The 288358-nt window shown below is 37.9% G+C and overlaps 17 protein-coding genes, 1 long non-coding RNA gene, 2 other non-coding genes and 3 pseudogenes across 35 annotated transcripts; 10 read left to right on the top strand and 13 right to left on the bottom strand.

Moving 5' to 3' along the window:
• Positions 1–32417: 32417 nt before the first annotated feature.
• On the bottom strand, positions 32418–33078 carry LOC147508727 (uncharacterized). Its single transcript, XM_086597580.1, has 2 exons — positions 32906–33078; positions 32418–32622 (listed from the first exon to the last, which is right to left on the bottom strand). Exons 1-2 carry the CDS (start codon positions 33076–33078, stop codon positions 32418–32420), a joined length of 378 nt encoding a protein of 125 aa, XP_086453706.1.
• Positions 33079–39340: 6262 nt separating this feature from the next.
• On the top strand, positions 39341–50341 carry LOC147508726 (kinase superfamily with octicosapeptide/Phox/Bem1p domain-containing protein). Of its 4 annotated transcripts, none has more exons than XM_086601108.1 (11): positions 39356–41922; positions 42028–42132; positions 42231–42383; positions 43953–44116; positions 44233–44380; positions 44747–44869; positions 44957–45044; positions 48595–48789; positions 48966–49025; positions 49118–49206; positions 49716–50341. In XM_086601108.1, exons 1-8 carry the CDS (start codon positions 39463–39465, stop codon positions 48759–48761), a joined length of 3408 nt encoding a protein of 1135 aa, XP_086457234.1. In that variant the 5' UTR covers positions 39356–39462; the 3' UTR covers positions 48762–48789; positions 48966–49025; positions 49118–49206; positions 49716–50341. The 4 variants fall into 4 exon arrangements, with proteins under 4 accessions (XP_086457236.1, XP_086457234.1, XP_086457233.1 ...); XM_086601107.1 differs by having other exon boundaries at positions 48950–49025; XM_086601110.1 differs by lacking the exon at positions 49716–50341 and having other exon boundaries at positions 39341–41922; positions 49118–49466.
• A 19573-nt stretch (positions 50342–69914) lies between these two features.
• LOC147508725 (ubiquitin-like-specific protease 1D) lies at positions 69915–73856 on the bottom strand. The gene is made up of 6 exons (XM_086599161.1): positions 73776–73856; positions 73576–73680; positions 73426–73489; positions 73241–73336; positions 73059–73157; positions 69915–70147 (listed from the first exon to the last, which is right to left on the bottom strand). Exons 1-5 carry the CDS (start codon positions 73847–73849, stop codon positions 73059–73061), a joined length of 438 nt encoding a protein of 145 aa, XP_086455287.1. The 5' UTR covers positions 73850–73856; the 3' UTR covers positions 69915–70147.
• A 536-nt stretch (positions 73857–74392) lies between these two features.
• LOC147508723 (uncharacterized) lies at positions 74393–91083 on the bottom strand. The gene is made up of 12 exons (XM_086597574.1): positions 90735–91083; positions 81121–81415; positions 80823–81032; positions 80623–80715; positions 80396–80523; positions 75631–76099; positions 75490–75555; positions 75329–75409; positions 75191–75247; positions 74816–75097; positions 74656–74739; positions 74393–74572 (listed from the first exon to the last, which is right to left on the bottom strand). The coding sequence occupies exons 2-12, from the start codon at positions 81322–81324 to the stop codon at positions 74393–74395; spliced, it is 1854 nt and encodes a 617-aa protein (XP_086453700.1). The 5' UTR covers positions 81325–81415; positions 90735–91083.
• Positions 81668–84101, bottom strand: LOC147508724 (uncharacterized). The gene is given in 4 exon segments (XM_086597572.1): positions 81668–82328; positions 82584–82871; positions 82958–83582; positions 83585–84101. Coding segments are annotated over 4 exon segments (2091 nt in total).
• Positions 91084–107722: 16639 nt separating the features above from the next.
• On the top strand, positions 107723–109482 carry MYB36 (myb domain protein 36). The gene is made up of 3 exons (XM_086599159.1): positions 107723–108111; positions 108217–108346; positions 108549–109482. The coding sequence occupies exons 1-3, from the start codon at positions 107976–107978 to the stop codon at positions 109390–109392; spliced, it is 1110 nt and encodes a 369-aa protein (XP_086455285.1). The 5' UTR covers positions 107723–107975; the 3' UTR covers positions 109393–109482.
• A 2353-nt stretch (positions 109483–111835) lies between these two features.
• LOC147508721 (signal recognition particle RNA) lies at positions 111836–112142 on the top strand. Its single transcript, XR_015219718.1, has one exon.
• Positions 112143–127356: 15214 nt separating this feature from the next.
• On the bottom strand, positions 127357–129935 carry LOC147508720 (F-box/FBD/LRR-repeat protein At1g13570-like). The gene is made up of 4 exons (XM_086601105.1): positions 129731–129935; positions 128208–129050; positions 127958–128113; positions 127357–127845 (listed from the first exon to the last, which is right to left on the bottom strand). The coding sequence occupies exons 2-4, from the start codon at positions 129036–129038 to the stop codon at positions 127552–127554; spliced, it is 1281 nt and encodes a 426-aa protein (XP_086457231.1). The 5' UTR covers positions 129039–129050; positions 129731–129935; the 3' UTR covers positions 127357–127551.
• An 8075-nt stretch (positions 129936–138010) lies between these two features.
• LOC147508719 (uncharacterized) lies at positions 138011–138769 on the bottom strand. Its single transcript, XM_086597559.1, has one exon. The coding sequence runs from the start codon at positions 138767–138769 to the stop codon at positions 138011–138013; it is 759 nt and encodes a 252-aa protein (XP_086453685.1).
• A 16314-nt stretch (positions 138770–155083) lies between these two features.
• LOC147508718 (pathogenesis-related protein PR-1-like) lies at positions 155084–156070 on the bottom strand (annotated as a pseudogene).
• Positions 156071–158347: 2277 nt separating this feature from the next.
• LOC147508717 (uncharacterized) lies at positions 158348–161113 on the bottom strand. 5 transcript variants are annotated; one of them, XR_015216414.1, is made up of 6 exons: positions 160973–161113; positions 160014–160397; positions 159825–159928; positions 159508–159715; positions 158796–158857; positions 158348–158687 (listed from the first exon to the last, which is right to left on the bottom strand). It is a non-coding gene; the product is annotated as an uncharacterized LOC147508717 (long non-coding RNA). The 5 variants fall into 5 exon arrangements; XR_015216415.1 differs by having other exon boundaries at positions 159508–159707; XR_015216416.1 differs by having other exon boundaries at positions 159825–160078; positions 160271–160397.
• A 4092-nt stretch (positions 161114–165205) lies between these two features.
• LOC147508715 (uncharacterized) lies at positions 165206–175653 on the top strand. Of its 3 annotated transcripts, none has more exons than XM_086601103.1 (10): positions 165206–165753; positions 165999–166066; positions 167362–167432; positions 167600–167875; positions 168871–168952; positions 169034–169086; positions 169202–169322; positions 169793–169890; positions 171601–171709; positions 175368–175653. In XM_086601103.1, the coding sequence occupies exons 1-9, from the start codon at positions 165494–165496 to the stop codon at positions 171670–171672; spliced, it is 1101 nt and encodes a 366-aa protein (XP_086457229.1). In that variant the 5' UTR covers positions 165206–165493; the 3' UTR covers positions 171673–171709; positions 175368–175653. The 3 variants fall into 3 exon arrangements, with proteins under 3 accessions (XP_086457229.1, XP_086457228.1, XP_086457227.1); XM_086601102.1 differs by having other exon boundaries at positions 165209–165753; positions 171601–171716; XM_086601101.1 differs by lacking the exon at positions 175368–175653 and having other exon boundaries at positions 165217–165753; positions 171601–171799.
• CIPK21 (CBL-interacting protein kinase 21) lies at positions 171600–175361 on the bottom strand. 6 transcript variants are annotated; one of them, XM_086601095.1, is made up of 14 exons: positions 175059–175361; positions 174835–174939; positions 174692–174763; positions 174501–174608; positions 174326–174397; positions 174189–174242; positions 173940–174065; positions 173789–173878; positions 173584–173709; positions 173377–173505; positions 173161–173280; positions 172990–173055; positions 172832–172906; positions 171600–172754 (listed from the first exon to the last, which is right to left on the bottom strand). In XM_086601095.1, exons 1-14 carry the CDS (start codon positions 175218–175220, stop codon positions 172638–172640), a joined length of 1422 nt encoding a protein of 473 aa, XP_086457221.1. In that variant the 5' UTR covers positions 175221–175361; the 3' UTR covers positions 171600–172637. The 6 variants fall into 6 exon arrangements, with proteins under 6 accessions (XP_086457221.1, XP_086457222.1, XP_086457223.1 ...); XM_086601096.1 differs by having other exon boundaries at positions 173377–173484; XM_086601097.1 differs by having other exon boundaries at positions 174877–174939.
• A 787-nt stretch (positions 175654–176440) lies between the features above and the next one.
• LOC147508714 (cyclin-L1-1 pseudogene) lies at positions 176441–178321 on the top strand (annotated as a pseudogene).
• A 19957-nt stretch (positions 178322–198278) lies between these two features.
• Positions 198279–199352, bottom strand: LOC147508713 (calreticulin-3-like). The gene is made up of 4 exons (XM_086601094.1): positions 199155–199352; positions 198937–198993; positions 198774–198821; positions 198279–198406 (listed from the first exon to the last, which is right to left on the bottom strand). The coding sequence occupies exons 1-4, from the start codon at positions 199212–199214 to the stop codon at positions 198314–198316; spliced, it is 258 nt and encodes an 85-aa protein (XP_086457220.1). The 5' UTR covers positions 199215–199352; the 3' UTR covers positions 198279–198313.
• On the bottom strand, positions 199224–199902 carry LOC147508712 (calreticulin-3 pseudogene; annotated as a pseudogene).
• A 2626-nt stretch (positions 199903–202528) lies between these two features.
• On the top strand, positions 202529–203464 carry LOC147508711 (uncharacterized). Its single transcript, XM_086597558.1, has 2 exons — positions 202529–202700; positions 202806–203464. Exons 1-2 carry the CDS (start codon positions 202529–202531, stop codon positions 203462–203464), a joined length of 831 nt encoding a protein of 276 aa, XP_086453684.1.
• Positions 203465–208595: 5131 nt separating this feature from the next.
• Positions 208596–214648, top strand: LOC147508710 (xylose isomerase family protein). Of its 2 annotated transcripts, none has more exons than XM_086601092.1 (21): positions 208596–208841; positions 209076–209158; positions 209228–209341; positions 209446–209520; positions 209595–209724; positions 209811–209902; positions 210177–210227; positions 210365–210441; positions 210532–210586; positions 210672–210773; positions 211000–211051; positions 211318–211363; positions 211456–211511; positions 213125–213176; positions 213280–213359; positions 213476–213546; positions 213662–213702; positions 213800–213899; positions 213990–214061; positions 214225–214302; positions 214411–214648. In XM_086601092.1, the coding sequence occupies exons 2-21, from the start codon at positions 209087–209089 to the stop codon at positions 214444–214446; spliced, it is 1452 nt and encodes a 483-aa protein (XP_086457218.1). In that variant the 5' UTR covers positions 208596–208841; positions 209076–209086; the 3' UTR covers positions 214447–214648. The 2 variants fall into 2 exon arrangements, with proteins under 2 accessions (XP_086457218.1, XP_086457219.1); XM_086601093.1 differs by lacking the exon at positions 208596–208841 and adding an exon at positions 208957–208986.
• Positions 214649–221701: 7053 nt separating this feature from the next.
• LOC147508709 (uncharacterized) lies at positions 221702–222346 on the top strand. The gene has a single exon (XM_086597557.1). It carries the CDS (start codon positions 221702–221704, stop codon positions 222344–222346), a length of 645 nt encoding a protein of 214 aa, XP_086453683.1.
• An 8393-nt stretch (positions 222347–230739) lies between these two features.
• Positions 230740–230868, bottom strand: LOC147508708 (U6atac minor spliceosomal RNA). The gene has a single exon (XR_015219700.1). It is a non-coding gene; the product is annotated as a U6atac minor spliceosomal RNA (small nuclear RNA).
• A 14868-nt stretch (positions 230869–245736) lies between these two features.
• LOC147508707 (uncharacterized) lies at positions 245737–246799 on the top strand. The gene is made up of 3 exons (XM_086597554.1): positions 245737–246033; positions 246122–246249; positions 246517–246799. Exons 1-3 carry the CDS (start codon positions 245737–245739, stop codon positions 246797–246799), a joined length of 708 nt encoding a protein of 235 aa, XP_086453680.1.
• Positions 246800–246992: 193 nt separating this feature from the next.
• LOC147508706 (uncharacterized) lies at positions 246993–247956 on the top strand. The gene is made up of 2 exons (XM_086599158.1): positions 246993–247335; positions 247411–247956. The coding sequence occupies exons 1-2, from the start codon at positions 247051–247053 to the stop codon at positions 247564–247566; spliced, it is 441 nt and encodes a 146-aa protein (XP_086455284.1). The 5' UTR covers positions 246993–247050; the 3' UTR covers positions 247567–247956.
• Positions 247957–251496: 3540 nt separating this feature from the next.
• LOC147508705 (mitogen-activated protein kinase kinase 5-like) lies at positions 251497–253292 on the bottom strand. The gene is given in 2 exon segments (XM_086601091.1): positions 251497–251841; positions 251844–253292. Coding segments are annotated over 2 exon segments (1143 nt in total). The 5' UTR covers positions 252754–253292; the 3' UTR covers positions 251497–251608.
• Between the last annotated feature and the right edge of the window lie 35066 nt (positions 253293–288358).

Raw genomic sequence — 288358 nt, 5'->3', positions numbered from 1 at the left:
TCATCTCCAAAACTGAGAAGGAATTGGCTACAGTGTCGTTTCATGCGTCTGGACTCATGATCCATGCATCTCAGACTCGAGCAATGCGTCTGGACTCACGATCCATGCATCCCAGATGCGAGCATTGAGTCTGGACTCACGATCCATGAGTCTCAGACTCAGAAGTCTATTTTGTCTCTTCTGCTCTATCCTTCTATCCTATTTTGCGGGCTTTGGTCAAAGCAACGAATCCTTTGGCCTTGGGCTTCCAAATAGGCTTTAAAATAGGTCCAAGTCGCATCTTTAATAGCTTCAATTCCTTGGCCTTCTCCATGATTGTCCACGGGCTTCCCATGTGATCCTTAATGCTCTGAATTGCTCCGTTTTACCCCTTTTTCTCTAATATTCCACAAAACTCACTTTTTCTCCTATAGAATCATAAAACATAACTTAAAAACACTATTAGTCCACTAAGATGGCTAAACAAGAGGCATAATCGAGGGTTAAATTGCACTTTTTGAGCACTTATCACAACTCCTAACTAGCCTTTTGCTAGTCTCTTAGCAAATAAGATAAAAAATAGATAAGTGATCAAAATCACATCCTAAAAATAAAATCCTAACTCACTTTCGCAGGCACCGCGATTGCATTTATCATATACAACAAGGTTTTAAACCTTTAAGTTCCCCAAAAAGGACGAGTTATAGTCTCGTGAGGGTTTTCAGGTGATATACACACAAAATCAATCAATAGCATGTTCAAGAATGATAGTATTTTTCAGAGAGAGAAATTCCTTACCCACTTAGTGCTTACTCCAACAGATGGTCTCCATTGCTAACTACATTGCTGCAAAGACTCATAGATTATGATGGGAGATAGTAAAAATTGACAAAATTCTCAATCAAGGCTTACGTGTGTACTCAGTCAATCTCCTATACTCTCCTATCCAAAAAACGGAATCCCTAGTTTACCTTTAGATAGATAATCTCGACTTTCAATCCTCACAGGTCATACTCTCAGAAAAGAATCTCTCAGAAGATGGCCTACTATTTTACCTCATGTATGTGGGGAAAAAAATAATGAATACGAACATCCCACATACTACCTTGAAAAACGGACTTTTGGATGAAATTAGTCTCATGGAAAGAATGTCAATCACATATGAAGTGTCGGGTCCTTCACTTTAGCATCCTCTCACATATTCTAGACTTCGTACCATACTGTAGTGATAAGTCATGGGTTGTAACTTGGCTTGGGTATTGGTTTATGAAGGAAGGGTAAAAAGGATTCAAATGTTGTTTCTGAAAAACACTAAGAGTTTTGCTTCATTCTTTGGAAGATTTCTTCAAATTCTGTATTGTAGAGAAAATTCTTCCTTTGTCTTAGCTTTTCCATCCATTCTATTCAACTTATTTTTTATTTATTTATTTTTTTAATTTATTTTTTCTTTAGCTCAGTGGTATATCCTTGATTAGTATTGGATATGCTTGTTTTCCACTAGCTTCTTTCACTTAAAACAGAATGATGGTCTTCATTGTATCTCTCTAATATTTCCTTGTAATCTTCCTTTTGTGCTCTTTCTTTTTCCTTGTTCCCCTCGTATTCTCATAAACATATGGGTATGGCTGATAAAGGTTTTTGACTATACTTTTTGTCTGGAGTTGGGTAAAGGGTAAAGGGTTTTATGAAAGAAAATGACTTATTGTAAGGCTCAAAAGGGTTTAACATGATGGTCCTACTAGGTGGGATAAAGGCTAAATGGGTTCACTACTTGACTTATCAGTATGATACTTTGTTTCGAATAGACTACAAGACCTAATGGCTATCTCCCCAGTTGATGTCACTTCGTGATTAACCAAATCAACGAATAATGAGACTATATTACAACGGCATAAAGAACTGAAAGATGTTGAGTTACTAAGACTCGGATTTTTCATAAGAATTCTCCAAAGAATGGGTATAAAACTCAAGTCTCACGGGCTAAGTCTAAAAATTCTACTTCCAATTTACTAGGGGTTTAAATCTCTTTTCTAGCAAAAGTACACAAAACTAACCAAGTATTATGATGGTGCCTTGATAAAGAATTCTATCAACAAGAACTATGTCAGAGCATAATAAATAGTCTAAGTGGTAATGAAATCAACAATATTAACTATTTATCAAACTCAACACTAAGCAGTATAGAATATATATCCCAGACTCATCATTAAAATTCATTTTTCTCATGATATTGGTATAGAAACAAAAATATTTTTGTTTTTGAAAACTAATTTTTGAAATTCATTTCTCAAGTACACCCTCCCCCAACTTAACATATGCATTGTCCTCAATGTATATAAATTAAGTAAATGAAATGAATGAGAAAAAGGGAAGATGTTACCATTGATGCCGAATATCAAAATTAATTCCAAAAATAAGAACATTTCCTTTTACCAAGATTTATTTATTTATTTATTTTTTGTTAGGTCTTTTTAAGTCAGATCCCTAAGACTATATATCATGCATTATCAATTTGGAGTGAGGAGATCAGATTTTCTTACCCAAATCTGACGAATGTTTGGAGGATGAGGAGGTCTCACCTTGTGGGTTGTCAAAAATACTCCTTGATATGCTGGAAAGATTGCTGGTGAAGTTGCTTCTCTACCTTGAACTATTTCCGGTTTGATGATTGTGTGATAGGCCTTGTGGTTCCTCTGTGTAGAAGATTGACGAAAATCTTTCTTTCTAATAGGACAATAGTATCTGATGTGCCCTTTACCACCACAGTGATGATAATGGATGTCTGGCTGATTGTGCTCAGGGTGGGCGGTAGACTGGTTTACATACTTCTCTCGTTCAGACAATGATGGTGTAGTAGAAAAAGGCAACAAAGGCAATGCTTTTATCAATATGGTTCACTTTTTACGCTTTGAAGACTCATTTTAGTTTCTAGATTCATTTGTTTTACAAAACTTCTTTAAGCTAATTCTCTAGTGACCGATTTTTCGGGGTAGTCCATTTGTTCATCCTGAAATGTAGAGTTCATCTTCTCAAGGTATGATACTCTCTCTGCCAATTTTCCATTCTGCTCACTTAAATACTGAAATTTTCTGCAGAGATTCCAAGAACATGGCTAGCAACGCCTCTGTGGTGGGGTTCTTAGGTTCATCACAGTTTTCTGTAAATTGAGCACTCTCAATTGTACCTTTGAATGAGAAGGATTCTTGTATCATTGATAAGAGCCCAAAACTGTAGTTTTAACCCCTTAACCATCATACTTTTAGACCAATTATGTGAGTAATAATTAAGAGTTAATACTGATTATATGTTTTTATGCATTTCAGACTTCAAAGTCCATTATGTGCAGAAATGTGCCACTTTAGCGAGATAAAGGAGCAAAGGTCGGTTGCTAAGGAGTTCTGTGAATAAAGGCCAAGATTCAAGGAGACAAAGCCTTTGTAAAGCCCGATCAAAAGTTGAAAAGTCAACACGGGCAGAAACAGTGCACAAGTCAACAAAACTTCCGAAGGTCGTATCTTTGGACTCAGACCTCGGAATTGGGAGTATCTTATGTCAAAACGACCGGCTCGGAAATAGATTTCCAATGGTCCAAGCCTTGACCCGATCAGAGGAGCAAAAGTGGACGAAATATCTGTCGAAGCCAACTACAGCTGAAGAGCCCATTTTGGACTAAAGAAATTGGGTTTTGGGCCCGATTTTCCAGCCCAAAACATGGCTCCAAGCCCATGCACGATTTTTGGATCTGAAAGTATAAAAACAAAAGTTTGACTCTTTGTTAAAAAAGGGAGGTTAGGTAGTTAAATTAGGTTAGGTAGAAAGTAGCCATTAGAGATTAGTTTTAGATCCAGATCTAGTTTTACATTAATTGATTAGTTTATTTCTTGAGTATTGAATCATTGTTTTTATTGTTCATTAGATTAATAAGTAGTTGTTATTCATTCAATCATATCTTGTTCTTATTGTTCTATTAGATTTATAAAGTTAATTACTTATTCCATAATGACATGTTCTTATTATTGTTCTTGTGTTGGGAATGGTAGTATAGAAATTTCACATCAAATCATTACTCTCACCATTGTTCCTTTTGGGTTTGATTAGTTGAATTTAATTTAAGTCTAGACAGTTAAGAGTGGAACGAATCCTTACTCATTATATTGCATGATTATGTTTTGAGAGTAAGAAGAATTGATTTAAACGTAATTACAGTAGGATTACGTATTAGTGTTGTTAACATTAATATTTAGGATTCTACTCTTTTTATGTTTATCAAATGGCGCCGCTGCCATCTTAATCTCGTTCAAGACAAGAATTAAATTACTTGAATCCAAGGGGCAATCCCCCATTTTCTACCCACCCACCCTTTTAATTTTTCATTCTTATTTCTTGAATTTTCGGAACTGTTCACTGTTTTAGGCATAGGGCTGCGGATTCGAGAAAAAAACTGCGGTGAAGCATTAAACTTCCTCGAAAAAAAAATTGCACGCGGGCTTTTGTGTTCCCAAAAAGGGCGCCTGCGCTAAAGTTCTGAGAAGCCGAGCGACCGCGACTCAAAACTTTGTAACTTGAAGTTTACAGTTTAAGCGCGACCAGCTCAAACACTGTAACTTCGAAGTTTACCGAAGCACTTCCTGCGCCCAAAGTGAGCGCACCCGCACCCTAAGCTGAATTTTGCCGGATTTCCACAGGTTTGTTTCAAACTTCGATTTTTTAAGTTTTTCAGTGTTCTAACTTGTTATATACACTGAACACGCGTAAACAAGACGCTATTCATAAGCGAGCAAGGACGCAATCAGGTATTTCTTTCTTCCACACCTCGCATCTCCAGTTAGAGGTTTCTACTAGTATATCAAAATTGTTTGGAGTGTTGCATGTTTAGTTAAGTTCGACTTAGTCTTGCATGAGATTAAGGTCTGGTCGAAGAAAAACAACTAACGTAATTACACGGCAACGTCGACAAACACGTCTATCTAGTATACCACCCATTACACCTCTAGCTACTATTCCACACACACCACCTGATATAATGGCTGAAGAAAGAGAGACTCTCTCTCGACTTCTACAAAGCCTCGGCGATAGCCCCAAATCTTGCATCGTTTCTACCGGACCGATTGGGGATTTCCGAATCCCCCCAAATATTTTTAATTTGTTACCCGTTTTTCATGGTTTAGACCATGAAAAACCTTATCAGCACATGCGTAGGATTGAACAAGTCCTAACAACATTCCACCATCCCACGGTTGGTGCGGAACAAATTAAACTGAGGGTATTCCCTTTCACCTTAGCCGATAAAGGCGGCGTCTTGGTTAAGCGCCCAAATGCCAAACTCGTGGACTCATGGGCTCAACTTGTTCAATTGTTCATGGAACGCGGTTTACCCCACCATCGAAGGCGGATGAAATGCTTCACAAGATTCATTTCTTCAGCCCGGAATCCTCATGAATCCTTTTCGAGGAGGCACGGAATCGTTTCATCGATCTTCTCATTGAATGCCGCATCATCATCTTGCGAAAGACACGCTTTGTTCGTGCTTTTCTTGAGGGCTTTCACATTATCATAAGGAGGTTCTAGATATCATGGTAGGGGTAGTTTTCTTAGTAAAGGAGTCTTGGAGGCTTATAAATTCTTAGAAGATCAATCTAAGAAGAACAACAATTGGGGAGGTAACGATTCCTCCCGTTCCTCTCCTTCTTCTCTTGAGGTTAAATATGATCCCGAGCTTAAAACTCTTATCGATGCCCTCACTAAAAAGGTAGATGCCATCTCTGTTCAACAACAACCCACTCCAGTCATGAACATTAACTCTACTCGTTGTAATGTTTGTTGTAGTCTTGAGCATTCCGACTTCTATTGTCCTCTTGTCTATGCACAAACACCACCACAACCATCACACTTCAACCAGTTAACTCAACATCAAGGACAAGGGAACTTAGGTGACCGAATAGAGGTTTAGTACCCATAACCTTAACTATCAACATCAAGACATGAACGCCAACAAGCTTTAATTCCAATACAACCATCTACATACAAAGTAGTAGTGACCTTGTTGGAGAAACAAAATCAAATTATGCAACAAAACTCCAACTTGATGAAAGATCAAAGATGATCAAAACTCTAATATGATGAAACAAACGATGCAAATGATGCGATCTTTGTGCCAAAAGGTTATTGACATGTCTTCTAACCAAAATAATAACCAAACCGGCGTGTTTCCAAGTCAAGCGATTGCCTAATCCTAAGTCAACAAACACCACCTTTGAAATAAGCAAAGATTTCTTGTAATGGTAATATAAACCAAGGGGACTCTGGTGTGGTCACTACCCTTCCGTTTTAGGGTGAGTAGTTGATAACCAAGTGATTATGCCTAAAGATTACCCCCAAAACTAAAAATGATACCATACCAAATACTATAATAGAAACCGAAGACCCTCTTGTTGTAGAAGTACCAGTTAAACCACAACCAAAAGGAAAAACATTACAAGACCCAATAATAGAAAGTGAAGACCCTACACCTGTAGAGGTTCCAATATGGACACCTAGATGGAAAACGGCTAGAGATAAAGCAAAGACTAATAATACTTTTATCCCTTCTGCTAAAAATAGCGATAAAGCACCATATCCCCAAAGACTAGTTGTGTTTAAAAAGGACAAGAATTTTGATGAGATTAGGGAAGTGTTTAAAAATTTGACTATAAACCTACCTTTTCTAGAAGCTATAAAAAGTCTACCTGGACACGCTAAGTTTCTAAAAGAGTTGTGCACCAAGAAGAGGAAACCCAACATACCCCGAAGCATTCTTAACGAACAATATCCCTTTTATCCGAACATAACGGAATTATTAAGTACAAGGACCATGGTCGCCCCATTGTCTATAATGTACCTTAGGTGATACCTTCATAACAACTGCTTTATTAGACACGGGGCAGTGTTAACTTACTCCCTTTTTATTTATATAAACAACTAGGTCTAACAAAACTTCAACCAACCAAAATGACTTTGCGGTTAGCCGATCGTTCTATTAAGTATCGAGGGTGTAGTTGAAAATATTCTCGTTAAAGTTCAGGATTTTTACCTATCCGGCCGACTTTGTTATTCTTGATACAGAAGTTGCTCATGATTCCATTCCCATCATCTTAGGGCGTCCTTTCTTGGCAACCGCCAATGCCCAAATCAATTGTCGGGATGGCTCAATGACTCTTTCTTTTGGAAATCTTTTTGTAAAAGTTAACATGTTTAGACAAAAACATGGACAACTAGGTTTGCCTATAGAAAGTGAAGTGAAGTCCATTGAGAGTTTTGTACCTCACATTAGTGCGGCTGACACTTTAGTCCCCACACTAGTAGATACCCCTCTTATGGAAGAAGACAAGGATCACAATTTCTACTCCCTAGACGTAGATAACATCAGGGAGGATTTCCTTCGACTCTTTTGCAACCCTTCTTTGCCGCCTCGCGAGTTCTCTCCTATTGACATCCATTCATCTCTTGACGCCATGGCGGAAGAAGAATTTTTAAGCCCTATATCCCGGTGATTCTTCTTACCCACCTATTGAGGAATGTCTTGCATATCTCAAGGCCTCTGATGATATAGACCTAAGAACACTAGTTGAACACCATTCACCCACCTCACATCCTCATGTCACTCATTCACTTCCATCAAGAATGTTCCTCGCCCTCTACCTTTTCAAAGAACCATTGAGTTTGTACTTGACCTTGGCGTTTCTCCTATGCTTCATAACTATCTAAAACCAACTGGTGAAGAAGTAACACCCAAGGACAAGCCACCTGACACTTTTTCATTTTTTCTATTTTTTCCTTCTCAAAATTATCCACATCCTACGTATCTTCCACAACCATCAATTTTCTCACGTTCATTTACTTGGCATCCCCTTCGTAGGAGGACAAAGAAGAAACTGTATGCTCGATTAGGTTTTAGATCTATAAGGCTTTGCTCTCATTCCACTAAGCTACGTCATAGGAAATCTTGGTGCTTAATTCTGTTTGATGGTGCATTCTATGTTAATTATTTGTGGAAAGACCCACAACTTTTTCGATTGTTGATATATGGTAAACTGCATTTTAATACATATATATTAGATAAAGTCTCGAAAGTATCGACTATAAAAGACTCATTTTATTCTTCGGTGTACTCCATTCCAATCTTATGTTATGGGAGTGCACCATTAAGGCAACCGGACCCTCCTTTTGGAGTGAGTGGTTGTAAGTGTCGGATTCTTAGTCTACATTTCATATGACTCACGCATTTATCTCTTGCACTTTTTTCTCGTGGATTGAGTAGTGCTTCTCATGGAGTGAGTTTCATTTTTATTTCTTTATTATAATTTTTTTTTTTTTTCTAAAAATCAAACATATAAAAACTAAATAAAATAAAAACATAAACATATATTAGTAAGTCTAGGGAATCGACTTTTAAAAGACCCAAGTTTTTTTTTGTACAATACCAACTTTCTAGAGTATAGGCCAAACAAAATTTTCAAACTTAAAAGAGTTTTCCAATTTTGTTTGGGGGTGACGATTTTGGTATTCATTTCAAATCATGTTGCCACCCTAAGCCTGCCATGTTTACTCCGGTAGAGTTTGTGTTAGTTAGCATGCATTACCGGTTTAATTGTGCTTCATATTATCATATCATCTTTACAATATTTACATTCAGTAATGCGCCAATTTTTGCCACAATTCTATGGTAAATTCTTTCCTTATCTCTTTACACTTTGAGGACAAAGCGTTCGATTGTTTGGGGGTGGGATAGAAACATTTGCAAAAAATTAGACACTTTTAGGATGTAAATTACGCACTTTTATTTATAAAATGTTAAAAATTAGTTAGTTACATAATTTAATTGTGCTATTGAATTGTTTCATGAACCCCCTTCTCCCAAATTGTTTGGGGTTGGTATAGAAACACGATGTAAATGTTAAACACATATTAGGTTGTATATTACGTATTATTTGTCTTAAAAATAATAAAAATAAAAATAAAAAGTTTATGCTATACACTTAGGAATATTTGCATTGTTTCTTTCTCTATGCTCTTAATAATCTAGAAGTCTCACGTAGCTTTTGCATTAGAATAGTTTTTAGAAACTTAGGTTAATATGTAAGTAATAATCTTTGCATCTATCTATAAATATATTACATGAGTATCTATGATTGTTTTGTGATAAGTTTACGAAATCTAGGCTAGAGTACTTATTCTACAAATCTGTGAGAATATAGCCTAAAAGCCTTATATGAGTGAAACATTTGAGAAATGACACAAGGGAGAAGTATATTCGAATAGAGAAATCACACCGTCCACTTGCTTGACCACTATACCATGTCCTAAGAGAGAATTTAGACCCTTTTTGGATCGATATAGCTAGAAATTCTGACCTAAGTATATTTTTAAGCTAGTCACCCTAATCGAGCCTTTCATTAGCCCTTCCATAAACCACAATTCCTTTACCCTTTTAAAAAAAATATATATATATATATATATATATATATATATATATATATATATATATATATATATATATATACCCATTTTAGAATAAGTCGAGAATAGGATGAGTGAAGAAAAGAGAAGAGAAAACACATGTAAACAGAAATTAGTTAGTTGCTTCAGAAAGGAAAAAGAAAAGAAGTTTCCATCCAAAGAAAAGAAAAGAAAAAGAAAAATAGAAATAAAATAAAAACTCCAAAAATAGAATAAAAGGAGTTGAAAAGCCAAAAGAAAAAGGCTAAGGATGGAAACAAAGTGTAGAAGCAAAAGAACAAGATTTTCTTTAGTTACGTAATATGAAGACCCTATTATCTCAGACTTGTCTTTTTGAATATCCGTTTCCTTCATTCTTAAACTATCTCCTAATCCCCGCAACACCTAATAAAGACCTCTAGCTCAATTAGGAATAGGTTAGTGGGATAGTAAGTGACAGATGTGTTTGATCAACTTCGGCTTCCTTGTGTGTCATTGAGATTGTAAGGTAAAGTATGCCCACTGCACACTAGAGTAGCAAAACTTGAGTGGAAAAATCAGAGTGATTTTTGTCTTGACTTTATGTGAGAACCTACTTAAGGACGCTTATTCCAAAGTTTGAGAAACGGACACATTCTTGCATTTCATAGCATTACTCATTGTATATATGTTTATTCATAGATGATTGATTATTATGCATATATTAGCTTAGGTTTTCGACATGATTATTACGTATTCATTGCTAGTGAGATGTATAGATAATTGAGACATAAATAAGGAAACAATAGTTTTATTTCTTAGTCGTTGTAGTATAGATGAAGTTTGTAAGTACCTTCACTGGAAAACTCTCACGAGGCTATAACTCGTCCACTAGGGAATTCCTAGTGGTTTAAGGCCTTGTTGCATATGGTCAATGCAATCGCACTCAGCGAAACGAGAGTAGATAGAACTCCATTTTTTGTCACTTATTCTAATTTCTCATCTTTGCTTGAGGACAAGCAAAATGCTGTTTGGGGGTGGTTTGATAAGAGCCCAAAATTGTAGTTTTAACCCCTTAACCATCATACTTTTAGACCAATTATGTGAGTAATAATTAAAAGTTAATACTGATTATGTGTTTTTATGCATTTCAGGCTTCAAAGTCCATTATGTACAGAAATGTGCCACTTTAGTGAGATAAAGGAGCAAAGGTCGGTTGCTAAGGAGTTCTATGAATAAAGGCCAAGATTCAAGGAGACAAAGCCTTTGTAAAGCCCGGTCAAAAGCTGAAAAGTCAACACGGGCATAAATAGTGCACAAGTCAACAGAACTTCCGAAGGCTGTATCTTTGGACTCAGACCTCGGAATTGGGAGGATCTTATGTCAAAACGACCGGCTCGGAAAGAGATTTCCAATGGTCCAAGCCTTGACCCAATCAGAGGAGCAAAAGTGAATGAAATATCTGTCAAAGCCAACTGCAGCTGAAGAGCCCATTTTGGACTAAAGAAATTGGGTTTTGGGCCCGATTTTCCAGCCCAAAACATGGCTCCAAGCCCATGCACGATTTTTGGATATGAAAGTATAAAAACAAAAGTTTGACTCTTTGTTAAAAAAGGGAGGTTAGGTAGTTAAATTAGGTTAGGTAGAAAGTAGCCATTAGAGATTAGTTTTAGATCCAGATCTAGTTTTACATTATTTAGTTTTACATTAATTGATTAGTTTATTTCTTGAGTATTGAATCATTGTTTTTATTGTTCATTAGATTAATAAGTAGTTGTTATTCATTCAATCATATCTTGTTCTTATTGTTCTATTAGATTTATAAAGTTAATTACTTATTCCATAATGACATGTTCTTATTATTGTTCTTGTGTTGGGAATGGTAATATAAAAATTTCACATCAAATCATTACTCTCACCATTGTTCCTTTTGGGTTTGATTAGTTGAATTCAATTTAAGTCTAGACAGTTAAGAGTGGAACGAATCCTTACTCATTATATTGCATGATTATGTTTTGAGAGTAAGAAGAATTGATTTAAACGTAAGAACGGTAGGATTATGTATTAGTGTTGTTAACATTAATATTTAGGATTCTACTCTTTTTATGTTTATCAATCATGCTATCAAGGAAGTATACCTCTTCACCTTTGGCATCATCACAATCCTTATGCAACAGGTGAAAGATATTTATGTCCATGGACATCTTACCAAAGTTGATCTTCATTTCACCGTTGTGACAATTTATCAAAGCTTTTGCGGTAGCGAGGAAAGGTCGGCCTAGAATAATTGGAATTTTATCAAAGGCCTCCTTGGTGTCTATCACAATGAAATCCACTAGATAGTAGAAATCGGCTACTTGAACAAGAACATCCTCAACTATGCCTCTAGGAATCTTGGTAGAACGGTAAGCTAACTTCAATTTGACTTTTGTAGGCTTTAGGTTCTCCAGGCCCAACGCTTGGTACACATGATATGGCAAGAGATTAACACTAGCACCAAGGTCTAAAAGAGCATTACCCGTGAATTTTTCTCCTATCTTGCATGATATTGTAGGACTTCACGGATCTTTAAGTTTATTTGGAGCTTGGCGATGGATACGGATGTTGTTTGTCCTGCTAGAAACTTCGCTTTGGAACATGAGTACTTCTCTTTATGTTGCATGCATCCTTCAAGAATTTGGCATATGATGGCAACTGCTTGATCACTTTGAGAAAGGGGATATTGATGTTATCTTTCTCAAATGCCTCCTTCATCTCTAAAAATTGCTTGTCCTTTTTACTTTGAGCAAAAAACATAGGAAAAGGTTCCTTCGGTACAAACACATCAGCATGTGTCTGCTCTTCTTTCTCATTGGCATTCTTGTATATCTTGTCTTGGTTATCTTGACAAATGGAAGTTGAAAGGATTTCTCCCACTTCCTTTCGATCTTCATTCGAAATCTTGACCGATTGCTCTGTATCAATGTTATCATAAGAAGGTAAGTCAACCTTGTTGTCTATCTTCAATCCTGATCTGAGAGTAGTAACTGAGCTGACATGATCATGGAGGTGATCAGTACTAGAAGTTGTCCCAATGTGGCATATATCTTCACTCCTCAATATTGGTTCCAATAAGCTAGGTTGAGTGGCTTGTGTCTTTACAGACAAAGCAGTGGTGAGTTGGTCGACCTTGGCCTCTAGAGACTCCATTCTAGAACATTGACTTGCCTCGAGATTCTTTGGAGATTGGTGAGACTGTGCAAGAAGCTCTAGAACACTTTCAAACTTCTGATTTTTCTGTGATAGCAAAGTAATTGTATTCTCCAGGTTGGCAGGTGTGGCATAATTTCTCATAGGATAAGGCACTAACTCTCCACTTGTATTGGAATTCTGCTGAGAGTATAATTGTTGTTGAGGAACCAACTGTGAAGCTTGACTTGTCTGTGGAATATAACTTTGATCTTGAACCTAAGGGTCCAGCGTTCTGTCTCCAATAATTGCCTTGAAAGTTATTACCACCTTGGTTGGGCCTCTGAAATGAGTTTATATTGTACTCTCCAACTGATGCATGTTGATAGTAGCCAGGACATTCTAGAGTTGCATGAGAAGTGTCCGAACAGACTTCGCAGTATCGGCTAGCTTGCATGACTATGATAGATTTAGCTTGAGACTTGTTGATCTTGGAGGGATTCATAGAGAACTGGTTGAATTTCTTACTCAAAGTTTCAATACTGGTGGCCAGGCTGGGCAATGTAGACTTCAGTTCTTGATCTGATTGTTCATGTGCTTGGTAACCAAATTGCTTTGGCTCCCCCTCCATGCTAGCGACATCCTCGTTGCTAGTAGTCCATTATTATGTTTCCTCTCCATCCATTAATGTAAACTTGCCTTTATGCATTGACTGTATCATCTGCTTGTTCATCATCGAGAGTCCTCGATAGAAAAAATAAGCCAATGTGCTCTTGTCGTATCCATGATGTGGCATGAGACTAGCAGATTATTAAATTTCTCCCAGCTTTGATGATATTCTTCAGTCACCTTCCCTTTGAAATTGTTGATGGCTTGCTGCATGACATATGTCTTCTGGGGTGGGTAGAACTTGTTCATAAACTTCGTTCTCAACTTCTCCCAGTTGTCTATTGAATTGATGATTTGTCGCGGTTAACCATTCGGAGGCTTTACCTTCGAGTGAGCGGAAAAAGAATCAACTTGATACTCATCTTTGATATTCGGTTCTTGAAAGTTCGAGGGATGATAGAAATTTGTTCATGTGAACATATGGCTGAACATTGTCTGAACCATTGAACTTTCGAAGCATAGAGATTACTGATGCTCTAAGTTCAAACTGGTTAGCTTCTGTCTCTAGAAAAACAATATTGCTGGGTTGGTCTCCAATGATTGGTGAATAGAAATCACTCAGCTTCTTCTTCTGTTGTGCTTGCATGGGTGGGATGGCTTCATGATTATTGGTGTCCAAAACACCTCCATCATTGCGTGCGGCCATTATATCAATCTTGTCTAGTATTCTTGCAATGTGAAGATGATGAAAAACTATCCTACTATGCTTGAATGCAATTAAACTAATATGCAGCTATTCTAAATTATACTAATATGCAAAACTACTCTACTTCAACTGGGTTGGGCTTTGCAGCTAGTATCTCGCCCGTTGTCTAAAGCTGTCTTTTCTAGGGTTATGGTGAATCACTTGGATTGCTTAAGTACCACGGCCCACAGACAATAGTCCGTTTGTCAAGATTCAGACAAGAAACACTAGAGTTTGATGTTTCGTTGTGTTGGCTTACACTAGTGTAGATGGTATATGGATGATGTAGATAGATGATGTAGATGGATGATGGTCGTTGAACAAAATAGAAGCGTATCAAAACCTAATTATCTCTCAATAAGTAAATGATAAGTAGGGTATCATTCCACTTTTAAGTGTATGTTTATATGAAGGACAGGACTGGAAAGGGGGTTTGAGGGATTAAAAATTATTATTATAGATATTGTACATTCTAATGCTAAACTAAACTAAACTAACTAAACTATTGAGAATTTATAGGAGAGGGAATTCAAGAGATTAGAATCCACCAATACTTTTGATCTATGACCTTCTGCTTCATAGTTGTTCTCACAAGTAGACTACAATTAGGCAATCGAGCGAGCGTCGATGCCCTCTTGGACGAAACATCGTTAACGAATAACTCTACTTAAGGTTGTTCCAATGTTCATATTACTAATATATTTTTTCCTTTTATGTGAGCTTGGGCAGTTATTCAATGAATCACCATCTAAGGCAAACTCAATGACTACTTCCCTTACTTTAAAACACTACACAACTAGAAGAAAAGTAGAGAATAATAGTATAATATTCAATTACGATAAATCAAACCCTATTCTAGCATTATATTCAACTGCAATAAATAAAATCATGTTGCTAGCAAATATTCATTTGCAATAAATAAAACCCTAAACTAGCATGATATTCGATTGCAATAAATAAAAACCTTAATCTATACTTCCATCCCCTGGTCTGGGCAATGGAACTAATAACTAAAAACATAAAGAACTAACCTGATTGAAGAACACCATGAACCAAAAGAATCAACAAACCATAAGCACCGGCTTCATCTTCTCCCTTGAAGGAAAAGATTAGCCTTCCATAAAGACGGAAGAACACGAAGAACGAGAAGAAGAAGAGTCGAATAACATAAGACTAGAAAGACTAATTTATTAAGACTCAGCTAGCTAGTTAAAACCGATCTTTTATTATTAATCTCTCTCTGCCTCAAGTTCTGGAGACAAGAATATAAGTGAATTGGAAAATTACATGAAGCACTTAGGTCCTCTATTTATAGAGGTTACAATGAGCTCTAGAAGCATTCCAAACTGTCATTTGTTTCCTAATACAAATAGACTTCTTTCAGAGTCCAACTTCGTCTCCAAAACTGAGAAAAAATTGGTTACAGTGTCGTTTCATGCGTCTGGACTCATGATCCATGTGTCTCAGACTCGAGCAATGCGTCTGGACTCATGATCCATGCGTCCCAGACGCGAGCATTGAGTCTGGACTCACGATCCATGAGTCCAGACTCAGAAGTCTATTTTGTCTCTTCTGCTTTATCCTTCTATCCTCTTTTGTGGGCTTTGGTTCAAGCAACGAATCATTTGGCCTTGGGCTTCCAAATATGCTTTAAAATAGGTCCAAGTTGCATCTTTAATAACTTCAATTCCTTGGCCTTCTCCATGATTGTCCACGGGCTTCCCATGTGATCCTTAATGCTCCGCATTTCTCCGTTTTAACCCTTTTTCTCTAATATTCCACAAAACTCACTTTTTCTCCTGTAGAATCATAAAACATAATTTACAAACACTATTAGTCATAAGATGGCTAAACAAGAGGCATAATCGAGGGTTAAATTGCACTTTTTGAGCACTTATCACAACTCCCAACTAGCCTTTTGCTAGTCTCTTAGCAAATAAGATAAAAAATAGATAAGTGATCAAAATCACATCCTAAAAATAAAATCCTAACTCACTTTCGCAGGCACCGCGATTGCATTTATCATATGCAACAAGGTTTTAAACCTTTAAGTTTCCCAAAAAGGACGAGTTATAGTCTCGTGAGGGTTTTCAGGTGATATACACACAAAATCAATCAATAGCATGTTCAAGAATGATAGTATTTTTCAGAGAGAGAAATTCCTTACCCAGTTAGTGCTTACTCCAACAGACGGTCTCCATTGCTAACTACATTGCTGCAAAGACTCATAGATTATGATGGGAGATAGTAAACTTAGGAAAACAAAGCCTATCTTGAACCCATAAACAGTTCACATAAAAGGAAAATGTGATAGGCTTTATTTTTATAATGCTGACCCGATTTGCATGTTTGCTTATCGGGTGTGTTCATTAAATGAACATAGTTGATAAGTCTTGACAGGTTTAGTGTTGAAGAAGATTGGTTGCTGCTTGTGGTGTGCGTTAGCGTTGCATCTCAGGATATATTTTGTTTTCCTTTGAGGTGATATAGATTTTCAGTCTAGACAATATTTTTGTATTTTCATTTGTAAATTTTTATAATGAAGAGGACTCTTGTTTAAGTTAAAATTTTTATTGGTTTTTAATTATCCGCATATTTAAACTGTTTATGGGTTTTTGGAAGTGGAGAGTGCGTCACACCTCGGAAATCGAAGAGTCGGGAATGCGATAGGCTTTATTTGTAAGCTTAGGAAAACAAATTTTTATAGGCTTTGTTTTTTGGAAGTTGAGAGTGCATCAGACCCCGAATTTCGACAGAATTCGGAAAAAACATTATTTGTTCCCGACTCTTCGATCTCCGAGGTGTGACGCACTCTCAACTTCTAAAAACCCATAAACAGTTTAAATATGCGGATAATTAAAAACCAATAAAAATTTTAACTTAAACAAAAGTCATCTTTATTACAAAAATTAACAAATGAAAATGCAAATAACCTTATCTCAACTGAAAATCTATATCACCTCAAAGGAAAACAAAGCCTATCTTGAAATGCGACGCTAACATAAACCACAAGCAAAGAACCAATCTTCTTCAACACTAAACCTGTCAAGACTTATCAACTATGTTCATTTAATGAACACACCCGATAAGCCAACATGCAAATCGGGGTCAACATTATAAAAATGCTGGTGTGAGTGGCTCTAAAATACAACATATACTTATATATATACATACACCATCCATAAGGCAATTAGTTCCTCCACCGAGGCGCCTTAACTCCCAACAACTAATACAACATCCTTAAGAACAATAATTAAGGCCGGTAGTTCCTCCACCGAGGTTTTTAACTTCCCACTAACCACACAACAACTATTCTCATAATAAATAAGGCATGTAGTTCCTCCATCGAGGCGCCTTAGGTTCTAACTAAACTATAACCAGCCAAGCATATACAATTATCTATCTAAAGATATATCATTAACCAACATATTACCATAATTATATTAATTAAGGCTTTCTTTGTGTGTCCCTAAAATTCACGTCGTATCTATGTCTTACCTAGTTTCCCTGTCTACCATAATCGCTACCCAACGCCGAACATGTACATCCACATGCCTCCCCTTACATAATGAACCACTCCGTGCGTAACTACCCTGAGCGGGATGCCGCACACTAGGTAACCCTCACACGGAAGCCATTATGTAAGTACTGCCACTATTCGGCATAAAATATCGCGCGTCTCGTTCTATTTTGCGAACGGATTGGTATAAAATATCGCGCGTCTCGTTCTATAAAATTCACACCCCGAATTTCGACAGAATTCGAAAAAACATTATTTGTTCCCGACTCTTCGATCTCCGAGGTGTGACGCACTCTCCACTTCCCAAAAACCCATAAACAGTCTAAATATGTGGATAATTAAAAACCAATAAAAATTTTAACTTAAACAAAAGTCCTCTTCATTACAAAAATTAACAAATGAAAAAAACAAATAACTTTGTCTCAACGGAAACTCTATATCATCTCAAGGTAAAACAAAACATATCCTGAAATGTAACGCTAACGCAAACCTCAAGCAGCAACCAACCTTCTTCAACACTAAACCTGTCAAGACTTATCAACTATGTTCATTTAATGAACACACCCGATAAGCAAATATGCAAATCGGTCGATTATTATAATAATCTTTGGTGTGAGTAGCTCTAAAATACAACATATTCTTATACAAATATATACACAATCCATAAGGCAGTTAGTTCCTCCACCGAGGCGCCTTAACTTTCAATGACTAATACAACATCCTTAAGTACACTAATTAAGGCAGGTAGTTCTTCCACTGAGGCGCCTTAACTTCCCACTAACCACCCAACAAACCATACGGATAATAAAAAGGCATTTAGTTCCTCCACGAGGCGCCTTAGGTTCTAACTAAACTATAACCAGCCAAGCATATACAATCATCTATCTAAAGATATATCATTAACCAACATATTACCATAATTATATTAATTATGGCTTTCTTTGTGTGTCCCTAAAATTCACGTCATATCTATGTCTTACCTAGTTTTCCTGGCTACCACAATCGCTTCCCAACGCCGAACATGTACATCCACATACCTCCCCTTACATAATGAACCACTCTGTGCGTAACTACCCTGAGCGGGATGCCGCACACCAGGTAACCCTCACACGGAAGCCATTATGCAAGTACTCCACTATTCAGCATAAAATATCCATCTCGTTCTATTTTGCGAACGGAATAATCAAGCCACTATTCGGCTACGATGGCCCAACACATGGGTCAATCAACATCTCATATATATACACCCTACACAAGGGCCAATCATATCACATACGCCCACACAGGGCAAATCACATGAGTTGTGGTAGTCAGGTTCTAGGATTTTCGTTACGTAATTTATTCAAATGTTATACATTAATATCTCAGAAATAATTCTTATTCTATCTCATGCCAGTATACTTAATTGTACTGAAGCTCAACGTCTCTCGTTATAATACAATTCACATTATCACGTGCCAATCATATATTGCACTACGCCAAATATATTTAGAATTATCTCAATACATCTCATAACAACTTTTATTCTTTCACGTGCCAATATATTATTGCGCTATGCCACACTCCCGTGGGAAAATATTCACCAATACTATACTACCTCATAGTAGCATCTCACATATATAATAATAGAGTGTTTATATAAATCTATGTCTCCAAAACTATTGCATTCAATATATATATCCCACATATTATATAGTGTCACAATATCAACGTCAAATCTTTCCTGGATACTGACAACCAAATGTATACAAGCTTCCACCGCATTTTAACATTTGATTTGTCCATACAATTTAATATATAAAAACGTAACACAATTAAACAGTCAACAGTCCACAATCAAAGCCCAATATATATATGATTTACACATTACTCACGTCAAATCTTAATTAGATAATGACAAGCAGCGTTATATAATGTTCAACAACATTTTATTAATATATTTGTCCATATTCTTAAATATGAGAAAAACTGGAAAAAGTCAACGGTCAACTGTCAAAGTCAACCATCAATGGTCAACGGTCAATGTCAACGCATCATGGTTGAAGTCAACACATCATGATCGAAGTCAAACTGTCATTGTCAAAGTCAAACTGTCGTTTCTATGTTCAACAAGTTCATGGTCATAGCCATGGTTCATGGCTAAGGTCAAAGTGCATGGTTCATGGGCTCATGGCTAAGGTCATGGTTCAGACCCACTAGCCAAGCCCAAACCTTAGAACCCGAAAGTCTAAATGTTGAAAGACCCCTTTGGATCTCTATTAAGTCCTATGGACTGGCCCCGAACAATATTAGAAACTGGCCCCAAAACAGTTAAGTGGTTCGGTCCAAAAATTGAACTGAAACCGGCCCAAAAACTAAAACAAAACCGGGCCCAAACAAAACTTAATTAAACTGGTCCAAAATACAAAACAAATAGAAAAGGGCCCAAACAAAACACTCTAAACTAGCTAAGGCCCAACCACTTAAATTAGATTTCGGCCCAGCAAGAAATAGAACCGGCCCAACATAAATATAAAGTTTTGGCCCAACCAATTTAAACTTGCTAAGGCCCAAGCCCAACCCGAAATTACTGTTCATCTTCCCCAACAGTTCTCTCCTCCACCACCACCAAAATCGACCACCACAAAACCTTCACACACCACCCCAAACAAACCAACCGAAAATGAAGAGGGTACAAACCCCCACCACTTTAACAAAAGCAAAATCCTCAATTCATTCAATTCAAACTTCACCCAAAACTAGATCTAGAATATTCCGACCGCCATTAATGGCTTCCACCACCTTTCAACAGCCCCCATCCAAATTCCAACATTTAAACATACCTCAACAACCCACAAAATCAACCAAAAACCGTTGTAACTGTTTTACTGCAGTGTTTGGGCAAGCCGCCATTAACAAGTCTTGGGAGCTTCCACCAAGCTTTACTGCCGACCCCCAACCACACCACAGACTCCAATCCATAACCCGACCACCGTATTCCATCCCACAACCACACACACAACACTCCACCAACCAAAAACAAATCAAATCACCTGCAATTAAAGCAATAAACCTAACGATTTTTTTGTTGTTGTTATGATGGCTCGCGCTGTCATAACAGTCACTTTAGAGAGCCAGCAGTTCAAAAATTTGGAGTTTCAATCCTCCATCACTCCATACGGCACCAGGGAACCATTGTAACTAATCAACCCATGACGCAGAATAAACTAGACAAATACTGAGCTGAAAAATATTGAACAGTAAAGCTTATTTTTTTTTCCTTATTCACACGAACTAGAAAAAGTAACTACTCACTTGGATTAACAGCTCCACGAATCCCTCATCGTCCGAATTGTCGCGCTCCACCCTCCAGCAAACGAGTTTCTAGCTCTGTCTCCATTATTATTATTTTTTTATTCTCCAAGAACCATATTCTCTAGAACAATGTGATTATATACTTGGGTTTGAAACCCAAGCCCAACACAGACTCGGGCCCAGAAACCAGGCCCACATATCTAAAATCCAATCCAGCGAATTTTAAATAAATAAATAAATTAATAAATAATAAATATTTTAAATATTTTAAATACGAGCATATACTATATTATCATCTCAAAAGAATCTCGTCCCGAGATTCGGAAGTAAAGTAATCTATACGAACAAATAACATTGGTGATTAACTTAGAACCTACACAAGAATGTACAAAGATTAAACTTAAACAAGATAACATTGATATTAATTATTTTAAATCATTCCAGAATATATGTCCTCATGCCATTACAGAACCTATTATAGTTTAACTGTCTATATTAAAACAAATTATTACTATCACTTAAACACAAGACAAATATATCATTTCTTTTTAGCATGTAGTTTCTTGACATGTAGCAGTCTCTACGAAAAATTAATATTCTACTTAACTAATCAATAATATGGGGTAAGGTCATCCATGCATAAAACATTATGGAGTCTTTCATTATCATGCACCAAAGAAAAATTTGTGCCCTAACACACTCAAAATAAAAATCACTCATGTCATTGATACTACAATAAAACTTTATATTTACTTTAGTTATGCTATCAAAAATATTAAATTTAAAACAACCATTGAATCCTAATTCATGCTTGCAACTGGATCAAATATAGCACGTATAAAAAATAATTTTTCATATTCACCTATCAAAATCATATAGACTGAAACAAAACAATTAAGAATAAATACTCGACGCTCATTGCTATTATTATTATTACTAATTATTTTAAACGGTGAGAAGATTCAAAAATTAATTTCCATATACAATGACAATTAAAATAAGACTTGCTACCGTATAACACGAATTTTAAAATTTTTGGGATAATATAAACTCACTTCGAATATATCACCCATAACAAGTTATATTCTCACGGTAATATTTATGAACCATAAATCAAGGTATATAGTTAAGAATACTCGAATATGCAAAAATCAATGTGAAACTAATTTAACAATATTAATCAATCATGTCATAATTTATCGGCACGAAACACACTTATAAGACAAAATAAAAAAAATTCGTTTATTGTTGAAATACGATCATCATTATATTAAGACATCCTCTACATAAATTCCAATATAGTTTTAAAAAAAATAACAATTATCACCATTATTCTAATTAATCATTAATAACGTGACCTTAAGAAAACAACCTACACATGCATGTTTTCTTGGTAGAACAATATTAATCATCACATACGCACGGTAATAGTTCCTCTATATACCATAATATAAAAACGTGTATACGCAAGTATACACATTTCAAAAAGAATACACGTGTATACGCAAATATACACATCTCAAAAAGAATACACGTATATACGCAAGTATACACATCTCAAAAAGAATACACGTATATTTTTTTTTTCTATTTATAATTAATCACATCTAACAAATTAATCTCTTATACTTCAAAATACTATTAATCCATTAAAGTGTACGAGTAAGGCGAGATAGTTCCTCCAACACCGAGGCAATTAGTTCCTTACTTAGTACCTCACAAAGCCATCAGATAATACAACTCATTCAATATAGCTTAAAATATCTTCTTGTTTCTTAAATAATAACATAACACGCAAATACAAAGTTCACAGACAGGTTATCACACTTCATCCATAATCCATGTGAAAATGAACACAAACAATAAAACCACACTATAGCAGCATACATCATTTTGATCAAATCCGTCAATAAGTAACATATAATAAATGTACTACTCCTCATATGATAAGAAAAAAAATAAAAGCATTTCATATGCACTCCACCAGAGTAACTAATATAAATATACACATTACACGTACAGACAAATCAAGAAAAATATTGACTCTCTTTATTTCTATATCTCTTTCATTTTCTTTGTAAAGATAAAACAACTACCGGAAATAGTTTTGAAAATAATACCTCTTAAACACTACCCATAAACCACGATCCGAGAATCACCTAGACTCACCTAAGTCTAAGCTAACCAAATACTCTGATACCAAATGCGGAGATATCTTAAAAGGTTTATGTGGGCTGGTCCTAAAATTTGAATTGGATCGCATGGGATCTAGTTAGTTTTGAAATTTCCAGTTGGGTCAGATCAGTTTATGGGCCGGGTTAAACTGGGTCAGTTTAGCTAGTCGCTTAGGACCAGGGTTTGAACTCTTTTTAAATATGGGTTTGGGTGAGGACCGGGAGGAATGAGCACCGGTTAGGACCGTCGACTGTTGGGTTGACTGTTGACTTTTTCTAAAAATGTTATAGATTGAATTTATGGACCAATCCGATGATAGGATGTGGGTGACACTTGTATAAACTTGTTTGTCAATATCTAATATAGATTTGACGTCGATCTTGTGTAAATTTTGACACGTGAAGATAGAGAAATTTTAAGATGCATAGATATATACATTTGAATAAATTACGTAACGAAAATCCTAGAACCTAGCTACCACAACTCATGTGATTTGCCCTGTGTGGGCATGTGCAATTTGATTGGCCCTTCCGGCGTTCAAATTGAATCTGAAATGGCCTTCGGCGTAAGTAATGTGATTGGCCCTTCCCGGCGTTTCAATAAAGTTTGAATGGCCCTTCCGGGCGAGCGAATAATAGCTTGATTATTCCGTTCACAAAATAGAAACGACGACGCGATATTTTATGCGAATAGTGGCATTACTTACATAATGGCTTTCGTGTAAAGGGTTACGGTGTCGCGGCATCCCATTTCGGGTAGTTACGCACGGAGTGGTACATTATGTAAGGGGAGGCATGTGGATGTACATGTTCGGCGTTGGGTAGCGATTGTGGTAGCGGGGAAAAGTAGGTAAAACATAGAGACGCGGGTTACTAGGGACACTTGATAAATGTTCTTTGCCATGATATTTTCCTCGGTGGTTATTGATTTAAGACTTTCAAGTTAAGTTTCATTTTTGTTATGATTATTACAAATTGCTTGCAGGAGAGTGGGTTAAACTAATTATTCTTGCAGAGAGGACCCACTCTGCGATAGAGCATGCATAAAGGTAAGTACTAGGCTGACATAAGTTATTTACTCTTAGTAAGAAGTTAAGGTGCCTTTATGAAGGAACTAACTACCTTAAGCTTAGGCGCCTCGATGGAGGAACTACCTGCCATGTAAAGAATGAAATATTATGTATGTCTAAATGGTTTTACTAAGGCTACTCATACCAGCATTATTCATAATGCTGACCCGATTTGTATGTTTGCTAATCGGGTATGTTCTTATATGAACATAGTCGATCAACCTGGACAGGGTTAGCTGATGTTCGAGAAGGTGGCGTGCTGCTCATGATTGATGTTAGCATTTATTTTTAATAAGATGTCGTTTCATTTTTCCTCAGAAATGTAGTGGAATTTGTTGGGGACATATGTTTAATTTATTTTTTTTCCGAATTCTTAAGTGAAGAAGTTTGTAACTTAATTTTTGATCACAAGTTTTCTTAATGATGAGTGGATTGTTTTGAGTATTTTATTGTTTAGTGTTTCCGGATGTGTTATTATTCATTAGGGTTATGATATAGATTGGGTTGTGAGGTTGTTGTCACATCTCGGATATCGAGGAGTCGGATATCATTTTATTATCTGATTTATCGAAATTCGGGGTGTGACAGTTTCACCCCGAATTTCGACAGAATTCGGAAAAACATTATTTGTTCCCGACTCTTCGATCTCCGAGGTGTGACGCACTCTCCACTTCCAAAAAACCCATAAACAGTTTAAATATGCGGATAATTAAAAACCAATAAAAATTTTAACTTAAACAAAAGTCCTCTTTATTACAAAAATTAACAAATAAAAATGCAAATAACCTTATCTCAACTGAAAATCTATATCACCTCAAAGGAAAACAAAGCCTATCTTGGAATGCGACGCTAACGTAATCCACAAGCAGCAACCAATCTTCTTCAACACTAAACCTATCAAGACTTATCAACTATGTTCATTTAATGAACACACCCAATAAGCAAACATGCAAATCGGGTCAGCATTATAAAAATGCTGGTGTGAGTAGCTCTAAAATACAACATATCATTATACCTATATATACACAATCCATACGGCAGTTAGTTCCTCCACCGAGGCGCCTTAACTTTCAACGACGAATACAACATCCTTAAGTACAATAATTAAGGCAGGTAGTTCCTCCACTGAGGCGCCTTAACTTTCAACAACTAATACAACATCCTTAAGTACAATAATTAAGGCAGGTAGTTCCTCCACTGAGGCGCCTTAACTTCCCACTAACCACACAACAAACCATACGCATAATAAAAAGGCATTTAGTTCATCCACGAAGTGCCTTAGGTTCTAACTAAACTATAACCAGCCAAGCATATACAATCATCTATCTAAAGATATGTCATTAACCAATATATTACCATAATTAGATTATTTCAGGCTTTCTTTGCGTGTCCCTAAAATCACGTCGTATCTATGTTTTACCTAGTTTCCCTGGCTACCACAATCGCTTCCCAACGCCGAACATGTACATCCACATGCCTCCCTTACATAATGAACCACTCGATGTAACCTTACCCCGGCGGGATACGCGACACCGTAACCCTCACACGGAAGCCATTATGCAAATCATCGCCACTATTCGCATAAAAAAATATCGCGTCTCGTTCTATTTTCGCGAACGGAATAATCAAGCCACTATTCGCTCGTGAGGGAGGGCCATTCAGATTCACTGAAATGCCAGAAGGGCCAATCATATCACATACGCCCACACAGGGCAAATCACATGAGTTGTAGTAGTCAGGTTATAGGATTTTCGTTAGGTAATTTATTCAGGTGTCATACATTTATGACTCATAATAATTCCACTATATCACGTGCAGGTCAAATACCTTATTGCACTAAGCCACAATATTTAGAAATATCTTAATTATATCTCATAACCACTTTCATTCTTTCACGTACCAATATATTATTGCACTAAGCCACAATCCCGTGGAAAAATATCCACACATACTATACTACCTCATAGTAGCATCTCACATATAAAATAATGGAGTGTTTATACACTTATGTCTCCAAAACTATTGCATTTAATATATATATCCCAACATATTATATAATATCACAATATCAACGTCAAATCTTAATTAGATAATGACAACCAAATTTATACAAGCTTCCACTGCATTTTAGCATTTGATTTGTCCATACAAATATAACATAAAACGTAGCACAATTAAACAGTTCACAGTCCACAACCAAAAGCCCAATATATATATGTTTTACACACTACTCGCGTCAAATCTTAATTAGATAATGACAAACAATGTTATATAATTTTCGATAATATTTTATTACTATATTTGTCCATATTCTTAAATATGAGAAAAACTGGAAAAAGTCAACATTCCACAGTCAATGGTCAGCGGTCAAAGTCAATGGTCAATGGTCAAAGTCAACACGTCATGGTCAAAGTCAAACTGTCGTTTTAATGTTCAACAGGTTCACGGTCATAGCCATGGTTCATGACTAAGGTCAAAGGTGCATGGCTCATGGGCTCATGACCAAGGTAATGGTTCGGACCCAACTGGCCAAGCCCAAACCTTAGAACCCAAAAGTCTACATGTTGAAAGACCCATTTGGATCTCTATCTTAAGTTATATGGACCGGCCCCAAAACTAACTTGAATCTGGTCCAAAGAAAAGCAATTAGTTTTAGCCCAAACAACTTAACCTAAACTGGGCCCAAACTAAACCAAAACTGGTCCACAACTTAATCTGGAACTGGCCCAACACACTACTAGATTTCGGCCCAAAACCACTGTCAAAACTGGCCCAAAACTAAAATAGATTATTGGGCTCCAAACAAAACCGACCCATTTGGTTCCAACCCAACTAACTAACTTAGTTTTCGGCCCAACCAACTAAACAAGCTAAGGCCCAAAAACTGAAATTAGATTTCGGCCCAACCAAAACTAAAACATTTCGGCCCATAGAACTTAAACTTTTCGACCCGGCCCAACAGATGGAACAACCAAGCCCAAGCCCAAGAGAGACCACTGTGTCGTTTCTCCACTGCTCCAAAGACCACCAAAATCGGCCACCACCAGCTCTTCTCCTCCTCCCCTTTCATCCCACCGGATTTACACCTTAAGAAAAACCCTATAACTTTAATAAAAGCTTCAACCCGATTCCTCACCTCACATCCCCTCCTCCAAACTGGATCTTGATCGCCATTAATGAATCCTTCAAGCTCTAACAGCCCTCATCCCATCGTCAAGACCCATACCCCACACTTCCCCAATAACAACTAAGCTTAAATCAAACTGAGTTCAACCCACATAAGGCAGACGACGCCATAAAACTGTTTCCACCTTCGACAGCCTCCACAAAATTCAAACCCGACCTCACCCAATCATCAAATCAACAATCCACATTCAATACAATATACCCAACACTACATAACAATAGGAGTTTAAAACCCACACAAAACAAAGAGTTAAAACTATGCTGGACGATTTCTGTGAGGCTGACGCCATTAACGTCTGTCGAAGCTTCGACAGCACCCGGCCAATTTTCAATACCCAACATCAAGTCATCAACCACCCAATACAAAATAAAACAGTTCCACCATAATCCAGAGACGACTTCTCTGTCTCGCACCGCCATTGGCGACTTCTTCCGAGTTTCCAGTGATTCGGACAGTTTCAACAATAACTAAAACAATATAATAATAATTATCCAGTTTAATAAATAACGCGATATGACGAAGAATGATGAACAGTAAAATTGTTACTGTATACCGGTGAAGTAGAAAACTAACTACTCACCTTAGTTAGCAGCTCGACGAATTCCTCCGAGTCCGAGTCGTCGCGCTCCACCCTCCAGCAATCCAGCTTTTATCTCTGCCTCTATTTTTATTATTTTTTTATTCTCTCAAAACCCTATTCTCCAGAACAATACGAATATATAGCTTGGGTTTGAAACCCAAGCCCAATACAAACTCGGGCCCAGAAATCAGGCCCACATGTCCCAAACCCAATCCAGCGAATTTTAAATAAATAAATAAATAAATAAATAAATAAATAAAAATATGTATTTTAAATACGGGCGTTACAGCTATACACATCTCAAAAGAATCTCGTCCCGAGATTCAGAAGTAAAGTAATCTATACGAACAAATAACATTGGTTATTAACTTAGAATCTACACAAGAATGTACAAAGATTAAACTTAAGCAAGATAACGTTGATATTAATTATTTTAAATAATTCCATAATATATGTCCTCATACCATTACAAAATCTATTATAGTTTAACTGTCTACATTAAAACAAATTATTGCTGTCACTTAAACGCAAGATAAATATATCATTTCTCATTAGCATGCAGTTTCTCGACACGTAGCAAACTCTACGAAAATTAATATTTTACTTAACTAATCAATAATATAGGGTAAGTTCATCCATGCATAAAACATTAGGGAGTCTTTCATTATCATGCATAAAAGAAAATTAGTGTCCTAACACACTTAAAATAAAAATCACTCATGTCATTGATACTACAATAAAACTTTATATTTACTTTAGTCATGCTCTCAGAAATATTAAATTTAAAACAACCCTTGAATCCTAATTTTGCTTGCAACTGGATCAAATATAGCACGTATCCAAAAATAATTTTTCATATTCATCTATCAAAATCATATAGAATGAAACAAAACAATTAAGAATAATTACACGACGCTCATTGCTATTATTATTATTACTAATTATTTTAAACGGTGAAGAGATTCAAAAATTAATCTCCATATACAATGACAATTAACATAAGACTCGCTACCGTATAACACGAATTTAAAAAAAATAGGATAATATAAACTCACTTCTAATATATCACCCCTACCAAGTTATATTCTCACGGTAATATTTATGAACCATAAATCAAGGTATATATGTAAGAATACTTGAATATGCAAAAATCAATGTGAAACTAATTTAACAATATTAATCAATCATGTCATAATTTATCGGCACGAAACACACTTATAGAACAAAAATAGAAATCCGGTTGTTGTGGAAATACAATCATCATTATATTAAGACATCCTCTACATAAATTCCAATATAGTTTAAAAAAAATAACAATTATCACCATTATTTTTAATTAATCATTAATAACGTGACCCTAAGAAAACAACCTACACATGCATATCTTCTTGGTAAAACAATATTAATCATCACATACGCACGGTAATAGTTCATCTATATACAATAATATAAAAACATGTATACGCAAGTATACACATCTCAAAAAGAATACACGTGTATACGCAAGTATACACATCTCAAAAAGAATACACGTGTATACGCAAGTATACACATCTAAAAAAGAATACACGTATATTTTATTTTATTTATTTATTTTTTTTCTTTCTATTTATAGTTAATCACCTCTAACAAATTAATCTCTTATACTTCAAAATACTATTCATCCATTAAAGTGTACGAGTAAGGCGAGATAGTTCCTCCAACACCGAGGCAATTAGTTCCTTACTTAGTACGTCACAAAGTCATCAGTTAATGCAGCACATTCAATATAGATAAAAATATCTTATTGTTTCTTGAATAATAACATAACACTCAAATACAAAGTTCACAGACAGGTTATCATACTTAATCCATACTCCACGTGAAAATGATCACCAACAACAAAACCACACTATAGCAGCACACATCATTTTGATCAAATCAGTCAATAAGTAACATATAATAAATGTAACTACTCCTTATATGATAAGGAAACAAAAACATCATTTCATATGCACTCCACAAGAGTAACTAATATAAATATACACATTACACGCACAAACAAATCAAGAAAAATATTGACTCTCTTTATTTCTATATCTCTTTCATTTTCTTTGAAAAAAATAAAACAACTAGCTGAAATAGTTTTGAAAATAAAACTTCTTAAACACTACCCATAAACCACGATCCGAGAATCAATTAGACTCACCTAAGCCTAAGCTTTTCTAAATGGCAGCATCTCATCTTAAGGGCAAATACAGTCCTTAACTTCGACTTCTGTTCGGCTACGGTTATTTAAGTTGTACCACATTGCCTTGTCAAAACCTGTTGTGAATGTAACATCTGATGTGTAGATATCAGAAAAATTAATGCATTGGTCAGGATTATTTACGACTATTGTTTTTCTCTTGTTCCAGAATTCAGTTGCATCCAAAACCCAAAGATCAATCCATTCATCTCCTACAAAGAAGAGCGCAAGATGACTTTCATACTTCACAAGTTCTTTTTGATTTTTCTCACCCATTACTACTACTTCTTCTGGTAGTAAAACAGTTATCCAGTTCGCTTCATTCAGATCAAATGCAAATACGTAATCATCATTTGTGAGCCAATGAAAAGCTCCATTGGAGAAAATGGCAGAACCACACAATATCAATGTGGGATGAGGTAACTTTATGTCCTTGGATCTTCTCCATCGGTTATACTTCGAATAAAAAATTTCAATACGGAGGGTGTTGTTGCTGCATTGCAAAAACGTAGATTGTTAGAGATGGGATTTGTGTTGAGGGCCATGAACCATATATGGAATTTTATTTACTATTTCGTTCTTTCATTCAATTAACGGTAATTTGGTTTGGTTCCATGTAAGTTCCATCATTCCATGTCTTCCATGCCTCATTATTTTCAACTATGAAAACAAATAACACAATCAAGATTGAGTAAAATTATCATACCGGAAGTTGGGCCTGTGACTGGAGAAACGAACAATGATGAAGCGAACAGGATTGGATACAGCCACCATCACAATTTTTTATGTGAAGTATGATGTTTTTGGATTCGGAATTGTTCTCCATTCTTTTGTAGTAGGCTTGCATACGTAGTATTGTGGAATTCGCATGTCCTAGCCACTCACACAGCATAGCAATCCTTCACTTGAACTCGCTACAATATTTGGAAAACGAGTAGGTAAAAATTTCAAAGACATACTAGAAATTGTCGACGACAATGGATTTGGTGAAACGAAGGTGGCGGAATAACGTATTTTGATGTTTTGTATGTAGTGGTGAAGAAGAAGAAGAATTGTTTTCTTTACATGTCTCCATTATGTTATCAGGAAGGTTAGTCTCTGCATAACAATTTTCACATCGAAATATATATACGTAAAAGTTACTTAGTCGTACATAGAAGTAAGTGTTGTAGCTATACCGTGACTTGGTGACAAATAAACTACTTCAAAGTTCAAACAGCTGTTTGATTAAATCAAGGAATTGATTTTTGTTGTGTACTTTTTCTGAAAATAGCTGACCCTTTCAATTTTCCAAAAAGCAAAGGAAACTAGACCATAGGACAACCATTATTGAAAGAAAAGAAAAAATATACCGTAATACCGTACAACAACTTTAGCTAGCTTTGGAGTGTTACAATTAACTAGTTTTGGAGAGAATACTACACTAACAAAGTAGAAAAACAATGAAGAGAGAGAGAGAGAGATCTTATTGATGTGAGTTAGTTGTGAATAAGAGGAGATTCTCTTTATATATAATAATCTAATATCTATATACTAAAATAGAGACCTCTAAGAGAGATTTTTCTCTCTCCTAGGTGACAGTTTAATACTAGAGATAGTTTTTTCTCTCTTAAGAGTTGTGATGATGTGCTATATATTAAAATAGAGACCTCTAAGAGAGATTTTTCTCTCTCCTAGAGTTATAAGTGACAAAAATATATCATAAAAAAGGTCAACCATTTATAAATAGCTGAAAAACAAACACACAAAAAAAAAAATAGTCTACCACTTACAATGAAAATAAATAGTAAGCACTTCCAAAAACGAAAAAACAAGCACCCCCTGAGAGTTATTAGTGAGACTATGGAATACTTTAACTAATTTCACATCGTGGCGATCTAACACAATTTTTTAATTTACGCTTATTATCTTATTTAACGGGCGACAATATATAAGTTGTGCAAGACGTACACTATATAAAACTGCTCGTTAAGAGAAAGACTGTGATCCAACATTCAAAAATGATAAAATATATGATCTAAGTATATAACAAGTAACAACAACAAAGTTACTAAACATCAAACTCAGTAGCCATTTAGAAAACAATACTCTAAGTCAGATTGAAATGGCAACATCTCATCTTGAGGGCAAATATAGTCCTTAACTTCGACTTCTGTTCGGCTACGGTTATTTAAGTTGTACCACATTGCCTTGTCGAAACCTGTTGTGAATGCAACATCTGATGTGTAGAGATCAGAAAAATTAATACATTGGTCAAGATTATTTACGACTACTGTTTTTCTCTTGTTCCAGAATCCAGTTGCATCCAAAACACAAAGATCAATCCATTCATCTCCGACAGAGAAGAGCGCAAGATGGCCTTCATACTTCACAAGTTCTTTTTTATTTTTCTCACCCATTACTACTACTTCTTATGGTAGTAAAATAGTTCCCCAATTTTCTTCATTCAGATCAAATGCAAATATGTAATCATCATTTGTGAGCCAATGAAAAGCTCCATTGGAGAAAACGGCAGAACCACACAATATCAATGTGGGATGAGGTAACTTTATGTCCTTGGATCTTCTCCATCGGCTATACTTCGAATAAAAAATTTTAGTACAGAGAGTGTTGTTGCTGCATTGCAAAAACGTAGACTGTTAAAGATGGGCTTTGTGTTGAGGGCCATGAACCATATATGGAATTTTATTTACTATTTCGTTCTTTCATTCAATTAACGGTAATTTGGTTTGGTTCCATGTAGGTTCCATCACTTCCATGCCACATTAATTTCAACTATGAAAACAAACAACACAATCAAGATTGAGTAAAATTATCATACCGGAAGTTGGGCCTGAGACTGGAGAAACGAACAATGATGAAGCGAATAGGATTGGATACAACCACCATCACAATTTTTTATGTGAAGTATGATGTTTTCGGATTCAGAATTGTTCTCCATTCTTTTGTAGTAGGCTTGCATACATAGTATTGTGAAATTCGCATGTGTTGGCCACTCACACAACATAGCAATCCTTCACTTGAACTCGCTACAATCTTTGGAAAATGAGTAGGTAAAAATTTCAAAGACATACTAGAAATTGTCGACGACAATGGATTTGGTGACACGGAGGTGGCAGAAGAATGTATTTTGATGTTTTGTATGTAGTAACCTAATATAATTCTCTTCCTTTCACAATGCATACTAGTGAAGTATGACTCGTGAGTAAGTGTACACCACTCTCGACATACTTGTCTGCATGCACTAAGAGTGTCTATAGAAACTCCAGTAAAAATATTTAGAGAATGGAACAAAGAAAGTGGTGAAGAAGAAGAAGAATTGTTTTCTTTACATGTCTCCATTAGGTTGTTAGGAAGGTTAGTCTCTGCATAACAATTTTCAGGTCGAAATATATATAAGTAAAAGTTGCTTAGTCGTACGTAGAAGTAAGTGTCGTAGCTATACCGTGACTTGGTGACAAAGAAACTATTTCAAAGTTCAAACAACTGTTTGATTAAATCAAGGAGTTGATTTTTGCCGTGTACTTTTTCTGAAAACAGCTGGATCCTTTCAATTTTCCAAAAAGCAACGAAAACTAGACCATATGACAACCATTATTGAAAGAAAAAAATATATACCATAGTACCGTACAACAATTTTAGCTAGCTTTGGATTGTTGCAATTAACTAGTTTTGGAAAGAATACTACACTAACAAAGTAGAACAACAATGAAGAGAGAGAGAGAGAGAGAGAGAGAGAGAGAGAGAGAGAGTTGTGAATAAGAGGAGATTCTCTTTATATATAATAATCTACTATCTATATACTAAAATAGAGACCTCTAAGAGAGATTTTTCTCTCTCCTAGGTGACACTCTAATACCAGATATAACTTTTTCTCTCTTAAGAGTTGTGATGATGTGCTATTTACTAAAATAGAGACCTCTAAGAGAGATTTTTCTCTCTCCTATAATTCACCAACATAAACAATAACCCATAAAAGAATATCAATCACAATTTACAAAGTTAAATGACACATAGAAAATTAAAACAAAACATAACACTTTGTCATCCTTGAGTATTAAAATTCATATGGTGCTCATTCCATATAGTGTTTGCAAGAGTGGTCCTGAACATAGTCCACTCAGAAGTCGGGGTGAGAGTACTAACACTTTGAGCTTGGGTACCGGAATTCTCGTGTCCACCTTCATCACGGTCATCCCATCCATTACCAACATCATCTGGATCTACGTCTCGTATAAAATTGTGTAGTATACAACAAGCTACTACCAAATCAACTTGTGTATCTACACTATAGAAAGGGGATGTCCTTAGATAAGCAAATCTCTTCTTAAATAGACCAAAAGTACGCTTAATCACGTTATGCAATTTGTGAATGCCTAAAATTAAATAACTCTTTATAGTTTTGTGCTTCTCCTGTTTGGTCAGATAAGTGATATCTAGTTCCACGAAAAGGAACTAAGAAGCCTGAGATAAGTGGAAATCCAACATCACCAAGGTAATATTTACCCGGTGGAACGATTAACTTGTCTTTTTGGTGGTTCATCGCAACTCTCAACAACCTACTATCATGAACGGAACCCTCCCATCCAGCTAATATGTATGTTATCTTCATATCAAAAGAACAAGCCATGAGGACATTATGGGTCAAGTCACCCTTTCGGTTGCGATACCTCGGTTGATCTTCTATGGGTACCGCTACTGGTATGTGAGTACCATCAATCGCACTAACACAATCCCATAAGAAGAAAAAATAATTTAGAAAACAAAATATGTAAATAACCACACCACCTAATATAAATAAATAAGTAAATAGAGTTCAAAAGTAACTAGCTCGGCTTTACCTTAAAGTATCTCATGGACCAAGCTTTCGGATTACCGCCGGTTTGCGGGAGTTTGTTTGACGTGCCTGCTTTACATATTCTCTCCCAATCTTCAATATTATTCACAATACCGTATGTAAATGGCGGTGCACTGTTTCTAATGACCTTACCACAGTAAAAGCACCATGCCTTATACGTGTGTCATGGCCCACAACAAGAATAAACACAGCGACCTTTTCTCTCAAAGATACTCACCTACTATCAGCCAATCCTTTCTCTTTAAGTTTTTCGCACAATCTACCAAAACAATATCTATTCATGAGGAGCATATCGGGACAATGGCTATCATTCTCTGAGTATAGCCTCTCAAGAATACTTTTTCTCTCAATATCTCGATTCTTATGAGGCTGCCTATCAACATATTCAGTCACGTGTGTGGTAACTATATATGCAGCAATTAGACATACTAGTATCATGTACGTGCTTCACACGTTTGGAATAACACCATATTAGTGGGACTCTGAGTTGGTGAGACTTTTTTTAGTTCCATATTTATCCTTCTATTTCAACTATTATTACTATATATTATAGAGGCTACTATTGGTATTTAAGAAACACATGGGAGGCAAAATAGTAAGGTTGAAGAGATTTAGAGTTACATAAAAATTTTTTTTTACTGTTGCGAGAATGTAGATAAGAGTTGCGATTTTTATAATAATTTAGATATAGGCTGCTTTTTTTTTTTCGTTAAAAACATGTCTTATAAATATCATAGCATAAGGGGTACAGTATTGCTGTTCAGCAAAAAGTCAGGGAGAGAGTTCAGATCTTGATATCTAGAAGCCCACTTGGCTAGCTCATGCGCTTCATCATTCACTTGCCTACTAATCCAACTAAACCTACAAAAAGTAAAAGTGTGGCATAACTCCTGAATATTACATCTAATGGAATCAAGTTTCCAATTTGTCAACTGTTGCTCACTCAAGTTTTGTGCAGCCAAAATAACTTGACGGCAGTCTCCTTCAAACAGTACTGATGTGCTATCCGTGGTCCTCGCTAGTTTAACAGCCACTTCCAGAGCCACCATCTCTGCCTCTTCTGCAGATCCAGCTTCAAAGAGTCTTGTAGCTGCTCCCACCATGTTTCCTTCCCTATCCCAAGCCAAAGTTCCTACTGCTGCCACCCTTGTTTCCCTGCGGAAAGCCGCATCAAAACGGATTAGCACAGTATTTACTTCCACAATAGGAAAAATAAGATTGTTGTTCTTATCAAGCCAAGTCTTAGAAATGTAAGAGTTAGAAGAGACTACTCCCTGAGGTTCTCTGTAAGCTTCCAGGCTCATGTTCCACTGAGCATAGGCCCTTCTCAGCATGCTGTCTCTGTTGGGCACTTTGCCCTCAAACTTGGCTATATTCCTTGCTTCCCAAATATCTTGTAAGATATGAGCTGTTAGCAGTCCTTTTTCTACAAGTCCTTGGTCAGTTGTTTGTGTCCACCCCAGGAAGACATCTAGCCAGTCTCTTATAGTGTGATCCGCATGTTCTTCAACTCTGGCCCCCAACTCCGAAGCGAACCAAACCAGTTTTGTCCACTCACATTGGAAGAAAATATGGATGGGTTCTTCTGGGGCCAACCAACATAAGGGGCAAGTATGATCCCCCTGAATATTTCTGCTTTCCAACACATCTCCTGTGGGAAGCATATTCATATACAGCTTCCAAAGGAACATTTGTGTGTTAGCTGACAGCTGCAAGCCCCACAGAGTTTTTATACTCTTAGTATTGAAGGAGGAGGTGCCTCCTTGCCAATAAGTTCTAGTGACAAACCTATAGGCAGATCTGACTGTGAGGAGTCCATTATGTGTGTGTACCCATCTAATCTCATCATTGGCACTGCTGTTAGGTCTGATCACCACTTGAGTAATCAAGGTTACTATCTCAGGTGGAAAAAAAGACTCTACCTTTTGATAGTCCCAGCTTGACCCATCCCTTAGCATCAGGTCTCTTACTCTTAGATCCTCCAGCTCAGGTCTGTTAGGCATCACTTCGTGCAGAGTTATAGGAGCATTGTTATGGAGAAGCCAAAGTTGTTTCATAGCTTCCACCTTGTCCCTTTTCCCAATACTCCAAATAAGCCCTGGAAGAATGTCTCGAGCAGTTCTATGCACCCCTTTCTAGAACCAGGAGGCCCAGGGTGAGGGTTCCTCTTTACTATCAAACCACTGTTTTCCATACACAGCTATAAAGGTCTTCGCCCATATAGATGTAGTGTCCTTTACAGCTTTCCAAGCCAGCTTAGAGAGCATAGCCTTGTTCATATCCCCCGATTTCCTCAATCCTAAGCCTCCCAAGGCTTTAGGCTTACATATGCCATCCCACCCAATGGTGTGGAGGCTTTTGCTGTCCTCCGTACCATGCCACCAGAAGTGTATGTAAGCTTTATCTAACTTATTGCAAGTGGATTTAGGTACTTTGTAAGTTGCCATAGCATAGAGAGGAGTAGCTTGAGCCACAGCTTGGATAAGAGTATTCCTCCTAGCTTGGCTCAAGACTTTAGCTCGCCAACCCTTTATTTTGCCATGGACTTTGTCAACCAGGTAATCAAAGTCATCCTTTTTACTCTGAGATATGACAATGGGTACTCCCAAGTATTTATCTCTCTTGTCAAAGATTCTCATCTTCCAGAATCTCTTAAGAATCTTTTTATGCATTCTATGCACATTTTTACTACAGTGGATGCTAGATTTGTCATAGTTTATCCTCTATCCAGAGGCATCACAATACTTATCCAAGATGTTCTTTACCTTTCCACTCTCGGCCAAACTGGCCTTAGTGAACAAGATAAGGTCATCAGCATAAAGGAGATGTGTGATTGCGGGAGCATTTCTCCTGATTTTGATGCCATGAATTTCCCCATTACTTTCAGCCTTTGCTATCATTCTAGATAGAGCTTCAGAGACAATGATAAACAGGTAAGGGGAGACAGGCTGCTACTTCATAGTCATCCATATTCTTCACTATAAAAAATTCACAAAGTGATTATAAATTCAACCAAAAACCATGTGAACTAATTTAGACGTCAGCTATAACTAATACTCAATGTTGCTTCCTATAGAAATAAACAGAAAACTACACCAAATGCAAATTAATATTGAATAACAGTACTCCATTAAATGATACTAATATAATGTATTGTCATATAACAAGGAACAACTGCAAATAATTTTCTTCGTGTAATTTTGTGTTTTGTATGATGGTTCTCTGCTCAATAATCATCTGTAAATAATGTCGGTGTCCGAACAACAAACTTGAACAGTTGAACATTACTGGACATGGCCAAAAAAATTGGAAATCTCTAAGTTTTCAAGATATTTGGTGGAATTTTAAAGATAATCAAACATGTTATTATGCACAGGCATATAAAGTACTTAACAAAACTTCCTTTGAATTAATCCACTAACAAGCATCCAAAAGATTCCAAAGCATGATGTTTCACGGTTATAGAAATCAAAATAATGGGATGATGAGCAAAATACATTAAGCAAACAATAACAAGAAAATGGCACTAGCAACAACAACATCAATATCTTCAGATTTTCGCCCCAGCCATACCTTAGTTAGAGATCTGCAAAATAGGCTAGGATAAAGAAAAATTGGATATGATAAGTTCATTGTTGTAGAGAGGGAGATACATAGGGAGAAGATTTGTTAAGTACTTTATATGTCTGTGCATAATAACAATAATTGTTTTGAGTCCATGGAGACCTAAAAATTTTTGTGGTCGCGCCCTTTCATTCCATTCCATTCCTTTCCTTTCATTGGTTAAAGGATATTTCCTTTCTCAAGAGGATATTTCCTTTTCATTCTGCTCTTTCCCAAGGGCCTACCCACGGACTCAAAAATCCACTCCTTTCCACAGATTTGTTTTTCCTTTCCATAGATAGCAAACAGCCGATTAGTATGGAAAAGGTAGACCATTCTAGAGATTTCCTTTCCTTTCCATGCTAAAGTGGGTAAACAAACGCAGTCTTAGTATAAAATTATGCGCTACTTTCGCTTTCCTGTCAGGATTTCACATTCTCACTCGTTTCTATTTCACTCCAATCAATAAATTTTAACTTATCAAAAAAATTAAAAACATTATAGCCTGTTCTATACTCTCGGATCAGATTCAATCAGGCATAATTCCTAAGTTGATCTTTTGTCATAAAATGTACAATCTATACTCTGCGTTGCAATTGCATATAACTTGGTGCTGTCAGTATTCCAACAGAATTATGCCCTCAAGTAGGACGGCGTAAGAACACAAAAGGAGCTCATGTCTATCTAAATATCTAAGCCAAATCCAACCCTATTCACAAATTCCTAAGCAAATCAAACTGTTAAAGTGTGTGTATATAATTCAGATACTTCATTTCTAGCCACTCTTTCCCTCCTCTAATCAACCAACACGTGTCGACAAAAAAAATAGATTCTCATCTCTCCTTTAACCAATTCCCGCCACGTGTACACAACCTGTCAATAAGACAGCACATCTTCCAAAAAAAAAAAAAAATGTTCTTCCTCTTCTCATTACCATCATCATCATCATCAGCAGCTGAAATTGATGTGTAATTGGAGAGACGGGGGTAATAAAGATGGATTCACCAGCAAGAGTAAAATTTCTATGTAGTTTCGGTGGAAGTATTATGCCGAGACCACAAGATGGGAAATTAAGACACGTGGGTGGAGAAACGAGGATTGTAAGTCTAGCAAAAGATATATTATTTGAAGAGCTCATCTTAAAAATGAAAGAACTTTTTGAATCTGCTGTTATATTAAAGTATCAACAACCTGATGAAGATTTAGATGCTTTAGTTTCTGTTGTTAATGATGATGACGTCATTAATATGATGGAAGAATATGATAAATTGGGTGGGTTGAATGATGGCTTTACGAGGTTGAGATTATTTTTGTTTCCGCAATATGAGCAGTTGCAGCAAGATTGTTCGTTTTCTAGTTCGTCTCCGCATTTTGATTCTAATGAAAGGGAGACTGAGAGGAGGTATGTTGATGCTTTGAATAGTTTGAATGATGGTAATACTGAATTTATTAGATTACAACAACAACAGCAACAACAATCGCCCGATTCCCCTGTGATGGGAGCCGTGGCGGGGGTTGAAGGGCCGGTGATGAATCCGATGAGTGTTGAGTTTGGATTGAGTAATAATAATAATAATAGTCAGCGGATTTTTGAGGCACCTTTACCTCAGTTTAATTTACGGCAGCTTAGGATTCCGCATTTAGGGTCTGGGCAAATTCAGCAACCTCATAGTCAGAGGTATAGTGAAATGGAAGCTCCTTGGAGTCCTGGGTATTATTCGCCTAGGCATCATGGTGGGCACCATGATGCGAGGCAGGTGCCTGAGTTTCAACTTTCTCCGTCTTCTGGTCGATATCGTATGGGATTTGGGGAGTTTACTGATAGGGCTTCAGCGGAGGAGTATGGGAGGCAGTCATTTAGTCATCAACCACAGCCACAATTTGATAATCGGTCACCTTTTGTCGATAATGTGGTCTGGGTTCCAGCTGGAACAATACCTAGTGAGAGTGGTGGTTTTCCAGTTAATCTTGGTCACCCTCAGAATGGTTTCAAAGGGAATGGTAGTAGGTGTGAGCAGTGTAGGATGGCTTTGCAAAGGAATCAAACTCCAATTGATACTGGTCGTTACCCTGATCCTAGATGGATGCCAGCAGCCCAACCTCATTTGGAACCACAAAACTGTATGAACGAATTCCATCAGTTTGGTAGTCCTCCTTGTGCTGAGTGCAACCATAGAAGGGAGGCTTACCATTTTAATCCGGAAGCAAATTTGGAGTCTGGAATATACCCCAAGGAACTAAATGATCCTCGTAACTTCTATAGTGAAGCTCATAATCACGAGAGAGGATGGATCCAGCATCACCACTTGAACCCTCGGGGTGAGGAGCCAAGAATTGGTATGCCCAGTGGAGGATGGATAAATGAGCACTATCTGGCAGATGGTAATAGCATGAATGGTCATATTGCACATGCTAATTGCAGCCATCAGGTGCCTTCGAATTTCGTTAATCCTGAAGACCCCCGGTACATGCGAACCGGTCCTGAATTGGGAAAAGAAGGTTTCCAGGAACATGTTGTTGGTTCTGGACCTCACATCCATATCCCTTCAGTAGAAGACCATGGAGTTCGATACGCTGCTGCTTATGGTACCGACAATACTTATCAAGTGCCACATGGTCCTCCCCATGCCCATGCATTATGGACAAAAACACACAACCCTATGCGTGCTTCTCCGTCATATGAAGCTTTGAACATGCTCCCTCAAACTAATGGTACAGTTAATTCGGGGTTCCAACGGGGTACACAAGGGAGTCCTAGTTTCCGTGCCGGGATGGAAAATCCAAATCCTTGGGCTGGGCACTCACAGAAAACATTTGGCTTTGATGGGTCAGCTGCTCCAGAATATCACCATGACTATGTTCCAAACTTAAATTCATACGCAATCGGCCAGGAAAACCATTTGCCATTTGTTCAAGATCCTGTGAGAACCTCATATTCCATTCCTGTTGATTCTATGCCTGGGCCATGTTCTTCATCACCTGTTTTTAATGGTATACTGCATGGTTCAACCACTACAAATCATAACCCAGGGCCCTCAGATGTTGCTGATGTTACTGGAACACCTGGATTGGAGGATAAAAGTGCACTTAGAGAAAGTCACAAAGTTGAATGTGCACAGACAGTAGAAGAGTCTGTTGTGCTAAATAACTCTCACCAGGGTAAAATTGATTTAATCAATCAGGAAAACAAGGAGGCTGATGTTGAATCAAATGGAAAACAACTGTATGGAGAGAATGGCGATGTCATGAAACTCAGTGAAATTGATGGCCTTTCCATCGCTGATCAGGAGGGATTCTCTGTTCAACGCTTGAGTTTCTTACCTGAGTTGATTGCTTCAGTAAAGAAGGCAGCATTAGAAGATGCTGAGGAGGTGAAACTCAAAGTGCAGGCTAATGTTGAAAATCAAGTGGATGCCGTATTGAAAGAAGCAGATCCCCAGGAATTAGAAGCTGAGGTAAGAAATTTGTCTGCCTTGATTCCTCTGCACTTTGTCGAATATTTTCCCCAAGCCTTAAGTAGTAAATTGGTTAATATTTACACTTTGAGTTGTTCTTTGTAGAATACTCATGGTGATGTAGAGGTCGACTCTGATAGCGACCATCCAGAAAAATCTGGCATCGAGCAAACAAAGGCCGAGGAAGAAGCTTTGGCTAGAGGGCTACAGGTTATTTTCTTGTTCTCTTTTTGTCATAGTTATATTTTTGTGATTAATCTATTTATTTTGTACTCTTGATTTATATATATATGTTTGTTCTTGTACAGACAATAAGAAATGATGATCTGGAGGAAATCCGAGAGTTGGGATCTGGTACCTATGGAGCTGTTTTCCATGGGAAATGGAAGGGATCTGATGTTGCAGTAAAAAGAATAAAAGCTAGTTGCTTTGCAGGAAGACCATCTGAGCGAGAACGCCTGGTTTGTTATTCTTCTTCCTTCTGAATTGTTTTTGACGCAACTATCCTTATTGAAAAAATTAACCTTGTGGTGTTGGTCTTTGGTAAACTACAGTCTCCATTAGTGACATTATTTTATAATTAATTGAAATAGAATAATGATACTTTTCTTGTTTTAGTTTCTACTTATTTGTATATGCTTCAATAATCTGTGCATTCGACTATGCAAATCCACTAACTTCTTACCGTCTTGGTATTAATCATGATTTCAACTGAACCATCATGGGAAATTAACAAATCTTGTGCCAATGATAGTGAAGCTTTGTGTTATGCTGTGATAGTTTGCAGCAATAATATTATATATATATTTTGATGAATAAGATATTTTATTGTTATCTGAAGAAAGGTACAAATTAAATGCAGAAAATAGAAGTGATGTTGGCATCTGCATGGCCCAAAGCCATCCCTACCAGGTTGGCACCCCTTTTGCGAGTCCTCATGTGCCTCACCCCTAACCTTACCACAAGATTGAAGGAGGAGACAATTCTCAAGGACTTTATGTATAGCCCACGGATGAAATGTGAAGTCTTACCTTGTATCATGGAGCAAAGCACTCTCTCCAAAGCCAATAGCCTTGTTTAACTGCAATATTCCGTGTGAAGAATAGGACTCTCCTAGGTGGATGGATACCGGGGGTTTGGTTTGGCTATTTCTAGCCTGCACAAGGAAATAATTATCACTAAATATAGTATCCATAGACGCGTGCTTTTTATATGGACGATACAATCGAAATAACCTTTTGGGAGTTATGAAGGGATTGGGGAAGTCTTACCTTGTATAATGGGTCAACCAAAGGTGATCATTGGGATTTATGGAATAAGAGGTAATCCTTTCCTTGAGAGATTAGTTGCTTCTCAGACAAGTAGGGGATAATTTGAGGGTGGCATGTGGCCCTGTGGTTGGGAAGGGCTTCTGCCTCTGACTTTCTAAATGCTTATGTGCTATTTCTTGATGGATATTTGACCCCATTACCGAGTGACATTTTTCTTCTAGAAGTCTGTGAAGTTTGAAGGTGGATCTTTATATGATTTGAAGTTTCATGAGAGCTTTGGACATAGACATAATATGTTCCAAGCATTTCATTTACTTAATTAATAGGATACATAGTGGCAATCTTGATATGGACAAGCTAAGTTTCGTCCGACATGGAGCAGAAAAAGCCAAATGTGCCTTAGGAGTCATATAAAATGAAATTTCTATAGATTTTCCTTTATCTGGATGGTGTTAGACACATCTGCAAAACTAACTATTTCCAGTTTCCCCTTTCTACTATGTCCCCTGATCAATCGATTCTAGGAATTTAACTAGTTTTAGAACATTGAAATATTACATCTTTCTCGGTATAGTGTGCTTTGTGTAGCACATTTATCTTTTCACTGATATTTTGGTATAAGAGTTACATTATTTTTTCATTTGAGTTGGTTTCCTGCTTGTCTTTGATGTTATGGCCTTTAGATGTCTTCGGATTGTAGATTGGTTCTGATATTTATTTTGAATCTTTGTTAGCTAATTTTCTGTCTGTTTGTAACAGATTGCAGATTTCTGGAAGGAGGCTTTAATATTGAGTTCGTTGCATCATCCCAATGTCGTTTCTTTCTATGGTATAGTTCGCGATGGTCCTGATGGATCTCTAGCAACTGTAACAGAGTTCATGATTAATGGATCGTTGAAACAATTTTTGCAAAAGAAAGACAGGTAGATCATTTTGGTTGTTGTTAATTAAGCTTGTGCTGTTTTAAGTGCTTGTTGTTTTGAAGATATAAGTCACAAACTCACTTTGCTATTTTGCAACGTACTGTGTTATGGAGCAGAACAATTGACCGTCGTAAGAGGCTGATTATAGCTATGGATACAGCGTTTGGTATGGAGTATTTGCATGGGAAAAACATTGTGCATTTTGATTTGAAGTGTGAGAATCTTCTAGTAAATATGAGAGATCCCCATCGACCCATTTGCAAGGTATGTTGAGGTGGATCGTGGAAGGTTGATTTGAAGAAAGTATTGTTATTACTCCTATGCGGTCACTTCCTCTAAAAGTCTTGTTTTCTAAACATTTTTTCTGTTTAGCTACCATGTCTAAAATGTCACAGCATATCCAAATGCTTTTCATTTTATATGCGTAACTCTAAAAAATAAAAAATGAAAGACATGGCCAGTTCAATGTTCCTTTTACTGCCTACATGACTTTGTATCTTTGAAGCGGAGATTATGAAGTTGTAGTAGCGGTTACTTCTCTTGCGACTTCTCACTGATTGTCTGCGTATGTTGTTACAACTTACAGGGACCTCAGTTTTGTAGATAACTCACTCAATGTTTGTCTCTCAGATTGGTGATTTAGGTTTATCAAAGGTAAAGCAGCACACCTTAGTATCTGGAGGTGTTCGTGGAACTTTACCATGGATGGCACCTGAACTTCTTAGTGGGAAATGCAGCATGGTATCAGAAAAGGTAAGGTTGCTCTTGGTCTCTAAGTTATTCAAATCAGTTTACTTATTAGTTTCTATTTTTTTGAAAGATTGTTTATCCATCTTGCAGATTGATGTCTATTCATTTGGGATTGTCATGTGGGAATTGCTTACTGGAGAGGAACCTTATGCAGATATGCATTGTGCTTCGATAATTGGTAGGCACCATTGTTGAAATTTGAAGAATTTCCGGTTTATTGGAAAGATAATTTAGATAAGTTTCTTGGGTTGCTAACTGCTAAGTATCATTTAGCTTGTTTGTGTTATCTCTCGTTGTGGCAAAAAATTAACCATGCTAGATTACTTAATGAGGAATACATGCCTTAGTACAAGGATCATTCTATACTTTTACGTATGCATATGCATTAAACTGCAACCTTTTGTCCGGTGTATTGAGACAGTATTCTATGCTTAATTTGATTAGTTGACGGTCTGAGATGTCATTTGTGTTATGCTAATGCACATATTAGCAGTCTTCTATTGTGCACATACTATAAATTACCTCGACATTTTTATTTCATATGTATTTGTCATGTGTTGGTGTCGAAGATCACATATTTATTTCAATTAAATAAAATACTATTTTTAGAATTTCTTATTATTCCCCTGATTTTTCAAGAACAAATGAAGGATGGGCTGGGCCACCTCGAATGGCGTGAGCCGCATGCCAGGAGACCCGTACATATGATTTTTTGGGGAGGATCTGGCCTGTGCCCATTTTTGTTTACTTCTTTTGTTTATTTATTTATCTTGTTGTTTGTTTATTTTGTTGTTTATTCATCTTGGTTTCATATTTTTCCAAAAAATTGTTAAGTTTTTTTGGAAGTCTTTTTAAATTTATTTATGTACTCATTGAAAAGGAATCAGAGCAGGTAAATAAGGAAATTATCTGTGTATGCGTCGATATTTTTCAGATGGTTTAAATTTTTAAGGGTAGTGTATAAATTTATTGCTAGTGGTAAAAACTCTTAAAAGAGAAAACCTATTAAACTGATGTATTGGGAAAACTTCTGTGTAGGGATTTACTAAGTTTTTATGTTAGGTTTGAAAGAAGTACCTAGATATTTTATTCAAGTGGGGAGGCAGTTTAGGTGAAAAAAAAAAGAAACTCAACTCTTAATTCTGAAACATCATGTATATATATCAGTTTTTGTTTATATATATATATATATATAATCCAAGCAAAATCATGGACTTAAAAGTTGAATTAAGGGCTGATTTGTTGTAGATATGATTTGTTGTAGATATGATCTCCCTACCATGAAGAACATACTCACAAAAATTCAGCTCATTCAAAGAAGTCTAACATTAGAACATGCTCACAAAACTTTTAGTTCGTTAGTGCCTCTATCCCTCCCCTATATATATATATACAGTCCTTATCTTAAAAATAGCTACTTAAGTTAACTTTAAAATAAGTACGTAAGGAAAACTTCACCTACAAAATGAATTTAAATCTATTTTTTTGTGGATATGATATACTCAATATTAAGATCATCTCTATAAAATTTCAACTCATTTGGAAACCTCTAACATGGGCAAAAAACAATTACAAAAATTCAACATTTCTGGACCGTTAGATTTCTTTTTAAAGATGACAACAATTTTTATCTATGTTAGAGGTTTCCAAATGAGTTGAAATTTTGGGAAGATAATCATTATGGTGAGTGCTTCATAACCACAAAAAATTAGGTTTGAATTCATTTTGTAGGTGAAGTTTTACGTATGTACTTATTTTAAGTTAACTTAAGTAGCTACTTTTTAGAGTTACTATATATATATATATATATATATATATATATATATATATATATTTTAATAATTATGCTATAGTGTAAAACTGCATGGTTCTTGTGCAAAATGTTACTGGTTTCGGGATTGTTTCCTTTGTTTGGTGGTTTGAAAGTATTCTTTCTTTCTTAACATGTTGCTAATAGTTTACTGTTCGAGTCCTGTAGTTTCTGTGTTGCGGCTTTAGTAGATGTATTGATGCTGTTGGTGTGTCCTAGTATGCTGTCAGATTGATAATAATTTGAATATAAGCTTCATTTCAGCACACACAAACAAGTGGACATTCTCCAAGTAATAATTTGCCTGATTCAGGAATTAAAATTAGTTGAATCATGGACTTTCATAAAGTAGAAATATTGTCTTCAATAGTTTAATCTGATTTACATTTTGACAAAGATCTCTGCATGGCTTACAGAATTTATTGATTTTTTTTTCCTTATTTGGTTTTGTTCTGTTTTTCATTTTATCTTTGATTATGCTGTTCTTATCTTGGAAGAGGAATTGTAAAGGTTTTTATTCAGTATTCACTGAAACCATTTTTTACCAAAATGGTGGAAAGTTTGGAAAATGATTTGCAGATCCAGTTGGTAGGAGTAAACTGACAGTAATGACAGTATACTCGTAAATGATAAATATTAAGCTATATGTACACTTCTATAAAGAAGTAGCAGGTGTGCATGTGGTGTTGCAATGTAATAAGGAAATAATTGGTTGAAATATTGAAATCCAAAACTAAATAGTAAGATATAGTTATTATATATGTTCAATGGCGGATCATATACATTTGTGCTGTGTTAAGTGTTAACATTATAAGATGTTTGTTTGTTTTGTCAGTATGATAGTATACCCTTACAAACTAAGACACACAAGCTGTTAGATGTTAAGCAGGCAACCACATGTACTTCTTTAATTCGTTAGTTTGTTTTATTATGTATTTGTTACTTTTAAGAAACATTATGAGGTAAAACAACTGTTAAAGTGTGAATTGCCTTATTAAGAATGTCTTGTGGTTTTAATGAGCAATTAATAAATATATATTCGTTATAGAAAAATGACAAACTTTAATCAGATGTAAGGAGATGACATGTTATTGCAACTTGAAAGAGCTGCATTACAAATTAGTAAGATATATCACCATTGTTATGTACTAGTGATTCATAATATATGTAGTTATGTACTACTCTGAAAAGCGTAGAAAATTGTTTGTTGGTATGTGTGGTTGTCTATGTGGACGTACATCGAAATAGGACCATTCCTACTTCTAAGGGACGAGGTGTGCCGTTACTGGCCCATAACTCTTCTGCTAATATACAAGCTTATCTTATTTCACTTGGTTTTGAAGTGTTTTTAGGAAATAATTTTCCTCTTAGAGACCCTGATATATTGTTGTTATTTTTATTATCAGTTGAGAGTTGTAGATATTTGGGCCAAAAGATAAAACACTATATAATTAATGATACTAGTATGTGTTTACTGTTGGAAAGATGGATTTTTAATATAATTTTAATATGCAATGATGCCACAAAGAGGTAGATAAAAAAGGAACAGAAACATGGCTTAAACAATATCGAAAAGGCTTACTTGTTATAAGAAATCATTTCATGCGAAATATTATTTATAAGGAAATAATCAAGGTTTTAAATGTCCCTTCTGGTGGAATAACAATATGGTATGCTTACTGCTTTCGAGAATGTTATTATATCAACCACAAGTTATCGAGATGGGACCCAGTTTTAGTTACATAGCAATAAAATTTGTATTGAAGATATATAATATTTTTTCAAGCGCTTAATTACTTTCTGTACAAAGCGTTGCATGGAGGTAATTGTTGATTTTGTTTCCTAATGAACCACAGTTACTCAACCTTTTGTAGTTAAAATTCAATTCATGGCTTCTCGTAATTTTGTTTTTTTATAGGGGGGATAGTAAATGACTCGTTACGTCCACAAGTGCCATCCTGGTGTGATCCTGAATGGAAATCTTTGATGGAAAATTGTTGGTCTTCTGAACCAGGGCAGAGACCATCTTTCTCTGAAATTTCTCAGAAGCTGAGGAAGATGGCTGCGGCAATCAATTTGAAATGATGCGTTTTCTTGCATCACATGGTTGCAAGTAAGAAAGGAAGAAGGATATCTCACATGCGGTGAAATATCACCTGCCATATTGAAAACATTTTGCTAGTGATGCAATATCGTGTTTGTTATTCCCTAAATGAATCCTTTTCTTGTATTGCATATATGGATATTTCTTCACAACGACGTCCTATTATAAGCACTATATTATATCAGGAACATGCTATTGAGGACCATGCTATAAACAGAGGAGAGCTTTAAATGCTCGACTAATATGTGAGTTCATCAAACTACTCTAGATTGTTATCATTTTTTTCTATTTCACACCTTTTAATGACTATTAAGATCTTTTGACCAAAATTTTGCAGGGTTTTAAATCTCAGATGGGCTAGGGAAGTATAAGACGTTCAGATTGCGGAGACCTTTGTGTGCCACCATTCAAAGTGCAAGAAAGCTGGTATGGTTGTAAATAGTTGGAAAGTTTTATGCTCTATATAATGGGAGCCTGGAAGGCAATGATGCATTCATCATGCTGAGGCTTTTAGGTCAAACCTCAGATCCCAAAATTTGTTATATCTTTATGATGTTTTGTTTATGACCTAAATATCTATTTTATGGTTTATAGATATTCATCTCCAGGCATGTGTATAACTTTAAATGAGAAATTTGAAAAAGAGAAAAAAAAAAAAAAAAAGTACTATAAGTTTATAGGTATAATGCCCGTGTCTTATGTTTGTGGTACTTCATGATGTTTTTGGATGTTGAGTGGGTGCAGCGTTTAACTGCGATGAAAAGTAGTATAAACCATAAGCTTATTAACTTGTTCTTAATTAGGCTGTGAAACATATAAGAGAATCCCTGACATTATCCCTATTTTAATGTGTATATGTACCCCTATGATTATTGTGATGACCTCATCACTTCTCGCTGGTTGATTAAATTTTCTTCTTCACTCAACCTTCCTAGTTTTCTCCTTTGGGACTGGCTGTAGTGGATTTTTGGCAGCTTTCGATGCAACCATAAAGCTTGAATACTGGAGGACGTGTTTGTTGTTTGTGGGTGGGGGTTGTTGAGGTTGTGGGAGAGATACAGCATAGTTTAATTTTGACAATGTGAGACACATCATAAATTCATAATGCAGTTCCTGCTTGAATTTTGTGACGCTTGAGAGTTTCCTTTGGAATGTCACTGATGTTGGGAACAATCGAGACAAGTTTAACAGAATCAAACAGTTTACGGAGATAATGTTGCACATTTGGTTTACAAAAACAGAGCAAGTGCATTTAATGGAAGCTTCACTTGGAAGAAAACAAATTTAATGGAGTCGAGATGAAGAATGAAGATAGAAAAGGTTGAAATGTAATGTGATAAAACCTCTTAGTGATATAGTTTTCCAGCAGTCGAGATATTTGGATAGGCTTCAGTAATGAAATTGAGTTGTTAGCAAGTTTGTGGGAAATGAAATTGTGAGGCAACGAAATGAAAAAAAAAAAAATCTGAAAAAATAGTTGTCTCATTGGTCCTTTGCATCTGTATAAATGTTGGATTTGGCGTTTAATATTACCATATGAAAGCATTTCTTTTCTACATTATATTTTTTCCTACATAGTTTGAGAGTTACGGTAGAAGACATTTATTCTGTAAGAGTAGTTAGACCTTTGGTTACTTGTATGCCAGTGAAGAAACTGGACATTGTTTTTTTCAGATGATTAGTTGAGAAGGGCCTGTATTCGAGCGATCATATTGTAGCAGTGTAGCACACCCGATCCAAAAACAACTCCACTTTAGTTAGTCACTTAGTCCACTCTGTAAGAATGGTATTCCGTATTCAAGCCAGCCAAGCTTCAATAATCCTTGTATAGGGGTTATTTGTTCTACTTTTATTCTAACGTCTAATTAGGGCAGGGAATCGGGTCGGGTTTGATCCGACCCGCCCCGACCTGAATCCGAATAGTTCGGGTTCGGGTTGATTTTTTTATCCGTTTATTTATTCAGGTCGGATTCGGGGTTGGATATATTTTTTGGACTATTTTTTGAATTTTTAGTGTTATCCGATTGGGTTAGTCGGGTTTGGGTCGGATTTGGATATTAAATTTCGGTTTTAATTGGGTTTGGGTTTGAGTTTGGTTCGGGTTCGCGTCGGATTTGGATATTAAATTTCGGTTTTAATCGGATTTGGATATTATAAAACTATTTGGATTCGGATTCAGATATAGCCATATCCGATCCGAACCCGACCCGTTCCCTGCCCTACGTCTAATCCTTCTGGCCCTACGTCTAATCCTTCTGGCCATGTCAGAAAACACACTATTCTACATTTCTGCGAGCCATAACCTGTCACCCAGTGTTCTACTAGTAAACTCTTCAGTAGACATGAGCACGCCCGCAACCTATCCGCCAATCTTTCCTTCTCCCTCCTGGCGACTATTTACTTCTTTGGCCACGCCTTTAGGCTGTAGCAGTTGTAAACGTAATTTTCATCCCAAGTGCATTAAGAAGCGGATTGATTTTAGCAATGCTCGCAGCGATATCAAGAATACTGGTAAGACATCTAGGCACCTAGCTGCCCAATTTGCCGGGGCTACCATTGATGGCGATTTGTATGGAACATCTTTGCTAGCAACAAAGCTTTATACTTAATTATTTTGTTATCATTTGACATGTTAATGACCCAAAGTAATGTGTCTAAGTTGACTACGTGGGTAACCATAATACCGTGTGTTGTTGGATCTGGTAAGCGTGATATCTTGAAGCCACGACATTAGAATGAGCCAAGTGAAAAAACGTTTTTAAACGAAAATAACTTCTGTCCCCGATCCCTTGCTCATATTTTCCTATTTTCTCTCCCAACACAATTTATCTTCCCCCGTCTTGCTATTTCTTCATTATATTCTCTTTGTTATTTTTCTTTTTAATACAATTCATGGCAGTCGTCATCTTCATTGTTTGATCTCGCGGCACAAGAGGTATATTGCAACTGTCATTTTTTTTATTTGATCTCTCGACAGAAATCGACATATCTTCCTGTTTTGCTTTAGAAAGTGTGTTAGTAGAGAACTTTATTTTCACTTAAAACCACTTTCTGTCCCACTTCCATCTAAACGCTTATCTCGCTTTCCAATATTGAAATATTGGCAAGTCATATATTTTATCACGTTACTGATCAACACAGCTAAATAACCATAATTCGTAACTTTGTTCCATAACCATCATCTCTTCAGTCTACCATGAGTGGGTTTCATCCAATCATCAATCACTCACCAACGTCGCAAGCTGAAGATCGTGATCCTACTCCCGTGTTTGTCCTCATGGCAATTATATTCATTTCTATGATCGTCCTAGTGTACCTAGATTTTTGTTATAGGAAAAGTGACGAAGAGATAGACGAAATAGAACAACATCTTTGCCCTTCTGAAGTTCATCCTTTACCACAAACAATTGATATTGAGTCCGGTTTACAAGGAAGTCCAAGAACGAATACTATGTGCGTGATCTGTTTTGAAGAAATGAAACAAGGGGAGGAAAATATGTTGCTTCTTCGATGCAACCATAGGTTCCATCCCAACTGTATTAGGAAGTGGATTAGGAAGTGGAAGAGCGATACCAACGCTAAGATATCAAGCTGCCCAATTTGCCGGGCTACTATAGATGACGACTTCTAACAATAATCTTTGCTAGTAGTGTAAACTTACGCGTTCTATATAACAGATATCTGATACATTTGGTTAGTAAGGTAGCTTCATGCTTGCTCTCTTTGATGCTTTAAGTTATATGTCAATGAACAAAATAACATATGTTTCGTTTACTTATTGTACTCATTGTGTGACTGAAGTATTTGAAAGCAAATTACTTTCTGTGGAAAGGCTTATTAACTGATATATGTTTGTTAAGATTATTTGTCTAATTATCATCTATATCTTAATGGACTCCTCTTTATCAACAACTCAACAAGGAGTTAGAATTATCAACACTTGTTGGAGAAGAGAGGTTCTTCTTTTTGGGATTTCTAGTCCTACTTGTTATCAAACATTTTAGACAAACATACTAGGAGGTAGGAGGTACAACGTACTATCCATTCGAAAAATACACTTTGATATAATGTACTATTTTTTGTACCTATTTATATAATGTTCTAAATGAATTTGGCCAATTGATACAACCAACACTATTTAGGCCAAATTAGAGTGCAGGAGTGAGGAGGTGTCAGGTGAAGAAAAGACCCTAAAACTCTAAATTAAAACACAAAATTGTAAAGAAGATGTAAAATAAAATTTGAATATGATGAAAAGGTGAAAAGTTACTTCAATTGATGTTGATATGATCTTGAATTGCTCGTTAATTTCAATTTAAATGGTTTCTTTTTTTCACCTGGCACGTCCTCACTCCGACACTCTAATTTCGTCTTAATAGTGTTGGTTGTATAAAAGGGCAAAATTCATTTAGTACATTGCATAAATTGTTACAAGTTGTATCAATGTGGCAGTTTTTGGACAGTACGTTGTATGCTTTGGTATTTCTGTCAACATTTTAATACCATTTGAAACTTAAATTAGTGGTGATAGTGACTGTAAGGGAGTGATATCCTCCTTCAGGATATCAGGCGCGTACTCAGCATGATGGAAATACCACACTGACCCTTGTGGAACCAGATCATACTTACAAGCTAAGAGAACGCTCCAGTAAAGTTCGCGCCAGCACAGTTCGCGTCCGCACGCGAACCAGGCTATAACGTGACTCAGCTTACCTTCTAGAAACAATCATGAACAGAGAGGCATATGCACAAATCACCGCCACCAGCTACTGACCACTGCCGCAAGCTACTTGCCCAGACTACTAATCCCCATCATCACAACAAACCTATAAAGACAATTCTCGCACGCCTCCTCATGTTTGTGGTACACTTTACACGTGGTGGGCGAGGATTCACTCTCAACATCTATAAATACCCCTCCTATGAACTACGCCAAACCTGATTCTTCTCTCCCCTCAGAATCGAGAGCAAGATACGTAGGCAGTTCGCTCCTAAGCCGAACTCGGTCCTTTCAATAATCCATTCAAGTTCCCGTTCAACTATGTATGTAAAGGAAAACTGAATCACGCCTTTACATTGGCGCCGTCTGTGGTCTCGATTACTTGAGACACCATTTTCACACAACCCAAAAACCAAAAACCAAATATCTCAAGCCCACGAAGCATGGCAAGCCTCGAAGCTCAAGTTCAAGGCCTCGCAAACCAGCTAGGCTTAACCAATGAGAGCATTTCCTTGCTCAGGCAAGAGAATGCTGCTCTTCGTGCACAAGTTGACGCTCAACAACAGCCAGCTGGTAACGTCGCTGAGAACGACATCAACGAAGTTAATCAACAGATTAATGAGTTGTCACAACAGATCGACCAGAGTGCGGTACGCAAAGACGCGAGCCAAATCGTTCAGAAAATGCTCAAGACATACCGCGCTTCCCCGTTCACCACAGAGGTACTCAGTAAACCTTCTCCTCAAGATTTTGTTCAGCCACGTTTCCCAATGTACGATGGCAGCACATGCCCCGGCCAACATGTAGCCCGCTACATTCAAAGCCTGACCCTTTACAGCTCCCCGGAGTTTGACCATTTTCACTGTCGTCTCTTTCCCGCCAGTCTCAAAGATGGCCCACTTGATTAGTTCTTTTCACTCGAGTCAGACTCGATCAAGACCTTCGAGTAGCTCACTGATCTGTTTGCCAGTCAGTACGTGCACAACAGACGTAAAAAAGCAGATCTGGATTCACTCTTCCAATTATCATTTGGAGAGGATGAGACCATTCGCCAGTTCCTAGGTCGGTTCAAAGCCGAACTGTTATGCATGGAGAATGGCCTCAAAGAGTCTTTTGCCACACTAGCATTCTCCAACGCCTGTCGATTGCGTAACACAGATCTCTCCAAGTCGTTGATGAGGTCGCATCCAGAAACCCTATCAGAGCTGTACGCTCGGGTCGACAAATATATTAAGCAGCAAGAAGGTTTGCGACACCATGGTCTACTAGAAGACCAAGAAGTCGCAGCGATCTCTGACGACACTCCACTTGCCAAAAAGCGGTCTAGGTCGCAAGCACCCAAATCAAGCAACCGCTTAGATAACAACAGAGAGTTTGTTGTCTTGACACGCTCTCCCAATTATATATTAGAAAAGATCAAGCGTGCTTCATATTTCCAACCTGACGTACGGCAACCAGCAGACCGACTTGACAAGCCCTACTACGCATTCCACAAAGAAAAATGTCACAAGATCGATGCTTGCTGGGGGCTCAAGCATTATCTCCAGGATCTCATTGAAGCGGGACAGATCAAATAGTACACCAACATTGTTGACGGCGACTTGCGCCATAAGCTTATGGCCCGCCGAGTGCGTAGCAGATCTCCACTCCGCCAGGAGCGCCACAGCAGCCAAGCTCGCTCCCGCAGCAGAGGACTCCCCATAGACCGTTCTCGTCATGATCGACGCCCACACTCGTCAGATCGCAACAACGGCAGAACCATCCATATGATCACTTTCCCAGATGATTCTGTTACTTCTTCTAGAGAGAAACGAAGGTGTGTAGGCGCTCTTCAAGAAGTTTATCATTTTTCTTCACAAGCAGCACAGGCCCCGCGACATTCGGGTCGCCATTTAGGGGATATCACCTTCACAGAGGCTGACCTCAACAAGGTTTGCCTCCCTCACAACAACGCGCTTGTCGTCCATGTCAAGATCAGTGACTGGATAGTTAAGCGCGTCCTGATAGACCCTGGCAGCTCATGCGACATTTTGTTTTACCACACAATTCAGGAGATGAACCTCCCTAAGTCAGTCTTCATAGATCCTATTGCTCCTCTTTATGGGTTCAATGGCTCCAGAGCCGACCCAATCGGTGACATTATACTCCCAGTTTCAGTGGGATCAAGAAAGGATAAAGTCAGCTTCAATACGCGTTTCAGCGTCTTAGACATCAAGTCGTCCTACAACGCCATCCTAGGACGGCGTTGGATTAATCAAATGCAGGTCGTACCATCTACACTGCATCAAGTCCTTTGCTTTCCAGGCCCCTGGGGCATAATGGAGCTTCGCAGCAACCAGCTCGAAGCCCATCATTGTAATCAAGTCCTCTCAGCGAACAAGACCGCTGAGGCCCCCATCAGCATAAGAAACGAGCCCACCAGCTACACCATGGCTAAAGACTTGGTCGCCGAAGTCAGAGGCAACGCACCAACTCAGAGCGTTGGGGGCTCCAGCAAGAAGGTCTATCCATCCATGCATTGGACCCGAAAGTCGCCAAGGCAGATTATCGATTCACTCGTCGGACCCGGAGGTCGCTCCGCAATCGATTGCTCCACATTTCGGACCCCCGGAGGTCGCGTCCCACCAGATCCCATACAACCAAAACAGCTTTTGCAACGTACTCCAGCCTCTGTTGTTATGACCACAGAAGTCATCCCAGACCTTGTGGTCGTAAGCACAGAAGACGCTCCGGTTCCTGCAGCAACTCCCATCACTCATCAGACCAACAAAGCATCCACATAGCTCGGTCCCCCAGAGGACGCTCTCCTAACACAAACTACGACACCAACTGAAGAGAGGCAGCTAGTGAATCTAGGAACGGAAGACTACCCTAAGTTCGTCTATGTAGGGGCTAACCTCGACCCCACACTCAAAGCCCAGCTTGTAAACTTTTTATCCATGAATAAATATGTTTTCGCTTGGTCGTATATTGATGTGCCAGGTATAGATCCTAGCGTTGCATGCCATAAGTTGAATGTCAACCATAGTGCCAGACCAGTTCGACAACGACTTAGGAGACTATCACTACGTTTTCAAAAAGCAATTAATGACGAGGTCGATAAACTCAAGCAAGTCGGTTTCATCCGAAAGGTCGACTACCCAGATTGGATCGCTAACATAGTGGCAGTTCCAAAAAAGAATGGCACGGTCTGCCTTTGCATTGACTTCACCAATGTCAACCAAGAAACACCCAAAGATAGCTTCCCATTACCAAGGATCGACCGACTGGTGGACCAGACCTGTGGCCACGAGCTCCTCTCCTTCATGGATGCCTATAGTGGGTACAACCAAATACCACTTGCTGAGGAAGATCAAGAGAAGACGTCCTTCATTACAGAACAGGGAATTTATTGCTACAACATCCTTCCATTTGGCCTCAAGAACGCTGGAGTGACGTATCAACGACTGGTAACTGACATGTTCCAGGATATGTTAGGCGATACCATGGAAGTCTATATTGATGACATGGTCGTGAAGAGCAAAAAAGCAGGTGACCACCTCACTCACCTTGAGCAAGCGCTCTCCAGGTTACGCCGAACTCGCATGAAGTTGAACCCAGAAAAATGCCTTTTCAGAGCGTCCTCCGGCAAATTTCTGGGCTATCAGGTCTCACAGCGTAGGATCGAAGCTAACCCAGATCAAATCTGAGCGTTCTTGGATATGCCCGACCCCAGACAAAGAAACAGATACAAAAGCTGTCAGGCATGGTCGCTGCACTCAACCGATTCATATCCAGGGCATCAGACAAGTGCCGACCGTTCCTACAACTCCTCAAAAAAGGCGAGCAGTTCTCATGGAATGACCAATGTCACCAGGCCTTCTCCACGCTCAAAGAGTATCTCACAACACCTCCCGTCCTAGCCAAACCAACGGACAGCGAAACGTTGGGGCTTTATCTAGCAATATCAGACTTTGCTATTAGTTCAACTCTCTTCAAGGAGGACAATAATTCAGAGAAGCCAATCTACTTTACAAGTAAGACACTAACTTCAGCCGAAAAGAACTACTCTTACATTGAAAGAGCAGTTTTAGCACTACTATATTCTGCAAGGAAGTTCATGCCATATTTCCAAGCGCACCCAATCAAAGTACTCACCGACCTCCCGTTGAAGAAAATACTTCATAAGGAAAACAAGACAACTCGCATGGCGGTTTGGGCCGAAGAGCTCGGCAAACATCATATCGAGTTCGTCCCACACACCTCGCAGAAAGGACAAGTCGTGGCTGATTTCCTTGCCGACTTCCCTGTGGACGATCTACATTGGGAGCCAGAGACAAATGTCCTATCCCCCAAGAGCGACATGACAGTTTGGTCTCTCTTCGTAGACGACTCCAGCAATCCCGACGGATGTGGAGTTGGCGTTGTGTTAGTGTCTCCCGCCGGAGCAATGATGGAGAAATCAGTTCGCATCCACTTCGCGACCTCCAATAACGAGGCGGAGTACGAGGCATTAATTATGGGACTCAGAATGGCGCTACAGCTCGGTGTACAGGAACTTCAGGTCTTTAGTGACTCGCAACTGGTCGTTCAGCAGATTGCTAAAGAGTACACTAGCTACCCACGAAGGTAATCTTTCTAAATATCTTAAAGTTGTTAATCAGTTACTTTCGTCTTTCAAAAAGGCTACCATACATCACTTTTTGAGTGACGAGAACCGTCACGCAGACAGTTTAGCTTACTTGGCCACACAAACACCAAGCTGCGCCCCTAGACAACTACTCATTGAAGTAGTTGACCGACCTGCCTACCAAGTAGAGCACGTCTTAGAAGTCAACGACCTATGTCCACTTTCTGAGGATCAGATGAGTCAGACATGGATGCAACCCATAATAGAGTACATTCAGAATGGCACACTCCCAGCAGAACAAAGCAAAGCCAGGCAGATACCATATCAAGCACGTCGCTATTGTGTTATGAATAACAAGTTGTTTCAAAAATCTGCTGGAGGACCTCACTTGAGGTGCATAAGTCCAACTCAAGGTCAATTAATTTTTGCTGAGATTCATGAAGGAGAATGTGGCAATCATAGCTGGAGGTCGTTCTTTGGCCCACAAAGCGATCTCTCAAGGATACTTTTGGCCTCACATGCAGATCGACGCCAAAACATATGTTCTCAAATGCATCAAATGCCAAACCTTTGGCCATAACATCATCCAACCGGCTCGCGAGTTGATCAGCATTGTAAGTCCCTGGCCATTCCACATGTGGGGCATGGACATCATGGGACCATTCATCCCACAGAAAAGCACCGGGTTCCACTTCGTTTTAGCTGCAACCGATTACTTCACTAAGTGGATCGAAGCAGTTCCTTTGGCACATGTCAAGGAGTCACATGTTAGAAACTTCATTTGGACTCACATTATCACCAGATTTGGTCTGCCATACACTTTGGTGATGGACAATGGTTCCCAGTTCAAAGGCAAAATGGTCAAAGATTTTTTGGCCAAGTGGAAGATAGTTCATGCATTCTCCACTCCACAGTACGCTCAAAGCAATGGTCAAGCAGAGGCCAGCAATAAGGCCATATTAGAAAACTTAAAGAAAAATATTGAAAAGAACAAGAGCCAATGGCCAAACCAACTAGAGAACATTCTGTGGGCCCATCGCACCACAGCTCGCTCCAGCACAGGAGAATCACCATTCTCCTTATGTTATGGCACAGAAGCTGTTATTCCCACCGAACTGACAATCACAACTACTAGATCCGAGCTTGTCGAGTTAGGACACAATGACTCAGTCCTAGCCTGAGAGGTCGATTTGCTGGAAGAACGCCGCGGCCTGGCAGCTATCAGAGTGGTATCGTATCAACAGATTCTAAAGAGGTCCTACAACAAATGAGTACACCCTAGATCTTTCCAACCTGGTGATCTAGTTCTGAAAAAGACACAGGATGACTCCAAACTAGTAGCAACATGGGAAGGACCGTACATAGTGGACCAAGTTGTTCGCAATGAGCCTTACTAGATCAAGACGCAAGAAGGGAAACCACTACCACGACCCTGGAACACTTGTTAAAGAGATTTTATCAATAAAGATTCAGTCTTGTACACAGTCATGTTTTTAATCTTTGTCAATTCAGGTAGTTTAATTATATTTGTATAGTCAACCACCCTATTCAAATACTTCTACGATCAACACCGTGAGAACGCTCTCGATTGAAGCGACGCCTCGGGGCTACAAAGCTCTCGGCCGAAAGCAACACGCCTTTAGAGGCTAAATACGCTCTACGCGAGCAGAACTATCTTAGGAGCTTACAGGCTCATAGCTTCTCCAAATCTACAAACGCTCTCAGTGAGCAACACGCCTTCAGAGGCTAAATACGCTCTTCGTGAGCAGAACGCTCTCAGGAGCTTACAGGCTTATAGCCTCTCCAAACCTCGCTAAGTTGAGGACCTATACTTCTAGGATCAACTCCGTGAGAATGCTCTCAGTGAGCAGTACGCCCTCAGGGGCTACAAACGCTCTCTGTGAGCAGCACGCCCTCAGGGGCTATATGCACTCTCAATAAGCAACACGCCTTCAGAGGTTAAATACGTTTTTCGCGAGCAGAACGCTCTCAGGAGCTTACAGGCTCATAGCCTCTCCAAACCTCGCTAAGTTGAGGACCTATTTTTCTAGGATCAACTCCGTGAGAACGCCGGTGGCGAGCGCGACGCTCGGGGCTACAAATGCTCTCGGTGAAGCAAAGACTCGGGGCTATATGCACTCTCAATAAGCAACACGCCTTCAAAGGCTAAATACGCTCTTCGTGAGCATAACGCTCTCAGGAGCTTACATGCTCATAGCCTCTCCAAACCTCGCCAACTTGAGCACCTATACTTATAGGGTCAACTCCATGAGAACGCTCTCAGGAGCTTACAAGCTTATGACCTCCTTAATTCTCGCTAGTTGGGGACCTATATCTCTAAGATCAGCTCAGAGAGATCGCTCTCTTAAGCAATACTTCACAAGCATAACACTTTCTTAAACTAAATCTCAGATTCCATAGCCACTATATACCACAAGCATCATAAACAGAATAATAACTACAAGTAGTCAAGCAAAAAGATGGCATTACATATACATTCACCAATCGAACTGCCCGGCAAATGCCAGGAAGCCAGTTTCAATCCACCGATCTGCTGGGTCTACCCAGAAAATCCAGATCGGTTCTTTGAACAATGGGAGCAAAATTAACGAACTGCCACTTTCGTGAAAACCAGTTCTCAGTATTAACTAAGGCGAACTGCTCAGAAAAGCCTGAAAACACACCTCTATTGTTTAAGTCTCATAGAGAGGAGAACAAACAAAGCAATCATCCAACTTAAACACTTTTCAAAAACAAGACGAGAAATCACCATCAAGGAGCAGCCACAACATGTTTATCCTTTGGGGCAGCACTGGTCGACGGAGTGTGCCTTGCAGATCTCAACACAACACGCATACCCGTACCCTGGTCCCCATGTGCCTTATTCAACTGGAAGTATTTCTCATCCAGTTCGGCATATTGAATACAGGTTGTGGTATACACCAAGGTTCAAAATATCGCCGATATATTGCCGATATATATCGGTATTTTGGTACACCGACATCGATATTTCCGACATATATCCACCGAATATAGTATCCTTTTTTTTCCGATATAAAAGTTTATATCGCCGATATAATCGATATATCCGATATTTACGATATATATCGATTGACTTTTTGACCATTTTTTAATATAAATCCGATATTTCCAATATATTTCCGATATTTCCGATATATTATATTTCCGATATATCCGATATTTCCGATATTTTAAATAGTTTGGACTGGTCATCAAAATAATGGATATATCCGATATTTTTGATATATATCGGTTTTTGGGTACACCGATATATTGATCGATATCGATATTTTGAACCTTGGTATACACATCTTGCGCTTTGCGTGCGACCCCCTGACATTGCTTGGCGTACTCGGTGACTTCCGCCAACTTCCCTTGCAGATTAGTCATCGCTGCAACAAGCTTAGTGTTCTCATCAGCAGCCGCACGGTACTTATTTGTCATCACATCCAGCTTTGTCTTGTCAACTCCCCATGCAGCTCGCAGACATCCCAGCTCGACTCGGGAGTTGACATCAGTATCAGCGTGCTGCACAATGTTTTTCAGCTTGTCGTACCTCGCTAGAAACTACAAGTACAAAATCAAGGTCACGATCCCTTACGAAACAGAGCGACAAGCCTAACAAATAAACACTCACCAAACAAGTAGCCATGTCCATGGTTCCTAACAGCGTGTCCATATCTTAATCCTCAACCTCAGCTTTGTCGCCGTCCAACACGATCCCCTTCAGAAGACTGGTCGCTATGGGCGCCGAGTGGAAGCTGTAGTGAGAGCGTTTCACAGCACGCTTCTTCCCTGTCCTCCCCATATAGTAGAATTCGCTCCCCATATCCCCGATACGAGGAGACGAACTCTCACCAGCGACGTGGTGACCTTGCCCTAGGTCGCTAGCTCCCTCAGTAGCCTGATCGGTGTCATCAACTTGCCGAGGCGACCTGAAGACAATGCCACCCATTGAGCAACCTGAACTCCTGGGTCGCTTGTTGCTCTTGACCCCTGAAGCTACAGCCTTTCTTTTTCCATGATCTCCATGCACATGCGGGTGGAACTCCATTTCCTTCATTATCAAAGGGGAGGTCTCTCTCAAACTCCCCTCTCCCTTAACATATTTGGGACACCTGGCCATAAGGAAACCTACGCAGAATGCAGGTTAAACAAACAAGCCACATGTTTCTTTTCAAAAAAAAGAAGAAGAGAGAGACAACCAAACAGAGAAGCCAAACATACCTGAGTATACTGACAAAGCAAACGACGCACCACAGTTGGGAGAAGAGAAGCTGCAGCAAGAAGAAGAGCAAAGGAAGAGCAAATGCCTTTGCTCTTCCAAGAACACTCTTACTTATGGCGAATTAACGTATCTTCCCAAGACAGGTCATGATGGCATCGAGATGCCAAAACGGTAGGCCACCTGGCAACCATCATTTCATGTCTCCCGACCGCCCATATTCCCACACGTGCCACACACGCACTGTAGCTCAAGCAGCTCCAGGGTAGAGAATGCCCCTTGCGTCCTCAAGATATGTGCGACCTACAATGTTTAAATCAGATAACAAGCACGATAGATCAGCCAAAGTCACAGGTCATCGAGACCATACCCTCCATACGACAATTCGCAACAGCATACACATGCTTACAGAATGCAAACACACATATCATACACAATCCTACTTGAATAAAGCAAAGCAACATATTTTCCATTCACGAAAAGGAACGAACTGACGACCTCAGTGAAGCCTCAGTTCGCAGACTAACCGAGCTACTGAGGATACTCAGGAAATCCAGTTCAGTTAGCCATTATTCATTGTTATCACAAACATAAAGAACGTCGAACTGCCCAGGTTACCCCAGGAAACCAACTCTATTGTTTAAGGCCTAAGGTCGCATACAAACACAATTTTTTACGACCACTTTTAAACAACATGGTCAAAACTTTCACTGACAAGAACATCCAAAACTTGCGACGAGCCCGGGTCACCAGAGTTCGTTCTAGCTGCATTGATCACGGTCGTATCTAGTTCGTGTGATACTGGAGGTTGTTCAATCACCACATCAGTAGGCGAAGGAGGCACAACTGCAGGAACAGTACTCGCATCTTCGAGAGACTCACCCCCATGACCGACCAGAGTCCCGCATTCTTGCTCCTCTTGAAGATCAAAATATTTCTTCTCCAGCTCCTCTATCTCAACACGGATGGCAAGATAAGCGTCCTTCGCCTGCAGCTCGGTAGTTTTACACTTTTCAGCATAAGCATTTGCGGTCGCTACCTTCTTCTTCAGGTCGCCCACCTCATGCCTTAGCCCGACCGCCTCATCAACAGCTGACGTCTTCTCCAACAACAGCGTTACCAGTTCCGTCTTCAAAGAATCCAGTTCTTTCTTCTCAGACTACTACACATCTCGAAGAGTCGAGAGCTCATCCCTCAGCGACTCGACCTCCGTCTTTCCAAATTTCAATAACCCGAGCGGCCGTCTTCGACTTACGGTATCCAAAGAATCGATTCGCGACAACTCACATAGTATATCACGTTAACATCACACAACAACATATAACACAATAAAACAGACAAGTAATAACACAAAAGTTACTCACCAGGCACATCGCCTTATCCATCTCCCTCAGATTCGACTCCAGCTCCATCGCATCCAGGTCTTTTCTGTCACCGTCCAACACCATACTCTCCAGCAAACAAGCAGCTATCGGTGCGGACTTGTAGCTACAATCCGACCTCCTCACATAGCGTTTCTTACCAGTCACTTCATCTACATACATCAGGTTGCACTCCAGCTCATCTTTCCCAACACCGGAATGCCCCTTACCAGTCTCTTTCATACCAACCTTCCCCTTCATCTTGCCGGAAGTATCTCCAACAACCCTGGTCGGAGCGACCTCCGGGGCATCCTCCCCCAGAATGCTGAAGTCGGGCATCGACCTCACTCTCGAGCTACGAGCCGCCTTTCCCCAAGTTCGCCCTTCACCACCCCCCAGTACGGTCTCAGTTACCCTCGCAACCTTGGAAGGTTGAGACTCTGGGTCGTTACCCTTCCTCATCGACAAGCGAGGTTTAGGGATTTCAAAGAGAGAGTCCTCCAAATCGAACGGAGCGTCCTCTTGACCCTTCCCAACTCCAGACCCAGATGCACCAGCACCTCCGGCGGGTCGCTTCACCCCAGTACGACCTCGGTTCTTATCTTCCCTAGTCACCAGATCACTCCTATGCTTTTCCATCACAGGCTTCCTCGACGTTCTCCCGCTCACCTTACCCCGCGCCCTGCTCTTTTGCACCTCCCTCTTCTCCCTAATCGCAGGTCCTCCCCGTTCTTTAAAGAAATGCGCGACTTCCGGAAGCTTCGCTTGTTTCTCAGCTCGAGTCAACCTAGAGAACTTCTCAATCACCTTTCGGCTCGTCTCTTTTTCTAGGGGGATATCTGAACATACAACAAAACAGTAATATCAGTACAAGCTCAACTAACGCAAGGTCAATATTCTCAGAGAGCGTACTGGTACCCACTAGTAAAGTCGCATATTTTATTTTCCACATTGAACCCGCTCGCGCAATAGTTTCCAACAAGCAGAAACGGTCTTTTATCCCAAGACTCGTTATTCACACCATACAGAACGCTCGATAGCTTAGCTCGGGTTTGCAAGCTAAAGTTAAGCGACCGAGATCGCTTTAATGAGTAATGCTCAATAATATCAGCAACCTCTATCTAGTATTCACCGCTGGCGTTCAGCAGGTTAAACACCTTGAACAACCGCCACGTGTTACCCACAAACTGAATAGGTGATTTGCCACAGCGGGTCAAGAACTCACAAACCAGTTTTGAGAATGGTATCGTCATATGCGCCCTCAGCTCCTCCTCACAAATGATAACCCCATAGTTCGGTGGGGTATACCTATTGCTATAAACCAGAGCATTCTGATCGGGCTCATGGATCTCCAGACCACTTACGGTTATCCCATATTTTTTCCTTAAATAGGGGAACGCCCTCAAAGTGTGTCTGTCCACAGCCCTAGGCGGCAGCCCGCTAGACGACGACCTCTCACAGCGACCTGAAGTGCTCGCTTCAGCACCCACAGAGGCAGATCGAGCCTCATCTTCCCCACTTCCAGCCTTCTCAACTGCTTCATCTTCATCACCACCCTCACTCACCCCACACACCGACTCATCTTTCTCTTCCTCCTTATCATCCCAACCAAGAGAAACTTCGCGAACCTCATGAGATCGTGTATCATCTGAGTCAGACATCTCTCCTTTCGCCCTAACAGTTCTAGCCACTAGTAACTAATCGAACGTCTTAACAACTCTAGAACAAAGACTAAGCACGCAAGTAAGAAGCAGGAGTTCAACAATGGCAGAAAACTAACCTGAAGGCTGTTGCTGTAGTGAAGTGTTTTCTACAAGGCGAAGTAGCAAAGTGATGTTTCAAAAAAACGCAAGCGTAATCTTTGAACAACCGCCCCTCCAGTTTCCAAGGCATCATGATTACACTCTAGCCCTAGCCGCACACGACTTCCAACGAACTGTCCTGTCTTTTCAAATCCCAAAAAAATGGGGCGGCACGTTTTCTCTGCAATTGCTCAGATCCTCTCACGTGCTAAACACGTGTCAAACATCTACGCTCACCAGCTCACAGGACAACATAGATCGCTCTCTTCAGCTCGTTGGATATTTCCACATCTAACACGCTCCACATGCGCTACTGTTTTCTCTCAGCAAGTCGCTTCCATGACCAGCACGCCCTACTGAGAGGGGGCTGTGTAAGGGAGTGATATCCTCCTTCAGGGATATCAGGCGCGCACTCAGATGATGGAAATACCACACCGACCTGTGGAACCAGATCGTACTTACAAGCTAAGAGAACGCTCCAGCACAGTTCGCGTCCGCACGCGAACCAGGCTATAATGTGACTCAGCTTACCTTCTAGAAGCAATCATGAACAGAGAGGCACATGCACAAATCACCGCCACCAGCTATTGACCACTGCCGCAAGCTACTTGCCCAGACTACTAATCCCCATCATCACAGCAGACCTATAAAGACAGTTCTCGCACGCCTCCTTAATCTAGACCCCACGTTTGTGGTACACTTTACACGTGGTGGGTGAGGATTCACTCTCAACATCTATAAATACCTCTCCTATGAACTACACCAGACCTGATTCTTCTCTCCCCTCAGAATCGAGAGCAAGATACGTAGGCAGTTCGCTCCTAAACTGAACTCGGTCCCTTCAATAATCCATTCCAGTTCCCGTTCAACTGTGTATGTAAAGGAAAACTAAATCACGCCTTTACAATGACCAAAATAGAATACATATAACCACCATCAAATACTTAGCATATCAGCCATGTCTACTACAAAAATTCACGAGTCTGTGCCTTATCTTGCTTATAGCCTTTTGGTGGTACTTGTAATTACTTATGTGGTAGTAGGCAATTATTGCTTAAGCATAGTCATCCTTGGAAAGCGTCGGCTGAGAAGAAGGAAGACTTCAACAGGAAGAAGAGCATGCCAGAGGAACAACAGAGCATTTAGCTATACAAATTTCAAGTAATACTACTCAAGTACTCAAGAAGGAGCAGCTCCTCCTTTAATAGACATTAATATATATGTTGAGGCAAGCCTGAGAGGAAGTACAACATTAGATTAGTCGTCGGTCAACCTTAGAATGGTTAAATAGCACGAACGAAACAGAACAACATCTTTGTCCTACTGAAGTTCATCCTTCAACACAGACAGTTGATCTCGAGGCCGGCTTACAAGGAAGTCCAGCGCCGAATCCTCTTGGTTTCAATTATCTGGTTGTGGAATTGGGAAAAAGTTGTCAAGGAATGAGGAGAGGCATGAAAGAGAACGAATACTTTTGTCCTCCTGGCAGTTCGGACACAAACAGGGGATCTTGAAACAGGCCTGGAAGGTTTTGATCAGTCAGTTGTGTTATTGGAAAAAGTAAACAAGTCAAGTCAAGTCTCGTTTTAGTTGATTCAGCGGTGCAACCACAAGTATCATCTGAAGTAAAATGATCTTCCCAGATCAATACCAAGAACACGTTTACACGTACTGGTAATATACTAATATAGTGAGCTACCCAACTTGCTGGGCTACTATACCCTGACGACTTGTCACGAATTTAAGGTATAGTTGATTTGGGATATCGAGAGTGTAAATTTATTTGTTTTGTTTGATGCTTAACATGTTAATGAAAATATTTGTTAACATAGATTTCGTTAAATTCTCTTGTTGCTATCCATGTGTGACAGTGTGACTTAATAATAGAATCAAAATTACTTTCTGGTAAAGTAGAGCATTGAAAGCGTCGGTATTTGGTTATCATTGAAATCAATATATGTAGCTGGTTTAACTGGCCAGTGAAGGAATAGAGCATTTTTCTCTTAATTAACACACGGAGTAGAGCAAAACTATGATTGTTGGAGAAATAAGGGACTTTTCTGTTATGGTCTCCAGTCTCCTACTCTCCTGGTCATACTTGTATTCAAAACACTTCAGTCCGAATCTAAACTCAAACTGGACTAGTTTCTCATCTAAACACTACAAAACTCCTACATATATATATATATATCTTCGTCATCATTTCATCAATATGAGAGTGTATTCAATCTCCTACGCAATCGTTCCTCCACCCTTGTCTTCAATCTCTCTCCTAACTATTCTACCACCGAAGTCACCATCACCACTATGGTCTCCTTTCTATTTTCCATCCCTGCGCTGGTAGTACTTATTGCCTTGATGAGCAGAATCTTCTCGACACTGAGGAAAGAAAGAAGAAAAAGACAACTGCAACAACTACAACAACTACAACGACAGCAGGGGCAGCAGCACCAACATACCATTGGAACAATAGAGTCTTTACATACACAATATTCGAGAATTACTTCTCAAGAAAGAACCGCTCCTTCTCCAATGGACATTTATATAGATCTTGAGGCAGGCCTGCATGGAGGAAGTACTGCATCGAATTATGATCAATCAGTGTCACAATTGTTACGTAGCACGCAACAAAGATCATCAACGTCAAATTATAGATTTTTGCCGTTGTCTACAACAATAATCAATTGCCCTATTTGTTTTACTGAAGAGCCAGAAGAGGTCCTACACCGCCTGCAGTGCAACCACATGTTTCATATGAACTGTATTGTTGAATGGAGCAAGAAACAAGCGCATTCTAACATCCAACCGACTTGTCCACTTTGCCGGGCTGCTATACTAGCTGAGAAAATTAAGTTGCAACTTCCGTAGGTTAAGGGATAGAGGTTAACAAAAACTTTCTTCATGTTGCCATTTACAAGCAGGAGACTCGCTTATTAAGGGTGCTCTATTGAAGTCATGTACGTAGCTACATCTAATAAGTCATGTAGCCATTAACAAAATAGTCATGGATACGACCACTTGTTGGTTTCTTGACTCTGGATCGGTGAAACGACATAATAGTCATGGATTCAAACATTATGGTGGGATAAACTAAGTGTTGGAGTCCCATTATCAATGGATCTATGGAATGCAGCAGTATATATACATGGCACTGTACAAGTTTGGAAAACTAACAACAATATTATCTTTCGTCAGGACAAGGTGTATAGAGTATAGACTATAGAGTAGAGGCGATCAAAAGAAGCATCTTGTTGAACATTGCTGGATGCTCTCCATGCGACCACGTATTATATCTGAGCATTTTGACTACTTTAAATGTGATTCGCAGACCTGTCCTCAAGGTGCAGCCAATATTGGCACTAAAGATAAATACAAATGGTTATAGTCCATTGGAAATTCTGGTAGGACCATTTATAGTAGTGGTGCGGGTGCAGTTTTCAGAAACAATGCAGCTCAAGTGGTTTATGTACTTTGGAGCTAGGCAATTCTAGAGAAGTAAAAAGTTATGTGGTGCAGGATCTAGAATGCAATTAGAACTGGCGGATCACACATACTTGGAGCCGTTGGAGGGAAACTAAGACAAACAGTGGATCTTGTTGGGGTTTCCGTATGCAAAACTCCAAACCAATAGACACCCCATTGGAAAAAGGATGTGACTTAAACCTTGATCAGTGTCCCAAAACTAAAGAAGAAAAGAATCAAATGTCCAATGTGCCATATGCGGCTGCAATTGGTAGTCTGATGTATGCCATGATGTGTACTCGACCAGATATCAGTTTTGCAGTCGGGTTAGTCAGTCGTTATCAGAGTAATCCTGGTCCAGCTCATTGGAAAGCTGTGAAAAGGATACTCAGATATCTACAAGGGACTGCTGATTTTGTCCTAAGTTACCATGGTGGCACTACTAAAAAAATGACTTGTGATGACGGCTTTTAGCCGTCATGAAACAGGTTTAATGACATTTTTTCATTAAAAAAACTACCGTCATTATAGAGCCCGTCATAAAAGTTAACCAAAAGCGCCATAATTTTGATGACGGTTCTAGAGAAGTTGACATCAAAGCTCGAATTTAATATGACAAAACTCATTTATAAACGTCATAACTGGATCCTTTTGCATGACATGTTTTACTTAACCGTCATAATTTATTAGAAAAGTGTCAAAAATAAACCTTCATTTATGACTGTTTTTATTTAAGTGTCATCCCGAGAAACAAAAGCGCCAAGAAATTAACACTAAAACTGCCAAGAATTGGTATGCCACACGGTTCTTTGGAAGCCGCCATAACTCATCTTTTTTTTTTTTTTTTTTTTTTTCCTGTAAATCTGAAAATTCCTATAAACCAATACATTCCGACACCACCAATACATTCGGACACTTGATGTACTAGAGTCCATTACGGAAACAAGAATCATACTTTTATTACTAACATAAATCATTCCAAGAACTTGTTCATATTACATGATTTATTCACGGAGAAAAAAAATTAAATAACTTAAGCACTTGATTCAAAATCAAGTCTCATAATCCAACAACAATGCAATTTACATAACCCATCCAACAAATTGCTAATCAACCGATCCATCTCAAACAAACTGAATTGAGCTACCGTGTTATCTCACTTATAACCTAAAAAAATAATATGAAGAAGAATGTGTTAGTTTGTTTAATAAGTAAACTAAAAATATAATCATATAACAACTTCTACACAAGATTAAAAAATACACAAACAATGTGTTGGCACACTAAGTCAATAACTACTAAACGAAAGAGATACAATCAACTATGACAGAGAATCATATTGGTTAAGCCCCAAATAATGTACACCATCAGAAGATATATCGATTCGATCACGCCGCTACTGTCAGATTGAACGGGCTTGCCGCTACCGATTCGACTCACCATTATTAGATTAGGCCTTCTTTGTCAAGCAAGACTACCCTACTTCCTTAATCCAAATAGCCATAGGAGAAGCTGAGCTAGCTAACCTAAGTCCATAGCTAAAGTTCTCAAACAAGAGTTCCATTCCCCTTACTCCTATTGCAGGCAAATCCCGTTACTAGTAGTTCTGGTTAGCCCACTTGCCCAAGCACACTCTCAACTTGTAGATGCTCCCCCACGAGAATAGAAAAACCAACGGACCACTAACACCAAAGACGCATGAAAAACAGCCCTTTTGAAAGCATACCCAAGGAGCGGGCATCCATCCAATCTTCACTTATAGACATCAAATGGCCTTATTGAAGGAGGCCAACTTCCTTTTCTCGCTTCTAATTTTGCAAGGGCATCCTTTAGGGTCTGAACTTCGGCCTCAAAGATTTTTGCTCTTACCGACTGGAAGGTGAAAGAATGGAGTGCTACCGGTACTTGTTTCCGTGCACTAGCTATCTTCATTGAAAGATGCGCTTGTATAGAAACTCTGGTCTTGGCAAGAAGTAAGGTACTTGACAAGCCTTTTATAATTTCATTATTTTAGGCCAACTTGTACCTACCAGTAGTAAGTCAACTCGCTTGTGGGATGGATGGTATTGGTGTCCGTCATATATAATATGTGTCTCATCAAGCAAATATAGGTCAAGACTCTTTAGGGATGACTTTTGTTGTATTAATAATTATTTACTTTTCGCAGTTTATATGTTTAAGTAGAGTAATTTCTTGGATACAACCATGTTCTACTGTCTCATGCATTATTGTTTTGATATAGGAGAGGTCAAGTTCAGAAAGTCAGGAAGGTTGCAGTGAAGACTCTCTCTCGTTCCGAGCAAGTTTTTTTTGTCTGGGAACAATTACAATTAGGGATCCCAGATTGGACAAGGATGAATTAAAGTTTATAAAGGTGTTACTTAATAGAGCCGTAGTTCTGAAGGAATTGGTTATCAAGACAACAAAAACAAATTTATCATATATAAAGAAGCTAGCAATATTCAGGAACAAGTTGCTAGCATTACCTAGAGCCTCTTCTAGTGTTTCAGTGACATTTTTGTAAGCTGATTTTGGAACAAGTGTGCCAAGTGAAAGTTTCCATTTGGATCACCAACCCGACACCTTCTATGTAAGGTATGGAATTATGTACGTTGAACGTGATTGTCCTGTTCATTTAGTATCTTTGTTAAGACCAACTGGGATCAATGTATGGGTGGCTCTGTTATCTTATACGGGAGCTATGACAAGTGCAGCAAACTTAGTTGCTTTCTTAAGGAGTGACGATGCAGTTATGTGATGTAATTTGTACTTTACTACATTGCATCAATAGTGCTCCTAGACCGAGGGAGCTTCAACCCGATGTCTGTTTTGGAATCAACATGACTTTTAATTTGTTTGCTACCTTTCTACTTGTGGATCATTATGGATTATATTCTTAAGCTACTATTCATTCTTATGCTACTATACTAAATTCACTACTCAACTAGTAATCCCAAATTCTACTTTGGATCGATCGCTACTTAACCTGTAATGGCTGTAATTAATGTAGTGTGACCGATATTGATACTCGTGTCATATTTGATGAGACTTCTGCTAGATTGGAGCACTTCGGTAGTGCATGCTGGTTTTATGTAAATTATACCCCATTGCACAATTATTGCTCTCAGGTTTTTCTACTTCTTGTAATCTAAAAAGGTAAAGTAGTTTAGGACTGGGTTAGTTTACCAGGGTCACTACATACTGTCAAGGAGACGTTTAATTCGGCTATGATCAAAGAGCATCAGTTGAAGTCAGTTTGTGGACTTTCTAATAAAGAAACTAAACCTAATAACCTAAGAAACCAATTCACCCACTACTGCTACTACTAGTATAGAAGAAGATCTATTAACACGCACGGCTACCTATATAACAAGTTGCCTCTGACCTCTGTCTCACGACCGCAAATAGAGAACTCGTGAGCTTCATGCCCCGACTGACTCGACCTGAACTACTACGCCTTTAGCTGCCTAGCTACTAATAACTTGGCACCCATCCTGCCAATATAGTAGAAAGAGTATAAGTAGGATTCCACTCAGGGCACACTTGTTAGCTACAGTTCCCATCTGTCTTGTAAAGAACTCGAATCGCCGCGATTTACGGGACTAGCTCCCCTAGCCGAAGTAACTACGCTTACTCTTGCTCCCCGAGCTTCAAAATCCTTAGTTCTCGTTATTAATCGACATCGGTCCGTTAATATCAATCAAAGGGCAGAATTTATGCAGGGGCCTATCATCTTCCTTAGATATTGCTTGGACCCTTGTTGCTTAAGAAAAAACTTCAGTTGCTATAACATTTGAGCAAATATGAAATTTATCTTGAAAAAAGATTGATTTAGATCTGTAGTGGACTCACTCTCCTAACCTATGACATAGTTTATGTAAAATATTATTGCCTTTGCATTTATGGTTTCACATAATATACTATACGCATTCACATGATCCTAAATACATCCAAAACATGCAGAGTTGCAGACTATATAAACAGCAAATCAGTAACACACAGAATCAAGCTAAAAATTTGACCAACAATTCAGACGAATTTCAATAAGGTCCGCGCTTGCATATGCAGAGTTACATACCTATGCCGAGATAAATTTCTCGATGTACTCGATAAACTCTAGACGAATTTCAATAAGGTCCGCGCTTGCATATGTCCTAGTGTTAGCCAACTCCATTAGCTACATAGGTCAACAAAGAAATTACAATCATCTCTGTTCTTTTTATATACTTGCAATTAGTATGAGAAATAACAACTATTAACCTTTGTTTTAAGTGATTGATTAGGGTTCTTCATAAAGTGTCTCATGAACCGCATGACGTAATATCCACATTCAAAATCTCCTGGTTGTTTAGGGCACTACACACCAACATCAAAAAATTGTTGATCAACATTCGATCGATAATGGACTATAATTTACATTGTATATTCAAGTAATGCTTATTTACCTGGACACGCTGCCATTTTGGTTCCACTCTCTTTCCTTCACCCAATGCTAGTGTTTTGATCCCACTAAAGAAGAATTTCAATATGTTAAAAGATGTAGGCATATGTACGTATCATACAAAAATTAAAAGTAAAAGTAAAAATCAACTCACGTGTTCACCATCACTTTTAGGTTTATATTCGGTTCACGTCCAATTGAATCAAGATAATATACTTCTTTTGCACTTACGTCAATCATTACCAAGACCCAATGATTCCTAAAATCATATATAGAACAATAGCATCACAAAATAATATAAAACAAAATTAATGAGATCCAACAGATCTTAATTAACATAGCCAACATGTTTACCCTGGGTTGTAAGGAAGGAAAATAACTTGGTCTCTTTGTCTTGCCTGTAATCTATTCAAGACAAAACGGCTCATCTCTTTCTTATCAAAGATAACGGCTGAAATCAGTGGGATAGCAAAATCCAAACCTTTGTTGAGAACTTTCATATTTCTCAAACAAATATCTAAAAGGGAAAGTAAACATTAGTACATCTACACATCGAAGAGGAGTAATCAAACAACCCATCAATCAAACGGATATAAGCAATAATGCAATTGGCATTCAACAAATTCTTAGGTTGACAAACATCCATGATCTCATCTTTGGCGATAAAAATTGCAACTCACGCTCAAAACCCTAGTGTCCATTTGACTTATGTGATTTCCTTTCATTACACTTCCCACCAAAACCCCAAACTCTTTTCAAGTACATTCATCGAACTCATCACATTCAACTTCATCCCCTAAAAAAAAACAACTCATAATAAGAATAAATAGTTATAGGAAAAAAATAGAATAAATAGTTATAGATATATGTAAAAAGTGTTAAATGTTTTACCATATTTTCAAGCAGCACAAAGTCACGAGGCCAAGCCACATGGTACCCAACCGCACCTCCAATGATTGGTAATGTCATCATCAAAAATCGGTCTTGGCAAAATGGCGGTTGCAAAAAATTGCACGTATAATTTGAACACGCACATAACCTTCCCCCAATCTAACATCATTTATCATTTCATCTGCTCCTAACCCCTCAATTAGACTAGCATCAGCAACAACATTGCCTTTTGACTCCAAAATTAACTTACACATTGGAAACTACGACAAACATAGCGATAATAGTAAGTTTGGAGACAATAGGGTACTATAGTCACTAATTATGGACATTACACAGAGTTTACCTTCGTATTTCCTGATTTAGACTTAGAGATTGGCATGTCCTTTTTGGCTTCAAGAACCTTGTTATTGTCCTTCGAGCGAATAGCCTAACAAGCATAATAATAATGTTTTTAATAATATGGTGAGTGTATAACCTTTAGTAAACATGTTAACATCAAGTACCTGCTCATTTCCCGACTTAGGTTTTGATATTGCATTATCGCAAAGTAGCACAAATTCACGAGGCCAAGCCACAATGTAACCAACCGCTCCTCCGACAGTGGTAACATCATCATCAAGAATTGGTCTTGGCAAAATGGCAGTTGCTGAAATTGCACGTATAATATGAACACGTACATATCCTTCCCCCAATGTAACGTTATGGATCTTCTCGTCTAGTCCTAACCCCTCAATGAGACTAGCATCAGCAACAACATTGTCTTTTGACTCCAAAGCCAGCTTACACTTTTAATATCAATGACAAATATAACAATAATGATAAGTTCAAATATCCTAGAATACCATGATAACTCACTATAGAAATTACACAACATTTACCGTCACATTTCCTGATTTAGGTTTTGGGATTGCCACATCACATTTTGAGCCCATAGCCTAATAAGCACACAATGAAAATCATACACTAATATTGATAGTACAACTATTTATTGTAGTTTACACTAAAATAACAAGCACCTGCTCATTTCCTAGAGTAGGTTTCACGACCGCCACTTTGCATTTGGTTTTAGCAACACTCTTGTTTTTCAAGCCCATAGCCTAACAAAAAAATAAAAGTAAAATTGAACAATTATATACATAAAATAACATTTACGGTTTAAACATTAAGTAACATATACCTGCTCCTTTCCATATTTAGGTTTTGAGATTGCCTCGTCGCTTTTTGATTTAGCACTGCTCTTTGTCTACGCATTGGATAGTTTGAGTTATTAAATATAATTACCTATTTGCATTATATAATCACAAGCATAAAAATTTACCTGTTTGCACTTCTTTCTCACATTTGCTTCAAGTTCAATGTTAAGACATTCATAATTTGTCTTATTGTTAGCACCATTAGATAGTTGGTCACCCAATGGGCTTGACATTCGCTTTCTTCCCTCATTTTTAGAACTGTTAGAAGCAACTTTCTCTAGTTTTGGCACGTTGGTGGTAATTCCTTGTATAATACCTAATGCCTCTAACTGTCTCACTCTTTCCTTTAACGCCTTGTTCTCATCTTCTTTCTTACGGATCCTGGATTCCATCTCTGCTCTATGTGCCTTCGACCCCTTCTTCGGGATATTGAAGTAAGTTGTTGGAGTGACATACTTACCTCCTGCTCTTACCCTTCCACAATGTTCTGGAGTCCCTAGTGCCTTCGCAAGAACATCGTCGCTTCCTTGGGTTACTAATTTCCCATTAGCCTCTTCTTTTTTTAGTTGGTCCTGCACGTCAGTTGAACTTTTACTTAATTAAAGTGACAATCGGAACATAAAAGAAACTTAAGGGGGTCTTATACTCTATCAGTGTAATACCCTGTATAATTTTATACTATATTAAGTATTCACTGTTTGTATGACACTAAATAAAGTATGTATGAGCTTATTTACTGGTTTGGGCTATATTAAATTTGGCCCATGAGTTAGGGTGGACTTAGGTTTGCATAGTTGCTAAACATGAGAAGTGGTTTGACTTGGTATTTGAAAACTAGTTAAGAGTGTTGTGCGCGGGATAGTTTGTGAGAGAGAAAAGGAGTTAGTTACAAAGGATAAAAGAAACAAAGAAGAATACTTTGGACTCTATTCATTATTCTTTCAAAACAAATAAGTAAAGACTGGTGGGTGAAAAGAGGAAATTAGTGTGCTGATTCATTTCTAAGGGGAAGAGTAATATTGTTTTAGTTCATCTTTTATTCCAGGCAAGTGATATCTATAACCCTCTTTTGTTTCTAGAATAGGATCGATTATTGAGAATGGGTAGTATGATCAATATTGTATAACATTATTGTTCTAATAAATGGGTATCACATGTTTTAATTCTACTGAATACTATTGTAGAATTTATGTCATGCTATATATGAGAATCTTGTTCCTTTCAGTGATTTCCCATGTCAGATAAATAAGTGGTGTATTACTTGTTTACTGTTGATAAACTATCCTTGTTTTATATGACAGTGCATATATTGTATTAACCCATATTATACCTTATACTCTTGGTAGTAGACTAGAATTGGGGATGACACTACTCAGTTTACCATGTGCGGCTATTGTACAATACATGTGTATTATATACAGCGTATTATTGTTGTTGCAAGCTTATTTGGTTATGAGTTGATTTCTCCCTTAGTCTTACTGTCAATACTATGTACACAACTTTCAGATGCAAGGTATTTGTTTAGTACGTTGGTATATCCTTCATTAATGTTAGATAATCCTACTTATATGTGTATGCGTCTTTATTTGGTGTTATGTATACATTTGAGATGATCTCCTATATTTTATACAATGGAAGTTTGTAGACTTCACTTGTTGGGCCAGAGCTCACTCCTTGTTTTATATATTTTTCAGGTGAGCCGACTTAATAACGGAGTGACGAGTAGCGTATTAGTTAGCTGGTTCTTAGAATCTTAATTCTTTCAAGTTGTAATAAGTAGAGGACTCATTAAGTCTTAAACCTTATTTATTCAGTTATTGGTTGTAAACAACATTTAATTTCCTCCAATCGTAGATCTATTTGACCTAATGAAGCTAAGGATTTTGATTCTACCTTTGTAAATGCAAGTGTCATGTTGATTTGACTGTTCTGCATTTGCTCCAAGAAACTCGGGATTGTCGACCGGCCGGCTGATAGCTATATGGATTCTAGGGCGTTACAAATTTGGAATCAGAGCCCTAGGTTCAAGTGTCCTAGAGGCGATTAAAATAATGTCTTAAACTGAAACTTATAGTTGAGTGAGGACGGTAGCTTTTAGATTTGATATATATAGTTGACATGGACTTTGGAAATATTTATGAAGTTCCCACCTTTGGACGCAAGTACTAATTTTCCTTTTCGCTTTTAATTCAAAGATGATGCTGGGGAAGACGTCATTGTCGCGGGTTCAAGGTCGGGTGGTAGGACAGGACTCGGTATTGGTAGAGAGGCAAATCCTATCCCACCACCACCACCTACTATAGCCGAAGTCACTCGCTAATATGACTAGACTTTTAGAGCGCATTTAATCAAACGGTTAACCGTGACAAAGACAGAGAGTGACTAGGTTGGAAACGGGAGTACAACCAGGCAAAAGTTCGGTTAATGTGCAGGTAGTTCCGGTTGTGCAGGAGATGTAGCACTAAGAAGACCGACCGGAGGATTGGAGTAAACAGGTTGAGAGGTTTCTTAAGATGGATCCACCTAAGTTTGGTGGTACAACCGATCCAAGTGAGGCTGAGAATTGGAAAGAAGATATGGAAACCCTTTTTCGGTTATGGGGTACACCGGAATACGTATGAGAGGTTGGCCACTGATGCTTAAGAGGTGATGCTTCTATCCGGTGGAAATCAGTGAGCGAGAGTGATGAGCATCTTTACTCACCCGACGTAATTTCGCCAAAGATTTGATTTGATATTTTCCACAAAGCCTTAGATCAGCAAAGACTAGAGAGTTTATGGCTTTGAGACGGGTGGTATGATGACAGTGTTTGAGTATGAAACTTCAGTTTCACCGATTATCACGACTTCGCTAATCGGTCTATCTAGATGAAGCCGAAAAAAAGCCGGACAATTTGAGGAGGGTTTAGCGATTACTTGAGGCCACTTGTGAAAACTTCGCGAACACAAAACACTTCATTGAGGTTATTGACACCGCTAGAATTTTGGAACAAGATCATATAGATCATCCAACAACTATAGACACTAATAAATATGAGGGTGGTGACAAAGGAAAGCAAGTTCAGCGGTACCATCAAGGACAACACCATCGAAAAGGCAGAAAAACAGGAGCATCATCATCATCATCTCATCGCTCGCTATCGCTAATCAGAGGACAGCCGCCATTCTATGGTCATTGCTATAATTGTGGAGACCGGGGCCATGTTGCTAGGGACTGCAAGAAACCCAAAGTGCGCCAAAGTAAACATGGACGAGAATGGGCATAGACGAGAATGGAAATAGGCGGAGAATGGGCGAGGCGTAACGGATATAGACAAAGCAGGATTCCACGGTGGGTGCGGAGGTGGTCAACCCGACAAAGCTATTGAGCCAAGACAGGGACAAGCGTATGCCTTAGCACCCGTGGAGCCGATTCCTGCCATACCGATGCAACAAGTAGCTCAACAAGGACGAGCTTTTGCAGTTTTATCTAGAGATAACGGAGCAAACGGGCGGTAATAGAAGGTATATTTTTAATCCATCGTAGACATGCCGAATACTTTTCGATTCGGTGCTTCTCATTCGCTTTATATCACATACTTTCATGCTTGGGTTGGCTATTGTTCCCGATATGCTAGTATTGCCTTTAGAGGTTATAACCCGTTAGGTGAGACTACTATACTTGACCGAAGTTTGTAGGCGTGTTGTCGGTCAAGATGGATGATCTAGAATTACCTATTGACTTGATTGTATTATGCATGTATGACTTTGATGTGATATTGGGTATGGATGGCTTTCAAGTTATCATGTGAAGTTAGACTGCTACATGAAGATCGTGAGTATTGAGCTCCCGGACGAGAGCGGTGGTCATTACAACAGCTTAAAGGTAATGATTTAGTAGATTTTTTTTTGGAGGATGGAGAGCATGGTGTTGGAGTGCCACCGGTTGACAATATTCCCGTGGTGGCTGAGTTCTTGGATGTCTTCGAGACATTCCGGTTTGCCCCTTCTAGGGAGATTGATTTTTGTATTGATCTAGTCCCGGTACTACTCCTATTGCTCGAACTCCTTATCGTGATGGCACCTACCGAAGTTGAGAGAGTTGAAGGCCCAAATCCAAGACTTGTTGAAACAGGGTTTTATACAACGTAGTATATCTCCTTGGGGTGCACCGGTTTGTTTGTTAAGAAGAAAGATGGTTCGCCGGTTATGTATTGATTTTCGTGAGATGAACAAAGTTACTATTAAGTAATAGGTATCCTTTGCCTAGAATAGATGACTTGTTTGACTTGTTGAGGGAGCCAAATGGTTTTCTAAGATTGATTTGCGGACGGGTTTCTAGCAAAGACGGAAGACTAATAGTATAGATGACTTGTGTAGGCTTTTTATATTCGGGAGATAGTTCGCTTGCATGGGGTACCAAGTATCTATTGTTTCAGAGATAGCTTGCGGTTTACTTCAAGGTTTTGGAAGAGCTTTTCAGAAAGCGTTGGGCACCACTTTAGATTTAAGCACGGCTTTTCATCCACAGACCGATTGGACAGATCGAGAGAGTGAACGGATACTTTCGAAGATATGTTGAGAGCATGTATTCTCGACTTTAAGGGTGGTTGGGAGGACCATTTACCCTTAGCTGAGTTTGCCTACAACAATAGTTATCAAGCAACTATTGGTATGGCACCATTTGAAGCTTTGTATGCTATCTATGTCCTTTTTTGTAGTAGTGGTTGATGGTCAAGTGGGGCTGGTGGAGGGCTTCATCCGAAAAACTTTACTTCCTAAAGGGGCTAGCAGAAAACTCTTTGTTTGCTATAGCAAAGACACAACCTACTACATGTTTGCTATATCTAATAATATTACTACACATTACACATAAGTACATATACTCAAATATCTATAAAAGGATATAAACAACTTACAATTTTTTTCTGCCACTTCCCTCGTATCATCATCATAATATCCACCATTCTTGTCTTGACGAGCTAAAAGCCACAAATTAGCTCTATCATCCTCATCAAAAGATTCTCCCAACTCTTCTTTCTATTATAAAACATATAAATAGGAAGTCCAATTATTTGTAGAGTATATGTTACGTTCAATATATAAATTGATATTTAAAAGATTTGTGCAAGTACTTACCAATTTATCTTCTAGGCCAGCATATCCAAGCCTGCTGATTCGGTGGTTATACTTATTCATTTTCCTTCGTGCTGATTGTAATTTGCTTCTCTCCTTTCAAAAATGGTTTACATGCATTCTTAGTATATATATTTCACAAATGCATGAATAAACACAACCAATTTACTGAAAATTCTATTCTAATAAAATTTATGATATACCTGGAACTCTCCCGTTAATCTCGATTTCACAAATGCATGCCAGTCGGGTTTCCTTATCTTATATTTTTTAGGTGGATTTGTAAACGCATCTTGATCATCTTTAAAAGGGAAGATAAACTTCTTCGTAAGCATATTCTTGAAGGTCCTCCAACGAACTCCAATTGATTTCAAAACTGCCTTCCTATACTTAACATCTATATTGAATCTAATCTGAGTAATGAACAAACAAAAAAAAAATCAAGATACAAGCATGATAAGAAACAAACCAAAAAAAAGGAATTATACAAGATATATTTACCAGAATGCCGACCCACAAAAGATTTAGAAGCTCCTCAGGTGCTTTTTTCCATGTTTGAAAAGCACTTAAAGGAATTAGGGCTCTCACAAGAGCACCTTCCCAACCAGAAAGCTGGTTGCGCACCTTTTGACCTATAGGCTTACCTTTTCCATTAAATTCAACAATAATTATTATGCCATCCCACTTACAAGACAAGGCATGCATTATGGTCGCACCTCTCTCACTTAGTGCTTCAGTGTCACTTAGTTCTTCTTCGTCTTCGGAATGGACAACCTCTTATGGATCCATCGCTGAACTATGAATAACATATGGTAGTAATTATTACGTAAGATAAACCATATTATCCACATTCAAACCATATTATCTACATTCAAACCATATTATATAGAGTAGTAAACTGAATGCAATAGTAAATAGACGATTAAAATGAATAAATACAAGATGGACTAACCACTTTTAAAAAAAAATCTCAATCACTTGAAATTATTAAAAACACTTAATAAAAGTCTTACAACCAAAAAATTGCAATAAAGAGGAAAAACAAACACTAGGTTTTAGAAGAATCATTCTCGACCCATATTCCCTCACAGTCTTTACGTGAGAAAATTGGTTGAGATTCATCATTCACATCAAATGAATCAACACTTGGCACGACTTCAGGCTGAACCCTATCTCCAATATCCCCATCAAACACGTCATTACCAATATCGCTAACATTATAACATCTTTTAGGAGCTGTTAGAGCAATTGACCATTTAGGATCAAGTTGATCGGGAACATAAAAGACTTGCTTGGCTTGAGAGGCTAAGATAAAGGGATCATATTTATGCCCAACTCTACCAAGATCCACTAGTGTGAAACCCAGATCATCGGTCTTTATGCCATTCCCACTGTCAACCCAATCACACTTGAACACTGGAATGTGAAACTGAAAATAATCAAGAAGCCATATTTCAACGACAACACCATAGAAGGACATGTTGGAAAAGTCTGGATTTTTGTCCTTTGCACTTGCAACTTGCATTGCTCCTGCCACCAAGCTTACACCACTATTTTGATTCACTCGTGAAGCATCACGACCTTTTGTGGAAAACCGATAACCATTGATGACATAACTCTCATATTTCAATGCATGCATTCGAGGTCCCCGAGCTATCCAAGTTAACACACTTGAGATTTTGTTATTCGAATGCTTTGGCTCCTGAAACCTATATTATGTTTAAAGTTAGTAACCAAGGCGCATACAAAATTATTACTTAACAATAGTTTATCTTACCCTTCCTTTCAGCCAATCACTAAAAAGTACGGATGTGTTCTTCTTGTAACCAAGTTGGTTTCTTTGAGGAACGGGGTGTTTTTTCTTTAGGTACTCCATGTGCTCCCTATTAAGTTTTAGAATTAATTAGTTATAGAATTTCTAAGCCAATGGAATAATCAACACGGAAACACTTAAAGAAATTTACCCAATGTAAGGTTCAACAACTCTTGTGTTTTCAAGAAGACATAAAGATGTGCTTGCTCTAAGGCAAGCATTACCATCAACTGCGGTGGCAACACCCCTAATCGGAGTGATTCCTTCCAGAAGCATATCATCAGGTGTGATTTTAGAGTTGGCAGGAACTCCAATTGGGTCCAAATCAGATAAGAATTCACTACAAAACTCAATTGCTTCCTCTGCAATATAATTTTCAGCCATACAACCTTCTGGACGATTGCGATTTCGTACATAACCCTTCAACACACTCATATACCTAAGACATTATAAGACAAAAAGATAGGATGATTCTCCATTTTTCATACATTATAAAGACAAAAAAGTGGGATAAAGTTTTTTTACCTCTCAAATGGGTACATCCATCGGAAGAAAACTGGACCACAAAGTTTAACCTCTCTAACGAGATGGACAGTGAGATGAACCATGATGTCGAAGAACGACGGTGGAAAGTATTTCTCCAACAAACATAGTGTGACGACGACATCCCTTTGAATTTTACTCAACTGCATCACATCTATTACTTTCGCACAAAGTGCATTAAAGAAGAAGCACAGTCTAATAATTGTATACCTCACATGTTTCGGCAAGACAGACCGTATTGCCACTGGAAGCAATTGCTGCATCAAAACATGGCAATCATGTGACTTCAGCCCTTGTAACTTCAAGTCTTCCATTGAAACACGTGTCTTGAAATTAGAAGAGTATCCTTCTGGGACTTTCATCTCATGCAATGTTTGGCAAACCCTATGTTTTTCAGCTCTAGACAATGTGTAACAAGCTGGGGGTAAGAATGTCCTAGTTTTACCAATCTTTGGTGCTAGTTCATCCTTTCCCATGTCCTGAAGGTCCAGACGACCATTGACAGTGTCCTTTGTTTTCGAGGGAATGTTAAGCAATGTACCAATAATGCTGTCACACACATTCTTCTCAATGTGCATGACATCCAAAATGTGTCCGACAAGCAAAACTCCCAAGAGTCCAAATTCAAAAACACCGACTTCTTCTTCCAACATTTCTTAACAACTTCGCCGACTCCATCATCAACCTGTTTTGACCTTGGTGTGGTTGACCTCTTTGCTTGTCCTCCTACACCTTGTCGCTTCCTTTTACCCACTCGCTTTCTCGATTTTCCTCCCGTGGACCTTTTCCCCCTTTTGGCATTTCTTGATTTGCTCAAACCTGTGTTCTTCACTTTTTTCCCCCAAGAGACTTTGATCATGCTAACCTTTGCTTTTACTTTATCACCATCCAACACTTCTGGCTGTAACTCAAACTCTTGCTTGCCATAAAAAGCCTTCCTTTGTTTTCTAAATGGGTGGTTCTTTGGGAGGAATCTTCTGGTGGCCATGTATACATTTTTACAAGAATGCTTTAATCTAAACGAACGTGTTTTTTCACCACATACAGGACAAGCATAATACCCTTTAACACAACAACCAGATAGATTACCAAACGCGGGGAAATCATTTATTGTCCATAATAACATAGATCTCAATGTGAAGGTTTCTTGTCGGTAAGCATCATAAACATCAACCCCAGTATTCCATAGAACTTTTAAGTCATCAATCAAAGGCTACAAGTACACATCTATATCGTTTCCTGGTTGTCGTGGACGATATTAACATAGTTAACATCATGAACTTTCGTTTCACACGACAACCAAGGTGGAAGGTTGTAAGTGATCAACATAACAGGCCAACAACTGTACTTTACTGCTCAAAGAACCATGTGGGTTGAATCCATCTGTAGAAAGGGCTAGGCGAAGATTCCTCGAATCTGCCGCAAACTCGGCCACATAGCATCTACGGACTTCCATGCCGGGAATCTGGCGGGTGACGAAGTTTGTCATCAACTTCTCTTTCATTGGCATGCCATGTCAAATCCTCGGCAGTTTTTACTGGTGAAACATCTTTTCGAACCTCGGGATGGGTGGAAAGTACCACATAACTTTTTGCGGGCACACCTTTTCTTGTCTCCGTCATATTCTTATTCTCTTTAAACCTTGACACTCCACAAGTAGGACATGTAGTCGCGCGGTCCTTATTAGCATCACCTCTATATAGTATGCAATCATTAGGACATGCATGTATCTTTTCATACTTCATTCCATAAACGGACAACATCTTTTTCACCTTCCCCATTGAAGAGGGTAGTAAATTACCTTCAGGGAAGCCCGTCTCCAAACAATTTCAATAACTTCGAGAAAAAGACTTATCGGACCACCCACCCCCGGCTTTTAGATTGTACAATTTCACCACCATTGATAACTTGGTATACTTGGAACACCCTTCATATAATGGTTTTCAAGCATCATTGAGCAGTTTTCCAAACTCTCCGGGATCCCGGATATTGTTCAAGTCCGCTTGTAGCAAGTTTTTGTGCTTTCGCTACATTGTCCGGAGTTTCCATCCCCGTGAAGGAAGGCATCCCTGTCTATCAAAACAAGGAGTTGCACTAAGAATTTTCTCCCCATGAAATACCCATCTTGTGTATTGCTTATCAATCCCGTGATGGAAAAGGTGATTTCTAACCACCTTTTGACTTAACTTCGCAAAGATTGACACGGTGCTCACATGGACATCTCATACAAGTCTCTCGATTCTCGTGGGGTTTGCAAATAAAAGAAAATTTGCAACCCCTTGAATATATTCATCGACAACCTATCCTTGGACATCCACGATTTGTCCATTTAGTATCTAATAAGTATGTATGCGTGGCAAGAAGTTCAAGACATCCAAAAGAGCACTCAATTTTGCTAAAAATATAAATAAATAAAAAATGCAGAAGTACATAAAGGAAATACCTTAGATGAATTTGGTTTGTACATGTGGCTTTGTTGGGGTTCAAGGCAGTTTTCCTTTGATGGAAAGCTCACTACTAATTCTTGGAATTACTATTTTCGTGTAGTTTGCGGTTGGTCTAATAATTATAGTAGATATGGGTGTTATGCTGAAAAATTAGATGTGAATATGAGAAGTAGAAGTGCAGATTTCTTACTGTTTTACTAGAGCTGGAATAGTATTCATATATCAAGGTTAGAATTTCGGTTTATTAAATTTGTCTAAAGAATTGCTACTTTGGCTTGTAGTTGAGCAATACGCACTTTTGGCTTGGTGAGTCTGTAGGGAAGAACAGAACCCAACAAATTGTTGAATGTGGTTTTATTAAACTGCTTTCTTTTCATGAAATATTTTATGCAAGAGAATGACTTTATTGTTTCCAAGCCTAGCTGGTAATGTCCTTAGTCAAAATAGGATGTTGTATACATGCAAAATCCATTAATTAGTATATTATTTGTTACTTGAGTAGGTTTTGGTTGTTGTATACTTTGGTAAAGACTAAGGGTAGGTGGTGTACCAGTATTTCCTTGGCTACTTTAATGGTTTTTATCTTTTCTTTTTCACTTTTTTAATAAGCAGACGCTTTGTTTACCTTTTTATATGTTAAAGTTAGTAATTTAGAATTCATTTCAGTTGTTAAGCTTTATGTTAAGTTCTTTGTTCGAATACAGACGCACACACACAAGTAGGACACACACACGCATGTGTACACAACAACAAAAGCGTTAAAGCACTCACACTAAAGACCATCATGTACAGTACTCTATATATCTCTTCTTAACATCACCACTATCTATTCATCTTCACACACAACACTTCATTTGTACTCTCTCGGTTCATACAAACATGGTGTTATCTATTGTTCTTCTAAAGCTTGTTGAATGGCTCTTGTATCAACTTTTAGCTAACTCGTGTTATAGAGCAGCAAGGAAAATCACAAACTATGGTTATTACTTTAAAAACCAATCTGTCATTAAATCATCATCACAACATTCTTCTTTGTTTCCTAGCTAGTGTTACCAAGTGCTGTTTGGAAGGTAGAGAATCACAAACATTGGTTTGTGATATATATGGTGCCTTATTAAGGTCTCAATCTTTGTTTCAATTCCTTACTTCATGTTGGTTGCTTTTGAAGGTGGTAGCATTATTAGAGCCTTTATGTTACTTCTATCATACCCGTTTCTGTTGGCTATGAATCATGAGATTAGATTGAGGGTCATGGTGTTCATAACATTTTGTGGACTTAAGTTGAAGTATATGGACAGGGTTGGCAGGGCTGTTTTGCCTAAGTTTTATCTTGAGAATCTTAATCTTCAGGCCTATGAAGTGTTAGCATCAACAGGGAGGAAGGTTATATTTACTAGTGTTCCAAAGGTGATGGTTGAAGGGTTTCTCAAAGACTACTTGAACGTCAATCTTGTTATAGGTACTGAATTACAGAATTATGGAGGGTATGTACTTCATTAGTTTTGTTGATGGGTCGGGGTTGCTTGTAAAGCACAAGGCTCTTAAAGAATTCTTTGGAGATGACAAACCTGATATTGGCCTTGGGAGTTCAAATAGTGTTCATGATCATCTCTTCATCTCACTATGCAAGGTATGGTAATTAGTTAGTTAGTTGTCACTACATTTGTAATGTGTAAAAACTAATCATTTTTTTAGAATATATAAAATTAACAATATTATCTAACAAACTTGCTTGAAAAAGTTTCCTTCTGTTGTTGTAACTGTATTGACATGTGGCACACACATGGCCATTTTCTATATTTACATACTCTAAAAAAAATTATCTACAACGTTTCATATAATATGTCAATTTGTAGGGTAATTATATTTATTCCACTGCTGTTTATAGATCGATCAAGGAAATATATTGAAGAGTGGCAAAAAGGAAAAGTGTGTGCGAAAAACACAAATGATTGAATGAGAAAGGGGAGACAGGGTGGGACAAGTTTGGAGTTGAGGTGAAGACTTTGGGAGAGGTTTTAATCTGAAATGATGCATTACATGCTTTTCAAGTGGGAGATTACAAAGGGATATGTTTTTGCTTTCCCTTTCTCTCATAATTCTCTCTTGCTTTCTCGCTCTCTCTCTTCTCAAATGAAACGACTCTAATAACTCCTTTTCATTGTAGTTAGTAAGATTCTTAGAGATCTCATCTTAAGAAAAATGCATTAAAAATCCTTATAAAATGAACACAACTCACTCTAAAAACGTCAATCACGCAAACATCCTAAGCACTTCCTCATCATCCAAACGTCATGGTAGACCAAATTATATACTTTAGCATTGAATAAATGAACAGCATTTGAACTCAGCTTTCTATATTAGTCGTACTTTCGTTATTACCCTTCGGTGTGGAAAATATTATTCATGTATGCATGCAGAGTAAAACAACACTTGTAATAATACTCACAGTTTACTGGTTCCTAGTTCATGCGTGAAGCAACAATTAATGCATGAATCTTACCTAGATTACCTACTTTCTAGTCACCATGCATATGACAATCTAACATATATAATAGCAAATATACCTATTAGGCAGTGCAGGCTTGCTGATCGAATACTTCACATTTCTTGTATGTTTTATTTTTTCCTTGTAGAGTACTTTGACATATACTAATAATCCGTGAGCGTAGCGAACTCTTGAGGTCGCTTTTCTCAAATCACCCAAAAAACCACTTGCTACGTGTCACTCTCTCCTGTGTCTGTCCGTACCCCCAAATAACCCTTCGTTTGTGTCTGACCATACCCCCTATTTTCTCATTTTCTTTTGTCTTCGCCTCCAATCTCCCAATCTCTCCATATGAATCCCAAAGTTTGCGATTGCTTACTTTGGTACATGCCTGAACCCAGAGAGCATGAATTTACTAGTCCTTGTTTCTTTTCTTTTTTGATTATTTATTTTAGTTTTTTTAATTTCTTTAATTTTTTATCCGTGAAATAGAGGTTTTATTTTAGTATAGAAAGATAATTTCGGATGAGATATCCTATTACAAGGCAAGGAAAAGAAGCAAGGAAAGGTTGTAATTAGTCTTTGTTTTTGTCCACAGGAAGATAGTGAGAAGACCGGTAAGATTACATCTGCGGGAATGTAGTTCTTGCATTTTCAAGTATTCCGTCTGGATTCAACTGTTAATGCGGTATGTAAGTTCTATCTGCATCTTGCTTTGAGATCATAATCTCAGGAGATGAACTTAGTGCCCATTCTTATGATGCAGATTAGCAATGGCGAAGGAGGACGAGGTCGCTTTCTTTAAAAGGTTGGAAGGTCTTCAACCGTGTGAAGTCTCCGAACTAAAACCGGCACTCACATATTTGTCGCCTATGGTCTAAACTATTTCCCTTCTATTTAGCTTCAGTGTTCGGTACTAGTATATTGAACATTTTATTAATTTCCATCTAAATTTTCTTTAGGGGACAATTTTTTCAAGACTGCTAGCTATACTATTGAGGCGCTTTGTGCAAAATCCTTTGAGGGTACCTCGAGAAGCCGAAAGAGATTGAGTCACAAATCTTAAGGAAGAGAACTGAGCTCGCGGCTGTTTGAGACCGAATATAGAAAGGTATGTCATTACTTTCCCAGCTCGAAAAGTATCTAGTAAAAATAGTCCAAACTAAAGTGTCTTTGAGGCTTGCATGTTGCTTGGACTTTTACAGGCATTGGCATCGTTTTCAAGAAGTCACCAACATGATACGGTGAAGAAAAAACAAGTCAGACGTTAATTCTCCCAATTATCATGAATAATTCATTTGTTTAGAATTTAGTATTATGTTATTTTGTAAGGATAAAGAAATATAATTCTGTGGGATCATTCCAAAGACAAACAGAAGCTTGATTTTTGAAATTAATTGGGGCAACCTGCCCCAAATTTCAAAGATGATACAATGAGCGGTTTAGTGCTCCTTAAAAGACTAAAATGTCAAGTAGGTGCTGTTTTGAGGTAGGATGCTAGTCCGAAAGGGAAAAAAATGGGAAATATTACTTCCAACTTGCATCACATTCTCTAATGATATTGTACCACCACCAGCTCTCATATTCAGTTTTGGCTTGATTGAACCGCCATGCAACAAGGACGAGAACACATACTTGTTTTATTGTTTGATATATTCGAAAGGAAACAAATCTAGAGCCTTTTCTTGTGGTATTCTTGTATGATTCACATTTTTTCATTTGTGATTAGTGTATCCGAGCCATTCTCGAGGCACTTCCTTTATAAGTTTTTCTCCCATTCTCGGATTTTGTACATATATTTGCACGTAAATCTGTATTTGAGACTCAATTTTTTCTTGTCAATTTCTAGTCAGTACAATCTTTTGTCATCTTTTAAAACTATACTCTGAGATAGCTTCGTGAGAAACAGTTTTGTCACTCATGGACCTTGTTGCTTCCATAAAGATAGTATTATGTGTAATTTAATTTTAAAACCGAGAAGATTGAACCGTAAGGATTGTCATGATTTTATACATTGAATGACAGCTCTTTTTAGCAACAACTACCCACTTATATTCCCGATACTTGAAGTGTGTTTGCAAATACAGGTGGATGAACTGCTGAAAGAAAGAGATAGTATTCATTCTTCCTTCATTGTCTTTGTCATCGGGCAATAGTATTGGTGGCAGCAAAGCAAACTCCCCGGTGAGGAGTTTAATGCTCAAAGCCCAAGAGAGGATGCAAATTACGATGGCAAGGACAAATCAAGTAAGAAGAAGTGGTTTAATCTCAACTTGAAAGGCTCTGATAAAAAGCCATTTTAGTTGAAGACGCGGCTACTAACGGCATACAAGAACCTGGGGAAACGTGTAATTCAGAAGTTCTATGTACAATGATCACATTCTTACAGAATGGTTGCTCACATGCAACCAAAAAGGTTCACACCTGTATTCACGTCTCATTGTTCTTCCAATTCTTTAGCTTGTTCTCACAATTAAGCCTTCCTGGTTGTCATTGGCATTTTTTTTTTGATATGTGTATCTGTATCATTTTAAGCTGATTCAATCCTCATTCCAATTTGGTTTTAAGGATTTTAGATATACACAGTTGTGAAATTATAATAAAAGGATTTTAGATATACGGCCATGAGTCATTGTTTGAATTATGATCGGAAAAGAGGTGGGATGAAATTACAAAAATAAGTGCTCATGGCTGTGTTGAAATAACAAGTGTTAATAGCCTCAGACTGAGGTTCTCATTGAAAACAAAAAATTCAAATGCAATAACAAATATTTCTACAAACAATTTAAACAAGAAAAAAGAGATAAACAAAAAAAATACTTACTTTTAGATTTCAGAAACCTTTGTTGTAGTAGTAATCAGACTGATCCCTTCTAGCTCAAACAAGTTTAAGCGCAGCAGTGAAGAAGTGAGTGTGCAAGAGACCAATGAGATGAAGAAAAAAAAAGGGCGTAATTGTTAGGGTTTGCACTGGAAGGGGAAGAAGGATATATAGGGGTAACCCTAACATCAATCCCTTAATATCCGGCGAGAGGGAAAAGTAATTGGGGTGAGCGGGAAAATTTTCATCGCGAGGGGAATTTCTCATTATTGCTGTTTCGATAAGATTTTTTTTTTATTCGATAAGTTTTTTTTTTGATAAATTAAAGTTGTTTCCATAAGTGAGGAGTATATTGACGGTTTAAGAAGGTATATTGACGGTTTAAGAAGGTTCAATTCTTACTAAAGAGTCCATTGATTTTGGTATTCTTTTTTTCGGTTAAATGGACCAAATCTAGTGCCCAAAAAACTGTGAGAAGGTTGACGGTTTATTCTATTGCTAATTTGACTGTTGTAAGAAATAATATTATATTTTCTTGACACTTGTGTCATACACGACATAATATTACAACAGCCGTCATAAAATTATTATATTTTCTTGACGCTTGTGGTTTATTCTATTGCTAATTTGACTGTTGTAAGAAATACTATTATATTTTCTTGACACTTGTGTCATACACGACATAATATTACAACAGCCGTCATAAAATTATTATATTTTCTTGACGCTTGTGCCATACACGACATAATGTTGCAACAGCCGTCATGAATTTATTATATTTTCTTGACGCTTGTGTCATACACGACATAATGTTGCGATAGCCGTCATAAATTTATTATAATTTCGTGACGCTTGTGTCATACACGACATAATGTTGCAATAGCCGTCATAAAAATATTACTAAAACACCTATCTTGACGGTTTTTAACAAAGCCGTCAAGATAGATAAAAAACAAGCGTCATAATATGTCATTTTTTTAGTAGTGTGGAGACTTGAAACTGAAAGGTTACACCGATGCAGACTGGGCTGGTGATAAAGATGAGCGCAAGTCCACTTCGGGTTATGCTTTTATGCTCGGAGGTGGAATTATTACTTGGTGTAGTCAGAAGCAAAAATGTGTTTCTTTGTCTACAATGGAGTCGAGTATGTTGCTTTGCTCATTGCAAGTCAAGAATTTGTTTGGCTAAGGAAATTCTTGATACACTTAGATATCACGGCTCATGCGAGAGGATGCGATATTACTTTATAGTGATAGCACTGCAGCTCGGCATTTGCAAAGGATCCTAAGTATCATGGGAAGGCCAAACACATAGAGACTCGTTTTCACTACATTCGAGATAAGGTTGCAACAGGAGAAGTGGTCTTGAAACATATCTCCACGCTTAACATGTTAGCTGATCTCATGACTAAACCTATTGCACGAGATGCGTTTAAATCTCATGTTAGGAGTATGGGACTTCGTAGGATTTGATATGTTTGGACATCTTTTATGTACTTGACATTGTTTATGATATATTTCATTAATTCAGATTTTTTTTGGAATATTCTTTTAATTACACATTCTTGATTTGTTTTTGTCACCGGGCTTGAATCGACCTACTCACATGGGTGATTCACCTTGGCGCTTGGAGAGAGCGAGCAAGATGAGACATCTATATTCTTGGCGCTAGATGACCGAAAAGAATATTTTTTAAATTCTTGAATGTCGCCTTAGTTAGAACTAAGATGAGACCTTATAAAAATAAAGGTCGAACATAAAATTTATCCACAATTTTATGGAGCCTGTAGTTAAGCCGAATATGAGTGTTTTTTTCTTGATAGGCGCTAGAAAGTGACTGGGATAAAACTCAAGTTAGGCGCTTGTTTAGCGACTAGACTAAGATTCGTATGGTGTTATAGTTTTGCAAGTGACATATCCATTTTTATGGGATAACACCATAGCATACATAACATATTGTATGTGTTTTGCCGACCAATAGTGAGAACAATGAATGAATCCCTTCTTCATTGTTATGTGAGCCACTGGGATAATTGAATTTTTTTCCCATCTTATGCCTTTCTTAACCTAAGGTTATGTCATGAAGAGAATATTTGGTGACGCTACTTTAGTGTGCTTCCTAAGTACAACGAGATTTACCGTATTACGGGGCATTTCTAGGAAAGCGACTGAATATAATTGAAATGACATGAATGTTTAGGGAAGATTTTTTTGATATTACATCTATTTTGTGACTCATATAGCGGGCCCGCGACCATATTTTAATATGTCATGAGTACAAAACAAGGAGGGGATGTAGCACTGCTTTAAACGAGGGATTAAGAGTGCTGATTCTAGTGTAATCAACAATGTCTAAGGCATATACGAGATGCTTCTGGGTGATGCGTTTTTATTAGTTGGGTGAAAACTTAATAATATCGCTCCTGTTGCTCTTTGTTCTTCTCGTGAGGTCGCACACCTTATTCCCTATATGCAAAGATGAGTAATAGTGATATTGAGATTTGCCCTATGTGGGCGAGTGGGAGATGTAAGTGGGTTCGACCACTTAGGTCCGCCCACATGGATCAAGGATCCATCCCCTATTTAAGCTACCCCCTGGATCGTAGGATCGTAGTCCTACTGCATAGAATATACACTGGATAGAATATAATCTATCATGAATCTCTTGTTCAAAAGAGTGGGGAGTTAGCTATATGCTTGGTTGGTTTTATATATCTTACGAAGGTATTAGAAAAAAGACAAGCTGAAGGAAAAAGAAAACAATTCTCGACTCTCTTCTTTCTCCATTCACTGAAGGGGTGGGCTTAAGGTGTGGATACAAAGGGGATTGATTCTAGTAACAATCCTTCTCAAGAGACAAGGCTAGTAACAACTCACAAGGTTATCATTCTTTGACTTCGGGTTTCTTCCGCTAGACAAGAGGTATGTTCTATAACTCGAATAACATGTTAATGTATTATTTACAGTACCAATACTAATTGATTCCCCCACTACACAAATAATTTGTATTTGAACTCAATTCAACTTCAGACAAATTCTAAATATCAACTACAACGTATACTAACATGCCCAACTCGCTAAACAACTATTAACAACAGATAATAATGTAAAGCAGAATTAAACGCATACCACAACACAAAGATATACCGTGGTTCGGCCAATGGTGCCTACTTCCACAAGAGCTAGTTCTTTATAAAGTGGGAAGGAAGATTACAATCTCTCCTTTCAGTCTCTCACCTTACTATATCACTCTTATCTCTTTACAGGGTTGTCTCTCTGTAAAAGTTATCTCTCAATCTTGATAGCTTTCAAGATTGGGTTTTCTCTGACTTTTGTGCTGCCTCTCGTGTGTTTTATGGATGTTAGGTTTTGTCAAAAACCCCAACTCTTATTGCAAACTCGCGGTCCACAAAAATAGAATCCTTATGAAAATAGGCTTGAGCGCAGGGTGTGCCTCGAGCAAGAACAAGCTGAGCGCGGAGCACGCTAACATGCCTGGAAGTTGACTAAGGCATGAGCACGGGGTGCGCCTCGAGCAGAGCAAACTGAGCGCATGGCGTCTTTGAAGTTCTGGATGTCGAAGCAAGGCGGGGCATGCGCTGTGCAAGACCAACCAAAGGCAGGGGCGGTTCAAATTTTCTTCATGCAGGCCGAACTTCAGTTCCTCCTCATATGAGGGATAACTCCAACAATCTCCCCCTTCCGAACAGTGAGGGGGGATACCTCCATGCAATTTCCAAATCAACAGGAGGAGTATGCTGTCATTCCGACAATAGCACAACAAACATCAAAATTACCTTTCGGTAAGACTTTGGTCATCATATTCGGCCCGTTCTTGTCGGTATGGATCTTCTCGATACACAAATGCTTGTCTTTGAATACTTCTTTAATCCAATGATAACGCACGTGTATGTGATTGGATCTAGAATGAAAACTCGGATTCTTGCTCAAATGGATGGCGCTCTGACTGCCACATAGAACTACAAACTGTTTCTGCTTTAGCCCTAATTCGTCGAAAAACCTCTTCATCTATAACAACTTTTTGCAACACTCAGTGGCTGCAATATACTCGGCTTCTGTAGTGGATAGGGCAACACACTTTTGCAACTTTGATTACCAAAAAACTGCTCTCCCTGCAAAAGTAACCAGATAATCAGAGGTGGACTTCATCGAGTCAACATCACCTGCCATGTCTATATCAGTGTAGCCTTCAAGTAAGGGGTTACTTCCACCAAAGCACAAACACGATTTGGAAGTGCCTTAAGATATCTCAATATCTACGTAACACCTTCTCAATGCTCTTTCCCCGGATTTGACAGAAAACGGCTTACAACGCCCACGACGAAAGCTATATCCGGTCTTGTACCATTCATCATCATCATCGCCGCTGCCCAGCGGATGCATAAGGAATCTTTTCCATCTGACTCTGCTCATGCTCACCCTTTGGACACATCTCTTTGGTCATGCGGAACTGGCCACCAAGCAGACAACTGACTGGTTTCGTTTGATCCATGTTGAATCTCTTCAACACCTTCTCAATGTAGTTTTCTTGAGAAAGCCACAACTTCCCACTCTTTCTGTCACGAGTGATCCGCATCCCAAGTATCTGCTTTGCTTGACCCAAATCCTTAATCTCAAAGGACTTACTCAAGTCTTTCTTCAGTTTGGATATCTTGTTGATGTTTGGGCCAACTATCAACATATCATCCACATACATCAATAGCACAATGAAATCCCCGTCTGGAAATCTCTGAACAAATACACAATGATCGGAAGCAAACTTCTTATATTCTTGCTTCGCTATAAAGGAATCAAACTTTATGTACCACTGTCTCGGTGCTTACTTCAACCCATACAAGCTCTTTATCAACTTGCATACTAGGTGCTCCTTGCTTTTGACCTCAAACCCCTCTGGCTGGTCCATGTAGACATCTTCTTCAAGCTCTTCATGAAGAAAAATTGTCTTAACATCTAGCTGCTCAACCTCTAGGTTCATACTTGCGTTCATACCCAATACCAACCGGATAGAAGTCATCTTCACTACAGGAGAGAAAATCTCATCAAAGTCAATCCCTTTTCTTTGACCGAATCCCTTCACAACAAGGCAAGCTTTGTGCCTTGGGTGAGGATTGTTCTTCTCATGCTTGACTTTGTATATCCACTTATTCTTGAGAATTTTTCGTCCTTGCGGTTTCTCAACTAACTCATAAGTGTGATTCTTATGCAAAGAATTCATCTCGTCATGCATGACCTTCAACCACTTTTCTTTGTATGTACCTTCAAGTGCCTCTTGATAGTACATAGGTTCTCCACCATCCGATAGTAGCACGTACGTATGTGGTGGATACCTGGTTGAAGCTAGTCTCTCTCTGTTTGACTTCCTTGCCCTATCTGCTGGTGCTTCAGGAGGATGCACTTCTGCCTGCTTTGGTGGTGGTTCATGCATCTCATCTACATTTTCTATACCAATAGGTTCTATCCCATCATGAGCAATAAGATTCTCATCATGAGCTTCAAACTCATGGTTCTCTGCATTCTCAATGCCTTCTGCATGTTCCACAGTAAGAATTTCTAGTTTTGAATCAACAAGATCATTGGTGAAAGCCTGTAGCTTCTCACCTTCCTCAAAGTCTGCTATGGTTTGGTCTTCCAGGAATACAACATCTCAACTTCGGATTATCTTCTTGTTAATCGGATCATAGAGTTTGTAACCAAACTTTTCATCTCCATAACCCATAAAAATGCACTGCTTGGCTTTGTCATAAAGCTTGGATCTCTCATCCTTCGGAATATGCACAAATGCCTTGCACCCAAATACCCTCAAGTATCCATAATCAATATCTCTGCCTGACCATACTCTCTCTGGATAATCACTATTCAGAAGCTTTGACGGTGATAGGTTGATCACATGCACGGCTGTACGCATTGCTTCTACCCAAGAGGTTCTAGGTAGCTTAGAGTGTGAGACAACATGTATCTCATCCCTCTACAATGGTACGGTTCATTCTTTTCTCGCTATTCCATTTTGTTGCGGTGTCTTGGGAACGGTCGCGCTCATGATTTAATCCCATGACTCTGGCAATACTCTTCAAATGGCCCAATGTACTAACCCCCATTATCTGAGCGAATACATTTCAACAACTTCCCAGTCTCTCTTTCCACCATGTTGTGGAATTTCTCCAACACGCCAAGTACTTCATCCTTGGTCTTTAGACTATCGGCCCATATCTTTCTTGACGCATCATCAATGAAGGTCACGAAGTAAGAAGCTCCCCCATGTGACTTCACTTTTATAGGACCACATAAGTCTGTGTGCACTAGTTCAAGGACATTGTCCTTTCTGTGAGACGGGAATCTTTGGAAATACATCATGTGTTGCTTTCCTACCAAACAGTGAGTACATGTATTTAAATGTGTATCTTTGATGTCTGGCAAGGCCTTTTGCTTAGCAAGAACTTCCATCCCTTTTATGCCCATATGACCGCGATCTCTTTGTGCCCGCGGTTCGGAGGAAGTTTTTCTTTCGCCAAGATTCACTACGCTTTACACAAACTAGACTGTGTTTTGTAAAGAGAGCAAGTTTTCTTCCCTCTGGCTGCTACAATAGAATCTCTGCTTAGTTTCCATACCTCGTTACCAAACGAGTTTACAAAGCCATCGTTATCTAATTTCCCAGCCAAAATTAGGCTTAGTCGAATGTCAGGGATATGTCTTATATCCTTGAGTGTCAAGGTGTAGCTGACATTGGTTTATACATGAACATCTCCAATGCCTATAATCTTTGAGACGCCACTGTTACCCATCCTCACTTCACCATATTCATCACAGCTGTAGGTAGTGAAGAATCTCCTGTGCGGTGTGACGTGATAGGATGCTCCTGTATCTATCACCCACTCTGTATCCTTACATGAGGTACTAAGACAGCACACACCACAATCTAACACAATTCCCACTAGATCATCGACTAGTGCAGTAGTATCTCTGCCTGTGTTTTCGTTCCTCTACACCATGTCTTCATGTACACAGTTATTTTTCTCATCCCTATTCAGTGTCCTGCACTCATATCTGAAGTGGCCCTTGGTGGCATAATAGTAACATTGCCTCTCTGCCTTAGAAGTTCTAGCTTCACCCCTAGATTTACTTCTGTCATCACCTTTAGAACGAGATGGTTTTCTGTATCTATCTCTCCCCAGTTTCTCTGTGACAAGGATCTCTGAGTGTGAGGAGCTTCCTTTTGAACTCCTTCTAGTCTCCTCATTCAACAAAGACGTGGTAGCCATCTCCATGGTAACTATTCCATCCTTGGCTGCTCTATGTAGAGAGACTGCTAATGTCTCCCAACTTTCGGGTAGAGAGCCTAATAGAAACAAAGCCTCAACTTCGTCTCCCAAATCAATTTTCATCAAATGCATCTGATTGATGATATTCTGTAATTCGTTAAGATGCTCAGACATTGAAGAACCTTCTTGGTACTTCGTGTCGGCAAACTTCTTAACGACCAGCACTTTGTTTTTGCCCGACTTCCTCTCATAAAGGTCTTCGAGTTTCTTCCACAAGCGAAAAACTATTGTCTCTTGGGATACATGGTGAAAGACACTGTCGTCAATCCACTGTCGAATGTACCCAATTGCTTTTCTGTCAAGCTTGCTCCACTTAGCAGCAGCAACCATTTCCGGTTTTTCTCCTCCATTCTCAATGGGTTGTGCCAAGTCCTTGCAATAAAGCAAGTTTTCCATCTTGGCTTTCCAAATGGTGTAGTTCTTCTTATTCAGACTTGTCATGCGAATGTTCATGGAATGATCCATTTCTACAAGTTATTTCAACTCAAATCTTCTCTTAGAAATTTTGTCAAACACCTTCCGACCAAGATTTGGATAATACCTTAGGCTAATCTAACTTAGCTCTGATACCACTTGTTGGGGTTTATACCAATACCAATTGATTCCCCCACTACACAGATAACTTATATTTGAACTCAATTCAACTCTAGACAAATTCTAAATATCAACTACAACCTATACTAACATGCCCAACTCGCTAAACAACTATTAACAACAGATAATAATGTAAAGCAGAATTAAATGCATACCACAACACAAAGATATATCGTGGTTTGGCCAATAATGCATATTTCCACAAGAGCTAGTTTTTTATAAAGTGGAAAGAAAGATTACAATTTCTCCTTTCAGTCTCTCACCTTACTATATCACTCTTATCTCTTTATAGGGTTGTCTCTCTGTAAAGATTATCTCTCAATCTTGATAGCTTTCAAAATTGAGTTTTCTCTGACTTTTGTGTTGTCTCTCGTGTGTTTTATGGGTGTTAGGTTTTGCCAAAAATCCCAACTCTTATTGCAAACTCGCGGTCCACAAAAATAGAATCCTTCTAAAAATAGGCTTGAGCGTGGGGTGCGTCTCGAGCAAGAACAAGCTGATCGCGGGGCTCACTGACATGCCTGGAGGTTGACCAAGGCATGGAAGCGGGGGCCTCGCCCTCAGAGCAAAACCGAGCGCATGGCGCATACCGAAAGCTCCTGGATGTCGAAACGCGGGCGATGCATGATGCCGTGCAAGACCAAATTGAGCGCAGGGTGCGCTCAACCTTCTTCATGCAGGCCGAACTTCAGTTCCTCCTCATGTGAGGATAACTCTAACAGATCTTGAAGTAGGGATAGAAGGAAGTCGTCCAGAGTCACCGAATGCTCTTGGTTTTGATCAGTTAGAGGTGGAATCGGAAAAGTTTAATCAGCCAAGTAATACGTGCGTGATTTGTTTTGAAGAACTGAGACTGGGGAAATAAAATCTGATGCTTCTAAAGTGCAACCATAAGTTCCATTTCACGTGTATTAAGAAGTGGAACAATTTTAACAGCACTCAGAGCGATACCAACAACCCCGCTAGGACCTGTCCAATTTGCCGGGCTACTATAGATGCTGTCTTCTAACGAACTTTTTATGGTAGTAGAGCTGATTTTGGTGTATCGACTAGCTAGTTGTGTAAATTTACTTAAATTGCAAGCTTACAATAGAAATCCGAAATATTGGCAGTATGTTATCTTTCAATTTACTTGTCCTCTTTGATGCTTAATGCTTTTAGAAAATTCGGTAAAATTTTTGGGTGATGATATCAGAAGTCTGAAGTCGAACCCCGTCAGACTAGCAAATTGGTAAAATCTTTGGGTGATGATACTAAAGGCCTGAGATCGAACTCCGCGAGTATTAAAGAGTTACTAATCTCATTTAAAACAGACTTGTCAATAAAAAAAAAACAACAAAAAAAAAACCAAAGCATTATATTGTTTATATCAAATAAAAAACTTAACTTCGAACGTGTCCACTTTGCCGGACTTCTAGGCATAGTTCGTGATTCCGAACGAAACTCCGGAATTCCGTTCGGAATTTCAGTTTTTCAAAAAAACGGAATTCCAAATATAGAGTTGAAATATCCAAAATTCTGAAATCATCCGAAATTCTTAATGTAACAAGGGTCGAAATTTAATAAATTTCGGTTTTTGAATTTGTCGGAATTTCAAAAATTCCGAAATTCCGAACTATGCTTCTAGGCATTGCAAATTTATCTTGAAAAGGTTACTTCAGTGTGAGATGCATTATGCAAGAAACGTAGGAAGCACTCAAGGTACTACTGAATTGTGATAGTTATGAATGTTAAATGGTTTGTAAAGTAATAACTGCAACAGTGTCTAGCAATTTTGGTACTTCTCCGATTATGTACCACAATTTGAATTAATTCTTTTCACATTTTTGTATAGAATTTTTTCTCATCAAGCTTTGCTGTAGATTTCGACCTCTCAGCAAAGACAATGGCACTCAAAGACATGTAGAACTAGCAAGTGTAAATCGGAGCAGATTGTAGGCCTACCAGTCCATTACCTCCTCGTTGTGCCATATTTTCGGCTTACTTTGAGGACAGCCCATTTGCAAATAAACATCACAAAAAAGCCCAACATGAATCCCCGTGAGTTGGGCTAACCCGGGTTGAATCCCGAAAGATTAAGTTTAGAACAGCCCATGAAGATCAATGATTAGCCCATGGCTCTAGGTACAAACTCAGCCTTTTAGTACAGACTGGCCCAGTATAAATTTATGGTTCCGCTCTTTGCAACCACAGGTGCTGGCAGCAGTAAACACCTTCAGCAGTTCAGCTTTGATGCTACTCACTATTAGACCCTATGTTTAGCAAGCTCAGTTGCGATTAGATAGCGCAGTGCTTTTCCAAAGTCTGGTTGACTTTGTTCTCTTCATATAAACGCCATAAACATTAGTGTTTCAAAGATATAAATATGTCACTGAGTCAATATATATAAGTATATATGTATGTCACATACGTGTTTCTAACATAATCCATAAGGTCAAATACGTGACATAATTGCTCTACTAACCCTTTTTCAATTTATTCCGCTTCTTAGTACCTAATGCAAAACGGTGGTCAATGATGGTCCCCCTGCCCTTTGTAGAGTAAGACATGTAACACAAATTATTTGAGTGATATGATTAAGGGGAGCATATCAGATTAGTATATGGTTTATGTATGAAAGTTTAGTTAAATGAGGCTCTCAGTTTTGTGCAGATATAAGTGAAACAATTAAAATGGAAAATGAAAACTTTGATGTTCAAAGTAAACTGAGTTAGAACAAGGTATAAATTGGTTATTATCAAGAAAATCTGTAAATGGCTAAAATGGTTGAATAAAAAAAATTGGAAACCTTGGCTCTTTTATATACTTGCATTGTTTTACAAAGTGTAAAACATCAATTTGTTCATTTCTAGTATATGCGAAGTAACTTTCATTTTTGAAATAGATTTAAATACGACAGGCTAGGGAGACAGAAAAGTTCGATCTCATTCCCAATAATTTTCTCATGCCAATATCATAACGATTGTTTCCGCTACAAGCGTTTTATTGAAGATTGAATTTTGGGATGAGATCAATCCTACGAAATATTAGTATTTGTTTAATATGAATGAAAAGTTGTGGGAATTATCCATGAATTCCTTCTACTTTTTTTGTTTTGCTCTGTATGAATGCCTTCTAGACAATATCTTTGTTTATGACTTTATGGTACGTGTCACTAACACATGATGCCAAGTACGTGAACAAACTAAGTCAGAATCACCTTGGATGCCTAGAGAGGTGGGTTTGTTAAAGGAAAAAAAATAAAAATGAAGAGTTGACATTATGGCCGGATTACTTGCTGGTAGGGAGTGATTAATGTATTTTGTATGAGATCATCAACTATGTCTTGTTGTAGCGTCTCATTTGAACATTACTGTAACATTTTAGAGAAGAAATGAACGTATGATTGGATCCATAAACATTAGTATAACACCAAAATTGTGTATTTAGTCCCAAGTGTCTTATTCAATGAAATCAGCAAATTCCAATGCTTGAAGAAATCAAATAGTAATTAATATGATTCTATGTTAAGTGTACATCTTCGTCAAAACTGTATTTTCTCCATGTTCACTCCTAGCCTCCTAGGAACAAAATTCTACTCCATTTGACAAAGTAATTGTACTTCATAGACTATATTTCCAAGCTATATCTTTGTGAAAGGGACATGGTATCATCAGTACTCGATCGTGACTCACGCAAGGACATGTAGTACCAAGAGAATATGAGAAATAATGCTAATATGCTATTCAATATTGAAGTCAGCAAAGGTATCCGATATGTTAGAGAGAACGACAAGATATAACGGCCTCAAATTTCTGAAGAAACATCTCTGTCACCTAATAATTTCAACTTGACCAAAACAATTTTGGTAGTGTCCTGTGACCGTGACCAAAACACGGTTAGAACTGTAAGGATTTCTCCATAGCCCAAAATCACATGTCAATCAATAAAGAAAACGAATTGAAATAGGACATATATATGAAGCCATAGCGGGTGACCAAACAAATCCTATAAGCAGTAGAACATTGTGGTTTCCACTTTAAAACCCTTATTGTGTTCTCTCCCAATGGAGTTGTGAGGGAAAACTATGATAATAAGAATCGGGTTTGGGATGGAGACCTCAACTTATATATCATGGGTGTATTTCTATAATGAGCTTTTCATGATAATAGAAATATATTTAAGCCCAAAAAATATTTGCACATATAATTAAGTCCATACTCACTTTATACACGTGTCATGACCTAACACGTATGATTTGAGACATGTAAATGACTCAGTCATGTTACTTTAAGATCACGATTTAGTGAGTCTTTCCAATGTCACTTGGACATAGTTCGACAATTAACAATTGTGTAATGTGTATGATCTATGTAAGTACACCTTAAAGAGAAAAGTTTTAACAAGAACACCTCTGAGTCTTACATGGTTTATTACCCATGGAATTTGCATTTTAAATCAAATGGTCGTTCATTTATACCCGACATAGTAGTCCAACTAGTCAGCATTAGCTCAATCTTTGAAGTCTTCGATCGCTTGCAATCTTGCCCCCTGATTTCTGTTTGTGACAACACGCTGGGTTTGTCCATGACAGGCGCAAACGATGCCTAGCCTCCAAGTTGAGCTCGAGTCCAATGCCTAAGAGCATCTTTAGGTGAGATACTATCCTAGCATCAAACACAAAATTTTCAAGAATTTGGTGTTTTTTTATCTTCAGGAGAGACACATTTTAATGAAAACACCAAAAAAACACCAAATCGACCAAAATTTAGTGTTTGTTTTGGTATTGTATCAAATCTCTCTCGCGGTTTGGTTTGGTACTGCATAGGCTTGGGCTAGACAGTGGGCTTCTGTGGTGTAGTTTTGTGAAAACTGCGTGAGAGATTTGAAAAGAGAAGAAAAAAGAAAGTTTTGGGCTTCTGTGGTGGGCTTCAATGGCGCGGTTTTGATAAAGCTGTATGGGCTATACGGCGCGTAATTTGATGTCAACTATTTGATATTGCCCCTCTTAAAGTTGGTTGATGTTTTTTTGGTTTGGTATTTGGTTTGGTTTAAAAATTTGGTATTTTCTTAGTTTCTTTTGTAAAAATGCTCTAATTTAACAAATAAAGAAAACGAAAATGTATGTCAGTTCGATTTCCAAATTGTGCCCTCGTTTCGCCTCTAAGCTTCCGAAAGGCATATTTTGACAAGTCTAAACCTTTTTTTGAGCATCCTAGCTTGAGCATTTCTAGCTATGTATGAGGTTATGTGCAACAAAAATGCTTAATTAGAATGAGCTTCTCACCGCTAATGATTTATGGATCTGTGCTTTCATTGATTCATAATTCAGTTCATAAATGTGTATCAGTACTCACTTCCATCACTAGTCTCATATACAATACATCGCAAAAACTTATACTCTTTAACGACCGGACATGTATTTGAGTATATATCTCGTGAAGAGTACATGGATCAATTACCAAAATCGATTGGCTAGGAAGTACCTAACCAAACAAATTCTTACTCTATGAGTATAGATCCAATTTTTAAGAACTTCAAGACATCAGTGGCACATAAGATCGAAAACTTTAACATTTTCAATTTTAGTACGATTTTGTGGGATGTTCAGAGCTAGAATCTCCTATAATTAAGTCGGGTAGATGGTAGATACTACAGTAAAAAACTGAGAAAAAAACTGATGTTTGTATGGTCATGTGGTTCTACAGTTCTACACTTCCGCTACAGAGGTGTACTCACCCTCCTAACATTTGTACCCAGTAATAGGGTCTTTGAAAAAGTTAGCCTCATAATCAAAGTTATAGCAAATAAGGTTAACTCCAATAATTCCAAGTTATATTAGTTTAAGACTACAACAATCCATACTTATCTTCTTATCAAGACCACCTTCACCAGTTCACTTTACAGGTTTAAGTTGGTCTTATTGATGATGAAATACATCACCAATGGAGAGATTCGAGGGAATAGAGAAGGACAAGCAGAAACAAGTTTTTTTCTTCCCAAAGATCTGAGTCTCTTTAGACAAATAAGATATTAGTATTTGTGGAAGTGAGGACTTTTGGATTTGTTATTTGTATGTGGGTTATGTCTTCCATGAAATTGAAACTTTTTTGAAAATTAAAATAAGGAAACACAGGTCAATGAATGGCCCCCTGTATCTAAAAGCTTTGAAACCTTAGAAGTTTTCCTTTTGGTTTTTTCTACCATACTCTTTTGAATAATATAAACCCTCTAGCCAACTTGTAATTAAGGTGATGTTTCTTGTTTGGGCCAACTGAACACATTCAAATACTGAATTCATTTATTATCGAAAAAGAAAAAATATACTGAATTCATTCTCTTTTGAATTGTTTACAAATATATTGCTATCATGTACTGTAACAGTGTAATCAGTGTTCATTATTCCAAACGGAATATCAGAATTCCATCTAATATTTCAATTTTTTAAAAACTTAGAAAAAACAATTTAAAGTCGAAATATTAATAATTTTAAAAAATTCAGAATTCCAAATATAATATGAGTCGAAATATTGTGAATTTCAGTTTTTAGATTTGTCTAATTCTGAAATCCGAACTATGACTGTAACTAAATGAAATGACCATGGTGAGCAATGGATGGATGTCTTTAGTACTATATGGCTGATATATCGCCAACTGATCATTCAAATGTCCGACAAGAAAATGCAAAAACCTGAAAAGTATAACCAATAGGCACAAGCAAAATGTTAAAAAATAATAAAACGACAAAAAAATACAACGAACTTTGGTTTTGGTTTCCCTATTCAAAAAATGCAATGTATTTTGATTTGGTTTCAATTCATACATGTCGTCTAATTTCTTTAAGGGCATGTTTAGGTGGACCGTTAGTTTTATCCCCAAATTTAAAATGTCTATGTGGCAACCTACAAACCATGACGTGATCAATATAAACAAAAAAAATCGTGACATGGACTATAAAATTGAAAAATTAGAAAACCAAAACAAATGTGACCACATGTCAACATTTCAAATTTGGGCATGAAACTAATGGTCCTCATGTTTGGGACTCCTCAAATAGAACTCTTCAATATTATCAATAAATTTATGTTTCAATTTATCTGTTTTAATGTTTTATTGAATTTTTAATATCGCTTCTGCTAAGTCAATTGGTATCAGATTCTGACGGTGTTCTAGGGTTGATATCCAATTCGAAATTGAAAAACGTTCTCAGGACGTAAATATTGGTTTTCTTCTATTCAGAGTATTTTTGGATTGAATATTTTTATTGAAGGATTTGTGTCTCACCACCCATAGTACGTGTTGATACAATTTTTTTTCATTGAAGATCACAACAATAAGTCAAAGGTCGGAATTTTCAATCAATTCTAACGCACTAACCATAGTGTAATCTTTACATCTTCAGGTTTGATTTTCTACCATCCACGTTTTTCATCTTCCACCTCCATCACTCTACACCAACGATCCTTACCTACCATTGTTTTTATTAAACCACCACCACCACCACCAAAAAAAAGTATGAAAATTTCTCAAGTAAATCCACAACAACTCAACTTCATGCTCAAATTTATGCTATCGAAACAAAAAAAAATGTGAGCTACAAAACGATCTTCGAGATATTGATTTTGAGTATATATTATAAATCTCCTCACCATAAATACTATGATAATTTATGGTATCAACAAGATTATTCTGATTGTTCTTGCAAGTTGTCTCGATTACAAACTGTTTATAGAAAATATTCTAAAGCATTTCAAGATTATGAATTTTGTTTTGAAGAGATTATTAGACAATAACAATTTTATGCACAAAGAGTTGTTGAAGAACAAATGTATGCTCAACTGATTGCTGAAAAGAATTATCGTTGTTTGCAACGAGAAAAAGAAGATGATCATCGTAGATTGCAACAAGAAAAAGAAAGCAGACGACAAAAGGAACAAAGACAATGATTTTCTGACATGAGTAAAAAAGTGATTTATGAAAGTCGAGCTTCTATTACTAAGAAATCATCTCCATCTCCACAATATGTGAAAATGTAATTTCTACCTCCATTCTTGTATTATGCTTTCTACTCCCAAAAAAGATGAAACTCAAGTGCTTACAATTGTTCTAATATCCGATCAAATTGTGGAGAAAGAACAAGTAGTAGATATTTGTTTTGAGGAGGAGGAAAATATTCAAGAGAAGCTAAGGTTAATGTTGCTAAAGTTGTAGGAGATGATGTTGATTTGCATGAGATAATGTCACTTGTTGCTAAAGAAGTTGTCAATATTTTTAATCTTGAGCAAGAACTCATAATTGTTAAAGAGGAGGAGAATATGGTGTATCACAGTTTTCCAAAGAAATTTATTTGTGAGAACCCATACTTGGAACAGGCAGGTTCAAAATTTGGATTATCTACTCTAGAGGCAATCTAGTATAGTGTAGTAAAACTTCAAGGAGTACTAACCCCAGTTTTTCTTTACAAAAGAGAGAGCTTATCCACTCTATTTATATATTCTGTTAATGGTGAAGCAGACACTAGTGATGAATTAATTAAGCGCAATCGACAGTAATGAATAATTGAATATCGGCACAATTGAAACTGTTTCCACGTCCTGGCAGAACAAGCTACGTTCAGATAAGAGCCTCTACATAACATAAAGGTATGAATGCGTGTGATTATTGAGGGGTCTAGTGATCGCGGTTATGATCGATTGTCCTCAGATCATATCACAATATAACCCATTTCTGATTTCACCAGATTCCTATAGGGTTATCCAGGCCATTTGAATTTTTGAACTTCAATGTGTGAAATATTGTGCCCATGTTGTACGTACTTGTTAGACCCTTTTGTAAGATTATGCAAAGTTCTGATGATTGGGGTACCCTTCAACATTGTTAGGAAGATTCTTAGACAAAGATAGGGAATGGATCCTTTATTGTAGCAGGGCATTTTGTGAGTAAAATAATACTGGACGAAAAAGTAGTGGAATAAAATATGAAAAGTTGAAGAAATTTTGTACTTTTCAAGTTGCAACGTTGTCTACAAGTTTAAGTAAAAAAATAAGGATGAGCTAACTAATGAAAGGGAGAGGGAAGACCTTGCATAAACCCTAAAAGAGAAATGGTGTTGAATAGTAAAGAGTGAGGGAAGGTGAGGTTTGAGACTTTTGTCATCACAAGCATCACATCATCCACTTTTTCTTCCTATAAAACTTGGTCTTCTCCCCTCCTTTTCTCTTCAAACCAACAGAAGACTCCAGTTCTTTTCTCATATATCTTTCTCCATTGGTCAATCACTAAGTAAAGATACATAGGTACAAAGAGAAAAAGAAGAGAGCAAGCCAAGAAAGATGGGAAGAGCTCCTTGTTGTGACAAAGCAAACGTGAAAAAGGGACCTTGGGCACCAGAAGAAGATGCTAAGCTCAAGGCCTATATTGAGCAGTATGGTACTGGAGGCAATTGGATTGCTCTTCCTGAAAAGATCGGTATACCCTCTTTCTCTTCTTATGTTAGTTTCTGTATGTGTGCGTCCCGGTGTGTGTTTATTGGATGGTCAGTTTAAGTGATCTTTGTGTATTTATGATTCACAGGACTGAAGAGGTGTGGGAAGAGTTGTAGACTGAGATGGTTGAATTATTTGAGGCCAAACATCAAACATGGTGGATTTTCTGAAGAAGAAGACAACATCATATGCAGCCTCTATATTAGTATTGGAAGCAGGTAATTTTCTCTCTTTTTTGTCACAAGCATGTGCCATTAGTCCTTTGTTTTCTCGTGTACTAATTAATGCTAGCCTGGGAACAAGTACTGTTTTCACTAGTTTACACTTCAAATAATCCAAACATCTATTTGTATTTATCAAGTCTGATTCTGTTGCTTTTGGGTTGGGTCTAATTGTTTTAGAATTCCCTCCATCATATAGGTGGTCTATAATTGCTGCCCAATTGCCAGGAAGAACTGATAATGATATTAAGAACTACTGGAACACTAGATTGAAGAAGAAGTTGCTAGGAAGGCGTAAAGACTCTCAGGCTCGCCGTGTATCTTCCCTCCATCAAAATGCTAAAGACGGGAACGGGATGGATGATAATTCATATCCGCATACCTTAAGCAACTCAGCACTTGAAAGAATGCAACTTCATATGCAGCTTCAAACCCTTCATGACCCTTTGTCTTTCTATAACAACCCTGCACTGTGGCCCAAGTTGCATCCTTTTGGAGAAAGAAGTATGCAAGGCCAAGGGGGAATCAATAGTAACTCATCGGCCTTGATGCGCCAAGTCCCTGATAATACACAAATTGGACGCTTCCAAGAGGTCAGTGAATTACCTGATGCTTCAATTGTACAACGGGCTAATTCTATCATTTGCAACAAAAAGCAAGATGATCAAGTAGAGAATTCCAAGAAAGGCTTCTCATCATCGGAGAGCTCGGATGAATTCCATACTGGAGTTAATACAATGGAGGCAGCTATTATGTCAAAATCAATTGGTTTTGAGCAATTAAGTATGAATTTCCAATCGGTCTCAAGCTTACAAGCCGAACTCGGTGAATTGCTTCACAACAAAGCTGGTAGTTACATAGTGAATGGAGATCAGACAAACGAGTTTGACTGCTTCAAAGAAATGGATGGTGCTAAGGAGAGCTTGCTTTGGTGGGATAATAGTTTTGATGCAAAATCAACTCCTTCGAGTTCTTGGGACTCAGCATCCGTCCTTCAGCAGGAGGGACTGTTTCAAGAATGTGTCTTGGGCTACGATTTATAGTAAATAGCTAGCGCAATGAGATGTGATTGAGTTTGTTTCCTAATGGTGTAAATTGTGTGTTAATAACAATGTATTAGCATGTTCTTCTTAGTTACTGTCGTCTCTCTTACTTTGTGCTATATTTTGTTTTTGAATTGGCCTTTAAATTGTCATGAAAAATTAACAGTGATGGGATAGCCGAGAGATGAGCCTCAAGTATTGAATCCCACATTGGGTGCTCAGTGTGGGATTCAATAGTAGAAGCTCTTAAAGTACTATATAGATGAATAACTTGGGTGCTCAGTGCATTATCTCGGTAAACTTGCAGGTGGCTTAATGAGATCAACAATGTCCAGATGTCATTTACTCGTTTTACTAACCTGTTTGTTTCTCTTCCATATTCCATACAACCTGTACAGCAAAAGAAACACAGGTAGGATTTGCGATTTTCCCTTCATCATGTGTGAAAAGATGCCCAACTGCTACATACAGTCCCCCTCTCTATTGTGGACAACGCCGTTTAATTAGTGGCTGCAAAGATCGTATCAGAAATTTCAATGCACTGAAAGTGGACTCTTATTTGAACCTCCCATATAGCTACCGTGGGAATACACCATTTGAACTAGGCAGTTAGCTTCTGATTGAATTTATTCGAAAATTAAGTCAGCAGATAAACCTTTAAATGATGGCTTAAATAGTCCTAACTGTATATATCTCTCATTTCATGAGATTCTAAGAAGTCAAAAAACACAAGAAAAGAACATATGATATACACGCAATTGACTACTTTGAGTCGTTATATAATTAGCCTTGAAACACAACATCTACAACAGATTAATTTTTTTTTTGCTAATCGGGTGTCTGGGCCAGTTTACGCGCACCTCGACTAATCTCGGAGCCCTGGTTGGAAATTCGACTGGATACTGCCTCGCCAGTGGCCTTGAGGGGAATCGAACTAGTGACCATCTACAACAGATTAATATATATATATATATATATAGTAGCTTTATTCTGATTGGTCAATCGATATTAGTTTGCGTGTATAGCTCTGATGGTGCACAACACATGGAGGGAAGCAAATTTCGGAGCAGACTCGTGTGTAAAGAAAGGCGCAACCTTAACAAATGGACAAAAACAATAGTGGGAGAACAGGCCTAGCTTTGTACACAGAGTAGAGAATCATATCAATACTCTACTTATTTTAGATTTATTTCTTAAACATATATGTTGGAGTGATCTATTCAGAACACTCACAAGATGTAAAATGTATTTCTTTTTTGCTATCTAATACAATTACCCTTAAGGGATTAATTTCATAACGGATCTGGTAGCAAATTTTGGGATTGGATTAACTAGTAACAATAATTTTTTATGTGAAGGCTATAAATAGGAGGTGCCTGATGTAACTTACTATAGATTTGATTGAGTTTGCATCGTGGAAGTTAAGAGATTGAATTATCTACTTCTGTATACACTGTATGTGTAGTTTTTTTTTCTTTTTTCTTCCGTTTTTAATACAATAAAATCCCACTTAGCAAAAAAAAAAAAAAAAAAACCTGCTGCAATGGGGTTTTTTTGCAGTGGTATTTTGTCTTTTCAGTTTTGCTCGAGTATACGTCTGGAGGTTCATGAGCCAAGAATCAGATTCAATATCCCACATGGGGGGAACCTTTTCAAGTGGATAATTTGTGCACCAGGAGGCTTGTTTATTTATTTCATGCCTACTAACATTGCTCTACCTTTTGTATGAGGCCCAACTGAAAACTGCCATGTTCACAAATTACAATACAAGTTTACGACGACACAACAGTATAACAACTTTAATAGAATCAACCACTGGCTGGTAATGATGTCTCAAGATTGTAGATTGTAGATTGTTTGTTTGTTTTTTATTTTTATTTTTGATAAGTGAGATTTTATTGCTTTGTAAAATGGAGACAAAGGGTCGATGCCTAAAGTCCATTGTGATGAAGGGACACTGTAGATTGTTTGCAGAAGCATGAAATAAAGTTTCTATAAAACGCAGCTTGCTTTAAACGATCAAACAGCAAATGCACATATGATTCTTGTTACACCTCTTTAACATTGATTCTTCTTAGTTAAACAGAGTTTTCACTTCTAGCACTTTCTGTTCCTAACACAAATTTGAATCTCAACGAAAGACACATTCAATTGTATAGTATATCACTGACTCAAAGTGTGTTCGGAGAGAAAAATGGCATTAACTCATTTGTGCTGCGAACAATCAGGGCATCTTTTTTATGTTTCCAGAAAATTTTCCTAGATCGATGCCCGAATGAGTTAAGTCTCATATTACCATATCAAGCAGTGCTATTTGGTAATGGGAAAACAATAATGGTAGGAAGTCTAAAAACAAAGGGCTAAGTTTTCTAGTTTTAATCCCACATCAATTAAATGGCCCCTACGTTGTTGCTTCATATAGGGCTAAACAGCAGCTTCAAATGCCGAGTTAAGTAGCGAGAGCTTGTGACCCAAGTGGGGGCGTTAGGATTGTTGAATTTGGGCTCGTCTTGCAGGGCCGGGCTTTAATGTAGCTAACATGCTGGCTTGCCCGTTCCAAGTTAAGAGCTGGTCAATATGGCTCAGGCGAACGCCTGTCCTTTATTGGTCCTAGAGTGAAGGGCACTGCGTCAGGCTGGTCTCACAGAGCAGCGTTCACCTTCCGCTCCTAGCCGTGGCAGGATAACAGGCCGGTGCCTCATGGGTCCCTCAAAAGCCTAGATTGCTAGCCCAATCAGACAACAGTTCTTTTTTTCACACCATTGACCCAATTTTGGACTGGTCATCGTGCCATGCTCAAGCTCGATTCGCGCCAATTGACCCAATTTTACATTTTACATTTACTACGCGTTCGAGCACAAGTTTAAGCTCAATTATGCTCATTTGAACTAGAATCGCGAGGTTAAACTCGAAAAAAAACCAACCATTAATCGACTTCATATAAAAACATACTCTTTGTTATAATGACATAAAATTTACATTAGACTTTAGTTTTTTAAACTTATTCAAATCTTGAGCCTACACGGGCCTTTAATTTTTGACATTTAATCATTCAAAAAACTTGACTGGACTGCCTAGACCCGCCTAGTCGGTCCACCAATTTTTTAAACGACTTGGGCCTAGGCGAGTCGGTTGGGCACCGCTTAGCGCCTAGAGACTGCCTAGACCGATTTTTAGAACAGTGGATATAAATGATTTGACTTGGTATGAGTTTATAAAACGAGCTACTCGAGCTCAAGCTCGACTCGAGTAGCTCGCTATATAAAACGAGTTTTAAATTAAGCTCAAGCGTAATTCATTCTTTTGCGTGGACGAGTTCGAGTCAGGCCTACGACGAGTTGAGCTCGAGTTACTTGAGAGCAGCTCGACTCGATGACCAGCCCTAATTAGAGGGCAAGAAAAATGGAGGAAGAAGAGAAGGGGTAATTTAGGAAAGTGATTTGGAAATCCGAGAATGCGTTAAAAATGAGCTTGGAAAATTGCGGTCCCTTTTGCATAAGGATACACATTTTGTGCAATACTCTTAAAAATGTGTCTACCAATCTATTATCATAGTAATGTATATTGTGGTGACCAAATATCGTACACTAACGATATTTGCCTTTATTTCAATGATTATTATAGGTACAAAAGAGTGATGAAGAAAAGAACACATGTCACCAAACTATTGGATGGAGCATATGTGGGAGCAACTATAAAAAGAGGAAAGGGACAAGTGAGAAAAGGACAAATCACAATCACTCAATTCATTCCACAAGAAGCATCCCACACAACACTAAGGAGAGAGAAGTTTTGCTTTTTATGAATTGTAACAAAGGGAGAAAGAGAAAAAAAACATTGTAACATCATTTTCACCATTAATGAATAAAGAAGAAGCTTGGTTGATTATCATTTCCCTTCTTGTATCTCACATTGGTGCCATCTGTGCATCGAAGACAAGAAATTTTTTCTTTTCTTCTTCTTTGATTTCGAATTTACGTTTTGATGAAGAGGAGATTTGTTTGTCAATTGAGTTTTTTTTTTTCTTATTCTCCACCATTAAAAAAATAAAATCTATGGACAGTATAAAAAAAAATTCTAATTTATTCTTGAAATCTTCAAATTTTCATTTATAAAATTTGAAAATTTCGAGAGGGGGCGATGTGGTGGCCAAATATCGTACACTAACGATATTTGCTTTTATTTCAACGATTATTATAGGTACAAAAGAGTAAGGAAGGAAAAGACACATGTCACCAAACTATTGGATTGAGCACATGTGGGAGCAACTATAAAAGGAGGAAAGGGACAAGTGAGAAAAAGACAGATCACAATCACTCAATTCATTCTATAAGAAGCATCCGCCACAACACTAAGAAGAGAGAAGCTTTGCTTTTTATGAATTGTAACAAAGGGAGAAAGAGAAAAAAATATTGTAACATCATTTCACTATTAATGAATAAAGAAGAAGCTTGGTTGATTATCATTTCTCTTATTGTATCTCACATTGGCACCATCTGTCCATCAAAGACAAGAAATTTTTTCTTTTCTTCTTCTTCGATTTCGAATCTACGTTCTGATGAAGAGGAGATTTGTTTGTCAATTGAGTTTTTTCTTATTTTCCACCATTAAAAAAATATGTTTTCTATGAACAGTATATATATATATTAAAAAAATATTCTATATTCTAATTTATTCTCGAAATCTTCAAATTTTCATTTATAAAATTTGAAAATTTTGAGAGGGGGCGATGTGGTGGCAAAATATCGTACACTAACGATATTTGCCCTTATTTCAATGATTATTATAGGTACAAAAGAGTGAGGAAGGAAAGGACACATGTCACCAAACTATTGGATGGAGCACATATGAGAGCAACTATAAAAGGAATAACGGGACAAGTGAGAAAATGACAGATCACAATTACTCAATTCATTCCATAAGAAGCATCCGACACAACACTGAGAAGAGAGAAGCTCTGTTTTTTTATGAATTGTAACAAATGGAGAAAGAGAAAAAAAATATTGTAACATCATTTTCACCATTAATTAATAAAGAAGAAGCTTGGTTGATTATCATTTCTCTTTTTGTATCTCACATTGGCGCCGTCTGTGCATCAAAGACAAGAATTTTTTTCTTTTCTTCTTCTTTGATTTCGAATCTACGTTCTGATAAAGAGGAGACTTGTTTGTCAATTGAGTTTTTTTCTTATTCTCCACCATTAAAAAAAAATATATTTTCTATGAATATATATATATATAGTGGGAAGAGATTAGTATACCAAAGATTCTATACCTCACTTTTTACCTTAAATCTTGATCGCACAGCACAACAGAATTGATGGTGGAGATTATTAGATGTAGATTGGCGCACATTAAATGGAGTGAGCCGAGCAGTCGAGCCAATTAAAACAACGAGAACCCAATCACGTAACTATTTATTAGTACTCCTCTCACATCTCTTTCGTCTCTTTCTCTTCTTCTTCTCTCTCCTCCACAAAATAACCATTAAAAACAAACAAAAATACAAGGAAATTAAAAACGAAATGTTCAATGCATAAACTGATGAGCATCTGGTTTCAATCAATTGTACTTTAGTGACCAATTGGTTTCAATCGATTGGTTTTGATTTTTCCAGTTGGATGTCCTTTAGTGATTACCTTATGACCACAAACTGATGAGAATGCATAAGAATTGTATATGTTCATGGACGATGAGGCGCTATTCCAGTATTCCTCTCCTTGCTCATTATCTTTTAGGGTCGTTGTTAACGCATGCATAGTCCCTTGATTGAAGACCTTGTTCTCTCCATAATATTTATCTCTTACTAATATTTACTTGTTGATTCACAGGGAAGTAGGGGTGGGAGAAAATTAGCTGCTAAGGAAGTTGGAAGAACTCAGGGTAGCATCTGTCTTCTGAAGTTATTGAAGAACAACATTCATCTCTAATTGTGGCAGCTTACAGTTGTATAATTAATACTGGAGAATTTTGTTGGGTTCTTCAGTAAATCTGTATAAACTTTATCTACGTACATTAGAAAGAGAGGGGGGACTGGAATGTGAATAATTATAATGCTAGAACACAAGTTTGTAGTTTACATTGTTCTAGAAAATCATGGACTGCAATGCGAATGTGCATAATGATTTATGGTTAGAAATATTTTGAAGATGTCAGGTTCTTGTGTAACATAGTTCTTTGAGTTTTTCATAAGCACTGTAAGGATTGTGGTCCTAGGAATCTAGGACATTGATTGACCACAGGAGCCTGTTCTTTGTTTGATCCTTCAAAAGTAGAGATCTGTTCGTGATCATCATAATTTTGAGGTAGGTATTGGAAGCAGTAAGGAACCTTTTCTTCAGATGTCAGAGGAGTTAACAAATGTGCGAAATCCTCCACCAGATTTAACAAACTTCTACTAATCTAAGATTTATTAACATTTCCAATCAACATAGTCAAAACAGTGATGACAAATGCTAGCATAGGCAGTAATTTTGTCATGAAGTTCAAAATTTAAACAATTTTTTTGATTTTCTAAGTATCTGGAGCGAAAGTTGCATCAAATTCAGACTGCTTGCTGTGCTGGTTCTCTGTGTCTTGGCCAAACATCAGTACTCAATAGTAATATTGGAGAATCATCTTTTCTTGCAATACACACAATGCACAACTCAGCAATTACTACCACTAGGGGTTTCAATAAAGCCAAACTATCATATCTGTGAAATTGGCAAAGGCCACACCTAGTCTTTTTCTGGTGTAGTATATCTAAATTACATAGCTGAATCTCTGAATAGCAGTTCCAGGAAAACAAATGAACAAAGCCATATATGGCTGTACTAAAGACAAATTAACAAAATAAGACCGCTTGTAAGTCTACCAATTGTTGTTGCGGCCACCAAAATTCTCACTATATGAAACTGCTCAGTTCCTGTCCATCCAAAAATTAGCCTAGTTAAAAAAACAAAAATTAAGTATGATAAAAAAATAGTAGTAGAGAAACAAAATGGAGAATCTAAATATCTAACTCAACCTGAATGATCAAGTATGATGCATACTAAGAGTTGCTTACATATTCAATCCCCACACTGTACGTAAAACTCGTAATAGAATTATACTTGTAGTTATGAAAAATAAAACAATAAATGAAAAATACTAAAATACTTTGGTACCTTGGTCTTGCACCTTGGTCGTTCAGCTTTGTTTTTTTTAAAGCGGGATTTTGCGGACAATTACGACTATCATGGTCAGCGTAAGTGTTACAAGAATGATACTTTCTTTTCGTTTTGTTTTTATCTACTTCTATAGGATGTATGAATCTACCATGTTTTCTAGTCTGCCCGTCATCTTTTTTTCGACCTTTAGTCACTGAAACATTGAGATCTAGAAGAACTACTTGAGGAAGAGAAGGGTCATCCCTTGGAACACTTGATTTACTAGGAGCATCATCATCAACAACCTTACCCGGAGTGAATTGTGAAACTTTTAGACCGAGCTCTCTTAAACCATCTAAGAACATTTTGTAGGTTGCCGGAGTTCGGGAGGCAACACATGCCCATTTAGTTGCTTCCTGACACAAATAGCTAAGGTTCATGGCATCAACTTGTTCTTGATAAAGAGACTCTCCCATGTCACCTCTTATAACTCTGTTAGCTCCTTTCAACTATCTCTCGCTAATGAAATACTTGGGGATTTCATACATGTCGAGTTTTGATAGCACCTTTAGTATGTGTGCACAAGGTATTCCAACAAACTCATAATGATGACATTCACAAGTGCCTTCACAAGTTTCTAGATTCCATTTAACAACCCAATGCTCACCCTCGCTACCGGTTTTGATACGCATGTACCTAACAACATATGTATTTGATTCCTCACTGACAAGTTCAGCTTTGTACAACTCAACATTGAAGAGCTAAAGTCTAAACTTTTCAAACATTGTTTTTGTATAGATCTTGGCTGCATGCTTCAAAATGAAACTCTTTCCAGTAATAATACGATTTTTTTGCTCCATTTCAAAATCTGCATCTCTCTCATGAACTTCCATAATCTTTACAGCTTGTTCATACTTTTGAAAAAACTCCATCAAAGTAGTGTTACTATTAATGTGATTTTTAAAAAAACTGTTAATCCCCTCACTTCGACTAGTAGTGTTCATACCGCCAAAAAAAGTGGTTTGATTGTATACGAGAACCCATGAGTTGCGGTCTCTATAAAGTTGTGTAAGCCAAGAATTTTCAGTCAGTTCATATTTAATCATCAATGTTGCCCATCTTCTCTCAAAATCCTCAATCTTATATGTAAATTTTAGGCATCTCTTCATCTCTTGTTTGAATTCTGACTTTTTATGGTATAAATTTCCCAACTTCTCTCCAAACTTCTTCTTGATATGTCAATAACATAACCTATGACGTGTGGTAGGGAACACCTTAGGAATAACATCTCTCATGGCTAGGTCTGAGTCAGTAATCAAGGACACTGGGTCCTTACCTCCCATTGCTTTTTTCCAAGTCTCAAACAGCCATATGAAACTATCCCCTGTCTCGTTTTGCAGTAATGCACATCCAAACAAGATTGTTTGAAAGTGATGATTCACGCCAACGAATGGTGCAAACGGTAACTTATACTTATTAGTCTTGTATGTAGTATCGAATGAGACTACATCTCCAAATTGTTCATACGACATGCGAGATCTAGCATCAACCCAGAAGAAATTAACAGCCCTCCCTTCTAAATCACATTGCATTGCATAGGTAAATTGAGGGCTCTCAATTTGCATTCTTTGAAAATGGTCAAAGGCCCACTGAACATCTCCCACATCAATTTTTTGTCTTACGTCACAAAGATTATTCCAACATCTACAGTCATTGAAACCAATCATATCAATTCCAAGAACAGTTGTGACTTTGTTTACAGGTATGTGTGCCCTATTAAAGAGTTCCACCATACCTTTTGCTGCCTCAGGCATGTTTCGATTCGACTTGAGGAATATCTTTTTTGAAGGTGAGACAAAGTTGTGATTGTGTTCATCATAAAACCGTTTAACCTCCCACTTCAATGACTATCGACCAAACTTAATATACATGTGTGTTTTGCATTCCCCTATCTGCGTTGAGGTATTCAAGCGCGGTTTCTCCACATCTTCATTAAATTTCTTATTGTAAGACCCGAAATGCGAGCACACAATCTTAATATTTGTCACTTCATCACATTTTGTCCAACCTTTGTTAGAAGATCTTATAATTGTCGAAAATCCTTTGCTTACGCCATAACTTTGGTAATATGACTTAGTTTCTTCACTTTTACCAAAAATCATTTCTATGTAAGGTGTCTCTACGGTATCAGTGTCATCCTTTGTAGGAGAACAAGTTTCTTGGTTCTTCTCTTCGAAAGGTGATGTTCCACTTTCTTGGATTGAGCTAGAATGCCCAATAACCTCGAGCTCTTCAAGACTTAGCTCTACCATTGAACAATTCCTACACAAATTACATACTTGATTTCATAAGGTTATAGTACAAAAAGTTAGAAAGAAGAAAGTGTGATACTTTAACAATTTTTGGAAATGAAAATTGTGCATCTTTTTGATTTTCTAATTTAATCAACAAAACTAGCTACAAAATTGAAGCAAACTGGAAGAACAAACAAAGATACCTACCTTAAGAAAACGGTGCAATGTCGTAGAAAAAGCGCGAACAAATAACACAAAAACTATACCCACACTATGCAAATTTTATTTTCAAACATTTAGTTTGTTTTTTTTTTACTTGTATTTTTCTTTGTTTTTAATGGTTATTTTGTGGAGGAGAAAGAAGAAGAAGAGAAAGAGACGAGAAAGATGTGAGAGGAGTACTAATAAAAAGTCACGTGATTGGGTTCTCGTTGCTTTAATTGGCTTGACTGCTCGGCTTACTCCATTTAATGTGTGCCAATCTATATCTAATAATCTCCACCATCAATATATATATATTCTAATTTATTATCAAAATCTTCATATTTTCATTTATAAAATTTAAAAATTTCGAGAGGGGGCAATGTGGTGGCCAAATATCGTACACTAACAATATTTGCCCTTATTTCAATAATTATTATAGGTACAAACGAGTGAAGAAGGAAATGACACATGTCACCAAACTATTGGATAGAGCACATGTGGGAGCAACTATAAAAGGAGGAAAGGGACAAGTGAGAAAATGACAGATCACAATCACTCAATTCATTCCATAAGAAGCATCCGACACAACACTGAGAAGAGAGAAGCTCTGCTTTTTATGAATTGTAACAAAGGGAGAAAAAGAAAAGAATATTGTAACATCATTTTCACCATTAATGAATAAAGAAGAAGTTTGGTTGATTATCATTTCTCTTCTTGTATCTCACATTGGTGCCATCTGTCCATCAAAGACAAGATTTTTTTTTTTCTTCTTCTTCGATTTCGAATTTACGTTCTGATGAAGAGGAGATTTGTTTGTCAATTGAGTTTTTTCTTATTCTCCACCATTTAAAAAATATATGTTTTCTATGAACAGAATATATATATATATATATATATATATATATATATATATATATATATATATATATATATATATATATATATATATATATATATATATATATATATTCTCGAAATCTTTAAATTTTCATTTATAAAATTTGAAAATTTCGAGAGGGGGCGATGTGATGGTCAAATATCGTACACTAACGATATTTGCCCTTATTTCAATGATTATTATAGGTACAAAAAAGTGAGAAAGGAAAGAACACATGTCACCAAACTATTGGATGGAGCACATGTGGGAGCAACTATAAAAGGAGGAAAGGGGAAAGTGAGAAAATGACAGATCACAATCACTCAATTCATTCCATAAGAAGCATCCGACACAAAACTGAGAAGAGAAAAGCTCTGCTTTTTATGAATTGTAACAAAGGGAGAAAGAGAAAAAACATATTGTAACATCATTTTCGCCATTAATGAATAAAGAAAAAGCTTGGTTGATTATCATTTCTCTTTTTGTATCTCACATTGGCGTCGTCTGTGCAACAAAAACAATAAATTTTTTTTTTCTTCTTCGATTTCGAATCTAAGTTCTGATGAAGAGGAGATTTGTTTGTCAATTGAGTTTTTTCTTATTCTCCACCATTAAAAAAAAACTATGAACAATATATATACTGTTGTATAAAGAGGAGATTTGTTTGTCAATTGAGTCTTTTACAGCCCGGCTCCTAAAAGGACCTTAAATAAGTACCAAATCTAAAACACTCACAACTTCACCTACAAAATGATTTAAAACCTAATCTTTTGTACATATGATCTACTAACCATAATGAACATCTCTACAAAAATTTAACTCGTTTGATATCCTCTAACATTGGCAAAAGATTATTGCAAAAACTAGACATTTCTGGACCGTTATATATTTTTTCAAAAGTGAAAAACAAATTTTATCTAAGTTAGAGGATATCAAACGAGTTGAATTTTTGTAAAGATGTTCTTTATGGTTAGTAGATCATATGCACAAAATATTATGTTTTAAATCATTTTATAGGTGAAGTTGTGGGTGTTTTAGATTTGGTACTTATTTAAGGTCCTTTTAGGAGCCGGACTGTATATATATATATTTTATAGGGGAAGGATAGAGGCACATTCCTATGCGCACATTATAGCCACATTGTAAATTAATTCAAGCAAAATCATGGACTTAAAAATTGAATTAAGAGTTGATTTTTTGTAGATATGATATCCCCACCATGGAGAACATGCTCACAAAAATTTAGCTCATTCAAAGAAGTCTAACATTAGAACATGCTCACAAAACTTTTAGACTGTTAGATGAAAAGTTCAAACATGAACACAAATGAACACTAATTTTTACATGGTTAGACATATCCAAATATTTTATATATATATATATATATATATATATATATATATATATATATATATATATATATTCTAATTTATTCTCGAAATCTTTAAATTTTCATTTATAAAATTTAAAAATTTCGAGTGGGGGGCAATGTGGTGGCGAAATATCGTACACTAACGATATTTGCCCTATTTCAATAATTATTATACAAATATCATACACTAACGATATTTGCTTTTATTTCAATAATTATTATAGGTAGAAAAGAGTGAGGAAGGAAATGACACATGTCACCAAATTATTGGATGGAGCACATGTGGGAGTAGCTATAAAAGGAGGAAAGGGACAAGTGAGAAAATGACAAATCACAATCACTCAATTCATTCCACAAGAAGCATCCGACACAACACTGAGGAGAGAGAAGCTTTGCTTTTTATGAATTGTAACAAAGGGAAAAAAAGAAAAAAAGCATTGTAATATCATTTTCACCATTAATGAATAAAGAAGAAGCTTGGTTGATTATCATTTCTTTTCTTGTATTTCATATATATTATATAAATCTATAATATGACTTATTTGTCTTAATTTGTGGGTAACCCTGGAGATTCCACATAGCTCGAATGCTTTGTATGACCACTTTATGAAGTGAAATCACATTGTCTAAGCACTCTTACTCCATAATAGCACAAGTTTACAACCCGTGTTATGCACCAATGCCTACCATTTGTGTCCGTAGATTGTTCTTAATGTGCACTATATATATATATATATATACCGCCTTGGCTAGAGTGAGGAAAGGGACAAGTGAGAAAATGACAAATCACAATCACTCAATTCATTCCATAAGAAGCATCCGACACAACACTGAGGAGAGAGAAGCTTTGCTTTTTATGAATTGTAACAAAGGGAAAAAGAGAAAAAAAAAACATTGTAATATCATTTTCACCATTAATGAATAAAGAAGAAACTTGGTTTATTATCATTTCTTTTCTTGTATTTCATATATATTATATAAATCTATAATATGACTTATTTGTCTTAATTTGTGGGTAACCCTGGAGATTCCACATAGCTCGAATGCTTTGTATGACCACTTTATGAAGTGAAATCACATTGTCTAAGCACTCTTACTCCATAATAGCACAAGTTTACAACTCGTGCTATGCACCAATGCTTACCATTTGTGTCCCTAGATTGTTCTTAATGTGCACTTTTATATATATATATATATATATATATATATATATATATATATATATACATATATATATATATACATATATATATATAAAGTGCATTTCAACAATGAATTATTGGACATCCTTTCAACAAATTTCAATGAATTATGATGGAACAAAGTTCAAAAACTTTGTGTTTTAAGTTTGCAATTTTATCTAACGGTCTAGAAATAATTTTAAGTTTGACAAGGCTAGAAATATCGAATTGAGCTAATTTTTTTGTAGAGATATAATCCATGGTGGGTAGCATATATCTACAAAAAAATCAGCCACTAATTCATTGTTGAAATACATTTTTGATAGGATGTACAATAAGGATGTCATTATAAGGATGTCACTCTACCAAAGTATATATATATATATATATATATATATATATATATATATATATATATATATTTTTTTCCATGCATAATATATAGGGTGGGCTTAAGGGCAAGGCTAGGCCGATCACCGCCTAGGACCCCACCTGTTGAACAAAAAAAAAAAAAAAAAAAAAAAAATCCCCAATTTGGTAGCCACTATATATGTATATATGTCTAATTTAGCTCAACCTATTAAAGCCCAAATCTGGATAACTTATTAAAGCCCTGTAAAAAAAAATATAATAATAATAATAATAATAATAATAATAATAACTTATGGTTTTGGTTTAGTTGTTAGATTAGCTACTTATGGCTGTTTATTGTTGGATTTAACTGAGTTGGATTTGGTTTAGTGTTGGGTATGTTGATTGGGTTTGATTTGCTGCAGTATTTTTGTTTGTTGTGGTTTAGATTTGGCTTCGTCTGATTTTGGGTTTGTTAGAGCATAAGGTGTTGTTGCTATGCCTTCTTAAAAAAAGCACGTGCATTGCCCTTTTCGTAATTTTGACAAGTGCAAAAATGGGGCTAATGGTGGCGGCGGCTTCATGATTTTGTATATTGAAACTCATATTAAGAAGCAGCACTTGAGTAGCCAGGGAGATATAGATCGACTACGAGATAGGATCAAATAGGATATAGGTTTATATCTATCACTTCTTAAGTTCTTGAAAACTGTAATCAAATGGATATGTGGTCACTGTCTCAATATACACGCACTAACCATACCGTGTCGTCATTCAAGAGGCGTCATAAGACCACCGAAGATAATTGATAATGGGGAACTTAGATGTCTCATTATCAGTATACCATAACCACTACCCATCCCTAAGACCATGCAACTTACACTGTCATCACACGAGGACACTAGTGTTACCATGAGGCCTCTTGTTGTTGTTCCCTCTCTTGATGAGACGCCACTTGATAGGGCATTCCATATACCTTTTCATACTGCGAAAAGTATACCACGTGCTTGTCGTTTGGCCTTTTTTGGTGCATTGAAATATGCTATCTAGGATATTACGGTTAATCCTAGTTCAGTTATGTCATGGGTTTGTCTCCTCCTTTTTCTGTGTTGCACTCTAGCTACAGGATTTTCAACCACAGAATCGTCAGGAACGTCGGTCGTCTAGTACTAAGAAAAACCTTCAGGAGAAACAAATTCTCCATGCATTGACGATATGGAATGAGCCTGGTGGACTGTTTCACCTCTTAGAATCTGCACTAGAGCCTCCTTCAATCCAGCCACCCCAAAGATCTGTCCCCACTCAGAATGTCTGTCGATGCTTGCAGAAAGTTGTTGATGGACATTTTGCTGCAGCGGTAAAAGTGTTGTTATCACTAGGGGTTGCTTCTAATACTACGAAGACTATATGTGCATTAGAGGATAAACACCTTATGCGACAACCACCTGTAAGACCAATTGTTCCTTTTGCTTAGTCCCCTTTAGTGGTAGAGAGAGACACCCTATGGTCATGTATTAGGCCGTTTACGAAAGGTACTTCTTGTGGCGTGATGGTCTCCAAGCTCAACACTTGTTGGATGCCATGAGTGGTGCAACAACAGCTATATCATTTGATTTGCTAGATGTATTGACTTTTGTGGTGAATCTTTGGATATAGGGACGATGTCCAAAGCCGTTAGCAAAACTCATAGCTAGTGCTCCACTTACTTCACTTCTTAAACTAGATAATAGTATTCATCCCATAGTTGTGTGCATGGCTTGGCGCCGTCTGGTTTCCAAGATTGCGATGAAAGGAGTTTCCAAAGATGTGGTAGGGTACTTACAAGATTTTCAATATGGGGTTGGTGTTTTTGGTGGAGCAGAGACGATTTTGCACGCTATCAACCGTATGGTGTATACTAACATTGACAAAACTTCTCTTTCGATGCTGCTTGTAGATTTTAAGAATGTTTTTAACATGGTTGATCGGGCTACCATGCTGAGAGAGGTTTGTATCCATTGCCCAGCTATTGCCCCTTGGGTTGAGTATGATAAACACCAAAAACTGTGGTTTAAGCCCCTTAATATTATTCTACTTAGGCCAATTATATTATTAAAAACATGAGTTTATAATTATTTATTTGTTTTTGTGCATTTCAGGCTTTGGAGATGAATAAGTGTTGAAAAGACATCAAATATGCATGTAAAAGAAGCTAAATTGATTGCTAGGTGAAAACCATGGAAAAAGGCCAAGATTAATAAAGAAAAAGCCCTCCAAAATCCCAAGTCAAAAGAGTCAAGCAAAAGTCAACCTAGATGGAAAACTGTTGAAAAATCAATGTAACTTCAAATGGGCATAGTGGACTCAGAGCTCTGATTGAGGCCCATTTTATATCAAAACGACTGGATTGGAAATAACTTTCTAATGGTTTAAGTCTCGACCTATTTGGAGTAGTAAAGGGTGCAACAGTAAAACGTTGCAAATTTGGACATTGATTTTCCCTACTGAAATGTTTTAGCCCCTAAGCTCAAGCTATGATGGAATTTCGACCAAGTCATGTAAAACTTACTTGTTTACTATAAAAGTAGATGTTAACTTCATCCCTAAACATCTATTGTATTATCCATCTTTAGTTTAGTTTTTAGGGATTGAAAATTTGGGTTTTGTAGCCACCATTATTCCACCCAGCTAGGGGCGGATGCAGGATTCTCCACCAGGAGGGGCTACTAGCACTAATTCACACTACTACATTTATATATATATATTTTTGGTATAAACTATGAACAGTTACCACTATAATTTTTTTTCAGCAAAGTTAGGGGGGGTTATAGCCTATTGCCAGGGTCAACCAACTCCTAGATCCGCCCCTGATTCTACCATCAATAAAACTTTCACATTTCTTCTTCTTCTATATAACATAATGTCTTCTTTTACTCATGTTCTTGTGGTTATTCCAATGATATTAGGCTAATCCTCCCATTAGATGGAGTGATTATGAAGCCTAATGAGGAATATATTGTAAAAGTATGATTATTCATTGTGTATGTTTTAATATAGGTTTAGTTTTTTATATATATGTTTAGAGATAAACTGTATATTGAATTGAACCAATGATTATTATGATTAGAACAGAGATGTTTAGTTGTAATTATCCTACATACTAGTAATAATGACTATAAAGATGTAGGTTGTTATTAGGGATGATAAAGTTTGAGGATTTAGGTTGCCCATTGCGGGGAAACCTAAAGAAGATTATTTTTCAATGAGTAATTTGAATTTAGCATGAAATAAATCATTAGATGGATTATCATTCTTTCTAGTTTCTTTTCATTCTCATATCATATTTTAATTGCTTAGTTAAATTAGATTAAAAATATAATTATTAGTATAATCGTATACTAGAATTCTTTAAAATAATTATTACTCTCACCATTGTTTCTCTTGATTTAATTAGTTGAATTCTATCTAGTCTTGATAGTTTAAGAGTACATTCGAACATTTACTAGATCTATATTACTTAATAGTATATAGAGAGAGTAGAGTATTGATTTAAACACGTGTTTATTTGAGTGATTGTTTGTGTTTCTATATTAATAGTTATTCTTATAAATTTGTGTTATCAAATGACACCGTTGCCATCTAGAATATATCAAGACAAAGAATTTATTGTTTGAATCAAAGAGGAAATCTCCAATTCTCAACCCACCTACCATTTTAATTTTCCGTTCTTATTTTTCGTGTTTTCTTTAAATTTTTATTGGATACTCTTACTATCGATTTTTTCTGACTGTAGGTTGGAGCATACGACTAAAGAAAAGTTGTCCAGACGTCTATGTGAGTCATCCGTGAAAGTTTCAAATTCAACTGTTAAAATTAGAAGGCACACACCCTCCATTTTGGCTTCAAACAAGGGCCCTCGTCCTTAGCCTGAAACTGCGGTACTAACAGTAAAAAAACACTATGGTAAACGTATTTTTAAATTTCATAAAATGCAGCACAATTTGTAAGGTGTTAGTGATGTACTGGAAGATTTTCATATTTTCGTAGTTGTTTTACCTAATAAACTATTACCATATTTATAGTGTTGCGTTTCAGTTTTCTGGAAGCAAGAATACGGAAATACTGTCGAGTAGAGTTACTTAGAAAGTTCCAAATAATTTTATATTTTTACAGAAGTATCTTTGATAAGTCAGTAGGTTACTGTCAAAATTTGAAAAATTTTCAACTTGTTTTGAGTTTTGACCACCTAATCAGTTGATTGTTTCTAGTGTGTTTATGCAGTTTTTCAACACTTAATTTTCTGCGGTTTAGTTTAGCCCACCTTTAGACATACGATATGCCAAAAAGAAAAAAATATCTCCCATTGGTTGAACTTTTCTCGGTGGTGCATGCGCATCGCGCATGCCCATCACGCATACTAAGAAAAATTTTATAGTCGAAGGTGTGAAGATTGGTGAGGGACCTTCAACAAAATCCCACCACTCAGGTTGCATTGACTATGCAAAAGAAGAAAAATTAGCTAATTTTGCCATTGAGCTTTACAGTACCTACTGAATTACACTATCTCTACTACTTCATGCGAAAATGCACCATATGATTGCAGTCGGAATGATGAGCTATTCATAGAAGCAGCTGAGAGGCAACTTCTATTTATAACTTAACTGAACTGAAATCTACAAAAACAAATCAAAGGAGATGATGTAATGTTGTTAAAGCTATATAATCTAAAACGCAATTATTATAGTTTTTTTTCCATTTATCTAAATGCAACTTCAGCCTGAGAATATAACTCTTGCTCTTGGTGAAGCCCTGCAGAACTGCATCATGTCCTCCAATGTATCCATTCTTTTAGTACCCTTTTCAACCGTTGCATCCCATGTGATTCTGATAGTATGAAGCATCACCGCACTCCTGAGGACGAATTGGACAAAACTTGCTTCATGCTGCGATCCCATGAACCCATTTAACACCATATTTTTAAGTCGAGCAAAAATGATCTCTTCATCCGGTATAGGTTCCCAGATATTATCATCGTCCAAAAGGGTGATCTGTCCAGAAGAAACACTCTGCAAACATATCCAAGATACAGGAAAACGGAATAAATTAGATATTAATTTTTATATATAGTTGTTCAAATTCTGAAATGCAACAAATACCAAATATTAAAGCACTACTCACCGTAACACACAACGATAGCAAATAAGGGGAGCTTCTAAACAGGCATAGAGCAGTAGAATTCTGTTTTGGGTTGGCAAAGTTCATGACCAATGACATAGTGGTAAGAATATGATAGGTAAAGCACAACCTCTCCGGTATAACATGAGCAGCCAAGATCTTCAGATTCCATCAAAAGAAAGAACAATTGATAACTAGCAACAACCAAGTTAATAAAATTAACTATTTGAGCCCAGGATATGTACCAGATTACCTCCATGAAGTTCTTGCAAATATAAAGCTCTTGAACATTAATTAAACCAGTCAGACGAACATCCAATCTGTTTGTTATCTGATCTGGAAGCGAAGCTTCACTAACCAATGGCAGCATTTCAATATTTGCAGATCTTAGTTGCGGTGTATTATCAAAATAGATACTCCCACATGGGCTACACAGAACAAAAATTATAAGATTTGGAGCACAAATGTTGAGACGGGTGAAACCATCACAGTAAGTCAGAATAAGCTTCTGGAGTGGACAATTGACCATAAGACGTGCAATTGTTTCATTTGTTAAGGTTACTTGGCAAAGATCAAGATCAACTAAATTCTCGAAACATTTGGCATGAGAAGGCAAATTCAATATGGAACAATGCAGCTTCAACAGTTCCAACTTTTGACAGGAGAAGAGAGAAGAAGGGACTTTGTACCGATCACCCTGTGGGAAGTCTAAGATAATCATTTTTACTGATTTCCTGCATAAAAGGAGTATCCACCGATCAACGTCATTGCAAGAAGATACCAAATAGCCACTCATTCCAAATTTGTTAAGTCTTCCATAGTGAAGGGAAAGCACGTGATTCACAGAATCGGCAAGGTTTCTTTGTTCCTGAATTGACGGTGGGATAGAGCGAGCATCAAATACTATTTCTGGAATGTACATCCATTTGTACCTCCACTTCCGTGATAGTGCACTCGTTCTTACAACATCCCTTATGGGCACAAGCGTAAGGATTTTATTGACTAGTTCTGTAGGTAAACTGGTAATCCTATCGGTGCCCTGCAAGCAAACTCCCATTTGGTTTGTAAAACGCTCACCAACCATTTCCTGTACGGTCTGTTTGTAGAAGTGTTTAGAAAACCAATATCATAAAATTCAAAGAATCTTATAGCATATATAAGAACTTGAACGTAAACTACCAAGAAAGCAAGAAGTAACTCTTTTAGTTTGATACAACACACAAAGGCATATAATGCAATGGGTTGCATGTTTTAGTTTAATAGATCATGATGCAAGTGGCTAGAGGTGGTGACATGTCTGTTATTCTTCTGCTATGATAACCAGCCATGATGGTGAACTTGGTCAAAAATATTTCAACAATTAAACCAAGAGTACATTTTTAAGGGCTTTTCCCAGAGCTCCATAAAATTATAGTAGCAAAAGCTAAAAGACAATATTGTATTTTTCATCAACTATAACAGCAACCCATGACCCTAATTAAAGAGCAGTAAGCCCTTTTAAGGCTCGTCCTCATAGTTTAAACTTTAAAGTCATTGCTGATAAAAACAACACCTTATTAGAGTTAACAGTAGCTTGATACAAGTACAAATCCATTGATTCAGTGAAAAAATATATATACAACTCCATTCAATTTCAAACAAGTAGCAGTTTTAACTATGAAACACACTAGGAACAAACAAGAAGTAAAATGAAATTGAAGTATAAAAAAATTAGCCGAGATAAATAAAAGTGACAAAGTCACAAATGATGTTTGGAATGGAAGACAAAATCAATACCTAAAATTGATGATACTCTTGAGAAGACTCCCATAATACGTGACTAGGATAGGAAATTTTTATAGTCGAAGAGGCAGAGGCACATATTTTTCGGTTCAGACCCACGTCAACATTCTTTTTGAGTAGCACCCTGCTTTACTCTCTCAAGTCTGAACACTCCAACTTATTCTCCTCCATCACCCGTTACGTAAGGCTTAACTGTTCCACTTAACTGACTTTTTTTCTTTTTTTTTTCTTAAAGATATTGGGCTAATAGCCCTTGTTCTTCTCAAAATCACTGATGAGGACATAATTGGATAATATAATCATTATTGGAAAAACCAAATTTTGGAATTTAATCTATCTAATAAAATGACTTGGTGTGGAGACGGCAGAGTGACACATTGTATTTCACAAGTTGTGACATGGTTCTTTCAAGTGAGCTCAAATAGTGTGATGGTTAGCTAAAGATTGCTAGGCAAATAGTATAAAGGTTAGCTAAAGACTTACAATTCAACAAAGCCTATTTGGTTTGGGCCAAAAAATTTAATTGTTAACATTCCCAGCCTTGCTTTTATAACTTTTTATCAATCTCTCTCCTCTCCTCAAAACTCCAATCTCTCTTCTTCCTTTCCCATCAAATTTCCAATTTCTCATTCTACATTTCCTTAACCACTATATATATTTTTTTAAGTGGAAATTTTATTGATACTAATGAGAAATTTTACAAATAATTAGGACAAGCGTGCAACAAGCTACGCCGCAAGTCCTTTCTGAATAGCAAATCCTATTCTTCTAAAAACAAACTCGTTAGAACCAGCTGTCATAATGTTACTGTCAATAACTCTCTGAAGTCTCTTGAGAAGCTCAACAGTCTATTGTTCAAAGAAACCGAAAGTGTCGAAACTAAACGGAATGAAACAATGTTGGTTAGCCGTGCAAGCTTCCTCATGCTTCTCCATCTTCCCTGTCCGCTGCTCTCTTAGCTGCTTCTCCCACCTCAAAGACTCCATTCCCAAGCCCTACCAACGGAGAGGCGCCAGTTACATCAACACATGTATGTCTCCCCTCAGACCAACTGTATATCAATACATCCGCAAGCCGAAGTGTCGATCTGCCCTCATTCGGATCAGTGAGAAAGTTAACAGGAGTCTCTTTCTTCACTTGTACCCCAGCCCTCCAAAATGCATCACACAAAATATCTCTAACATGATTATGTATGTATTTAAAACCAGGAAAATGTCTACAATGTGCTGCATGGTCCCCAAAGGCATCTAATATACTTTTTTTGCATACAGGACAAAGACCCCCGTCAGAGTACAGAGGAATCATAAGACGGTACTTGAGAATGGCACGATACTCTACCTGTGACATACGCTGTCCCAATCCCTCCATGGGAATAGCAAGTAGAAAATCTTTTGCATGTTCCGACTACAAGCATCCAATGACTGCTTTCTGACGAGTAGAGAACTCAAACTCCCTCTCAAGACTAGCAACAATCTTACCGTAAAAAGCTTCCGCCAAAACTTTTTTGTGGTTTTGAGGGACGGTAGCATTCACAGCCCGAGAGAGAATCAAAGTCAAAATCGGGAAGAGAGACGAATGATACCGGGTAGCATCACTAAGGATCTCACCCATAGGCACCGGACCACAACTCCTAAGAATGTGGTTACGAAGCTCTGAAGTCTGAAAAGCGGGGAGGTCACAAAAGCAAAAGCGAGAGACATCGAGGCCACAATAGATACCTAACTTCGCTTGGCGCAATGATGGGCGTGCCGCTAAACGCCACTTGCAAAATTACGAAGCCCGGGACCATCGAAACTATAATGCCTGCGGAACCATGCGAATGTGCTTATCAAAAGTCTTATTTGCCTCCCTAAAAAAGGTGGTGGACAAGTCTGAACCGCTGCAAAACCAACTTGGAGAGCCAAAGACAAGCTCGTAAAAGGGCTAACTCACAATTGTGGATCCTCTAATGCGACTAAATAGTCCATCGAAGTCATAGCCTTTTCAACACGCTACGAAAGCAAGACTCATGACAAAAGAAGAATCGATTGCTAATCGCCCCTCCAAGTAACGACCCCATCGCCGAGGACAAGATAAATCGGGAAGGAAAGAAACGGAGTGGAATGACACGGATCGATGATGGCCAAAATATCTCGATCTTGGCCACATTAAGAACCAACCCATAAGAAGGCCCTTCTTCTGAGAATGATACCGAGCTGCCGCCCTTGTTTCGTATCCCCAACTAGAGTCCCATCATCTAAGTACCAAGCACGGAGCAATAATTGACAACTTGACTGAATCGTAGAATTAGAGGGTGCAACACCGGTAAAAAGAAGGGGACCCAAAGGATCACCTTGTCGAAACCCGAAGCGGACCATATGTAATCATCCCCAAGTATAATCTTACGGTGATAATACAAATACTTTCGACCCAAAGGGAAATAGGCGGCGAATGCGAACCTCTCTCAACATAGTAGTCCGATCAACCATATTAAAAGCATTCTGAAAATCTACTAGCAACATAGAAAGAGATGTACTGTCACCGTTAGCACATACCATGCGATTAACAGCATGCAAAATCGCCTCTGCTCCACCAGGGACACCAACCCCATACTGAAAATCATGCAAGTACCCTACCACCTCTTTGGAAACCCCTTTCATTGCAATTTTGGAAACAAGACGTCGCCAAACCATACCCACAGCTATCGGACGAATGCTATTATCCGGCTTAAGAAGTGGAGTGAGCGGAGCACTCGCTATGAATTCTACTAACGGCTGCGGACATTGTCCCTGTAACCACAGATTCACCACCGAAGCCAAGGCATCTAACAAGTTAGACGATATAGCTGCTGCAGCACCACTAATGGCATCTAACAAGTGCTAAGCATGGAGACCATCACGACCACAAGAAGTACCTTTCGGAAACGACTTAATACATGACAATAAGGTGTCTCTCTCTATTAATAAAGGGGGCTCAACAAAAAGAACCATTGGTCTCACAGGTGGTTGTCGCATCTGGTGTTTCTCCTTTAATGCATGTACAGTCTCTGCAGTATTGGAGGCAACCCTTGATGATGATAACACTTGTACCGCTGCAGCAAAATGTCCATTGGCAACTTTCTGTAAGCATCGACACACATTCTGAGTGGGAACGGATTTCCTGGTTGACTGGATTGAAGGAGGCTCTATTACAAACTATAAGAGGCGAAACATCCTACCAGGCTCATTCCATGTCATCAAAGCATGGAGAATCTGTTTTTGCTGAAGGTTTTTTCTAGTACCGAGCGGCGTTCGGCGATTACGTGGTTGAAAACTTGCGAGAATCTGGCGTGGTAGAAGAAGGAGACGAACCCAGGGCATAACTGAACCAGGATCAGTTGTGATATCCCAGAGAGCAGATTTCAGTACACCAGAAAAAGCCAAACGACAAGCACGTGGTATACTTTTCACAGTACGGAAAGGTATACGGAATGCACTATCAAGTAACATCTGATCAAGAGAAGACGCAGCAACAAACGGATTAGGGGTATTATCGTCACCCCTCTCTGTTATTGGGGTAAGATCTGTAGTGTTGGGTTTAGGGGGTGGTTGTGGTATGCCCACAATGACACATTCGGGTTCCCCATTCTCCATCAAAGCAGGTGGTGGTATATCATCTGGATGACGACATGGTATACCAAATGTGTGGATGCAAAGACAAATGCCACAAACCAATTTTTCTAATGACTTTAAGGAATCCTCTAGTGACAAAAAAAGTTCACAATCCTCCTTAAGTTCATCCCGTACCATGTCGATACTCAACTGACAATCCATGTGTTGTTTATCGAAATGCGTGAAAATGTAAGGAACAGTAAACCCATTAATGTTTACTCCATTTGTGCATCCATGACGACCTTGGAAAGGACAGTGAACACGCTTCTTATGTGTTGGGTCAATGAACCCAGAAGAAGCAACCGAGAGAGCAAGACTTTTCTTCCCTCTCATAGCCAAATCCCGTCAAACACTAAAAAATTCTAGTCGAACAAAACCCAAATCCCCAAATTGACAAATCCCAACTCCCTTAGAACAAACCCCAAATTGGCAAAACCAAATCCCATCATACAAATCCCCAAACGGCACAACCAAATCCCGTCGACAGTTCAACAAATCCCAAAACTCATCCCACAAAATCTACAGGTGCTAAACAAATAATAATAATAGTAATAATAATAATAATAAGGATAAGAATTAAAATATACATACTTTGAAGAGTGCTAAAAAGGTAGAAAGAGTCGGGCTGGGAAGTAGTGGGTTCACAGTTGTGATGGAGGTTGGGTATTGGGTGATGTGTGAATTGGGCAATGGAAATGGGGTTGTAGTAAAAGTCTTTGGTAGTGACGCATTGTTTTGTAGTGGAGGTTGGGTTGTGATGGTGGTACAGGCGATGGGAATGAGGAGAAGGTGGCTGGAGGGCGTTGTTAAGGAGGTGGTGGATTGAAACCAGGCATGAAGAATAAGGAAATGATTAGGAGAGGTGGTGGTGGACGTAGCAATTCGTGGCGGAGGGTGGTGGTTGTGGCAGTTCAATTGTGTGCAATGGTGGTGGTGAGAGATGGTGAATAAGCTAAGAGGAGGCCGCTGGGTTGTAGGTGGAGGCGGTGAGAGGCAGTGGTCGATGTGAGGATATATTGTATTTAAAGATAGTGGTGGCGGTAGATGGTGGGCGGTGGTAGCAGCGCAAGTGGTGCTGCAGAGTCAGAAGGTCGGGTTTTCCGGGTGGTGGATTGTAGATCCATTTTTGGGTTGATGGGATTGATGGAGATGGGTTTTCCGGTGGTAGTGGGTGCTGGTGGAGGCGGTGGGGGAGTGGTGCAACACAAGTGGTGCTGGCAGTCGGGGAGAGAGAAGAAGATGAACGAAGGGTTTTTTTTTCCCGCTAACAACATATCTTATATTAGAACATCAAAGGTACAATACTCCTATCCAGTAGGTATTGCGGTAGTAAACTTATGTCCTGACTATGGTAAACCCATTGTGCTAGTTCATGCGCCTCGCCATTATACTTCATGTTGATCCAACAATATTTACAAACCTTAAGAGATCTACATAGATCCTCTATTAACAACTTAATAGGTTCTAGTTTCCAACTGTGAGAGTTATGCTCCAAGGGAGATACAACATTTTGAATTGCTAACAGACTATCCACCTCAAACAAAATGGAGTTCTCTCCTGTGCTGCGAGCCAGCTTCGCAGCCACCTCCAAGGCCACCATCTCAGCCTCCTCCGCATCTACTGCTTTGAACCTTCTTGTTGCTGCTCCTTTGAGGATGCCTTCGTTATCCCAAGACAGAGCTCCAGCTGCCCCATCTCCTGTCCCCCTATCAAAAGCAGCATCAAACCTTATTAGTATAGTATCAAGTTCAATAACAGGGAATGAATCTCTATAAGGCCAACTGTTATGAATCCTAGATTGTCCTATATGGGAACTGTTGTTCCCTACTCCCTGAGAATCTCCAAAGGCTTCAAGGAATCTCCTCCATTGAGCTGCTGATCTTCTGAGTAAACCCTTTCCACTAGCGACTAGGCCTTCAAACTTAGCCTTATTTCTAGTCTCCCATATGCCTTGTAGCATAATGATAGCCAGACTTCCTTTTTCCGCCATACTCGGATCTGCCCCCTTAATCCACTGTACGAAGAGATCAACCCTATCTCTTATAGTGTAATGTCCCAGCTCGTCTAGTTTACCCCTCAAGTTAGAGGCAAACCAAACAAACTTGGACCATTCACACTTGAAGAAGATATGCATAGGGTTCTCTAGCTCCATCCAGCACAAAGGACAAAAAAACTCTCCTTTGATCCCTCTGCTCCTAACAAGTCCCCCGTGGGAAGGATACCCATATATAGCTTCCACAAGAAGAGAACAATGTTGGCTGAGACAGGAGCTTTCCAAATAGCTTTAATAGTATTTATATTAAAAGAAGATGATTGTTCCATGTCACCATTCCCTGCCATTCTTTGATAGGCAGATTTAACAGACAGAATACCATTTCTGGTATCCATCCATCTAATGGCATCTTCCCCAGTGACGAGAGGTCTAATCATGACTTGCTTAATAAGGTTCCCAATAGTGGATGGGAATAGGTGATCAATTCTATTTGTGTCCCATCCACTACCATCAGTCAACATAATATCCTTCACTTTGAGATTTTGAAGGTCTTGTCGCCAAGGCATGGGGTCATTTATAAGGACAGGATGTTTGTTAATACTGAGCCAAGGCTGGCTCATAACCAACACATCCTCACCCTTACCAATGCTCCAGATGCATCCCTCCAGGACTTTCTTCCCAACTCTATGAACCCCTTTCCAAAACCAAGAGGCATCTGGAGGGGGGTTCTATTTAATATCAAACCAGCTCTTACCATATATGTCCCTGAAAGTTCTAGCCCATATAGATTTTTTTGTCAGTGAGAGCTTTCTAAGAAAGCTTAGCTAGCATAACTTGATTCATATCTTTTGCTCTTCTCAAGCCCAAGCCACCACTAACTTTATTTTTGCATATGCTATCCCACCCAATGGTGTGGATGCTTTTACTATCTTCTGTACCATGCCACCAGAAGTTCCTGCATGCCTTATCAATTTTCTCACAAGTGGAACTTGGGAGAAGATAAGTTGTCATAGCAAAGAGAGGGGTAACTTGAACAACAGCCTGAATCAGAGTAGTTCTGCCCACAAGGGACAAAACTTTAGCCCTCCACCCTTTAATCTTTCCATGAACTTTATCCACCAGATAATCAAAATCCTCACGTTTTTTTTCCTAGATAAAACTATAGGTACACCTAGATATTTATCCCGATAGTAAAAAAACCTCATTTTCCAAAACTTTTTTAAAATCTTTTTGTGTCTTTTATGTACATTTTTACTACAAAAAATACTCGACTTATCATAATTAATCATTTGACCAGAGATATTGCAGTACTCATCTAAAATATTTTTTAACTTACCACTTTCTACTAAATCCGCTTTAGTAAACAAAATCAAATAATCCGCATAAAGTAAATGAGTAATAGCTGGTGCATCTCTTCTAATCTTGATACCATGAACATCCTTAGAGTGTTCCACATAAGCTATCATCCTAGATAAGGGCCTCAGATACAAGAATAAAAAGATAGGGGGAGAGAGGATCTCTCTGTCTGAGGCCTCGACTAGGAGTGACATACTCTAGAGGGGATCCATTAAGCAAAACTTTAAAAGAAACCGTAGATAAACATTGAGAGATAAGCAATCTCCATTTTTCATTAAATCCTAGTTTTTGAAAAATATTATTAATAAAGGACCATTCCACCCTATCATACGCTTTAGACATATCCATCTTCAAAGCAACAAACCCTTTTTTTGTATTCATCTTTTTCATCGTGTTAAAAATCTCACAAGCCAAACCAATATTATCCCCTATGCTTCTCCCTTTTATAAAAGCCCCTTGAAAAGGAGAAACAATCTTATTTATATGGGCCTTAAGCCTAATAGCAAGGATCTTTGCTATAATCTTGTAACAAAAATTGCATAAGCTTATAGGTCTAAACTTAGAGACATGGTCAGGGTTGGAAATCTTAGGAATGAGGGTATGAAAAGTTTCATTTAATCTAGGATTCATCTTACCATTAGTAAAGAAATCCTTAACACAAGCTATAATACTATTTCCTACCACATCCCAACATTGTTGATAAAAGATACCTTGGAACCAATTAGGTCCCGGAGATTTCAGAGACCCGAGCTTTTTAACAACATGCCAAATATCATCATCAGATGGACAAGCAGTAAGAATTTGATTCTCCCTATCCGTAATACAAGGTTTAAATGAATCTAGAATATGCTCATTATCCTGAGGATGCACAGAATCAAAAATATTATCAAAATAAGCATTAACAGCAGCTCCTACATTATTCATACCTTCTTGCCATACACCATTATCATCCTTAATCTTATCAATATTATTCTTCCTCCTACGATAAACAGTAGATAGATGAAAAAAATTTGTGTTCCTATCATCTTCTTTAATCCAGTGTTGACTAGATTTCTGTTTCCAAAAAGCCTCTTCTTTCTCATACCAATCAAACAACACCTTTTTTAACATTTTAGCTTTTTCATGATTAACCGGATTAAAAGGCTTTTGAAGCACCATATCTAGATCTTTTTGCTTTTATTTAATATTAGAGAAGATGTTCCCAAAAACTTTCTTATTCCAGGTCTTAAGACTTTGTGTGGTCTTATTTAACTTAAGAATCACATTCCAATCAGGTAAATCATCGGTTATAGAGTTTCAAGATTTATCTATCTCAGGTTTACAGAATTCATCTTTCAACCACATATTATAGAATCTAAAAGGTCTATCCGCATGTTCCTCAGATACTTTAAGACTTATCATCAAAGATAAATGATCAGAAGTAGCATTGACAACATTTTTAACTAGAATATTAGGGAAAAGATCAATCCAATCATGTGTAGCCATAACACGATCAAGTCGTTCTAAAATATTATCTTTTATTCTCCTGTTGTTATTCCAAGTGAACTTTGGGCCTTCATAGCCTAATTCCACTAAACCAAGATCATCTATCACAGAGTTAAATTCCATCATGCATTGTGAGAAGTTTGACCTCCCCCCTATTTTCTCATCCAAAGTTCTAATAACATTAAAATCTCCAAAAACCAACCACGGCCCAGGTATATAGGGGGCACATTCTCTCAACTCAGTCCAAAACCTATGTCTCATACTAGCATTTGGTTCGCTATAAACAACAGTAAAATACCATGGATTTAAACTATGATAATTAATAAGTTTATCTGAGATTTGGTTAGCTGTGGCTCCTAGCACTTCCAGGTTAACTCCAGCCCTCCATAAGATAGCTAGCCCTCCACGAAGACCCACAGCAAGAACACAAAACACATTATCATACTTAAGAGATTTTCCTAACTTACTTATCTTATCCTCCTTTACTTTAGTTTCTGACAAATATATAATGTCCGATTGGTGTTGACGGATTAGATCCTTTATATTTTGAACTGCCGTGGAGGAACCCATTCCCCGGCAATTCTAGGCATGAATCATTTCTGTCGAGGCAGCTGTTTGGGGACAGCCACCGCGAACCCTGGAGGAGGACTACACAGACCTCCACTGCTTCCTAACCCAGCACGGACACTTGTACTCTTATCTCCACCATACCCACTATTAGAACCTCTAGGGTCTTTTGAACTGTTACCTTTGTTTTTAAGATTGGACTTGAGGTGGCCACATCCCTTCACAGACGAACCATCCATAGCCAGAGACAACGGTTGAGAGATGTTATCCTCTGATTCATATCCTGTCCCTGCTTGACTGCCTTGAAACAAATCCACCGGCACATTCCCCACCGACACCTCCTCATGACAATTATACAACACCGCATCTTATTCAGAATCTTCAAAAGGTTCTTCTTCTTTAGAAAACGCATCTAACGGTATCTCTTCTTTAGGAATATCATCCCCCCCGAAAGCTCAGATGGAACACTGGAATCCATAGAGTGATTTGAGAAAGATGGCTCACTTGACTCCATAGTATCACTAGACACCGAGATGATTGGGGCATCCTCAGGGATCAGTAAATGTCCTAAACCCCTAGCTCGCATATCATCCGCCTCTCTTTTAGCCTTTTTAAAATTTTTTCAGCCTTCTTTATGCTCTTACTTTCCCCATCATTATCCATATCTACTTCTACTGATAGAGGACTTGTATTCAGCTTCCTCTTAGAACCCACACAAACCTCTTGCCACTTCCTATATCCTTTTTTTTACCCCACTCTTTCTCAGACCCCGAGAAGTAAGAGTCTTAAACCCCCTTCCATGCGTAGGCAGACCTAAGAACCGAAAGCTAGTATGAGCTAGACTTGGAGGGAGAAAGGGAGTAACAGACCCCTCATCTACTATATTCTCAAGAAAATGAGTAAAAACCTTGGAACTCGACGAAACCAGCAGGCTAGAATTCTCTACCATAAAAGTCTCACTTGTTCCCAAGAAGGAATTCTCATAAGCTATAAAGCCTGCCTCCCCAGGTTCACTGCCCCAAACCATCGCATCCCTTAACTCTTCAGATACAGCTGTGAAAGCTTGGTCAAGACTACTACCTTCCTTTCCATCTGCTACCTCCAAATCCAAACCCAATTCCATACAAGGCTTGAGCCCCCACATAACTATAGCCCTATCAAGGGAACCAGATTCTATTATAGGTCTATCTTCATAACCTTGATTCCCTTGGGCTTGAATTTGGATACCCATACAACGGCTCGACCCACCTTGCCAATCCATCTCTAAATCCTTAGGGCCCAGAGGATATACCACCTGAATTGGACTGCCTTGTCGAGTCTCTCCCTCAAGCCCAACAAGACCAAAAGCACTACTTCCACCTTTACTTGAGTCCGCAAGAGCTAGATCCGGCCCAGAAGTCCTCAAGCCCGAGCACCCACTCTTATCCACTCTATTACCCTCCAGGCTATCCACACCAACCTTTTCAGCAGACCCTGACCCAAGCCCATCCAAACCCATATGCATTGGCAAAAGGAGGTCCTTAGTAGCCCCTGATCCAACCATAGCTAGTAAATTCGTGGACGGAAAAAGTTCGATACGTCAATTATTCGCCTAAGATTCGAAATTTTCAACAATAATACTTTTAAATATTCGGTCCAATAAAACGTTAACGGTAAAAATACGATATCGTGTTTTAAACGGGTATAATACTGAATATATTTCTTTAAAATTTGGCTATATATTTTACATTTAAAATTTTGATATATAAGTATATAACGCGTTTTTATTTTTATTTTTACAATTTTATTCATAAAAAATAATACAAATGTCATTTTATTGGGCCAAACCTTATAATTTCGTGAATAATTCAAGCGAATAATCGCAATTATAAGCCCGACCCAACCAACGAATTAAACCAGTATCATTAATTATTCGTTTTTTATTCTCAATGAATAAGCGGAATAATTCGCTAATTACTAGCTATGGATCCAACCGGTTTTGCTTTGTCTCTAGAAATCTGCTTTGGGGGTGTATCCAAGATCCCCAAGACCATAACCTTTTCTTCTTAGGTTTTCGAAATCTGATCGAATCTAGGTTTCTGAGGTGTTCCAGAGAAAGTAACCGATGTAGAGTTCAAATTCACCACTGATCCATTGAAGAAAATAGTAGCCCTCATCATAAAGGAGAAGGTGTGTTTGACATCTCGAAGGGAACCCCCGCACCTCAGCATACTAGCTCGATACTTCTCCTTTTGCTGACAGAAGTACACATCGTGACCAATCCTTCCACAGAAAATATCTAATTTCTCATACTTGAAAGTCACAGGAAAAACTTTCACTTCTTCTGTTCTCAAATCTATACCTTTAAGCAGTCTCTCCTTTATATCCAGCTTTATCCTGACTCTAGCTACTGGTACTTTGAATTCAGCCGAGCATGTCAAGTCTGTGTACTTAACCTTGCCCAAACTTTGCCCCACCCTTTCTACATTTTCCTCATTCAACCTATCAGCTGGGATCCCATAGATTTGTACCCAAAACTTTACGAAATTGAAAGTTGGATTTGTTTCCAGTTCTTCTAGTCTCACCCATTTTCTCAGAACAATAACAATCCCCTAGACTAACCAAGGTCCATTCTTTCTGACATGGTTATATTCCTCCAGGTATTTGAAAATGAACTTATAGAACCCCCTGGTGAGTAGAACCACTTTTGTTTCTTTTCTAGTTTGCCAGCACCGGTGAAGCTCTTCTGCTATCACCTGAACATCCAACGATCTATCTCCGATAAGTTTCCCCACTAAAGTATTCGACCCTTCTTCAACTTCCATTGGATTTTTTTGTTTGATATCCACTACCCTTTTCTCTTTAGAGCAGAAGAGTTGTTGCATCTTTAGCTTGAAGCTGTTCAATCTTAGATAAAGATCTTGGTTCAAAAGTTTCACCTCTAACCAGAACACTAGTACCATTTGCCATACCTTTCTAGCCTAATTAAGAAAACGGGGGGGAGAGGGGAGGGGAGAGTGTTACAAGAAGATAGGTACGTTGAAGAGAAGAAAGGAAAAAGACTCAAGAAAGTAAGCCCACCTACAGATCCTCAGAACCAGCAAGAAATTAAGAGAAGAAAAACTATTCAAAGAACTCAGCACTTTACATTTTCTAAAAATTAACCCCACTCTATATCTGAGGCCAGATACCCGTAAACTCTTAGCATAAAGGTTTGAATTTGGTATTGAAAACGAGATTCAAAATTGAAATTCAAAACAATTGGGGGGAAGAAGAAACAGAGCTGCTTTTGGCCGCAGTATAGCCGTTAGAAATTACGAGAGTCTTAACCACTATCAATGTCTTGCTTCTCATTCTTTTTTTTTTTTTTCCTCATTAGTTTTCTATTTATTTCAATTATAGAAACACCGATCAACTTCGCACCAATCGACGTGGTTGTATGATTTTAATCCGTATTTGATTAAGGAGATTGAGGACGAGTGTAAAATGATGTTGTCTTGCGAAGTTTGATATGAATTATATGTCTTTTTTTGTTTTTGTTTTTATTAAATTTTAATAAAGATTTGAAACTTAAGAAAATCCTTAACTTTAATTTGTTCATCACAATGTTTTAGGTATTTTATGTCAAGGGGTATTTTAGTCACTTTCTTAAAGTCAACTCTTGTTCTTTCGAGTATTTTCAAGATGTAGGTGGCCTTTTCAGTATATTATTTTGGAACTATATCCTAAACAACTTTATCTTTTTTTTTGCTACAATTACCCCTCACTCCCTCTCAAAGGTAAAGCGAATATCACACGACAACTCTACGAGGTAACAATCAAAGTGTGAGCTATGATTGCAAGCACTGTAGGCCTTGGGGACTGATAAGCACCAAAAACTGTATTATAAAACCCCGTAAAGACATAACATTTTGGTTAATTATGTGCTTAATAATCATGAAATAATCGTATTTTCGTGTTTTTGCAGGTTTGCACAACCAACGTAAAAATGAGGATAAAGCTAGTATTTAAGTACGGAATAGTGTGTCTACGTAAAGCTTTTGAGTTAGCTCATGCAAAGCTCAACAAAACTCGCCTAAATACCAGAAACTCCAACAAGACGATTCCAAGTCAGAAAGGGATTGGGGAGAGGGGAGGGGGAGAGTGTTACAAGAAGATAGGTACGTTGAAGAGAAGAAAGGAAAAAGACTCAAGAAAGTAAGCCCACCTACAGATCCTCAGAACCAGCAAGAAATTAAGAGAAGAAAAACTATTCAAAGAACTCAGCACTTTACATTTTCTAAAAATTAACCCCACTCTATATCTGAGGCCAGATACCCGTAAACTCTTAGCATAAAGGTTTGAATTTGGTATTGAAAACGAGATTCAAAATTGAAATTCAAAACAATTGGGGGGAAGAAGAAACAGAGCTGCTTTTGGCCGCAGTATAGCCGTTAGAAATTACGAGAGTCTTAACCACTATCAATGTCTTGCTTCTCATTATACTTTTTTTTTTTTTTTTTCCTCATTAGTTTTCTATTTATTTCAATTATAGAAACACCGATCAACTTCGCACCAATCGACGTGGTTGTATGATTTTAATCCGTATTTGATTAAGGAGATTGAGGACGAGTGTAAAATGATGTTGTCTTGCGAAGTTTGATATGAATTATATGTCTTTTTTTGTTTTTGTTTTTATTAAATTTTAATAAAGATTTGAAACTTAAGAAAATCCTTAACTTTAATTTGTTCATCACAATGTTTTAGGTATTTTATGTCAAGGGGTATTTTAGTCACTTTCTTAAAGTCAACTCTTGTTCTTTCGAGTATTTTCAAGATGTAGGTGGCCTTTTCAGTATATTATTTTGGAACTATATCCTAAACAACTTTATCTTTTTTTTTGCTACAATTACCCCTCACTCCCTCTCAAAGGTAAAGCGAATATCACACGACAACTCTACGAGGTAACAATCAAAGTGTGAGCTATGATTGCAAGCACTGCAGGCCTTGGGGACTGATAAGCACCAAAAACTGTATTATAAAACCCCGTAAAGACATAACATTTTGGTTAATTATGTGCTTAATAATCATGAAATAATCGTATTTTCGTGTTTTTGCAGGTTTGCACAACCAACGTAAAAATGAGGATAAAGCTAGTATTTAAGTACGGAATAGTGTGTCTACGTAAAGCTTTTGAGTTAGCTCATGCAAAGCTCAACAAAACTCGCCTAAATACCAGAAACTCCAACAAGACGATTCCAAGTCAGAAAGGGATTATGTGCACAGAAACATCAAACTTCCGAAGCTCATATCTCTTGAACCGGGACTCCGATTTCGGTGAGTGAGCTGCTCAGACGATCAGTGCGACGAACTATACCTAAAGGCGGGAAGTTATAAAAATGCCAAAAGACCGGCCCGCCATTAGATGCAGCATATGGACCCACTCTGGGGGCCCACAAGATTAGATGAGTCATCAAGCAAGTCAAGACAAAATGTGCAAATTATTGGCACAAATTGACACCTTGCATGACATTAATTAAGTTAACTAGATTTTAGGTGCTAATAATGTAAAAAAATGCAAGGTGTCAATTTGTTTTGATTTGGAGATAAGATAGAATTTAATGTGATTAATGGTAGGGGTTGATTCACGTGGGTGGAAGGAGAGAAAACTCTTGAAATGGGCTGATTGGTATTGATTTTTGAAGACTCCATTCATTCAATTTTGGATGCATGTTATTATTTTTCTAAGTAAGCTTTAGTTTGGTGTAATAGTGTTAATGGAAGCCACTTAGTTTTCTAAATAAAATTTCTTACTTTCTAGCTTAAAAATTCATCTATTTGCATTCTTCTTCTTCTTCTTCTTTAATTCAACATACATCCAACATCTTTTTGCATATCTTTCCTAGGATTATGAGCTAAAACCCTCTCAAGGGGAGGGTTTATGATGCTCATGTGAGGATCGGTGCACATTTTAGGGGTCCAGAATCATGGCTTAGAGGCTTAGGTTTTATTTGATACCCAGTTACAAAATGACCGAGACAGACAAATTTTTGAGCCTAGAGCTTTAGAAAAGCTAGTGCACGCGGCCCATACATTGACACTGGGATCAGTGCGACGAACTCTACCTAAATGCGGGAAGTTATAAAAATGCCAAAAGACCGACCCGCCATTGGACGCAATATATGGACCCACTCTGGGGGCCCACAAGATTGGATGAGTCATCAAGCAAGTCAAAATAAAATGTGCAAATTATTGGTACAAATTGACACCTTGCATGACATTAATTAAGTTAACTAGATTTTAGGTGCTAATAGTGTAAAAAAATACAAGGTATCAATTTGTTTTGATTTGGAGATAAGATATAATTTAATGTGATTAATGGTAGGGGTTGATTCACGTGGGTGGAAGGAGAGAAAACTCTTGAAATGGGCTGATTGGTATTGATTTTTGAAGACTCCATTCATTCAATTTTGGATGCATGTTATTATTTTTCTAAGTAAGCTTTAGTTTGGTGTAATACTATTAATGAAAGCCACTTAGTTTTCTAAATAAAATTTCTTACTTTCTTGCTTCAAAATTCATCTATTTGCATTCTTCTTCTTCTTTTTCTTTAATTCAACATACATCCAACATCTCTTTGCATATATTTCCTAGGATCATGAGCTAAAACCCTCTCAAGGGGAGGGTTATAATGATGCTCATGTGAGGATCGGTGCACGTTTTAGGGGTCCAGAATCATGGCTTAGAGGCTTAGGTTTTATTTGATACCCAGTTACAAAATGACCGAGACAGACAAATTTTTGAGCCTGGAGCTTTAGAAAAGCTAGCGCACGCGGCCCATACATTGACACTGGGATCAATCGCACGCGCGCGAGTTCTGAAGAATCCAGTTTTTTATCTTTGTCCGGATGGCATGAAATGAAACCAGGACTTGAAGAGACATTTCAGAGATGAAATATCTCGACAACTCCTCATGCTAGTAAGATATACTCAAAGATAAATACATCTTACTAGGGATCGATACTCGAATCCATTTCGGGTTTGTCTTTGAACCCACAGCTGATGAGAGATGTAGTGATCTTGTCTCCTAAAATCTTATGTAGCTAATTTTTGCATGAGTAGGTTAACCCTCTCCTTATCTTTCTCTCTCTATTTATTTAAGAAACAACTTGCAAATTTTAGATAACTTGTGTAGTAAATAATCGTTAGAAAAAAGAAATCTTCAAAATACCTAATTAAAAATCCTTCTCACATAATTCTCTAAGGAGATAGGAATTCAGTTGTGATATCATTCTTGTCTTAATGTTGGAATGAAACCCTTACTTTAAACATACATACGAAAACACGTGAGTAAAAAAATCTTGAGTTTTAGTACGTAGTAGGTTGTGAAAGGCCCATTTCATAAAAGACATAAAAGTGCTAACATCAAGGACTAGTCCACACAGGTGGTACACTGGGGCCTCCAAACCTTTAGTCCAAAATAGGACCCCTAGCCAAGCAGGTCAGATAACTACAATAACTCTGTCCCGGCGAGAGCCCATTTAAACTTTACTAAAAGTTCTCCGATCCATACTTTTAATCCCGAATAACTAAGCTAAACAATCAATTTCCCATATTATATTAGGCCCAAAACCTTCTTTGTCCAACTATGATCAATGTTCTCAGGTAAAAACCAAATATAGACCTAAACATATAATACCAAAGTAAAATGGAATAAGCCACTCCACTCTAGTATGACAAGCCAAGTAATTGTGATTATATACATTTAACTCGCTTCATATCACTATACAATTTCCGACTTTTGATATCACAAAGTAGCTATACTACTTTCTACAATGTTTTTCAACTTTTAAATCAAACTTTTTTCTTAAGCGACAAGGGCGGATCTAGGATCCTCAAGCTAGGTGGGCTAATGCTAATATTCTTCACTACTAATTTTGTTTAGGGTAAATTGTACACTATTAATACTAGTACATAATAATATTCACCCCCCCTCGATCCGCTCCTGTTAAGCAAAAAAAAACCAATGGAATCTTCCTCACCATTTTCTCCATAAAAACCAACTGAATCTTCCCCACCATTTTCTCCATGAATTTGCTTGTGATGATTAGAGGGCCTCATTCTAGGAACTCATCTAGGGCCCTCGAAATCAATGGCGCCTTGATTATAAGTTGTTACTATTAGGTTGATATTGGATGGTGTTTGAGTTTCTAGAGTCAGATTTCCCACCGATTGCTGACATCTATTTCTCCCTAGTTCTTCTCTGTCATTGATTCAAGGGAGAAACTTTAAGGCTTTCTTGTGGAGACAAATTGGTGGCCGTTTTCACTAGATTTTGTAGTATTTGTAGTATTGAAGTCATTTTCATCACTTTCTTTATAAATTTTGATAAGATACAAGCTAGGGTTTTAGGTGGGGGGTTTTGAATTGGAAGCTAATTCAAAGATATTTCATGAATTCTTAGGTCTTAAGCATCGAAGGAGTTAAGGAAACTTTATCATACAATAGGGATGTGTTACTAAATTTATGGACATTTACGCTAGGGAGATATTCAATTCCCAGATTAATTTTGAGAAAAACAAATTTGTTTTTTACACAATTTGATAGTTTTTTATATATATATATATATATATATATATATATATATATATATATATATATATATATATATATATATGAAAAATAAATCAAACAAACGAATTAGAGGTCAAGCGCGCTACAAATTGTGTTGCAAGCCCCTTCTGAATGGCAAAACCAATCCTCCTAAACACATATTCGTGAGAACCAGCTGTCATCACATTGATGTCTAACACTTTCTGCATCCTCCTAAGCAACTCAACCGCATCTGGAGCTAAAAAACCAAATGTATCAAACACAAACATGATGGAGCAGTGTTGGTTAGCCATGCACGCTCTTTCATGTTTTTCCACCTTCACTGCAGCTGTACTACTAGCTGCTTGCCCTACTCTAAAAACTCCATTATCAAAACCAACAAAATGAGATACTCCTGTGACATCCACACATGCATGTTTTCCATCAGACCAACTATATATCAAGATATTTGCAGGGCGAAGCGTCGATCTACCTTCTCTAGGATCAGTGAGGAAATTGACAGGAGCCTCTTTCTTCACTTGTATACCAGCACGCCAGACCGCATCATACAAAATATCATGTACATGGTCATGTCTGTATTTAAACCCTAGAAAGTGTTTGCATTGTGCTGCATGATCTCCAAAAGTGTCAAGGCAACTCTTCAAACACACAGGACATCGATCACCATTAGTATACAAAGGGATCATGAGGAGTAGCGAAGGATAGCTCGATACTCAACCAGTGACATGCGTTGTCCAAGACCATCCATAGGAATATCAAGGAGAAAGTCCTTGGCATGTCCAGACTGTAGGCAACTAATAACAGCTTTCTGCCGATCAGACAAATCAAATTCCCTCTCAAGTCCTGTAATAATCTTACCGTAGTAGGCTTCCCCCAAGACATTCTGTGGCTTGCTGGGGGCGGCGACCTCTGAGATCAGAATACTAAGGTTAAAATAAGGAAGATGCATATGCGCGCAGTTTAGCAGTGGTACTATCAAAAATAGCATCCATAGGTGTAGTGTTACGATATCTAAGAATGTGGTTTTGGAGCTCCTCGATCTGAATCCATGAGGCTACAAAAGAAAATCTGATGACATCCTCTGCACAACAAATACCAAGGCCACCAAGACGAAGTGGAAGGGTCGACAAATGTCGCTGGAGATCCCCAAAACCAGGTTCATCATAAACAACATTTCCTTGAATAGCAGACCGAAGACCATGGTCAAACATGCTAGCTGCTTTCCTAAAATAAGCAGGTGGACAAATACGTAGAGCAAAAATCAACTTAGGCACCCTACACATGCTCGTAAAAGAGTTAGTTCACACTGCAGGTCTTTTAGCTGCGCTAGTGTATCCTGCAGCTTAAGACTTTTCTCAACATGCTTAAGAACCAGACCAGAGATAAAAAAATGTATCCATCCTGACAAACTCCTCCAAGTAACTTGACCCAAGCTGCGGCCTAGATATACTAGAAGGAAAAAAAACAAGGTTAGAGCATTGTGGGTCGGCTATCATATAGGTTTTTTTTTTTGGGATAAAGGGGGAGGGGGTTTCGAAAAGTCCAGCTATCATATAGTTGATAAGTATGCGAACTACTATTTTTTGAAAGTTTTTGAACCTTTCACTCAAGTTATATATATAGCATTGTGGGTCCAACTATCATATAGGGTTTTTTTTTTGGGAGGGGGGGAGGGGGTTTCGAAAAGTCTAGCTATCATATAGTTGATAAGTATGTGAACTACTGTTTTTTGAAAGTTTTTGAACCTTTCACTCAAGTTATATATATGGTAATAAAAACTACTGTGATAATGGTAATAATGATTCTAAACATGATAAATGATGAGGAATTGAATTAAGGTAAAAATGTCTTATAGTTATGGAGAGTTTAATTATGTTATGAAATTTAAGACCGGTTATGTAATTTTAGTGACTTAGGGAGGCAGTTGTAAATTATGAAAAGAAATTGTCTAAATTTCATAACATGAGGGAGGTACTTCTAAATTATGAAAAAAGTGGAATGTAAAATACACTACTTGATAATTTATGTGTAGAGGTGGGAATTTCTCCATCATCATTGTCTTATATGGCCTAATATACCCAATACATTTTATCAACAATATCTGGAGGCTGTAAGCCCATCATATTAGTGAATCATCACCAACCATAAAATCTGTTTTGCACCAACCAAGCAGTTCCAATTGCACAATTCAAATGACATGATGGGGACTTAAAGCTCCCATTATATTCGGATCTATGTAAGTTAAGTTTAACATGGACAAAGTTGCACACCGGCTTATAATTTTACATTATGACTAGCTAGTGTTTACACTTATAGCTAGGGGTGTCAATGGATTGGTTTGGATTGGATTATGTAAAATCTAAACCAGAACCGATAAAAATTTAGTGAACCCGAAACCGATCCGAACCAATAAAAATTTAATGAACCTGAAACCGATTCGAACTGGTAAGAATTTAGTGAACCCGAAACCGATCCGACCTGACCCAAACTTCTTGGAATTTAAAAAAAAAATGTACTTGGTGGATGCACACAGCGTTTGAAATTACATATGAGAATCAGCTCCAAATAACAAAAAAATACATACCACCCTTTTTGATCATGTGTAGCCTTCAATTCTTTACAAAATCATGCAAAGAGAAGTCTAAATTCATTAATATTCAGAGAACAGAAGTAAAACTTAAAGTAGCAGGTCCATAGATACCAACTGAAACAATAGGATTTGGCTCCTATATAGTTTTAAACAAAGTAATTCTTCTGTCACCATGTAAAAGTCTACCAAATCTATTGAAACAGACACTTGCCTATAATAAACACTCTGACAAAACATTAACCCTTCCAGCAAAATCTCAGAAAGCTTCCAAGCAAATCATCTCCTGCCAAAATCTAACTACCCCAAAATCAAGAGATTTTTTTTGCATATCACATCCATCAAACTCTCAAAGCAAGCTTCCAAGCAAAATAAATCCTGCCAAAATAAAACAACCCCAAAATCAAGAGATCTTTGGTATATATATCATTCCATCTAATTATCTAGCAAATCTAGAAAATTGTAAACACATAGTGTAATAACAAGAAGTAATTAAAACATCCCAAGCTTTCTAATTCAACTGATAGTTCCTACCACTGCATCATTCTTTGACATATGTTTTGCTTGTGCTAATTGAAGAGAATGATGTAAATGAATATGAGATAAACAATTAAATGACGAGTTACGTAACTATAAATTACAATAGACACCACTTACAAGTTAATATATTATTCATCCATTACAATAGTGAACTTAACTATACGTACCTCCAGCTGGAATTGCTGGCAACCAACTTTGTGTGCACAAGAGAGCTTTAACCATGTCAGTCCCCAATGATGTGCATTTATCACATAGCACTCTACCCCCTGTACTGAATGCTGATTCTGAAGGAACCGAAGTAACTGGAATACTCAAAATATCTCGCGCCATCCTTGACAAAGTGGGATACTTGGGAGCGTTAATCCTCCACCAATCCAATACACTTGCACCCTGGAGTGGAAATACAGATTCCTCCAGGTAAAGTTCCAACTCAGATTTTGTTTGTATACCAACAATAACTTCTTGCATATACCAATTTTCCATTCTTCTAGCTTTCTTTCTAACCACATGTTTTGCACTAGTTGATTGTGTACTAGCACAACCACTTGAACTCATGGGCACCTGACTTGTCGAGAGCGAATCATATGTCGTAAAAATATGAACGAAGGCATCTTTAATCTTTTTTGTCTGCGACTCGGCTGTAGTTTCATCGTAAATATCTGCAAAGTAGTACTCTATAAATCTAATCTTGAACTCTGGATTCAACACAACAGCCACTCCCAATATCAAACTGCAATCAGACCAGTATTTACTAAATTTTTCCATCATCTTGCCTGCCATAACTTGCACACTAAATATAGGACTGTCTTGCCATTCTAAAATGCTCAAGTGAATCTCACAAACCTCAGAGAAATAAATGTCTGCAGTTGGATACTTTTAACCTAGAGTACACATTCAAAAACATGATTACTCACTTAATTATATCAAACAATAAACCAATTACAAAAGAATTGAAAAGGGAATTGCTTATTAAATTATATACCTGAAAGAGTGTTTGTTGAATCAGCAAACACTTTCAAGCAATTGCAAATAACTCTTGCCATGTCCCATTCTTCTCTCGAAGGATTCACCATAAAATCATCATCTCGTTGGTCTAACCGCATGAAAGCTTCTTGGTACTCGAGTGTAGTTTCAAGCATTTCTTGTGTTGAATTCCACCTAGTCTTGCAATCAAGAGAAATAGACTTTTCTGTTGTTACTTTGACTTGATTAATTGTAGCCTGCCATTTCGTCTTTCTTTGAGGTGTAAGCCTAACATACTTACAACACTCTTGAATATTTTTCAAAGTATTTCCTAATACTTCTAGACCATCTTTAACAATAAGGTTGATGATATGGGCTGTACAACGTACATGAAAATAATCCCCACCCGATACCAACAAACTATCTCGATTGAGAGTCCCCTTCAAGCTTGCAATCAATGTATCATTAGATGAGGCATTGTCCAGAGTAATAACAAACAATTTTTTATCAATATTCCAGTCAAGTAAACAGTTCATCATTACCTTAACCAATTCCTCCCCTGTATGACCACAATGAAGCTTCAGAAAGTTTAAAATCTTTGACCTCAAAACCCAATCATCGTTAATAAAATGACAAGTTACACACATATATGAATCTTTTGTATTTTCAGATGTCCACAAGTCTGTTGTCAAACTGATTCGGCTTGGAAGCTTCTCTAATAGGCGATATAGCTCAACCTTTTCCTCTTTAAAAAGTTCAGTAATATCAGACCTTAGCGTATTGCGCTTATTAAGGTAAAAAAGAGGTTGAAGGTTTTGCACAAACTCCCTAAAATAAAGATGATCCACCATACGAAAAGCATATTCATGTTTCACAACCATCTTGGACAGATCACGGTGACTCCTCGCTTGAGTAAATTTGTGATTCTTGATGTATAGTTCCATCTTCTCTCTTGAGTGGTACAAGTTGTTGCTGACCTGACCCTAACTTCACCCTACGAGAGCATCTTTTCAAGTGTGACCTCAAGTGACTAGTTCCATTAGCACTTTTTCCATCAAAATTCTCTTTGCAATGCATACAGATGGCTCTATCCACTCCTTTCTCATCTTTTTTCTTGTCAAATTCTTCCCACACAACAGACCTCAACTTCCTAGCAGGCGCAACTTTACAAATTTGACGAGTGCTTTCATCTTTCCCATCATCAATCACAATAGTATTACTTTTAGCAACATAACTAACACTTGATGATGAAGTAGACATAATATGGTTTATAAACACTACAATGGAAAAATAAAAAACACAAATCCAATAAATATTTGAGTGAGAGAGTGAGAGAGGAGAATGTTTGAGTTGTTAAAAATTAAGTAAGTAAAATTAAATGGGTATATACCTTGTTTGAAGAGAGAAAAGTGCAGCTGGAAGAAATTGCTAAAGAATGGAAGCAACACAGTAGCAGGACAATCCAAAGGATAGATTTTCGCTGGAGAACTTTGAAACAAGTTGATCTACATTCTCCGAGTCGCTTAAAACAAGTTCTTTTGGTGAAAGATTGAAGGATAATCTTAGAGAAGTGTTGTTGTTAGCCTGTTACGCCTATTAGATACTTTTACAGTCGATCTACATTCTCAAATTCTTAGCCGTAGATATTTTTCATCAGTGGATCTCAGCCACATATATTGTTTTAACTTATACCAAACTAATTACAGATATTACTACAATACCACTATCGGTTCGGGTTAATATTGGTTCGGTGGAAGCAAATACCGAAACCAAACCGATAGTTTATCGGAACTGAAAATTGGATCCATTACCGAACCGAACCCGAAATACCACACTCGAACCCGTTATTTATCAGTTCGGGTCAGATCGGTTATCAGGTTTTCGAAACCCATTGACAGCCCTACTTATAGCATCGGCATACTGCTATATACATTTAACAAAATAGCAAGAGCAAGTATTTAGTCCGTTCAATATGGTCGCTCTCCAACATAATTACCGACGGGGTCATAATTACAAGTCATAAACACATCTCCATCGTCACATATAACCCGAGCGCAACCAACTCGTCGTGTGATCCTCCAGACCAATTGAGTATAATGCCCACAAACTTTGCCACTTTGGCAAGTGTTAGACCTATAATCATAATACCTTTCTTCATCAGCCCAGGCCCGAACTGCGTCTGTGGGGGTCCAACCAGAGCCACTGCCCCAATATATATTCTCCCCTAGTTTGAAGCCTCCCTCTGGAAATGAATGTTGTGCTTGGCAGTCTGATTTCCTGATTCCAGCCCACCATCTCGCGTACTTCTCAAGTTGAACATCCCACATTAGAGGGAATTCCCATTTAGCTGCTCTAACTAAGTTTTGAGCAAACAAAAATTGTAATGCCTCACCAAAACAGCCCCAACATAGTTGCTTTGACACTTGGTATATGGTCTCATTGTTAGGCATTTTATGGGCCTGTTTCGGTGTTGACAGCGTTGGAACTGAGGTCCCGTGAGTGGTGGTTCTGATGGATGCCAAAAGAATGAAGAAGATGAGAAATAGAGTTTTCATTTTTGAAAGGACGATCGAAAAAAATGTATGTTCGCATATCGTGTAAATTAGTGAGGATTGTATATATATATATATACAATTTTGGACAATCATTGTTGAACAGTTGAAGGGTAAACAATTGTTGAAGGGTTCACCCGTGAAGGGGTTATGTGCACCCGTGAGCGTTGTCTTTGCTGGTGAATGGTCTGCCGTGGTGTATTCTGGAAAGGGATATAACTATATAAGTAACAAATGTAAATTGTAACCACCAATATCATGTTGAGACTTGAGAGATATATAATGTATGTTTCAACCAGGAATGACAGGACACGTGCAAGGTAGCTAGGAAATGGGAGATTGACCCTGCAAGATCGTGGGGCCAAAGCCACCTGGTACTGACTCGGCATTATTATTATTTTCAGCTTCTCTACTTTGCATTATATAAGGGTGTTAAATTGTCAATGTCTCTATAAGCGGGACACTTTTTTATTTCTTGTACAACTTTCACTTGACAAGACTTGAATTCGAGACCTCTTACAAACTTGTGCTCTAATATCATGTTAAATTGTTAATTTTTCTATAAGTTCAAACTTATGTAAATGATCAATTCTATTAATATGAGAGGAGACTCGGAGAGAAATAAACGGAACACACTTGGAAATTAGGGTAGAATAATATCAACAAAAGGAGCATGAAACTCATAGCCCAAAATTGTTTGTATGAGTTGACCCCAACTAGCTACTTAGGTTGAAGTGTGTGAACATATTGCATCAGATATGCATGGCACGCAACAGTTTTGGTCTATTTTGGACATTGGTGTTTAGCATTTTTGTTGTTGTGATCAAATTCAGAAGATTTACGGATAACTTACTATCACTCACTTACCAGAAGCTTCAAATACATTATACATTAGTAAGTTCAGTTCTCCAAACAAAATCATGGAAACAAGTCTTTTTTCTTCCCCAATGCTAATTTATCAACTATTCCGGCCTCCAATTAGAGTACAATAAACAAGGATGCTATCTCACATAATGTGACAAAATTGGTGGCAAATAGCTCTAAGAAATTTATCAATCTGACAAATTTATAATACTCTCTTCATCCATTAGTTGCTCACATCTTTCAAAATAAAGAGTAATATAAGCAATGGTATATGTGCATTGGCGCATTGCTCCAATCACCATTTTCTTCCCACCAAAAAGAAACCCAACCAATCTCCATTCCCTTTAAGAAAGGTTTTTGGCCAATTACATTACCATATGGGGGCCATAGTTACAAGTAATGAACGTGTCCCGACACTTAATTACAAGTAGCCACAACACACCCTATTGTCATTGGGGTTAGATAATTGAATAGAACAAAAGGACATAGGAAGAACGGATTGTCATGGCGTGTGAATACACTGTCCTTAAGAAGAGATTTCGCCCCCTCAGATGATGTAAAGGCTTCACATGCGTCTCTACTCACAGGATTCAATGACAAAAGTAGACTAAGATACACTTCAATAATCTACTCTACTAGAACAGCAACACAACTCTCTCTGGCAGCTAAGGCTTGAATGAAAGAGATGGGTTTAGGTCTCTGTAATTGAATGTCTCTGGTTCTATTTCTCTGTATGAGTAAATTAATCTCTAGTATGGACGCACAGTCCTGTTTATATAGAGGTAAGGTCGGTTTTCCAAAACAAAGAAGGAATCCTATTAGGAATAGAAGTCTGGAACTCGGTTTCCAAACCAGAGAAAGAAGTCAACTGGGAATAGTAATTTGAAATATCAATCAAAAGATTCAAACTAACTAACACACCTAACTCTCAAACTTTGCTTCCAAACCATCTGTGTATAATGCAGGTAGTACTAGTCCTTGTTTTGAGTGTATTCATTCAGCTAGCTTTGTAATTATAGTAATTCTTCTCAGCAGCCCATGCAGCCACAACATTGGAGGGGTACAATCCTTACCACTGCCCCAGAAAATGTTCTCCCCAATCCCCATATGCTGTGTGTTTGAATGTATCAGTGCACAATCTCCTTTCTTTTGATTAGCCCATGAATTGGCGAAACTACCTCGCTAGCTTTTCGCTTCATTGAAGAGGTTGAAGGCCTAACTTGGCATGTATATGATTACGGGGCACTAAGAATTTTTGTATAGTATCTGTTGGGATGGTGTTTAATACTTGCCGTGAATGAAATTCTATCGAAGGCTTCCGAGCCTTGTCATTCAAGTCTGATAATGTAAAGCAAGTAAGGTAGGCAGAAAGAAAAGAAAAAGAAGGTTCCTAGGAGACCATAAGAGAGAAGCTAGGTTTTTGGTCTCCATGAAAGATTGAGATTGATTAGTTGAAGTGGTTAGTGATTTTCGGTTGTGGCAGTTGATGAAGATCTATATAACTATATTTAATGTAACCAGTTATTTATAGGGAAGGGGTTGATTTTGTTTATAAAATCCCTTTGATTTCCATTATTGGAGCTTATATAGTCTAAAAGACTAACTACAAATAGAATCATTTCACATGACAAAAGCTATTAATTTGAAATGGTAGAGATGCATGTGAATATGGTGTGCGATTTTAGAGTTTGTTTGACTGAAATTAGTTAATTAAACGGCTTCCAATCATTCGGACATCATTATAGTGCTACATTTTCAAGGCCAACAAAACCATATGACAGGTGTTGTAACAAAATATTAGGACCTATTGATATATATGGTTTGTCACTTGAAGAACTACATTAGTTAGTCCTTATAATCTAATTATAATCGAATGGGTTAACCAATATTACCCTCCCTAGATGGGAAATTAGGGTCTTCCCTCTAAATACCAAAAAAAAAAAATCAAAATTCAAATTGGGTTGACCGATTTTTTTTTTTTTTGGGGGTGGGGGATCCTAATTGGCTCAGCAAGGGGTAACACTAGTTCACCCTAATCGAATAGATGAAGAAAACTTGGGTCATGTTGGGTGGATGAATAGTTTAGAGGCTACTCTTGAGTCTTGGAAGTTGGCATATACATGTTTAAGTTTCTAATACAGGTAGTAGATTCTATTCATTCATTCCAGAAAATTGGCCTTACATAACGGGGGAGTTGTGTAACTCATGTGATGAATATCGCCTCCATTCTCAAGCGCACGCCTCCCAAGATACAACAGTTAAGGGGTCAGTCACCAGCAAATAACAAACTTTGCAAGAACTCTCAGTACTTTAGAGTCCAGAAGAAGAACAAAACAACAAGAAGAACAAAATAACAGTTAAGTAAATATATGATAAGATTTTCTGTTCTGCAAAAACAAGCCCAATACTCTCACCCACTCGAAGTCTAATTGGGTGGATTTGCACCCCCTGCGCATGACGTGTGCCGGCACTCGCACGGCCGCACAGTAAGATTTTCTAGAGCTCTCACCTCCCGAGAGCCCCCAAACCAAAGTGGCTTTGTGTGTGCGCAAGCACCTCTTTATATCTCTCTACATTATCCCTCCATACAGTGGCGGAGCCAGGGGTCCCAGGGTACACCTTGGCGTACCCTCAACTTCACCAAAAAAATAAAAATAAAAATAGGGCTATCAGTGACCATCCGAAGTTCATAAAGTCTCCACGACTCCGCCACCATCTGAAGTTCCACAGGGGGGCAAACAAACAACCTTAAAACTCGATGAAGGCAGCACCAGCTTTGTTGAAAACAGAAAGCACACTGTTGAGAGACGGGGGTTTTCTGCAATGGTTCAAAGAGATCTATCTCGAACCTATTTGGCTTTCTTCACAAGTATGATGCTTCATCACGTCAGCGCATTAACAAGTCTAAGAGTGCTCTCTTTCTCTCAAGGAAAACTCTTGTTGTGTCTCTTGAAAAGGTTTTTTCCCTCCATCTCTGTTTCTCTGTTTCTTTGGGTTTTGTCTCTTTTTCTCCAAAAACTTTATTAATAGACACTACATCAGAAATGCTCGAAAACGACGGTTAAATCTATCATAAATCGAGATTTGCGACGGGATATGGTGTCCTAGACTCCGTCGCGAATAGCCCTGTTGTTAATATTAACGACGGGAAAGAACGTGGTAAGCTGAATTAGAATTGCAACGGGCTTGAGATAGTTTTTCCCGTCGTTAAATATAGGACAATCGAAACCGTCGTATATTTGCTTTACAATGGAACTGTATATTTTCAAAATTGGAACTCAGCCAACCGTCGTAAATTTGTGTCCTAAGTTTAGTACATGCATTTCCGTCGTATTTCATTTTGGGAAGTCAATTAACGACAATGTTTCCCGTCGTATTAGTTTAAAGTAATTTTTTTAATAATTTTTTTTTTGGTAGAATCAATTTTTCCTGACACTCCTGCTACTTGATTTAAGGTTTCTCAGATTATAAAATCAATTAGTCAAGCAACATACTTTTCAAAAATTGATGTACATTGATAACTTCCAATTTAGAATGTTTTCAAACTTTTGATTGCCAACAACTAGGCTTTCAACGTATAGAAAGAAAGAATAAGAACATAAAAGAAAAAACAATTTGAAATTTGAAATTCCTATCTTCATCACATTTGCACATTTTTGTTCTTTCATGTGAATCACATAGCCTTTCATAACGGTAAACATCCTTGGGAGTTTTCTAGAGATGGAGCAATTAAGCAGCTAGCCCAAGTAGAGGCAAACAACACGGTAGGAGCATTATCAGTCCGACGCCACTCCACACAGAGAAGTGAGTTCACAAGAGTTGACTTCAGTTCGTTCGAATGAAACTAGAAGTTGTTGGACAAGACTACTTATGGTCAGATCAATAATAAATATAATACTCATGCACATAAGGAGTACGAAAATAAAATCATAGTTAAGTTATAGTAGGCAACCTTGCCTTTGGTATGCCAAGATCCAATTTCCCCTGGTAGAGCTAGCCCAACATGAGCGGAACCTGCAGGTATATCTTAGTTGTTGATGCACCTTTACATAAGATAACCATAATCTTATAGGTGTCTTTTCTAAGTTAAGTACCACATGACAATTGTCTAGCAAATTACCAATAATATCATATTGTGTGGAGAGTGTGAAGGTTGGAACAGGAGAGCATAAGACAAGTATATATTAAGAATTTAACATAGAAGCATCTGATTCCAATTCAAAACAATAATCTAGAAATCATAAGCTAAGACGAATATCAAGGTCAAATGCAAATAAGAGAACCCATATGTGTGCTTATATAATATAGGATTTCTACTCGAGTTAAATACTACCAATCACCTAAATTAGTGAAGAATTAAGGCAGAAATACTTGCTTGATCAAAAGTTTATTAGGATAAACAAAACTTTGAGTCTGAGGATCTAAAAGTATAGGGTATATCCATCAATAAAAACTATAATACATCTAATAAAAACTACAATACATTAAAAACTAGAATTCTACCCAGGAAAAGTTGCATACACCTTAACATGCATCATAACTTTAACAAAATAAAATATATAAACCAACCATTTAATAATTCATCACAGTTAACAATTGTATAGATTACTATATTTAAAAGATGTATAACCTCAATTATACTGAGATATGAAAAAAAGACTTACGTGGATCAGTTAGAACAATCAAACCATTCACCATGTTGACCAAAATAAGAGACAAAGGGATAGAACGCAATACAAGACTGATAGCAGCATTGTACGAATAATTCCCAAGCTTTCGGTATTTCTATATAGCTGTGCGTCCCATAGACTTCACCGCATAGTGTGTCTAGCGCACCTTCCATGAAGAATTTCCACCTCATCTTCTGTAGAGCTTGGCCACATATATTCAATTCAATTCAATTCCTTTTACAAAAGTGAAGCTAGTGTAAATACTTCAAGAAAAATTACTACACAAGAACATGTCATAAGCACATACTCACCTTGAGTAATTTTTTGAAGCAATTAGACTTATGTTGTATCCACTGTGTAAAAAGTTAAGCCCATAAAAACTGTTGCAGCAGTAGAACTTCGAGTGCATTCTTTCCTAAAATAAGAGTGCATTCTCAAAACCAAAATTGGTGCAATCTTAAACAAAATTTCTACTCAGTAGTTATGTTTGCAGTACTTACCCTTTTTGCTTAAAGTTAACAAGAGCCAGAGCGTAGTACGTGGATATATTATCAAGACTAAGAAACTGCCCACGTAATTCCAAATTAAATGCAAAGCCAATTATTCTCAAAGTACACAATAAGATCCTATTATAGCGACCCATTCAAAAGCTTGAAAACAAAAGAAGTATGTAATGTTGAACAGAAAAGCAAACTTGAACTAAGGCACTAAAATTATCAAGCGAAACTAGAAAATCCAAGACAAGGGGAAACCTCACCAGATTTTGAATTGAGCCTTGTTATATCTTCAATTGCACACATGTACATAAATGGACTATGCACATACATAGGTGTACTCACCAAACCAACAAGTCAAATAGCTTTAAAAGCAATCTCTCCTTCCAGCTGCATAAGCATTAAACTAATCAACTAATGTACATCTAATGTGAAACTAATTACAACAAGGAATAATAAAAATGATATGATAGAGAAATCAAGTTTCCATACCCCCTCCCATACAACATGTGGCGAAAACAGATAAAAACAGACACACATGTGGCGCTATGTAACCGACACTAGTGTCTGACACACACAACAAGCTAAAAACAGATATAGATACTAGTGTCTACAAGGCCAAAGACGTGCTAAAGATGATAGACCCACACTAGTGGCAACTCATAAAATTGGTATATATATGGACACTATAGTGTCAATACGTAAAACTTGTGTGTATACGGACACTTCTAATAAAAAAGAATTTAAAAATTACACTAGTGCAGTTTCATTTATTTCTTATTACTTTTGTTTACTTAATCAATCATAGCTTCATGATATAAATGAAACACTTGCGAAAAATAAACAAATTTCTTAAGTATGGACAGTGGATACATACAGTGGATATAGTAGTCCTCGAGACATAGTAGTGTTAAGTTTTCACTTTTACTAATATTCTAAATTATACCAAAGTGTTTGGAGAGTACCTCAGCCAATTACCAGACGACCCTTTCGACATTAGGAGAGATCTTTGTTGTGGCAACAGCATGATGAATGTTCCATCTAGTCAATTTCAAATTCCTCACATTATGAAATCGGTTGGGAAGTTGCTCCAAAATAGCAAAGGATAATGATTCTGGCAAATGGAAAAAAGGAACATAAATATATTGAGAATCTGAGAGAATCGTACTCAAAGATAATACAATACTTTACTATCAATGACTCTGTAAGATATTTAACCAAATAATTACTACATAAATTCCAAAGAAGTACAATAGGCCAATTTGAATCAGGATCAAAATCATCACCAATACAAATACTATACAGCCCCAATTTCCTGGTGCTCATAAGATACTTTCTAAGTTGGCATGTGGGTGGACAGAGTATGGTTCGAGGTAACCAAATCTTAATTACAATGCAAATACAGAGACCTAATTTACTCTTAAGTTTTCTATATCTCCACAAGCAAGTTGGAGTTAGGAAAACCTCTACAGTAATATTAGATCTTTAAAAAGCTTACTCGTAGGGCACATATGACCTGTAGCATCACATGGTGTTATAATTACATGTAGCATCATGGTGTTATAATTACCAGTAGCACATGGCAGTATAAAGACCTGTAGCATTATGGTATTATAATGAGATGCATGGAATAAAAACTAAGTAGTTATATAGTACTAGAAGTTATAAGTATTGTAAAAGAAAAAGTAAATAAATGAGAAAACTAAATAAACAAATAACGACTTAAAAATGAGAGGCAGTTATATAGTTATGACCTTGAGGTGCTCCAAATTGAGCTGACTTTAGAAAAATCACCAAATGAGCAGACGAAGTTTGTTAATTATTCAAGGCTATATTTTCCCTAATATCTCTATGAACAATCCATAGCTGACAAAGCCTCACTAATCATACATTCAAAGTCTTTCAAATGCTAATAACAATTGAGCCCCATGTTACAGAACCCATAAACACACATGCCCAACTAGATATAACATAAAAAATCAATACTTTATTTCGCTAACATTAACAAACAATTATTCCTAGTAAAAATACCAATCATTTAACAAATCTGACATGGCATAAGAACATTTTCTGAAACATAAGTGGTCTTAGCAAGAAGCGGCAGGAGAAAAAGTGTCAAAACACCTGCAATACAACAAGCAACATCAAAACAAAAACAAATAAAAATATGTATTAGTAATCCTTTGGTAAACACAAAGACAGAAGAAGAAATACCCTATTGTAAACACAAAAATAAAATAACAAAGAAATGAGAAAATAATCAAAATTGAAAAACTAGGAGAGACCAAAATTACATTTGAGAAAGCATTCACAGCACCATGTCTCCTTAGATTTGGGCGCACCACCACCAAACAAAAAAAAAACGATCTCTTGAGAAGAGGGTTTGGTGAGAAGAAGATGGGATGAGTTAGGGTTTAGGTTTTGAGTTAAGTATTGGATGATAGAGAAAAATTAAGGGTTTTAAAATGGTTCTTCTATTCCAAATGGATCCCCATGAGAGAAGAATACTTCTTCACCCAAATCAAGGGATTATTGGGCAGCTTCAGCAGAAGATGAGTTTTTAGGTTGAAGTGAAGCAAATCACGGGACCAAAGAAAAGGGTATTTTAGGTTGCGACGGAAAGTGCTGAAGTTTAAGATGTTGAGTTTCATGTTTTTTATTAAGACAGGTGTTTTCGTACCAAATCTTTGAAGAGTCCTACACTTTGTACCTGCGACGGGTTTTGAAAGATGTACGACGGGAATACAAGTAGTTAATTAAGGACGGTAGAATTAGGGGCTATTTGTTTTTTTGGGTTAAGTTATAAGAGGGTCTTATAAGATCATGTGTTATAAGAGGGTCTTATAAGATGGTCTTATAAAGTGGTTTGTTTTTAATTTTAAGTTCCTCTTATAAGTACTTGTAAAAATAGAAAAAACAAATACATGACATCTTATAGATGGTTATTTGACAAATATAACCCTACTTTACATCACATTTAACTTGAATATATTAATTTGAAATAAACGTATAGTTTGATTTTCGGTTTCAAATCAATTTTGATAATTATAATATCAATTTTAGGAAACTACCTTAATTGGCGGTGGTAGTGGTAGTGGTCTTAATAGCACGGTGGTGGTGGTAGTGGAGGTGATGATATTGGTTTTAATAGCATGGTGATGGTGGTGGTAGTAGAAGTGGTGGATGTCTTAATAGCACGGTGGTGGTGGTGGTGATAGTTTTAATAGTACGGTGGTGGTAGTAGTAGAGGTGATGATATTGGTCTTAATAGTACGGTGATAGTGGTGGTGGTGGTCGTTTTAATAGCACAGTGGTGGTGGTGATAGTCTTAATAGTTCGATGGTAGTGGTGGTGGAGGTAATGATGGTGGTGGTGGTGGTGGTGGTGGTGGTGGTGGTGGTGGTGGCAGTGACGGTAGTGGTGGTGGTGGTGGCGGTAGTCGGTGGTGGTTAGGGTAATGGAGTTATTTGGAAAATAAGATAATGAAAATGGAAGAAGAGATAAATGAGGCTAGGGGTATATGGACGGGGGTGTTTGAGTCATTTTTCAAGTTATAAGACTTATAGAATTGAAGTAGATCTAATTTTGGTACTTATAGAATTGGAGCCTCTTATAAGACATTTCTAGTAGAATGCCTCTTATAAGAGGCAAAAAACAAATAAAAAAAATGTCCAAAATCACTGGGCCACATCTTATAAGAGGTTATAAGACCTCAAGGTCTTATAAGAGGCAAAAACAAATGGCCGCTTAGTCTTATAGGTTCGTCCTTAATCAACAATTCTGGTGTAGTGAAAGAAAGGGTATTTCAGATTGTAGCAGGTTATGGCGCAAGTGATAAGGGAGAAAAAAAAAAGGGTGGCATGCGCTGAGCGAAACAAAGGGGAAAAGGGTGGCACACTGGCATGTGCTAAGCGAAACAAAAGGGATGTGTTGATGTCACGTGATGTGTGTTGTACTTGATGTACAAATTTGATTTGTTTATCTCGTATGCCAAAAAAACAACAGTACCAAAAAGCAAATAGAAAACCCAATAGTACTTGTGTTCCTATTTACTTATTTGCATGACATATCTTGATCATTGTGAGTTGATTGGTGCTTTCGATAAACAAAAATTGATCCATTTTGCTTGACTTTATCCCGATGATTTTTCAGAAATAGATCAGATGGAATTAGCGGATCAGCTTGAGAATTATATTATTGATATGCATTCCGATACTAAGTTTGGCAAAGTAAATGGAATTAGCGGCCTAGGCAAAAAAATGATTGAGACGAAGAAAGACATTGTGTACCCACTTGTATATTTGTTGATTAAGTTGGCACTGATTTTACCTATTGCTACTGCTACCGTGGAGATGGCATTTTCTGCTATGAATATCATAAAGAATCGTCTGTGCAATCGGATGGCGGATGAATGGTTGAATGATTGTTTAATAACATACATTGAAAAAGAAGTTTTTGATAGCATTGATAACGAGTTGATCTTGCAACGCTTCCAAAAGATAAAGAAGGATGACAAAAAAGAAAGTTATGGGGGAAAACTATGAATAAGTATTTGTTTAGATTAAATTATTTTTTATTTTTTTATTTTTTTTTATATTACACTTATTGTAATTATTTTATATGATTTTTTTATGTTCGAAATATATTTGTTTTGCAATCGGGTTTAAATTTTTATTTAAAAAAAATTAGTGTATTGTTTTTTTTTTAATGTTTGGTTTCTGTGTGGCTCATCCTCACTTACATTCCTGGCTCCGTCACTGCCTCCATAAAGACACAAGGTAATATAACTTAAGAGACTTACGTTTAGTAACTAATGTAGGACTAAAGCCCCCTACATTTGAGAGTATGGAGAGTATTAGAGATATAAGTTCATGGGTTGAAACCATGGACACAATTTCATTCAAGTTTCCAACACATAGTCCCATGTTCTCAGAGTTAAGTTAGTTATAACCTTTCAATGTTTGTAGTATCTAGTGAAAATATAAATGATGACGAGAGGAGCACATAACATATAGATGATTGTAATTTCATACATATTCCACAATCTACTAGTTTCTCTCTTCATTTTCCCAGTTGGCTCAATTTTCTTACTCTTAATTTCTGAAAGGGCCTACATAAATGGAGTCACATGTACGTGCATTTCTTCTAACAAATAAAAATTACCGTCGCCAGCCCATTCTACGTATAACTCGGTATCAACCTTTGAGAAAAGGTTTATATGCAAAAACTCTAAATATATTTGCTTAATTGATTGATGGATGACTAATAGAACAGCTCACAACTTGACCAACAAGAAACTTGTTGGAGCCTAGAGCCGAGTTTGAAAAGAAAGATAGAAGCTGGGTGGAGCCGAGTCTGAAATAATCATTTAAAGTAGTATATCTATCCTACTTGCTACTGTTCACTGTTTTTGTTTCACGCAACTCAAATCTCTCTCTCTTCAAAATTTTCAAATCAAACACTGAATTTTATTTCCCACACAACGCATGATTGGCGCCAATTCTCTAAACTTACGCGCGAAACAAATCAGTTGTGGACATATTATTATGTCTAGTAAAGAAATGAGCGTGATCAAAGGTGGAACAAGTAGTAAGGGTAAAATAATTGGAATAGATTGTTTTAAAGGTGAGGAGAAGAAGAAGAAAGTTGGAGGTGGTGAAGAAGAAATATGGGATGCTGAGGAAGTTGAGGAAACTGGGCATTATCCTGAACATCTTGTTGTTATGGTTAATGGCATTGTTGGAAGGTATTTGAGCTTGTTTTGTGTATTTAATTATGATGTCATCTAATAAATAAATGTATTTGCAATTTATTTTGTTTGTTTGAAAATGTATATTGCAAACATGGAATCCCTAAAACCCAGTTTATATCGCCTTATATAATTACAACGAAAATTTAATGCTTAGCTTTGATGAGAAAGAAATGCAAATAGAAGTATATTTGTGTGACTGCGCTTTTTGTTTACATGGGCTTCTCTTCATGCCTTATCAGTGCCGACGACTGGAAATTTGCTGCACAGCAGTTTGTGAAGAAGCTTCCTGACAAAGTTATTGTGCATCGTGAGTTTGTTTTATAGACTATGCATGTTGTTTCTGTTTCATCATTGGATATATCTTTTAAGAAAGTGTTAGATGTTTTTTTTTCCAGCATAAAACTTATTCAAAAGAATGGAAAAATGACGCTTGAAAGTGTTTTCTTCTTTAATTTTCAATGTACCTCTAGGGAACATTGCCCAAGTAAAGTCCACTGCAGAACTTGGTTTTTTTGGTTTTCTTCCTCTTTGAAAGCATTTTTCTTTTCTTTTCGTGTTGAACTTTGTCAGTATCTTAACCTTATATTAGAAAGAAATTCATAGAACTTATATTCCATGAATTTGTTCAGTTAAATGTTTCCATGAACTGTTTATAAAGGTGTCCAGTGGCTACTGGTCAAGACTTGGGAGGTTGGGTCCAAGTTCTTGGGTTCGATTCCCACCTTCACTGGGGAAAAGGGAATTTAAGGGATTAGGGAAAAACGATTAAAACTATCAAAAAAAGAAAAAGAAAGAAAGAAAGAAATTCATGAACTGTTGTGATTTTGGAATTGTTGAGATGTGAATAAATGGTCAAAACACTGTCACCTTATCTTGGCTGGGGAGGAGCTGTTCGTCTTTCATTCTTTCAGTTTTGTAAGAAACATGGTTTTTATTTTATCAGTTATCAAACTTCAAACATTGGTGAAATAAGTGTACTTATGTCACTGTAACGTGTTAAATGTACACCCAATATTTTATTTGTACTTCATGTACCATAGATTTATCGTGGATGTGAGAAAATGAGATCTGGGCGAAATCCGGAGTTCTTTAAAAGCATTTGTGCCGTTAGCAGCACTTTTCTTGGAGTGACTTGACTAACTATACATCTTTCTCTTAGCACATAATTAAGGGGTTCCAGTCCCAATTTTGTCTCTCTAGCTTTTGTTTTTCCATTAGAGCGCATACATTTGTTTATATCTCAATAATTGTATTTAACATGCTCATATTATATAATGATGAAGCTTCTTGTCACAAGAGTACAAGACTATGCATTGATAGTTCCATATGGGTTTTTCAATGATATTATCTGGGAGTCACAATCTTTGGTTGTGAGTCTCCTATTAGGTATTTTTTTGCTGGGTTACACTGTCAGCTTCAGGATAATGCCCAGCATTTATTTCTATTATTTTTATCACAGATCAACGGTTACAATTCTGTAGAATTCTTTTCTCTGACCAACAATAATGTAATTGTGGAAGGTTTCTCATTAGGGTGAGTTTGTGTATTTGTCATAGACACAGTGAAAGTAACATTTTTTTTGACTAATCTTTTTTCAAACAGGCAATGAGTGCAACTCGTCAAGGTTAACTTTTGATGGTGTTGACTTGATGGGTGAAAGACTAGCTGAAGAGGTACTTGAAATGAACCTTATTATTTTCTATAGTGCTTGGTTTGATAAGGTCCTTGTGTTAATGTCATCTCCAAGCTGCTCAACTTTGTTATCCTGAATGTGATTTGGGATTTTTTACTTTTTACTTGGAGAAGTTCTGAAGAGGAACCTTTCTTGTCTCAAATACAGGTATTATCAGTTGTCAAGCGTAGGCATGGAGTGCAAAAGATATCCTTTGTGGCTCACTCTTTGAGTGGTTTGATAGCAAGGCATGCTATTGGAAGGCTGTATGAGCCTTCTCCCCAGAGTGAATCCTCTGTTCTTACTGGCAACTTGAGTGAAGTGCATTCAAGTATATCAGGTAACTCGCAAGAACAGCTTTCAGAAGGAAAAATTGCTGGGTTGGAGCCATTAAATTTTATAACTTTTGCAACTCCTCATCTGGGTTCAAGGGGAAATAAACAGGTAAAGTTCAGAGAAATACTGCAAGCAGAGTTAGCTTATTATTATTATTATTAATTTTTTTTTAAAGTTTACTATCTGGTAAGAATCTTCCTTGTGTGGTCGCAAGTTTAAATTGTTAATCATTAATCAAGTAAGAAAAAATTCTTCCATCCTGCTGTGATCTTTTTAAGGCTTTAGTAATCTAGAAATAAGAGAAGCCTTAAGAAAAAAGCACGTCAGCTTCCGGAGTTTTATTATCTCCATCATCTTATTACTATGTGTATAGTACTTTAGTTGTATGTAATGCTTTCAATATTTTCAAAATTGTAAGCCACACAAAATGATAAATTGAAGAGCTCATTCCATGCAATTATCAGTAAAGCTCTGGAGTTAAAAAAGTAAAGAGATTTGGAATCTTTAAACCTAGGTCATATTGACACGGGTACGTGTTGGTGTCCAACATGGTGACTTCTATAAGTAGGACAAGGGGACACAGCTTAGTAATATAAAACACTATCATTATCCTTTAATAACAACTATTTCTTGGGCTGAAGACCTTAAAAAGCCTCTCCTTACTTATAATATGCTATGCAAGTGGCATAAATTTGTTTTGACTATGTTAGATTGTGTTATTAGTCTTTTAGGGTTTAAAATATACCAGAGTTTGAAACCGTCACCCGATGTGGGATTATACCCGATGACGTACCCGATGTGGGAGTTTTAAGTTAGGATGCCCATCTTCAGTATGGTATATTTTAGGTATATGTATCTTGCATGGTGTATATATTCCATAGTAGAAATTTCTGTTTCGTGGCAAAATATCAGTACCTGGAGAAGTGTGCATTTTGAAAATTTCGACACATGGAGTGGCGGAAATACCAGTATCTTGTAAACTTTTCTGAAACATCGGTTACCCTTTTTATGAAGTTGTGGTAGATATTTCTAATTTTTGTGAAGTCTTGCGGCATTTTGTTCTATGATTAATTTACTTTATCACAGTTCAGAGTTTGTTTTAGGTATGTACTCTCATTAAACATCGTTCCGTTGTTTTCACCCACAGCTCCCTTTACTCTGCGTATGCCAATGCAAACTACGATCGTATCTTTTTATGGATTTATTTAATGTTGTTATCTGATTATTGATTTGCTAATGACCTTAAAGTCTTTAACTAATTATAAGATATGGTTGGGTGGAGAACGTCATCAATACGTCGTCAACATGAACTACCTAAGGTTGGTTTGGTTCCATTTGTATACTTTTTTATGTTTTCTACAAATGTGAATGGTGAGGTTCTTTTTGCTTATCCACCCTTACCTGAATTTTTTTCCTTCTAATCACATGTTTCAGTATCATCTCCTTATAAAGCTTGAGAAGTATCCTCACATTGTCTATGTCGAGAAAGAAAGTGATAGTGCAAGCCATATAGAAGGATCCACGAATGTTACTTGTCAAGCAATTGACCTGGAAGGTTTGTCACTTTGTCATTTCTATATAACAAAACTTTTGTTGGATGATCCAAATTGCATCTTATTACCAAGAAATACAAACAATCTTACACTTTCTTTAATTATGTTTTCAAGGGAACAGTTCATTGGCTTCTTAGTCATTCACTTCAGAATTAAACAAACTTAGTGAAGTTTTCGGAAAATGAAATTAGTACTAAATATTTGGAATATAATGTTCATTTTTCATTTAACAAGATATAGATAGAAATATATTTTCGATTTCCAACACATCATATTGCTATGTATTTCGCTAAAACGTTTATATTCCTTGATCTTTCAGCACCTATGTTGTGCTTAATATGGTATTGGTTATTCAATATGAATATTATATTGTGTGCGGTTTCTCGTTCAAATAAGAATTATGTTTTTCTGTTTAAAAAGAACATCAAGTGAACTTAGTAATTTACATGCATTTATTTCTTTTTGTCTGTAGAGGAGATGATTAGAGGTCTCAGTCAGGTACACTGGGAACGTGTGGATGTTAGCTTTCGCAGAAGTAGACAGAGATATATTGCACATAACACTATTTTGGCAAGTGCTCCTTTCAGCTGCCTTCTTTTTCCTTTATGATTTAGTACTCAAAGTAAAAACTAATATTCCTGTTATTGTTAAAGACACTATCTCATACATTTGATAGAGTTTGTTAATGCGGCAAATGGCCAACTGTCATAGGATATACCCATGGATATTTTGTGTTTTTGTGGTCCTGAAAAATTAATTGCTATGCATATGCCCATATTTTATTTGAAATTTGAACCATAAAATTGTTTATATTTCAAAATGCACCACCAAACTTGCTTCATTTGTTTTTCTTTATACTTGATATTTCTTTAATACTTGTTATTTCTAATTCTAGTTATTTTTTCCTTTTTAGCTCTGTCCCTACTTATATTTCTAGTTTGAGAATGTACCATCTAATTTCAGAACAATATTTTATGCCAATTTCCTGAAATCCTCAAAACTTTTGCTATGGTTATGATAAGATGACAGAGTGTGTTCACATGTAATCCACATCAGATATGGCTCAAAGCGTAGTAACTAATCTTGATCACCCACAACAAAGAAACATGGAAGTGTGGACAGCACTTTTGATCTTCCGCTGTAAGATTATAGAAGTTGCAATTAGGTCCACAGAATCAGTTGGAAGTAATACAAGTATGGTATCTAGAATCACACTTTTCATCTTGTAAGAACACATGCAGACATTTGAGAATTTTAATTTCTCACAAGCGTTTTGCTCCTTAGAGCTTGTAGCAGGTGGCCAGGCAATGTACCTCTAAAAAATGGCAAGTTCAACCAATCTCACTCGAATCATGTAATACCTTTTCAGCAGGTCTATATTACTTGTCCATCTCACAACTCTCTCTTACCGGTGTCTTACGTTTTCAAGAGCTCAAAACTAAGGCTAATATCTAGTCGCCATGAGAGTAATCACTTGTTACTATAAATATAGTTTTGGGAGAGTTCATCTTATATGGAAGAACTGAAGATCACATAACCATTCTATTAGTATCACCCAAGCACTGTAACTTAAAACATCAAAAAGATTAAACACCTGAGGTTTTGGACCTGTAAACTTGTCATTTACAGATAGAGCTTTTTGGACTGGGGGATTTTAGGATCCCAAATATACTTTTGACTTTTGAAATCCTGACAATGAATGTATCAAAACTGGAAACATTTTAGGTGGGTGTTTCTATCTGCTCTTTATCAGATGCCTAGTCCTTCTATGTTTGTTATGGTTCTTTACAACCAGCTAGACTCTTCTAGTTTTGTCTCACCTGACACTATCGTAACCTTTATCACTATACAGTAAAATTGTATTGTTGTTAATGGAGAGGAAGTTTGGAGAGAAAAAAGAAAAAGAGGATACAATCTTATTGGTTTCGGCCTTGTATCACTTCAGTATGAGAGAGAGAGAGAGAGAGAGCTTGTCTTATATGCATAAGTAAGTGTTATAAAGCAAACACGTTAAATAGGGTGTAAAAAAATTATTTGATTCTTCGCTTCTCCCTAATAACATGTGCTTGTCAGCCTTTCTTTTGTGTGGTAGATAAGCTGTACTTGAACCGATGGCCTCATGTTTGCAACAAATATTTCAGTCATATAATGCTTGAGTGATACTTCATCTGCTTTCCTCATTCTTTATACGACTGGATTGTCAATTCCTTTCTGTTTTGCTTTTCAAACGTGTCGGTGCTGACAGACTTATTTTCCTTGTGTCCTATTCCATGAATCCAGGTGAAAAGCTATTGGATGAATTCTGATGGTGCAGACGCAGTTTTTCACATGATAGATAACTTCCTGCTCTGAATTTTCTGTAACTCATTGTGCTCCACATCTTGATTTGGTAATAGGTTAGTTAGTTTTTCTTTGATAAGCATGTATACTACAGCACATATGACATCTCTTTTATGAGCATAAGGCTTGTATAGTTGTTCATAGTTTTTTATGTTCATGTCTATCAGTGTTTTTTTCTGTGTATGTTTGCAATAAGTAATTCCTTTCCAAATTCCAATGTATTTAAAATCTTATGAATAATCCTATCTTTGATTCGAAGCTGTTATTGGGCCTGAGAAAGTCTGACTTAAGAGTCTGGTCCATGGCTTTTCCAGCAAAATCTGTAGGATAATGTATAAAGTAGGTTGTATCCATTGCACATCAATGTTATAAAGTGAACTTCCCAATGTTGGTTTTGCTTTTGTTTCGTTTAGATTGCCTTTAGAAACTATGCGGAACAATACACTAGTTAGTCTCATTCAGAACTTGCGTGTATTTATATAATATTGGAAACACTCTTAGGTTCTTTATAATATGTGTCATATTGTATATATAGATTTATATACTGGGATTTAGATTGTAACTCTCTCATTGGTAGAACTAATATGTATGAAGATTAAACCATCTAAGTTTGATATTCTCTTTTTCTTTTTCTTTTTCTTCTCTGACTCTACATAGAAGAATTCTACAATAACTAAAGTCACATATTTGAAAGCAATAAAGGTAGAGACGAGGTATAATAATATGCTGATATTTATCTTCTTCTCGATAGTCATTTTAAAACTCTCATTAGCACTAGTAAAGTTCCTCATAGGATGTCTGTATTTGGTCAAGAATGATAGTGAAGCAAGAAGAGCTTGATTATCAGGAGGATGAGTATCCACGGAGTTTTTCATCATCAGCATTGTTCTTTTTTCTCTTTACAGCTGCAAGATTGAAAAACAATCTTGAGCATTCTCTAGAAATGTTTTGTTCTGCTTAATTCTCGAGGATTGTGATTACCATTCAATGTCTTGGATGTTTTTAGAACCGATGACAACTTCTGGGAGCGAATGCGTTTCCAGTGCATTTGAATTTGTATTTTCCTTTAGCAGACTTGATAAACTTTGACAGAACTGGTAATAATACTGAGATTAAGAAAAGTACATGGACACATGTAAAGATCATCTATCTTGAGAACAGAGCCTTATACCTCTTTGTAAACTGTTAGCTTCCCTTCAAACTTTGATATCTCAATTACACAATCAGTTGGTGTCACCTCGATTACCTGAGTGTTTCCAGCATCACATGTGAGACCCTAAAAACGTTGACCTGATTGCAGCTCAGAAATGGTGTAAGGGATATGCTTACCTCTGCTGACAAGTTGGCACGTAATCTGATACATCTTGGCTGCTTATTTGTTTGATGAAGTTTCAACTGAGATGTGCCACAAAAGGAGACATTTTTTATGAAATTATGGGTAGATCAGATTAGTGTCTGAGAAAGTATTCAAATGAAGTCCAGGAATTTGGTAGGCATCACCTTGGAATTGTTCATTTTTTCAACCGAAAGTCTTACATATTTTGCAGCAACCTCGATTTTGTCTATGGTCTCGTGAAATGGATGTTTGGAAGCTAACTTTGTTTTATGTTTCTCTTCATCCTAAAAGAGAAATGAAAACTTACTGAACTTCAGAAACTTGAGGAATTAAACAGAAGAAGAACGAAAGAATACAGAAAGTTGAGAGTATGGGATTGCCTGTTTTTCAAAGAGGCGGGATAGATCAAGGTCATTTGACATCGCTATCAGGTGGAAAGCATTGATGAATCTTGGGGGTCTGACTTTTCCTACTTCTGTGGCATTTCCCTGGGGATTGGATTGGTCGTCCTACATGGGTGATGAGCCTTTCCCTCATGACTACCTCAAACAGAATGATATTATTGACATATTGATAGCTGTTCTTACCGTGATACTGTTCAATGCGGCGTTAATGTCATTTACGTCAATGTATTTGTTGGATTCAATCTTTGTACAAGATTCATAGCTGATTCGAAACCAATCATCTTCGAGAATTTCTGCTATTATCATTCGCTACAGAGAGTTGGGAGAAAATTAGAGCTAAGTTTATTTTAGTATATCACGTTGATTATAAGTATGCTTCAAAACGTACCTGGCTTGGCTTCGGTTCAAGTATCTTGAAGAGTAGTTTTCTTTGGCTCACTGTAAACCACTCGGGACAGGCATATTCAGCTTGGGATATCTGTACATTAGAGTAGTCAAGTAGAAGTCAATTGCAAAATTGTGTCTATTTTGGAGCTTACCTTCCTGTACAAGTTCCTTAGGTTGAAATCATCAAAGGGTAGATAGCCAGCTAGTAATTCAAAAAGGATTACTCCACAAGCCCAAACATCTACTGCTGCTCCATCATACTTCTTATGAGCAATAACCTATTTCAGTCAAAGAATGATAAACAAGAATGAGGATGAGAGCTGATTTATGCAAGCAATTTGATGTGAATCAAATTATTACATGAAAGTACCCATCGGGAATATTATGGACAGCCTGCTTACCTCCGGGGCTACATAGCTTGGAGAGCCGCATGCAGTAGATAGTAAATCTCCTGGCTGTTAAGTATGGATAGGGTCACTAATATGGATGTAAATCGTACCAAGACTTTAGAAAGATTAGGATCTTTCAATGTTATTACCTTTCGCAATGCACTCAGTCCAAAATCTGAAACCTTTAGGTTTCCTTTGCCATCCAATAAGAGGTTCTCTGGCTGTTTGTCAGATATTAAACACCACAAGTGTCAGTTCCTGTCTTCAGTTGCATAAAAATGCAGAGGATATATGGAGACGGGGAAGTGGGAGATGAATTGTAACCTTTAGATCTCTATGGTAAACATCTCTCTGATGGCAGTAATCCACAGCTTCAATCAACTGCTGGAAATATTTTCTAGCTTCTTCCTCACCTAATCTCTTGAGGTAAGTCTGGCAGAAGAAGGGAAAATGGAGATCAACTGAGGTCAGTAAAAACACTATATGTAGGGTACAAATAAGTTAAGCCAACACACCAGCTTGTCTGAGAGCTGTCCACCGGGAATATACTCCATTACAATATAAATCTTTGTCTTGGTAGCAATAACCTGCAAATCCACAAAGATGTTACACCAACCCATAATCTTTGAACGAGAAGCCATATCTGTAAAACACCAACCCATAATCTTCTGCATTTAATTTTCCACCGCCTTAGACCAACCTCATGTATGTGGACAATGTTGGGATGATGCAGAAGCTTCATTGTGCTTATCTCCCTTTTTACCTGAAGCCCAAGCTTGGAATGAATCAAATTCTTCTAGCTCAAATTGCGTATTGTTGCACTAATTGTCTCGAATAACCAAATGTAATAAGAGGAAAGTATCTGATCTGCATGAAAAGTACCTGATCCTGGAGGTCATTTTCTATAATCATCTGCTTTTCAATGACCTTAATTGCAACGCTCTGGTAGCTCTCTGTGTTTATTGCCAGCTTTACCTTAGCAAAGGTGCCTTCTCCTATCGTTCTAGCTAACTTGTATTTTCCTACAGTGGTGGGAATGCCCATCCCTGCTAAATAACTTTATTCAGCACCACTTCATCTGAGTGTTCTTTTCTTTTATGTGTCGTGTAATTTCTTGAAATGAGCTGTATAGTCTTGTTTGTGTGTGAACTGATTGATGCAGTCTTCACCTTATCTGATAATTTTCCTCAGGTTCGTTTGCATTGCCTTCTAGAACTGCCATATTATGGTTCTACAGAGATGTGCTTGTTGTGTGGTGATTCCTGGATCTAAATTATATTTTAGCATAGAAGGATGACTGTTAGTTGAACCGGGAAGCAGACACATGTTTTGAATGGAAGGTGCTAACTTTCTCACATGCTATACTGTCAATTAAAAAAGTCAATCCGTTGGTGTGAGCTACTTCGGTTCTTCACTATTGACCATTTATATATTAAGTCCACATCTGTTAATATTTGTTTTTTGCCTCATTTACCTATCGCCTATGAGCCTATCGCAGATTATATGGTGTTTTGAATTTCACAATGAAATTATATGGCTCGGAGTCTCGGACTACGTCCTATTATTGCATGGACACAAGATGAGGCATGCTTCTTTGGGTACAAGCATTGCTCATAACTTGTGGACATCTAATACTTTCTACAATACACTTGAACTGCTTGTTTGATGAGCGAAGCCAACTTTCTGTACGAGATGATAGACAGCGTTGTCACAACATGAGGAATGATAACCACATAAACTATTCACACGCTGGGAGTGCGTTTGATTATATGCTACAGATTGAAAAGAATGTGCAACAGTGCAAGGATACTGGGGGAAGAAAACTGAGAGCATAGAGTCATTGCAATTTTGTACTCGTTTTTTGCAATGATTCGGCAATTTGTGCTTCAGTGAGTAGGATGATGTACATTTATTTACCTGACATGTAGTGATGCCAGCTAAGTGAGGAATGAAAACCAAACCCATGCAATATTTCAATTTGCAAAGGAAAGCATTTGACCATCGCGTTTTCTATATCCTTCGTTTCCAATTTTCCGTAGGTAAGGTTTTCGGATGAGGTATCAAGGTTGGAAGTGAAACCTCCAATAGCTGCCATGAGTAGGCCAAATAGAAAGCCTCTTCTGTTTTGGGCCTGATGGGATGGGTCATGGGATACCGATCAGTTGAGTTAATGTTAGGAGGATATAATGTAACCATTATTTCTAGTTTTCTACCATAACATTGAAAATATTAAATTTAAATATCACATGAGAAATCCAGTTTTCTAGACTTATAGTTAGAGTTTCACGAACAGGATTGAAACGTACAATAGAGTGAAAAGATCAGTGAGCTACAGCTACCGAGTTAGGGAGTGGTATACAAAACAAATCTTTCAAGTTTCAGTCCTGCTTTTTTCCCCTTCGTTTTTGCTCATCAAGTTAGAAAGAGGAGTACCAAGATGGGTTTCTAATCAGATCATTTTTAGAAATAAACTTAATTGAGATGATTGAAATACATAGCAATCGTTTTTCCTTGTTGATCTAAGAAGTCCAACTGAACAAGGATTCTGACCCACCTAGGTTTCTTGCTTGTATGTCAAGTTATTTTAGTTTCCTATTTTTGGGTTTGTAGCCATTGGACTTGGATAACAAGTAATTCGCCCAGCCTGTAAGTGTTTTTGCAAGGGGGAAAAATATATGGTCAACAACCAACGGAAAAATCATCCCAAATTCCCGCTGACGATCTGAGTACCATCCTAAATTTATTACTCTTCTCCGCCGTCTGCCTGTCTCATCACTCCCTCAGTTCGTTCCCTAATGTTAATCGCTGGTCAACGTTTATATCTTGTTTGACGATGAATTACACAGCAATAGATACCTTCTATATGACGGATGAGCAGCTAAAGAATTCTCCTTCTAGGAAAGATGGGATTGATGAATCTACAGAGACAACTCTTAGGATTTATGGCTGTGTTCTCATCCAAGAAAGTGGGATTTTAGTGAAATTAATTCAATCTGTAATGGCCACAGCCCAGGTTCTTTTTCATCGCTTTTACTGCAAGAAGTCGTTTGCCCGCTTTAATGTGAAGAGAGTAGCAGCTACTTGTATTTGGTTAGCTTCAAAATTGGAGGAAACCCCTAGAAAAGCAAGGCATGTTATCCTGGTTTTCAATAGAATGGAATGTCGAAGAGGCAATCTACCTATTGAGCATCATTTCGATAATAGATCAGACAATTATAAGAACTTGAAGGTGGATTTGATCGAGAAAGAAAGACATTTGCTGAAAGAGATGGGATTTATTTGTCATGTTGAACATCCTCACAAGTTCATATCAAACTACATTGCTACCCTTGAAACACCACCAGATTTGAGACAGGAGGCTTGGAATCTAGCAAACGATAGTTTGCGTACAACATTATGTGTGCGATTCAGAAGTGAAGTTGTCGCTTGTGGAGTTGTATTGCAGCTGCACGCAGATTCCAAGTCCCCCTGCCTGAGAATCCCCCCTGGTGGAAGGCCTTTGATGCGGGTAAGTCTGGGATCGATGAAGTCTGTAGAGTTCTTGCTCATCTATACAGCCTTCCCAAGGCACAATACATACCTTTGTGTCACGAAGGAGACTCATTTACATTATCAGATAAGAATACAGACTCACCTGCTCAACCAGTTACAAAGCAGGAAGGCACGGTGAATGACGAGACAGTTCATAATGAATTAGCACTGGACAGACTGAATGATGATACGAAGAGTTTGCCCATTGACGGAGAGGCAAGAGAAGACGCTGCACTCAAATCAAAGGCGTACCACAAAACAGAGGCAACTGCAGAAAAAAACAAGGAGAAGGAGCGGAAAAGGGAGAGGGAGACGGAAAAATTAAAGGTTCGAGACAGGGATCAGATAGGGGGAGGGACCATGACAGGGAAAGTGATAGAAAGATGGCGGAAAGGGACATAGGCAAGGAGAGAAAGTCAAGTCAAGGCATCACTGATTACTACAGCTATTCATCATCATCACGGGAGAAGGATCGACACATGCACCATTCATATAAGTGATGCCATACTTGCGAAAACCACCATTTTGTTATATAATAGCACTAATTTTGGCTTCACCTTGAAATCTACATCTATTATTTGAATTGAATTATACGTTGAATGTCAAGTTTCAGATAGAAATTCTTTTCTCTTTGAATGAAGTCATAGCAGTTCCTTTCGTTTCAACTACATTGTATACCAAAATCTAGTAATTGAGAGTGAAGTGTAATGCAGAGAAATCATAACCGTTCAATGCTCTATAACTTGAAGTGTTGAGTCCTTCTGCAACCAAGAGTCAAAAAACAGATGAAGGTCTTGAGTACCAAAGATGCAAGTTCTAAGCAAACGCCCTTTATTATTGCTAGCATATCCGTAACTTACTTTTGTTCCTGGTCCAACCAAAATCAAATATTTTTAATGAGATCATCTCAAAAGTAAACACAAGAATTGCTGGTTGGAAAAGTAAACTACTTTCACAAGCAGCAAGAACTGTTCTATTAAATCAATCTATATCCTCTGCCATCTATTCATTTCACATGTCCACTTTCATGCTACCATCTCACATCACATCCACTATTAATAGGCTGCAAAGAGACTTTTGGTGGGGTACAAACAAGGGCAAAGCTCATCCCTTTTATCTCAAAAGTTGGAGATTCATTTGTGTTGTGAATAGTACAATGCAGAAACAACGTTATCCACAACAAATAGATCAATTCTACACAAAGATCGATCCTTCTCATTAGACAAGACTTCAACACCCTCCAAGTAATATCCCAACACTTCTCAATATCAAATAACACGCATACAAAGTAAAACAATTAATGTAAAAGAAGAACAAACCACAAGATGAGATATATCGTGATTCGGCAATTTGCCTACGTCCATACTGCGAGTTCCAAGTTTTACTAGATGTCCAAAGTAACAAATTACAAGCTCTCTCAATTCACTCACAAAGAATGAATACTCAACTCACAAAGAATTGCTCTCTTATAATCTCTTTTTTTTTCTTGGTTTTGGTTAGGTTAGGTTTTTACAGAAAAAATCTATATTTATACTGTTTCAAAAAAAACTTCCGAAACAGTCGTATCTTGCTGAAATATGGTGGAGCGTGGGTCGCGTCTAAAGCCAGGCAAAGTCGAGTGTGGGTCGTGCTTAAAGTACTGGAGGTCGCCAAAGGCATGAGCGCGCCACGCGCCTTGTACATGCATACTTAGAGAGCGGGCGCGCCCTTAACACCAGAGAGAGAAAAATGTCTTTTTCTCTACATTCTCTACCTCAGTGAGGTTTTAACACATAAAACCGAGCCGAACACATCTAGCAAGAACACATCCATCCGGAACTCGCAATCAACCGCCCTGAAGGGCCATGCCCACAAAGGGCTCTTTCTAGCATGTAGGATTTGGAGCAAGTCCAAATAGTGTTAGAACTTAACTCCGGTGACAACCTTTGTCAACATATCAGCAAGATTGTCATGGGTGTCCACTTTCTCAAGTGCTACACCACCATCCTCAACTACATCCTGTATAAAGTGATAACGGACATCAATATGCTTGGTTCGAGCATGATGAACCTGGTTCTTTGCCAAATGAATAACACTCTGACTATCACAATACAAAGCAACACTGTTCTGCTCAATACCCATATCATCTAGAAGACCTCAAAGTCATAGTGCCTCTTTCACTGCCTCTGCCACTGCCATATACTCGGCCTCAGTAGTAGATAGAGCAACTGTAGCTTGTAGCATAGACCTCCAACTAACCGGTGCACCATGCATCATAAACACATAACCAGTAGTCGATCGTCGTCTATCTAGATCACCGCATAACTGAAGTCTACATACCATTTTGGCATAACAAGTGCCTCCACCATAAACTAATCCCACATCAAAGTACCTTTCAAAGTACCTCAATACCCGGTTCATCGCTTTCCAATCTTCGCTTCCCGGATTTGCCATATACACCCGCTACAACACTAAGCGCTGTGGAAATGTGCGGGCGTGTGCACATCATAGCATACATCAAACTTCCCACTACACTTGCATAAGGAACATAAGCCATATGTTTTTGTTCCTCCACCGAACTAGGAAAGAACTTAGCTGAAAGCCTAAAATGCCCAGCTAAAGGTGTAGAAACCGACTTTGCATTCTCCATACCAAAACGAGAAATTACTTTCTGAAGGTATTTCTTCTGAGATACAATTATCCGTCGTTTCTTCCTATCTCTGTCAATCTCCATGCCCAGTATTTTCTTGGCTCCACCTAAGTCTTTCATCTCAAACTCAGAGCTAAGTTGAGATTTCAACTTGTCTATCTCCACCATGTTTTTGGAAGCAATAAGCATGTCATCCACATAAAGCAGAAGATAGATAAAGTCATTACCACAAAGCCTACGAAAGTAAACACAACAGTCATACTTACTTCGGGTGTACTCATGTTGCATCATGAATGTGTCAAAGTGTTTGTACCATTGCCTTGGCGATTGCTTTGAACCATATAGTGACCTATTCAACTTGCATACATGATCTTCTTTCTCAGCAACAACAAACCCTTCAGGTTATCTCATATAGATCTTTTCCTCCAAGTCCCCATGTAAGAAAGCAGTTTTCACATCAAGTTGCTCTAACTCCAAGTCGAAGTGAGCAACTAAACCCAATAACACACAAATGGAAATATGTTTGACCATTGGGGAAAATACCTCATTATAGTCGACTCCTTCCTTCTGTGAGAAACCCTTTGCTACCATTCTTGCCTTGTACCCAATATTGTCGGACTCAGGAAGGACCTCTTTCTTTTTGAACACCTATTTACTGCCGATAGTTCTTTTGCCTTTTGGCAATAAAACTAGGTCCCATGTGTAATTTTTATCAAGAGACTCCATCTCTTCTTGCATATCAACCAACCAATATCTGTAATGAGCATCTCTAATAGCTTTCTTGAAACTATCTGGCTCATCATCATTGATATTCAGTGCATATGCCACTAAATCCACCTGATCATAGTGTTTCGCCGGCTTCTCGTGCCCATACTTGTGCACTTCTTTAACTTGTCTATTTGGCCTAGATAGGGTCAGCCACTACAAGTTGCGGATGCTCTTGCTCTTCTTCCTGTTGCTGTGTGGTTTCATAATTTGGTACCTCATCATGAACCAACCAGTCATCTGCTGCATCAGACAACTCAAACTCAGTAGCTTGAACTTCTATAGATTTACCATTACGCCCCACTCTTTTAAACATCGAAGATAACGGAAGTCTCATCAAAGGTAATATCTCTTCTGACTAGGAACTCGTGGTCTTCTAGACACCACAATTTGTATCCCTTTACCCCATTTGCGAAGCCTAAGAATATGGCCTTCCTAGCTCTAGGATCTAGCTTGCTCTCCCTCACATGGTAGTAAGCAATCGATCCATACACTCGCAAAATACTATAATCAATTGGGTTACCTAACCACACCTCATAAGGTGTCTTGCAATCTATAGCTGGAACTGGTAACCTATTGTACAGATAACACGCCATGGACACTACATCTGCCCAATACTCTTTGCCTAGACTAGCATTAGACAACAAACATCTAGCTCTTTCAAGCAAGGTTCTATTCATCCTCTCTGCCATTCCATTCTGCTAAGGCGTGTCCCTGACTGTCTAGTGTCTGGCAATTCCCTGTTGTGCACAAAACTCTTGGAAAGGCTCATAGGTATACTTAGTACCATTGTCAAACCGTAGTGTCTTTACCTTCCTATCTGTGTGATTCTCAACCCTTGCTGTTTCGACCCCCACCTACGTGGCAAACGTCCATTAGTAGGGGTCTCTATTTTATTCATTTAATCAACAGGGCTAAAGCCCAATTCGCAATATCATGGATCAATGTACAGGCCCATTTACTCATGTGTCTAAGGTGAACCTTAGCCACATGGCTTGCCACTAATATCGTTGATTTATGTCCGGATTCATTTCTTATCAAAGAGATAGTTATCGGTTACGGTTATACTCTATCACAATTACTCAAGATACAAGATTACTTGAGCTACAAGGACTCTCTACTCTACCTCTATAAATATCAAACTATTTTTCATAAGGAACTACGTGGAAACTTGATCCCTAGAGAATAGATCTTGGGTGCGTGCGTGGCAGCCATTATTTGGTTCGGTTTCATCTCCCCAACATCAAAATCCTCTGTTTCTTAGTGCGTGCTCGTCACCATTGCTCGTTGTGTTGAAGCGGTTTATTGCTTAAAACATAATTGGCCGTCTGTGGGGAAAAGAATTCATTATCACGTGAAACAATCAAGATGGTAAGCACGCGAGAAGTAGACCAAATAGTCAACATATTCCTCCTACTAACAAGAATCGCAACCCCGAAATTCAAATCGGGCCGATGCATGAACCGTTGAACAATCAAGTTGCTCCTATTAGTAGGATCAATTCTCAACATCCATTTGTAGCGGTATAAGACACCGCCTCCGCCTCCCAAAGGCGATTACAAGTGCCGCCACCGCCTTGACCTTGCAACAAGAAAATCAACAAGTCGGTAATCCTCCATGCGGTCCGCCCGATCGTCCATGTCGATCCCCGGTTGACATGGATATGGACGTGGACATTACTCTCACGCCAACTAAGCGGAAAAGGTGATAGTAATGACCAATTCACCCCTAATACGGTTGGCGGGAGTTACGACGAGTCAAAAATTTAAAGCAGAACTTGAGAAGGAAGTCGGCAAAGAGGCAAAGGCGGTGGGCGATGTTGCAAATTCAACAACATCAAGGCGACCACCGAAGGGGACCTTGAGGCCATTCAGTGTATGGGACCGTCTTGGACGATCCACTTCGTCGATCCCTCGAACGCGTGCTATTTCTCAAGCACAATCAACCAGTGCACGCTCTAGGAGTAATGACCCTATTACCCGTACTTATGGGGAGAATCGGATTGGCGGGGATAACTACTACCCTAGACATGTCCGATCTCAAAAGGAAGATTTACCTCGAGAAGCAATTTCGGGGAAGACCGCCATCCGAGACATGTCAACATGGTAGGAAGGCGCGGGCATCGAACAAAACAACAAAACATGGAGTGGTATAATTATTCCGACCACCCGGCCAAAGGGTGACTACCGGCCTAAACAGAGGCGGTTCTGAGGGGATAGACAAAGACAATCACCGGTCGGACCCGATCGTGGGTACCGCCAAAGATCTCTAACTCCAATAAGAGATAATGGAAGGTATCCTTCTCCACATGGGCACGACCATCGGGCGTCGGTTGTTTGAGCCAATACTTTAACTCTAACAGAACAACAGCTGAAAGAGTTGATTGCAAAAGAACTTAACGATAGAGAGTCAAGGGATGTAAGAATGAAAAACTTGACAGTCAATGATGGAGTACTTGACAAGTTTTCGCTCGACATTCAAGAAGCTTACCACCATCCCGGCTTCAAACAACCCGATTTTGAACTTTATGATGAGTCGGAAGGAGATCCTGGCTTGCATGTTCTATCGTTCAAAAATAAGTTGGTGTTGTGGGGTGGGGATGATCCGCTCATATGTAAGCTCTTTCCATCGACTCTAAAGGGAGAAGCATTATTGGTTTAATGAGTTGCCTTCAAGATCAATTCACCAATTCAATGAACTAGAAAATCGGTTTGTTAATCGTTTCGCCACAATTGCAAGGCGCCAAAGGATGTCGACTCGCTTCTAAACATCAAGCAACAACGTGGCGAAGTTACGTACTTTTGTTACTAGGTTCAAAGGCGCAGCAGAGATGTTCGAAGTTTCGATGGGATGTTTCTTTTAAGCCTTTAAAGAAGCATTATATTATGAAAGAGACGAAGTTCGAACTTCATTGTAAGGGATCTTTACCACTCTCTAATTAAAGATGTCCCTAAAACTTCGATCACGATGATCGTATGTTAGGGCTGAACAACACATCCGTATCGAGGGAGAACCTATCGGGCGAAAGCAGCAACAAGGGACAAAGATATTTGAGATAAAGATTTTTACGAAAGCAAAAATTTTAAAAAAGCGGGCAAGGACGATCGGATCAACAACATAGCGATGGAAAGAATGACAATCGAAAGCAAGTCAATTTCAATCGTGATGAAAAAACTCTACCGAGCTAAAACCGACCCATTTCAATGCCAAGTACTACATTATATATGAGAAGTTGAAAAGTGGGAATCTTCTTTCCCGCCGTATCCACTTTTCGAAGATACCAAAGCGACAAAGGGACAAAGCCTTGTGGTGTAAATTTCATAATGACTATGGCCATGAGACAGAACTTTGTCGCTCTCTCCGGGGTCGGATTCAGAAATTAGTGGAGAAAGGACTTTTGAACGAATATCTTACGAAAAACTCTCAACAGGCAGTTGCTGCAACTTATGAGCATGTCATTAATGTCTCCCATTCTCATGTTGAGTCTCTTTCCAAAAGTCAGAGTAAGAATCAAAAGCGTTTGAAAGTTAGTTATGTTGGTGAATTTAACCGTATCAACAAAGTCGATTTTGTCAAAGGAATCCAGACCGAGACTTTTGAAGAAGAGCCCCTCCAATTCACTGATGATGATCTCCGTGGTGTATATCACCCTCACTATGACGCAGTTATAATTTCTGTGTCTATAGGTGCTTCTCGTGTTCAACGGGTAATGATCGACACAGGGGCCACTTCTAGCGTCATTTTCAGTGGATGTTATTCTCAGATGCAACTTCGCGAGGGTATGATCATCGCCGAAGACAATCCTATCATCGGTTTTGATGGGACAACATCTTCAGCGGTTGGAAGAATTACCTTACCAATCAAATTAATGAACAAAGAAGTTGAGCTCGATTTCTTATTGATGGACTGTCGATCCCACTATAACGCAATTTTGGGCAGAGATTGGATACATTCCATGGGGGCTGTAGTCTCCACATTTCATCAGTGTGTCAAGTTCCCATTCTCTGGGCATATTTGCAAGGTTCGTAGTGACCAGGTATCTGCCCATTCCTGTCATGACAAAGCAATGGATGACTATAAAAAATCTGAAGTTCGAGGTAATATGATCCTTGCAAGTGCCCCGCTTAAGTTCTGAGTTACCAAGCCGGGCGTGCCCTCCCATCTATAATATTGAGACTCATGTGCAAGGGGCGCCCGGCGGTGGATCGACTTTTGGAAGTACAAGTAGGAGATTCAGCAGAAGAAACCACTTTTATTTCATTTGAACTTTTCGAGCATAGAACAACAAGAGTTGGTTTCCCTTTTTGACAAAATAAAGCGTATCTTCGCTTGGAAAATTGAGGAAATGCGGGGAATCGACCCATACATTTACTGTCATAAACTTGACGTTGATCAAGTTTCGGGCGGTTCGCCAAAAAACCTAGGAGAATGGGCACGATCGGAAGCTCAAAGTTAAAGAGGAGATTGATAAGCTACTTGCGGTTAACTTTATCCGGCGAGTTACTTACCCAAAATGGCTTGCTAATGTCGTCGCGATTGCCAAAAAGAACGGACAAATCAGAATTTGTATTGACTTTACAAACCTTAACGCGGCTTGTCCGATTCATCCATTATCCATTGCCCACGAATTTCGAACTAGTGGATGCCACCGGATTCCAACGCTTATCTTTCATGGATGCTTCTTGAGGGTACTACCGGATCTCTTTGAATGTTGATGACCAAGAGTTCACGCTTTCATTACCGACCAAGGCATTTTACGCTACTTTGTTATGCCTTTTGGTTTGAAAAATGCGGTGCAACCTACCAAAAGCTTATCAATACAATTTTTCCGATCATTTGGGAATAATAATGGAGGCTTATATCGATGATATAGTCGTGAAATCAAAGCTTCTTGGTGATCATCTTTCCGATCTTCAACTTGTTTTTGATAGGCTTAACAAGTATAACATGAGACTCAATCCCACCAAATGTTCTTTTGGCCTCTCTTACGGAAATTTTTGGGATACCTCATGACTCATTAGAGGTATCGAGGCTAATCGATCGGATCGTGCCGTTATTGATATGCCATCACCAAAAATAAGAAGGAAATTCAACGAAACTTCTTGGGTGGTGGCCGCCTTCTTCATAGATTTATTTCTAAATATTCCGATCGTTGTCATCCCTTCTTCCTAGACTTTAAAGGGGCGGCAACTTGGAACATTGATTGTGAGATGGCATTACAACGGTGAAGAAATACTTGGTCGATCCTCTATATTGACAAGTCCTTCAACGGGTCAACCGATTGGCATGTACCTAGCAGCTACAACTCAATTTGTTAGTCTTTGTTCTTTTCGTCGATGATGGTAGACCCGTCTTTTTATCGATAAGAGCGTTAACCGAGCTGAGTCTCGTTATTCAAAGATGGAAAAATGGCACTTGCATTGGTTCATGCATTTCGTCGGTTAAAACCATACTTCGAGGGAAGGTTGGTGAGGAGTTTATAATCGAGTATCCCCTTACGCAAGATCTTTTCGTAATGCACAAGAATCAAAGCAGATTAGCCGAATGGGAAAGTTATCTTAGTGCATATAGCATTGTCTTTGAAAGTTAAATGCTGGCTGAAAAAGGACATGCTTTAGCTTATTTGATAGCTGATTTTCCGATTGATGATTCTCCTATTGGCGATTTCTTGCGCCAAGAAGAATCTATGGAAGACATTACGCCACCAATAACTGCGGGGGCGAGACCAACTTGCAAACGCGAATTCCTAATCAATTGACCTATGGATTGTTTATTCGGATGGCTCCCATAATAAATCCAGGTGCGGAATTGGATGCATTTTTGTTAAACCCGGAGAGAAGATTGAGAAATGCAATGCGACTTGGCCGCCGCTTCAAATAACGGCCGAGTATGAGGCTGCCGTTTGTGCCTTGAGAACGACTTTAAAAATCGGGGAAGCGAAAGCTCGGTTATACACGGATTCGCCTTGTAGCCAATCGGTTTGGCGGGTCTTTTGAAGCAAGAGATGACCGTATGGCGGCTTATCTTGGTTTGATACATAGCCTTGCTTTCGACAATTTGATAGCATCTCTATCACTCAAAGACCCGAAATGACATACGTCATCTTTGATTCATTGGCTTATCTCTCCACCGCCATTAGAAGCGAAGAGTCAAGATACATCACTGTGGAGTTCGAAAGAGCCAAGCATTGACTTTACCGACAAAGAATTGCATGACTTGTATGTACATGAAAGCAATTACTTGTTTTGTTTTTATGCAGCAATGAAATCGACCACGTATAATCGCACCAATCATGACTTCGGAAGCGGAAAAGGGAGATGGAAAATTCACAACATGACCATATTTTGGATCTTCCATTAGAATCGTAGATCCATTTGTTCCTCTGAATCGGCCTCCCAAAGCGGATAGTGAGTTGGTACATAGGCGGATGATGATAGTCCCGAAGTTCGATATAATACTATCGAGCGGTGATGATCTCCGATGCACAAGATTGGCGTCTTCCTTATATCCACTACTTGCAAGTTTCCTCACTTCCTTCCCGGAACCAAAACTTCATTTGAAAGAATCAAAGCGCGATGCATGGAAGTTTTTGGTGATATCACATTCTTGCGGAAGTTTGCACTTATATCGCAAAGGCTCGGACTTTAACCCTATGTTGCGATGCCTCTCAAAACAGGAAGGACTTCAAGTTTTGGAAGAGATTCACTCCGGCTTATCGCGGAAGCCACCTCCAAGGGCGAAGTTTAGCTCATAAGGCTATGACCGCGAGGGCTATTGGTGGCGAGAGATGCAAAAGGATGCAAAACACCTATCGAGAGGTGTGAGCCATGCCAAAAGCACGATAATATGAGTAAACTACATTCTTGAGTTGCATCCCATGCTTAGCCCATGGCCATTTGCCAATGGGGGGCCCCTTTACCTAAAGCTCGGGTAGTATCGATTCCTTCTTGTGGCAACCGATTACTTTACCAAATGGGTAGAAGCAAAGCTTTTGGTCCAAATCCATGCTTCCAATGTCAAAATGTTTTTGTGGAGAAATATTGTTTGTCGTTTTGGCATCCCTGCGGCACTTGTATCAGATAATGGTAAACAATTCGATGCTGAAGAAATTCGTCGGTTACGTGCTAATTTGAAGATACGGCATAATTTCTCCGCACCTTATCATCCATGAAGCCAATGGGGGGCGAAGCCACCAATAAGGTGATTTTGGCCAACCTAAAAGCGCGTTTGGTAAAGGAAAGGAATTGGGTCAAGGAGTTACCGTTTGTCTTGTGGGCATATAGGACAATGCCAAAATATTCATTTGCATTATCACCTTTTAACCTTGCATATGGTCTTTGAAGCGATCTTACCCTGGAAGAACTGATTTCGGTACATCTCGGTCGATTCGCGGTTGAAGCAGGTTCTAATGACTCTACTTTTGGCTCGGTCAAAAGCTCTTATTGATGAGGTTCGATTCGAGGGACTACAACGACTTATTAAGTATCAAAGCCGACATGAAGCGGAACTCGACAAGAAGATCCGTCCTAAGTCTTTTGCTCTCGAAGACTGGGTTCTTTGTAGAAACCCAAAGCTTATAGAATCGAGGGAAAGTTTGGGGAAAATTGGCAAGGACCCTACATCATAGATCGTCCAGCATCTAAGGGGTCATATTTCCTCCGTACTATTTCTGGAAGAATGATAGAGAAGCCATGGAATGCTTACCACCTTCGCAAGTTTTACCGTTAGGAGATTTTTTGTATTTTTACATTACTCCATCAATAACAAATCTATCCATCTATGTAGTTCGTTCTATTTTATCCATCAATAAAGACATTCAACTTCCATTCTCTTAGTTTGGTTGTCATTTTACATTACTCTATTCTTCTGTACTTTTACTTTCATCAATATCATTCATTAACGTTCATTCCAGAACGGGCATCCATATTATGCCTTTTTCGGTCAAAGTAAGTCGCATTCATGCCTACTTGACAGAAATCCGAGTCAATAAGATGGTTATTCTTGCTTGGAACAATTATTGCAATACTCCCAAATTACAATATCCGTGCAAATTCCACTACTAAGGCAACGGCGTTGTGTTTTAGTTTGGTCACGATTACGCGGTGACGACTTTGCACCTTTGACAACTCAACAGTTGTCAAGCCGTGCTTCACGTTCGGTACAAATATTTTGACACCTGAATAGCTAGGTTCATTGAGGACGATCATGTCCCCTTTGTATTTCAATAATTTTAAATAGTGATTCTATATTGGGAGGTTTTTCTCTTTACATGGGGGCGTCTCGTTCTTTTACATTCATAAATCAACAACACTAAGTTTTATACAGGTATGTTATCTGACATCACAATGATATTCAATAGCCAACACATACTTTATTTTTATTTTCATAAAAAGACTTTTTAGCTCTACGATATTACATACTCGCAATCACATGATCATTGGTTTGGGAAAATCCAATGGTTTCTTCCCAACTTTTCGCATATACAACTCGTACAAATCCTTGTAATTCATCTTCTCACGTTCTAGTTCATCACCCGTTTCTATTAAAGTCTCATCGGTTGTCTTCACGGACGATTCCGCGATTGTGCCATTTGCCGCGTGATCTTGGCCGAGCCGCTTTCGTTTAAATCTGTCATTAAGCTTGTTATTTTTTCTCTACCTCTTTTGCGCGCGTTTAAGTTCGATCTTTGGTCGCCACGAGTGACTTCAATTCTATCACATCTGCTTTTAAGTGTTTGTGTTCCTCCATTATCTCACAGGGCTTTCCCAAATTCTTCGTGCGATCTCTCCTCTGCTTCTTCCGTCCACTTTCGGTTAAGTTTTTTTGTTTTCGTCTTCTAACTCTCGATGGTTCCGCTTTAACGCTTTGTTTGCCTCTTCCAATTTTTGGTTGAGTATCTTCACTTTCTCTATCTCTTCTAAGGCATTGACTTCATTGAACGATATTTTTCTTAGCGACTTTTTCATGAATTTCTTTGGCCATTACTACGCCCGTTTTAACTGCGGCAAAAATATCTGATTTCATCATCTTTCGGACTTAAACACAAGTTTGTAATAACCGATAAAAATAATACTATCATACCGGGTTTATACTTTCGAAAATCATTGACATTGCTCTATCATATTCTCAGAGGTTCTCCGTATTTCGGTCACATTTTTGATATTTTGGGCCCTTCCATTGCGTAATCCGGGCGATCCCTTCACCGTCTTCCAACCTTGAACATCTCGTTTCATCTACCAATTTCATCGGATTAGTGTTGGACACAAATTTCTTTACCGTCCCTAACGCAATAGTAAAATCAGCGGTCAACTTACCATTAACAGATTACGTGGTTTTCCTCCATGAGTAGTATTACCCACGACCGATACTTGCCGGTGGTGGTTGGATTTTTGCTCACGCATTTTGTTTTGCCGGTTGTTTTCTTTCACCGACTTTGTGATCTTTATTTGCACTATCTTTTGTAAGTATCGGCTTTGTTTCGTTCTTTTCCCGCCATTCTTTTCTGTGTATACCAAACCAAAGCGAGATATTACATCTCACCACACTTTTACATATCTATGTTTTCTCACGGTACATACCTTTTCCTCTTGATCTTTGCATTATGTAGTATATTTTCGTGCAGGATGTTTGGTGCATTGTAGTCTCGTCCCTCGAGGCATCATACATTATAGCGTTGGTTGTCTCTCTTGGTCCCCGTTAAGCCCGTTTTCTTGTGGCACATCTTCTTTTGTACAATTCACTTTTTTGCTTGGCAAACTTCGGCACTAGTTCTCATTTGTGTTAACTCCGTTCCATCTTCTTTTTCACTATCGCTATCATTTGCCAAATATTGCATTTTACGAGACTCTTACTCTTCTTCGCCATTTCACTCGTGTCTCCTTGACCTATCGCCCGTTGTTCTATACCCCATAGTGGCGGAAATCAACAATGTCATCAAAGTAGCTCGGATCTACCAATCTTTCGTCGAGCATTCATGAAAGAAGAAGCGAAGGTTGTTCTCCACTTCCTTGTCCAATTCATAATGCGGTAGTGTACTTTCGCGTTTTACGTTAGACCACAACATGCTTCGTGTTAGTCAACGGTTTACTTTCGTAGTACAATTTTCAATACTTATATTTGGGCTTACCTCGAAATCTGTTTCGGCACTTTAAAAACTCTGGCCGGATTCCACTTCCCTCGCAAAGCGATGCAATCTATCCCATCCCATCCGTGTATACTTTTGGGAACCCTTTAAAACTTCGTTTGAATCTTTGAATTCAACTTCAAATTTTATGTACCCTTTTTCGTCGATTATGGCTTTCGGTCATTATCAACACGAAGATTTCTTGAGCCCCGAACCTTACGTTAAATTCATTTTGTAAGCGGTGCGCTCTCGTAAAGATTAACGTAAGCGATATCGGCGGTTGTCGGTGCAATTTGCCACCACTCCGATAATGCGCATTTATTTTCGCTTTCAGCGGAATTGCATTTACGCAATTTAATTGTGTGTAAGCCATTACTACTTCATCTTCTTCGACTTTCGTTTCAAATTCATTTACACTTCATCCATCTCAAATTTCGAGTCCTAGTATTTTTCTGCATTTCCTTAAGCGACCATCGGTAGCGGTTCGGATGGTCATTTGTATCATCACCTTCTTTCCACCTCACCAAGTCTGCGATCGTCATCGAGTTTTCTTCTCGAGTGTTTTTAAGCCATTATAGTCGCGGTAGTTTCTACCGAAAAAAAAGCACATAAAATCGGGTCGGATAGGTCAAAAAAATCGGGTCGAAAAGCTCAAAACCGGGTTCTGGGCGGATTAATGTAACACAGGTACGGTGCCCCTCCTTTGCTGGTGTTGCACCGTATCTTGTTTGTATTTCTTATTTCCGCATGCACCGGACCATGTTTTTAAGTTCGGTTACGATGCCCCTCCTTACTAGCGATGCACTATATCGTATTTGGTTTCTAACTTTTTGATACAGGCGCTTTCTTCTTCTTCATTCTTCACCATCGCGCACAACAGCAACTAGTTCCCTTTTGTCTCGTCTCCACATGTTGGATACAGAGAGTTCCTAAGAACATCCTTCAAACGGCCATGCGTACCATAATAAAACAAGAAAAGAAGAGAATACACCAACAGCAGCATGCCGCACGAAGTCAGGCTTCATGCTCGCGATGCTTTTTATGATTCCAAGCAATATGCTTTGACGCGCATTGGGTGTAGCTGTTCAAGGTGCTCTCTGTCATAAAACAATTAACAGGACATCCCAATGTTTGTTTCCTTTCACGTACACGCTGTGTGGGGGTTTAAGGGCAACCACACCCATACGGTTTTCTGGTTTTCTGGCTCGAAAAGGGACTCCACAGCGGAACAGCTTGGATCGCCATTCATCCAATCACAAAGTTCCAGTTTCGGACTCCTGGGGAGGACCTTTAGCGGCAGAAACAGAACACATAAACAGCGTACAACAATGGTCCCTGCCAACCATGGCCGATATCTAGCAATATCGGCAATAGTGTAACGGCGGAAGGGGTGAGATGAGCTGATGGAGAAAACGTACCTGCTAGTCAAAGCGAAGACGGAACAGTGCTGCCGTAATACGGACGAAGTTACGTTTTATACGCCTACGTCTGTTCAGTTGATTGAGCGAAGATTATTTTTTATGAGATGGGATGTGCGGCTGCAGCACTTATATAGGTTTACGAGGTTTTCCAGTGCTGGTGGGATTCTTCTCCAACTCCGACTTCATCTCTACACTCAATTCTTATCTTATCCGAACACTTTGAGTCCAATTACGTTTTAACTTCCTTTTATTATTATTATTACTATACTACCCCTACGTTTAATTTTCAACGGTATAATCCAAATATCGCTATTCCGTTGGCACGCTTCATCGAATTCGGTTGGCGTTATCACGTAACAGCGTTGGTACATTTTAAGCCAATCAATTTCTTTTGCAATTTTATTTATGTGCATCTTTTATTTTTTACGTACATTTTTCGCCGTTTTTATTTAACCACGTCATTCGTCCGGTATCACGTTAATTTGACATTTTTCCATTTCAGCTAATTCACGAATTTTTTCCGATTCTCCATTTTTCTTATCGTTTCGCGTTCACGACGACACTTTGTTATACACTCACGCTTACTCTTTTTTATTAATTCCGTTTTCCGTGTTTTATCTTCTCTTCTTTGCCATGTGAACTTTGTTAAGCGACAAAGAGGGTGTGTTCGACCCCCACCTACGTGGCAAACGTCCATTAGTAGGGGTCTCTATTTTATTCATTTAATCAACGGGGCTAAAGCCCAATTCACAATATCATGGATCAATGCGGGCCCATTTACTCATGTGTCTAAAATTTGAACCTTAGCCACATGGCTTGCCACTAATATCGTTGATTTATGTCGGATTCATTTCTTATCAAAGAGATAGTTATCAGTTGACAGTTATACTCTATCATAATTACTCAAGATACAAGATTACTTGAGCTACAAGGACTCTCTACTCTACCTCTATAAATATCAAACTATTTTTCATAAGGAACTACGTGGAAACTTGATCCCTAGAGAATAGATCTTGGAGTGCGAGGGACCATTATTTGGTTTAGTTTCATCTCCCCCAACATCAAAATCCTCTGTTTCTTAGTGCGTTCGTCACCATTGCTCTCGTTGTGTTGAAGCAGTTTACTGCCGAAACACTTGCCTTCCACTTCTTAAATGTCTTAAATACTTCATCTTTCGTTTTCATCATATACATCCACACATAGCGAGTATGATCATCAATGAATGAGACATAATAGCGGTTACCTCCCTTTGAAGCCACTCTGGAGGGTCCCCAAACATCCGTATGCACATAGTCAAGGATGCCTGTTGTCGTGTACTTACTTGACTTGAACTTGACTCTGCACTGCTTCCCATAGACGCAATGCTTACAGAACCCCATACTTGGCTTCTTCAAGTCCTTCAAGAACCCTCGCTTGCACAACTTAGACAAACTCTTTTCACTCATATGCCCTAGTCGCATATACCACATCTTAATGCATTCATAATCATCACTACATGCAACCACTGCTACATCGCCTATCACAATACTACCCATCAAAGTATACAAGGTTCCATGTCTTTGACCCTTCATAACAGTTAAAGAGCCATTGACAATCTTTAGGACTCCACCTTCGTCCACAAACTTGTGGCCTTTGGAATCTAAGGTACCAAGAGAAATAAGGTTTTTCTTTAGCTCAGGAACATGCCTCACATCAGTTAAAGTCCTCACTACACCATCATGCATCTTGATCCGTATAGTTCCAATTCCTACCGTCTTACAAGCAACGTCATTACCAATCAGAACGGAACCACCATCAATGCTCTCATAAGAAGTAAACCACTTTCTATTCGGGCACATATGATAGAAACATCCGGAATCAAGAATCAACCTTTCGGCCATATAGTCTTGTGTGGACACACAAAGACTTAACTCGTCCCCTTCAGAGCCTGAAGCATAACTTGCCTCAATTTTTGCCTTACCTTTCTTCTTACCATCTCTCTTGTTCTCTTTCTTCGGGTGAGGACAATTACTTGCGTAATGTCCCTTTTCATCGCAATTGTAGCACTTCACATGTGTTAAAGGCTTCTTTGACTTGGACCAAGACTTCTCATTGCTTGTAGAAGCCTTTTCATGCGACCTTCCTCTTGCCACTAGTCCCTGACCTGTATCAATGTTATTCTCTACACGTGTTTTCTTCATCAACTCATAAGAAAGAAGTGCACTCTAAAGGGTCAAGATCAATATCTTCTCTGTTCATAAATGTAGTCATTAGATGCTCATAGCTTTTTGGCAAAGAGAATATTAAACATGCCGCTTGATCCTCATCATCTATCTTCATGCCAACATTCAAATAATCCGCTAGGTGTCGATAGAACTCACTAACGTGCTCTTGCATCATTGAACCATCCACCATCATGTACCGATAAAGACATTTCTTAAGGTACATCTTGTTCGTCATGCTCTTGGTCATATACATAGACTTTAGCTTGAGCCAAATATCAGCAGCGGTATTTTCTCCCATTACACTATACATGACATCATTAGCAAGAAACAACCGGATTGATGAACAAGCCTGTAGATCGAACTCTTCCTAATCATCATTACTCATATTCGCAGCCTTTGAGTTAATCCCTTCTAAAGCCTTGAGCAAACCTTGTTGGATGAGGATGTCCCTTACTTGGACTCTCCAAATCCCAAAGTTATTCTTCCTATTAAACTTATCTACTTCAAACTTAGTATTTGACATCTTGGGAGCGATTTTTCAAGTCACACACAATAACCCAAAAAATAATCACTTCGGAATTTAACCAAAACTCAAAATCCTAGGTCGTAAACTTACGCTTTGATACCAATTGTTGTGAATAGTACAATACGGAAACATCATTATCCACAACAAATAGATCGATCCTTCTCATTAGACAAGACTTCAACAACCTCCAAGTAATATCCCAACACTTCTCAATATCAAATAACAAGCATACAAAGTAAAACAATTAATGTAAAAGAAGAACAAACCACAAGACGAGATATATCGTGGTTCGGCAATTTGCCTACGTCCACACTGCGAATTCCAAGCTTTACTAGATGTCCAGAGTAACAGATTACAAGTTCTCTCAATTCACTCACAAAGAATGAATACTCAACTCACAAAGAATTGCTCTCTTAAAATCTCTCTCTTTCTTGGTTTTGGTTAGGTTAGGTTTTTACAGAAAAAACCTATATTTATATTGTTCCAAAAACTTCAAACAAATGTATCTTGCTGAAATCATTACGATTGGAGCTGGTCAAGATAAAGCTAAACAAAGCCGAAAGCTGGTCACGCTTAAAGTACTGGAGGTCGCCAAAGGCATAAGCGCGCCACACGCCTTGTAAGGCATACTTAGGGCGCGCCCTTAACACCAGAGAGAGAAAAACCTCTTTTTCTCTACAATTTGCCAATCTAAAAAATTAGGGGGTTTAGGTATAAGAGATATGTCTATTAATAATCATGCACATATGAGTAGAATAATTTGGCAGGTTATAACTAATCCTAATTCCTTCCTCTGCCAGCAGCTGAAAGGTAAGTATTTCCACAATACTAATGTTGTTCATTCTTCTATAAAACATGGAGCATCTTGGTTTTGGTATGAGTTTCAAAAATATATTACATCTATTATGGTTAACTCTATTTGGAAAATATACTTAGGTCTGATTATTGGCATATGGAAAGATCCTTGGATCCCAGGCATACATGAAGGAAAAGTTCCTGCTTCAAACATTGTTAATCCGTCTTATAATACTAGATATCCTTAATCAGCTTTTTGACACTAATACTAGCATGCATATACAAAATATTTTCCTATCTAGAAGACATTTATAAGACACTCTTAAGTGGAATAATAATACACTACTACAGAAAAGCTCATATACCACTGTTATTTACAGTGGTAAAAAGCCTTTAGCCACTGTTTTCATACCGTGGTAACAACCACCGTGACAAATACTTTTAGCAAAACCGTGGGGAAAAGTACCTTTTATATACCACGATTTTAGTCAAAACCGTGGTATTAGGATTTTCAAACCGTGGTTAATAGTCTGAACAGTATGCTCTATTCGATGTGAACCGTGGGGAATAGTGATGCTAAATACAACGGTTGGATAAATACCGTGGGGTATATAATTTGCTTATACCTCAGTTCTTACCAAACCGTGGTTTATAGTTCATTTAAAAAAATAAAAATAAAAGCTCCTAATTATTTGATTCTAATCATATTCATTCAACCTGCAACCTGCCCATTTTCACCATATATATCCACACTAGATTTAAAAACACATTGCTCAAATAAACAATTCATAGTGCAACATGAACAAAAGAAATAAATTTAGACATCCAACACGAACAAAAGAAATAAATTTAGACATCCAACACGAAGACATTGAATTGCTAAAAGAGTTTTGAACTTTTTCGAGTCATCAATAATGAAATAAACATCCAAATTTACTTGTTCTATCAAAATAATAATGACATAACTTATTCCATCAATCAAAAGAGCAATCTGTTTGTTCCATCTAAAATATCAAAAAAATGGTGAAACCAAACACCAAACCTTAACTAGAATGGGTCAAAACCTAGCTAAGACACAACGCTTAGCTTGAACGCTCTATTATGCTGAATAAATCTAAGAATTTCAAGTCGAACAACATTAAGTTCCTCTTGTGTGTATGTATCTTTGAGGGATAGATTTGTTATCTACACAATCAAAGATCATAGAGTAATATAATAACTAAAAAATGAAGAGTAACACAAAATAGAGAATGCTAGTGTATGACGACTTATACCTTATTTTCAAAAGAATTGAATTATCTAAACAAGCTTCCATTATTTCTCTCATAAACTTTCATTACGTAATACCCACTCTTTACTACCAGGTTGGTACGGGCCCTAAGTAAAAACATGGAAAATATTCATAAGCATATATATATTTTTCCAAACACACAGTATGTATGCATAAGAATTTGTTTATTAATATTACCATAATTCTCTCCCACTTCACTGGACCTTTACTTCCTTTCCCTTCAAGTCTTTCTATTTTCATAACTACACTTCAAAATAAAATCAATGTAAAACCTAATTAGCAAGTAAAAGATAAGCACTTAATGATCTAATTATTTCATATACTTAATGATCTATTTTCATATCGCATCACTATTGTCTTTGACAATAATTTCCACAAAATTAGTGATAATTAACATTTTGCCCTAAATTTCCAAAACAACAGTAATATATATTCAACATTTTGCCCTAAGTTACCAAACAATCAGTAACAACATGAATTCACTAGATGGATTTAGTCATTATTAATTCAAATTGAAACCTAGATTACTTGATGAACTTACAAACAGAGAACTAAATCGAGTCAAACCTGCAAATTGACGAGACATAGAAGCTTGCTTGATAAATAAAGGGGATCTTTAATCTAGAAGAAAAACATAGAAATCGTCATTAGAGCTTGTAAGCTAAATCAAAGCAAAAATAAAAATGAGTAGAGTGAAGTGAGCTGTAACCTATTTTTCATTTCTTATTTATTGAATGAAGAAGAAAAAATGTTGGTTGAACCCCCATTGACATTCTGGGCTAAACTTATCAAAAGAAAAACTCTATGTCAACCCACAACAGAAAAAGACCAAGTGATATAGAAGCATGGTCATCATACCTTGTGCTTCCATGGTCCTTTATAAGTTGGATTAGGTACCTTCGGCGCTTTCCATATACCATCATCTTCTTCATCCCAGCTATCAGGCTGCTCAAAGTCAGACGGTATCCATTGCAAAGTTAGATACATTTTTTTTTTTTTTTTTTGTTGTTGTTGGGGGGAGGGGAGTGCTTCATCCATTAAAAGGAAGTATAGATAAATACACCTAGCAACTACTCTTTTTATTTTATTTTATTTAAAAAAAAAAAAAAAAAAAAAAGGAGAAGGATAATAAAATCTACTCTTTAGAGAAGTTTTTCTCTATTATATTAGGCATATATGAAAGTAGTCTACAGGGGAACGAAAAAAGGCCTGACACAATCTATTAGTATCAAACCCAATAATGTGTGGTATCAACGTTCCATGGCTTATAGAACACAGTAATTAGTTAATTACAATTCATCTAGGTGTTGACCTCTTTAGCTTTTGGATCAGGAATTTCAACTGGGATTGAATCATAACCCTGCAGTTTCAATGAAAAGGTTCTTGTCACCAGCTGATTTTAAATGAGACTTAAAAAATTCTAATAAGGATTAAGAGTTTGTATTTGTTAGATACTTTAACCCTCAATGAAGTACCTGTGGTTTGTTATCATTTGGATCACCGATATACTCCCTATCATCCCAATCTGCCGGCTGTGGACATAACAAGCAAATTCAATAGGATGGAAGATCGAATACTCAAATGCTAAATCTCTATTACTGAAGAGAAGCAAGTCTCTGAAACTAAAGGGAGTAGGATAAAAATGGACAGTGCATTTTGATACAAAAGTCTAAGGCCTTGGAAAAGTACATACCCTCTTTCCATGGACATCTTTAATTTTCCTAGGTGGAAGAATGTCCCAGTCTGTATACATGCTCCTAGATTATCTTTCTCGACCATCAATCCAAATGTTATAACTTGCATCAGGCCTAAGGATGAATGTGTAAAAATGTGTCAATTTATCTGTTTCACACTGCAAGTCCTTCTTGATAGGATAATTCTGCCCCTGATAGGAAACGATGACATGGAGCTTCTTTGTCTGTGAGCCACATAAGTACACAGGACAATTGTAAGTAAGACAGGGGTTATAAAGTTTACCGAAAGCAATTACACTCTTTACACAACTACTTGACTACTCCTCGTTTCCATATTAATGTAATGCAATGAATAATGAAAACAATACCTTTCATAATGTCATATAACCCGACACAAAAATGCGACAATCACGTTCTACACCCGAAGTGAGTGTTTAAAGTTTTTATTTTTGTTTTGGCAAGAATGCAAATTTATTCATAGAGAAGACAATAAAAAATATACTCACGAAAATTTTAACCAACCTCGTAAGGTGTGTCACCACCAAACTTCTTTTGATTAGCATAACCGTAATGAAGCTTGATATAAGCACCACCACATTCAATGTCTTGTTCAAATTTAACAGAGTACTGGAGTACCAAAGTTTTGTCTTTGTTGCTAAACTCAGGTATCTTGGCAGATATGGCAGAATGCTTGGCATCAATGCTTGTCTGAATACCTACAATATTTCCGTCCAAGAAACTATACATAAGTACGCTACTAATGCTTAGATCCGTTAAAGGCGGGCTTCATGGATTACAATACAGAAATCAACTTTGACTGACAACATTCATGATTTAAGCATAACCCATGGGTATCCCATAATAGGTCTTTATCTCAATATTGTCCTTTCATAGGGTTAAATCGTAGAAATAGCACCTAATGTGCAATACACCTATCTTTATTTGTAAGTATTTGTTGTGTATTTGTTCCCCCTCAGCCCAAATCCTTACTTATTATGATCCCCCACCGCACAGGTCTCAGTCAAATTTCTTGGAGGGGGAGGTAGTGTGAATGGAGAACGTACGGTTTTCTTAGATCCTGAATGCAACCGCAGGCCACACATACGATATGTACCTAGACGTCTTGGGCTGATATGCCAAAGGTTTGGTCACATACTCAGTAAACCCCCTACTGAAATAAACTGCTATGATGAAAGGAAATCAAAACAAGGAGTTGATCTAATTGTCTCTTATCTTCACTGATCACCCGGAAGGGTTTTAATGATATCAGAATCACCTGGGTCGATGATACTGAGACAACACACTCGATAGTGTTTCCCGCAGGCAGTTCCGAGATCCACATTGTTTCCACTGAAGTGATGAACCCCAACTTTAGCCAACATTACAAACTCTTCCTCACAGGGAATTATATATCCAATCATAATAAATCAAACACACATCTTATAATAATAATAACAAATTATTCTACAGAAAACAACAAACACACATCTAGCTTTATTCTTCCAAAATTCTAAATATCTAATAGAAGAGAGGATAAAGAAACCACAAACAAACAAACAAGAAACCTGCATAAAGGATGATATAAGAGGATTACCTGGAAGTAGTAGCAACTACCAACAAGTAATCTTTGTGTAGTAGACAAACGGCAAAAGTGGGCTGGTTTAATCCTTCCTTGCAGTAATACTCACTTCGTTCGGGACTAACACAAAACAAGAACCAATTTTTTTTATCAAAATTCTGTGCTTGGAGAAGAAAATCAAACTTTTAGAAAACCTTATTAACATCAAAACTAATTATATTACAGCCGAAATCGGAGAGAGAGAGAGATAGAAAAAAAAAACAAATACCTGATAGTTGAAATTGGGGAGAGATGAACAAAATCACTACTTCAAACCCTTGTACAAATCCCTAGTTTAAAAGAGAAATCGATAGAAGTTGAGACTTGAGAAGAGTTCTGGAAGTTAAAAAGACTATGTTTTAGCGCGAGACAGATTTTCGGGTTTTGCCTGATTGCTTTACCCACGGTAGGTCTATTTTTTCGCAAAGCATTAGCCACCTTTTCTGTAGAAATAGTGGGGTATATTAATGTGAGAAAACAAATTAGGAATTTTGGGTTGTACCGTGGTATATGACATATTATATCCGACAGTTTTACGAGCCTAGTGGTATTTGCTTGTACTAAAATTAGAAAAGCCTTTCTTACCGTGGTTATTGACTATTAGCCACTGTTATTGTGAAAATAGTGGTATATACCATTTGGTCTACTGTGGTTAATGTGCATTTCTGTAGTAGTGATAGGAAAGGTGAATATAGTGTAAAATCAATGTATCATGTTCTTAGTGATCAATCTCCCATGCCTCCAAACAGGACAAATCTTTGTTTATGGCAAAATGATAACCAACCTAGAGCTGCTCTCTTTGCGTGGAAGTGTTATAACAATATGATCCCTATTAGAGACCATCTAGCCCAAATATATCATTTATGTTCCTGATAAAACTTGTCTGTTATGTGGTTTGAATGTTGAAACCATATATCACTTGCTTCTGAGTTATTCATTCACACAGTCTCTATGGTATGCTATTGTTGGAAATGTGAAGGAATTTGTGTCCTCATGGGTTTGAACCCATGACCTTTTGTATCTACTACACTCTAATGTGGGGGGCTTTAGTCCCACATTGGTTACTAAACTTAAGACTCTTAAGTTTATATTGGTTGTGTCCTTATGGAGGAATAGTGTAGAGAGATATAAGGAGGTGCTCGCGCGCACACAAGGCCTCCTTGGTTTGGGGGCTCTCGGGAGGTGGGAGCTCCAGAAAACCTTAGTGCGCATGTGCCCACACACGCCGCCAGGGTGCAAATCCACCCAATGGGGCTCCAGCGTGGGTGCAGTAATTGGGGCTTGTTTTTGCGTTTTTGGTCTTCTTTCCAAAACCGAATAGCTTGTTACAAAATCTTTCCTTGATTCGAGTCAAACCATAAATCAGGCAATGAGGAGTCGTGACTCTAGCCTTGAGTTGCGTTTTTTCATATCTATAAAACTAAGGTCTCTCCTGTTTATCAAAACACGAAAACACAACATTATTTTCCTCTTATTAAAAACTTGTCTGGAGTATGCTGAGAGTTCATGCAGAGCTGGTCATTGGCTGGTGACACGCTCATCATCCATGTTGTATCCGGGAGACGACTTTAAGGTCGGCAAAGAACCATACCGGCGGCGTTTTTCGTCTTAAGGAAATTGTGCCGAGCACAATCCTCAGTGATAAGTTTTACTTGCTTTCTTATTACTGTTTTATGATACTAGTTAATTACAATCTTAAGACGAAAAACTTGTGATTATCTAGTATTGTGCTCGCTTGTTCTTTATACTGCTAAGATGGAGAAACCTAGTGGTAAGTCTGTCAAACCTGAAATTTTTGATGGCAGAAATTTTAAGCGCTGGCAGATGAAAATGCGATTTTATCTGACTACTCTGAAACTGGTTGAATGGATTTCGATTGAGAAACCCATGTACAATGAAAATGAAGATGAACCTGGTCGTTCTGGTGGTGTGGACAGATAGGAAAAGAAAGATTATTTATGTCGAAATTATATACTTGATTGTCTTTCCCTTGATTTGTATGATGTTTATGCTGTGTGTACGACTGCTACAGAATTGTGGAATTTGCTTGATAAGAAGTATGCTACTGAAGATGCAGGTTCTAAGAAGTTTCTTGTAGGAAAGTTTCTGGAATTCAAGATGGAAGATGGGAAATCTGTTGTTTCTCAAGTGGAGGAGCTGCAAATAATCATTCATGAGATTTTGCAGGAAGGTTATAAAATCTACAAAGGTTTCCAGGTTGCTTCCATAATTGAGAAACTCCCTTCCTCATGGAAGGAGTACAAAAACAGTCTCAAACATAAGAAGAAAGAGATGTCCCTAGAAGATCTGATCGTCAACGTTCGAATCGAGGAGGATAACAGAAAGGCTGAAATCAATGTGGAGACTTCAGAAATGAAGGCTAAGGCTAACCTGGTTGAAGGTAACGCTGCTAGTTCTTCTAAGTCTAAATCAACTAAATTCCCCGTCAAAAAGAAACCATATGCGAACAAGAATAAACAGTCCCAACCTCACTTTAAAAAAAAACCTTACAATCCTGAAATTCATTGCTATGTGTGCGGATCTCGAGGTCATATAGCCCCGGACTATAAATTCAAAAAAGGTCCGAATGATGGGAAGAAAGATAAGGCACAAGCAAATGTAGTTCAGGATGGTAACTTTTCTGCTGTGGTTACTGAGGTTAACTTGGTGAGTAACATGACCGATGGGTAGACACCGGGCTACCAAACACATCCGTGGCACTAAAAGTGCATTTGCGTCCTTCACTCCTTTGGGAGAAGGAGAAAGTCTGTTCATGGGTAACTCATCTGCTTCTAGAGTTGAAGGAAAAGGGACTGTTAATTTGAAGTTCACTTCTGGAAATGTTCTTAATTTGAAGGATGTTCTTTATGTTCCTGATATTAGGAAAAATCTGGTTTCTGGTTCCCTTTTAAGTAAGAAGGGGTTCAAACTTGTCTTTGAGTCAGACAAATTTGTTCTGACTAAGGGGGGAACCTTTGTGGGTAAAGGTTATTTAGATGAAGGCTTGTTTAAGCTCAATGTAACAGATTTTGAATTTAATAAAGCATCTACTTCTTCTTATATGGTTGAGTCATTTGATCTGTGGCATAGTAGACTTGGACACGTTAATAATGTTTCAATTAAAAAACTGATGCATCTAGGTAACATATCCAAGAATACTATTTCTGAAAATAAGAGATGTGAAGTATGTGTAGAATCTAAATATGCTAGGAAACCTTTCAAAAAGGTAGAAAGAAACACTGAGTTGTTGGCATTGGTTCACACTGACTTATGTGATCTTAAAGGTTACATGACTAGAGGAGGTAATAAATATTTTGTTACATTCATTGATGATGCTTCACGTTTTGTCATGTTTATCTTCTTAAGAGTAAGGATGATAGCTTAGCTAAATTTATTTCCTTTAAAACTGAAGTTGAGAACCGGTTAGACAAGAAAATAAAAATAGTTAGGTCCGATAGAGGAGGTGAATATTCTGGTCCTTTCAATAAATTTTGTGAAAATAATGGTATTGTACATGAGACCATGCCCTTATGCTCCCCAATCCAATGGGATAGCAGAGAGGAAAAATAGGACTCTCAAAGATATGATCAATTCAATGATCAATAGCTCACGGGGCTTCTATGAACCTATGGGGGAGGCTTTGCTAACGGCCTGTTATATTCTGAATAAGATACCTTTTAAAGACACAGATAAAACTCTATATGAGATGTGGAAAAATAGGACACCGACTTATAGATTCTTTAAAGTGTGGGGGTGTTTGGCTAAGGTATCTATACCAACACCCAAGAGGACTAAACTTGGCCCTAAACCGTAGATTGTGTCTTTATTGGGTATGCAATGCGGAATAGCGATTGCCCTACAGGTTTTTAGTTTTCAAATCTAAAAATAAATTTGTTGATGATAATACCATTATTGAGTCTAGGGATGATGTCTTTTTTGAGGATAAATTCCCATTTATTGAGAGATCAAGAGGGACTCCGAGTTCTTCTACACTTGCTCCTAGAGTTCGAGAAGATTCTTCTGCTGAAGATGAAATTGAACTCAGGAGGAGCAAGAGACCTAGGACTAACACCTCTTTTGGACCTGATTTCCTTACTTTCTTGGTAGAGGATGATCCTCAGACCTATTTAGGGGCAATGTCATCTTCTGATGCCATTTTTTGGAGGGAGGCCATTCTAAGTGAATATGAGTCCATTATAACCAATAACACTTGGGAGCTGGTTGAGTTGCCCCCTGGTTGTAAAACTATTAGGAATAAATGGTTATTTAGAAAGAAACTTAAGGCAGATGGATCCATTGATAAATATAAAGCGAGATTAGTAGCAAAAGGCTATAAACAGAGAGAAGGGTTTGATTTCTTTGATACTTACTCTCCTGTGACAAGGATTACATCTATCAGAATGTTAATAGCCTTTGCTTCTACTCGTAATCTCGTAATTCACCAAATGGACGTTAAAACGGCATTTCTAAATGGGGAATTACAAGAGGAGATATATATGGATCAGCCAGAAGGGTTTGTTTTAGAAGGCCTTGAGAGAAAAGTTTGTAGGCTAAAGAAATCTCTTTACGGTCTCAAACAAGCTCCTAAACAGTGGCATGAGAAATTTGATAGTGTGCTAATCTCTAATGGTTTTAATATTAATGAGGCAGATAAATGCATTTATTGTAAATTTGAGAAACAATCTGGTGTAATTATCTGTTTATATGTGGATGACATGTTGATCATTGGAACCAGTTTAGAGACCGTCAATAAGACTAAATCTTTTTTGAGTAAGCATTTTGACATGAAAGATTTGGGTATCGCTGATGTCATTCTTGGCATTAAGATAGTGTATAATTCTGATGGAATTACTTTGTCTCAATCTCATTATGTAGAGAAAATGCTTAAAAGATTTAATCAATTTGACTGTGTACCTGCCAGAACACCATATGATCCTAGTATACATTTGACAAAAAATACTGGATTAGGTGTATCTCCGTTAGAGTTTTCTAGGGTTATAGGCAGTCTCATGTATCTTATGAACTGCACTAGACCCGACATAGCTTACGCCGTAAGCAAACTTAGTAGATACACCATAAATCCCAGCAATGAGCATTGGGATGCTCTTATCAGGGTATTGAGATATTTGAAATATACTTCAAATTATGGTGTTCATTATGGCAGATATCCAGCTGTGCTTGAGGGGTACAGTGATGCCAATTGGATTGCTGATTCTCAGGAATCTAAATCCACTAGTGGTTATGTGTTCACTATGGCAGGGGGTGCAGTGTCTTGGAAATCATCTAAGCAAACTTGCATTGCCCGTTCCACTATGGAATCTGAGTTTATAGCTTTAGACAAAGCTAGTGAGGAAGCAGAGTGGATCGGGAATTTTTGATGGATATCCCGCTTTGGCCTAAACCTGTTCCACCTGTCTCTATTCACTGTGATAGCCAAGCTGCTATCTTGAGGGCCAAAAATACTTCCTATAATGGGAAATCTCGACATATTCGTCGAAGACATAACACTGTGCGACAGTTGTTAAGAGATGGGATCATAGCTATTGACTTTGTGAGGTCAAAAGAAAATTTAGTCGATCCTTTAACTAAAGGCCCGCTAGCTAGAGCTGGTTTTAGTACATCGAGGGGATGGGGCTAAAGTCTATTAAAGACTAATTGCCTATTTAATTAAATCACCGATAAACCGACACCCAACCTTCGTGGAATGGAGATCGGGATCAAGGTTCAATGGGGAAATAAGTTATCTGCGTGATTTGTGGGGGTACTACACCTAGAGTGAAAACTCGTACCCATCCCTATGATGTAGTAGTACCTTCTGTATCATTTAAAGGATGAGTGAATACTCTTAATGCTTTCTATAGCTGGTTTTCGATTGGGGTGTAAAGATACAAAGTACACTCCTAATAGAGGCACCTATATGAGTGAGGAAGTAAAGCCGCTTCCTATGAGAACATATAGGCTTGTTCTCTAGAGCACTCATGAAACCTGGGAAGCTCATGGCTATACGAGCACAACTGAGGGAACTCTATGATGATTTTTTGAAGTTATGTGTGTTACTGTTGACTTGGCTTACATATATGTTGAACAGTTCAAGACTAAGGTCACCGGGTCAACTAGTAATCCGACAGACAAACACCAAGCGAAGGTTTAAGTCGTGATGACACCTTGACCCATTCATAACTTCTTCATACTCCGGACATTCTTGTTTTTTTTTTTTTCTTTTCTTACGTTTCTTAATAATTCCATTCATGTGGGGGATTGTTGGAAATGTGAAGGAATTTGTGTCCTCATGGGTTTGAACCCATGACCTTTTGTATCTACTACACTCTAATGTGGGGGGGTTTTAGTCCCACATTGGTTACTAAACTTAAGACTCTTAAGTTTATATTGGTTGTGTCCTTATGGAGGGATAGTGTAGAGAGATATAAGGAGGTGCTCGCGCGCACACAAGGCCTCCTTGGTTTGGGGGCTCTCGGGAGGTGGGAGCTCCAGAAAACCTTAATGCGCATGTGCCCACACACGTCGCGCGGGACAAAATCTTTCCTTGATTCGAGTCAAACCATAAATCAGGCAATGAGGAGTCGTGACTCTAGCCTTGAGTTGCGTTTTTTCAGATCTATAAAACTAAGGTCTCTCCTGTTTATCAAAACACGAAAACACAACATTATTTTCCTCTTATTAAAAACTTGTCTGGAGTATGCTGAGAGTTCATGCAGAGCTGGTCATTGGCTGGTGACACGCTCATCCGTTGTATGTATCGGGAGACGACGCTTGAGGTTGGCGTAAAACCATACCGGCGGCGTTTTTCGTCTTAAGGAAATTGTGCCGAGCACAATCCTCAGTGATAAGTTTTACTTGCTTTCTTATTACTGTTTTATGATACTAGTTAATTACAGCTATTTCTTGGCAGTTCAGACTAACTCATTTTGAGCATTTGCAGGTTACTTTATAGATTGATATGTGGTTCAATCCACCAAAACACTGGTCAATAGAAAAAAATATATGGAAGAAATTATGTTTATTTTTTTACTAGGCAATTTGGTTAGAAAGATGTGATGTATATCATAAAAATTGGAAACCTTGTTTCTTTAAACGAAATATTCAGTTAAATAAATTTTTTGAAGGACAAAAAGAAAATACTAACTTGCAGGTTCAACATCAGCAGTAGTCAAGCCATATCAATTAGACACCACCTTACATAAATTGTTTTAAGTTTAATGTGGATGCAAGCTTTACAAAACTTGATTTGACCGCTACTTATGGGTTTGTACTAAAAGATTCAAAGGGATTCTTTATTGATGCAGGAGCATTCAGAGATAGAGCTACCAATTCAGAACAGGCAGAGTGCAAAGGACTACTGAAAGTCTTGGAATGGTGCAAGCAGTTCAACTGTCAGAACTAAATGTGGAGATGGATGCTCAAGCCGCTATTAACTACCTAAAGTGGTTTTATTATAGTCTATCCTGGAACTCTATGTTAATATTAGATGATGCACTAAGTATTATGTCCACTTTTGGGGCTGTTTCATGCTAACACAGATTGTTTTTTTTTGGCATTTTTCTCTCTAACTTTGTGGAATGGTTAGTAACACCTCCGCCGTGGCTTATGGACACTTGAAAAAGGAGAGATCCTATGTAATCTTTTGACATATAAAGATATATATATATATATATATATATATATATGAAAAAAAAAAAAAAAAAAAACATATCCTATCCGTAATAACAAGTCTAGCCCAACAGACCCACTGCAAAATTACGTGGACACTTATCTTAAACAAAACCTTATCCAAAATTACTCAAATGTACATTTATTCTTCTACCCCGAATCCAATTTCTCCAATTTCCTCGAGTTTCTCAACAAACATAGATTTAGATTAAAATCAACGGTTGATAATAATGATAGAGTTTAAAGATACTATTTTTACTTGGATATCATTTTGAATACGTAAACTAAGGAAGTTAATGTGGGATATATTGTTAAGATTTTAGTATTAGTATAAATTAGATTCATCCCCTTTCAGGTTTTAGAAAAACTCATTTTTTTATAGAAAAAAAAAAAAAACAAGGTAATCGTCCTCCATGCGATATGATTATTAGACAAATTTTTTTTATGTTGATGATCACTGTTTTATTAGACCTACGATAGAGATGTAAAAGTTTAAGATGTTTTTTAGTGAACCCACTCACTTTGTTTGATGTGATCGTTTACAAGTTAAAAAAAAAAAAAAACCTTCTTTCTTTTATATCTGCATGCAATACCTTTGTTGATCAACTTATAATAGTCAGTTATGTCTTTGCAGAAGTAATTGGTATGAGGGTGAAAATGGAAGCTAGAAAAGTTATGTTGCTGCTGCTTCTTTGTTCATATTTCCTCCTTGCAGCAGTAAGTCATAAGCAGCTCTTCTTTCCTTTTTATCATGTTTCTACAGTGCTTAACTGCTTTTAATGCTAGATTTCTGCTGCTCCCCAAACTTGTCCTGCTGATGTCAGTAGTGGATGTAGTGATGAAACTTCTGGTGAATGGGAAGGGGAATTTTTCCCTGGCATTTCCAAAATCAAGTACGAGGTAAAAGTCTTTAGATATATTGTGTTCAAAATGAATATAAGAAGGTATGTTGTTTTTGAGGTAACCGAAATTTTAATGCCTTTTATGTGCCAACTTGTGTTTAGGGTCCTTCCAGCAAGAAGATACTTTCATACAAATGGTATAATGCTGAAGAAGAGATTTTAGGGAAGAAGATGAAGGTATATTCAGTATACTCATCTATCTGTAGTCAATGTGTATTGCGTGATTACTGACATTTAATAAATTTCCATAGGATTGGTTTAGATTTAGTGTTGCATTTTGGCACACATTCCGTGGATCTGGAGCAGATCCTTTTGGTTCACAAACAAAGTTCTGGCCATGGGAAGATGGTACCAACTCATTGGCAATGGCCAAAAGAAGAAGTAAGATAAAGTTTGATACCTTTCTACTGTCAATTATAGCTATTTGTTGTACCAACAAAGCCAACGATTTTCCTTTCTTGATTCAGTGAGAGCGAATTTTGAGTTTGTGAAGAAACTTGGTGTTGATTATTGGTGTTTCCATGATAGGGACATTGCTCCTGATGGTAAAACCTTAGAGGTTAGTTAATGTTCTCAGCACTCTGCCTCTTTTGTGGTGTTGATCAGCTTTTACTACAAATTTTCTGAATGTGGTGAAAACTCTGCAATTTTGTATGATAAGAAAACCAGCTCTACAAAAGGATTGCAATACTGACTTTAAGCTTCTTTTTCTTCACAGCATTTCTCAATAGCTTTTCTGCAAACATATTACTGCTAGTTTTCTGTATGTTTATATACCAAAAAATAGTGTATTTGAAGATTCAAACTGGTATGGTAATTTGCGTTTTTTGCAGGAATCTAATGCAAATTTGGATGAAGTTGTGGCCCTCGCAAAAGAGCTTCAGGTATCCTGATGAACTGTCATGTATCATTCTCCTAGTGCTAGCGTGTGATTTCCTTTACATAATTCAAACAATATATATACATCTTGTGGTTGATCAATAATTGCTAATGTATCAAATTTTTTTTCATGGTTATATAGGGCAAGAAAATCCGTCCACTGTGGGGTACAGCTCAGTTGTTCTTGCATCCCCGCTACATGCATGGAGCTGCTACTAGGTAACAGAATTTCAAATATACATTGTGTGTAAATATATAACCATGGCACACCTTGATCTTGAACTTTATTTTCCGGCATCTTTTTTTCAGCTCTGAATTAGCTGTATATGCATATGCTGCAGCTCAAGTCAAGAAAGCCATTGAGGTAGTTATATATGTTTATTCAGCCTACACGCTTCCAAGTTCAGAATATGCATTTAGCCTAATCTGACTCTCTCCAATATTTACAGGTGACACATTACCTAGGAGGAGAAAATTACGTCTTTTGGGGTGGCAGGGAGGGTTATCAGTCCCTCTTGAACACAGATATGAAAAGAGAGCTTGATCACTTGGTAGGGCCTGATCACATGTTCATTTTCTTTAGAAATTTAAACACTTAGTAATTACAGTTTTTCTTGTCCTACTTCCGTCAGAAGTTATTGACTTCTGCTTTCCTGTGACGTATATGCTATTTTACATGCTTATGCTTGCCTTCTATTTAATTTTTTAGTGCTTATTAAGTGAGAAAATCAGACACTATGCCTTGCAATTTTTGATAGAATTGATTTCCTTTGACAGGGAAGATTCTTTCAAGGAGCCGTTGCATACAAGAAAAAGATTGGTTTCAATGGTAATTCCTTGAATAGTTGTATTCTTCCACACCATATTCCGTATTTAGTGTTTAAAGTGTCAGAATGACCATTCCCAGTTTAGTGATCACTGGTTGTAATAATAGTTGAATTGCAAGACTAAATTCTCAATGGAACCCACACCCACCCCCCCTCACACACACACTCTCTTCCTGTTTTCATTCCTTTCCTAGTTCAGTTTCTCTTCTTCTTTTGTATTTTCTGTTAATCGATTTAATGTACTGATGATAAAAAAATTACATTTCAGGAACTTTTCTGATTGAGCCAAAGCCTCAAGAACCTACAAAGCACCAGTATGGTTATGCATAGCTTTATTCAATTGCTACAACTGTTTGATATGCTTTCTTTTCTAATCAGAATGTTCTCAACATTTCTTTTTTTCCAGATATGATTGGGATGCTGCAACAAGTATTGCTTTTCTACAGAAATACGGTCTTCTGGGTAATGCCATTTCCTATAGACCCTTTTGGTTGTATATTATATGTTTTATACTGCAATATTTGTAGTTTTGTATCTTGTATCTGACTGCACATGACATGAGAATTTTAATGGCATGCTTCTCTCGTCCTCCCATGCATCCTATTTATTATATCAATAATGATATAGAAACTATTAAATGCCAGCAAGAGAGCGAACTTATTTTATTCCCTGATAGGCTGATATGTGATATGGCATTGATCTGCTTTTCTACTAAGGTTTCATAAATGAGCTGACTACTGAAACATCTTTTCGTATTTGATTCAGCATGTCCGACCGTTGCAATCAAACTAAATTCTTTTTATATATTTATCAATCAACATAGGAGTCTGAAGGATGCCCTTGTACTCTTACGGTTGTTCTGAAGTATTCCCTATGTGGATTAGCGAAAAATAAAAAGTACTCTCTTTGTGATATCAATCCTACGCCGAAGTTTGAACAAACATTTTACCAGAAGTGGCTTTCAATTTTTATTTTTTTGTTTATCAAATTATAGTTGTTTGCTCTTTTTCTAAGTTATTATCTGTGAGTCTTAAGGATACTCTTCCAATTGTAATATTGTGATGTTTTTAACCACCTTTTGTTCTATGTCAATTCTACATTGAAGTTTGAACACATGTTAACACAAGTGACTTCACTTTTTAACACTGTTCTAAAAATCGGTCTAGGCGGTGCCCAACCGACTTGCCTAGGCCCAAGTTGTTTAAAAAATCGGTGGACCGACTAGGCGGGCAAGGCGGCCTCTTGGCGGTCTTGTCATTTTTATTTTTTTTTGAATGATTAAATGTTGAAAATTAAAGGCCCGTGTAGGCTTAAGATTTGAATGAGTTTAAAAGACTAAAGTCTAATGTAAATTATATGTCACTATAACAAAGAGTATGTTTTTATATGAAGTCGATATTCTTCAACTATTATGCATTTTTGTAATAAGTATTTTTGTTTGTGTTTATTTTTTGAATTATGGTAAATGATTTTCTTCATTTCTTATAGTATAGGTGTGTATTACTATATATATTAGGAAAAAAAAACCGCCTAGCGCCTAACCTGTCTAGAAGGCCTAGGCGCTAGGCGCTCTCCCACCGCCCGACTACCGCCTAGCGTTTTTTAGAACACTGCTTTTTAATGACTTTGTGGGGAACTGAAGTGCCTCCTTTTGAAAGACACTCTGTTTGCTTGTTCCTTCATGCCAATTTAAACTATCTTAGAGGTTTTCTTGTGTGGTTTTTTAAACTTATAAAGACTTGATGCCAACCGGTTGACTAAAGAGATATTTTCATCTTCTACTAACCATGTCCGAACTTTTCAATCAAATTTATGCTTTTTGTTTTTTCCTCGATATACCACAATAGTGTTCTTTAGTATTCAGTATGTTTAGTTGCATTATCATGTCTATTATGGGCACACTTCTTTCACCACAACCACAAAATTCCAACCAATACGTAATTTGACATTAGTTGCATTATCGATTTAATCAAATTTAGTCTAATTGTTTGTTGAAGAACTGAGATTTACGATCAGATGCTTGATTATTTTCTTTAGTAAGCAAACATATATAATTATATTCCTTCTTCTTGCAGAAGAGTTCAAGCTCAACATTGAGTGCAACCATGCCACTCTTTCAGGTCACAGGTAAAATCTTATATGCTGTCTTCAAGCAATCTCTTCATTACTTTTAGTGTAAAAATTAACGGGATCTTGTTTGAGAACCTGAAATATCCTGTGCACTTGGCAGCTGCCACCATGAACTTGAGACTGCAAGAATCAATGGTGTACTGGGAAATGTTGATGCAAACACTGGAGATCCTCAAATTGGTATGACTTGGCATGGCTGTCAAATTGAGGAGATTAAAAATATCCACGTTTCTGTTGTCGTAGCTAATATTGGAAAAAGGGTTATCATGGAGAGTTAACTGTTGCCATTTCTGCAGGTTGGGATACAGATCAGTTCCTTACTGATATAGGAGAAGCAACAATGGTGATGCTCAGTGTTGTCAGGAATGTAAGTAAATGAAGGAGCCAAATGTCTAACTTACGTTTATCATGAAGAATGTTCTGCTAGTCTACAGTTCACTAACTCACACATCAGTAACAACATTTGTTTTCCTCATATGCAGGGTGGAATTGCACCTGGAGGGTTCAACTTTGATGCAAAATTGTTAGTATTTTTTTTTCTTACTCAGTATAATTTCTTCGTAATTATATGAAATTGGAGCTTACACGATTTTTGTGGTATTTGTTGATTTGGATTGTAGACGAAGAGAGAGTACAGATGTTGAGGACTTGTTTATTGCCCACATTTCTGGAATGGATACAATGGCTCGTGGGCTTCGCAATGTTGCTAAGTTGATTGAGGTGAGTTATCTTTCCAGTACAGTTTTATATAGCCATTGTTCGAGTAAATCTTACTAACGACAACCCAATTCGATTTCTTCCTGAATATAGGATGGTTCTCTGGGTGAGCTTGTCCGCAAGCGTTATCAGAGCTTTGACACGGAAATTGGAGCAGAGATTGAGGTTAGTGTTTTGTCAACTCTGCTTGGGAAAAAGTTGCAATTCAGGTCTTGTTGCAGTAACTTCCAATAATTGTGAGGGTGTCTGTTTATACTTTATAATAAGTCAGGAATCCTTTTCTTATTATTTGTAATAATCTCTCATCTATCTGCTAATATTTTGCTAGGCTGGTAAAGTTGATTTTGAAACACTCGAGAAGAAGGTCCTTGAATGGGGAGAACCAAAGGTTCCCTCTGCGAAACAGGTGTGTTGAATGATATAAACAAAAATCTGAACTGGTACCAGGGTAACTCCATTTTTGAGTGGTTTATGGATTTTAGGTATCTGATTAAAATTGGTTGCTATGTTGCAGGAACTCGCTGAGATGATTTTCCAATCTGCGCTGTAGAAAAAGATAAATGAGAGAAGTTCGGCTATACATACTACTGCTGTGGATAGATCATTTAGTTTAACATTTCAGGCAATAATTCTAGGTTTACCATAAGATAGTAGTAGAAGAGAAATAGATGGGAATTGTCCAGAATTTCACAATAATATTATGTGGACAAATACAGTTCAAGTAATACAAAGCTGGCAGTGGTTGTCCTTGATGCATGCTTTTCTTTAATTACCGTGATATGATTTCTCGGTTCAAGTTGAGTTAAAACAAGTAAGACCAGAGTTGAAAATGCATCTTCAGAACAGGGTTAATGCATTTTTTTATTTGTTTTTATGCGTGGGTAGTAATTGTAAGTTTGTAACTGTGGAACATCGCAATAGCCTAAAACTTGGCGATTCTTGGACTGTAATGCAAAAGCCAAATGATGGCAGTGTTGTTAAAACTCTTCAAAGCTTGTGTCCACGCCTTCATTGTTAACTTTGTAGAAGTTTTCATACCTATGTACCACCTTCTTTCTAACAAATTCTACATTATTCTCCTGTAGACTGCGAAGTGATGTATTGGCAAGTCTCCTCCTTTTTAGAGATTGATTAAATGATTCTGAAATATGAAATCGTTTGACTTAGCAGTTGTTCTGAGATGATTTTAAAGCTGCAGCAGCAGTACTATAAAAAATAGAGCCGTTAACAATAGTTAGAGCATCTCCAATGGGGGTGTAAACCGTATAGAGTGGAAAGTTTATACCCCAAAGTATTAAAAAACTCTATCCAATGGGGTGCTAAACCCCTGGGTGATATTTCGAATGCACGTCTGAACAAAATAAATCGCTTGGAGTGATGTCCCTATCTATTTCTAAAGTCACAATTTGAAAATTTTAAACTCTAAACTCGGATGACACTTGAAGTGACGTCTCTAGATCACTTCAAGTGTCATTCGAGTTTAAAATCAAATTTTTTTACACTTCTCTGTTAGGAACAATAGAGAGTGGATATTTATGGGTTATACAATAATTTGCAATTGGAGTTGTAAAATCCTAATAGCACCTAGGTGGAGCCTATGTGGAGGTGTAATTTTATACCCCCCATTGGAAATGTCCTTAGAGACTTAGAGCTTCAGCAGTAAAAATAAGTACCCATATCACTAAGAGCATCATCAACGCATTTCTATTTTTTGTTGTGACACGTCAGCGTTTTTCAGCTAATAAAATTACCAAATCAAAATTAAGTACCAGCGAGAAAAATCTGAAAATTTGGTTAACGGCACAACTTATCCTGTGCGAAACTTTTTTTATTTGGCATGGGTCGTCCCGTTCCAGTGGAATCCAATTCGTTCTCCACTTCGAGACTTCCAGTACTTATTCCATTCCATTTCAAGTTTTCATCATCCCATTTCAAGTTCTCAACTCCCTTCAATCACCAAATAAATATTCGTTTTTCAACCAAATTTGTTTCTGTTTTTTGCAATGGATTAATTTCATCGAGCTGGACGTAAGAAGAGCATTCTGCGTGGGTCGGGGAGTTCAAATCCTCGGGAAAATAAGGGTGAACTCGTACTGGAAAATGATTTCAATTTTCCACGGAGATTGAGTATTGTTGATCATCCGACGTTGGCTCCTGATCCAAACTAACATGTTTCGTGTTTATATAACACTGATGGAGTAAGTATGAGTTTATGAACGTTGTTCAATTGATTTTGATTTAAAATTGTGTTTAGAATTTATCGTATATTAATTGTTTGATTAAATGCCTCAACGTGTAGAAAATGAGTTCGACGAAATGGAGATGTGCAATGCCGAACATTAAAGATTTCTGGAGTCACCTAGTGGAAAGAGGGAACGAAATGGAGCACGTAAGAGCTCGAATTTTGGGAACACCTTTTGGTCCACTGATATCGTGTACGAGCATTCGGACTGATCGTCCACTGATATTTGTATTGGCGGAATGATAGTGGCACACCACACACACTTTTCACCTTCCATGTGGTGAGGTGCCGACTAGCAAAGTCGGTAAAACCTTTGGGTGATGATACCAAAGGTCTGGGGCTCGAACCCCGCCAGCATCAAAGAGTTACCGATCTCATTTAAAAAACAGGCTTACCAATCAAAAAAAAAAAAAAGATTGGTATCATACCATTTGACTTTACAATGCTAACGGGTTTAAGTGTGGGCGAGAAGAAACCAGTTTTGTTTGATTCAAGTATCGAAGATGATTTTGAAAGATTGAAGACTCTATTGCCTTCGTTGTTTGATTTTGAAGGTAGACTTGTTCTAGGGAATATGGATGGCAGATACATTTTGAACCTACCTATCAGAGAAATATTCATGCACCGATTAGATTATGAATATTGTTTAGAATACGAAGTTGATGCTTTATATTTGGACCCAAACTCTGCAGAGGAAGTTGAGTTTATCAGGATTTTTTTGTTATATTTTTTGGGCCAAGTGGGTTTTACAACAGGAAAATCTGGGATTCGTGCTGGTTGGTTAGCGTCTTTGGTAGACCTTGATAACTTGGAAGATTTTGACTGGGGAGATGCTTTCATGGCACATCTATATACAGGGCTTGATTTATTTGTACAAACAAATGAAATGGGGAAGCAATGCAACGGAATTACTTAGATACTACAGGTAATTCAATAGGATTTAACTTTTAAGATATAAGTGTTTATTTTGTTAGTTAAATATTATATAATTTAAATTAGATACACTTTCATTTGATTATTTCAGTACTGGTGGTGTGAGTATTTGGCTTGCTTAAACCCTATACTGAAAAAGGTATTTGGCTTGCTTAAACCATATACTGAAAGAGGATTGGGATAAGGACTTATGGCCTCGCCCACAGGAATGGGTTGCAGACGATCATGCTAGATTAAGGGATGAGGTCCATAATGATCTTCAAGATGCTAGGATCCAAATAAAGATGAAAAGTGTGAGATCTATTGTTTGGAGTCCGTGGCAAGGTTCTCAATTTGAGAATATGCATATCTATCATCATAGTACTCTAATGTCGTTAAAAAGATTCATATTGCAAGCCCCTGATATACGTGCTTGGTTCCTTAGAGATAGGGTGACTATGTAGACCATTGGATATAGATATATTCCTGCTTCCCCACCCACAGATATGCGTGTTATGGATGTATCAGAGAATTTGATTGAACGGTATCGTGTTGAGAGTGCGTGGCCGTGTTTTATTGATTATGTTGATGTGAATTCCAGTCTTGATTATGACACTTATTAGCGGAAAGTTTCTAAGGGAAGCCTACTGCGGGTCCACTTTATAGAGGTGCAAACATGGATATCGCAACTAGTCAGAGTTTTAGACGAGACATCGAATTCCCAGAACCTGCAAGTTCCACAAGAACATCTGGAGTCTATCATGGTTATACACCCCCACCTAGTGATCCATACGACCCATGGTCATACCGCGTTGTTAGTTCTCAGGGAATGGAGAGCACATTTCACTTGGAGCGTTCGGTGCTTGTACCTGACTTACAACAGTTTAATGAGGTATATTTATATTTCATTATGTTAATTTAAACACACTATGTATATTTTACTTAGATACAATATTGACACAATGTAGAAAACAGTGCGTGCTCGATTATCAGATGAAATGCAAATCAATCAGGGGCTTCGAGCTAGTTTAATTGAGTACACTCAATAGTATTATGACTATTTAGACGAAGAACGAACGCAAAGAGCAAACGCTGAGCATAGGATGGTTGAGATGACAAATGAATTGGCAGCCTTGGTAATTTTATTATATGTTTTACATTTTCAACTTTTTTTTTTTATATATCCAATTTTAGATTTTAATTGCATTGTGTTGATGTTTCAGAGATTAGCTACCGATATCATGCAGTAAAACAGTGCTCCTAATAAGAGAGGGCGAAAACGGAGAGAGAGTGGCTAGAGCAGTCAGGGCAGTGCTCCATAGTGCTATATTGTACTATTTTGTAATAATTTAGTGATGTCATTGTTGTTGTTGTTGGTTGTTGCTGTTTTTTAGGGTTTGAACAGGTTTTTGAGAATCTTAATAGGTTTAGGTATATGAATTATGTTGATTAAACAAAGGAGGCTATGTCCAAATTTTTTTATGCATTAAATTAATTATTACATTGCATTAATTTAAATTCAAGATATTTGGGGCCTAGTGAATCTATTCATTGTATTAATTATTACATTGTTTTAATTATTATAGAAAGTTTAGAATCTATACATGCTTTTTGTTATGTAGACAAAGAAATTCTCATGTGAACAATCAAGCCTATGTGAACGTGACTAATAAGCTCATGGGTCTGCAAGCCAAATCTGTATTGCATAATAAAGGAAAAATATACTAAAACAAAGGGATCAATTTATATCCGTTAGCATTATTTCCAAGGAGGGATCAATTTATATCCGTTAAAATAGATTACAACATAAAACTTAAATAAATTAGTACGCTAAAACATAATCTAATACTACTTAAGTACATGTTCAAGAATATCTAAACAACGTTCATGAACAAATTCAACTCCTTTAATTTTTAGAAACATACGTTTCGCCGCAGTTTTTCGCTCTTCATCGCTATTGAAAGCACCAACAATCTTAAGTTGTAAGATATTGAAAGCACCAACAATCATCGCTATTGAAAGCACCAACAATCTTAAGTTTTTCGCAAGGTAAGATATTTCTTACATTTTTTGCAAATCCTCTCAAATTGTTCTAATAAGACTTTATTGGTTCTACCTCCACAATTATCGTTCTGTCTGAATATTTCACAAGTTGTATCCTAAATAACTCACCTAGGTCCATAATTTGACAACGCAATATTACGCTACATTCCTTCAAGTGCAACTATATGTGCTTGACACAATAATTCATCTTCAGCAGGGATGAATTTCAAATTACGTCTTGGACGAGGATGACGCTCTATATTTTGTAAATTGGTGAGAGAAAGATTAGTGAATTGGTGATCCATTTAATGAAGGTTTAAATACAGCTATATGCAACGTACTTAGGTCCTATTAACACTTGTATCAACATAGAATTTTTTTTCACAAACGATACAATGTACTATGCCCGATTTCACAAAAATAGCAATCTGTTAGGTTCCGTCAGTTAAGTGATGATGTGTCATTGTTTTTTCATTTTCGTTTTATTTGTATTTTCCACTAGGCATACCACCTCAGCATTTCCACCTCAGCATTTTTGACCAACTCGGAATTTTTAACCACCTCAGCTTCGCACCCTCTAAAACACGTGACCTCTAAAACACAAAACCTTCTCCAATTCGAAACAATTTAATCCCCTCAATGTCTATCTGATGAAGAAAACCCTAAATTGAAATTTTGCCCTAAAAAACGTGATATTCGTTAGAATTGGTAAAATTGATTAATAACCAAACGAAATTGAAGACTCGGGTGAAGAAGTAACACATTTTCCTTGACCAAGTAAGTTGATTTAACTGATTGTCTGTTTAAAATTAGTTCTTCATTCATTTTATTAACTCAATGCATTCATTTTACTGTGCAGTGATTAATTATGTGTTAGAACTACACCATGGGGGGGAGTTCTGTAATACCCCCATTATGCATTATAAAAATGGAAAAATGGAGTATTGTTATGATTTGAAATTGGAATTGTACACATTTTTTGGGCTTTGTAATGTGGTCAATAGTTTGGGGTACATAAATTATTTTAAAATGTATTATTGCATGCCATGGAAGACTTTAGAGTTGGGACTTAGGTTGATTGAGTCTGACAATGATACCAATGCTATGCTTCAGGAGGGAAAGACACATGGTGTCATACAGCTGTATGTTGTGGGTGGAAATTATGTGTTAGATGCTATTGATGAGGATTCTGAAGAAAATGCTGTTGATGAGGATTCTGAGGAAGATGCTATTGATGAGGATTCTCAGGAAGATAAATTAAAGGAGGGGATTCATAAGGAGAGTGATAGTGAAGACTCTGATATTGCTTGCTTGGATCATATTAGTGATGATGATGTTGATGTGGAACTGATAGAGGTTAGGAAAAAGAGAATTGAATTTAGGAAAAAGAGAATTCAGTTAAGACAACAGAAGAAGAAGGAGAAAGGTTCAACTGGGGGTGATATAGAAGTTGAAGTTGAGGCTAATGCAGAAACTGATGGGAACCAACCAACTGAGCATGATCATATAGAAGCAGATAATGTTGAGGCTAATGCAGAAACTAATGGGAACCAACCAACTGAGCTTGGTGTTACTACTGGTTTTATAGAAAATGATAGTGATTATGCTAGTGAATCAGATTATGACAGCCCTATAACTAATGATGAAGAAGGTGGGATTAAAAGTGTTAATTATAGGTTTCCTAGCTTGCCTCTTGGTTGTGATTTGTTTCAGGTTGAACCTGTTATTGGGATGAAGTTTGGGTCTAAAGAAGAGCTTAAGGAATTGTTGAAAGCTTATGTTGTGACTCATGGGCATGACATAAGGTTCCCTAGGAGTGGTACTAAGTTATTGGAAGTTGTGTGTAAGGGTTGTGATTGGAGATTGTGGGCTACTTGGATGCAGTGTGAAAAAAGTTTTCAAATTAAGAGTTTGAAATCTAAGCATGAATGTTCAAGGTCTGTGAAAATTACAGCTATAAATGCTGTATGGTTAGCTAAGCATTACTTTGACAGGATCACTACAAATCCCAAATGGACACTTAGAGAGTTCCAAGAGCAAGTGATGCACAAGTTTGGTATTGAAGTCACAAAAATGCAGTGCTTAAGGGCAAAGAGAAAAGCAATGGGGGAAGTTGAAGCATCTTTAAAAACCCTTTATGGTAAACTCTGGGACTATGGAGCTGAAGTGTACAAGTCCAACCCAGGAACTACTTGCAAGATAGCTGTGGATGAAGGTAGGTTTAAAGGGTTTTATGTTTGTTTTGCTGCACTTAAAAGAGGGTGGAAGGCAGGATGCAGGCATGTAATAGGACTTGATGGAGCTTTTTTGAAAAGCTTTTGTAAAGGGGAGCTTCTTACAGCTGTTGGGAGAGATGAGAACAATCAAATGTTCCCAATAGCTTGGGCTGTTGTTAGTGTGGAAAACAAGAAAAATTGGATTTGGTTTTTACAACTGCTGATAGAAGATCTTAGAATTGGTGATGGGACTGGGTTGACATTGATCACTGATCAACAGAAGGGACTCATACAAGCAATTGAATTGTTGTTACCATTGGTTGAGCACAGATGTTGTGCCAGACTTTAGAAAGCTTCATAGTGGAACTCAGTTGAAGAATTTGTTTTGGAGAATGGCCAAGAGTAGGAATCTACAAGAATGGGATATTGTCACTGATGAGTTGAAGAAAGCCTCACCACCTGCATATGATACACTCATGAAGCAAGACCCACAGTATTGGTGTAGGGCCTTTTTTGATTTTAGATCTTCAAGTGATTCAGTGGAAAATAATATGTGTGAAACTTTTAATGGTGTCATACTTGTTGCAAGAAGAAAGTCCATCATTGATATGCTAGAAGACATAAGAATCAATCAAGCACTAAGGTGTCAGAAGAAGAGGGAATTAATGGAGAAGTGGAGTGATGATCTTTGTCCCAAAGCTAGAGAGAAACTAGAGAAGAGCAAAGTACATTCAAGGTTTTGGATAGCACATTATATTGGTGACTCCAAGTATGAGGTGAAGAGTAGTAACACTAGTGCAGTACCTGATTCATGTAAAGGGTTTGTAGTAAATGTGAAGGAGAAGTCATGCTCATGTAGGGGGTGGAACTTGTCAGGAATACCTTGCTCTCATGCAGTTTCAGCCATATATCACCTTCATGAAAACCCTGATAAGTATGTTGCTCATTGGTTCAAGAAAGAAACAAACTTGAAAATATATGACTTCTACTTGCAGCCATTGAATGGGGAAATGTTATGGCCTAAAACAAATTGTTAGAAGTTCTTACCTCCAGCACTAAGAAGAATGCCTGGAAGGTCCAAGAAAGCAAGAAGGAAAGAGGTACATGAAGTAGAAGGAGTTGGCTCACAAGTAAGCAGAAAGGGAAGAATCATGTATTGTACACTATGCAAGAAAGCTGGGCATAACAAGAGGACATGTCCAGAGAAGGTAAACCGTTGTTTCGCATGAATTATTATAAACCGTTGTTATTTTGTTAATGCATCATTGTTTTCGCATGAAGGTAAATTGTTATTTTGTTTCGCATCATTGTTTTGGTAGACATTGTTCTTTGAGGATGGAAATGGAGTTGAGAATGCTGGTGAGGATGTTGCTGCCAATGCTGGTGAGGGTGTTGCTGTCAATGCCCATGCTTCAGAGGGTGCCAATTCCAATATTGCTGCTAATGCTACTAGCAATTCCAATGCCAATGCAAGAGGGAGGACTAATAGGAAATCAAAAGGAAAAGAAAAAATAACCAATCAAACAACACCCATCGTAAGTAATTTTTGTGTATGATTGTATAAATTCATTTTTGTGTATGTTGTGTTTGATTCATTTTTGTGTATGATTGTATAAATATTTCTTAGGCTCAGAGAGCCCCAATTGATGAAACACACCAAAAAGACAAAATACCACAAGGTTTTGGTGTATTTGTATCCCCTACCAGTGGAGAATCTTATGTCATGGTTAGTTAGTTATTTTGCTAACTTTCAATTGAATTGGTTACCATTTAAGTTTATTTTTAAATTGAATTGGTTATATTCAAACAGGTACAGAGAGGTGAACCTATTAGTTTGAATGATTATGGTGTACCACCAAAGAAGGATGGATCTGTAGAAACTTCAAAGAAAGTGGGAAGCCCAACAAGAACTAAAGCTACAACAAAGAATTTGGGAGTTGCTACTAGGTCACTGAAAGTGGGAAGGCAAACAAGAACTGAAGCTATAACAAGAAGAGTTGCTACTAGGTCACAGAAAGTGGGAAGCCCAACAAAAACTGAAGCTGCAACAAGAACTGAAGCTGCTGCAACAAAGGATTTGGGAGTTAGACCACCAGTGGCAGCAGGAAGAGTTGCTACTAGGCCATAGAAAGTTTCAAGCCCAACAAAACTAAAGCCGCCGCGCAACAAGAATGAAGCTTCGCGAACAAAGAACCGCTTTGCAACAAGAACTGCCATCTTGAACAAAAACTAAAAGCCGCCGCAACAAGAACAAGCTTCGCGAACAAGAACTGCTGCTGCAACAAGAACTGCTACTGCAACAAGAACTGAAGCTACTGCAACAAGAACTGCTACTGCAACAAGAACTGAAGCTGCCGCAACAAGAACTGCTACTGTAACAAGAACTGAAGCTGCTGCAACAAGAACTGAAGCTACTGCAACAAAGGATTTGGAAGTTAAACCAAGTGGCAGCAAGAAGAGTTGCTACTAGGTCACAGAAAGTGGGAAGCCCAACAAAAATAGAAGCTACAACAAAGGATTTGGAAGTTAAACTAGTGGCAGCAGGAAGAGTTGCTACTAGGTCACAGAAAGTGGGAAGCCCAACAAAAATAGAAGCTGCAACAAAGGATTTGGAAGTTAAACCAGTGGCAGCAGGAAGAGTTGCTACTAGGTCATCATGTGCACCAGTGGCAAGTCAGACTAGGTCTAAGACCAATAATAATGGGGGTAGTCAGAAATGATTGGAAGGATTTCGGTCTTATGTAATTTTGTTTTGGTTTTTTCTGTCAGACGCTATTATTTTTTTGTTCATGTTCATGTCAGAAATCCTATGTCTTGTAATCCAAATGCTATTGTTTCTTGCAGTTAAGACTTAAATTCAATTGTTTCTTGTACTTAAATTGTTTGTTATTGCACTTGTGTATGTTATGTCCTAATGTAGGTAACATTGCAGTCCAAATGCAAAAGAATTCAGGTGCACTCTAAATGCACAAAAAATTCAGTTGAAATCAACGTGCACTCTAAATGCAACTATAATGCACAAAATCAGAAAACCCAAATTCAGACAAAAATCCAACCAAGCAAAATACACAACAAGAAATTTAATTAACATTACCAAATTCACATTACACATTCTTCAGTAGCTTACAAGAAATTTAATTAACATTCCAAATTCACATTGCACATTCTTCAGTAGCTTACAAGAAATTTTGAAACACAATAAGTAACAAATACACAACAATAACAGTCAAGAAGAAGCTCTTCTTCGCATCAGTCTTCTGATGGTTCTTCTTCAACTCCTTAAACTTCTTCTTCAACTCACCCAATTCCATTTTCAGTTCCAAGTTCTCATCTTTCAACAATTTATTCACCCTTCGCAACTCATGTTCTTCAATTTCGTCAGCCCAAATAAAATAACCACAATGATTGGGACCAGGAAAATAGGGACAACCAATATATTTTCTCCCTAGATTTTTGACACTCCTAGAAACTTTCATGATCGCAGGATGTCCACAAAAACAAGTGTATGACGTTACTGAATATGAAGAATTTGGAGAAGAATTTGGAGAAGAAGTTGAAGCACACTTTGAAGAAGACATTTGATTTTGAACCCTAATTTGAGAAATGAGAAAGAGTGGGAAATGCACAAATGTAGGGGATTAAATTGTTTCGAATTGGAGAAGGTTTTGTGTTTTAGAGGTCACGTGTTTTAGAGGGTGCGAAGCTGAGGTGGTTAAAAATTCCGAGTTGGTCAAAAATGCTGAGGTGGTAGAAATGCTGAGGTGGTATGCCTAGTGGAAAATACAAATAAAACGAAAATGAAAAAACAATGACACATCATCACTTAACTGACGGAACCTAACAGATTGCTATTTTTGTGAAATCGGGCATAGTACATTGTATCGTTTGTGAAAAAAAATTCTATGTTGATACAAGTGTTAATAGGACCTAAGTACGTTGCATATTTCTGTATTTAAACCTTTAATGAAATAAGAAAGATGAGATAAAGATGAGTGAATTGGTGAAAAATAAGTGAGGTAGTGAAACAATATATATAGGCCACAAAGCCAACGGATCTAAATATGTCCGTTCAGGCCCAACGGTACAAAATCGACCCATTTGAATTTTTTATTAAAAAAAAGAAAAAAATGTTGGACGACAAAATTTGTCCCGTCCCACTCTTGGACGGGACAACTTGTCCCTCGAATTTAGAAATGCGTTGATGATGCTCTATACATGGAATATAGTAAGCACGTTAATATTGTAAATTGGTGATCCATTTAATGAAATAAGAAATATGAGAGAAAGATGAGTGAATTGGTGAAAAATAAGTGAGGTAGTGAAACAATATATATAGGCCACAAGGCTAACGGATATAAATATATCCGTTCAGGTCCAACGGTACAAAAGCCCAACGGTACAAAATTGACCCATTTGAATTTTTTATTAAAAAAAGGTAAAAAATGTTGGATGGCAAAACTTGTCCTGTCCGTCCAACGGTACAAAATCGACCCATTTGAATTTTTTATTAAAAAAAAGAAAAAAATGTTGGATGGCAAAACTTGTCCTGTCCCACTCTTGGACGGGACAATTTGTCCCTCGAATTTATAAATGCGTTGATGATGAGATACATGGAATATAGTAAGCAAGTTAATCTTGTAAGCTGATGAAGATATGAAGTTGATACTATAAAGAGCTTAGAGCATCTCTAGGTGGTGGTAGCATACTCTTCAAATTTGAAGAATGCTACCACAAAATTTGATAGCAAATTTCGACCAACTCTAGGTGGTCGCAAATTCGTGGTCGCAAAATTTATTGGGGACCCACCTGCGCGACATTAGTATCGGCGCCGCACAAGACTGTGTCGTGCTGACGACAGACAGTAACCGGGCGCCCGATTACTAATGTCGCGTGCTGTGTTTTATTTAATGTCGCGCGACAGTCGGACTTTTGTCATTTTACAATTTTTTTTTCAACTCATTCACTCTAGTTAGTAGGAAAAAAAATGAGTTCCGGACAATTTAATCCGTCTATAATAACCAAACATGGATGGAGTGGTGGAGGTGAGGAAGAAGAAAACAGTGCATACATTTGGGATAATCCGGTGGTGATCTAGATGATGAACCAACCACTTCCGAGTTGGAAATCAAGGAGTCGAGGTCGACGATCCATTGCTGCTTCAATATCAGCAAGTCGATTTTGAATTTCTGCTGAGGCTATTGATTTCAGCCATCTTAGGCGGTGTCTAAGAGGTTTCATGAAAGGCATGTCTCAAGAGTTGTTCTTGAACAACGGTATGTATTTTAATTTCATAAATTAGTAGTAGTAGTAGTTAATTTTAGTAGTTCAATACAATAACGATATTTTTATTTGTATTTTTTAATTTTAGTTTCATTTTTGCATTACATCGGAGATGTGTTATGTATCGGGTTCGGTGCACTCCACGTGCGCTTAGGACGTGGTGGGATGATATTAAGAAAGTCGGTGCACTTGACCATGTTAGAGATGCAATTTTAGCGACTCCTTTTGCTCATCTAGTTGACATCCCTTACAATAAGACTGACATTCAGGGAGTTATTAATGGTTTAGTTGAGAGATGGTGGGATAGTACACATACTTTTCACTTCCCTCAGGGAGAGTTGGGCTTCACTCCATTAGATTTTTGCATGATATCTGGTTTGAGTATAGGATTAGGTAATCCGTTGAGATGTAGCACTGAATTCCAGAGTTGTGCCCAAATGATGACTTTCTTCCCTTGTCTGACCGAGGAGTCGTATGACAGTGCTGGTGTTAGGATTTCTGGTATCAAGGCTGCATACATTACACCGTTGACTACTGATTCAGGATTGCAGTTTTTGATAGATTATTTGTCACTTGATTCCGATGATGGTCAAACACATGTTGATGAGTATGTAAGAGCTTTCTGTATGTATTTGATGGGTGTCTTCTTTTTTCCTTCTGGTCATTCCACGATTAATTTGGGATATCTAGCTAACTTTGAGCACTTGCATGAGTTGGGCGGTATTGATTTTGGTGGAGCCATATACTGTCATTTGTTGCGTTGTTTAGATAGGGCGTCTCGACATACTGGTGTTGTCAGTAGTCCCCAGATGGGAGGGTTTGTCATTCTCTTAGAGGTATGGTTTTATGAATATTTTCGTGCTGCAAATCCTATCCTCACAGAGTATACCGATGAGAGGCCTAGGCTCAGGGCTTGGCACGGACCTTGTCGAGCGCGTCTGACCAGTGAGATAAGTCATAACATAACTTCTGTCCGAACCTAGATTGAGCTTAGCACACAGGCTTCTATTGTTTGGAGGCCTTGGAGGACATCTGTGAACATCGGCGCGAATGACTGTAGATATGCATTGTTCATTTCTCATAGGAGGATGGTATTCACTTGTGGGAGTGATATGGAGCGGTATTGGGATAGATGTTTACGCATACTCACACCATACTTTGGTATCCCTCCTGATCCGCCTACCCATGTATCAGAGGCTAAGGACATGACCTTAGAGCAAGTCATCGAGAGTAACGTGCATTGGACTTGGCTACAGGCTTCTGACCTAGTTACATTGCAGACTTATGAGCAAGCATACTACCGTTATCGGGTTCGTGGTGTTTATTGGTCATTTGCTCCCCTGTAGGTCGACATTGGCAACATTCATACGGTTAGCAATTTGGGTGTCGGCGTGAATTCAGATTGGCCACCGTCCAACCGACGTTCAAAGATGGACTCGCGGTAACACATTTGTTCCAAAGATCCCCTGATCCCCTACCGAGTGGCCTTGGGTTTTCAGTTTGAGTGATCCGAGTGGCCAGACGATTTACCAGCCCATTTCTTCTATTGATGCCACTTTCGGGCCGCATACGGTTAGAGCCTGACCTTGGACATCTATCTCTGGTAATTATTTTTATTGGTTTTGTTTTATTATTTTGGTTTATTATGAAAATGTCAAAAATTATTAATGAATAATTATTTCAGGATGACCTACGCATGAGATATGAGACAAGCATTCGTGTAAATGATGGCTTGCGCTCCTCGGTATTCGCCTACAGTGTTGAGAGAGAGAGACTTCTTTCCCAGGCTCATGTGGATTATGACGATTTGCAACGCCAGATTGATGAGTTACAGGCTCAGATAGATTGATCGCACAAGGGTGAGTTCATCCAAGATGGACAGACGGAGAGTTCCAAGACAAGGACAGTCGAGGAGGAGTTCACGGCAGAGGAGGCGTATGTAGGATAGTCTAGGAGGTTGTTGTATAACGATTATTATTATGTTGTGTGATTTAGAATTGTTCATTTGATCATTTTGATATGTTGTGTCATTATTATTATGTTGTGTGATATGTTGTGTGGTTATTATTATGTTGTGTGATTCATACGTGTTTACTTCATTTGATTTAGCAAATGAATTACAATTTTTATTAATAGAACGACAACTAATACATGATTGCAAACACATAAAATAAAAATAAATAAATAAAAGATAACTATTACATATCACCCTTATTACATACTACTAGAGTTACTCTAATTATATAATAAATAAATAAAAGATTACAACAATCAATGTCGGTCACCCCTAATGCTCCATAGAGATACTCGACAAGGTCGCTTTTAAGTCTATCATGCATAGTCTTTGATTGAACTCGTAGAGTCCCTTCAATGTAGTGTTCCCGAGTAGGTGGAATCTGTGGGTTGCCCTTCCGGATCGGGGAATGTACCTCCTCATTTCATAATTTTTATTCTTAGTCCGATTACCATATTTGCAATATGATACATGCTCTCATAACAAGTATCCATTGTCTCCACATGCCATAATTTGCAAGCTTTTGCCAAAATACTAAATTTAGCTTGCAAAACCCCAAAAGCTCTTTCAATATCTTTTCTTGCAAACTTCTTGCATCGTTTCGCGAACCACTTCGCCTTAAGAGCATTAGGGTTTGAAATTGTTTGTATAAATGCCGCGATAGTCAGGATAGATACCATCAGCTAAATAATAACCCATATTATAGTTATGCTGATTTACATCAAAAGAAATAGGTGGAGAAGTACCATTGATCACGTGCTCAAATATCGGCGAGTTGTCCAACACGTTGATGTCATTGTGTGATCCCCGCATCCCAAAGAAAGAATGCCATATCCACAAGTCTTCGGGTTGCAAACAGCCGAGAATAACAGATGGTTTTCCAGAACGACCACTGTAAGCACCTTGCCATCCAGTTGGACAATTATGCCATTCCCAATGCATACAATCAATGCTTCCCAACATACCCGGCCATCCACGTGTGGCGAATCGTGCAAGCAAAGCGTTCAGATCCGCAATATTTGTCCTTCGCAAGTAGACCGAACCGCATAATTTGATAATTGCATCACGTAAAATGCCTCAACCTGGTTTCCACTTTGCTCGAAATGTATAATTGATCGTCAAGTTGATCGGATTAATCGCCATAACCAAGAATACAAAAAGCCGCGACCACCTTGACTAGAGGATCTATACCGGGTTTTAAAGATTGTTAACTTTAGGCTGAAAAAACTTAAAATGAGTTTGAATATCGTTGAAGATGTGAACAAATAAAGATTTTTCATATAAAAGCGCCCTTTGAAATCCTCTTCGGAAAGACGGGACGATCGACGAAAGTAGTTGTTCTTCAAGATTTCCAAAGTCGAGCATATTTTCTATGTTTAATTTTTCGACCCTTCTTTGAACCACCATGTGGTGCCTTCGAGCATGTACTTGTGTTTGTGCAAGTACGACCAAAGTGTGTTTCATAAGAGGCATGGCATTAACAAATTCTTCATCAAGACTATCTACCGAAGTCTCACCGGAGGAGATGAAGAAGAAGCGACGATGAAGATGAAGATGAAGATGAAGACTTAAGCCGGAAATATCTCATATACTTCATGATCCATTTTTTCGCAATGTGTGTGTTGTTTGTTAAGGATTGATGTGAAATGGTTGAGTTGTTTGATACAAATGTTTGAGTTGAGTGTGTGTACAATGAAGAAGGAGATGAGTGTAGATATAGAAGGTAGAAATCGAGGCCGCTTTTTTTGCCCGTTTTTTTGCCGTTGAGCACGCGACATTAGGAGTGGCGCCAAGAGTAGTGGCGCTAGCGGCGATTGCTGGTAATGGCGCCTTGTTTGGTCAAAGTCAATAAAGAGTTCGCGACATTAGTAATGGGTTATTGTCAAAGTCCAAGATCCGCATCCAAATTGCCAAATTTCGCGAACAAGAATGTAACAAGCGGTGACGACATTACTAATGCGACCACCTAGAGTTGGAATTCCGGGAAATTCCGACGCATTTCTTCAAATTTGAAGAATGCGACCATGGATACGTCCACCTAGAGATGCTCTTAGTCATGGCTCAATCGAAGTTTCCAAATCTGATATGGATTTTATGGAAGAGCGTATTGAAGGGAGTGTTCGGGAAAAAAAAAACATAAAAATTTGGTGAGATCCAACTAAGAAGTGGGTAGCCTTAACCAGCCGGTGTGGTAACAGGTAAGCGCGAAGGCTGCTCCCGTCCCTGTCAGGGGAGATGCCAACCGTCTCTCCTTTATACAAACACATGCAGAAGATGCTTGTAGTGTTTTATATACCTCAATAAGTATGATTGCTTGTTCGATGTGGGACTAATAGGCTAACTAATAGAGACTGTTTTGGCATCCATGGGTATGTCCTAGTCCAAAACCATAATCATTATCAACATATCTTTGGGTTTTAGTTTATTTGATTTTGATTGTTCAGCCGAATTTCATCTTCTGTATGGGATGGGTATCAGATGTCTGCCGGTTCAAAAAATTGTTCATCTTTTCAACCACCATAGCATGCTGCGATTTTACATCTATCACCCATGTTTGCCAGTGATTGTTACATGAATTGCGTGGACATTCATATGGATGAGACTATGAGAGATTGAGAGTTTAGAATGAAGTGAACTTGGACATTGTTTTTATTCAGATGATATCTTTTATGTGAATGGCCGCATTAACAAAGGAATTTTAGCCCACGTTAGCTGGCATTACGAGATGAGAGCTAGACGGAGATATTTTCTGAAGGGATCTCACTGCCAATATCAACCTCAAACGGAGATAATGCAAAAAAAAATTCGCACAAAATCAGACCACTCTGAGGTTTTGATCTCATCAGTTTATGAATTGTTCAAGTTCACCATTAAATTAAAGGCCAAATTTTGCTCATAGTGAACTTCAGCAAATTTAGAATATCAACCTCAACTTCGACATGGTAAAAGAAAAATATAATGGTGGAAGTGTCGTCGGTGTTTTTTATTCAGGCAATGTGATTTAAGTAACATCCGCGGGGAGACAGCCCATAGACTCCAGGCAACGCATTCACGCCCCCTATCCAAACCAGCATTGTGCACTGCTCTACTATGGAGTCGAAGGAGACACAAAAATAGGAACTCATGTTAGTTTCGGTGTAGTCTAAAGCAGCAGCGCTGTGATCTAAATACAGACATGGCATAATGCTAATAGATGCAAGGAGAACAAAATTTGAAAAATGAACTGCTGAGATTTATCGCTTTGTACACAATCCTGCTATTCTAAATTAAAACGTACTGCTCCTATGCAGAACAAGGAAAAATTCTTGAGCTGATAATCAATAATGTGAATTGATTTCATCCTAGAGGAAAAGTATCAGATGCTATAGAAAAGTCCTCTGAAGGGTGAAGGTGAGAACTTCTTTCTGGTTAGCAGTTCTTGGTCGAACCCTTGCTTAGTCACTTAGATCTAGAGGAGCTAATATCTCGCTGCTTGCCCTCTTGCTCCTTGTACTGTGCAGTATGATCCATGAGTCTACAACTCATCTCTTCTGGCACTGCTCCTTCGTGTAGCAACTATGTTCCATCTGATGCCATCATACCAGCGTGTTGTCCCTCTTTTCCGCGCCCTACACAAGCTGATTCCCTTGAGGAATGGTTTGAGAAATGGCCGAAAATTAGAAGCAGGGGCCGTAGGGTCAAAAATTCAATTCTACATGCCACAGCTTGGGCTCTGTTAGTCATGGAGGATTTGCTAAATGCCCCTATAAAGGTTAAATTTTGTTAACCTTACTGACGTAGGCAATCTTTGGGGAGAAAGGGTTTGATGGATTGAATTGACCGAGTTTGTATGGAGGAACTGTCTACGTATCAAGTTCTCTCTGCTGGGGGGAGACTTGAATCAGGTCAGACGTAGTTCCTCCTCTTCTTTATATAGGCAAAGGTGACCACGCCTCCCTCCTCTCGTCAGGTCAAGTTCTGAACTTGATGACCTTTAATGAGCCATGAAGGCGTCCTGCGGTAGAGTGATGGCAAGCGCAGCTGAAGCTTCGGTCTTGATGATGCCAGCTGTAACATACGTTACTAGCCGTTGGGGTGCTGGCTAGAGTTAGCGTTCTGGATTCTTGACGTTCTGGATGTGGACATTCTGGGAGAAGAGCGTTCGGGGTGCTGATGAGGTCGCTTAACCCGTATGAACTGATCATCAGCGACCTGGACGTGTGGCTACATGTGATCGTCCTGATGTGCTTAATCATGACACATGCTTAATATTTACTGTAAGTGTATATTATTCCCTCACACAGCTCCCTCTTAGCAGGTCATTAAGTATTGGACATCGATCTGGTGAGAGAATTAAGTTGGCACGTGGAACGGATGATTTGAAAGGTCATAACTGAATCGCCTCGTTTTGTGAGATGTGGCATGTTAAGGTTTAATAAAATGATTGTGCTGCTTTGGAAAACAAATCGGTGGCTTGTGATATACGCCTGGAGAATTGAAGCGTTCCTCATTTGCACCCTTTGAGTTCGAAAGGCACAGGTTAGTTTCTGCCATTTTTTCTTTGCGTTTATCTTTTCTTTGATGCTTGTTTTTGTTGGGTTCGCTAGGCTTTAGCTGTCATTGTTTGTTGTTGGTGAGTTGTGTAAGAAAAAGAAGTATGTCTGATTCAGATGATACTTGATCTGAGGAGATTCGAGATGTTTCATTGAGTGAGGAGGTTGGTTCTGATTATGTGGTTGCGGTGGCGAGCAGTTCTGGTGATAGGTTTGCATCATCCTCTAGTGGTTTGTCTCCTACGGTAGTAGATAAGCGAGCTCTAAGAAGCTTTGGTGATTTGAGGCGTGCGTACGCTATTCGTGTGAGCAACCTGGAAATTCACGAACTGGGAGAGGGTGCTGACGTTTTTAGTAATGGGTTCGTTCCCCGGGATTATGGGGTAGTTATCTGTGAGGGGCAACTGAGAGCGAGGTTAAGGTTACCGTTGTCTAGGCTGATGTGTGAGTTTTTGAATTTCTATGAGAAAGTGTCATGCCAACTCGTTGGAAACACATGGCGTTTGCTTAGAGTTTTTGACCTTTTGAATGAAAGTGGTGAGTACCACATTGAGGTCGCTGATGTTGCTGAGCATTTTACTGTGAAGCGATCTAGAGCTAACAACTTTAGCTTACAGACTTTGACTGGGAAGTCAAGCGTTGTGGATGGGGTTAGTAACGAACCCTGGGAATTGAAAATAGGCCGTTGTTGATAGTTGGGAATTATTGTGCTTCTGGGTTTAGTGTTGTATATTGAGAAGTATGTGCTATAATGAACTAACCTTTGAACTATTTATATTGCAGAAGTCGCTACTACCAAAAGGAAAGAGCGTGGTGTGATCTAGAAGTTTGCTTGTCTTACACGTGCTGAGAAGCGGAAAAAGCTGTTTGAAGTAGCGAGCTACTTTGTGGAAAGAGGAGGACGAGGGATTAAAGCGAAGAGGAAGCAACAGAAGAAAAGGTCAAGAGGTCAGGACATAATCAGATCGTTGAGTGACTCAAGCATGGAGCGTGAAGACAGTGGTATTGTCAGTAGGGAGGCTAGGAACAGGAGCCAGGCTGGGCAGGTATGACCTGGCGGTGGTGCTAGTGGTAGTGGGTCGGTGAAGCGACCTGAAGTGGAAAGGTCTGGGGCCATCCCAAAGGGGAGAGGACAGGAGAACTCCCCCTTCGATCTAGAGGACATCTCTTTTACTCCTCGTGAACGGAAGAGTTCATTGAAGAGGAAGTCTGATGAGCTTGACATGAGAGCTGCGAAGGTCGCCAAAGCGGCTGAGCACGTTCTTGATAGCAGTTATGGGGCTGCTAGTGGTGAACGCAGCAGTGAGAAGACAGCTCGTGTCTCCAGATCGAGTTCAGCGTTCTAGGTCTTGGGGACATTGAAATTGGGTCGACCACCAGTGTAGGGGGCATTTTTGATGGTAAGGGGAAAGAGAAGGGTGCAGGGAAGGAGGTTGGGAAGGATTCTCCTAGTGTGGGTAAGGATGATTTGGAGCGCAACCTTGTCTATGTGAATGAGAGGACTGGGAGGAAGATGACTGTGAAGAGGTCGGATTGTAGCTATAAATCTGCACCTATAGCGTCCTGCTTATTGGAATGGATGACGCTAGACGGAGACAGGAATGACTTAGATCTAAGGACCTGACAGAGAACCTGAGAGCTATGGACCTAGCTCACTGTTTGGTAAGTGCCACATTTTTACAATTTGATTGCTTATGTTCGCATGTATACATTGTATTTGGGTGTGTGATACTTTGTAAATGGGTGCAGCTTATAGCAGGCTACAAAAAACTGAAGACGGCGGCCCAGATTGCTGAGATGGAGAAAGGCGAGCTCAAAAGGTTGAAAGACGAGCTGACAAACGTTCGGGATGTTCATCAGGCTGAGTAAAAGGAGCTGAACAATCTGAAAGATCAACTCGTTTATGTGACTTTGGAGAGAACGGTTACGGTTAACAAGTTGAGCGACCTGAAGAGAAAGTTGGCCACATGCAACAAATTTGCTATGAAGTGTAAGGCGGTCACACTACAGGTGAAGGAGGTGTACAATTCGATGTGCATCGACTTAGAAGAGCTGGAGCAGAAGCATAAGCAGCTCAAGGATGAGCATGCTTGTATGGTTGTAGGTGGGAAGGAGGTCTCCTCAACCATAGATACTGATGCCGCTCTTGCCATGGTGCTTGTTGTTGTTGCTTCTATTGTTGACCCTCCTGCTGGTGATGAGTTGGGAATGAACCCTGTAGTCCCTCCTGCTGCGATCTCATCCGATCCTGTCTCCTCTACCGAATTGGATCCTCTTCAAGTTAAAACTTTTGAACACATTATTTAGGAAATTTGTATGAGTAAGAGTCGTTTGATTGGCCTTGAGCCTAATACACTAAAGCTGGTTTCCTGGGCAGTTCGCCTTATTGTTTTTGTTGCGTGGCATGAGCTAGATACATTAAGAGTTGATAACCTAGGGCGACCTAGGCAATTCGCCTTTACTATATGCTTTAATTTTGGTACTTGGACGAACTAGTTTCCCAGAATGTTCTGGGTAGTTCGGTATGATTTTGATATTATGCTAATCGAGCTAGTTTTCTAGGATGTCCCGGCAGCTTAGTTAGTATATGAACTGGGTTCCTGAGTATGTTCAGGCAGTTCATAATTGACATTTATAAACTACATACGTATTTGCTTTCGTCTTTTTGCTTCTGTCTTGAATGTTATTGCCTTCTATTTTGATATTTGCACTTGATTTGAACTTAGAACTGTATATTTTGCAAAAGCAATAAGATTGTGGCTCTAGAGAGCCTTGGGCTTGAGTGATCGAGTTGTTATGTAGGTCTTAGAGCTGGTGTAAGTGTTTTACTCCAGTGATCGTTTTAGCCTGTGTAAGCGTGTTGTTTTTAGTGGACGTTCTACACGTAGTTAACTCTAGAAGTGTAGGTTTTCAACTAATGAGCAGTGTTTGAGCTATGTAGCCTGTGAGCTCGAATGAGCGTTTGACCGTAGAGAACGTTTTAGCTCTGGAAAATGTGTTAGTTTAAGTAAATGTTTTGCTCTGAAAGAGTGGTCTACACTGAGCTAACCCTAGAAGTGCAGGTCTTCAACTAGTGAGAAATGTTAAGGCTAAGTAACATGTGAGCTATGTAGCCCTGAGCTCGAGTGAGCATTTTATTATGTAGAACGTTTAAGCTTTGGAGAGCGTTTAAGTTCAAGTCATCGTGTGGCTCTTAGAGAGCGTTCTGCACTTAGTTGACCCTCGAAGTGTAAGTCTCCAACTAGTGAGAAATGTTATGGCTATGTAGCATGTGAGCTCGAGTGAGCGTTTTAGCATAGAGAACGTTTGAGCTCTAGAGAGCGTTTTAGTTCAAGTTAGCGTTTTGCTCTTAGAGAGCGAGTTATGCGTCTATTTAATAACATTGAGAGACTGCAGTGCATTGATGCAAAATAAAAACTATGTGTATAGTGTTAAGAGTAAGAACTCATGGAAATAGAATTTTTTATTGATAAAATTTCTTTAACAAGAAAGTATTCAAGGGACGTGGTAATGTCTGTCCGTCTTGGGTTTTGATCCAATATGCTCAATTGTCAACGACTCGTTCCACTATATAAGGACCTTCCCATGTTGGTACCAGTTTTGAGTCATCTTTAGTATTTTTCAAAACTAGGTCGCCAGGTTGGAAAGTTCGAGGGTTTACTTGCTTGTTGTATGTCTTCCTCAAAGTTTGGTGGTAGGATGTCACTCGAATGGCTGCTAGGTTGTGACGTTCTTCAAGTAAGTCGACCTCTCGAGCAAGAATGGAATCGTTCTAACCAGATTCGACGGTCTCAGATCGAGTCGTTGTAATTGTCAGCTCAGTAGGAATGACGGCCTCTGTACCGTAGCATAGTGACAACGATGACTCGCCTGTACTAGAGCGAGCTGTCGTTCTATTGGCCCATAAAATGTTTTCTAGCTGCATTGGCTACTGGTTTTTGTTATTTTCAATCTTCTTTTTCAAGTTTTCCAGAATTGCTATGTTGCTAGCTTCTGCTTGACCATTACTTTGAGCGCACTGGGGAGTGGAGAACGCGTGAACGATCTTCCACTTAGCCAAGAACTTTTTAACTGTTTTTCCCTTAAACTGGGAGCTATTGTCCATCACCAGTGTGTGGGGGAGGCCAAATCTAATAATGATGTTGGTCCAAATGAAGTTATTGACATGAGACTCTTTGACATGAGCTAAGGGGACTACTTCCACCCATTTGGTAAAGTAATCAGTTGCTGTTAGGGCGAACCGGAAACCTGTGCTTTTCTGTGGGATGAATGGACCCATGATGTCCAAGCCCCACATATGAAATGGCCAAGGGCTGGAAATGTTGATTAGTTCTCGAGCTGGCTAGATGATATTGTGGCCATATGTTTGGCATTTAATGCATTTTAGTACATACTTTTTGGCATCGATCTGCATTCTTGGCCAGAAGTATCCTTGTGAGATCGCTTTGTGAGCCAATGAGCGACCTCTGGCATGATTCCTGCATTCTCCCTCGTGGATCTCTGCGAAAATCATCTGGCCCTATTCTAGGCTTATACACCTCAGATGAGGCCCTCCGGCTGACTTTCTGAAAAGTTTTTCGTTTACTAGGCAGTAGCGACCTGACTGATATTGAGCTGCTTGGCCTTGGTGTGATCTGTTGGTATCTTGCCAAGCTAGATATACTCTATAATAGGTTGCATTCATGTTTGACTCATCTGAGTGTCAGAGAGTGGGCATAGATCGCTGATTTGTAGGACGTGCTCATTTTGGTAAGCAGGTCTATCAATTACTTTGAGATAAGCTTTGATAGTCTTTAAGCCAACAACAAATTGTGTTAGTTATGTTTCAGCCTCTTGCTTGAAGACAATAACTATCTAAACATGAAACCTTAGGAAGGAGTAGGGATATGTAATAGCACTACCAAGTCTTTTTCCATCTTAAATAGACCACACACATGAATACGAAATTCAGTAGTTGGGTTTGAGGTGATAATTTGTGTACTTATCATACGCTCGATGACATTGATATATACACCAAACCCCTTTTTCATTCATTTTTTCATCTGCTGCATTCCAGAACTTCAATATTTAGCTATGTTGTTCGCAAGTATCTCATGGAAAGGTGACGAAGATGGTCGAATTGGAAGTTCATGCCAAAGAAATCATCATGCCTTCCATATCCTACAGGATAGTGCTAGACATGATTTGTCGTTGGTGCCACAATTGCTGTGAGGTATTACCAAAAAAATCTTAATGCATGATGTTTAGGCGTGAATAATTTTTTAAGTATGTTTTGAGTTGACGTAAACTGTTCTTAGGTCAAGCAGAAAACATTTCCAAATTTAATACCAATTTTTCTAATCTAATGACACGTTGAGATACCCCATAGCACGTCGACAATCCTTTGGTAAAAAGTAGCATATAAGATTCTTTTTAATTAGGCAACCTTTTCTTACTTAGATTACTAATACATTGCACTTATTATTGGATTTCTTGGACTTATCGTAATATATTAATATTGTATATTGTTGAGTTATTATTAGATCGCTCTACTTTTATCTATTATTGTTGTTATTTTTTCTTGATAGGTTGATTTGTTGCTTTTAGGTAACATAAAGCAGGGAGTGTGGGACGGTGCTAGGCATATTACTCACCTTAAGCTGGTGTGAAGTTGTGTACGAGCTTAGGGTTATCTTGGTTTCCTTCACTGGGAATGCTCATTTCCTTAATAATAACATCACGATAGAAAAATATCTTAGTTTATGTTGTATCATTTCAAAAAACGTTGACAAACTAGGTGGGTATGTAAAAGATATTCTTTGTTTTCCATCACTTCGGCATGTATCAAAAAAAATATTGTGACATTTCATTTTGTTGCTTAGTCTCAATTTTTTTCAATACAAGTAAAGTGTGGTATACCGTAGACATCAACTATGGATCAAACGCTCATTATTGGAAATGTTCATGTCCCTAATAGTCGCCTGATTGTCTGAATTCTTTGCTAATTATTATTTTGATAATATGTTGTATATGTACTAATTTAAAGGAGTATATATATTTGAAGTTTTTTTACTGTATGACAATTAATCAGTTCATAACATTGCTAAAATGAATTTCCATTCTTTTTTTGTAATAAATTTCTTTCAATTGAAAAAGAGATTTAATTAAAACATGTGACCAAGATAAGACGTGAGCAAAAAATAAAATATAAAGTAAAAAATATCAAGGACAATTCGTGCCAAAAAAAATCTAAAAGAACTTGAAGCGAGCTATCTATTTGCTGTATTACTTTTCATTGATTCAAAATTGCTCGATTGCACACCTAATGAAATGAAGAGTCTTTACTAAGAAAGCTTTTAGATTTCATTTGGCTTTGCCTTATGTAGTTAAGCCCTTATATTGACAATACATTAAATCTTTATACCTTGGTGTAGCCTTATGTAGTCCTTGTGCATCTTTCTTTTTAAAGAATCACTCGAATGAACGAAGCACAAATTCAAGTCTCCCTGTTGCAATAGGTAGAATCTTGGAGAGAGTTTGACCAGGCGACCAACTAATGTAATGGATTCTCAGTATGTTTATTTGTGTTGAACTTTGCATCTCCAGCTAATGGAACAAATTAAGCACTATAAGTTTTTTATAGTTAACTAACCTCATAGAAATAATTAACAAGAATCGGAAACTAGATGCAATTGCATTGAACTAACATAATTAATATGAATTTAGAAAATGGATGCAAATGCATTGAACTAACCTCAACGAATTAACAAGAAATCGGAAACTATAACCTCAATGAATAATTAATGGGATATTGGAAACTGGGTGCAACTCCATCGAACTTACCTCAAAGAATAGTCAACGAGAAATCATAAACTGTCAAATGCTCAGAACTAACCTCAAGGAATAATTAACGAATAATCAGAAATTGGATTCAAATGCATCGAACTAACCTCAAAGAATAATTAACGGGAAATCAGAAACTGGAAACAAATGCATCGAACTAATTACCTCATAGAATAATTAACGAGAAACTAACATCAAAGAATAATGAACAGGAAATCGGAAACTCAATGCAACTACATTGAACTAATCTCAAAGAATAATTAAGGAAAAATCGAAAACTGAATGTAAATGCATACCCATTGAACTAACCTAAAAAAATAATTAGCAAAAAATCAAAAACTGTAGGAAACTGTATTGAACTAACCTCAAAGAATAATTAACGAAAAATCAGAAACTTGATGCAAATGCATTGAACAAACCACAAAGCATAATTATATTATATGCAGTCAGAATGTCTCGACAATTATAGTTTTACATTGAAAATGGTGTTTATCATATCTATTTTCATATGATTGGGAATGCTTCCTATTCAAGTAGCTTAAATATGATCATTGGTTCATTGGGCATTCACACAGGACTTCAATAAAACTTCTATTTTCCAACAACAAAAAGAAGTTGAATGGTTTTTTCATCCATAGGTTTTTCCTTTTTATGGAGAGTGGAGTTTTCACGTAACAAGAAATTTGAATGAGCAATCAATATAATATTTACATCTCATATATCTGCATAAAGCAAATATTTTTCAGAATAATTTATATAACGGCACCCATTCGTAGGACGGGTTAAAAAACTAGTATGTCTTAAGGAGATAGTGAATCTTCAAATTCACTAAGCTCGAATTGACATTTTCGTACTTCGTACATTTGAGAAAAAAATTTGTACTGTTGTTGGTAATTAGTAAAGAGTAAGTTTATTTGGGTTGTGGTTAGTAACAACACATCTACTATCTATATACTAAAGTAGAGACCTCTCATGGATGATTTTCTCTCTCCTATGTGGCACTCTAATATGAGAGTTAGTTTTTTCTCTCACCTATGTGGCACTATAATATGAAAGATAGTATTTTCTAATAGCCTACAATCACAAGTACATGAAACCTCTTTGGAGAGAACCTCTTTAGAGAGTTTGAGTGTATTTCTAATTCTTATATTTGGAGAGTTTGAGTGTATTTCCAATTCTTATATATTTCATCAAATAAAAAAAATTGCTAAAAAATAGGTGATTTGTAAAAGGTAATTTTCTATTACGAATCAAACACTTTTACTGTTCCAATTATTATATATTTAATTAAATAAAAAAAATTGCTAAAAAATAGGTGATTTGTAGAAACTAATTCCCTATTACAAATCATACAATTTTAATATCTATGATAATGCACCAACTTATTTCGAATATATCATTAACACGACCTCAAAACATAGTTAAAAACAATTATACAAAAAATAACATCACAAAATATATAATAGAAAATGAAAAAAAATAATAACGGCAAAACAATAATGACAAATATTTTTAAAAATATATAATATTGAATAAAACTAACGTCAAAAAATAATTAATGGGGAATCGAAAACTGGATGCAAATGCATCGAACTAACTTCAAATAATATTTAATGGGAAATCGAAACTGGGTGCAAATGCAAGCATTAAACTAATCTTAAAAAGTAATTAATAGAAAATTGGAATATTGAAACAACTGCATTAAGCTAACCTCAAAGAATAATTAACGGAAAATCAAAACTTGGATGCAAATACATCAAACTAACATAAAAAAATAATTGTCGGAAAATCGGAAACTGGATGCAAATGCATTGAGCTAACCCTCAAAGATTAAATTAACGGGAAATCGAAAACTGGATGCAACTGCATTGAACTAACCTCAAAGAAAAATTAATTATAAATTGGAAACATGATGCAAATGCGTGGAACTAATCTTAAAAAATAATTAATGGGAAATCGAAAATCGGATGCAACTGCACTGAACTAATCTCAAAAAATAAACTTGATGCAAATGCATTGGACTAACCTCAAGAAATAATTAACGGGAAATCGGAAACTGGATGCAAATTTATTGAACTAGCCTCAAACAATAAACGAGAAATCAACAACTGGATGCAAATGCATTAAACTAATCTCACAGAATAATTAACGGGAAATCAGAAACTGGATGCAAATTCATTGAATTGACCTCAAAAAACAATTAACAGAAAATTGGAAATTGGATGCAAATGTATTGAACTAACCGAAAAGAATAATTAAAGAGAAATCAGAAACTTGATGCAACTGCATTGAATTAATCTCAAAAAATAAATAATGGGAATTGATTATCTGATGCAATTGCATTGAACTAACCTCAAAATATAACGGAAAATCATAAACTGGATGCAAATGCATTGAACTAATCTCAAAACATAGTTGGGTTATATGTTGTGAGAATGTCTCGATAAGTATAGTTTTGCATTTAAAATGGTGTTTATCTTATTTCTTTCCTTATGATTGGGAACTCCTTGCTATTCAAGTAGCTTCAATATATATGAACTTCACCTTATTAGGCAATCTCACAAAACTTCAATCAAACTTCTTTTATTAAACAACAAAATGAAGTTGAAGGGTTTTATCAAAGGTGAGTTCTTTTTTGTTAATGGAAAGTGAGGTTTTCACGTTATAAGAAATTTGGTTGAGTGATCAATATAATATTAATATATAATAGCTCTGCATATTTGCAAATATTTTTTAGAATAATTAATATAACATCACCCGTTCGTAGATAATCTTTGAAGATTTCACATAGTGAGTCATGCATAATTTAAAGAATAATTAATGGGAAATCGAGAACTGGATAATCTTCGATGATCCCACATAGTAAATCAAGCATAATTTACTTTTTATGTCATATTTGCAAGGACACTATAGATGGATCAGTAGAAGTTAGTATTACACACCACATTGGATAATTAAAAGGAAATCGGAAACTGGATTCAAATACATAACTGAGCTCAAAGAGTAATTAATGGGAAATCAAAAACTTTATGCAAATGCAATAAACTAAACTAAAAAAGTAATTAACTAGAAATTGGAAACTGTATGCGATTGCATTAAACTAACGCCAACTATTAACTAACAGAAAATTAGAAATTGGATGCAAATCCTTGAAAAATATCTAACGGGAAATCGGAAACGGTATGTAAATATATCAAACAAACCTCAGATAATAATTAATGGGAAACTGGAAACTGGATGCAAATGTATTAAACTAAACTCAAAAAATAATTAACATAAAATCAAAAACCCAATGCAACCGCATTAAACTAACCTTATAGAATAATTGGTGGGAAATCGGAAACTAAATGCAAATGCATTGAAATAATCTCAAAGAATAATTAACAGGAAATCAGAAATCGGATATAATTACATCGAACTAATCTCAAAGCATAAATAATCAGAAACTAGATGCATATCCGTTGAACTAACTTCAAAGAGTTATTCATGGGAAATCGGAAACTGGATCAAAATGCAATGAACTAATCTCAAAGACTAATTAACAAAACATTGAAAAATGGATGAAACTGCACTGAACTAACCTAAATGAATAATTAATGAGAAATTATAAATTTGATGTAACTGTATTGAACTAACCTAAAAAAATAAATAAAGGAAAATCGAAAACTTGATGCAAATGCATTGAACTAACCTCAAAGAACAACTAACATAAAATCGGAAATTGGATGCAACTGCATTGAACTAACCTCAACGAATAATTAACGGAAAACCAAAAATTGGATGCAACTGCATTAAACTAAAATCAAATATTAACTAACGGGAAATCAGAAATTGGATGCAAATGCATTAAAATAACCTAAAAAAATAGTTAACTGGAAATTGGAAGTTGGATGTAATTGCATCGCATTGATCTCAAAGCATAAATGTCCGCATTTTTAGCCTTCTCATATGAGTAATTACGAGTAATTAGGAACCAAAAACGAAAGTGAGTTTATAAAAACAGACTCTTACATGTATGCAAATTGTATAGAAATTGTAAACTATCGAACTAACCTAGAAAAACAATTAATGGGAAATCAGAAACTGGATGCAGATGTATTGAACTAACCTCAAAGAGTAATTAACGGGAGATTGGAACCTGAATGCAAATGCAATGAACTAATCTCAAATACTAATTAACGAAACATCAAAAACTGACCGGATGCAACTGTACTGAATTAACCTTAATGAATAACTAAGGGTGTGTTTGTTAACTGGCAAATGAGGGTGGCTAATTTTGTATTTTCCCACTAGAAGTACCATTTGCCAGTGTTTGGGTGTATTTAAGGGCCCTGGAAAACACTATTTGGAATTAGCCGGCAAATCAAATTATCCCACTAGAAGTGAGAAAATAGAAAACACTTCCCCCAAAGTTGAATTAGTCACCCGGTATTTTCCCACTTTGGTAGGAAAATAGAAACAACTCTCCCTCTCGATCTCTCTTCTCTCTTTCTCACTGCCGCCTCTCAACAACTTGCTCGCTCCACCTCCAGCTCTCACTGCGCGCCATCAGGTAAGTTTTGGTTTTAATTTCGTTTTTTGGGTTTTAATTTAGTTTGGTTTCGTTGTTTGGTGGCACCCGCTATTAAATACCCTCAGTCATTCGCTAATCATTTTAGTACTGCTGTAACAGACACTCTTAATTTGAAAATAGTTTCCAATGATATTTTAGCTCCTTCCACACTTTTGACCGAACGAAAATGAGGCCTTTAATTGTATAATCATCTCCTTCAAAGATGAAGGTTATCCTCAATATACCAATTCCTACGCTAAAGGACAATCGGTCATTACCCATATAATGGGAAAGGAATATGCTCCACAGTCTACTCCCATCTGTGGAGAGCTCTCAAGAACAAAGAAGTTAGTGGACCCTTCACATGACAAACCCAAACCACTCGAGACTAACGAAAAGAAATAAGACCAAATATGCCACGAGAAAGGAAGATGGATGATAGTATAGCTAACCGACTCCTCATCCAAGTACATTTGAATACAAATTGACAATAGGTTTCCTCACAATAGTGATATGTAACAATGTTAAAATATTAACTTGTATTGTGCAGGACAAATAGACTCTCCAACTCCAAATATAACTACAAGAAAAATCTGGAATAGAATTAGGATGAAAATTATCCAGGACTTCAGGAGGCGAGAATAGAAGACATAGTAGAATCACCAAGAAGATAATCTCTCTTTATTTCCCCCTTTGTCCAAACCGGTTGATCTTTGGTGGTTGATCGAAAGAATAGAGTCTAGAAACAAAGTAAGGGTAACAAGACTTGAAGTATCCTTATCTGACATGGCACAAATGCACAATGAATACCCAAATCTTTGTTGTAATTATTTTTAGAATGGTTCATTGTTATTGCTTTGTTGGTTGAATACATTAGATGTATGGATTGTTATTCATGCATGTATATTTGTATCAATTTGTTTGTTTCGTTAATTGAGTACATGAATTTGTATACTTCATTAATTTCTTTTTTTCTTTTTGAGATATTGTAGAATGATTACCGAATGCCAGCGTAGGTTAGTGGCATTTCTACTTATAGTTATAAGTGCATATATGGTGATGACATGGTGGTATAGGAGAATGTATATGGGGAGGTATAAGCCTAGGCGTAGGGCTCCCCCCCCCGCTCTTATTAGAGGTCCTCGTAGGAATTGGGATCAAGTGCGGAGAACTGTATTGGGTAGGATGTATACAAGCACTGACAGATTCTGCCACGAGCAATTAAGGATGAGACGATCAATGTTTCATCGCTTGTGCACTCGTTTGCATGATCATGGTCTACGTGAAAGCAGACATGTTACATTAGATGAGCAAGTTGCCCTATTTCTCAACACTGTTGGGTATGACATGCGTAAACGGAATGAAACATTTCAATTCTTCCGTTCAGGAGAAACAGTTCACCGTTATTTCCATCTTGTGTTGGATGAAATCCTTTGTTTATTCAGAGAGTTAGTAACAAATGCTACTGTTGATAACTCTCCTCGCGAGTGTACCAACACACATCATTGGCATTGTTATTTCAAGGTCAGTCAACTTTTTAGAAAATGGATAGGATCATTCTGATTTCAATGTTTAATAGTTTAATAAATATTTATGGAATTTGTTATGTTAGGATGTTGTGGGTGCGGTTGATGGTACACACTTTCCAATCAATTTACCACTAGCACAACAGGCTAGGTATCGTAACAGGAAAGGTGTCGTGACCCAAAATGTGTTAGTAGCTTGCACATTTGACATGAGGTTCACATATGTGCTAGCAGGGTGGGAGGGATCGCACACCACGATGGACGGTTGTTGAGGGAGTGTTGTGGCTCGTCCGGGGCATAAACTTATCGTTCCAAATGGCAAGTACTATCTTGCGGATGCTGGATTTGCTTTAGTGCCAGGGTTCCTCACACCTTACCGTGGTGTACGGTACCATCTTAGAGAGATAAGTGAAGTTCAACCTCAAAATCATAAAGAACAATATAACTTTCGTCATTCATCTTTGCGTACTGTTGTTGAAAGGACAATTGGTCTCTTGAAGAAGCGATTTGCCTATCTAAGGCATGCAGTTTTCCACGATGTCAAAACACACACAAAGGTTATCCTTGCCTGTTGTGCATTGCACAACTTCTTGCGAGAAGAAGATCCTGATAATACATTGAGTGACGAAGAGCTCGCTGATGATGAGGAAGAGGCTGACAACTCTCTGAATGCTCCAAATATGAATATTGATATGCAACCAAACATTGGGTGGACTAATTTTAGGGATGAGTTGTCAATTGCAATGTGGGAAGATAATGAGTGATGTAATAGATATTATGATTATATGAGTGATGTTTTTGTAGTAGACTTATGAATTTATTAGTATTTTTGTAATAGACACTATTATGTTTCAACTACTTATAATGTTTTATTCACATGCAATCTTTCTTATTTGTTACCTTGATATGTTACTATGTTATGTTCTTTGTTGGTCATTGCTTCAAACTAGGTATGGCTGGAAAACAGAAAAAAGTTGTGAAAACAAGATCGCCCCAAATTAGATGGTATCCCAACATGGAAGCCATCTTGGTAGAGGTGTTGTTAAAGGAGTTAGCTACTGGGGGCAAGAGGGCAGATAATGGGTGGAGGAAAGAGAGCTTGAAGCGTACTGCTGATGAGATCAATACACGACTTGGAATGAATTGTGTTTCAGACAATGTCAGGCCGAGGTTGAAAACAATGAGACTTGCTTGGCAAGTTGCGAAACATGCAGTTGATGCTAGTGGGTTTGGTTTGTCTTTCAACAAAGAGACCAAGAGAATTGATGCAGATGAGAATGCATGGGAGAGTTATGTAAAGGTAATAAAATAATCTCATTTTTTTTATAGGATTTGGTTTTGGATGCCATATTAATTGGTATATTGTGGGATTTAGGCTCATCCGTTGGCAAACACTCTCAGGCAGAAATCATTTCCTTACTATGACGAATGTTGTCTCATTTTTGGGAATGATTATGCAACTGGAGAAGGGGGCAATAGTGGGTTCGATGATGACATGGTGGATGGAGGTAAGTTGATTAGATGTAAATAGAGTTGAATTTTGTGTGTCTAACTAGTTTTGAAATTAACTTTTTGTTTCAACTTCTTGTTTAGATAATTCTAGACAAACCTAAGGAGATGGGGGTGACGATTCTGATGCTAGTGAGTCCTCAGCTTTTGGTGCTCCCTCAGATACTGGTGGGGATACTTCTCAAACTGAGAGTGGTCCTAGAAGCACTACACCTACTTCTAAGAAGACTAGGAAGTCTCGATTCTTTGAGGATATACCTGAACCCCCTTCGTTTAAGGTGTTAACTGAAGCGGTGTCAAAAATTGTCGAGGCCCTCAAACCAGAACCACAAGAAGAAGAAGTAGACCAAATAGATTTGTTGAAGGATGCTTTGCAGTCTCTTCCTGATATGAATCCTGAGCTTTTCTTAAGGTCGCTTGACTTTGTCGGGTCGAGAATGATAGGCTTATTAAGGTCTTCTTGGGCCTTAAAGAGGATATCAAGGCTTCATGGTTGTTTAGGAGGCTAGAACAAGCTGGATGTTGATTCAACCTTGTTTTTTTGGTTTATTTTTTGTGGGATTGTTGTTAAGTAGTGGACCGATATATTATTGTTAAGTGACATTAATGTTACTTTTGGATATTTTATTGTGTGTTCTTGTTGAGTCTTTGTGTGCGTGTAGTGGGTTGGTGTGTGTGGTAGTGTGTGTAGTGTGTGCAATTAGGTGGTGTGGTGGGTGTGGTGGAGTGGTGGTGGTGTGCTGCTGCTACTGCTATGCTGCGATGGTTGTTTAAGAAGACATCCTATGGATACTATTAAAGTTGAGTTGTATTGTATTTTATTTTATTTTATTTAATTTGTATTTTATTTAATTTTTTGTTATACTTCATTGAGTTTGAAAACCAAATAAAATATCTCCAAAAAATTGAAATATCATTTGCCACTGGAGAAAAACCATGTAAACAAACACTGGCAAAACTGACAAATCTTATATTTTCCCACTATAAATTTTTGCAAACAAACACTGGCAAACTAAAATTTTCCCACTATAGATTTGTTTGACAAATTTATAGTGGGAAAACACTGGCAAATATTATATTTTCCCACTAGAAGTTTGCCAGTTAACAAACACACTATAACTGAAAATCATAAAGTGGATGCAATTGCACTGAAGTAACCTCAAATAATAATTAACAGAAAATCAGAAACTTGATGCAACTGCATTGAACTAACCTCAAAGAATGATTAATGAGAAATTAGAAACTGGATGCAACGTACTACATTAAACTAACTTAAAAAAATAATTAATAAAAAATCAGAAACTTGATGTAAATGCATTGAACTAATAACCCTAAAATATATTTGTATTATATGTAGAGGGAATAAATGTCTCGACAAATATAGTTTTGCATTTTAAGTAGTGTTAATCATAATTCATTTATTGTGATTGGGAATGTCTTGCTATTCAAGTAGCTTCAATATTATCTTTGCCACATTGGGGATTCAATTCTCACAAAACTTCAATCAAACTTTTATTGTTAAGACTAACAATAAAAAGAAGTCGATGGGTTTTATCAAGGTTTGATACTTCCTTTTTATAGAGAGTGTTGCAAGAAATTTAAATGAGTAATTAATATAATTTTCATATCTCATAGCTATGCATAGTTGCTAATATTTTTTAGAATAATTTAATATAACGACACCCGTTCGTAGGACACGTTCATGTGATAAATCTTTTTAAGTGGGAGTAATGTATTCTTTGAGGATATGGAAACAATCAATCTGTTTTAGTAATTTGTACACATTAGTACGTAAGCCGAACGGTGATGATTTACCGCTAAATCACTATAAATCTAATAAAACTATTATACAAACTAGATCAAGTTTAAGATAATTTCATTTGAAAATTACGGATTAATATCCTAAACCACAAAGTGAAGAGACTATCTCAATTTGATCCCTTAGTTTCCAAGTACTTATACACCATAATCGCTGTTCATTAACATATTTTGGTTTATTTTCAATAAAAATATATTCTGATTCGAAAATTTGTGTGAGACATTTTGTAAAGTCTTTTCAGCACACAAAATATTTAATAGATCCTAGACATATGCCCGGTTTTAAAATCTAATAGACAAACTAATATCTCGACTCTTTGCCGGCTTGTGTGGCCTCTATAACTCATTTGTTCTTGCTTTACTGCCGCTATTAGTTCTCTTTTCCTCGTCCTACACAAGCTGATTTAAGAAGACATGCAACAGCTTGGACTTTGAGGAAGATACAAAATATTCAGGTCTTTGAAAATAAGGTGATCTCAAGTCCTTTACCAAAGCATTGAGGTTAAGTCAATTATTATTTTTTTCTCGATAAATCAATTAAGTCAATTCTCATGCTATTAGCTTGTGACAGCACATGAGAGACACAACTACTGCTCCATGATGTACCCTTACCATGTTTTTTTTCATGAATCACAGATTCCCCTCTCTAAATCCTACCGACCTACCCACAATTTACTTCCGCAAAGTTTGCTCGCAAGACATAATTTTGGCAAAGCTATATGACAAAGAGCTTTTTATACTTTTCCGTACAAGTTATGAGGAATTCATTGGATGCCCCTCTTCCACATGGATCAGCTCAGTAAATGGCTTTATATGCTTTCTTGGGTAATACCACTAGCAATGCCACTGAACTATGCTCATTATGGAAATGCATTCAGTTAATTAATTAAGCAAACTACAGTATACAAATGACCAAGCTCTCATTCAGACCGATTCTCAATTGATTCTACGCTGTTCCTGAACCCCCTTGCAGAATTTCTTCCGTGTTGACTTGCTGGACAAAATCGAGAATGGTTTTTCTCCTTGACCCCGGATTCCAATTACATGTGGAGACATCATATGCGTGCAATTTTGTATTTGAAATCAATTATGCATGACCTTTCAAGAAAAGAAATACATAAGCAGGTGCTAAAGGTCTCAGTACTGTTGGTGAGCTTGGAGCAGGATAGTGGAAGATATGTACAACTGCACCCAAAAGTCAAACTCCCACTTAATCCCAGTGAACCTTGTAACATTTAAAGGTACTATATATGCCATTCAGAAGTCACAACTGTTTTAATTCTGGTTATGCATGTTTAGTGTAATTTTAGTTTGTTCCATAAATACTTCACTTTAGGTCTTTAGTACATTACAATTTACAAAGGTGTTCATGATTTCAAATTCACAAGAGTTGGTACAAACAAATATGTACAACACCGACTGCCAGATTTGGACACACCCACATTCTAAAAACTGCATCAAACCAAAAGGGTCTTAAAGCCATTGAATACAGAATACCCAGCTTCGAAAGATCTAATAAATCTGATCTAGCATCTAAGTGGACCATGAAAACTTATTTCTATGAGGAAACAAATTTAGATTACTCCAGTGATTCTGCACTCATACACAAACCGTCACAAAATCAGCTTTCACTTGCATTCAACACTTACTACTACTCGATGTTTGTTGGGTTCACTCCATAAAGTGTGAAACTGATGGATCCTAAATTTAGGAACTCAGACTTAAACACTGCTTTGGATGCAGTCCATTAATGGGCGACATTAAAATTGAAAATGAACACACCCAAAACTATATCCCATCTTACTTCTTCTATGGACTATAACTGCTATAGAAAATAAAGCTGAAAAAAAATCAAAACCAATCTCGCAACTTTCCCAAAAGGATCACAAGTGAAAGTAAAGGAACAGAAGCTGAGAACTTCTGCATTTGTACGTTCCATCATAATGGCAATGATAAGAAATTGATTCAACAGCTCAAATCTTTCCCCCTTAAAAAAAAAAAAAAGTGTCCCGTTCATTTCAATTATTGCCCATTCCCACTTTAATCCACAAATACTTGCAAAAAGCCAAAAACAACATAAAACAGTAATACAAAAGGGGAAAATTTTCCTAACTTGAGATGATAATCAACAATAGAAAGATAAATAAAACATACCCATTTCTCATAAAGTTGCAGAATTATCAAGAACCCCCTTGAATTCCATCAAATACAGCTAGGAAATTTCACATTAACTAAAAATCACAAACTTAACCGTGTGAAGGCGAAGAAGAAGTAGTCGGAGGTGGAAGCATTGCGCGCAGTTGATGATGATTCTGCGTCACACTACTAGTGCTACCACTCAAACTCATATTAACCGGTTGAAGATGACGACGATTGAGATTCGGGCTGCTATTCATAACAATAAATGGATGCTGAAGTAGCTGCGCTGCAGTCCATCGTTTAGCAGGATCTCTTTGCAAACAACAAGCAATAAAATTCTAAACTCTCTAGATGCATTGATTGGTGCTTCAGGTGGAGCAGATATACAAATAGCACACATTAAACTAGCCCAATCACCTTGTCTACCAACAGCAAATGGAAATTTTCCTAGATAAAATTCCAATATACTAACACCCAAACTCCATATATCACCAGCATACCCATCATAAACTCCATGATTCAAATCAGTATTAATCCTTTCTGGACTCATATAAGCAATTGTACCCACTGATGAATTACATGGATCCATAGTCTGAGCTAAAATTCTACTCACCCCAAAGTCAGCTATCTTAACCTGCTTTCTCGAATTAATGAGCAAATTTGATGGTTTGATGTCACGGTGAACAATCTTCCTTCTATGCAGATATGATAAACCAGATAAAATCTGGTAACTCAGATCTGCTAAAGCCTGTTCTTGAGAAATATGGTTTCCTTCTAAAGAGCCACAATCCATATGTTCTAAAAGAACTTGGATTTCACCAGCGTTGTCAAACATTCCATGACATTTAACAACATTGGGATTGTCAACAGTTCGAAGGATCTCGATTTCTCTACAGATCTGTAGACGTACTGCATCTTCGTGATTTCCGTAGATTACTTTCAATGCATAGGATCTACCGGTTGGTCTGTGACGTACTTTGTATACGGTCCCACCACTACCCGAACCGATTCTTCGTTCTTTATCTAGTTCCGTCAAACTTAGTGCCCCGGTTGTACTATTATTATTATTATTATTATTATTATTATTATTATTGGCTGTTGAATTATTTGAGGATGATGATGATGATGGTGGGGGGAGGGGAAGTGGTACGGCTAAAGATGGGATTCGTTCAGGTAGGGGGAGAGTTAAATCTGGTCGACGTCTTTGCCGATTGGTGCTTGTGGTGGGTTTTGGGGGTTGGATCGGTCTCATGACTCAGTTGTTATTGGATTGGGATTGGTTTTTTTTTAATTTGAGTTTTTTTTTTTTTTTAAAGGGAATAGCTATAGGAGAGATAGTTTTGTCATTTTTATTGGATTGGAAGAGAGGAAATTTTTTGATTAAGAAAGAAGGTTCTGGGAAGGAAAGGAAGAGAAGAAAAATAAATAGAAATGGAGAAGTGTGTTTTTTCTTTTTCTTTTTTGTTTTGGGTGTATAATATGGGGAAGTGAGAAAGGCAGGAAAGAGAGGGACAAGAGAGAGAGGATTGAGGAAAGCGGGGAGAAAGACAAGAGATAGGAGAGAGTGTCTTGATTGGCTTGGGTTTAAATAATAAATATAAGTGGGTGTGCTTAGTAGAGAGAAGTTGATGTTTGTTGTTTGGTACTTTGGTTGAGGGTTGAGAGAGATAAAAGAGAGAAATGAGTAGTAGTTTTCAACGAATAGATTTCGATGGATTTGTGGTCTCTGTGTGTTCTTCACACTTGCATGCTCTACTATTTCTTTTCTCTTTCCTTTGTCACACCTCTCTATTCTCATCTGCGACACTATCATTTCCTATTTTCATTTTCTTTAAATCAACTTATTGTCTTTATTATTTTGGTGGACTTCTGCAGCTCATATATAGTATTAAAGGTCCACTAGGCATCAAATATTTAACAATGCATTTCACTTCTATAAACTCTTATTCATTTTTATTTTCTTATTTCATTTCTTTTTCTCAAAATCAATTCAATTTCTTATATATTCCTAGTTATAGTTTCTTATGTTATATTTAATTTTATGCTTAAAAGTTTAATAATTACATTCTCTTAATGTGTTTTTGGTAGACTTTCACAGCATTCATATATATAGGTTTAAAGATCCACTGGACATGAAACGATTTAATAAAATGCAATATTATTAGCTGCATTTCATTGATACATATATATTTCTTGATGACGTCGACCACAGGACATTATGAAAAGTTCTATTTTTGTTTCATTTAGTACAATTATAAATATCGTCCATACTAATTTTATAAACTAATATATTTGACCTTTAGAACAAATCATGAACGTCATTTGGCTATATTTTTCATTTTGAGAACTTCAGGTTATTTATCATTTGGTTGCGTGGAACTGTGAAACCAAATCCAGGGAGCTTTTGAAGTGCACACTGCACTTATGGATTGTGTTCTAAACTTCTAAATGCCCTATCATCCCTTGTTTGAAAATAAAAGTTCTAAACACAACCATTTGCATAAAACTATTGAGAACAATATTTAATCCGCATAAACCTGTTTTTCAGTGTAATTTTAACGAGCCACTTGTGTAGCTGTGTTTTAAGAATATGTGTATGATATGATTAAAAGATATGCTGAAAACGGATAGTATGCCATTGAAATTTTGTTTTTTGAGTTTTTAGACTTGCCTCCTGCATATAGCCCATCGGTAGCAAGAAGTCAAGAACAACTAGTCCTATATTTCTTGCAAACCTTTTTAATCTGGATTTGAGTGTACTCACCATTTGTTTAAACTGGTCCTTGTTATAAAAGTCAATATGGAATAGATGAATAACTAGAGCAAGTCCAATGGAAAGCTGTTAAATTGGGCTGCTAAAAAGTGCCACATCCGCTTTTTAGCTTGCCCAGTCAAATTTGGCACCTCAAAATCACAAAAACCAATCCAATCTTGTTTTCTATTTTGAAGTGCTAAATGATATGAATGACATAGTTTCTGCCGTCTGTCTATTATTTTGTAATTTAAGTTGAATTTTTTAGACGGACGACGCAGTTTCTGTCGTCCGTCGAAATTTAATATACGGACGGCAGAAACTTTGTCGTCCGTCTCCCAAACTTATTATAGCAGTTGCTAGCGAAAGTCTTAATTTTGGCTGGATTTTTGACTCCTTCCAAATTTAAAACCCTTTTAGCAGCCCCATTAGAATGACATTTTTATGATTGGAGTGCTATATTTGCCTTTAGCAGTCCATATAGCCTCCCATTGGACTTGCTCTAATGATAAGGTTGGCCAAATAGTGCTATATTAGAACTGCTAAAACATGTATAACTCGAACAAAATTACTATTAATCACAACGGATATTATGTCGAAAATTCATCATAAACTGTCACTCAAATACTTTATTTTGGTAAAGTGTCACTCAAATACTTAATCGATCATTCGATGTATGTCGAAAATAAAGTTGATACAATCTATGATTGAAGCTCAATCAAGAGTTATATCATTGAACTGGGATAGATCAGGAGTTATATATAGATATCACTTTAAAGAGGAGAGAATGAAGTTATATGGAGGAGGCAAAAGTGGAAGAATCACTGAAAAAGGCAGAAATGGGCAGGGCTTGCCTTTCCTTCTATCCTTACTGGCACTCATCCATCTCTTTCTATGAGATTCCAAGTGTTTTTAACACCTTTTTTCTTCGTGATTTGCTATCACCACTCCTTTTTCCTTCGCAACTTTGAAATACCATTATTGACCATGCTACGCACATGATTTAAACCTTTTTTATTTACGATGCATAATGACCTACTAGAAGGAAAAATAGATGAAGATAGAGACTGGAACATTCTTAATCCAGTGCATCTATCATAGATGCAAACTAGGTTTACTTGCTTTAAACATACGCCAACTACATATAAAAAAACCATGATACTGAAGGCTAATCTTTAATTAGGCCTGTAACTTTTGTTAGTTAAGAAAGAAAAACAGGGCATTGATTAGTGATGAACGAACAAACTTTCCACGTATTTTATTCGCTGAAAAAAAGGAGGAAACAAGTTCACATAACTACTGACAAATTTGTACAAAATACAAGCTGCATTATTCATTTTTGTCAAGAATACTTCGTATAGTGGAGGCATTTTAAGACCACTTCACATGAATGATGAATATCGATAATCGCAAAGATTTGCGTTGTTAAAACTTTTAATGCCGATTGCGGAAGATTGAAAAGCAGCATCCGGATTGTGACATGTTTAGATTCAACGTTTTGAGGTCCCACTATTAAACTGGGGTAGTCAAGGATATGCCCTAGTGCTAGGAATTGTGCTTACAAACATTCCTTCAACAGAACGGACATATGTGATTATACAATTTTCCGGTTAAAAACAATTTAATATCGCGCATTACATTGTACAAGTTTATAACGAACAGTCCAATACGACAACTGTATATGATCGGTAGGTATTTCGGTTAAGATAGTAGTGAAGTGGATATATAATTGATTGATAAGTTATTGGGTTTAATTTGATTGTAAATTGGTAATGGAGCTGGCTGAAACTATATATATTAACTTTTATATCTGTAATCCATCCACTGCATACTTGCAGACATTGTTAGCCTGTTCTGTTTCTCCGCTCTTACTGAATAACCCAGAATGCTAATATACACATCCTATATATGTTCCAGAGAGTGACTCTCCATGATTCTCTTATTGAATAACCCAGAATGCTAATATACACATCCTATATATGTTCCAGAGAGTGACTCTCCGTGATAGACCGGTGAAAAAGTCAGAACTCTTTTTTGATAGACCGGAGAAAAAGTAAGGACTCTTTTTTGATAGATGAAAGGTCAAATATATCCTTGATGCTAAATTAAAAATAGAGTAAATAGATGAAAAGTCAAGTATACCCCCGTGCACGAAATAATAAACGGCTCGGCCCAATCGAAACGATCCAGTGTATATAGTATGAACAATGATTGTTCATATCATACCTATTTACTGTTCATATCTATTTGGAGTATGAACAATCTCAACATAATGTATGATCAATAAGAATACTTATTGGAGTATGAATAATCATTGTTCATATTTATTTGGGTTGTTCATACCTAAACATGAGTTATAAATTAAATAATTATTGTTCATATGAACAATCATTCCGCGCGCGAAATAATAAATGGCCCCGCCCAATCGACACGATCCAGTGTATATAGTATGAACAATGATTGTTCATATCATACCTATTTACTGTTCATATCTATTTGGAATATGAACAATCTCAACATAATGTATGATCAATAAGAACACTTATTAGAATATGAATTCGAATAATCATTATTCATATTTATTTAGGTTGTTCATATCTAAACATGAGTTATAAATTGAACAATTATTGTTCATATGAACAATCATTGTTTGGGATATGGGGTATGAACAATCATTGTTCATATCTCAACATAATGTATGATCAGTAAGAACACCTATTGGAGTCATTGTTCATACCTATTTGGAGTATGAACAATCATTGTTTATATCTCAACAAGTCAACATAATGTATGATCAGTAAGAACATCTATATATTATAATATAAATAATCATTATTCATACTTATTTGGGGGATGAATAATCAATGTTCATATCTCAACATAATGTATAGTCGATCAGTAAGAACATATATTAGAGTATGAACAATTATTGTTTTTATACCTCAACATGAGCTATGAAGAATCATTGTTCATATGAACACTCATTGTTTATAGTAAAATGAAAAAAATAGTAAAATTGGAAAATATTTGTTTTAAATCTAGATTATTTGTCTTTATGGATTATTTTCACTTGAAAATTGGTTTTCATGGTTATTTTCACCCGAAATTTGTCTTTGAGCGTAATTAAAAAAAACATTGGGTCTGAGAGTGATTTTCACTAAAAAATAAGCCTTGGGACCAATTTCTTGTATATGTTATTTGTTTTTTCAACCATCAACATATATGGTACTGTTTCTACATTTTCAAGATTATTGTCCAAAGCTCAATTTCATTTCTAATTCCAGCTCTTCTACATAAACTAAAATTAGATGTTAGTATGTAGGTTACATTGTCACGTAGTGTCAATTGTCAACTATGGGTCGAGTTGCTATTAGGGGTGTGCACGGGTCAGTTTGGGTCGGGTTTGAGTCTAAATCGACAATTAAACCGACCCTATCGATTTATATTTTTTTAGAACCGAACCGAACCAGTTGTATTATATTAACTGAACCAAATTAATTTCCAACTAAACCGATACCCAAACCGAACCAATTGGGTTATGGTTTAACCGATATTAACCGACCAGTTTTTATATATTTTTAAATTAAATCAATTAAATATATATTTTTTAATATATATTATATATATCAGGTCAGTTCGGGTCAGGTTTGAGACTAAACCGATGACCGAACCGACTTTATCGGTTTTAAAGTATACTTAGCCGAACCGAATCAAACCGATTCATAAACATAACCAACCCAAAACTGACCGGTTCGGTTGGTTTTGTCGGTTCGACTGGTTTTATACACACCCCTGGTTGCTACAGCATAATAATTTTTAGGTTTCTGGCTACATCGGCTGTGAAGCCTGTGATACATGCACTTGTACTGATAATACACAATTTAGAATCACATTTACACGCAGGGGGGATTCTACTAAATTATACATTTATACTCCATCATCAAATTTTAACAAACTAGCGTCACTCTTTAAACAATTCTCATGGGTTTGTAACATTTATGACACTTTTTATTTTCTTAACAAATAATGCCTGTTTTTAGATTTTGAGAAGTTGACGTCTGAAATCTCTATATTTGGTAGCTTGCATGTAGACTACTGAATGGGGGTTATTGGAAGTTAGGAAGCCAGGGTTGACTTGTCAAAAGAACATGCATATATATATATAGGAAAGGGTAGTTTCTTCATATATTTATGTTTTGAAAATAGGAAAGGAAGACACAAGGAAAAAGAGAGCAAGATCTTTCTGAGATGTGAGATGTGTATATGGTGAAGAAAGATTCAATGTTGAGGGTTGAGAGGAGAAGGGGGTAAGTTCGTGGAGGGAGCTGAATTGACTTGGGAGACTGAAGTAATCAAGGAAACATTCAAAGGAGGACGTGTCTTCTTTAACAACTCCAAACTTTAACTTTATTAACCAGTCAACTTCATTAAGTTCCATTAGAGATGGGATTAGCTGGTCCAATAAGCCTGCATTACAGAATTTTTCCATACCGCACACTTCCTTCAGCATCGGTTGCAGGTGTACGTTGCTTGTTGTGCTCAAGTGTACAGTATAGTTTTAATAAATCTTTTTTTTTACTCATTTTGTGTAGACATTGAGGTATTGATCGAACCGCCTAAATCTCTAAACGTAGAACATGTATGGAATTCCCTTTTGGCTGGGATCGGAGTAGCCAAAACAGTACTCCTGGCATGCGTTGAGAAAATGTTGTTGTATGTGTGAAAACTTATGGTTGGGCCAAGGTATGGGCCTAGGACGTAAACTGATGCGGAGATCCTCAAAAGAGAAATTAAAATAGAATCAAGAACAAGAGTTGAAGTTTGAATAATTGTAGAAATTGAATGGTTTTTAGAGATTTGATAATTTAATAATTGATAATTTGTTGAATCTAAATAAACTTGGCATTCTTATATAGATTAGCCAAACTTGATAACCAAGAAATAACCTAGACTTCTAAATCTAATTAAACTCAATAACGTAAACTACTAAATCAACTTAATAATTCTACTAATGAAAATAACCCAAAGTGGACATTCTCATTTTACATCATTCTCCCCTTCTTTCAAACAACTCAACCTCGAGTTAATAATAAAAAAAAGTAATCTTGCTTGCTCAAAAACATTTTCTCTATGATTTTCCTATCGTTTCTTTGTGGTTCTTGGATGACATTTTCTTATAGTCTTCTGCTTGAAATAAGCACATGTCCAAAAGAAGCTTCAAACACAAATGAATTTTCAGCAAACTTCTTATGACAACACTTAACCTTCATATGATATTTCTTGTGATTTTTCCAATAATATGTAACAATTGGTGAAAATAACATTGCAAAATTAAAGAATCTTCATAAGTTGGAAAGACAAAAGTTGGTGTACTTTGTGCACTCCCCCTTCTTAATTAGAGAAGTCTATCTACTGAAAAATCTCACCTTTTTGTCCAAACTGTAGACTTTGAAAGTTGGGATATTCATATGTAATATGTGGAGGATTCTTTGTAACCTGTAATAGAGAACCAACATACGAAACAATTAACATCTTATTCTTTCACAATTTCAACTTCTTGGGGAGCTAGTATAAGTGTGTTGGTGGAGGTGGGATTGGAGGTGAAAAAAAAAAATCTTTCGGTGTGGATTTAGGGTCGATGATGTCATGGTTTGCATAAGTGGCGGTGGAGGTTGCGGAAGCGGTTTTAGGAATTGCGAAAGTAGTGGTATTAGGGTTTGTAAAAATGTTAGTATTAGGGAATACTTCTTTGAACATATTCATGAATCTCATCTCAAAAGCTTCAAACTTTGAATTTAACTTTGCATCAAAATAATCAATTTTATGAGTTTGAGTTTCTACTACCTATTTTAGAGAATCAAACTCTTCCTTGGTAACAAAATCTTGATTGATGAAGATCTTTTCAGAAATCTGTCAAAACGAACACGCTGGACGAAACACAGAAATAACTCTCTATAGAACTCGAAACATTCCACTGTTTTTTTTGTTAATTAGAAACTAGACTTCAGTAGATTTCTAATGGTATATCACTACACCAAAACAGGATATTAGTAACTTCCAAGTTTTTTGCTTAGTAACGGTTTTAAAGTGTAACTATGTTCCTAACGTTTTATAAATGTTAAAATTATATATAAAGTGTTACGTTAATTTTGCCCGATTTGAGAATTAATTTGTTACATTTTTAAATTGTTTGCTTCGACCAGAAAACGTAAAGAAATCGTGAAGGTTAAATATAATATTAAAATAATAGCTAAATTAGAATTTAAGATTACTAAATAAGAATTTTCGGTGAGAGGGAAAGACCAAAATGATCGCACTCTTCTCTCGTATTTAAGATTACTAAAAAATAGCTTTATATCGTCTACCTCTTTTCATCGCCTCTCTCTTATATCATCTCCTCTCTCATATTTTTCATCGTTCCACAACTTTTGGGAGTCAGCACCGGTAGCCGCTGCTGCCGCTATTAGGTAACGACCTTCCTTCGCCTTCTTCTTTTATGGTTTTCTATTTTTCATCATCTCATATCTCTTTTTCGATTTTTCACACTACTACTAGGTGATATCACAACTGAAATTAACTTGGGTGTTAGTTGCTCCAGTTATAACCAAAGGTGCGATTTTTATTATTTGTGTTATTCCTTAAAAAATTTGATTTTTGTGGTTTGATTTTGCTCTTCTATATGTAATTAGTAATTAATGCTAAGTATTAAAATTACTTATTTTAGTTATGTTATGATTTATATTATTCCTGGTTTGTGGATTGTTCCTCACTTTCCCTTTTTTTTTGGGTTAGATAGCGTAGATAGGGTTTTCTAGAGTTCATGCTGGAATGGGTTGAAATATTTTAAACAAAGAATAACCCATGTCTTGTTTCTGGTAACTGGGAGTTTTAATAGATAAAATCTGAACTGGCACACAAGTATCTCTTTTTGAAATTCAGACTCATATTTGAAGCAGGTTCAAAATTTTCAAACTCGTATCGAAGTGATTTGACAGTCTGCATCCTATTAGCCGAGCCTTTGCAATAAAATCTACAATGAACCACATGATTTTGTATATATGTGCAACCAGATAACATATATTTATATTTTCTTAAGACTGAATTTCAGGCAATTATCTTGAGTAGAGTGCGCGTGTTGGGGGAATGAGAAGTCTTTATACAACTTTTCGTGTACTTGGATTATTTAGCTTTAACCTATTCGCAACGTTTTGAAAATTTGCATGTTTGGAATGGTAGGTGCTTGTACTTTCTGTTATAACTTTATTTAATGCTATGCTTGACTGTGGTGAATGGATTGTGCTGAATTGCTGATAAGAATTGTGTTTGTGTGTGTGTGTGTGTGGGGGTCCTTTTCAATCCTGTTCCATTTTTATTTTGTCTTGCATTCTGTGTTTATATGTTATAATGCCTTCAAAGTAAAGCGTTTGAAATCAGTTCACACCTAATCCTTCCAGTGCCAAAATAGTTAATATCTAATTGTGTTTACCAATTGAAGTACATCTGATCATGCTTAGCAATTTAATGGTTAAAATGTAGGCACCATTTAGCTTGTTTACCGAGATAGTTTAATATTTATATAATTTTATGCATCAAATTTTCATAAACAGATAGTGCTAGTAGGAAATGAAATAAAAATAACTTTTCCACCACACCCCCCCCCCCCCCCCTTGTCGAATATTCATGTGGGCAATATCCTATCCTTGTAAAAGGCATTGACCCTATCACTTGTTCGATGTGTTTACTTGATGTGTTATTTGCATAATGTCTCAATCGATTCCAAAAGAATGGATGAATGAAATTGACAGACTTGGGAGTGTGTATAGGCAGGGGGTTTCCGATTTTATTCTATTTGCTAGTGGCAAAGACGAAAGGTCGACCACGTGTCCTTGCCCATGTAACAAATGTCAAAATAGGAAAAGGTTTGCGTATGATATAGTTAGAAAACATTTGATTCATAACGATATAGAATCAACATATCCTGTATGGGTTTTACATGGTGAGAACCCATATAAGAATCGAATGGTAAACCGAGTTGAAGAAGAAAATAGTGAGGAAGGACTAGGGATAGGGAATTTTGTTGATGTTGCTTATGGCATGCATGAAGAATTAGTGGGTGATTTGAGTGGAGGCGATAGAAGTCAAGCCGAAGATGTTGAACCACCTATTGTTCTAGAACCTGATTTGGGTAAGAGGTACAATGAATATTAGAAAAAAGCAGAAGAAAAATTATACCCCTCATGTGAGGCTCCTGTCACAACCTTTTCATCAGTTGTGGACCTCCATAACTTGAAGAAGCAGTATAATTGGTCGGGAAATAGTGTGACCGCGCTTTTGTCTATGTTGAAAATGTGGTTGCCAGATGGAAACACTTTGCCTTCTAAGTATCCTGCAATGAAGGCAATGTTGAAAGATCTGGGAATGAAAGCTGAGTGCATAAATGCATGTGAAAATAATTGTATGCTATATTATAAGACTGAAGCTGATTTGACGGTGTGTCCTCAATGTGAAACACCTAGGTACAAAGTAAAGGAGGGGAAATCGGGGAAGAAAGAAACAAAAGAGGCGAGAAAAGTATTGAGACATTTCCCTTTGATTCCTAGACTCAAAAGGTTGTACACTATATCATGGATAGCATGTGAAATGACATGGCATAGTAGAGCGACACCTTCTTGGAATTATATGAGGCATCCAATCGACTTGCTTCAGTGGAAGACATTTACAAATGATTGGCCAGATTTTGCTAAGGAAGGGCGTAATATTTGGCTTGGAATTGCAACTGATGGATTCAATCCATTGGTTATAGTTGTTGGCCTGTTTTCGTGGTGCCTTATAATTTGCCACCATCTTTGTGCATGAAATATGAGTTCCATATGATGTCGTTGTTAATACCTGGGCCGAAGGCACCGAGTCAAAACATCAATGTATTCCTTAGACCACTAGTTGATGAGTTACAACTATTATGGAAAGAAGGGGTGGCGACTTATGACATGCACAAATAGGAGCATTTTACTTTGAGGGCTATGTTGATGTGGTGCATTCATGATTTACCAACGTATGACAATTTATCGGGCTGTGTAACATATAGGTACAAAGCCTGTCCTATTTGTGGTGATGAAACTCCGTCTATGCATTTTCGGAACGCAAGGAAGATCGTCTATACAAATTAACGGATGTTTCTTAAATCTGATCACCCATTTAGGCAAGGCAAGTACTTAGGACTTAAGACAAAAGAGTTAAACCCTCCTCTGCCAAGGTTAAAGGGAGAAGTAATTGAGAAAATGTTAAGTCGTGTCCATTATGTACCTGGGAAAGTATTAAAAGGTACCAAACGGAGTATAAATGATGTGGATGTGGTTGATATTAGAGATGATGAAGATGATGAAGATTATAAAGTTACTAAAGCATGGTATAAGAGGTCTATTCTCTTTGAACTGGAATATTGGCCGAAGCATAAAATTCAACATGTTATTGACGTGATGCACGATGAGAAGAACGTGGTAGAACACATAATAAATGCGATTCTTGACAAGAAAGACAAAACAAAGGATACAATTCAGGCACGAGAGGATTTGAAGAAAATGGGGATTCATAGTGGTCAATGGATGCAAACAGACCCAATCACAGGGAGATCTGTTAAACCAAAGGCCCCATTTGTCTTGAATAAAGATGAGAAGCTTGAGTTTTGCACAATTTTGAAGAACTTGAAGCTTTCTATAGGTTTTTCATCGAACTTAAAAAACGTTGTCACTTTGAGTCCTCCTGGTTTGCTTACAATGAAATCACATGACTATCACGTGATTATGTGTTACTTGCTTCCAGTTTTGCTTCAACACGCTTTTCCAAAACACGAGTAGAGTGTTATTCATCAGATTAGCTTATTTAATTTTTAATCTTTTATGTTCGAAAGTCTTAATCCGAAAGGAAATCCAAGTTGCCAAATACATGGTTGCAGAGGCATTGTGTGTATTGGAAAAGTATTTTCCAACCGCTTTCTTTGATATCAGCATCCACCTCTTGGTGCATTTGGCTGATGAAGGGCTGATTTGTGGACCTATGTATCCTAGGTGGATGTTTCCATTTGAACGGTATGTAAAATGCCTTTACTTTTATTTATTATTTAGTGGCAATTATTATCGACGAAACTACAAAGTATAATTTTGGTTTTGTTTATTTTAATAGGGCAATGAAGGAGTGTACAAATATTCCGAGCAATAAACGTTATGTTGAAGGCTCCATTGCAGAGTCCTATATTGTTTCCGAGTTTGTTAGGTATGCTATGGAGTACATGCCAAATTCTCGGGATGGAAATCACAAAGCTACTCATGAGGCGTTTCTAGATGAAGATGGAGAGTATAGTGATGAGGGGCCTATAATTAAGGGTAAAATTGTGATATTAGGCAAGGAACAATGGATACAAATCCATAGATGGGTTCTTTTTCGACTCGACATCGAAAAGCTTGATGAACATTACAGGTTTGATTTTTTTTTGATAGATTTGACTCAAACATTTACTAGTCTAAAAAGTTGTAATAAATAGTCGTGTCAAACTGCATAAACAAGTAGTGAATATCGTACCTTGCAAGCAACTGCACGTGCCAAAAGAAAAGGGGTAGCAAAGACAGAAATGGAGATACAGACTGAGTTTATTGTGTGGTTATATGACAATGTATTGTTTTATATATAATTTAGTTTAGTAGGATATTACAATTAGTATTTTAATTTTATCTTTCTAATTGTCGTTTTTTTTTACTTCATAGTTGTTGCCTGCAAAAGACACAGATTGTGACTTATGGCGATTTGTCTAAGGACTATTGTTCAAAACTAAAACATATAAAAAATACCGTATTAATGGTTTTGTGTTCTCTACTAGGTCGCATGATGAAACAGTTGCCACACAAGACAGTGGTGTTTGCATGAAAGCAATCACTAAGTGTTATGGGGTTATTGAATAGATAATAGAGTTGGACTATACGACTTTCCAACATGTTGTCTTTTACTGCAATTGGGTGAGGGTGGAGGACAAGACCAATGGTTGTAAACTTTGCCCAGATTCTAATTTGGCGATGGTTAATCTCAATAGGCTAAAGAGTGTTGATCAGTACTTTGATGAGCCGGTAATTCTTACTTTTGAGGCTAGTTAGGTGTTTTACTCGAAGGATTTGAGAAATCCTAACTGGTGGGTAGTTATAAATTCGCCTAGGCGATTGACAAATCGAGTTGATGAACTAGATGCACCAACTGACTTCCAATCTATTCTTGAGGACCAACCTAATTTGCAGCCGTTGATGGAAAGTCTAACCTGATTGTAATAGTTGCACTATCATATTGTGAGATTTTTAGTTACATGCGAACTTCTCATTTTCTACTTTTAGATATATAAACTCTTTCTATTTTGAAGTTTGTTTGTGCAGTTGGGTGAAAGGTGTGTTTGAGTTGTTTTTTATTTATTTTTTAATCAAGAATAGTCTCTATAAATGTATATTTTTGAACTTTGTCATTTTTTTTTTGTGGTATCCTAGTTTTACCTATTTGTTCTAACATTTTTTTGTCATATAGTAGGCTATTTAATAATGGCACCAGGTCAATCTCGATCTATTGCTTCCCGACCATCGAAGTTCAAATCCCCACTTCCATCTCATAATTCAACTTCAGACTCTCACACATCTCAGCCTTCGGGAAACTCACCAACGATTACCAAGTTACCTATAGAGTTTGATGAGGATGGCGTCGCTGTGGGTCCTAGCCAAGCCAAATGGAATACCCAGGTTGGTATTTATGTTCGATCTCGTATTCCAATTCATTACAAGGATTGGATAAAAATAGATGGAAGCTTCAAGGATAATGTCTAGAATAAATTAATTGTAAGGTTTACATGTACTTTAATTTCGATGATAGCATCCATTATTCTTGAATATTAGTATGTTTTTCAAGTCCTATATCTACATGTTGTCCAGCCCTATGTATGGAAATTTACTTAATATGAAATATGAAATATGAAATGAACAAAAGTCACTTTTTTCATGTAGGAAGAATTTGAGCCTAATGTTCCCCAAGCAACGTCACACCAAGAAGTTGAAAAGGACTTTCCCCAAAAGTTCAAATTAGCAAAGTATGCCCTGTGGAAAGAAATTTTGCGTAAGTATGGGAGCGTGGAAGAAGCTATTGCAGCATGCCCAGATGGTAAGGACCCAAATCATTGGGCTACGTTTGTTAGAAATGAGAGTACCGCTGAAGTGATAGCTAGAAACGCAAAGAATGCAGAGAATGCCAAAAAGAACATATATCGACATAATGATGGGCGGGACACATATGCCCATAAACTGGATAAAATGGCAGGTGTCTATTCTTGCACTAACAATTTCTTATCACGTTATGCTAACAACTATTAAGGATTTTTTTTGTAGGATAAAGAAGATCCTAGCAGAAAACATGGACGGGTAGATAGTTGGAAAAAAGGACATGAGCGTCGTGATGGAACTATATTAGTAAGCGCTTGAACCCATTATGTAAGTTCTAATAACATTGAAGCTTGAACTTACCTATGTGTTGGTATTGTATATAGACTATGTTGCATATTGTATTACTCATATCAGTGGTTAATATTGTAGGAACAAGTGGAGGCTTCTCATAAAAGAAGAAAAGAAGCAAGCGCGGGTGGTGAGGGCAGTGTAATGGAAGTAGACTTTGATAATGATGAGTTGTATGAAGTCTTTGGGCTCGACAAAGGGAGTAGAACTCGTGGAATCAACTCCAACAAGTCTAAGAAGCAATTGCAATGTACAGGTATTTCCAAGGCATTATTGCAACAAGCAAGCTCTTCATCCAATTCTAACTTGAAGGGGGAAATGAAAAAGATGAAGTCTTCTTTAGCTAATGTCATGGGCGTGTTAAAGGTGAGTTTGCAGTTTGCACTTGTGCTTTATTGCATACAATATCATTATGTATAACCAATTGTTACTATAAATTGTGTCAGGATGTACTTAAGGCTGTCAAAAGCAATGGAACACTGACTGCTCAACCACCGTGAGGCCCAACAACACCAGAAACTGAAGTCGGTTCCAGTTCTATTCGTCACTCGACTCAACAAAACTTGATGAATATGTTTGGAAATTTGAATCCTCCTTCTGGGACGCTTGGTTCTTCACCAAATGTATCTTTATTAGATAGGGATGGTGTAGTGGTTGCTAAGGGGTATGTCATGATAGAGACAGCTGGAGATTGTAATGGCAGAAAAGTTCTCATAGGTGAAAAAAAGGTCTACATAGAGGAAGTCTTGGTTGGTGATGCTCTTGTTTACGATGGGCCCCAAGATGGAGTTAGATTTTTGGATGGCTTTAGTGCAGGAGGTCCTTTAATTTGGCTCGAGTAACGGATGCAGTTTTCTTAATAAGTTGTTTGGGATATGCAAACTTTCTGAACTTGGGATTTTTCAGTATGGTTTGGTTACTTTATGTTTTGAATGTCGTTTGTTTTTTGTTTAAAATGGATGTCATAGTGACTTGACAAACTTATGGTCTTTTTTTGGTATGGATGTCCAAACGGGTACTCGACCCGGCCTGAACCCTACTTTTTGGGTTTTGAACGGGTATCGGGTTATCCAAACTCAGACCAGTTTTCAGTGGGTCGGGTTCGGAGTCGGGTATTTTGTTGAGAAGTGTGATCAAACCCTACCCTAATCCTATATTTCGGGTACCCATCAGGCTCGGGTTTGGGTTTTGGGTAGGATAAAGCCCGGTATAAATGAATAAAGAAGACAATAAGAAACTTTATTTGAAATATATATCTACATTTTATTCCTTCTACGGCTATCCACCAATCCTTCAAACAAAATAAAACTTCTAATAAACTTGGAAGTAATTATCACTTATACTCGGACATAATTATTTGATATGATTTAAATATAGATGAACTCAGAATGAACTATAGACACATGTGCAATTACTGAAAAAATTGGAAATCCCGACATAAATTTGTTCATAATCCAATATATTAAATAACTCATCATTGTAAACATGAATGAGATCATAATCCAAATATTTATCTAACTCATTCTTTTATATGAGATTAATAGTATGTAATTGAAATTGGATTTGGGGTTTGATTTTGGTCTGGGTTCGATTTCGGGTTTTTTAGCCCTTTTAACGGGTTTAGGGCTAAATTATCGGGTCGGGCTGGGTTTAGAGAGTGTGACCAAACCCTACCCTATGTATTTCGGTTTGGGTTTGGGTTCGGGTTTTGTCGGATTCCGGCAGGATTCGGTGCGGGTATTTTGTTCGGGTTTCGGCCAAGATGGACATCCCTATGGATGAGTATTGACTTTAATATGTTCGTACTATATCTATTTATTAAATTTGATTGCAGTATATGTATGCTTGTTTGCTTAGCAGGTTAAAGAAAGTACTAACCCATTTTTAACTCCGCCTGTGCAAAACAATATAATTGGTTTGCATTGCCGGTCCCAAACCCGGATAAAGGAGGAGGGAGGATGGTAGAGCCTTAGACTATTTTTCCATTGAACGTTGGGATTCTCGAACTAAAGGTGGATTCAATAAAGCTGATGGAGATGAGGAGGTTCTGCCTGTTGAGTTTTTGTTATTTTCCCTACCTTCTAGACTTTTTAGAAGGTTGTGTAGCATTTGAGCAGTAGCGTAATAACCTTAATGTGGGGTGCTTGTAACATGCAGGTCACAGTTTGTAGTCACTTGGCTTTTTTGGCGGCACTTTCGGATAAAGGTAAATATTGTTCTTATTGCTTTTTTACAAGTGACATCTCCTGTTCAAGTTATTTCCAACTGGAGTATATATTGATGGAATCATTGAGCATATGCAATTTGATGGCCACAAAGATCAGGTTTTTGATCTGCTCATTATTTGTGCAAAACTCAAATTTTCTTTGTAGTTCACTTCGTTATAGGTTCATATATTTGTTAGTTTTTTTTATTAATTTTGTTGAATTGAATATGCAGGAAAGACCAAATGTGAAAGAAGCTGATGTGCAAGAGATTGCCAAAGCGCAAAAGCAAGAACCTTTTTTTTCTTCTATTACATGCAGACACTATAAAGAGAAGAAGGAAGAAGTGGAGCGGAGAGGTCGATCCGTAACGAGATCAAAGGATCAGATTTGGCGTGATCGTGCACCGGGTTTATTTTCTAATTCATGTTTATGCTTATTTTTATCATTTTTTCTACTAAATTCTCAGAGTTTAAGCTTTGTTTGACAGATTTCTTTGAATGTAGATGAAAAAGACGTGTTTCAATTCTTTTCAAGGGCTGGCAAGGTTAGTAGGGGTGCTCTTTTTTAGCATATCATATTACCTCTTAATATAGTGGATTGTAAATATTTCCTGAGTGTTCATTTGAGATCATTTCCAATTTACTGGATTACGAATTGAATAGTTTGTCCTATATTGGTTAAGTAAATATTCGAATAGAGAGCATGATTTATCCAACCTGTGATCTGTTTGCAATTTTGTGTAAAGTACTTGGAGGTGATGCCTGTAGGGGAGTAATATCCTCATTAAGGAATATCACGCACGCGTGAAGCATAAGCGAACTCAGGACATCGACCTCCAAGACCGATCTGTGAGCAGCTCCTTTCATGTAGGTGGTACGTTTAAGGTCGATCAAGGATGTCTCAGTACGAACAAACGGCCAGAGATAGGACGCCTCAGATAAAGTCACCACCAGGGGTAATCATTACCAAAATCTTACTTGTACTTCCCACCACCGGGAAATAGGGACTACCGCGCCAACTCCCAATCAGCACACGACTTATACTAAAACCAGCCCAACACTCATTCACAATCTCCACCTTACACGTGTGCAAGAGACACACGTGTCTCTAGGATTGACACTTCCACAAGCCTATAAATACCACCTACTTGAACTACGTGAGACCTGATTCCTCTCTTCCCTGAAAAAACCAAGAGAGGATACGTAGGCAGCTCGCTCATTAGCGAACTCGGTCTCTCCAGAAAACCTCAACCCATTCCCCTCTCTTCACTATATCTAAAGGAAAACCAGAACACCCCTTTTACATTGGCGCCGTCTGTGGTTTCGATTCCTTGAGAAATCACTTTCACACAACTCAAAAACCACCAATTCTCAAGCCCACGAAACATGGTCAGCCTCGAAGCTCAAGTTCAAAACCTCGCAAACCAGCTGGGTTTAACAAATGAGAGCATTTCCTTGCTCAGGCAAGAAAATGCTGCTTTACGCGCACAACAGCCACCAGTCGGTAACGTTGCTGAGAACGGCATCAACGAAGTCAATCAACAGATTAACGAGTTATCACACCGGGGATAGGCCGAGAAAAGAAGAAAGGATGCGACCCGCATTGTTCAAAAGATGCTCAAGACATACGCGGCGCCTCCGCTCAAGGTCGAGGTCCTCAATAAACCCTATCCTCAGGATTTTATCCAGCCACGTTTCCCAATGTATGATGGCAGCACATGCCCCGGTCAGCATGTGGCTCGATACATTCAAAGTTTGGCACTCTACAGTTCTCCTGAGTTTGATCACCTTCACTGTCGACTATTTCCAGCCAGTCTCAAAGATGGCGCACTTGATTGGTTCTTCTCTCTTGAACCTGATTCTATTAAAACTTTTGAACAGCTTACTGATCTGTTTGCTAGCCAATATGTGCACAACAGACGAAAGAAGGTGGATCTTGATTCGCTGTTCCAGCTCTCATTCAGAGAAGATGAAACTATTCGCCAATTCTTAGGACGGTTCAAGGCTGAACTGCTGTGTATGGAAAGCGGACTGAAAGAGTCTTTTGCCACACTGGCATTTTCTAACGCCTGTCGCGTGCGTAATACCGACCTCTCCAGATCACTGATGAAAGAGCGCCCAGAAATGCTGTCCGAACTGTATGCTTGGGTCGACAAGTATATCAAGTTGCAAGAAAGTTTGAAGTCCAGTGGTTTAGCCGAGGTCCAGGAGGTGGCAGCGATCTCTGATCATACCCTGCATGCCAAAAAGCGATCCAGGTCGCTGGCACCAAAGGCAGGTACCCGGCAGGACAACAACAGAGAGTTCGCTGTCTTGACACGCTCCCCCAGTTACATACTGGACAAGATCCAGCGAGCCTCATACTTCCGACCAGATGTGAGGCAGCCAATAGATCGACTTGACAAGCCCTACTGCGCATTCCACAAAGCAAAATGCCAAGAAACCAATGCGTACTGGGGGCTTAAGCACTATCTCCAGGAGCTCGTGGAAGCTGGTCATATTAAACAGTACACCAATATTCCTGACGGTGATTTGCACCATAAACTCATGGCTCGCCGAGTACGCAGTCGATCTCCACCTCGCCGTCACCACCAAGAGTTTCAAGCTCGCCCCCATAGCAGAGGATGTCCCAGAGACCGTTCTCGCCACGAGCGAAGACAACACTCCTCAGATCGTGACAATGCTCGAACCATTCACATGATTATCTTCCCCAATGATTCCGTCACCTCATCCAGAGAGAAAAGACGTCGTGTCGGCGCTCTTCAGGAAGTGTATCATTTTACTTCCCAGGCCGCACATGCTCCACGCAGCTCAGGTCGCAATTCAGGAGATATCATTTTCACAGAGGTCGACCTCAACAAGGTCTGCCTCCCTCACAACGATGCACTGGTCGTCCACGTCAATATTAGCGACTGGACAGTAAAGCGCGTCCTGATCGACCCGGGGAGTTCGTGCGACGTTTTATTCTATCACACCGTCCAAGAAATGAGTTTACCCAAGTCAGTTCTTATAGATCCGATTGCTCCCCTTTATGGGTTCAATGGCTCCAGGGCCGACCCTATCGGTGACATCATACTCCCAGTATCAGTAGGGTCTAAAGTGGACAAAGTCAGCTGCAATACACGCTTCAGCATTCTGGACATCAAGTCGTCCTATAATGCCATACTAGGTCGACGGTGGATCCACCAAATGCAAGCTGTACCGTCAACATTACATCAAGTTCTCCATTTCCCAGGCCCCAGAGGAATGATGGAGCTGAGAAGCAATCAACTGGAAGCATATCATTGTAACCAAATCTTGTCAGCAAGTAGGATCGACAGTGGACCAATCTAGGCAAGCAACGAGCCCACCAGTTATACAATGGCCAAAGACCTGATTGCCGAGGTCAGAGCCAACGCATCAAAACAGCACGCTTGGGGCTCCAGTAAAACGATTCAGTCCTCTGTTTCCACTCCAGAAGTCAGCCCAACCATTGTTGATCCACCAGGATGGATCCCAGAAGTCGCGTCAGTGGTTATCAAGACAGCAGTCAAGACCTCAGAAGTCACCTCCACTGTTGTTGCCCCACCAGTTAGCATCCTAACAGTCGCGCTGCCATGTGTCACACAACAACTCTCAATTCCGAAGGTCACCCCAGACTCTATTGTCATGATCACAGCAGCCATTCCACCCCCTATAGTCGTCGCCACAGATATCGCTTCAGCTCCTGCGGCCAATTTCACTCTCCCTCAGATCGCTAAAGTATCACCATATGAAGAAGCATCACTGCCCAAGATGACACCTCAACAGGCCGACAGAGAGAGAGAGAACTTAGGAACTGATGATGATCCCAAGTTTGTATATGTAGGGGATAACCTTGACCCTACACTCAAGGCCTAACTTGTAAAGTTTTTGGCCATGAATAAAGATGTTTTCGCTTGGTCGTATATCGATGTACCCAGAATAACTCCCAACATATGTCATAGATTAAATGTAAACCCTAATGCTAGACCAGTTCGCCAACGACCTCGCCGATTATCCCTGCGGTTTCAGAAAGCCATTAACGACGAGGTTGACAAACTCAAGCAGGTCGGTTTCATCAGAAAGGTAGACTATCTAGACTGGATCGCGAACATTGTCGCGGTCCCCAAAAAGAATGGAATAGTTCGCTTATGCGTCGATTTCACGAATGTCAATCAAGAAACACCAAAAGATAGTTTTTCCCTACCTCGTATTGACCGACTTGTTGACCAAACCTGTGGGCATGAACTTCTCTCTTTCATGGACGTGTACAGTGGATACAGCCAAATCCCACTCGCTGAGGAAGATCAAGAGAAGACCTCGTTCATTACCGAGCAAGGAATTTATTGCTACAACGTCCTCCCGTTTGGCCTTAAGAACGCCGGAGCGACATATCAGCGTCTGGTAACTAACATGTTCCAGGACATGTTAGGAGAGACCATGGAGGTTTACATCGATGACATGGTCGTCAAAAGCAAGAAAGCAGGCGACCACATCACTCACCTTGAGCAAGCGTTCTCCAGATTGCGCCGCACTCGAATGAAGTTGAACCCAGAGAAATGCCTCTTTGGAGTGTCCTCTGGCAAGTTTCTAGGATATCAGGTGTCACAGGGAGGGATCAAAGCAAATCCAGACCAAATCCGAGTGTTCTTAGACATGCCTGATCTACAGACAAAGAAACAGATATAGAAGTTGTCAGGCATGGTCACCGCACTCAACCGATTCATATCCCGGGCGTTAGACAAGTGTCGCCCATTCCTACAACTCCTCAAAAAAGGTGAACCATTCTCATGGAACGATCAATGCCACCAAGCATTTGCCACTCTCAAAGAATACCTCACCACACCTCCAGTCTTAGCCAAACCAATAGATGGAGAGACACTGGGGCTATATCTGGCAATATCAGACTTCGCCATCAACTCAGTTCTCTTCAAAGAGGAGAACAACTCAGAAAAGCCGATCTACTTTACAAGTAAGATGCTTACGCCAGCTGAAAGGAATTATTCTTTCCTTGAAAGAGCCGTACTTGCTTTGTTGTATTCGGCAAGAAAATTCAGGCCGTACTTTCAAGCACATCCGATCAAAGTACTGACCGACCTCCCCTTGAAGAAGATCTTCCACAAAGAAAACAAGACTATTCGTATGGCAGTATGGGCCGAAGAGCTCGGCAAACACCACATGGAGTTTGAACCTCGCATTTCTCAGAAAGGTCAAGTCGTCGCCGATTTCCTAGCAGATTTCCCTGTTGATGACCCACATTGGGAACCAGAAATGGAGCTCGCAGACGCAAAGGAACGTGTCAAATCAATCTGGTCTCTCTTTGTAGATGGCTCTAGCAACCCTGGAGGGAGTAGCATCGGGTCGTCTTAGTGTCACCCGATGGAACTATGGTCGAAAAGTCAGTTCGACTCGACTTCGCATCTTCCAACAATGAGGCGGAGTAACGTTGTTGATCATGGGCTTCGTGTGATGGCGCCATTTCGGCGTGCAAGAACTTCAAGTCTTTAGTGACTCGCGAATCGGTCGCTCGCCGATTGCAAAAAGAGTACACTACCCATGAAGGTAACCTTTCGAAGTATCTTCAGGTCGTTCATCATTTATTGCCTTCTTTTAAGAAAGCTACCATACATCATTTTTTGCGTGATGAGAACTGTCTCGTAGACAGTCTAGCTTACTTAGCCACTCAAACACCGAGTTGCGTTCCAAGACAACTCCTCATTGAAGTAGTCGACCGACCTGCGTACCAAGTCGACCATGCCCTAGTTATAACCGATCTGTTCCCTCTTTCCGAAGATCAGTTGAGTCAGACATGGATGCAGCCCATCATGGACTACATCCACCATGGCACGTTCCCTGCAGAACGTGCCAAAGCCAAGCAAATCCAATATCAAGCACATCGTTATTGCTTACTGCACAATAAGTTGTTCAGGAAATCTGCTGGTGGACCACACTTGCGATGCATTACTCCAGAGCAGGGCCAATTGATTTTTGCAGAAATCCATGAAGGAGAATGCGGAAACGATGCCGAAGGTCGCTCTTTAGCCCACAAGGCAATTTCCCAAGGCTACTTTTGGCCCCGTATGCAAATCGATGCCAAAGCATACGTCCTCAAGTGCTTAAAATGTCAAACATTCGGCCACAACATCATCCAGCCTGCTCGCGAGCTGATCAATATAGCGAGGCCATGGCCATTTCACATGTGGGGTATGGACATCATGGGACCATTCGTCCCACAGAAGAGCACTGGTTTTCGCTTTGTCTTAGCTGCAACAGATTATTTCACTAAGTGGGTCGAAGCCATTCCTTTAGCACATGTCAAAGAATCACATGTCAGAAACTTCATCTGGACTCACATCATCACCAGATTTGGTTTGCCACATACACTAGTGATGGACAATGGACCCCAATTCAAAGGCAGAATAGTTAAAGAATTTCTAGCCAAGTGGAAGATAGTTCATGCATTTTCTACTCCACAATACGTTCAGAGTAATGGTCAAGCAGAAGCCAGCAACAAGGCCATCTTAGAAAATTTGAAGAAAAAGATTGAAAAGAACAAGAGCCAATGGCCAAATCAGTTGGAAAACATTTTGTGGGCTCATCGTACCACAGCTCGGTCAAGTACAGGCGAATCTCCATTCTCCTTGTGTTATGGTACGGAAGCCGTCATTCCCACCGAACTGACAGTCACTACAACTCGGTCCGAGCTTGTCGAGCGGGACACAATGATTCTGTTTTAGCACGAGAGGTCGATTTACTAGAAGAACGACGTGACTTAGCCACCATCAGAGTCGCATCTTATCAGCAAACTCTGAAGAACTCCTACAATAAACGAGTGCATCCTTGATTTTTCCAGCCTGGCGATCTAGTGCTAAAAAAGACGCAAGACGACTCCAAATTAGTCCCTACATAGGAAGGCCCATACATCGTAGAACTGCGTTGTAGGCAACGGAGCATACTGGATAAAAACGCAAGAGGGGAAATTGTTACCTCGCCCTTGGAATACTTATCTGATGAAAATATTTTATCAATAAAACCATTGTTGTTGTATATTCCGTTTTTCATGAACTGTAAGTTTAAGGTTAAATTTCTTATGTTACCTAGTACAAGGTATTCCATTTACTGGCATCAAAAAGTCATACAGTTCGCATCGAAGCACGACCGGTATATTTTTTGATCGATCCAACACGCCGGCCGAGCCATACGCTATCATAAACGAACGGCTCTCCGTGGAGCGCACGACTCTACCGGAGTTTACAGGCTCCATAGCCTCCCCAATTCTTGTCATGTCGAGGACCTATATTTCTAGGATCAACCAAACGAGAACGCTCTCCGTGAGAAGACAGCTCTCTGAAGCTTACAGGCTCCATAGCCTCTCCAATTCTTGTCACGTCGAGGACCTATATTTCTAGGATCGACCAAACGAGAACGCTCTCCTCGCGGAGAGCGCGACTGAGCTTACAGTGCTCCATAGCCTCTCCAATTCTTGTCACGTCGAGGACCTATATTTCTAGGCTCGACCAAACGAGAACGCTTCTCGCGGAGCGACATGACGGAGCTCAGCTCAGCTCTACAAACCCCGAGCCTCGTTCGTCGATGATCCTATACTCCTAGAGTCGACCATACGAGAACGTTCTCCATGAGCGTCACGCTTATATAAGCCCACACGCTCTGCCTGAACAGAGCATTCCTTTGAGTCTTACTTCTAAGCTCAGCGCAATGCACTTAGTGGAGAACTCTTAATTCTAGACTCAGATTATCTAGCATACTCCTAACGTTTCTTCTCTTATAACATGATAAACAAGGAAGAAAAAGCTAATCACAGGCAAATCATGTTTCTAATCTAAATCTCGAGCTCCTCAGTTATTTCAAGCCACAGGCATAATAAGCAGGATGCTAGCTATAAACAATTAAGCAGAAACATGCATTTTGAGCACAACCAGTAGCAATACTTGACCAACAGCCACAACAATTACATCCACCGATCTGCTGGGATTACCCAGAAAATCCAGATCAGTGTCTATTACAAAGTTAACAAAGTATCGAACTACCACTTCCGTGGAAACCAGTTCTCTGTACCAAAATGGCGAACTGCTTAGGCAAGCCTGAAAACACAGCTCTATTGTTAACTCTCATATACGATAGGAGAACGTCAACAACAGTTACAATGTTTCGCTGAAATGGACAAAGGTAGATCGCATCATCAAATATCAGTCAAGACATGCTTATCTTCAGGTGCCACGCTGGTAGAAGCAGTGTGCCACGCAAATCTCAGCATCACGCGCATACCTTGCCCCTATTCCTCGCCTGCAGTCGCTTTCTTCAGGGCGTCATACTTCTCATCTAGAGCGGCATATGCGACACAGGCTTTGGTATACGCCTCCTGTGCTTTGCGCGCCACCTTTTGACATTTTTTAGCATAAGCAGTCACTTCAGCTAATTCCCTTTCTAGCTCAGTCATATCAGTCGCTAAGGTAACATTCTCGGCAGCAGCATTCTGATAATTGTTGGTCATCACTTCTAACTTCCTCTTGTCAGCCCCCCACACAGCTCGCATACATCCCAGCTCGACGTGAGGGTTATCATCAGTCTCGGTGTTTTGCACAGCATCTTTTAATTTATCATACCCTGCAAGAAACTGCATGAACGAAGTTAAAGAGGCAGATTGTCCTGGAAACCGATGCAACAACTTAGCGTGTCAGGAACTCACCAAACAAGCGGCCATATCCATCGTCCCCAACAGCGTCTCCATGTCCTCATCTTTCACCTCTGCCTTGTCACCATCCAGTAAGATCCCCTTCAGAACGCTTGTCGCTATGGGTGCCGAGTGGAAGCTACAGTCCGAGCGTTTCACCATACGCTTCTTCCCCGTCTTCCCCATGTAGTAGAGTTCGCTCCCTACATCCCCACATCGCGGGGACGAACTCTCACCAGCGACTTGGCGACCTAAACACAATGTCGCCAGCCGGACGACCAGCTCTCCTAGATCGTTTGTGACCCTTGGCTCTTATAGTAGCAGCCTTCCTCTTACCACGATCACCATGCACATGAGGATCAAATTCCATCTCCTCTCACATATGGGTGACACCTTGCCATGGTCAAACCTATGAACAGAGATACATTGCATGAGTTACAGTTATACACCAAATCCTTCTCAACGGAGTAACACTCACAAATGAAAATAAACGTACCTGTAGAAACAGCGACGAAGGTAGTGCACAGCGATAGGGCAGAGCGATAGGGCAGAGAAGAGCTAAAACAAGCAGCCAAGCAAATGCCTTTTGGTATTCTGCGAACAATTTATTTAATAGGTAACATCTTTTCCCTAAGCGCTTCATAATTACCTTGAGACGCCAAACGCCATCTGCCCGCCATCATTATGTCCCCTGAACCGCTCGTTTTCCTACACGTGTCACGTACATGAGGGATTACTGCCGTTCGCGACACTGAACACAACACAATTTGTCCTGCTCCATGTACAAGAGCCCAGCGATCTGGTGGCATCATTACGCGCAACACCAAACAGAGCAGTTAACGACAGGACGCTCATACAAGCTTACCGGTCATCTGCAGGGCAGTTATCACCGCAGCACAACTGCCATGCATAGTTATAGCAGTCTCATCATTCGTAAACACAATCAAGCAAGCGACACACACACAGTTGAGAAACAAACAATAAACATAGCATATAAGCAAACAACGACCTGTTCCAACAGACCTGAACCACTGTTCGTTCTTTAGCCGAGTTGCTGAGATTACTCAGGAAATCCAACCCGGCTAAATAATATTCGTCATCACATGGTTACACCAAACCAGTACGGGGTACCAGCTCGTTCAAAGTAATAGCACATAAACGTAAGAAAGATGAACTGCCCAGGTTACCCCAAGAAACCAGCTCTATTATATCACAGCTTATAAGTTGACATCATAACAAAACAAATTTACAACTCGCCATCTCTAGGCACAACAGTTAACTCTCCAGGCACGAGCGACTCATCAATTTCAGCATCCCTCCCATCCACCATAACAGACACTCCATCAAAGTTCAAACTCATGAGCACATCAGACAACACATCAGACGTAGCAGCTTCAGTTCGTGGTATCACAACCTCTGGCATGACCACTGGAGACGCAACAACGCCACCAACATCTCCTTCCACCTGTTCCACCAAGGTACGAGACATCTAGCATGCTTGCTCCTCCTTCAGAGCATTATAGTCCACTTCTAGCTCCATAAAATCAGCATCCAAGTCATCATAGGCCTTTGTGGCGTCCTGAGCAACCTTCTTGCAGTGTAAGGCATACTGCTCGTTGACCTTCCAATTTTCCACGATCATTTGCTAGAACATTCTCTTCAGCTCTCCAGTAGTTTTGCCTCGGCTCTTTCGCCGTATATCTTTTCAAAGATCTTGGCGGATCTTCGAGCTTGATGTGCTTTCTTCAGGTCTTCCAGTTCCTCGCGTTCCATCTTCGCTGCCTCCTGGACATTTTTCAGCTCATCGGACAGCTTCACCGCAGCTTTTCTATCTGCCTACGCGAACTGAGCAATCTCCTTCAACTACTGAAACCCACTTACCAGCTGCAATTACACACATATGATTAATAACCAAGTCACAACAGCGTGCATAGGTGAACAGTTACATCAAAATAAGACAAACCCACGTACCAGACATTGCGCAACTTCCATTTGCTTAAGGTTATCAGCCAGCCCTCTCTCATCCAGCTCCTTACGGTTGCCGTCCAGAGCTATCTGTTCTAACAGACAGGCCGATACCTTACTCGACCTGAAGCTATAGTCACTTCGCTTCACAGTTTGTTGCGCCCCATTGTCATCCAGATACACAAACTGTGCCTCTAGGTCATCAGCAACCACAACAGCTTTTCCACTCGCTTTGTGGGGAGCCTTCGCTTTCGCCAGCAGACTTGGTTCACGCCCCAGTCGAGAAGGACTAGACCCCGCCCCAAAAGTGGCCAAGTCCATGACCTGCTCTGGTCGCGCCCGACTCCGGCAAACAACTGTAGCATCGGCCGGCTCACCACCAGACCCGCCCCCCCGCACTGGAGCTTTCCCCAATAGCGTGCCGCGCTACTTTGGCAACTCGGGCAATGTCTTGCTCAGAGGCGTCATGTCGTCTCTTCTCCGACCTGCTCCTTGCACGAGGATTGAAGACCACCGTCTCCAACTCTACAGGAGCATCGAACGACCCCCCCTTCAGGTCGGGAGCTCGACCCACCAGCCCCTGAGGAACCACCTTTAGCGGGTCGTCTCAAGCCGCCACGAACCCGATTCCTATCTTCCCGCTTTACCAAGTCACTCGTACGCGTCTCCATCACCTCTCGCCTTGTCTGACCTCAAGCTCGGTCTTTTTGAGTTTTTCTTTTTTCCCGGATCGCATGCCCACCCCTTTCCACAAAGAAATGAGCAACCTTCGGCAACTTCGCTTGTTTTTCTGCTCGAGTCAGCCGCGCGAACCTCTCTATCTCCCCACGATCAGTTCGCGTCTTCACAGAAAAATCTACACAAAGCAAACACATGGGCCTGTTAGAATAACTATCAATCGCTAAGTAAAACGATAAAAGAAATATATTCCTACCCACCGGATATGTTACAAATCCTAGTTTGCAACCTACATCCGTTAGCACATTAGTTGCCAACTAGCAGCAACGGCCTCTTTGTCCAGGCCTCGTTGCTTACACCGTCGATCACAGCAGAACGCGTCGTCATCATTTGCAAACTAAAGTTCAAATTACCAGATCGCCTCACAACGTAATGCTCAACTATGTCGGATACCCCTATGTCGTATTCCCCACTCGCATTCAACAGGTCAAACACCTTAAACAATCGCCAGGTGTTACCAACGAATTGACAAGGAGACTTCCAACAATGAGTCAAGAAGTCACACACCAGTTTCGAGAACGGTATTTGCATATGCGCCCTCAGCTGGCCCTCACAGATGATTACCCCCCCATTCGGCGGGTTGTACTCTTCACTACGTACATTTTCACTCAACCGTGGCTCGTATATCTCCAGGTCGGGAATGTTGATCTCATAAGCTGCCCTCAGTTCGGGGAACATGCTCGCAACACGATGATCTACCGCTCTAAGGGGCAACTCACTTGATGACGACATCTCCCCTCAACCTGACGTACTGGCCACGGCACCTTCTGACCCAGATCGAGGATTACCCTCATCTACCCTAACTTCCTCATCCAACTCAGTCTGAATGCCAACACTCACCGATTCGTCGTTATCATCCTCATACTCTCCACAACTTAATCAGAATCAGACATTATAACGTTTCCTTTTTTTTATCAATTACTCAAGCTTAAACCCTACAACCTAACACTGACCTACCTACTTAACAAATCGCACTTGAACGAGAGGAAAGCAAATTGAAAATGAAAAGGTAACAGCAATAGAAGCACCCACCTGAGGAACCCTAGCTTGCGTTTTTGCAGAAGAAGGAAACAGGAAATACCTTTTTGTTGTCCCAAATTTGATTTTGTACAAACCGCCCGTTCAGTTACCAAGAAGTTATGATTACAGCCTATGCCCTAGCCCGCACACGTGTTCCAAGGACCTGTCTTTTCAAGAGTTCCAAATAACGCGGCAACACGTCTCTTTACCAACTGCTACGATTCTGTCACGTGCCAATCACGGACTACCTTCCCTTTCCCGCCAAATCAACATGCCACATGATTCAAAATTTACGGCATCCCAGTCGGATCATCCACCACAGCTCGCTCATGTTCCACACATTCTTCCGTTTTTCTCTCAGCAGATCGTTTCCAGGGACATAAACAATCTACTGAGAGGGGGGGGGGGTGTGTGTAGGGGAGTAATATCCTCATTAAGGAATATCACGCACGCGTGAAGCATAAGCGGACTCAGGACATCGACCTCCAAGACCGATCTGTGAGCAGCTCCTTTCATGTAGGTGGTACGTTTAAGGTTGATCAAGGATGTCTCAGTACGAACAAACGCCCAGAGACAGAACGCCTCAGATAAAGTCACCACCAGGGGTAATCATTACCAAAATCTTACTTGTACTTCCCACCACCGGGAAATAGGGACTACCGCGCCAACTCCTAATCAGCACACGACTTATACTAAAACCAGCCCAACACTCATTCACAATCTCAACCTTACACGTGTGCAAGAGACACACATGTCTTTAGGATTGACACTTCCACAAGCCTATAAATACCACCTACTTGAACTACGTGAGACTTGATTCCTCTCTCCCCTGAAAAAACCAAGAGAGGATACGTAGATAGCTCACTCATCAGCGAACTCGGTCTCTCCAGAAAACCTCAACCCATTCCCCTCTCTTCACTATATCTAAAGGAAAACCAGAACACCCCTTTACAATGCCCAATTTTCATTTCTTCCACGAAAGAGCCTATAGATATTTGGACTGCCAGTGGATATAATAATGACATAGAAAGAGATCATTGGTCAAACATGTTTTGTGCTCCAAATATATTTCGTAGTAACTACAGAATGGGGTGGCTTTATCTGTAGTGGGTGGCTCGAAAGAGATACAATGGGGGCCTTTAAAGAAGACACAAATGACCTAAGAACAACTTAGGCCAACTGCAAAGAGCATGAGAAAGAGTTCACACCTTAGAGGGTTCCCAGGAAAAACATAGTAGGGTTAATAGAAGTTTGCCATCTACACTTTACGAAGATATTAATTGGAGTAGTTATCTAAACTCTGTAGTGGGGGTTTCTTAAAGGCATTTTTTACAGAAGCAATATGGTAAATGAGGTGGTTTGCTAAAATGAGGTGAGTGAGTGACTAGTCATTTAAAATTTCCAAACAATGTGTAAATTATCACAAAAAATCTAAGTAATTTTGGAAAGTTATAGAAATAACGCACAGTGTGGGCTTTATGTTGTCTTTCTTTAATCTTCTTAATCTGTGATTTGAGGCTTAGTATTTGCAATTAAAAGTTCAATATCTGAAGCTCAATTCTTAAAGGCATGTGCCTTAGATGACTATAATGTGTATGCCCAGAGGCGTACACATATTGGTACTTGACAGATTCTTACAATTCTTATTGCATTGGTTCTTATGTGTACAGGCAATCATATAGGCTGCCTCTCATGGTGCAATAGCATCAACTATAAAGTATCTTTGTCAGCAGGGCCGGCCCTGAGCAGGTGCCATGTGGGCGACTGCACAGGGCCCCCAATATATAAGGCCAAAAATAAATTTTTAGTGGAAAAGAATTATTTCACAAATCAAAAGCCCATACCGATAAAAAAACCCAAAAAACCGAAAATTTCACAGTAAACAGTCGATTATTTCATATTCTCTTTTCTCATTAATTATGTTCATAAAAAAAGAAAATAACAATAGATATAATAGATGAGGAGATCTTTTCAATGACTAGATCTCTCTCTTCCTAATTAATAACGTTTTCTTTTGGAAAATCACTCCAATTAATTGTTTGAGTTGTCTTCAATTACTTCAATACAAAAAGAATTAGTAAAAAAATAAAACCCTCATTCACCTTATGACCATCTAGTATCCTCTCATTCTCAATAATTTCTTTCTTTACAGTTGTGGATTTGTATTAATTTTCACTTCGATCAATCTCAATTACTTATTCATCTTAATTTTGATTATTTTTCAAGTAAGTTAGAGATTAAAATCAAATTTTCCTTTTCTTAAATATTATTTCAATAACTCAATTTAATTCCAAAGTAATCTAGTCTAATATTATTCACCTAACTTGATTTCTTGAAACGACATGATTGTTTTCCTAATGCATTCATAGCTTATAGAATTTTGTTGATTGTTCCCATTACTGTCGCGTATGCAGAAAGAAGTTTTTTAAAATTAAAACTATTGAAATCATACCTTAGATCGACTATGTCACAAGAAAGTCTAAATGGGCTAGCGTTAATATCTATTGAAAATGAATTTTTAAATAAAATTAACTTTGAAAGCTTCATTGATGATTTTGCAACAAAAAATGCGAGAAGGGAAATATTTCGATGATCCAATTTGTGTTGATGGAACACTGGAAGAGGGCCACATTTCACCGTTTGCACAGGGCCATTGAAAACTCAGGGACGGCCCTGTTTGTCAGGAGGTCATCTTTTCGTAAGTTGGAGTTTTTGAAAATGTTACTGTGCATGTTCACTTGTTGTCTTTTTAACAAACTTACTTTGATCATTTCAGGCACGAGATGTGCGCCTCATTATGGACCGTACTTCAAGACGTTCGAAGGGAGTTGGGTTAGTTTCTTGTCTTTCTTAATGGAGTATTTTTATAATAAGATTTTTGGGTGTTCTAGTTGTTGATTTGTAGTTAGCATGGAAGAAGTTTTTGTGCAGGATGCAACTCATTTTTGGTTTCTGACGTTTTCAAGGGCACAAGTCTACAGCCTGTGTTGCATGGGTACGCTGATATTTCTGCCGCATGGGTTTTTTGTTCTCGCAGGAGAGTAAGATATCAAGGATCTTGGTGATTTCAGGGTATGTGTTATCTCTTGTTTTGGTTGTGAACTTGCCATTGATCTTTCCAGCTAAGTGAATTTAATATTCTGCTGGTATTTATCAAGTATTTGTTCAATCGTATTGCAGGCTAACCCAGATTATAAAGGTATGTCATCATTGTAGGCCTGTGGAGGTGCCTCTCTCTCTCTCTATCTTTCCCAATAGGCTTCTTTTATTTTTGTGGTCCCTTTTATGACTTTATTTAATTTGCTTGCAGGTCCTGCTTGGTACTGATTAACACACATGCAATGCTGGTGCATTTGGCCAGTTCGCTAGTGGAATTGGAAACACTGATGCCAGTTTTGTTATGGGTGTTGGAAAACTCCTTAAGGTATGTTCGTGATTGCTTTGTAGCTTATTGATATTCCAATCCCATCCAGTCAAGCTATGTATGAAAGCATAAAAACCGTTTAAACCACCCCCCACCTAAAAAAAAAATCTTCCCCGCTCCACTCATGCCCCCACTGCAATGCAGTATACTAGTGTATTTGAATTACGATGCCGCAAAACAATATACTCAAAACTAACACTGCTACTATTTTCTTTCTTATTTTTTCATGTCTTAAGGGGATTGCAAGAAGGCTATTCATTTGTGGGAACTTTTGTCTAGTGGAACATGTAAAGTAGAATCTACTCCTTTTGTTGGGCATGCCGGAAGTGTTGAGGATCTTTAGGTACACTTTAACTTGATTAACAAAACTTATTCGTTTTTTTGTGTGGGTGTTTTAATGTCGTAAGTCATCAATTTGAAGTCTATTCCGTTCTAAAAGCTGTCTAAATCCCTTCAAGCAGTGGAGCCCTACCGAAGTTGATGTTTTTGTGTCATGTTCTGTGGATGATATGTTGCCATATGGGATACCCGTTTGGGAAAAACACCTGCATTTTCTATTAAGGCACATAAAGCAGATGTGAATGTTATCTCATGGAACCAGTAATTTTAATATATTCTAGTATTCTCTCATGTATCTTTCTTTTTGCCTTTAGATTAACCTTGTACTTGCATAATCATGAATAGGCTAGCATGACAGTGTCATTTCTTTTGGTGTAATTATTTTGTGGGTTTTGACTGAGCAAGCATGGTTTGATCTTTGTTTTTGATTAAGTGAATGTGCTAGTTCTGACTTTTTGTGTTGTGTCTACCCTATGAAATTAACTCGGTTAAAGATAAAAGTAAAGTTGAATGTAGTTATTTTGTATAATCGCGTATATGTTACTTTAGGTATTTTGTTAGGGAACTAGCTTTAGTGTTCTGTGTTGGAATGTAGATGGAAAGCAGCAACAAGAGACCTAGTAGTTAATGAAAGGTAAGATCCTTGTGTGGTTTTCTTTCGTTTCATATGTGACAATTGTATGCGGATGTTGGAATATTCATGAGTTTTGTTTTGGAAGATTGGTTCTTACATGTGAGCAGTGTGAAAGTATGGTGTATATATATTCGAAGTGTGGTATCTCTGGTTGGAACTAATAGAGATGTATAACACTGATATAAGTGGAAGTGATGTATATGTTGTTTTCATTTTAATTTTGGTATATAATTTATAGTGTCCTTTTGATTCGATGATTAGTTATTTGACTTAAATGACATTGGTCGAGATGGTTAAGTAGCTGGTTTTACGAATCAATATATATTTGAGTAGTTGGGTTTACGACCGAGGTCCGAGGTTTTAATATATGTTATGAAAGTATATTATTTGATTTTCAGGTTATGACAAGATTTATGTCTATGAAATGTTGAAAATATAGAGGAGATTCTGTCAAAATTTTTATGTCTTTCGTCAAGGTGTCTTACAAAGTTATTTGGTTTTGGGGGGTTACTTAAACTTTCAATACTATGCTTATATTGTTACTAGTCTACTGCCATACTCTCTTTTTTGAATTATGTAGTTTGAGTATAAGGAACTACTACTTAAGAATAAGATATACGGTTAGGCTAGGTGAACAGCCAATTTTCGAACAGCCATCGAACAACCAATTTTTTACCGTTAGATCGTTAGATCATCTAAACTGATATCAGAAACCAACTTTAAGCCTTAAGCACGATATTCCGATATTTTGATATTTCAAAAAATCACCATTTTCGTCTCCAAAAACAAAACTTACGATACTGATTCAAACAAAACCCCAAATATTCAAACAAATCGGATGCAGTTTCAAAATCAAAATCAAACCCCCAATTATTCAAACAAGTGGTGGAAAAGATACTTTGGGAAGAAGACTTTTAAGTCCGATATACCAAAAAACGTCTTTGTAATCACTATCGTAAATGGGCGAAGAAGGAAACCCAGGTTATTAAATATGAGCTTAATCAGATCGTTAAGTGAGCTTCGGAAGCTTAGACGATATAAACATGCTCTTGAGGTACTGCCCCTTTTGTTTATTTGTAGAAATTTGTATTGTTTTTGAGTTTTTGGTTATGTTTTTGGATGGATTGTGATTTGGGTGTTTGTTATATTGTGTTTAGTTGTGGAAATGTTTAGTCTTTTTGATATTTGGGATTGTTTGGTTGGTGGTTTGTTTACTTCTTTGTGAATTTTGTTTAGTTTTGGAATTTATGAGTTGGGTAATAATGGTACTGTGATAATTTTGTTCAGTTAGCGATTTGGATAAGTTGTTATGGAAATGTGATTAGTTTTTTGGGGATTTTAGCTCTATGGTTTCTAATTCCAAATTGGGGATTTTTGGGTGTGTTTGAATAGTTTAAATAATTCTAAACTTCCACAGTTCCACTTTAGTAAGCAATTTTGGATAAAACTATTGATTTTGTTGCGTTTAGTCGCACTTTTGAATGGACGTAGCTTTTCAGAGCTTCTTTCACAGGTAGCTTGGAAATCTCAAGGGAGCTTGGAGGAGCTCTATTTGGAGAATAACGACATCTCTGAGTTTGGAAATCTCAAGTAAATCCTACCCGATCTCGTCGTTTTTTGTACAAAACATTGACATGCTCAACTATAAATCAGTTTGCCTACAACAAGAGAAGATAGTTTTTGGTGACAGTGCGTACTTCCAATCCATACATGTTTGTCCTTTGAGTGATTCTCAAGTTCGCACTGCATGAAAATCCAAGTCCATGAAAATCGAAAGCATTATGGTGACAGGTGACAGCTAGGGTACCGCAAATTCCATTGCCAAAGAGGTTGGAATGAAAACCGTCATTGCTGAAGCCAAGCCCGATACAAAAGCTGAAAAGGTGAAGGAGTTACAGGTATGTTGTTCTTCTTGGAGGCTATTATTTGTGCATTAGCTCTTGTTTGTATAGCATTATGGTGTAAACACAAAATTTCATATGTCTCTTAATTATGTTCTTGTTCTAGCTTTCTATCCTGATTATATTTCAAAATTTTCATTTGATCTCCAGAGCAAGGGGTTGACTGTGGCTATGGTTGGTGATGGCATCAATGACTTCGCCAAAGCACTAGTTCTTCTTGAAGTTGGAATGGCAATAGGAGCAGAATCGCATATCGCCCGTCGAGGCAGCTAACATTGTTCTCATACAAAGCAACTTAGAGGATGTGATAACTGCCATTGACCTCTCTAGAAAAACCTTCTCTCGCATTCGTCTAAACTACATTTGGGCTTTGGGTTACAATCTTCTAGGCATACCAATTGCCGCAGGGGCTCTTTGGTAGTTGGGCATGGTTGCCTTGTGTTTTCAAGTTGGTAGTTGGTTTCTATATAGACTACATTTGGGCTATGGTAGTTGGGTATGGTTGCCTTATGTTTTCAAGTTGGTTTCTGTTGGTCTTTCTATGTACATATTCCGTATGTAATAAAGTTGGCTTCTGTTGGTCTTCATTTGTTACTATATAAAAAGTTATGTATTTAGAAATCCAGTTTAGAATAGGCAGATTTGAGACTTATTCATAC

This window comes from Coptis chinensis, chromosome 3, assembly GCF_015680905.1.
Source record: "Coptis chinensis isolate HL-2020 chromosome 3, ASM1568090v1, whole genome shotgun sequence".
NCBI classification, from domain to species: Eukaryota; Viridiplantae; Streptophyta; class Magnoliopsida; order Ranunculales; family Ranunculaceae; genus Coptis; species Coptis chinensis.
The sequence above is the reverse complement of the archived record's forward strand: the minus strand, read 5'-3'. Positions and strand labels throughout refer to the sequence as shown.

Excerpts from the sequence above, each read along its gene's own strand:
- LOC147508727 (XM_086597580.1), bottom strand. The coding sequence starts at position 33,078 with ATGTCTTTGAAATTTTTACCTACTCATTTTCCAAAGATTGTAGCGAGT. Across the intron at positions 32,623-32,905 it reads AAAACATCATACTTCACATA|CAACAACACTCTCTGTACTA; the intron begins AAAAATTGTGAT and ends TTTGCAATGCAG.
- LOC147508726 (XM_086601108.1), top strand. The coding sequence starts at position 39,463 with ATGGATTCACCAGCAAGAGTAAAATTTCTATGTAGTTTCGGTGGAAGT. Across the intron at positions 42,133-42,230 it reads CTTTGGCTAGAGGGCTACAG|ACAATAAGAAATGATGATCT; the intron begins GTTATTTTCTTG and ends GTTCTTGTACAG. Across the intron at positions 44,870-44,956 it reads GCAGCATGGTATCAGAAAAG|ATTGATGTCTATTCATTTGG; the intron begins GTAAGGTTGCTC and ends TCCATCTTGCAG.
- LOC147508725 (XM_086599161.1), bottom strand. The coding sequence starts at position 73,849 with ATGAGCCGTTTTGTCTTGAATAGATTACAGGCAAGACAAAGAGACCAA. Across the intron at positions 73,681-73,775 it reads TTCCTTCCTTACAACCCAGG|GAATCATTGGGTCTTGGTAA; the intron begins GTAAACATGTTG and ends ATATGATTTTAG. Across the intron at positions 73,490-73,575 it reads CTAAAAGTGATGGTGAACAC|TGGGATCAAAACACTAGCAT; the intron begins GTGAGTTGATTT and ends ATTCTTCTTTAG.
- LOC147508723 (XM_086597574.1), bottom strand. The coding sequence starts at position 81,324 with ATGCATGCCTTGTCTTGTAAGTGGGATGGCATAATAATTATTGTTGAA. Across the intron at positions 80,716-80,822 it reads GATTAACGGGAGAGTTCCAG|GAGAGAAGCAAATTACAATC; the intron begins GTATATCATAAA and ends CATTTTTGAAAG. Across the intron at positions 74,573-74,655 it reads CTAAATCAGGAAATACGAAG|TTTCCAATGTGTAAGTTAAT; the intron begins GTAAACTCTGTG and ends TGTTTGTCGTAG.
- MYB36 (XM_086599159.1), top strand. The coding sequence starts at position 107,976 with ATGGGAAGAGCTCCTTGTTGTGACAAAGCAAACGTGAAAAAGGGACCT. Across the intron at positions 108,112-108,216 it reads TGCTCTTCCTGAAAAGATCG|GACTGAAGAGGTGTGGGAAG; the intron begins GTATACCCTCTT and ends TATGATTCACAG. Across the intron at positions 108,347-108,548 it reads TATATTAGTATTGGAAGCAG|GTGGTCTATAATTGCTGCCC; the intron begins GTAATTTTCTCT and ends TCCATCATATAG.
- LOC147508720 (XM_086601105.1), bottom strand. The coding sequence starts at position 129,038 with ATGGTTGGTGAGCGTTTTACAAACCAAATGGGAGTTTGCTTGCAGGGC. Across the intron at positions 128,114-128,207 it reads TTTGCAAGAACTTCATGGAG|ATCTTGGCTGCTCATGTTAT; the intron begins GTAATCTGGTAC and ends TGGAATCTGAAG. Across the intron at positions 127,846-127,957 it reads TGCTATCGTTGTGTGTTACG|AGTGTTTCTTCTGGACAGAT; the intron begins GTGAGTAGTGCT and ends ATATGTTTGCAG.
- LOC147508719 (XM_086597559.1), bottom strand. The coding sequence starts at position 138,769 with ATGGGTTCCTCCACGGCAGTTCAAAATATAAAGGATCTAATCCGTCAA.
- LOC147508715 (XM_086601103.1), top strand. The coding sequence starts at position 165,494 with ATGATTGGCGCCAATTCTCTAAACTTACGCGCGAAACAAATCAGTTGT. Across the intron at positions 167,433-167,599 it reads GTGAAAGACTAGCTGAAGAG|GTATTATCAGTTGTCAAGCG; the intron begins GTACTTGAAATG and ends TCTCAAATACAG. Across the intron at positions 169,323-169,792 it reads TCAAGCAATTGACCTGGAAG|AGGAGATGATTAGAGGTCTC; the intron begins GTTTGTCACTTT and ends TTTTGTCTGTAG.
- CIPK21 (XM_086601095.1), bottom strand. The coding sequence starts at position 175,220 with ATGGGCATTCCCACCACTGTAGGAAAATACAAGTTAGCTAGAACGATA. Across the intron at positions 174,940-175,058 it reads AAAATGACCTCCAGGATCAG|GTAAAAAGGGAGATAAGCAC; the intron begins GTACTTTTCATG and ends CTTGGGCTTCAG. Across the intron at positions 174,066-174,188 it reads CAAGCTATGTAGCCCCGGAG|GTTATTGCTCATAAGAAGTA; the intron begins GTAAGCAGGCTG and ends TGACTGAAATAG.
- LOC147508713 (XM_086601094.1), bottom strand. The coding sequence starts at position 199,214 with ATGTATACAGACTGGGACATTCTTCCACCTAGGAAAATTAAAGATGTC. Across the intron at positions 198,994-199,154 it reads AAGATGTCCATGGAAAGAGG|CCGGCAGATTGGGATGATAG; the intron begins GTATGTACTTTT and ends TTATGTCCACAG. Across the intron at positions 198,407-198,773 it reads CTGATCCAAAAGCTAAAGAG|CCTGATAGCTGGGATGAAGA; the intron begins GTCAACACCTAG and ends GACTTTGAGCAG.
- LOC147508711 (XM_086597558.1), top strand. The coding sequence starts at position 202,529 with ATGGAGAAACCTAGTGGTAAGTCTGTCAAACCTGAAATTTTTGATGGC. Across the intron at positions 202,701-202,805 it reads TGAACCTGGTCGTTCTGGTG|AATTGTGGAATTTGCTTGAT; the intron begins GTGTGGACAGAT and ends CGACTGCTACAG.
- LOC147508710 (XM_086601092.1), top strand. The coding sequence starts at position 209,087 with ATGAGGGTGAAAATGGAAGCTAGAAAAGTTATGTTGCTGCTGCTTCTT. Across the intron at positions 213,177-213,279 it reads GCCACTCTTTCAGGTCACAG|CTGCCACCATGAACTTGAGA; the intron begins GTAAAATCTTAT and ends TGCACTTGGCAG. Across the intron at positions 214,062-214,224 it reads AAATTGGAGCAGAGATTGAG|GCTGGTAAAGTTGATTTTGA; the intron begins GTTAGTGTTTTG and ends ATATTTTGCTAG.
- LOC147508709 (XM_086597557.1), top strand. The coding sequence starts at position 221,702 with ATGGCCAAGAGTAGGAATCTACAAGAATGGGATATTGTCACTGATGAG.
- LOC147508707 (XM_086597554.1), top strand. The coding sequence starts at position 245,737 with ATGAGACGATCAATGTTTCATCGCTTGTGCACTCGTTTGCATGATCAT. Across the intron at positions 246,034-246,121 it reads ATTGGCATTGTTATTTCAAG|GATGTTGTGGGTGCGGTTGA; the intron begins GTCAGTCAACTT and ends TTGTTATGTTAG. Across the intron at positions 246,250-246,516 it reads GCTTGCACATTTGACATGAG|GACAATTGGTCTCTTGAAGA; the intron begins GTTCACATATGT and ends TGTTGTTGAAAG.
- LOC147508706 (XM_086599158.1), top strand. The coding sequence starts at position 247,051 with ATGGAAGCCATCTTGGTAGAGGTGTTGTTAAAGGAGTTAGCTACTGGG. Across the intron at positions 247,336-247,410 it reads CATGGGAGAGTTATGTAAAG|GCTCATCCGTTGGCAAACAC; the intron begins GTAATAAAATAA and ends TGTGGGATTTAG.